This window comes from Myotis myotis, unplaced genomic scaffold, assembly GCF_014108235.1.
Source record: "Myotis myotis isolate mMyoMyo1 unplaced genomic scaffold, mMyoMyo1.p scaffold_m19_p_2, whole genome shotgun sequence".
Classification (NCBI taxonomy): domain Eukaryota; kingdom Metazoa; phylum Chordata; class Mammalia; order Chiroptera; family Vespertilionidae; genus Myotis; species Myotis myotis.
The window spans coordinates 70331030-70554756 of NW_023416324.1; the positions used below are offsets into that span (position 1 = coordinate 70331030).

General features: G+C 38.9%; 1 protein-coding gene and 1 pseudogene across 11 annotated transcripts; both read right to left on the reverse strand.

Annotated features, from left to right (window-relative positions):
- Positions 1-3152: 3152 nt before the first annotated feature.
- Positions 3153-194996, reverse strand: EVI5 (ecotropic viral integration site 5). 11 transcript variants are annotated; one of them, XM_036352439.1, is made up of 21 exons: positions 194614-194994; positions 165890-166119; positions 154378-154567; positions 153496-153720; positions 152645-152719; positions 145124-145249; positions 140726-140869; positions 139665-139754; positions 139466-139563; positions 129355-129415; positions 116768-116821; positions 114915-114947; positions 114199-114345; positions 89119-89253; positions 85994-86134; positions 83996-84154; positions 75003-75149; positions 69227-69322; positions 32730-32825; positions 9578-9680; positions 7129-7323 (listed from the first exon to the last, which is right to left on the reverse strand). In XM_036352439.1, the coding sequence occupies exons 2-21, from the start codon at positions 166036-166038 to the stop codon at positions 7274-7276; spliced, it is 2319 nt and encodes a 772-aa protein (XP_036208332.1). In that variant the 5' UTR covers positions 166039-166119; positions 194614-194994; the 3' UTR covers positions 7129-7273. The 11 variants fall into 11 exon arrangements, with proteins under 11 accessions (XP_036208328.1, XP_036208338.1, XP_036208330.1 ...); XM_036352443.1 differs by lacking the exon at positions 9578-9680 and adding an exon at positions 41328-41353 and having other exon boundaries at positions 7192-7323; positions 194614-194984; XM_036352444.1 differs by lacking the exon at positions 9578-9680 and adding an exon at positions 41328-41353 and having other exon boundaries at positions 7202-7318; positions 194614-194984.
- On the reverse strand, positions 29135-29240 carry LOC118678062 (annotated as a pseudogene).
- Positions 194997-223727: the final 28731 nt, after the last annotated feature.

The window sequence follows — 223727 nt, forward strand, 5'->3', positions numbered from 1 at the left end:
TTTCCTTCTATATATCTTTGTTTGGACATATTTCATTTATAAGCTGATGTTAAGTTTTTAACATGCCCTTTTTTAAAACTTTATTTATTTTGTTATTTTTTTAATCCTTGCCCGAGGATATTTTTCCATTGATTTTTAGAGAGAGTGGGAGAGGGACAGACAGAGAGAAATATGGATGTGAGAGAAACGCATCCCTTGGTTGCCTCCTGAATGAGCCCCGACCAAGGCCCGGGCCAGAGAGGAGCCTGCGACCTAGTATGTGCCCTTGACGAGAATTGAACCTGGGACCCTTTGGTCTACAGGCTGATGCTCTATCCACTGAGCCAAACTGGCTAGGGCAACATGCTTTTTTTTAAAAAAACAAAACAAAACATTTTAACCATTTTAAATTGTATAATTCAGTGGCATTAAATACATTGTGTTGTGCAACCATCATCACTATCCATTTCCAGAACTTTTTTTTATCATCCCAAACAGAAACTCTGGTCCATTAAACACTAACTTCCCTTTTCACCATATCCCTAACTCCCTGCTAACATCTACTATACTGTACTTTTATGAATTTGCTATTCTAGGTACTTCATATCAGTGAAATCATACTATGTGTCTGGCTTATTTCACTTAGCATGTTTTTAAGGTTCATCCATAATGTAGCATGTATCAAAATTTCTTTCCTTTTTGTAATTCAATAATATTCCATTATATGTACAGTGGGACAAAAGAAGGCTTACAGTTGTTTGTATGGAAAATAACACAATAATTAGTAAACAATAATACAAGAATAAACTGTGTTTCACATACAATTGTAAACCTCTTTTTGTCATACCCAGTACAGTGGGGCCTTGACTTACGAGTTTAATTCGTTCCGAGACCGAGCTCGTTAAGGAGCTCCTTAAGGAGCTTGTTAACTCAAATTACTCTATCAATTCAATGCAAAAAATCGGCCGACAGACAGCTGGTATCTCAAAAAACTCGTTAGTCGGGACACTCGTAAGTCAAGGCCCCACCGTATATACCACCTTTTATTTACCCATTCATCTATTGATCATTTGTTGTTTCCACCTGTTGGCTCTTGTACTGCTATTATGAACATTGGTGTACAAATACCTGTTTGAGTCCCTGCTTTCTTTTGAGTGCATATCCAGAAGTGGAATTGCTGGGTTATATGGCAATTCTGTTTTGAGGAACTGCCAAAACTTTTCCATAGTGGATGCACCGCTTTACATTCTCAGCAGCAATGTACAAGGTTCCAATGTTTCCTTGTCAACATGTTAATTTTTTGTTTGTTTTGAATAGCCATCCTAGTAAGTGTGAAGTAACACCTCATTGTGGTTCAGGTTTTAGTTTTTGCACTGACTCCAAATTTGTGAGCCATCTTTAATAGTATAGGTAGTTTTAGTTTTGGTCCTAGTGGCCCTTTGTTTTTTGACCCACTTCTATCTAAATTTATATCAGAGGTTCTCAACCAGAGGCAATTTTCATTCCTAGTCCCTCCCTACCAAGGACATGCAGCAATGACTGGAGGAAGACATTTGCAGTTGTCATACGCAAGGAGGGGATGCTACTGTCATTCAGTGTGTAGATGCCAAGGATGCTGCTGACCATCCTACAATGTACAGGACGGTCACTTGTAGTAATTTGGCCCCAATAGTGCCAAGGTGGAGAAACCCTGGACTATAACTATCTTGTCATATTTCATGTACCTTTATAAAGTACCTTAACTCCTTTGGGGAATAAGGCAGAATATATAGTATACTACGGCTTCTAAGTGATACTAACATTGTGATAAAAATGCAGAAGCCATAAATTTCTTATAATAGCATCTATATGTATATTCTAATTATAGATATTTGGATACATTTATTGAATTAGTTGCTAATCTATATAATAAAAGCCCAAGTGGCCATTACGGCAGAACGACCGATTGCTATGATCACACTGACCACCGGGGGCAGACGCTCAACGCAGGAGCTGCCCCCTGATGGTCAGTGCGCTCCCATAGGGGGAGCACTGCTCAGCCAGAAGTCAGGCTCACGGCTGGTGAGTGCAGCAACAGTGGCAGGAGCCTCTCCCACCTCTGCGGCAGCACTAAGGAGCAGCGAGCTGAGTGGTAAGGAGCGAGGGGTCCTGGACTGCGAGGGCGCAGGCCGGGCTGAGGGAACCCCCCTGCCCCCGCCACTCCAATGCATGAATTTTGTGCACTGAGCCTCTAGTTATTTTAACTAAAATACAATGAGATGAAACTATTGCCATTAATATTTTTTTAAAAATTAGTATGGCCCTAACCGGTTTGGCTCAGTGGATACACCATCGGCCTGCGGACTCAAGGGTCCCAGGTTCGATTCTGGCCAAGGGCATGTACCTTGGTTGCGGGCACATCCCCAGTAGGGCGTGTGCAGGAGGCAGCTGATCGATGTTTCTAACCCTCTATCCCTCTCCCTTCCTCTCTGTAAAAAAAATCAGTAAAATATATTTTTTAAAAAATTAGTATGTTCCTGAAGGAAAAAGCAAATCTAGATATCTGACCTTTGATTACATTGAAAAATATCACATACCAGCCTCTCTGTCTGGTACTAATCCAGCCGTGGGCAAACTACTGCCCGCGGGCCGGATCCAGCCCGTTTGAAATGAATAAAACTAAAAAAAAAAAGACCGTACCCTTTTATGTAATGATGTTTACTTTGAATTTATATTAGTTCACACAAACACTCCATCCATGCTTTTGTTCCGGCCCTCCGGTCCAGTTTAAGAACCCATTGTAGCCCTCGGGTCAAAAAGTTTGCCCACCCCTGTACTAATCACACACTGGGGACCAGGTGGATATGGTCCCTGTACCCATGGGGCACAAACCTCACTAATGAGTATCTGATGTTGGGCCAAGCAGTTTTCGTGTTTTGCATCTCATTGTTTTTTTTGGTTTTTTTTTTCAGAACTGCAATTTCTGTAATTTAAATCACATATTTCCATGTCTTTAAGTTAATTACCTGGAGATTTTTCATTTTCTTTCTGAGCTGCCTCATTACCTTGGTTATTCATGGTGTTTGATGGATTCCTCCTCGGACTAGACATCAATGTATGAGTGGTACTTCTCTATAGACTTTTTGTTTTGATGCATCTTCCCTTTTGAGTTGAATAGTTTAAGGAAACAAGAATTCGTATAAAATGAAAAACTTTAATTGTTTAAAGCAAAGGCACAAGTAAACATTTCAGGTTATCATACAATGTTACAGTAAGAAATTTCAATGGTAAAATAAAATACATTATAATTTTGCATATCTATAGTGTAATGTATTACTCTAGCTGATAGAGTCTAGCATAATGTATTATTCTGGTATCTCTTCTTTGGAGTGAAAAGGGGACAGGTAGATCAATGGATATGATATAAAAACTTAGATTATAAATAGCATACACTCCACTTTTAATTTCAGCAGAATGAATTAAAATTAATTAATTTTAAAATGTACTGTTTTGTTAATGATAGAGCAACAAGAACTTTCTTGCTAAAGCTCATTGTTTTAATAAAAGTAAATCATTGATTTCTGAAGTGTTAGCTGTCAACATCTGGTAGTATAATCACCAAGCTGGCCATAAAAGGGCTTTAACAAAATACAATTCATCTACTTTTCTTATTTAAATCTAAAAATTATAGTGCATTATGTAAAAGATAAAGGATGAGGAGCCAAATAATTTCTTATGTCATAAATAATATAATTTAAAAGGTCTACACCTTGTTTTCAATCAAAGGCACTATCTGGAGAGTAACAAGTTGCATCATGAGCCAAGAAAAAGTTGTTTTTTTCTTTCAAAATAGCCGGCCAGTTACTTGGGATTTGATGTCTCAATTTGTCATCAAGTGCCTGATATTTATCAATAAAAGGGTAGATGTGGTATAAAGTTACATCTTTGACTTCTTTTTCCAGGATGAAAAATTTACCACTAATTTTTAAAACAGTGGTTGAAGTATTTTCTTGACCTAAAGTTCTGTTTCATCACCTCAATGCAATTTCCACTATATTTAGGTCATTTGTAAGCCTCTACCCTTAGTTTTTCAACCCAGGGTGGCAATGACGCCAGGAAGGTGACTAGCCCAAGGGAGTAAGTGTGTGTTATTTTAATTTATTATGAGTTTTAAAAATTTATTTCATTCGCTCCCCCCCAGGCCCCAATATTCCTCAATTCTGTTTAACTGAGTAACATTTAAATGACAAAATAATTAAAATCTATCAAGAAAACACTGTCAATGTCCCAAAGTCTTAATTTGAATAAAATGGAATCAAATCAGAACACAGTATCCTATTGCATCTTAAAGGTCAGGAAGATTTTAAACTCTTCTAAGGAGTATTTGAATCAAAGATCTTGAATGAGAAGATTTTTCTTGTTTTTCACTGTCCAAATTACAAGAGTATCAATCAATTAAGGTTTACTTACCGTGATTCTTTTAATACCTAATTCCAAATCAGGAAAAGTACTTAAGAAATTCTCTAAGAATATCTTTCAAGGTTTAGAATTCAAACATGATTACAGAAAGATGTTCTTTCTTTTAAAGTCAGATGATAACATTGACTCAATGAGGCATACCTTAAAGGTCAATCACACACACTTTAAAGAGCAGTGCTGGGATTTTGGAATCCTTTCTTTCTCCATTTCCAAAGACATAGCTATCCTTCCAAATCTGTCTATGGTGTCACAGACTTCATGACATAAAATAGCTGGCACACGTTTCACTTTGAACAATTTTGAATACAGGATCCACCAGGAAATTTTAGGTTTCCAAACTATTAACTCAACAGCAAAAGCAAATGGTCTGATCCTCTATTAAGACAAATTGAAGAAGCAAGCAAACATTTTAGAGTATCTAAATCAAGGGTCAGCAAACTTTTCTCTAAAGAGCCAGACAGTAGATAGTTTAGGCTACTCAGCTTTGCCACTGTAACATAAAAGTAGCCATAGACAGGATATAATGCATAGCTATGGGTATCCAATAAAAACTTACTTATCAATATTGAAATCTGAATTTTATGATTTTCATGTAACAAAATATCCTTTTGATTTTTTTTTTCTTCAACTATTTTGAAAACGTAAAAAAGCTTTCTGCTTGAGGTCATGTAAAGACAGGGAGTTGGCTGGAATTGGCTCGTGGGTGCAGCTGCTGACCTCTGGTCTAGATCATTCAGATTTCTTGATGTGGGTGTCAAAGCAATCATGAGGCCATGAATCATCTCATTTCACTTGAACATCAACAGCCTCTAGGCTGACAGTAATGAACCCCAAAGCACCAGTCAGGCAATTTTAGTAGAGTAGTATCTATACTCAAAAGCTGTGAAGTGTGATTTAAACTTATTTAAAATCACACTAATTATCAGAAAAGCAGGGAATGGAGAAATTCATTAGCTGAACCTTTTCAAACACTTTGGCGTCAGAGAGATCTGCATTAAAATCTTGGTCTGCTACTCACCATGTGACCACAGGTAAGACATTTAAGCACCAGAATTTAGCCTGGTGCTACGGACACAGCAGGCATGTTCTCAATCTCATTTCTCAAGCCAATAGCTAACACAGGGCTTCCTGGAGAAGCCTAATCCACGGAGATGCATAACCTTAATTCCTGGTGTTAGACAGAAAACTAGTTTTGTCTCTTCTACTCCATTCTGTAATATGTATTTTTTTTCTGCGAGCAACATATTGTGCAAAATTGTATCTCTATACTAAATCCAACCTTCCCATCTTATCCTCCAAGGCTATTTTTTTCATAGGATGCTGATGAAAATGAGAGTAGGAAGCATCCAGTGAACATATTCTTGTCTTTCCATAGTGTAAGTGTAATTTGGGTGTTTCCTCCAATTTATTAATGATAGATACTCAGTTTCCTAGGAAAAAATAGTCTAGATGATAAAGGGAAGAATTGGTAGAAAATAATTTTTATGGCTTTATCTATAGATTAGTAATTAAAGAATCTGAAGATAATGATTTGTAGATATTATTGTTCGGTATCTTGGACTTCAGTCCATTGCTTAATTTATATTAAGTAGAATATTAGCACTAAGTAATGTGTGCTATAACTTCTTTAATCATGGACAATTAGTTTCATACATGTGAAGTTAAAAGGTCTTACCAATAGTGTTTTTGAGCAAGCATAAGTTATAAATCTGCTAGTGTTGAATGCTAAGCAAAGTACTAAAACTATTAAAATATTAGTGTTTGGTTTTATTTTCAATTTCCTTTTAACTTTGTATTTACAGAAGTCCTGTTAGAATGCTGAAGGCAGTCACTTTGCAACATGTACATTCTCCATATAAAATGATGTTCAATGTTGGGTGATGCAGATTTATAAATTATGTACAAAAAACAATATATTTGTAGTTAACTTACTGCACTGGATAATAAGCAATATATGGAAGTATCATATGATATGCACATAAAAACTAGAAATTCAAACGGAACTTAAAACTCTCAAGACAGTTAACCCTTAATTTGTATTTAAAACATTATATGGGAAAAAGACACTGTGTTTGGGAACTTTCAGTGGTCTACTAATAAAGCAGTAATTTCAATTGGGGGGAAAAATTCCCTCAAACACAAAGCATAAGATAAATCTGACGTGTGTCTTGGTCAAATGTTTGTAGACAGCTGCCCTGAAAACAAATTGATAAACATAAATATACAATTTGTTTACTAAGCATAAAATATTGCACAAGAGCAGTTTTGTCTGAAGAAAATTAAATTTTCCATAGTTCAGAACTTCAAAATGGTTTCCACATATAGATATAATTACATTTTCTACACAAAAAACATTAAGATTCAGTAATACTGCTAGAACCTTATTTTTCACATTAACCATAGTCGTCTACTTTATGGCAATGGTCAGTCAGTGGTGACGGTTTGGCAAAGATCAAAAGGCAGATAAGATTGAAAAATATATATATGTACATATGAAACAGATATGTCCCCAAAAACCCTTAATCATATAACTAATCCTTTAAAAAAATCCAGTCTAGTTCACAGTGATGGTCAGACAGTGGTTGAGTACGATTCTCTCTTTCTTGGGGGCTGTTCCTTTTGATCCACTTGATTGCCCTCTCTGGTCTCCATCACACTGTCTTCTGTTTCGCTTTCACTACCATCTGCCACAATGGGGTCTAAAGACATCGCGCCAGACTTTCTGTGCAAAGGAAAACCAATGCCACTCTCCCGCAAGGAATTCTCTATGAGATCTTCATCAGAGGAATGGGATGAGTCATCATCTCCTATTAAGTGGTTGACAATGTGGATTCCATCAAAAGGGGGTTGGCCCAAGAAGCCCCTCTGGCCTTTGAGGCATCTGAGCTGTCAAAACAAAATCCAAGTTAATACAGTCACCTGGGGGAAAATACATACACATCTCACCAAGAAAGCAAACATTTCATGTTTAAGGAAGATGAAACATTGATTTCCTCCTATTTATAGATAGAACAGTAACTACCAATTTTTGAGCAACTCCTGTGTGTTACGTAGTCGGCACATAATGTGTTATGTTAACTGAATAATTACAACAGTCATTATGGTAGATTTGATTACCCTCATTTCAGAGATTAGGAAACAGACTCAGGTAGAGCAAGTTGCTGAGGACACATAGCTAATAGTGAAGTTTAGAATCAGATTGAACTTTCATTTTACTAGAGGTAATACAATGAACCCCATGTACCCATCACCTAACACAATTAACACAACATCAATAATCTAATTACAGTATACCTCTCCAGTCCCTGGATTATTTTGAGGTAGAGCTTAGATATCCTATCAGTTCACCTTTAAATATTTCAGAAGATATGGACTTAAAGGCCATACTCCAAACTATCACACTGTCTTTTAAGAGCATGTCTCCTTAATTCAGTGAATCATGAAAATAATTTACAAATCATTAAAATTTGCTTTAATGTCCTGTTACAATATCCTAAGAACTACCACTCCACTATCACTCTGTTAGAGCAGGAATGCTTCCTCCCACTAAGTTACTTTCTTCTGTGGGGGGAATGCCAGTAGTGTGTAACGTTTTTGCTTTCTTTCCCCTCCTCCTTCCCGGGAGGAGAGACTTCCCTCACCATCAAGTAGGGGAGAGCAACTGCACGTTTTGCTCAGCTCCTTCTCTTTCCATCTTTGAGAACCAGGTGGTTTCTCTACTCCTGGAGTTTTATAGGGTGTGACCCTTAAGGAGGAAGGGTTGTGGAGATCAAATGCTACACTTTACTGGTGGGCAAGTCTGACTAATTCTAGAGTTCATATTGAAAAACCCACTGTCACAAATCTAAACCACATCCTCCAAACCCAGCTTTATCAGAATTTAAGGTTATTTCTTTTCATCATCTGTCAATCCTTTGCCTAAGTTCCTTCACATTCCCACCCACCTCCATGGATACTACTACTTGTACTACCATATAATTAAGACATTAGCCCTGTCCTCAAGAGTTTATGCTTTAAATGTAAAATTTAATTTTGATATTGTCATGTGTTAAAAAATGCAAAAACAACAATAAAGAAATAATTAACTACCAAAATCTGCTTTGATTATCAAGAATTTTGCTGAAATACACTGCATTCTCCTACCCTTATCATTACTGTCAATCTTCAATTTTGTTTCTCAGGGACAAATTCCTGGTCACTTACTATCTTTCAAATCTTGAGATAAAAGCAATGTGAAATACTCAGGAAATATTACATACACTTTCAAAACTAACGGTTCCGAGAGTACAGACATTACACGTAAGCTTTGCCATAACACCTCCCAGCTTTCCCTACAGACTTCCAGGAAGATGTGAGGAAGCCCAACGCCTCCCTGCTGGTACGGGACCACAGGACACAAAAGGCTGCTGGGACTTGGCACAGTGATGTCTGTGGCAAACTTTCACCCATAAAGAAATGCACGTGCCCTCGGCGGAGAGAACAAAATGATCGGGAGGTACATGTGACCAAAATAACACCTTTCTCCTTGCGGGTCAGGAGGGGTGCAGACTTGGAGCTGAAAGACAGCGAGCACCACAAAGCCTCCCCATGGCTGTGCTACCCACTGCATTACAACGGCCACATCCAGGTTCTGATGCAACATCCTATCACCGCATTGCAACACATGAGTTATGGCTCCAAGTGTTAAATTCAGTCAGTTAATCTCTTCCTTTCTCTCTTTTCCCCAGGCCCCTCTGAAGAGATAATATGGAACACGTGGTTCCTTCTTCCTGGCTGCTGCAGAGGAGGAGCACAGCAGGGGAACCACAACTTCCCAACTGTTTGGAAAGTTGTAGCTTTCTTCTGCTCTAGCAAAACTTACTACAGTTAAAACACTGCAGTACATCAGATGTTAATAAGCCGTTTCAAATGTTACATAAAACTAACTATATGTTGAGGGTCATTTCCTCAATGTCAAAGGAGATGCAATTAATGCTGCTTCTTTTTGAGAACTGCTAATATAAAATAGCAAAGGCATAGAGGAATTGTTTTGGTGGGCAAGAGAAAAGGTTAAGGGAAGAGACTATTTGGTAAAACTTAGTTATCCCCTGGGCCTAGGAGGAAAGTGGACACGGGCAAGGAATTACAGAGTACTACGTACCCAGATGTGACCTGGAAGGGCTCGACTCCAGGTGGGGATGTCCTCCGGGACCCCTCCTCCTGTGAACTGGGACTTGACTGGAAGAACACCAGCGCTGGGCCCTCTACAGTACAAAGTCTTGGTTGCTTAGCTCTCAGAGCTGCAATGCTTATCCTTATTACTATTCTTTTAGGAACTAATTATATTTAAACAATACAAAAAACAAGATATTTAATCTTCTCTGTCCAACCCAACCCCCCAAAACTTTCAGGAACATTATTGGTAACAAACTTAGATTAGCATATCTCTAAATATGGCCCACTGGCCATCTGCAGCAGGATAACAGAGGATGCCTATTAAACATGTAGAATCATTTCCCAGATCTAAGGAATGGAAACTCGAGAATGAAATCCCGGAGCCTACATTTTTAACAAGCATCTCAGGAGATTCTGATATCCTCAGTTTGAGAATCCTCTATTCCAACCAAATGGGGCCGAGTCACAGAGGACTTACCTGAAATGGAACTCTTAATTACTCAGGACAAAAATGCGGCTGAACTATGGACATCTCCTGTGTGTGTGTCTTTCAGCAGCATAACTAAGCTAGGCCACCTCCATCATCCAGAAAGCAGCAGTCAGTTTAAACATTTTTCCCTGAAACTTTCTCCTGGTAGGGTCCAGGAATGTGTATGTTCAACAAAACTGAACTGTTCTGCCCAGTCAGCATGGCTCAGGGATTGAGCGTCGACATACGAACCAGGAGGTCACAGTTCGATTCCTGGCCAGGGCACGTGCCCAGGTTGCAGGCTCTATTCCCAAAGGGGGGGGGGGGGGGAGGTGTGTGCGCAGGAGGCAGCCTATCAATAATTCTCTCTCATCATTGATGTTTCTATCTCTCTCTCCCTCTCCCTTCCTCTCTGAAATAAAAAAAAGAACAGGATACTCTAAAAAGAGATCTTAAAAACAAACAAATGAAAAGAGATCTTAGACATACATTTCTCTGTCATGAAAGACATGAGCTTTGAGACTGAAAAGGCCTGTGAAGTACCTGGGCACAAAGAAAAGAACAAAGCATCCAGCCCCAAACAAAAACATGTTTTATATAAAATATTAAGAATCAAAATGATATCAGACTTCTCAACTATAGAGCAGTGCCTTTAAAATTCTGAGAAAAAAAATTTCTAATCTACATGTAATTATCTTTAAAATTTTTAATGCTCACTCAAACTATCAATTAAGTATGAGGCTAAAATATGAGTTAAAAGCTGCAATGACTTAACCTCACCCCTCAAAGAATACCCTTTTCTGGGTGAATCACAAGAACCAAAAATCAAATAAAACTTTTTTACAGTTTATCTCCCATAAATCTTTTTTTTTTTTTTTTTCCCAGAAAGAGGGATTTGCTACATCAAATTGAAGTACATTAAAAGAAAGAAAAAGACATTTTTTTATCCAGGAAAAAGGAAGTCCAATACAAAAGTGAAGTCAAAAGAATCCCTATGATGCCGAAAAAGCTCCCAAGATGACAACTATGAAGGAGGCCTGGAGTCACCTTGTCCTCACTGAGGTCGCCTGGGGCAGTCAGAGAAAAGACTTCTTCAACAAGGAGAAATTAATAGTACAAATACTGTTTGAACAGAAGAGAAGAACACATAACAGGGGTTTTAATGGTACGAGAGGACAATTACACATAAGAAAACACACCCTAAGAAAAAAAATGAAAGAACTGACAATCATTTGAATAAAATTATCATGTAAAATAATCACATTAAGACATTGTTTCCATACAATTGAATGCTATTTGGCAATAAAAAGGAATAAAGTATGGATAGATGGATGAACCTCAAAAACATTAAGGTAAGTCAAAGAAGCCAGATACATAAGATGACATATTGCATGATCCCATTTATCTTTTATTATTATTTTTTGCGTGATTCCATTTATATGAAACGTCCAGCATAGGCAAGTCTATAGAGACACAAAGTAAATCAGTGGATGCCTAGGACTGGGGGAGAAGGGAGGAGAAAGGAAGTGACTGAAAATGGGTATGAGGTTTCTTTCTGGGGTGACAAGAAATATTCCAAAATTGTAAATTTTATCTCAATAAAACTAAAGTCAGAAAAACAAATTACCCCCTCCCCAAACCCACATTATTTTCCAAACGTTCCTCATAAGACCATCTTGGAAACCTGTAAAAATAAGACTTCCCAGGTATCTCGGTCTCCATTCCAGAGGAGAGGCCTGAGGAGTTGCATTATTAAGCATCTGTGTGCTTGTGGTTCCACTGTGAATTGATATAGACTTAAGGATGTAAATGTAAACTAATGATGTTGATCCTGAATACTAATATAACCAAAGTCATTATACAGAAATATTTCGTTTTATTGTGCTTTGCCTTACTCTACTGGCAAATATTGCATTTTTTACAAATCGAAGGTCTGTGGCAACTTCACATTGAGCAAGTCTATGGGCACCATTTTCCCAGCAGCATTTGCTCACTTTGTGTGTCTGCATCACATTTTGGTAATTCTCACAATACCTCAAACTTTTTCATTTTAGTCATGTGCTGCAACTATGTACTGCGTATAAAAGGTGGTCCCCATAAGATGGAGCTGAAAAATTCCTATCTCTAGTGATGTTGTAGTCATTGTAACACTGCAGTGCAATATAATATTTATGTTTGTGGTAATGCTGGTGTACAGTGTTTATAAAATTTACAGCAGTGTAATGTCCTAGCCCTTCACATCCACTCACCATTCACTCACTGACTCACCCAGAGCAACTTCCAGTCCAGCAAACTCCACTCATGGCAAGTGCCCTATACAGGGGTACCATTTTTTATCTTTTATACTGTATTTTACTATATTTTTTCTGTTTTAAGATATTTTTAGAAACATAAATGCTTACCTTGTGTTACAATTGCCTGCAGTGTGAAGCACAGTAACAGGCTGTACAGGTTTGTAGCCTGGGCGCAATAGGCCATATTATATAGCCTAGGAGTGCAGTAGGCTACACCAGCTAGGTCTGAGTAAGTGCACTCTGTGATGTTTGCACAATGACAAAAATGCCTAATGACACATTTCTCAGAAGGTATCTCCATTGCTAAGCAACACAGGACTGTATTATATGTTATGGTGATCTGTGATCAGTAATCTTTGATGTTACAATTGTAATTGTTTTGGGGAGCCATGAACCATGCCCACAATTCCACCAACTGGTCATGTCCACCAACTGGTCATGTCTTGCCCCCCCACCCCATCCCCTCATCTCTTTCCCTCTCCTCAGGCCTCCTTAATCCAAGAGACACAACAATAGTGAAATTAGGCAAATTAATAACCCTACAATGGCCTCTGAGTATTCAAGCAAAAGGATAGTTATATGGCTCTCTAACTGGAAAGCTAGAAATGCTTAAGCTTAGTGAAGAAGACATATTGAAAGCCAACACAGGCCATACAATTAGCAAAGTTGTGAATGCAAAGGAAAAGTTCTTGAAGGAAATTAAAAGTGCTACTCCAGTGAATACATGGATAAGAAAGTGAAACAGCTTTATTGTTGATATGGGGAAAGTTTTAGTGGTCTGGATTAAAGATCAAATCAGCCACAACATTCCCTTAAGTCAAAGCCTAATCCAGGGCAAAGCCTAACTCTCTTCAATTCTATGAAGGCTGAGAGAGGTGAGGAAGCTAGCAGAGGTTACTTCAGGAGGTTTAAGGAAAGAAGCCATCTCTATGACATAAAGTGCAAGGTGGACCTGCAAGTGCTGATGAAGAAGTTACAGCAAGTTATCCCGAAGATCTAGCTAAGATAATGAAGGTGGCTACACTAAACAACAGGTTTTCCACGTAGACAAAACAACCTTATATTGCTTTTTAAAAATATATTTTTACTGATTTAGAGAGAGGGGGAGAAAGAGAAATATTGATCTGAGAGCAAAACATTGATCGAAACCTGGGCATGTGCCCTGACTAGGAACCAAACTGCAACCTTTCAGTGCACAGGACAATTCCAAACCAACTGAGCCACACTGGCCAGGGCAAAACAGCCTTATATTATAAGATGATGCCATGTAGGAAGGATTTTTCATAACTAGAGAGTGTAGTCAATGTCTAGGTTCAAAACTCAAAGGACAGACTGACTCTCTTGTTAGGGGCTAATGCTGCTGGGAACTTCAAGTTGAAACCAATGCAAATTTACTATTCCAAAAGTTATACTAAATCTAATCTGCCAGAGAAAAATATCCCTTTCAAAATATTACTGCTCATTGACACTATACCTGGTCACCCAGGAGCTCTGATGGAGAGGTACGAGATTAATGTTTTCATGCCTGGTAACACAACATCCTTTCTGCAGCCCATGGATCAAAAAAGAATTTTGACTTTAAAATCTTATTACTAAAGAAAAACATTTCATAAGGCTATGGATGCCATAGATCAGATGTGGGGAACCTTTTTTCTGCCAGGGGCCATTTGGATATTTATAACATCATTCGTGGGCCACACAAAATTATCTACTTAAAAATTAGCCTGTTACATATGGTCAAACATTTAATTAACTCACCCCTAATGCCTTGACAGGGCCAGACCAAATGATTCCTCGGCCTTATACGGCCTTTGGGCCAGATATTCCCACCCTGCCATAGTGATTCCTTTCATGGATCTGGGCAAAGTAAGCTGAAACCTTCTGAAAAGAATTCACTCTTCTAGATGCCATTCATGACTCATGGGAAAAGGTCAAAATATCAATATTAACAGGAGTTTTTTAAGAAGTTGACTCTGAACCTCATGGATGACTTCGAGGAATTCAAGACTTCTGGGGAGGAAGTAAACGCAGATGTCATTGAAACAGCAAGAAAACTAGAATTAAAAGTAGAGCCTGAAGACGCGGCTGAACTGCTGCAATCTCATGGTAAGACTTCTACTGTGGGTATGCTATCAAACAAATGAGGAGTTGCTTAAGGATGAGCAAAGAAAGTGATTTCTTGAGCTGGAATCTACTAGGTGTACCAGTTAATGCAGATTTTGTAATCAAAGAAAACACCGTCATTTCAAGAGAAACATCAAAAGTGCTTTATTAAAAGTAATGTCCACTGATAGCTACACATTTCCCCATCTTTCAGGTAATTTGTGGATACCGTCCCAATAGAACTTTTCTTGTTTTGAGGCAAATCATTCAGAAACCCAATTTTTCACTTCTTCATACGTTTTGAAGTGCTGCTCAGAAAGTGTGTGTGTCGTTGATCAGAACAAGTGGGAAGATCTGAAGGAGCAAGGTCTGGTGAATACAGCGGGTGGGTTAATACTTCCCAGGCAAGATCTCTTAACGTGCCTTTAACTGGTTTTGAAGTGTGTGATGGTGCGTTATCATGAAGCAAAATTACTTTGCCGTGTCTTCTGGCCCATTCTGATCGTTTTACGATCAAAGCGTGGTTCAAATTGATTATTTGTTGTTGGTAGCGATCAGTATTAACGGTTTCACCTGGTTTTAGAAGCTCATAATACACCACACCTTCCTGATCTCACCAAATGCAGAGCATTGTCTTCTTTCCGAAGCGATCTGGCCTTGCAGTCGATGTTGATGGTTGACCTGGATCAACCCATGATTTTGTGCGTTTGGGATTCTCAAAATAAATCCACTTTTCATTGCCAGTCACAATTCGATGCAAAAAAAGACTTTATTTCATGCTGTTGAAGCAACATTTTACTGATGACTTTTCGGTTTTCCATTTGTCTTTCATTCAGTTGATGTGGCACCCATTTCCTTCCTTTAAAATCTTTCCCATTGCTGGTAAACGATCGGAAACTGTTTACTGAGCAATGTTTACTCTTTCTGCAAGTTGTTTTGAGTTTGACACGCATCTTCATCCAATAATGCTTGTAATTGTTGGTCTTCAAACTTTTTCAGTTGACCTGGACGTTCTTTGTCTTTCACATTGAAATCATCACTTTTAAAGCATTTAAACCAGCGTTCACAAGTATCTTGAGATGGAGCATGTTCACCATAAGCTTCCTGAAGTATACGATAACTTTCAACAGCACTTTTCTTCAAAATAAAGTAATGAATTAAAACTTCCCGCAAATGTTCTTTTTTGGGGGGCACAAAATTCAACATTTTTAAGCGTAAAAATATCTATGATGTTAACACCTTCAGCAAATTTGACATATGAAGTTTTGAAGCTTGCTGTCAATACAACAAAATAGCATACATATCAAATCGCATATATATCACATATATGTAACTCCATCCAGTGGAAAAAATCCGCATTTTTAACTGGTACACCTAGTACTCCTCAACATGCTGTGGAGATTATTGAAATGACAACAAAGGATTTTTTTTCCTTCAAAGATTTTATTTATTTACTAGGAGCCTGGTGCATGTGCACAGATGGGATCCCACTGGCCTGCCCCAATTGGAGTGGCCAGAGGGAGGGGCTGTGGGCAGTTGGCTGGCCAGCTCCGCCCCCTGGTTGAACTCCCAGTTGAACTCCAGGTTGAGGGGACAATTTGCATATTAGCTTTTATTACATAGGACTTGTTTGGGGTTTTTTTAGAGAGAGAGTGGAAGGGATGGGGAGAGAGAAACATCTGTTTGAGAGGAAACCATCAATTGGCTGCCTCCTGCACACCCACTACCAGGGATCAGGGATCGAGCCCAAAACCTGGGCATGTTTATGGCCTGATCAGGAATTGAGCCAACAATCTTTCAGTGCACATGATGATGCCCAACCAACTGAGCCATACCAGCCAGGGTGACAACAAAGGATTTAGAATATTACATAAACTTAGTTGATAAAGCAGTGGCAGGGTTTGAAAGGATTGACTCCAATTCTGAAAGAAGTTCTACTGTGGGTATGCTATCAAACTGCATCTCATGCTGAATCAATTGATGTGGCAAATTCCATTGTCTCATTTTAAGAAATTGGGTGGGTTGCCACAGCCACCCCAACCTCCAGCAGCCCCACCCTGATCAATCAGCAGCCACTGCTCCACATGGCTCCACAGCCCAGTAGCGGCTGCCTCCACACTTCCATCTGATACTGTATACATTCTTGTGTGATAACATGAACTGGATTTTACAAAATGTTGTCTTAGAACTAATTCTTTTAACTATTATATTGAACTGCATGCTATTGCTATTTTTGTAAGTAAAAGTCAAATATCAGCAATTTCACTTGATTTAATTAACCTAATATTAAATTATATTTTTATTATAAGTATTCATGCAAACTCCCTCAAAAATCTGTGGGAAATAAGGCAGGGTATAAATCTAAAAACAAACACTTCCCACCATGCATACAGAGTTTCTTAGTTTCAGTTATTTGTTTAGTTGTATTCTGAGAATAAGGCCATCAATAAAACCTCTAAATTGTGCTACAAAATGTACTTGTAGCTTGATCATTTTCATAATAAAGTAGTTACACTCATCTGAAAAAACCACCCCAAATAATCCAATAACATAAAAACAAAAGAATTAATACCGCTTCCTTTACTTTTAAAAGCATTTTTGTTTTCTAGTATTATTTCAATATTAATTTAAAATATTAGCATCTTAATAAAACTTTTAATAATTTTATAACATTTTAAATAAATCAATAGCCATAAATAATTTCATAAATACTTTCTCGTCTTTATTGAAATGCATATATATGAGTGTATTACTTATAAATTTTTCCCAAATTATATGATTTAACACTAGAATCCAATATTTAAAATGAGCACTACCTGGAAAAATATTGCTGTACATTTATCCTACCTCTTCTGTTAGCCCCTGCTGGTGGGGATTGTTCCTTAATCATTTTTATATCCCAGAACTTAGCATTCTGACTTGACAAGTGTTGGAACATAAGAAATGTTGATGAACTACACTGAAAACATGGCAGGATTTTTTTTTTTAAAGCCCTCAGGTACTGATTATTCATCCCATCCCCTTAAATGCTGAATGAAAATATTAATAAGTAGACAGATAGGAATACTAATATATATACAAGATCCAAATAATGCACTATTTCTTACCTGATGTGGACTGCTTCATCATGTTATGCATTAAGAAACAGAGTAAAAATAGTAAAAAAACGTAGAATTTACTTAAATAATACTGAAGACATTCTGACATATTCACTACACCTTAAAAAGTTAACAAAATCATAACCTCTCACTATCAACAAAGAGATGAGACTTCAGGATTTCTCTTTTTGTATTAAACAATGCTGACCTAAGAAAACATTTAGCAATTGCAAAAGGAAAGCGATAAGCTAAGATATTATATAACTTTAAAGAATAAAGCACAAAATGCAGTATAGTTAATAAGAAAACAGGAAACTGTTATGTTCATAGTCTGATGAACGTAGGTTTTGACAGGAAGCAGCAGTTCCTAACTGCATGATAGTAAAAATTCAAACACAAAAGAAAGCATTAAAAACTATTACAGTTATTTCACAGAAATATTATAATTAAAATTTTAAAGCAGAGAACCTGCAGGAATGAATATTCCCAAAGGACTTCATAATCAGTAAGGGTATGTAAGTATTTAAATTTTTTTCGTTAGTTTACTTCATTAACTAAACTAAACCACTAAAGGTTAAGACAGAATTTTCTTTTGTAAAACAGAAAAGTATCATAGTTTTGGAGATTTATAGGCTTTAAATATAACTTCTTAATAAATAATAGAAAAATTAGTGCTAAGAAAATTGGTCACTGGAGCTAGTGTCCATGTGGACAGAGGACAGATGTTCTCTATGTGTTCGCTTTCTGTCATCACATTACAGAATACTGGTAACTGGAAAAAGTTAGGGTTGATTTTTACAGTTGATTTTATAAAGAGACACAGGTTATTCTTCCTCAATTTTAACATATTGGGGTAACATATTTAGTAATAAACCCTTAGATATTATGATAAGTGAAATAAGTAAGTCAGAGAAAGATAAATATCATATGATTTCACTAGTATGTGGAATCTAAAGAACAATATAAAAGAACAAACAAAACAGAAACAAACATAAATACAGAGAACAGACTGATTGTTGCCAGAAGGGAGGTGGGCTGGGGGACAGGGTGAAAAAGGTGAAGGGATTGATAAGTACAGATTGGTAGTTACAAAATAGTCAGGGGGATGTCAATTACAGAAGAGGAAATATAGTCAATAACATTGTAATACCTATGTATGGTGCCAGGTGGGTACTAGAAATATCAGGGAACACTTTGCTAAGTATATGATTGTCTAACCACTATGCTGTACACTTGAAACTAATACAAAATAAAATTGAATGTAAACTGTAATTGAAAAAGAAAAACATTTTAAACCCTAGATTAACACGATGCTTTACAGTTAAAAGTACTTCCAGGCATATTATTTCAAGTCAACATTTTCCCCCCTGTATGTGATTGGAGGTTGAATGGTGCAACTACCACTTTCTCAGATTCAAAAAAATATGAAGGAGTGCACTGAGTATTTTGAAAGACTATGAATCCACAACAAAGTGGAAAAAAATCATCCACACACCAAAAAAAACCCCTAACCAAATGAACTTTGATCACTACTAGACAGGGTTGAACCACTGAAGTGAGTCATGTGATACCACCAAGTGAAGTGCAAAACAGTTGCAGTAAGTTTCCAAGACTGAGTCATATCAGATTATAACGCTTTTGGGTTATATAATCAATCTTTAAAACACAGAGTTATACAGCTTTTAAAGCTAAATGTAATTTTTCTAGAAGAGATGTACAATGTATAAAATTTTAAATAACTCAACATTATACTTCACATAGGAAGATGGCCATAAAATCCAATAACCCCAAAGATTTGTGTTTCTAAGTTCTAGAGGCTTTCATTTCCCCCTTGAGAGTTTAATCAGTAATTTTGTTGAATTCTTTATAGAATGGTTTTCTCGGTTTTCTAATTTTAAAATAAATGTAAATGGGAAATAATATGCTACATTTATTCTCAATTTTCAGCTTCTTTAAAAATGGAATTATACAGATGACAAAGATTACAACTAGCAATAAGCACACAAACCCAAAGATTTCCAGTGAATCAGAACAGGAAACCAATAAAAGTGATCAATCGGAGGTCATGACTTTTTGATCATAGCATTACATAGACAAGAGTCAAAATTCAGACCTACAGTACTTAAAAGATTATTTAAATATTCAATAATTTTATTAAAATAATATAAAATAGACAATGCTGAAAATGTTTCTAGCTTTAAGCTAAATAAAACATTTTTAAAAACCAGGTAAAAACCTTAAACATTTTTTAAAAGAATAGATTCTATGTTGAATGTATAAAATGCAATAGTTAAGACATTTTTAGAAGCAAAGAAAACATGTACGCATATTAATAAGTGAAAAAGGCGGAAAGGAAAGTTTGAAATTGAAGGAAGTTATACTATGCATTTGCCACTACAGAAGGAGAGAGGGGGAAGAAACAAAAGTCATTTACAAAGAACTCTTCATCTTTTTTTAGTGCACACTTAGATTTACCCAGTATACTGGGTCAAACAAAACGAAACTGCCATTGTCCTCTTCCTGGCAGCTGACATATCTTGATAAAATTGAAACCATTAACATTATTTAGACGGTAGTCTAATGTCAATGGTTGATGAGGTTAGGAATATATGAGGTTCTATGTAAATCTATGACCAATTACAGGAAATAAATCACTTCACACTTGTTTCACTCTGAACTTTTAAAACTACATCAAAGTACCACGTACATTTCATTTGATTTAACCTTTAGCTGAACACTGAAAAAATTCAAACCTTTAGCAAAACATCCTCACGAAGTGGGCTTTCTTGTTGTTTTGTTGGTGGTTTCTTTCGCTGTGCAAAAGCTTTTTATTTTGATGTAGACCCATTTGTTTATTTTGCCAATTTTATCTCCGATAAGGGTTTAATCTCCAAAATTTACAGGGAACTCATACAACTTAACAAAAGGAAGATAAACAATCCAATCAAAAAATGGGCAAAGGATCTAAATAGACACTTTCCGAAAGAGGATATTCAGAAAGCCAAGAGACATATGAAAACATGCTCAAAGTCACTTATCATCCAAGAGATACAAATCAAAACAACAATGAGGTACCATCTCACACCTATCAGAATGGCTATCATCAACAAATCGACAAACGACAAGTGTTGGTGAGGAGGTGGAGAAAAAGGAACCCTCGTGCACTGCTGGTGGGAATGCAGACTGGTGCAGCCACTGTGGAAAACAGTAATGGTGTTTCCTCAAAAAATTAAAAATGGAACTTCCATTTGACCCAGTAATCCCACTTCCAGGAATATATCCCAAGAAAACAGAAATACCAATCAGGTGTTTGGATATATGCATCCCTATGTTCATAGCAGCACAATTTACAATAGCTAAGATTTGGAAACAGCCTAAGTGCCCATCAGCAGATGAGTGGATTAAAAAACTGTGGTACACCTACACAATGGAATACTACACTGCTGTAAAAAAGAAGGAATTCTTACCATTTGCAACAGCATGGATGGAAATGGAGAGCATTATGCTAAGCGAAATAAGCCAGTCAGAGAAAGATAAATATCACATGATCTCACTCATTTGTGGAATATAAGGAACAACATAAACTGAGGAACCAAAATAGAACCAGAGTCATACTAGTAGAAGCATCGAACAGACTGTCTAACCTATGAAGGAAAGCAGGGGGTGAGGGGGTAAGAGGTCAACCAAAGGACTTGTATACATGCATATGAGCAAAACCAATGTACACAGATGGGGGCTGGGGGGGGGGGCGGGTGGAGGGTAAAAGCATGTGCTGGGGGGTGGGGGTGGCCGGGGAGAGGTCAATGGGGGAAAAAGGAGATTTATGTAATATTTTAAACAATAAAGAATTTAAATTTTTTTAAAAAAACAAACACATCCTCATGAAAAGGAAATACTTCTTTTTTTGAAATCTGAAATTATTTAAAAGGAATTATTCCTCTCTAAAGCTAAATCATAGGTTTTATCAGTCCAGCCAATCACTTAACCAAATTTTGAATCATGTACCAGATAAAGAACTTGAATTTAAAATATACAAAGAGCTCTTACAACCTAATTTAAAAGAAATATCTCAATATGACATGGACAAAGGATTTGAATAAATATTTCCCTAAAATATAAATGGCCAATAAGCATATGAAAAGATGACCAATATCATTAGCTATCAGAATAAAAATCAGAACCTAGATGAGGTGACATTCACACTTACTAGAATGGCTATAATACTAATAAAAAAGAGAGAAACTTAAAACCACAATCACACCTGCCATGAATAAATCAACAAACAAGTGCTGGTGAGGATATAGAGAAACGGAACCCTAGTATGCTGCTGGCGAGTGCAGCCATTATGGAAAACAGTATGGAGTTTCTTCAAAAAATTAGATATGGAACTGCTGTTTAACCCAGTGATCCCACTTCTAGTAATATAGCCTAAGAAACCTGAAACACAATCAGAAAGAATATATGCACCCCTATATTCATAGTAGCATAATTTATAATAGCTAAGATCTGGAAATAGCCCAAGTGCCCATCAGTAGATGAGTGGATAAAAAAGCTGTGGTACATTTACACAATGGAATACTATGCAGCAGTAAAAAAGAAGGATCTCTTACTCTTTGGGACAGCATGGAGGGACCTGGAGAGTATCATGCTAAGCGAAATAAGCCAGTCTGAGAAAGATCACATGATCTCACTCAGGTGTGGAATCTAAAGAACAAAATAAACTGATGAGCAAAATAGGTCCACAGGCATAGAAGCATGGAACAGACTGATGGATCTCAGAGTGAAGGGGGAAGAGGGAGCAAGAAGAGATTAACCAAAGAATATACATGCATATATGCATAACCCATGGACACAGTCAATAGTGTGATGAAGGCCTGGGGTGTGGTGGAAACTGGGTGGAGAGGCACAATGGGGGGAAATGGGTGACCTCTGTAATCCTCTCAACAATAAAGATTTTTTAAAAATATATTTATTGATTTCGAGAGGAAGAGACAGAAACATCAATGATGAGAGAGAATCATTGATCGGCTGCCTCCTGCACATTCCCTACTGGGGATGGAGCCCGTAAGGTGGGCATGTGCCCTTGACCAGAATTGAACCCGGGATCCTTCAGTCTGCAGGCCGACACTATCCACTGAGCCAAAACAGCGAGGGTGACAATGAAGATGTTTTTAAAAGATACTGGCAAAGATATAGAGAAATTGGAACCTTCATATAGAGCTGGTAGGAAGGTAAAATGATACAGCTGCTTGAGAAAAGAACTGGCAGTTCCTCAAATGGTTAAACACAGATTTACCATATGACCCAACAATTCCACTAAAAATATATTCAAGACAAATGAAAACGTTTTACAAAGAAACCTGTACACAAATGCTCACAGCAGCATTATTCATAATAGCCAAAAAGTGGAAAAAACTCAAAAGTTCATCAACTGAGGCATGGATAAATAAAATGTCGTATATCCCTATGAAGGATTATTATTAGGCAATAAAAAGGAATGAATTACTGATACATGCTATAACATGAATGAACTTTGAAAACATTATGCTAAGTAAAAGAAACCAATCATAGATGAAGACATAGCGTATAATTATATTTAAGTAAAATGTCCAAAACAGGGACATTTCTAGAGATAGAAAGTAGATTATTGGTTGCCTAGGGCTAGTGAAGGGGCCTAGGGGGGGAATGAGGAGTGAATACTAATGGAAGTAGGATTAATTTTTAGAGTGATAAAAATGTGAATATAGTAAAAACCACTGAATTTTACACTTTGAATAGGGGAACTGTATTGTATGTGAATTATATGTCAATAAAGATATGTGTGCGGGTATGTGTATATATAGTTATTTTGTGGCTATGTTTCCAGTGGAGATACTGCCAGATTGAAAAGAAATAATTTTCTATTTAAGAAATGTATAAGATTTGATTGAATTTAAACAATTTACAAACAATGTTAATTTTCAACATCCAGTTTTTTCTTCAGCAGAAAAAGAAATGGTGGCTACTGTCTACAGCTTCATTTTAAACAGGCAGAAAATATTTGTAATAAAAGTTTTAATTTTTAGATTGAAGTATTAAGTATAAGAAGATGAATGTATTTGTAGTATTCACTTTTTTCAAAAACTAAAACTAACTCCTGATGAAAAAATAATTTAAAAAATACATATACTCCTATATAAACTACACAAGTGTCACATGTTGTTACTGAACACAAAATAAGCTCTCAGCCAGACAAGGTCAGTATCCCTCTCTTCCTCCTTCTGAGTGCTCACAGGCTGCTGATGTAAGATTGGGCACTTGCAAACAACATGACCTAATGAATGCTATCTTATCATATCACAGGTTCCTCAAACTGACCACAACAACTTAAATCAGACAGGCAGCAAAGGAGCACTAAGTCTCTGACACATATTATTGACATGACATTTCAGCTGTCCAGCTTGTGGGGAGTAAAAATCTGATTATCTCACGTCCAACTGCATCTGTGAGATATGGTCCATGAAAAGCACAGGACTTGCTGCACTGAAGACTTCCAACAACAATGTAAACGTTTTAGTATTTATAAATCTGAGAGAGCTAGTTTGTTCATCTTTTATCAAATCTCCTTAATTGACAGTAAATTTGTGGAACAAATTTTCAAATGTTCCTAGTTTGAACAAAATGTTACTGTTCCTTTTTAACAAACTAGCATTTAAAAATGAAATTACTTGATGCAAAAAAATAAGGTTTTTCAAATGATTGACTATATTTCAAAATCCTGGCATAGTTGAAGAAATTGGACTCATATTGAAAAATATATAGCACTAAAAAACAGTGTTAACTATTGGGTAGCTTGGTAAATAACAGCAAAAGAATATCTAAATTAGACTGAAAGGATTCAAACAGGCTCTGAGATGCATAATTTAGATCCAGGCTTTGAAAGGAATATAATTCAAAATATAATCAAGGAAGATTGATTTAATGAATTTGCTCTTGTGTAAGAAAGCTTTACCCTCAGCCATCAGATCAATCTCTACAAATGCTCTTTTCACACTAAAAACAAACTAACCAGGGAAAGTCTCCTTTTTGCTTTCAGAGATGACCCTCTCTACTGATTTCCCACCTACTTTTTATAGCTGCTCCCCCTCAGTCTCCTTTGTGAGCATTTAATCTGCCTCCAAACCTTTGCATATGATGGCGTCTCTCCAAAGACCCTTCTGCTCTCCTCTCCCTGGCCATCTTCTCCTTCAATGCACACCACGAGACTTTTGAAATGCTTCTAGGCCATGGTGCCATGTGATTCTACCAACAGCGCTGCCCACATTGCTCTCACTAACAGTCCGAATTCCTTAACAACTGGGTACTAATTTTATACATCTAGGACAGGACCGGGATGGATGTATAACTTTCGGAATGCAGAAACTAAGGCCTGAAGATGCCTGGGAGCTAAGAGATGTTCAAATGTTCATGGACTTCATGAATATATGAAGGAAACTGGCATCCCAAGGTCACAGGTAATCAGTGGCAGAACTAGGCCTAGAATCCAGGTCTCCTGACTCTAAGCTGCACTGTTATAAAGATGATAGTGTCTTGACCACTTGTAGTAATAAGATGGAGAACAGACACAACATCCAGAAACAAAACTAAACTGATTAAAACACACACACACACACACACACACACACACACAAGCAACAAATGAAAATCCAGAACAGCTATTAAGAACCTGATAAGTTTACATGAATATCTATCCCTCCCCTTTTCCATTCTATGGATGTGTTTAAAAGTTCATACTGGCATGATAATGAAAGGAGAAAGTTAAGAATTAGATGCAGAGGAAGGGTAATCAACTTTTGAATAAATAAGTTTTAAATATGAATATTCAAGTCTTGAAACTTGAGTACATAAGTTTACTGGATTTTAAAATTGTAGCTTATTTTGGTTGCCCATATCAGGTTGAATGAGATCTTCAAGCAAATCCTATTAGTAAGATCTAAGAGTATGCTATTAGATGGTCTAGTCACGGGAATGCTAAAAAACAAAACAAAAACTTTTCCACCCTTACTGAATTAAATCTGCTTAAGAACTATAATTATAAAACCATAAAAATTGTTGCTATAGGCTTTATAGTTAGTTCCATTTCCCTTTCAAATGCTTATCATCATCTGCATTTATTTCTCATAATCCAAGTGGTATTTGACATCCAGTTCCCCTTGAAGTAGTTTCTTATGACTATTGTTTCGAATCTACTTGTCACAGAGTAATTGTTGGGACCATTTATTAAGCAATTTATAGACCAGTACTAATAAGCAATGTTTCACTACCATACTATTGAATATTTAGCTATACTCATTTGATACAAAATACTATTAAAAATTTGCCACCTAGTGCCAGAAAACACAGAGATGTCCAGAGACTAATGAAGGTATAGAAAAAAAGATACTGGTGGTAGCTTGAAAGAGTTTCCACTGGTCAAATTCAGGACAATCTGAACACCAAGAGAACAGAATGAATCAGAATTCACATTACTGAGGACTTTTGAAAGACACCATCTTTGCCATCAAGGAATTCACAGTTTAGATTGTTCCTAAGCATCAAGGAGAGTACAAGAACCATTGATTAAAATTAATGAAATTAAGTGTTATGTTATCTCCCATTTTTGAAATACTAAGTGCTATCAGTACCAACTATATAGTATTTGTCAAATTAACTTTACACTTTTCCCCATTAGACTGTAAGTTCCTTGACAGTAAGTCTAGGAAGTACATTGTACTTTCAATAGTGTCTGGCACAACATCAGAAAAAAATCCCATCTGACACAGCTTAATATCCAAGTCTGACTTTACAATTCCAATTGGCTCTGTTCCTTGGCCAGTGTGATATTATCTCCTAAGGATATTTATTCAGCCCTCTAATTCTATTTTTATTCTTTCTTTATTGATATGTACCCTCATTCCCCCCCACCCCCCTACCCCCCCACCCCCGCTCATGCCCTCACCCTCCTGGTGTCTGTGTCCATTGGTTATGCTTATATGTATGCATACAAATCCTTTGGTTGATCTCTTCAGCCCTTTAATTCTGAGGACCATATCCAAATCCCTTATTTCATATTGATTCTGCATTCTCTAAGTTGGCAGCTCACCCAGACTTTATCCTAGAAATCCCTTAGCAAACCTTCTTGAAGCATATACTACCTTAGTCAATATTTCAAAAAGGCTTCTTTCCTTGGTATCTTATCTTTACTAGGTTCTAATTCCTTTCCCCACTTTGTTCTTTATTTTTAATTTTTCTTTTTTTTTTATTATTTCACCTTACTCTCTCCTATATTTTGTATCATTTTTTCATGATTCAACTCCAGTTCCTTAATTAAATCTCCATCATTAGAAACACATATTTTCATTAAGAAATTAAAAAATCTTTTTTACCTATATCAGAACTAGGATACATAGATGCATATAATTGGGTAGAACACCCTCTTTTTATGAATATGACATAAAACTAGAAAGTGGTCTAAAAATCTTAAATAAAAGTAATGTATTTTATGTGAGATTATTATAGGTTTTCTCTGAATGTGATATGTTTTATATTCTTTTGAAGGTGAAGAATGAATGAAAATATATACAGCTATGGAGATTTAAAAACTTAATCTAGAAACAATTGCTAGAAGTTTGTCCACCAGTTAAAGAACAAACTCTTGAAACAGAATGTATTGAATGGTTGAGCTAATTTATGCCATTTGTAAGCTTGTATTTTTAAAATAACAGGTATATATGAAAGATACAAATTATGAACAACAAATATGCATCTATCAACAAGTGAATCTAAGAATCAAGTGAATAAATAATCTGATGAACAGAATGAACTGGTGATTATAACAGAATCAGGGACATAGAAAGGGAATGGACTGACTATTCCTGGGGGGGGAAAGGGGTGTGGGAGATTCGGGAAGAGACTGGACAAAAATCGTGCACCTATGGATGAGGACAGTGGGTGGGGAGTGAGGGCGGAGGGTGGGGCGGGAACTGGGAGGAGGGGAGTTATGGGGGGAAAAAAAAGAGGAACAAATGTAATAATCTGAACAATAAAGATTTAATTTAAAAAAAAATAATAATAAAATAAAATAATTAAAAAAAATAAAATAACAGGTATATATGAAATTAGGTTGACTATTTTTTTACCTGAGGATATATTTTATTGATTTAGACAGCGAAAGGGGGAGGGGTTGAAGGAGGGGAAGAGAAGGGTAGGGGGAGCGGGGGAGGGGGATGGGGTGGGGATAGGAGTGGAAGAGATCAGTTGTCTCCTGCACCCTCCCTAATCAGGGATCAAACCCAGAACTTTTTGGTGTATTGGACGACACTCCAAACCAACTGAGCCACTGGTCAGGGCTGGGTTGACTATTTTTGTCTGTTTTTTTGTTTCTGGAAATGTTTAATTTGGCTAAAAAATCTCAGTTGCCTCTATTTTCAGAAAATCATTTAATATCTAAAAGCTAAGATTTTAGTAGCAGCCACTGAAAACTGAAGCAGAATTTGAGGGAACAAGTCAGACCAGTCCCCATCCTCAGATGGAAAAGAAGTCCAGAACCTGCTGCTGAAAGAAAAGTAAAGAATCCTAAGTGAGAGCAGATTTCCAGTTACTAAACATTGGTTTCTCATCTGACAGAAGTAATTAATTTTAATTCAATTAAACACTTATATCTGCCACTAAATCTGCCATATGAAGTAAGCAGATTGGCAGGATGGTTGAAGGGAGGTGGGATATAGATCAGAAGCCAGAATGCCTGGGCAATAGTTCTGTCTCTGCCACTAACTAGCTGCGTAATTCTGGGTAAGTCCCTTAACTTTTGGGCCATCAGTTTCCTCATTTATCAAGTGAAAAACTAGATAAACTTTAAGAACATGTCTAGCTTAAAAATATATGATGAATCTGAAATATCAGCTTTAAGTCTTTTACATAGTGATATTATTCCAGACAAAATATTGTACATTGTACAATAATTATCTTGACTTCAAATAAAATAACTTCTTATCCAACATAAAATGGAACATACAAGAGAAAGAGAAGTAATAACACTCATTTAAATACGTTATTAAAAATGAACTTTATATCCATAAATGGAGGTTACAAAATTGAAAAACAGTGCTAAACATTTAATCCAAAGGCCTTAAAGCAATTTTTGTAGTTGTACAAATAACACCTCTCATTATCTACATGGAACCTTTTTGGGCAGCAAAGAAAAAACATTTTGCTTGTACTGAGGCCTGTGTGAGCTTCTGCATGGCACTTTACATTTCTCTAACTAGAGAAAGAATAAATGTAAGGGGATAATTTCTTTAATTAAGAACCTGCCACACAGAAAAACTGAGCATTTTTTACTGTACAAACATACATGAAAACTTATAACTCCATATATTGAAAATTTTCTCAAATAATTCTAAAACTAAAATTCAATGATCAGCAGGCATCAGTACAATTAGAAGACATTTTACAAATATTTTTAAATTTTTATTTATTGATTTTGTTGCTTTTAGAGAGAGGTAGGGAGAGAGGGAAAGAGAGAAACATCGATTTATTGTTCCACTTATTTTTTTTTTCTTCTATGTAGGAGAAATATACTACTACTCAACCTCTACTGTAAGGTTGGCAGCCCTGAGAACTCCTTTTATGTAGCATGTTATGGAGGTATTCCACTTATTTATGCATTCATTTTTTAAATAAAGTACAAGACATATCCATTAACAGATCCAAATTTATCTTTTAATAATAAGAAGCTAAAAGTAGGCAAATTTAATTTTGATATTTAATAATTTTATCTCACTTAACTTAGTAAAACTCTAAACTTTTGAGTTACCAAACTATTTTTGGAAACTATGTTTAACTATATATATATATATATATATATATATATATATATATACACACACACACACACACACACACACACACATACATACATATATATATCCTCCCCCCACACACATACACACACAAACACACATATATTATATACATATAATATAAAGTTAAATAAATTTAATAAAGTTTATAATATACAGTTAATAAATTTAAAAGACATGTCTATTCAAACCAAACTTAAACTAGCTTTAATATTAAATATTTTTCTAGATTACATTATCTTAAAAATAAAGGGTTTTTTATTATTGCTTAATTTATTTATTTTTAAATATATTTTATTGATTTTTTAGAGAGAGAGAGAGAGAGAGAGAGAGAGAGAGAGATTGAAACATCAATGTGAGAGAGACGAATCGATTGGTTGCCTCCTGCACTCGCCCCCAGACTAGGGCCGAGGGTCAAACCTGGAATGCAGACTGGTGCAGCCACTGTGGAGAATAGTATGGAGCTACCTCAGAAGACTAAAAATGGAACTCCCATTTGACCCAGTGATCCCACTACTAGGAATATATCCCAAGAAACCAGAAACGCCAATCAGAAAGGATATATGCACCCCTATGTTCATAGCAGCACAATTCACCATAGCTAAGATTTGGAAACAGCCTAAGTGCCCATCAGCAGATGAGTGGATTAGAAAACTGTGGTACATATACACAATGGAATACTACGCTGCGGTAAAAAAAAAAAAAAGGGAACTCTTGCCTTTTGCAACAGTATGGATGGAACTGGAGAGCATTATGCTAAGTGAAATAAGCCAGTCAGACAAAGATAAATACCACATGATCTCACTCATTTGTGGATTATAGAGAACAACATAGACTGATGAAAAGGGACAGACCCAAAGACTGAGAGACAGCGATCAGGCTATCAATCCCCAGAAGGAAAGTAGGGGAGGGCGGGGGTAAGGGGAAGAGATCAACCAAAGGACTTGTATACATGTATATAAGCCAAACCAATGGACATGGACAACAGGGGGATGGGAGCATGAGTGTGTGTGTGGGGGGGAGGTTGGGGGTTAATGGGGGGGATGAGGACACATTTGTAATACCTTAACTAATAATAATAATAAAAAAAATTAAATTAAAAAACAAAAACAAAAACAAAAAAAAGAAATAGGAAGGTGTGATCATTAGTAATTTATGCTAACCTTTAACACTGGAATACTAATGGGGCAGATGGGCTACCAAAGTGACTGTATATGAAAAACAAAATTTGACAAAATGTGAATATTAATATTCTTGCTAATTCTTATAAATCCTTCTGTTTTGACTAATGTTAGTTTTTAAAATATAATTTTATTGTAAAATAAATATTTTTTAAAAAATTGTAAAAAAAAACACACACACAAAAAACCTGGAACTGATTTACGTGCCCTTGAGCGGAATCAAACCCAGGGCCCTTCTGTCCTAGGGCCGACGTTCTATCCAACCAGCTAGGGCAGTGACATTAATTCTTAATTGAATCTGGACTCCTCTAAACTCCCAACCTCTGTATTTTGAGCTCACCCTCCCTCCAAGCTCCTGTGGCCCCCAGCTTTACTATACTCACTCTCTTCTCTACCATGTTTTCTGACTGGGGCCTGTTTAAACTCAGGCCTTTGGCCTACTCTGAATCCCATAATTAACATCTCATCATAAACTGTTTTAGCTTTAATTTGCACAATCTAGCTTTTTTTTTTTTTAACAGTAGAAAATTATACTGTTGATTAGTTTTCTTTGCAAGCTTGTATAAAATAAAAGACTGCTTTCACAGGGCACACATGAAAAACCAATGGTAAAGCTAAACCTCCTCTAAACTATTTTCTACCGGTCCTGACGAGGAGAATATCATTATTTTTAGTCAAGGTACATGACAGGAAAATTTAATATTTGCAGATTGATTTTTAGGATAGTCTTAGAAATAAAGTCAATCCACATACAATTTTCTTAATTCAGCAACATGAAAACTTCCTTATCACTAGAAGTCAAAATTATAAATAGGAGAGTGCTTTACTTTAATTATTAATTTCCTTGAGAAAACCTTTTGAACACAAGGAATAATGCTTGGGTTTTCAAAAGAATAAGGATTTCTAGACCATGCTTATTTGTAACTTGTTTTTTCATACTAGGTTAGTGGATCAGAAGTGATCATAAAAAATGTACACAAAAAGGAAAAATAATGCAGAATCCTAAACACCTCATATGTTATCATGGCTGAAAATCAAGAGTCACAGGAATGATGCCCAAAATTTTAGGACAAATTAAACCACATCTAAGATTAAAAATTTTTGTTAATGTTTTGTTTCTTCATTCAGAATGTACTTAGATTGACTACCTCCAGGAGGTATTACTCAAAACACTCAGACTTTAACTGAAGAGTGTAACACCAGGAAAGAGTAATGTCCAAACTTTTTCCTTTGAGGTTTAAATTAACTTACTGAGTGTTTTTTTCCCCCCTTAATGAAGAGGCTTATGTTACCCATTACATTTCTCATCACTGTGAATAAACATTATTGTACAAATAATTCAAGACTGGATGAGAAACATGCTTTTCCATTAATGTCTTAAAGATATTTATCATTAGAAAAATAGAGGACAAGGAAATTGACCTAGAGCCACAGTAACAGAAAGTATTCCTCTATCAAAACACATTAGTTTAAATAATTTAAATTACTTAATACACTAGGCAAAATTATCTGAATTTCATGAGTTGAATCTCACAGATTCAAGGTAGTGCCAGTTTAAAAGTATTCAGCTACTAAGAAATCTGTTAACTGAAATTAGGCAAGTATCCTTTTTTGCAATCTCAGTAATACCATCATGCAGGGAAAAAGTAGAGAAGAGTAAAATGACTTCCCTCTATCTACAACGGTAAATACCACAAATCAATTGGTATATATAAAAATTTTTAGTTTAATTGCCGTCACTTTGACACTTGAGACAAACTATCAAGGGTTTTTAGATCACAATAAAAAATAAAATATTTTTCATGCAAATATTGACTATTTTAGAGCATCATTAAATAGGTTTAAGAAAAATAAATCTTCAATATTGGAACAGAAAAAAATCTTGTTAAAAGAAGACAATCTTCTAAAATATAATTATAATCAAGAATTTACAAAAAAAAAAGGAGACACATGTAATACTCTTTGTAATACTTTAAGCAATAAAACAAAATTAAAAAAAAGAATTTACAGAAAACACTTCTCATGAAAGAGTCAGTCATAACCAGTAATAAAGTGTTGTTACAATACAGAGGAAGGAAGAAAGAAATATGTGAAGATCAAAATTTATCACTTACCTCATGATTCAGCTCTGCTATCTGATCTTTCAGTTCCCTAATATACTGGTTAGAATCAGACTTGTTAAGCTGTCCCTGAAGCTTTCCTTCTTCTTTCTGTTTTGTGAAAACATCAAAGGAAAAACAAAGGAATTTTCACAGCATGTACTCAAATACTTGAAAATATAGGACAGCATAACGGCATACACTTTTAAGTGGCTAAATTCTAAACAAATCTGTTCTCAAACTATCTATGAAAAACAATTCATAGTATACTTTACTGAGTATTTCCAAATAATGCTTAATGGAACTGTTTACAATAAATACAATTTACAAAATGTACCTTTGAGAGACTCTTACAAATCAATAGTTAATTGGGTCTAGTAGTGAAAAAAATTATCCTAGAATTTCAAAGCCATTTATCTAGTTATTTTGAGTGCTAATGATTTTCTCCCTATTAAGAGATTCAGTGCTTAGCTGAGAAGAGAGTGAGCCTCCTACAGCTACACTGGGAATCTGCTTTTGCTTGGGCAGCAGAGAAGGGGATGAAAAAAAGGTTCTTCAAACCACTCTTAAAAGGGGAAGACAGCTCTCACTCTCTTCTATTCAATTAGCTCAGGAATGTGTGCTGGGAGTCCTAGAAATCGCTGCTATAGCCCCTCCCCTTATTGCTCTTTGTTCTTTTTTGTCAACCTGCATTAAAAACCTTTTATTGGATATGGCCTGCTGAAGCAGTTTGATTTAGCTAATATTTGTATAGCTGTAAAACACAACTAAAGTTGCTATAGGCTCTAAAACTTTTCTTATATATTTAAACACATGAATATCACATATAAATCACCTAAGCACAGATCTAATTTAACAATTACTATATCCCAAATACTTATGCTAGGCTTCTTATATATATATGAAAGATGCCTATGAATTTTAGCCATAAGCCTTAAAGAAAACACACACATATTTTGAAACTTTAGTTAAAGTATTAGTTTGTCGGCCAGAGAAGGGTAGAACCAACAGAAGAGCTAAGAAATCAAGCAGATTGGTTCCTAATTAAATTATTTCAGAAGCCTTTCCTACCTGATTTTTCTTTTCTTTTTAAAAAGATTTTTATTGATTTTCAGAGAGAGAGGGAGAGGGGAAGAGAGAGAAAACATGGATCAGCACAACCTCTACCAGGGATTCAGCCCGCTACCAGGCATACGCCCTGACCAGGAATGAAACCGGCAACCTTTCGGTGCATGGGAGGATGCCCACCCAATTGAGCCATACTAGCCTGGGCAACCTGTTTTTTCATTTAATGAACCAATAAAGTCCCTTTATTATTTGAACCAGTATGTGTATGGGTTTCTATCACCTGCAACCATAATAGCTAAAATATCTTGAGGACTTATCAGACCTTCTCCATTGAGTTTCCCCAAAGGAATTAAGCCCTAACTCCTAAAAGCATCCTTGTATGTAGTGATTTAACTCACCTCCCAAATTCAGTCTGTTTCATGATTATCTTATCCTAACATTTTCCTTAGCTATAGACTTACTCCACCTTAGTCCTGTGAACCCCAAAGTGGGAAAGGATGATGTCAAGTAAAAGGGCATAGATAGTGAGTGAGTGAAGTGAGAAGAATGTAGAAAAGAGAAAAATAACATATGGAGGGAAACTATTCAGTGATGTAAAATTTAAAAAAAAACACATTATTTTTATAAAATGTTTTTTCCAAGTATTATATGTAGCATGAGAAATGGCAGTAGCAACTGAGTAAGTAGATACACTTCCAAAGGCGACTAATTTGGTGAGAATTACTCACTTAGATATATATGTTCAGCTATACTTTTTGATGATTTTTAACTTTAGAATCACATCATATTAATTCCCTTGAAATGACTGATTAAATAGAAATGTAACCCACTTCTAGAAAGAAATCCTTCAGGACGAAATGGAAAGGCTAGCTATTTGTGGTTTGGGGTCAGACTTGGAGAAAGGTACCTTTAAATCTGGTCCTCAATGAAGGCAAAGTTCTTGAGGATTTTGGACATCCCATAGCAGTAATATAATGTGGGATACAATAGAAATTTCAGGGCAAATAAAATGACAAAGCCCAAGGTAAGCTCTAACGTTGTAAGAAAAAAGTTCAAGAATACAGAAATACTTCAAGTTTAAAGGATGAAAAATGACCAGTAACAATAATTAATACCAATTCTTTCCTGCAAAAAAAAAAAGTTTGTTAAGATAGAAACCATTAAATTTGTTTTTACAGAAAGTGATCAAGTGATGCCAAAGAGCTGTTTCCTCCAAAGGTAGTCTTAGTAGGGTTTAGCTAAACTTTTTTATATAGCACCTCGATTTCTTTGGAGGAAAGGCAGTATTTAATAAAAAATGAGGCAGTTAAGAAATTTTACAATAAAAATGGGAGTGTTTTTAACTTAAAGACTCCTGAAAGATACTTGTGGAAATCAAAGAAGTTCTCTTAGATTTTATGACTAAAAAAAACCCAGATGGTCCTTGAATTTTCATTAATTGAAGGAAAAAGGAAGAATTTCAAAAGAGAAAAACTTTATATGTTTAACTCCTATTGTATATAATTGTTCTTTTTAGATTTAAATATAACTTTATAAAGCTTAATATTGGGTTTCTTCAGTAAAACTTTTTTTTAATCTTTATTGTTCAGATTATTATAGATGTTCCTTTTTTCCCCCCATGGCTCCCCTCCACCCAGTTCCCATCTCACCCCATGCCTTGGCCCCCCCACTGTCCTCGTCCATAAGTGTAAACTTTGTCCAATCTCTTCCCACACCCTCCACAACCCCTTCCCCCCAAGAATTGTCAGTCCACTCAATTTCCATGCCCCTGATTGTTACATTCACCAGTTTATTCTGTTCATCAGATTTTTTATTCATTTGATTTTTAGATTCACTTGTTGATAGATATGTATTTGTTGTCACTTTGTTGTTCATAATTTTTTATCTTTATCTTTTTCTTCTTCCTCTTCTTAAAGAATATCCTTCATGCCCTAACTGGTTTGGCTCAGTGGATAGAGCGTTGGCCTGCGGACTGAAGGGTCCCAGGTTCGATTCCGGTCAGGGGCATATACCTTGGTTGCGGGCACATCCCCAGCGGGGGAGTGTGCAGGAGGCACCTGATCGATGTTTCTCTCTCATCGATGTTTCTCTCTATCCCTCTCCCTTCCTCTCTGTAAAAAATCAATAATAAAATATATTTTAAAAAAACATTAAAAAAAAAGAATACCCTTCCGCATTTCATATAATACTGGTTTGGTGGTGATGAATTCCTTTAGCTTTTTCTTGTCTGTGAAGCTCTATCTGACCTTCAATTCTAAATGATAGCTTCGCCGGGTAATCTTGATTGTAGGTTCTTGCTATTCATCACTGAATATTTCTTGCCACTCCCTTCTGGCCTGCATAGTTTCTGTTGAGAAATCAGCTGACAGTTGTATGGGTACTCCCTTGTAGGTAACTGACTGACTTTCTCTTGCTGTTTTTAATATTCTCTCTTTGTCTTTTTCCCTTGGCATTTTGTGTCTTGGTGTGGTCCTCTTTGGATTCCCTCTTGTTTGGGGTTTACTGTCCTTCCTGGGCTTGTAAGTCTATTTCTTTCACCAGGTAGGGCAAGTTTTCTGTCATTATTGCTTCAAATAGGTTTTCAATATCTTGCTCTCTTATTCTGCCATCCCCATAATTCGGATGTTGGTACGCTTGAAGTTGTCCCAGGGGGTCCTTACACTATCTTCATATTTTTGGATTCTTTTTCTTTTTGCTTCTCCAGTTGGGTGTTTTCTGCTTCCTCGTATTTTAAATCTTTGACTTGATTCTTGGGATCCTCTAGTCTGCTGTTGGAACTCTGTATAATATTCTTTATTTCAGTCAGTGTATGCTTAATTTCTCACTGGTCCTTATCCATTTTTTTTTTTTTTTTTTTTTTTTGCATTCTCACTAAGATCCTTGAAGGTCTCACTAAGTTCCTCGGAGGTTTCTAGAAGATTCTTGAGTAACCTTATAACTGTGGCTTTGAACTCTACATCCTGTAATTTGCTTTCTTCCATTCCTTTCATTTGTGACACATTTCTTTGTCTCCGCATTTTGGCTGCTTCCCTGTGTTTGTTTCTATGTATTGGGTAGCTGCTAAGTCTTCCTGAGTAGATAGAGTGGCCTTGTGTGGTAGGTGTCCTATAGAGCCCAATGGCTCAGCCTCCCCAGTCACCTGAGGTGGACACTCTTGGTGCATCCCTTTGTGGGCTGTGTGCACAGTCTTGTTGTAGTTGAGCCTTGGTTGCTGTTGGTATCACTGGGAGTAATTGACCTCCGGCCCAATTAGCTGTGAGGACCAGCTATGTCTACAATGGAAGAACTCCTGTGCTGGAAACACCCTTATGGGGCAGGACTTGCTTCAGTGGGGCTTTGATGCTCACTGAGTCTGCCCTTGAGTGTGTCGCTTATGGATGTGAAGAGTTGTAATCCAGTATGGTCTCACACTGAACACTGGGTACACTGGTTCTTGGATCTCCAAGGAGGTGCAAAGTCAGCCACAGCCTAGGGCTGCCTAGCAGGAGCTACAGAGAGATCTGCAGATTCCTCCTCTCTGTATCGGGTTTGGAAGTGCCCAGAGGCCCAGCTGTGTAGCAAGGCAGGCTGCTGACTGTTTAACAGGTTTTAGGCTGAGAAAGGACCTGCCATTCATATGCAAAAGCTGCTGCGCACAGCTTGGGTGGGTTGTAAACTGGGTGGGGTAGGGTCTCAGGGAATCACCAGGGCGGAGCAAACAGCAATGGCTGCCAATCATCCCTGCACCAGAGAGGTCCCTGTGTCCCAGTGTCCCCAAGCAGGAACAATGATTGCTGCAAGCACCTCTGAAAGAAGCCGCCCTTGTGTTCCTGTCCCGATGCCAGATAGTACAGTTTCTCCCGTATGTGTCTGGGTCTCCCAGAGTCTCGCCCAGAATTGGAGTTCAGAGCAAGCTGGAGCTTGTATCTCCCTCCCAATTAAAAAAGCAGCACACCCGGGTGCCAGAACTTTCTGCGCCTCTGCACCTCCTATCAGTCTCGATGCGCTTTCTTCACCTCTCTAGTTGTGGAACTTCCACTCAGCCAGCTTTCCCGTGGTTCTGGATGATAGTTGTTCTGCCTTTTAGTTGTAATTTTGATGTGGTTGTGAGAAGCAGCAAGTACAGGCGTTTACCTATGCCACCATCTTGGTTCTCCTTCAGCAAAACTTTTACAGACAACAAGTCAGACTATGATGTCCATTAAACCAGTTTCTCTGGACACATACACACACACACACACCCCACAAACAACAATTTGTAAGGCACACTACTAAACTGAGGAAAGAGGAAGGGTGACCCGAGGACAAGACAATCACCATCCCAGCACACTTGTCACATATCAGCAGCACATGTGTGACAGACACACGAGTTAGAAAGCTCTGCATGGGATATTCTGATTCGACAGTCTGCTTAAAGGAAATATAGCTGCTACTTAGAAAACAGAAGTGAAAAGTGAGAGATATTTTAAATGCTATTTAATAAATTAAAATGTATAAATAACCTTTTATCTATAAGTCTGGGATTTTTGTGTTCTATAAATGGGCTCTCTTTTAAATATATTAATTCAAAGTCATTTAAGAATCCTCTTTAAATGTAAAAACTGAATAGCTATATATTTACAATACCCTCCCAAAATCTAAGTAAATATTATATTTTAAGAAGGGGTATCAATTTAATTTCACTTGTGAGACAGTTCATTCAATAACCTAATATTTAAGATTTTTGCAAGTATTTTTAAGCTTTCTATTTTCAAGCAATGTCCACATGGTTCTTTCTGATAAGCAGGTGGGAAAATGTCAACTACGCTAATAAATTTACCAGGAACCTACATTTTCTTGAGTTTTTTTGTCTAGCTGATAACAACAATAGATTGCCGGTTAACCAGTTTCCTAAGCAAAACTAATTAGGTAAGTAATAAACTTAAAGAGCTCAAACACATCAACAATTTTGGTATTCTGTAATTTCACTGAACAGACTTTAAATATATAACCTTTTGGCACACAATAAAAGAAACTTTATATTAAGAGGGCATAAAGTAACATTTGAAAAAGGTTTAAATGTACATTTCACTCTTGGAACTATCTTTGAATATTTTAGCAATTACCAACATAATATCTATGATAATCTAATTCATATTGAGGCCTTAAACCATAGAACTTTGTACATACGCCTCTTATTAATTAAAAGGTCATCCATAATTCTAGTTAGTAATATGCATGTTTAAGTGACTAAGGGTAAAGTATAACAAGTTTACTCTGAAATGCATCCAAAAATAAAGTAGCTAGAATGGTGGATAGGTGAGTTTCTGATAAAGAATAGATAAAATATATCAAAATATTAATTTCAGAATGGAGGCGGGTGAGTTTATGGTGTTCATAGTCCAATTCTTTCAACTTCTGTACGTTTGAAAATTTTCATTTAAGATACTGGGAGGAAGAAGCCATCAATAAAAAAATAATTAATTGTCTCTCCCTACTGCCTGCTAAAGAGTGAGCCCTTGGTCCACACTGTACCTCATTTATATATGGAAAAAGATACTTATCTCCCAAAGGTTAGTGACTCTTCATTTAAAATTTACCTTTTGCTCTAGGAATAGATACTACTTTCTTCACATTTACTGGAAATTTAAGAAACTAAAAAGCAGTATGATTAAATCACATAAATTAGTATCTTATTAAAACAGAACATAATTTTAGAGAGATCTGAGTTATAATTTCATCTCCAGAATATTTTGTAGTAGATTTTGTGGTTGTTTCCTCAAGATTCCTTATCTCTCCGTCATTATGTAATGGTATTAAGATTAGAATCATCCCCATCCTTAACCCCATTTGTAACCTGATTAATAGGGTTTAAAACAAGCAGGGTAATCACACCTATGTTGGACAGGGGTTGAATCAGGGACTGTACAAATAGTGTGGTTTTCAAAATCTTTTGCAGGAAATTTTGGGGCACAGTTTCTTATTCTGGACACTATGATATGTGGGTACTTGTTGGCCATTTTAACACAATAAGGAAAAAAAAACCCTGAGGAGAAAAATGACAAGGGCAGAGTCATGAGAATCATGCTGCAACAAGTTGGAGCCCACATCAAACTTCCTGAAGCACATCCTACTTTTGAACTTTTTAGGTTCATGAGCCAATAAATCCCTTTTATTATTAATAGCCACAAATAAATTCAGAATTGGGTTTTCTGCTAACTGCAAAAAAACTTAATAGTTTAAAATAAAATATGGCTAAGTAAATGAATACAAAAATATAAATAATATAATCTAAAAGACCTAAGGCAGTAGTTCCCATGGTTGACTATGAAGAAAAATTACTTTGGGAGTTTTGTAAACATACAGATTAAAAGAACCCATGCTGCCGAAACCGGTTTGGCTCAGTGGATAGAGTGTCGGCCTGCGGACTGAAAGGTCCCAGGTTCGATTCCGGTCAAGGGCATGTACCTGGGTTGAGGGCACATCCCCAGTAGGAGATGTGCAGGAGACAGCTGATCGATGTTTCTCTCTCATCGATGTTTCTAACTCTCTATCTCTCTCCCTTCCTCTCTGTAAAAACTCAATAAAATACATATAAAAAAATTAAAAAAAAAAAAGAACCCATGCTGACCTGAATCCTAAATATCTGGGATTGGGGCTTGAAATCAGTACACTTTGAAAGCCACACTATAGTGGTGATTATGATGTAGCCAGTGTGTAGACCTAAACTTGAAATGTCCTGTTTTGAAGCACCTTTGAAAATTAATTATCAACTATGTTTTTTAACACAAACTCAAAATTCTATTTAAGTGCCAATTATAAATTACTTTTAATCCTATTTCCTAAGGATCTCAAACATTTTATGACTTTACACTTGTTATAAAAATTACTTAGTATAATTTTTCATATAAAAAAGAGAAATATTTCTTTCAACTACCACCACAATGGTAAATGTGGTAAATGACCAAGACTCATAACCTTATTTACAAATAGTCTCTACATTTCCAGAAAGAATAATTCAAAAACAAAAATAGAGGAAAACTGTCAAGGGTTCTTAAATTAATTTCTTTTCAATTCTGCTATCAGTTTCACTTCATATTATATCTATGCTACTTTCAGCTGGTCAGTTCCCTGTCTATAGAGGTTGGTTCAATTTTGAACTCAAATCCCTTTCTTGGTTAACCTACCTCTCAAACAGAAATATTATTTTAAAATCTAGTAATATATGATGAGGAACTAAATAAAATGGTTAGGATCTGAGAAAATTCCACACATATGACCCCTATTACTGAAAACTAAGATAACGGTTCTAAAGAATGAAGAGAAACCAAATATTTGGAGACCAGCAAAATGATTCTATAAAAACTTAAGAACATCAATTTCTATGAGGAGATATGGCAATAAATAAGGGGAATTTGAAGTCCAATTCCCTAAACTTTTTATTAGGTAACAGGTGGGTATAATAAAAAAGCCATGTTCTTTAATATAACACATAAATGTGTGGAGAGGAATGTTTTACTCAGAGTAGTGGTTCCAGTGTTCCACCACCTCCACTGTGCAGCAATGACTTTAGGCATATACACTCACCTGCTTTTCCCCTGCAACCAAGGGAGCTGTAATCAGAAAAAGGATGAGGTAGAAATGGAATGAGCCCAGGATGTGCCACATATTGTTACAGTTGATTAAAAAATCAACAAATACTGTAGTCAGCAGGAAAAAAATGACTAGGTATTTGTGCAGTGTGTAAACAATCACAGTAGAAAAGTGGACATTTTATTCAGAGATCTCTTCAACTACATCTCCTGTACTCCAACACGTGCTTAAAAAGTTGAATAATTACATGTGGTGGTTCCTCAAACTAGAAGATGGAAGAAAAAATGTGCAACGTTTTCTCAATACCTCTAAGCAGCATGTTTTTACATGATATATTGCACCAAAACTGAGATGAATACGTTGTTAAATTGCTTTAAACAACTGTTTGGGAGGAAAGTGGGGTTTAGTAATGTATGCTCTTAAAAAATATTGTGGAGTGGAGAGAAGAAGAGGCAGGGGCCAGGTTTGTTTAAACCCACAAATTTAGTCAGCTCATTTTAAAAGAGATATTGTAATAGGAATGCCTAGAGATCGATTCTTGTTTATTTGTTTCTTTATCTACGTTTTTAATGTTGGCAATAACTTATCCTATCTTGCCACAGGAAGGACACTTCCTTACACAGGAAGACAGCAGATTTTAAAAGCCATTGTTACAAGCCATTGGTTTTTTAATACTCTCTACTACCAGATAATTTGCTTAGAAGTTTTTGGGTTTTTAAGATAATTTAAACAGTTAGTAACTGATTAAGGTAATTTAAACAGTTAATATTGTATATTATTTACATCTTACAAATTTTTTCTCTAGCCTTTTCGCTTTCAAATTTTTCAAATTCACAGATCTAATAGTGTAACAATACCTATATGCCCTCCAACTATATTCACCAGTTACTATTTTGCCACATTTGTCTTCATTTTTTCCATCTGTGTATATCTTCTGAACCACTTGAATGTAAACTGCAGATAAGACATGCCACTACTATATGTTTCAGTATGTATCTCCTAAGAATAAGGAAATGTTTTCCATAACCAAATGCCATTATAACACCTAAATTAATACTAATTCCATGGTATATTCATTGAACATGTAGTTCCTATTCAAATTTCCCTAAAAGTGTGCAAAATGTTTATTACTGTCCAGAATAGAACCAAGGTTCACAGTTACATTTGGTTATTGTATCTCTTTAGCCTCTTTTAACCTATAATAGTCCCTCTGCCTTTTTTAATGATATTGTTAATATTTTTAAAGAGTCCACGTCTAAAAATTGTGTATTATACACGTTAAAATAGAAATTTTTACCATTCCAACAAAACTCCAAGTAAAACACTGTTTTTATTCCCTTTTTCAAACCAAGTAGGCAGTGAGGTAAAACGAATATAATATATATTTAATGGGTGGTTGGATCAAGGGAGTAAGTGTAGACCAAGACATTTTTGCCTTTTATTAAGAGACTACCCTATAGGTTTAACTGTGAGGTTCAAAGAACTCTCTCCATGTTTGACATCACTTTAAAATAAACCTGTCATTGGTCTCTTCACAAAAGTATTCTAAAAAGTAGGTGGATGACTTTAAATTCCGGGAAAAGTATAGGGTTAGTCACAAAGAAATCACTAAGAGAGGACTTAAAAAAGAAAGCATCAACTCTGGCCAGTTTTTCCCAGTGGTTAGAGCCCGCGGACAGAAGGGTCTCGGGTTCAATTCCCAATCCAATCAAGACACATACCTGGGAGAAACCAAGATGGCGGCATAGGTTAACGCCGGAGATTGCTGCCTTGAACAACCACTTCAAAAAACAACTAAAAGATGGAACAGACACCATCCAGAACCACAGGAAGGCTGGCGGAGTGGAAATTCTACAACTAGGAGGAAAGAGAATATCATACCTAGACTCAGAGGAGGCGCAGTGCTGAAGTGAAATACTAAGGTGCGGAGTGCACATGGAGCGGGCTGGCAGCGGAGGGCGCGGTTGTTGTTTTCAATCGGGAGGGAGTTTCAGACTATGAGCTCCAGATCCGGGGCGAGTCTCTAGGGACCCAGACTCAAACGGGAGAAGCGGGACTGCCTGGCTTCGGTCGGAACTTGAAGGCAGCTTTCTCTCCGAGGTTTGCAGCGGTTGCTGGGACTCTGTGAGGCAGAGCCCCTAGGGACGGAACTGAGAGCAGCCATAACTGCTTGCTCCGCCCAAGCCCTGTGCAGAGCCATTTGCCGGATAGCCTCAGGCAAACGCTAGATTAGCACCACCCTAGAGATCCAGCACAGAAGCTCTCCCACTGCAGACACAGCGGACTCTCATAGCCAGTTAGCCTGGAGGTCAAATCAACCCTGGTATTGCCGACAACAATCAAGGCTTAACTACAACAAGACTGCGCACAAAGACCACTAGGGGGTGCACCAAGCAAAGATAAAAAAATGCAGAGACAAAGAAACAGGACGCAAATGTGAGAAATGGAAGATATAGAGCTCAAAACCACACTTTTAAGGTCTCTCAAGAACTGTCTAGAAGCCGCCGATAAATGTAGTGAGATCCTCAAGAAATCTAATGAGACCCTCGATGTTGTGATAAAGAACCAACTAGAAATTAAGCATACACTGACTGAAATAAAGAATATTATACAGACACCCAACAGCAGACCAGAGGAGCGCAAGAATCAAGTCAAAGATTCGAAATGCGAAGAAGCAAAAAACACCCAACTGGAAAAGCAAAATGAAAAAAGAATCCGAAGATAGTGTAAGGAGCCTCTGGGACAGCTTCAAACGTACCAACATCAGAATTATAGGGGTGCCAGAAGATGAGAGAGAGCAAGATATTGAAAACCTATTTGAAGAAATAATGACAGAAAACTTCCCCTACCTGGTGAAAGAAATAGACTTACAAGTCCAGGAAGCACAGAGAACCCCAAACAAAAGGAATCCAAAGAGGACCACACCAAGACACATCATAATTAAAATGCCAAGAGCAAAAGACAAAGAGAGAATCTTAAAAGCAGCAAGAGAAAGAAACTCAGTTACCTACAAGGGAGTACCCATACGACTGTCAGCTGATTTCTCAACAGAAACTTTGCAGGCCAGAAGGGAATGGCAAGAAATATTCAAAGTGATGAATACCAAGAACCTACAACCAAGATTACTTTATCCAGCAAAGCTATCATTCAGAATTGAAGGTCAGATAAAGAGCTTCACAGATAAGGAAAAGCTAAAGGAGTTCATCACCACCAAACCAGGATTATATGAAATGCTGAAAGGTATCCTTTAAGAAGAGGAAGAAGAAGAAAAAGGTAAAGATACAAATTATGAACAACAAACATGCATCTATCAACAAGTGAATCTAAGAATCAAGTGAATAAATAATCTGGTAATCATAATAGAATCAGGGACATAGAAAGGGAATGGACTGACTATTCTTGGAGGGGAAAGGGGTGTGGGAGATGCGGGAAGAGACTGGACAAAAATCGTGCACTTATGGATGAGGACAGTGGGTGGGGAGTGAGGGCGGAGGGTGGGGCGGGAACTGGGAGGAGGGGAGTTATGGGGGGAAAAAAGAGGAACAAATGTAATAATCTGAACAATAAAGATTTAATTAAAAAAAAACACACATACCTGGATTGCAGGTTCAATCCCCGGCCTGGCCCCGGTCTAGATGCATGCAGGAGGCAACCAATCAATGTGTCTCTCGCTCACCCCCTCCCTCCCTTCCACGCTCTAAAAATTAATGTAAGAAAAGTTTCCTCAGGTGAGGATTTAAAAAAAAAAGCATCAAATAGCCACTCATTAAGGTTCATCTTGCTCACTGACACAGTGCTCACAGGTAGAGAACTCTATAGCTAAAGAAAATGTGATTCATCTTCTGGGTAGTGTAAATGTCATATTTTATTATCTTCATATTCCATGTCATGGGGGTTATCATCTCAGTGAAAGATTCATCTCCATTTCTGTTTCTTGGCTCTGTTTTTTGTTTTTTACTCTACCAACTAAGCTATCAAAGGGTGCACTGTTTGTTTTTTGTTGTGTGTGTGTGTGTTTTTGACACCACAAAGTTAAAATCCAAATATGTGCTTTTGTGTCATGTAAAGCAGCTTTGCCTCACTTTCCCCTATGAGGAAAGGATAGAGGGCGAGATAGCCCGTTTACTAATGATAAACACCGTCACGCTATGCTGAGTTAGGACCTGACAGGACCTCTGGGGAGTGCTGCCTTGGGATACCAACACTTTTGAAGGATTAGTTCCAAAAAGCCTTTCTAGGTAAACATTTCATCTTCTTGTCATTTTACTGCCCATCGCTGTTATTTCCCTAGATCCTCTCCTCCCAGCTCGATGATTATTGTGGTCTAGAGACCAGCTGTTCCCAGACTCTGGATTCTATTACCAATTGCTTCCCTCTTGGTTGATAAAGAATAATCCTCTTTTGGGGGATGGCCCCTTCATCTGTGCACTGTCCTCAGAGATGGCTTGACCTAAGCTTCGATGGACTAGAGGATGAAGCAGATTCAGGGGCTGGCTAACTTACCAAGGACCACATGGCCAGCTAGGAAAAAGCCAGGTGCAGAAGTCAGCTTTCACTCCTAGTCCCACGTTTGTGAGACAAATCACAGCAGGGTATGTGCTGGAATTGTTTTCCTAAAAATGGTGTTGCTTATTTTATGTTCTTCATGTATCTTTTCTATTCAAATTAATTATTATTCACTACCCATCTTTTCAAATAACATACACATTTCTTAGTTCTTTATTTTGACTTGTTTTAAGGTGAACTTCCAGTAGTTTTTAAAGAAAGGATCATGAGCCTTGGCTGGTCTGGCTCAAAGGCTGGAGCATTAGCCCGCACACTGAAGGGTTACAGGTTCAATTCCCCATCAAGGGACAGTACCTGGGTTGCAGGTTAGACTCCTGGCCCTGGTTGAGGCATGTGCGAGAGGCAACCGATCCATGTGTCTCCCTCACATGGATGTTTCTCTCTCTCCCTCCTTCCTACTCTCTCTAAAAAAGCAATGAAAAATATATACTTGGGTGAGGATTAACAACAACAATAACAAAAGATCACACCCAGCCGGTGTTGCTCAGTGATTGAGCATAGAGCTATGAATCAGGAGGTTAGAGTTTGATTCCCAGTCAGGGCACATGCCCAGGTTGCAGGCTTGATCCCTGGTGCAGGAGGCAACTGATCAATGATTCTCTCTCATCATTAATGTTTCTATCTCTCCCTTCCTCTCTGAAATAAATAAAAATATATATATTTAAAAATCATGAGAACAGTATCTCAGCAGTCTTTTCAAAATGGAAAATGCCAACCTATTTCTTATTTATTTATTTATTTATTTTTAAATCCTCACCTGAGGATATACTTTCCATTGATTTTTTTAGAGAGAGTGAGGGGAGGGAAGGGGAGAGAGAGAGAGAGTGAAAGAGCGAGAGAGAGAGAGAGAGAGAGAGACATTGATGTGAGACACAACATCTGGTTGCTTCCTGCAAATGCCCAACTGGGGCCAGGGATCCAGCCCACAACCAAGGTATGTGCCCTTGGCTGGGAATTGAACCCGAGACCCTGTTCCAAGGGCCGGCACTCTAACCATTGTGTCAAACCGGCCAGGCTGCCAACTTGTTTCTTCAACATATTTAAATAACTTCTTGTTTGACTATAGTTGTTTGGGACACCCAAGGTCAGATTTCTGTAGACTAGCCCTAAAAGAACTTTCTGTGGTAATGGAAATGTTCTCCATCTGCACTGTCTCATATGGTAGTTAACAGCTACCACATAACATGAGTCTACTGAGCTACTGTAACTGAGGAACTGATTTAAATTTTATTTAATTTAAATCAGCTAACAGCGGTTCTCAACCTGTGGGTCGCGACCCCTCTGGCGGTAGAACGACCCTTTCACAGGGGTTGCCTAAGACCATCCTGCATATCAGATATTTACATTAAGATTCATAACAGTAGCAACATTACAGTTATGAAATAGCAACGAGAATAATTTTATGGTTGGGTCACACATGAGGAACTGTATTTAAAGGGCCAGAAGGTTGAGACCCACTGAGCTAGAGGCTACTGTATTGCAGAGTGCAGCATAGCCATTGCTTCATTGGTCTCTGGACTGAATATGCTATGAGAAACCTGGAGGACAAGTCTTTATCTTGCCATAAAAACTTTGTAGGTAATTTGCTCTGAGAATTTACGGAGCATTCTGTATCAAATTCCTAGAACACAGGGTGGGTGTTCTTTTAATTTAATATTTGAATCTTCCTTAATTGCAGGTACCTTTCTTTTGTTGATTTTAAAAAAATTATTTTTAGAGAGAGATGAAGGGAGAGGGAGAGAGAAACATCAATCAATTGCCTCCTGCATGCATCTCAACTGGGGATCAAATCCGCAACCTGGGCATGTTCCCTGAATGGGAATGGAACCAGCAATCTTTCAGGGCACAGGATGGCGAGCCACATTGGCCAAGGCTCCTTTTGTTTATATTTTTGAATACTTTCTTTCCATTTGTTGTGGGATACCAATTTTCTTTAGTGTAAAACAATCTGTCTGTCATCTGTACCTATTAGCTAACACTTGTTTTACATTCTTAATCTCTGTAGTCAGTTATCCCAAGTTTTTTTTCCATGCCTTCAATCCACTTTTTAGCATTTTCTATTGAATAGACTAGTCTTTTGTGGTTTCAGCAATAATGCACTAGACTTCAATTTGTTTCCTTAGTGGTATAATCTTTTCTCTTACCTCATTACATTTTTTATCATCTTATCTTTTAATATCTTAATTTTACTGAATTTATGTTTAGTTGTTTAATAGGGTGAAACAATTAATTCCTCTCATCCCTGAATTACCTTTCTTTTTGTTTGGGATCTCTTTGAGTGGTATTTCTTTCTTTCTCTGTTCTAATACTATAGACCTAGTTGTTGTACCATTTCTTCTCATCATGCTCATGGCTAGGTGACTGTCCAAGTATTTCAAATGCTTTAACAAATGGGTTATTTATTAACGCTCTTTCCACCATATTTTAAATCTATTTTCTTTGCCCTCCAAGCTCAAGTTTGTTCACACTTTTCTACAACCCGAGGGATAGCACATGGAAAGGGAGAAGCTGGCTGAACAAGGGCTCCACATGTTCTCCTGTGATTTTGTTAAATATCTTGTATAACCTAATTGGAAGGGGGATACGTCAAAACCTTGGTTTTAGAATTCAGATGATTTCCCAAATTCACTGTGCTGTCCCAGGGCCTTCACTTTAGTTAAAATTTCTTATCTCTCACTGGATTGTTCCTTCCAGAAGTTTTTACAACCCTCTGTCAGGAAATTACATTCTCGTTTTCCTTCTTTACACATTTGGGATATACAGAAATCCTTGGGGGATTGTGCTGACTCAACTATACCGTTTGGTGAGTGGAAAGGAGAGGAGAGACAGTCGAGGTTAGAAGCCAAGCCCTGGTAGGTCTCTCTGCTACAGAATGGCCTATTTCTTTCCTTAACTGTCAATGAAAAAGTTTATTGCATTAGGTTGTGCTTTTTTTTCCCCTCTCAGGCTTCTTTTAGTGGGAAAGTATTTGCCTTAAGAAAAAATTACAACTATTTTTTACTATTTTGTTAGATGGCTGGGATAGAAAATTCTGGGATCAGTTTCAATCTATCTCTGGGGCTGCATTTGTTTAAATAAATGAATCTTTACATACATATAAAGTACTTAGAATCTGCTGCTCTATGACACAGAATATCAGACTCTCTTATACATGACTGTTTTTTGCCCCTTAAGTTTAATTCAGCAATTATTTTTTTTGAGCACCTGTTATATGCCATGGCACAAGGTATCATATAGCAGTAAATAAGAAAAACAAGGTTCTGATGTATTATGTGGTTATGAGTTAATTTTTAAAATAAACATAATTTCAGGCACTGATAAGAGATATATTAACATAAAAAACATGATGATGAAATAGAGTAACAGTGTGAGGGGACTGCTTTACAAGGGTGGTCACAGATTATTTCTATGTTGGTGACTTTTAAATTGAGATATAAATGATGAGAAAGAACTGGTATTGGGAAGATCAGCAAGAATAGAATTCCAAATGTAAGAGCAAGAACAAAAGCCTCAATGTAGGAACGAATGATATTTGTTCAAGAAACAAAAAGACAGTTGGTGTTGCTAAAGCATAACGTAAAGGGGTGTGCTGTTTATGATGCAGAGAAGTAGGCAGGAGCCAGACTGCTTAGGGACTCTAAGGACAGAGGAGTGTGGCACTTTTGCTAGGTTGACCAAGTTTTCTTTGTTGCTATTTTCTATAATTATCTGGAACTCCTACTTCTTATTTCCATTCTAGCAATATTTACTTTAAAAATTATTCAAATGTATGTACATTAAAAAAAGTACAATGGTAATCATGTAAATTCATAAAGTATAGAAAATACATTCCTGCCCTGGCTGGGAAGCTAAGTTGGTTGGAGCATCGTCCCACACACAAAAAGGCTGCGGGTTAGATCCCCAGTTGGGGCAGGGGCATGTATGGGAGGCAACCGATCACTTTCTCTCTCACATCATGTTTCTCTCTTGCTCTATTAAACAAACAAACAACAAAAATCATATTCTTGGATGAAGATTTTTTAAAAAAAGTAATCTCCTGATCCTTTTGCACAAAGCCCTTTCCCACCAAACACTCTTGCCAAAGAGAATACTGTAAATAGTTTGATAGGTATCACAGATGACATTCCAATGTATTCTAATACTTACATATATGCATACACATGTATGTCTATACACATAATATATACAAACACTTTTTAAACAGACACAAAGGGAATTATGACATATATCCTGTTTATCATTTGTTTTTCTTACTTAATATGTCTTACAGATCGTTCTTCATTTTTTCTTAAAGATACAGACTATTCCAAGTATGGATTAACTATGGTTTAAGCATGCTCCTATTGATGAGTAGTTGCCAATATTTTTAAATAATAAAAGCAATATGGGATGTATGATTTATCTTAAGTATATAAAAAACAAAATAAATCTAAAATAGAAGGGAGAAGATAATAAAAACAAGAACAAGAATAAAACAGAAAAAAATGGTGGCTTGTTGTTTAAATTAGCGATTGTTAAATAGTATTGTACTGCCCAGTAGTAGTAGAAGTATTGGCTACAGGAAGTACCACTGCTTTCTTTCTTGAATGCTCTATAGATGTCTAACATATCACCCAATTCTCAACTGAAACTTATAACTAGTTAATAAATTTTTAAGTTAAGTTTAGAATAGGAAATCAGTACTTAATATACCTTGACATTTTAAGCCTGACAACTTAAAACTTAAGACACAGTTTACAAATAGACATCACACCCTTAAAGGAAATAACAGAAACAATTAGTAATCTCTCTATGCTCTCTTCATAGAGATTTCAAAATAAATCTAAGGTTATACATAGGATGTGGGTTTTTCACTGGGAGTAGTATTACAGAAGGTTTGTGGTATTAGAAGGGTCATGACACAATGCAGGTTGCTTAGTCTCAAATGCAAGCATAAAGCTTACATTTAAAAAATATTTTAAATTATACTCAGAGATGAAAAAAATCTAACAAAGAGATTATGCTACATGAAGATATATCCAATCTCTCTCTCTCTGTAAAAGTTAAACTATTTTAGAGACCATAAAAAGGCAATATCTTGACTGTTTTAAAGGTTAAATAATACTTGTTTTCAAGGCTACATTATGAAACTATTTTCAACGGTCACAGAAGCAACCATATTAACTTGCAGCAGGGGCCCAATTTCTAAATCCCAATTTGATATTTTCAATTAATTTATCAAAGCAAATGTATTAAGAAAATAATAACTGCATATGAAATTATTATAGAAAAAAATTCCATTATTTGAGTAAATTTGTGACAAGTGATAAGTAATCACCGTGATTAATCAATATAACCTTACTGAAACATCAATAGCAACCTCTAAGCTTTTAAGTTATTACTGATTTGTACTTTGCCCTAAGCAAATTAATCAGAATAGTAAATGTGGTAAATGTTAGCCTCTCTGTGACTTCAAGGTGACTCATTCGAAACATCTAAAAACAAATCATACTCATATCATGTACTATCGGTAAGTTTCTAAAACAGTTTCCTGTAATTTAAAGTCATGGCCAACAGATATATGAAAAGATGCTCAACTTCACTAATTATCAGGAAAATGCAAATAAAAACTAGAATGAGATACCACCTCCCACCTGTTAGAATGGCTATTATCAATAAGACAAATATAGATAAATAAAACAAGTGTTGGAGAGTTTGTGGAGAAAAAGGAACCCTTGTTCACCTCTGGTGGAAATGTAAAATTGGCACAACCACTATGGAAAGCAGTATGGAGGTAGCTAAAAAAAATTAAGAACAGAGCTACCATATGACCCAGCAATTCCTCTTCTATCTACTGGAAAATTTTGAAAATATTTACTCACATATGCACCTCTATGCAGTATTATTCACAGGTTGCCAAGACAGAAAAAACCAAAGTGTTCTTTGATAGATGACTGGATAAAAAGATGTGGTACATATATACAACTAGAGGCCCGGTGCACGAAATTTGTGCATGGGTAGGGTCCCTAGGCCTGGCTGGCGATCAGGGCCGATTGGGGCCTTCTGGCTGCTGGCTGGAGCCTTCCTTCTGGCTGCCGGCCAGGGCCTCCCTTCCCTGGCTGCTGGCTGCAGCCTTCCTTTGTTCCACGCCGCCCCCTGGTGGCCAGCTCATGTCATAGCGAGCGATCGAACTCCTGGTCTCCTGGTCGAACTCTCGAGGGGACAGTTTGCACATTATGCTTTTATATATATAGATGGAATACTACTCAGTCAAAAGAAAAGATTAAATACTACCATTTGTGACAACATAGGATGGACCTTGAGGATATCATGCTAAGCAAAATAAGTCAGTCAGAAAAAGCTAAGAACTATATGATTTCACTCATATGTGGGATATAAAACTGAAATTCATAGACACAGACAATAGTATGCTAGTACTAGAAGGAAGGAGAGTGGGAAGTAGTAAAGGGTAAAGGGGCCATGTATATGGGTGGTGGGTACACAATCTAATATACAGATGATGAATCATGGAAATGCACACTTGAAGCCTATATAATCTTATCAATCAATGTCACCCCAATAAATTTAATAAAAATAAATAATTGATTAATAAATCTAAATATTTATGTAGTCCTAATAAAAACCTTAGCAAGCAAGAAAAAAAATTTCATGGACAAAAAAGTTTGTTCATTTTAGTAACTAGAAAAAAATAAAAGTATATACTACATATAAATATTTTTAAGAAAATAGGTAAGTTGAAAAAAATAATAAATCAAAAATTTTCCTCAGTGCTAAGACACACACATACACACACACATACACACACACAGAGTTTTAAAGTGATGTTGCTTGTAAGACCAGCTAAATGCACACATGAAAGATCAGCATTTGTACAAGGTCCAAAAAGCTAGAAAATATTTCTTATAAATTATAGTTTAATTGGAAACGAATCACTTTTGTGACTAATATTTAAAATTCTATGTAATTCTAGGGGTTCCCCAAAACCATGGAATTACATAAACTATTTTTATAGTACTTTAAAAGAAAAAAACAGTTTTAGACTTATAGAAATACCGAGAAGACAGAATTCCTATTTACCCCCTGCACTATTTCCCCGATTATTAACATCTTCTATTAACAAAGTATGGTCAATTTGTTACCATTAAGGAATCAATATTGATAGTTTTACTAACTGAAGCTCATGTTATTCAGTTTTCCTTATTGTCTGTGTGTTTGCTCATTTTTTAAATTTAATGTCCTTCTGTTCTAAGATTCTATGCAGGACTCCACATTACATTTAGTTGTCATGTCTCTTAGGTTGCTCTTGGCTGTGACAGATTCTCAGACTGTCTGTTTTTGATCATCTGGAGAGTTTTGAGGAGTACAGGTCATGCATTCTGTAGGATGCCCCACTATCAAAATTTGTCTGATATATTTCTCATGGTAAGACTGGGATTTGGGGTTACTGGAAGACTAGAGAGACAAAGTGGCATTATTATCACGGGTACATACTTACAATGTGATTCAAAACTGTTAATGTTGACCATAATCGTCTAAGTCAGCAGTTCTCAACCTGTGGGTAGCGACCCCTTTGGGGGTCGAACGACCCTTTCACAGGGGTCGCCTAAGACCATTGGAAAACACCTATATAATTACATATTGTTTTTGTGATTAATCACTATGCTTTAATTATGTTCAATTTGTAACAATGAACATACATCCTACATATCAGATATTTACATTACGATTCATAACAGTAGTAAAATTACAGTTATAAAGTAGCAACGAAAATAATTTTATGGTTGGGGGTCACCACAACATGAGGAACTGTATTAAAGGGTCGCGGCATTAGGAAGGTTGAGAACCACTGGTCTAAGTAAAGGAGTGTTTGTTAGGTTTCACCACTGTAAAGTTATATATTACTAGAGGCCCAGTACACGGATTCATGCACCGGTAGGGTCCCCCGGCCTGGCCTCACCCTCTTGCAATCCAGGACCCCTCGGGGGATGTCAGACTAGTGGTTTTGGCCCCATCCCTGCAGACCAGGCCAAGGGACCCCACCGGTGCATGAATCCATGTACAAGGCCTCTAGTATGCATATAAGATCTTTGGTTAATCTCTTCCTGCCCTCTCCACTCCCCCCTTCCCTCTGAGATTCATCAGTCTGTTCCATGTTTCCATGCCTGTGCATTGAGCGTCTGCTCCCTGGTGGTCAGTGTGCATCATAGCTACCAGTCGACCGGTCACTTAGGCTTTTATATAGAGAGATTTTTTCCCTGCCCTTTCCATACTGTAGCCTTTGTAGGAAAGTCACTGTGCATAGCCCACACTTAAGGAGTAGGGATTTCTGACTCTTCTCCTTGAGGGCAGAGCATATGGAACTCTTCTGCACAGAGATTTATCTCTTCTCCTCCATTTATTATGTTAGTCAATCATTATTTATATCAGCATGGATTCATAGATATTTATTTTATACTTTGAGTTACAATCCACTACTACTTTATATATTTCTTAAAGTACTCTTTTATTGATTTTTTAGAGAGAGGTAGTGAGTAGGGAGAGAGATAGAAATCCTGAGAGAGAAACATCAATCAGTTGTCTCCTGCACACCCGCTAATAGGGATCAAACCAAAACCCAAGCATGTGCCCTGACCAGGAATCAACCCAGCTACCTCTTGGTGCATGGGTTGATGCTTAACCAGTGAACCACACTGGCCAGGCATCTACTATTACTTTAAATACTCTTCCACCTTTGACGACCTGGAGCTCCTGCAGTTGGATCCTCTTTGTCCCTTTAACATACATCTATTAATGTAGAGTTTTGTTTTGTTTTTGAGCATTCCTTTACTTTCCGGCATTATAAGATGCTCCAGGCTCATCTTGTATATTTCCTGTCTCAGTCCTGGAATCAGCTATTTCTCTGAGAAGCCTTGATTTCTTTTATTGGAAATGGTATAGAAAACAAGATCTGTGTGCTAGGTGTTCATAAACTAATTTTTAATAACACCAAGACAATCACTGATATTATGATACTTAAGAGTCTAACCTACCTTTACTAATTCTTCAGATGCTACTATGAATTGGTTTTGGGTATCTGAATGATATCTTTCATTTACAGATACAGCAATACCTTAAAAACCTCTAGATACTTAATCCCTTTATACTTAACTGCATACTAAAGTTGGATACCAAGAATAATCTCTGAGCACATTAGTAAAAAAAGTTTTAACTAAGTTTTATAATACCTAATGACTAGGTAACAAGCTAAGTAAAATATTCTATATACCTTACTTTCTTTGTTGAGAATTCGTGTTAAGACTAGATAATGTTACAGAATAGATATTTTTCTAATTTAAAAATGATTAAAATTTTGAGAAAACTATTAAAAAATGAAAAGTATTTTAATAATCAAGTAAGTTGCTCAAAACAGAAAGCACTGCTTCAAGGGGGAAAAAAATCTTGCCCAAAAAAGTTTGTTAGCCAAATTGGCATATTAAACTACCACCTGTCGTGAAACTAACAAACAGCTCAGGAAGTTGGAAAGCATGAATTGATCACAAAGTTTCCTGAAAAAACTCCATCACTTAGTAATGTCATGGTAATGTAATTAAAATATATACTATTTTAAAGTTCAATAGTGAAGATTTTATCATTTCCTCTCCAATTCTGTCATAACTGCATACTGATCTGGGCACACTGATTTAAACCTAATTATGTCAGAACAGAATTTTGAGTGGGTGTTTTTAAGCCAAGAGTGGTTAGGGTATTGCCCATCTGAGGCATCCTAAGAGGTTATCTGCTGGGCAAACTAACCAAAGTGGGTAAATGTAACTAGGTACCAGGAAAAGAACAAAAAGTTGGATTTGAGTAGAACTAAACTGTTTTAAACGAAAACCTTTCCATTACTTATAACAAAGCAGAATTAATTTCAAAGATGTGCTTAGCCCACAGAAGCTTTTTTTTTTTAATTTTTTTTAAACATTTTATTTTTTTAAATATATTTTATTGATTTTTTTACAGAGAGGAAGGTAGAGAGATAGAGAGTTAGAAACATCGATGAGAGAGAAACATTGATCAGCTGCCTCCTGCACATCTCCCACTGGGGATGTGCCCGCAACCCAGGTACATGCCCTTGACCGGAATCGAACCTGGGACCTTTCAGTCCGCAGGCCGACGCTCTATCCACTGAGCCAAACCGGTTTCGGCCCACAGAAGCTTTTAATATGGTCATGACAAATTATTATATTTATCTTTATAATAACCAAAACATAAACTCAATTACAGGTTAAATATCAGAAGGCTTGGGTTCGATTCCCATCTATTTTCTTCAATTAACTGAGCAAAATTAACTTTTCTGTGTTTTGTTCCACCATCTGGAAAGTGGAGAGTTCTATTGAATATTGTTTTCTGAATCAATTCAATCTTTTTAATAGGTTAAGTGTCATCTGACTGATCACTCATAGCTTAAAATCCTCCAATGACTTTCCATCTTACTCAGAAAAAGGCCTAAATTCTTGAGCCCTACATAATCTGCCCTATTTACCTCTCAGACATCCTCTACTTCTCCTCTAACTCCACCCAGGGACTCTACTCAGACAAACTCTTTGGCCTTAGACTCTTTGCCTTTACTATTCCCTCCCTTATTGGGGATTTCTTCCCCCAAATCTGCATGACTTATCTGCTTCAAATCTTTGTCTATATCAGGTTCTAATGAGCCCTTGCTGAAATTTAAAATAGCAATAGTACCCTACCATCAACAGCTCAACCCTCTCCCTTTCATACATTTTTTTTCTCTATTGCATTCATCATCTTCTAAATTACATACTACATATGGTTCATTTATTTTGTTCATCTGACTTTTCCCTCTACCATAAGCTTGATGAGAACAGGGATTTTGTGTTTTGTTCACTAATTCTTCTAAAGTGTTTAGAATATAGACAGGCACATAGTAGACACTCCACAAATATTTGTTGATTTGAAACCGATACTTCATTTACATTCATAATTTAATCTTCACATCTGTGCTTTTAAATGAGAATGATTAAAAAAATATGAGGTGGCCTGGCTGTTGTGACTCAGTGGTTGAGCACTGGCCCCATGCACCAGAAGGTCACTGGTTCGATTCCCAATCAGAGCACATGCCCAGGTTGCAGGCTCGATCCCTGGATGATGATTCTCTCTCATTGATGTTTCTATCTCCCTCTCCCTCTTTCTTCTCTCTCTCGAATCAATAAAAATATATTTTAAAAAATAGTATGAGAGGTATAAGAGAGGTCTATAACAGTGTTAGAGGAGCAGAGACAACAAAATTGGCTGAATTGGCATCATCAGGGAAGACACATCACAGCAGGTCACCTTTCCGAAGTAAAAAGGAGAAGAAAAACAAAGAGTGAATCAGATGACAGACTGGAAGGATTCTTAACTAATTTACTGTGCCTCAAGTACAGGCATATGCTGAGAAAAGTAAAAAATGAGGCATGAATCAGAGCAGAAAGGGTCTTGTGAGGAGAGCCAGAATTTGAACTTTGTTGTGAAAGCCATGAGAAGCTACTAAAAGATTTTAAATGATGCACAGTGAACTGGTAGGAACTATATTATAAGCAAAGTTATAGGAGGCACTTGATCTGCTATTAAGAAAATTCATAAAACTACCATGACAGTACTTTTAATATTAAAGAAAAACATTTCATTTTAATCCCAGAAAGAATTTAAGTTACAGAGTAGGTTCTCATAAAAGCAACAAAACCTCATTTTAAAATCATCTCTATGTCTCAGTTTCCTTAACTATAAAATGGAGACAATAACAATACCTATTTTGTCAAATGGTTGTTTTTTGTTGGCTTTTTTTTTTTACTCCTCACCCGAGTATATTTTTTCCATTGATTTCTAAAGAAAGAGAGGGAGGGAGAGAACAGGGGAGAGAGAGAAAAAAACATTGACATGAGAGAGACACATTGATTGCCTGCATGTGCATGTGCCCATACCGGGGCCGGGGAACCTGCAACCGAGGTAGGTGCCCTTGACCAGGTCAAACCTGTGACTCTTTGGTCCATGGGCCGGTGCTCTAACCATTGAACAGCTAGCCAGGGCCACATGGTTGTTGTGAAGACTAAATAAGAGAATATATACTTAAGTGACTAATACTGCCAGGGTTGGGGTACTTTTTGTCTACCAAGGGCCATTTGGATATATATATAACATTATTGCAGGCCATACAAAATTATCAACTTAAAAATTAGCCCACTTTCTTTGGTCAAATGTTTAATTAACTCAGCCCTAATGCTTTCTTTCGCAGGGACAGACCAGATGAATTCCAGGGTCTTATACAACCTGTGGGCTGGATGTTCTCCAAAAGCAATCAATGCTGCTATTACTACTTTTATAATTAGTATCCTGGAAGAATTAAAGTTACAAGTAATAAAGTCTATGCTCCCCAAAATGAAAAATACATAATAAAGGGTAAATTAAATAATAGGGCTTACAGTGGACAGTAATAAGCTCACTGAAGTATACATTTTAGGAAAACCCAAAAAGTCAAAGCAATTCTTAATTTGAAGCTATACACAATTCTTGCAAAGGGATAAATTCATTACCTGCGGTGGATAAAGACTATCTTAAAGAAAACTCAAATACTTTCTGCACTTTCCAGTTTGGTTGTAATTTTTGGAATCCCCTACAAAGCTGAATGTGCTTTTTTTTAATATTAGGTACTTTCTGAGCTGTTTTTCTGGAGACTAGTTAGGGAAGAAAGGACACTGTACACATGCTTTCTCATTTAATCCCAACAACTCTAAGGCAGGTAACTTTAGGATCCTCAGTTTTGAATGAATAAATAAAAAATAAGTTAACTTGTCAAAGAGATCTACACTAATAAGAGAAAAATGGTAATTGGCGTATGGCGCTACCCTTTTCATTGGCTAATCTGGGCTATATGCAAATTAACTGCCAACTAAGATGGCGGCTAATTTGCATATGTAGGCACAATGCAGGGAGGCGAAAGGGAAAGCAGGAAGAAGCCCTGCCACTGACAGTGATCGGAAACCCAGGGGGGAGCTAAGAGCTGGGGGGCAGGGCAAAGGCGGCCCTGGGGCCACCTTTGACCTGCCCCCCAGCCATGATCTGAGAATCAGGGGCCTTTGCCGCCCTGGCCAGTGATAGCAGGAAGTAGGGGAGGAGCCAGCGATGGGAGCTGGGCACGGTGGAAGCTGGCAGTCCCGGGAGCTAGGGGTCCCTTGCCTGGGCCTAAAGCGGAGCCCACAATCGCAGGGCCGCTGCAGCTGCGGGTCCCCGCTGCCCGGGCCGGATGCCTAGGCCAGAGGAGTTAGGCCTGGGCAGGGGCGGAGCCTGCAACCGCGGGGAGCTGGGGGTCCCCTGCCCAGGCCTGACACCTCTGCCGGAGGCCTCAGGCCTGGTCAAGGGGCCGATCCGGTGATTGGTGATCGGAGGGTGATGAGGGTCAACTCCTCTGGCCAAGGCATCAGGCCTGGGTGGGGGGCGGAGCCGGGGATTGGGGGGATATGATGGTCCCCTTGCCCAGGCCTGAAGCCTGGGTCAGAGGCGTCAGGCTTGGGCGGGGAGTGGAGCAAGCAAACAGAGGGAGATGGGGGTCCCTGCCCAGGCATGATTCCTGGGCCAGAGGCCTCAGGCCTGGGCGGGGGTCAGAGCCAGTGATCGGGGGGAGATGGGGATCCCCTGTCCAAGCCTGACACCTCTGGCGGAGGCGTCAGGCCTGGGCAAGGGGCAGAGCCAGCAATAGGAGGGGTCTGGGGGTCCCCTGCCCAGGCCTGACGCCTGGGCCAGAGGCATCAGGCCTGGGCTGGGGGCAGAACCAGTGATGGGGGGAAATGAGGGTCCCCTGCCCAGGCCTGACACCTCTGTCAGAGGCGTCAGGCCTGGGCAAGGGGCCGATCCTGCGATTGGAGGGTGATGGGGGTCAACGCCTGAGGGCTCCCAGTATGTGAGAGGGGGCAGGCTGGGCTGAGGGACACTCCCCACCCCCCCCCCCACACACACACACCCAGTGCACGAATTTCATGCACCGGGCCCCTAGTAGTTAATAAGAGGATTGACTTCAAAATCTATACTGTTAACCAATACAAAATCTCTAGGAATTTTAATAAGACAAAAAGTTGTGACCACAGAGTCATTTAGAATTCTAAAATCCTCTTGTTCTTAGTGATAATTAAGTTTCGTGAAGTTTTTTATTCCGATCAGGGTATGTGATAATTATCTCTGCAGAAGAAATTCCATTAGCCTGAGGCATTCAGCCAGCAAGTTATCTTGTAAAGCACATGTGCAGAGAGCAAGAAAAAAATAAATTTCTCCTTTAAAGATAGTTGCCATTATCTTACGTATAATTAAAGCCATTAACACCAACAATAAATATACCTGAATTTTCAGAGATTTAAATTCTATCCGATGACATTTCAAAGAAGGGCCCAGGCTCAGTAATTTCTTCTGTATAATAATAAATGCATTTAGGCCGAGTCTGAATTAATTTAATCCTTCCTAACAAGTAGTGACCTATTGATAAAAGGATGTATACCAATTGATACGTGTGTGAATATAGGATAACCTCTGAATTTTAAACATTTGAATACTCAAATTATATATATTAAAAATCACTTATTGTAGAAACAACAGCAGGTGAGTAAATTATTGTATTCATTTAATTTCTTCAAATACAAATATGTGAGTGATGGCTATGTAATAGGCATTCTAAACCAAGTACAGAGAAATACAGAAATTGAATAAGACAGGTAAAAATTCCTTGCTCATGGAGCTTCCATCTTGGTGGAGAATGTGCATAAAAACAAAAATGTATCATTTATGGCAAAAGATTGTCCTGAAGAAATATAAAGCAGCATAAGAATATAGTGATCAGGACAGGAATATTATTTTACATAGAAATTTGGCCAAAGGAGCTTTTTTTAAGAAAATAATGGAGACCTAAATGAAGGAGAGGATTATGCAGTATTTAAAATTCCGAATTGTAACTCTGAATTGTCACAAAATATTGAAATGATATACACTGTAACCTTACTTTTCAACCCAAATAAGTACTATAGAATGGTGACTAAAATCCATCGATAAGTGCCATTCATGTTGAGAAGGAAGAAACCTAGGTGATAACTTTACAAACAGTTCTAGGGAAATGCCAAAATTTTAAAGCCGCTACACTTAGAAAAGGTTAAATTCATTGTGAAACCCTAATATAAAATACCTCCTCAAAAGAGGGGTGAGGGGAGAATTATGGGAGAGGATATTAAGTATATATTACAGATGTAGTTATCTCAGAACAATCACATGCGGGAGATTATGAACTTTAAATCATAAAAGTGTCAAGTTGACTAAAGAATCTTTTAAAATAAATTTAATAAACTTCAGCCTCATAAGTATATCTACTATATAATTCTAGTATTTATAAAAATAAGTATTTATCTAATGTATTTTCTCACCTAAATATGACATTTATAAAAGTACAATTTTCATAACTACATTAAAAAGCAGTCTTTGATTATACTAAATAACAGCTTATATAATAATGTAACTTACTAGGTGAAGAGTTTGAAACATTTTATTCATGAGAGTAACAGTAATTGAAAGAGCTGGTCTGAAGAGATTTGAAGTATAAAAATGTTTGACTAAGTGGAGTTCTCCCCCTAGTGGAACTTGAAAGTGATCTAAGATATTTCCTTGACGAAGAATAACCTAAAATGTATTATTCTTGGAACTGAAGGAGTTTCAGGTTTTAACAAAAGCTCTCTTTGTGGTCCTAATCTGCATGTAGTAAGTAAATAAATGAGTAGAAGTTGAATCATTAAGATGTTTACTGAAAACACATTTACTAAATGTATTAATAGCAAGCTAACCAAGAAAAATTCAGTAAGGAAAAGCACCTCAAAAGACTAGGGGGCACAGAAAAACACAGCAACTTAGGAAGACATAGCAATGTGTAGAATGGTACCTAATTCTGAAGGAATGTGAAATTTTGAAAAGAGAGTATATGTGTGTAGGGTGTGGGGAGGAAGAATGGAGAGGTAATGGTGAGAGATGAAGCTAGAAATGCAGGTTGGTTAATAATGAAAAGATAAGCATTTTATGCTGAAGAGCTTTGATATGATTTGGTAGGTAAAAGGCAGCCAATAGAAGTTTTTATGTTTTAGAAAGATAACTGGTAGTTTTGTGGAAGAGCTGAGGGTGGAGAAAAGGAAACTGGACAGGAAATTACTAGTCAGTTGTGAGGTGCAGATGAATTAAGGGAATGGCAGAGGATATAGAAAGGCTAAGTAAGATTTTTAAATGTTCCTGAAATCATTAAAATTACCTTTGATTTAATTTTACATTTACTCAGGTCTTTTCTCTTTTGAAGGAACTGAAGAGTTGGGCAAGACACTTTAATCTGTATGAATTATTAAGAATTTTTTGAAGCCTTGGTTGGGTGGCTCAGATGGTTGGAACATCATCCTGTACACCAAAGGTTGTGGGTTCCATTTCTGGTCAGGGCACATACCTAGGTTGTGGGTTTGATCCCCAGTTGGTATGCATATGAGAGACAACTAATCAATGTTTTTCTCACATTGACGTTTCCCTCTCTCCCTCTCCCCCTCTCTCTCTCTCATCAATAAACATATCCTTGGGTGAGATTTTTTTTTAAGTCGTGTGTCCTTCCCTATGAGCAATAGGAGGGCTCTGAATTCTCTTAAAATAATTTCTTTGAAAGCAAATCTACTAGAGTAGGTGAGGGGGTAAAGTGTTGATAGAAATGTCAACTAGCACAAGCACTTGGTAAAATAATTGGGTATTATCAGGTAAAGTTGAAAATTTGCACACTCTATATAACAGCCCTGGTATATATGGTAGAGGATAAGAAAAGCATAAGTGAAATTCCTATTAGGTTGAATAATCCTATAAAATAAAAGGCTAATATGCAAATTGCCCCCTTGACTAGGAGTTCAACCAGGAGTTTGACCAGGGGGCAGGCCCGGCTGACCAACTGCCCATGGCCCCTGCCCCAACCGGTCCCGTCCCTGATCGGCACCCCCACCCTGATCGGGGGCGGTGCTAGCCGGTAAACCTCCCTCGTCCCCTCCCCCAGGCCTGCCTGGCCCAATTGGCCCCAATCCGGGCAGGCTGGCTAGACCCCACCTGTGCACGAATTCGTGCACTGGGCCTCTAGTTCAATAATATATAATCCCACTGATCAAGCCTAGAGGAAAAAAAGAAAACAATTTTAGTTGGAAATAGGGACACATTTGATTTTAAACATGGTGAATTTGAAGTGTCTACAATTTCCAGGTGGAGCTGTTCATTATCAATGAAAACTATTAGTCTACAGCCTGGCTGGTGTGACTCAGTGGTTGAGCATCCACCCATTAACCAGGAGGTCACGGTTCAATTCCTGGTCAGGGCAGCTGATCAATGATTCTCTCTCATCATTGATGTTTCTCTTTCTCTCTCCCCTCCCCTATCTTCCTCTCCTCTCCTCTCCTCTCCCTAAAAACATACTAAAAAACAACAACAACAGCAACAATGACTACTGGTCTATTCATTAAAAGACACAATAAATTTAAAAACAATAACAACAAAAGACAAGTCACAGAGAGCAAAAATTTGTAAAATATAACCTCAATAAAGAAAACTACAAATTCATGAGAAAAAGACAACCCAATAGAAAAATATACACAAAAGACTAACAGGTACTTGACAAAAGAGGAAATCCAAATGGCCAAAATCGTTAGTACCAGGTCAATGGAAACTAAAAACATGATGAAATATCACTGCATACCCACCCAACTGGCAGAAATCGAAGCATCTGACACTACCAAGTGTTGGGGGAAGATGTGGAACAACAAGAACTTTCGTATGATTCTGTTGGGAGTTTAATCTGGTGCATTTTAAGAAAATAAAGTTGAATATTTGCATGCCCTCTGACCAGCCATTCTGCACCTTGGTATAAATGCTAGAGGAACTCGTGTACAGGTGGTTAGTATAGTGCACAAGATTGCTCATAATCACAGCACTGTTCAGAATAGTGCCAATCTGGAAAGTCCTAAATGACCACTAATATTAGAATGGACAAATACACTGTGATATATTCATAAAGTGGAATATGTATAATAAAAATGATGACTCATACTGTTGAACAAGGAAAGTAGAAATAAAAATGAAAATATTTAATATGACTATACAAAATTCAGAAACAGGGTAAACTAAACTGTGTGGATCAGAGATGCATACAAAGAGACACAACTATAAGGAGTTTTATGGTAATCACCATAACTTTTAGTATTACCATAAAATTCATGATAAGGGAGCAGGGTGTGATTGTGTAGACTATGGAGTATAGGCAATATTTTCTATAGTGGTCATATGGATAACATTTTTATATATATATACTAGAGGCCCAGTGTATGAATTCGTGCACCAGTGGGGTCCCTCGGCCTGGTCTGCGGGATCCGGCTGAAACCAGCTCTCAAACATCCCCTGAGGGGTCCTGGATTGCGAGAGGGTGCAGGTCAGACCGAGGGACCCCACCGGTGCGCGATCAGGGCCAGGGAGGAATGTGGGAGGTTGGCCAGCTGCTGGGGAGAGAGTGTGGGAGGGCTCAAGGGCGTGTCTGGCCTGTCTCGATCAGTCCTGATCAGCCAGACCCCAGTAGCAAGCTAACCTACCGGTCAGAGCGTCTGCCCCCTGGTGATCAGTGCACATCATAGCGACTGGTTGACCGGCCGACTGTCTGCCCCCTGGTGGTAAGTGCATGTCATAGCGAGCGGTTGAGCGGTCTTAGCATATCATTAGCAAATTACGCTTTGATTGGTTGAACGGCCAACCGGACGACTGGACACTTAGCATATTAGGTGTTTATTATATCTACTAGTAGCCCAGTGCACAAAAATTTGTGCACTCGGGGGTGAGGGTGAGGGGTGGGGCCAGACCCCTCAGCCCGACCTGCACCCTCTGTCATCTTCCAGGACCCCGGCCACTCCTGGCCTAGGCACAGCCCTTCAGGCTTGGGGCGGCCTGGCTCCCAAGGCCCCATTTTATTAAGAGAACAAAGTCGGCGTTAGTTACAGCCCTCACCGAACCCAATACACTGCATCTGTGCATACAACTGCCTCGTACATGTGCCTGCTTTGCCCTACTGAATTACTAACATCTTGAGGACATAGCTCTGTCTTATCCTGCTTCAACTTCAGTGCCTGGCCTGGTGCCAGGGACTGGAGAGGGTTTGCTGAGTGAGTGAATAATGAGTGAGTGAATGAGTGAATGAATGAGCAAGTAAGTGAATGAGCAAGCATCTACCTGTCGGGATAGTTCGTACTCTGCTCTGTGCTGCCTGACACAAACCCCGGGAAGTTCCTGCTCTGCTCTCAGTGGCCCCACTCCCCTCTCCTGGCTGCATAGTTCGTACTCCGCTCTGTGCTGCCTGACGCAAACCCCGGGCAGTTCCCGCCCTGCTCCAAGCGGCCCCACTCCCCTCTCCCAGCTGCATAGTTTGTGCAGGGCAAAGGCAGCCCCGGGTGTGCACGTTGGCAGATCTGTGCATCAGCACCTGCCAGCCTCGGATCCCCGCGGGAGGGCCGTTTGTGGGCGTGGCCGGTGGCGGATCCATGCATGAGCACCCGCCAGCCTTGGATCCTCGCAGGAGGGCCGTTTGTGGGCGTGGCTGGTGGCGGATCGGTGTGGTCCCGCCCGCCAGCCCTGGGTCGGGTCCCATACGGGCCGCCTGCCACCTGGGTCACAGAGAGCAGGCCCGGATGGCAGCGGGGCAGGCAGGATGGTGCTGTCCCGCCCTGCCTGCAGTATGCAAATTAGCCACCATCTTGGTTGGCGGTTAACGGCCATCTTGGTTGGCAGTTAATTTGCATATCGTCCTGATTAGCCAATGGGAAGTGTATCGGAGGTACGGTTAATTACCCTATTTGTCTTTTATTAGATAGGATATAGATATAAAAGAGTAATATGCAAATCAACCGAACGGCGGAACGACCAGAACGACTGCTCGACCAGTTACTATGAGGTGAACTGACCACCTCTCGGTCCCTCCCCCCGGCCAGCAGGCTGCAATTGCCAGATGGCAAATGGGGAACCAGAGGATGCGAGTGACACCAGGCCAAGGCCCCTGCCCTGCTGGTCACCCCACACACAGAGGACGACACGTGATGGGAGTGGGACTGGTGAGCAGGCAGGAATGGCCAACCTCTTGGTCCCTCCCCCTGGTTGGCAGGCTCCAATTGCCCAACGGCAAACGGGGAACTGGGGGTGGGTGGCAGTGGGTGGCGGGGCCGGCTGCCAGCAGCCAGGGAAGATGGTCCTGATCGCAGGCCAGGCCTAGCAACCGTACCTGCACATGAATTGCATGCACCGGGCCTCTAGTAGGATTATAATTTTGCTTTATGAACTCTGTATTATTGTGCTAGTAATTCTTAAAAGGTTTAACAATTATTGGTCAAAAGTAATCACAACACGTTTTGATTTATATAAGTTTATAAAAAGGTATCCTTTATGTTCTGTTGATAATATCCCTCATAAAGTAGTACATGCTAGGCATGGACATATATTAGGAATCACTTGTAAAGACTGCTCCTGAAGCCATCTAGGTGAGACTTTTCATTTGAATACAGTTTTTAAAACACCCAAAACTCGGATTTGGGGAAGAATACAAAGATTCAGAACTGATAGAGAAGACTGAAAACAACAGTTTAGAAAGAAAGAAGAAAGAAGAAAGTCAAAAGTGAGTGTTGTTAGGAAAGCCAAGGGAGGAGACAATGAAAAGAGGATGAGAGGTCAACAATGACAAATGAGATATGTTCAAGCAAGACAAATACTGAAAAAATACCAATGAATTTGGCAATCAGGATTCCAGTGATCACTTAATCAAGTGCCATTTGATGCTAACATACTGCTATTGATAGTAAAAATTTCATACATTTTCGTTTATATTTTTCAAAAATGAAATGTTATATTTCATCTTAAATAAAACATGCATTATGCCAAGTTCTTCATTTTAATAAGTACTTCAGAATCAATAAAAAGAGTGATTTAAATCTTGCTATTTTGTGACTGATATATAAATTTTTTTATAATTTTCTTGATGTTAGAAAAGTACGTATTAAACTAGAATTGCATATGACAGCAATGTAAATAGCTGATTATAAATATATTATGTATGCCTTAAGTTTTTCTGAATATGTGCTACTTTATGGGTAATATTATCAATAGGACATAAAAGATACCTTTTAATAAACTTATACAAATCATAATGTGCTGTGATTACTTTTGACCCAGATCAAAAGATGAGATTATAATATGTAAGTCTTAGAACACATCAATTGGTTGCATCCTACATGCCTCGATCAGGGCCTGGGACAGGGAGGAGCCTGCAACCAAGGTACATGCTCTTGACTGGAATTGAACTTGTGACCCTTTGGCCTGCAGGCTGATGCTCTATCCACTGAGCCAAACTGGCTAGGGCAGAAATTAACTGAATTTTAATTGTAATTTGAGGACAAAATTATTTTTCAGGTGGGAAGAAAATTCTAGATTTGCAGATAAAACTATTTATAGCCTGGAACAGACCAAAATAAAATGCTGTGAGAGAAATAAGATTTTAAATATAATACTTTGCCCATAATGGAAATGTACGTATTACCTTATTCTATATATTCTATATAATAAAAGCATAATATGCAAATCGACTGAACGGTAGAACAACTGGTCGCTATAACATGCACTGACCACCAGGGGGCAGATGCTCAATTCAGGAGCCTCTCCCACCTCTGCTGAAGGCGGGCAGTAAGGAGCAAGGGGTCTCAGACTGCAAGAGCCCTGGACTGTGTGAGGGTGCAGGCTGGGCTGAGGGGACCCCTACCCCCCCCAGTGCATGAATCTTGTGCACTGAGCCTCAAGTCCTATATAATAAAAGGCTAATATGCAAATCGTCCCCTCCACTGGGAGTTCAACCGGGAGTTCAACCAGGGGGTGGGGCCAGCCCACCAACTGCCTGCGACCCTTCCCCCACGGCTGGCTCCACCTGCAGTCCCTCCCCTCAGCCGGCCTGGCCTGATCTGCCCCAATCAGGGTGGGCTAGCCAGACCCCACCCGTGCACGAATTCGTGCACCGGGCCTCTAGTACTGTATAAGAAGTAACAAAACAGTTATTTTTAAAGCTTTGAATTTTCTTTTGAAAACAGCTTTGACAATATAGAAATGTGATCATTATCATTCAAAAATGGACTTGGAGCACAGGCAACAAAAAAATCCCCATAAGTTAGACTTCAAAAAAAACCCCAAAACTTTTGTACATAAAGGGAAATAAGAGTGAAAAGGCAACCTATGAAATGGGAGAAAATGTTGTAAACCACATATCTGATAAGGGATTGACACTATAAGGAACTTCTAAAACACAAGAATAACCTCATTAAAAGATGGGCAAAGACTTGAATAGACACTTCTCTAAAGAAGATACACAGAAGACAAATAAGCACATGAAAGATGCTCAATATTAATAATCATTAAGGAAATGCGAACTAAAACCACAGTGAGATACCAGGCACACTCATTAGGATGGCTGGTATTGAAAAAAGAAAACAAAATTAATACATGTTGGTGAGGATGTGACGAAATCGAGACCTTTGTCCTTATGCATTGCTGGTGGGAATGTAAAATGCTGTAGCTGCTGTGAAAAATAGTATAACAATTTCTCAAAAATTAAACACAGAATTGCCACAGGATCCAGCAATTCCACTTATGGGTGGAATTGAAAGCAAGGACTCTAACAGATATTTGTACACCATGTTCGTAGCAGTATTATTCATAACAGCCAAAATGTGGAAGCAACTCAAGTATTCATCAATGGATAAATAAAATGTGGTACACACATAGAATGGAATATTATTCAGCCTTAAAAATGAAATTCTGACACATGCCACAACATGGATGAACCTTAACAGCATTATGCTAAGTGCAATAAGCCAGTCACAAAAAGAAACACTGCATGACTATACTTATATGAGGGACCTAAAATAGTCAAATTCAGAGACAGAAAGTAGAATGTGTGATTTCCAAGGGTTGGGGAAAGAGGAGAACAGAGAGTTATTTAATAGGTATAGAGTTTCAGGTTTGCAAGATGAAGAGTTCTGGAGATTAGATGCACAATTATGTGAATGTACTTAATGTCATGGAACTATACACTTACAACAATAAAAAGAATGGACTTGGAAATGAGTAAGTGTTAAAAACAGAATCACAGTCATTTTCAGGATGAAGATATAATTGTTTAGGCACAGAGGGAGAGGAAACGATTGCATTATTTGTATGTGTATTTTATTATGTCCATATGGTACCTGGATTTCAAGCTCAGCGATGTGCTGCTGCAGTTCAGCCACAGCAGCTATGCTATCTGCTTCCCGCAGTCTCACGGCCATCACTTCTTCCTTGTTCTAGGGTGGCAAACAAAACAAGCCAATAATAAACCATACAATTAACCAAACTAAAGATAAATTAATACAGAAACAGAAACACTGTAACCTATCTTAAAATTCAGAAAATAACAAATAAGCCCATCAAATAAGAAAAAGCCATTATCTCCTAAACTTGGTATGAAATGAATATACAGGATAGCACCCCATCTTTAAATATTAAGAAATATCATTCATATAAATTAATATTGCTCAAAATATTTAAATTAATGTAACTTAATTAAATTTTTTAAAATTACTAGTAACTAAAGTTAAGTTTTTTATAAAAGAACAATTATTGAGAACTTTGAAACCCTTAACCAGGACAACAGAATAACAAAGATATGAATACTAACAATGTTAGTAGATAATACTTTAAAAATCATATTCTTTCTGAAGAATAAATGTTAATAAATATTTACATCGTATTACAGATAATAATAAAAATTAGACTGTAACATAATTCTGCATAATATTTACCCCACCACCTCAAAATGTCACAAAGAAAAAACTCTAAAACCATATTCTACAATATCCGTGCTGTCACAGATTAGAGGAAACTGAGACATGCTAGGAAAATCTGAATAAAATCTGTAGTTTAGGACTAACATTGTATGAACATTCACTTCTTAGTATCAATAAAGGTACCATGGTTATGTAAGATGTTAACATCAGGACAAGCTGATGAAAGGGTCTATGGAAATTCTCTGCACTATCTTTGCCACTTTTCTTTAAACATAAAATTATTTTAAAATCCAGAGTAAAAAAATCTCAGCCAGTGTGCTCAGTGATTGAGCACTGACCCATGAACTAGAAGGTCACAGTTCAATTCCAGGTCAGAGCACAAGTCCGGATTTTGGGTGTGATCCCCAGGAGGCAACCAATCAATGATTCTCTCTTATGTTGTTTCAATATCTCTCTCTCTCTCTCTCTCTCTCTCTCTCTCTCTCTCTCTCTCTCTCTCTCGTCAATAAACCCTTTTTTTTTTTAAAAAAAGAATCTTTTCAAAAAGTAAAAAAATCTGAAGCAAATACAGTAAAACAGAAAAAATATCATATATTGCTTTCCTACTTAAAATGTTTCACTAGCCTCCCACAGAGCAAAACCCAAATTTGTTGCCATGAGTATAAAAATTTACATATAAGAAGTAGGGTCACAGCCTATCTCCCTGGCTTCATCTCATTAAGCTTTTCATTATGTACAAGACTCAGCAACCAAGTTCTTTCCTGCTTTTGAACTCTGTGACCATGCAGGGTTCTTGTGCTGGCTCTTCACAAGACTAATTCTTTGCTACTCTTTAGGTCCCACCTCTCATACCACCTTCTAGCACCGCCTCTTAATTCCCACTTCCTCTTACCTCCCAGTCCACAGTATATCATTGGTAATGATCTTATCAATTTTTACTTATTATCTCACTAAACATTATGTCCACCTTCTTCACTACTGTATCCTCAGTGCCTATAAGAGTAACTGACAGGAATGGCTATCATCAACAAATCAACAAACAAGTGTTGGAGAGGATGTGGAGAAAAAGGAACCCTTCTGCACTGCTGGTGGGAATGCAGACTGGTGCAGCCACTGTGGAGAACAGTATGGAGCTACCTCAAAAAACTAAAAATGGAACTCCCATTTGACCCAGTGATCCCACTACTAGGACTATATCCCAAGAAACCAGAAACGCCAATCAGAAAGGATATATGCACCCCTATGTTCATAGCAGCACAATTCACCATAGCTAAGATTTGGAAACAGCCTAAGTGCCCATCAGCAGATGAGCGGATTAGAAAACTGTGGTACATCTACACAATGGAATACTATGCTGCAGTAAAAAAAAAAAAAAAAAAAGGAACTCCTGCCTTTTGCCAACAGCGTGGATGGAAATGGAGAGCATTATGCTAAGTGAAATAAGCCAGTCAGACAAAGATAAATACCACATGATCTCACTCATTTGTGGATTATAGAGAACAACATAGACTGATGAAAAGGGACAGACCCAAAGACTGAGAAACAGCGATCAGGCTATCAATCCCCAGAAGGAAAGTAGGGGAGGGCGGGGGTAAGGGGAAGAGATCAACCGAAGGACTTGTATACATGTATATAAGCCAAACCAATGGACATGGACAACAAGGGGATGGGATCGTGAGTATGCGGGGGGGGGGGGGGGGGGAGGTTGGGGGGTTAATGGGGGGGATGAGGACACTTTTGTAATACCTTAACTAATAATAATAATAAAAAAACAACAACAACAAAACCTAAAAAAAAAAAAAAAAGAGTAACTGACAGCCCTAGCCAGTTTGGCTCAGTGGATAGAGCGTCAGCCTGCGGCCTCAAGGGTCCCAGGTTCCATTTCGGTCGAGGGCACCAAAAACAAAAAGAAAAAGAAGAAAAAAAAAAAAAGAGTAACTGACAGAAGACAGCCAAATATTTGACTTTATTCTCAAATACATAAGTAGATGCCATCATTCTTTGAAGTCTCATAATCTTGCCTCCGCCCAAACCGATTTGAGAATCACTGTCCTAGAATATGTAAATTACATCTATTTAAAACGAAAATATTTGCCTAGACACTTTGTAAGTAACATGACAAAGAAACAGGTACCATAATGCCCTTCTGTCAATGTAAAAAACGGTACAACATTCAGGAGGGTAATTTAACAAAATCTATGAAAAGAACCAATGTATTTACCCATTCACCAAACAATAACATTTACAGGAATTTATCCTACAAGAATGTGTAGATACATTTCTATACATCTGAAATTATGTATTTTACAAGGTTATTCATTATACTCCGTTTATAGTAGTAAAACACTGGGAACAACCCATCTGCCCATCAATAATGAGAAGACACTTCAAGAACTGATATTTAAAACTTTAGCTCTAACTGGTTTGGCTCAGTGGATAGAGCATCGGCCTGCGGACTGAAGGGTCCCAGGTTCGATTCCGGTCAAGGGCATGTACCTTGGTTGCGGGCACATCCCCAGTAGGGAGTGTGCAGGAGGCAGCCGATCGATGTTTCTCTCTCATTGATGTTTCTAACTCTCTATCCCTCTCCCTTCCTCTCTGTAAAAAATCAATAAAATATATTAAAAAAAAAAAAAAAACTTTAGAAAACATATGGCCAAAAAAAAAAAAAAAAAAAAAGCAAAAGCAGAATATACAGTATGCTAACTTTCATGTAAAAGAGTGAGGACAAGAAAAAGTATGAACATTTACTTCACAATATTTGCCTAAAAGAAACTCTAAAAGGACTTATGAAAAAATAAAAGCATAACCTGGGGGTAAAAAATGAAAGAGGTATGTGGTAGGGTCAGGAAGAGAATGAGATAGAAGGGGTGTTATAATATTAGTATTATAATCATAGTAAAAATACCGTGACTGACTTTCCTCACTTAACATTATTTATTACACAATTTTATAAGTTTGTATATAAATTAATATGTTTTCTCAATATATGTAGAACTAGAGAACCTAATATCTTCCTATAATCTTCAAATTTTAATTTATGTAGAAAATCCCACAATCCCATTACTGAAATCTTAGGATCCAGGTGTGCTATGAAATTTCAGATATTTTAGATTTTACAAAAGTAATATGATATATCCAGTAGGAGCTGAGGGGGCATCCATAATGAAACAGTATACTCAATGCTCAACACAATGAGGCAGTGAAGTATAAATACCCACACCAACTTGGATAAATAAAAATGATAAATGGCCATATTTCAATTCAAATCAGGTTTTGCTTCCAAATGAATTTGTGTAAAATTTATGAAAAAAACCTTTGGGTTTTATAGTGTTTGGGATTTTCATATTGGGAATCATAGACTTGTACTATGATCTTAAAGTGGGAACATTCAAATTCAGTTACAGAGGGAAAATAACATTAATATTAAAATAGCATCCTGACATTTTAAATAAATAAAAAATTAAATGAACTTTATTATTGTTTATCAACAAATAATAAGCTATAATCATATTAAACTAAATGAAAATTAATCAGATTTATATAATTGAAGGACAGGCTTCCTTGAAAGATAGGTTTGTTCCTGAATTGTTCCAACATAACAAGGTAAAATACACTTAATCAGAATGTACTAGGTGCTAGAGAGACAAATAACACACTAGTCATTCTTGAAATAGGCAAAAGGCATTATAAAAGATTAAATAAATCATTATACAGCTTAAATGCAGGGGAAATATCAGAGTCAGCATCTGTAACATACTTCACAGAGGTATTAATGAACATTAAAAATTTTTTAAATCTCAAAAGAGTTCTTAAATTCTCTAAAATTCCAAATCTGAACCTATTGCTTAAATTCAAAGAAAATTATTTTCATCAGCAAATTCCCCAAATATTTATTTCCAAAGAACACTTTACTTTGATTAAAAGGTGGGAAAGCATTTGAGGAGAAATATTAAATGCAATAATAGTGTTATCAACACGTTTTAATAAAAACTTATAGCAATAATGAAAAACATTACATTTAGTTCTTTAATAAAAATGAGTCAGCAGACAATATAGCATAATAAAAACTCAGTAAAATATTAGTATAACAAATCAAGTTGATATAAACTCATCCCACATCATTTTATTTCTAAACTAGTCTAGTCATATACTTCAAGAGGGACTCCTCTTAAATTAGTACAAATTTCAGTACTGCCTACAGATTTCTGTCAGTGTAAATTGTAACAGCCATGCATATTAATTAGGATGTAATTTCATCTCTGGATTTCAGTGACACTGATAAACCACTCAAGCTTCACTCTTGGTTTTTAATGACACCAGAACAAGTTGATGGAATTACAGCTTTATATGTGCCATTGAAAGTCTTATTTCTTATCATAGAATAATAGGACTGGAATCTTTAAAGGGCATCATTCCTACTATCTCACCATGGAAAGATGGATATCTAGTTTATTTTTTAAATCCCATAACTTGTCCTCACCAATCCATTCTAATGCTCAGACCACAGCATCTCTTTAGTTATTTCACATACACACACACACACACACACACCCTCTCCTCCCACCCCACTTCCCATCTCCTCTCTCTTTCACCACTGCTACACTATAAACTTATTTCAGGAAAAAACATACTTGCATTCTAATGCTTTTACATGCTTTATGAATTCAAACACTTCACACAAAAATAGAAAAACTTATTAAAGTAGTAATGAGAAATGGACACAGTTTTCCCAATCCAATGGCACACACCCATTTTTTTTGCTCTCTACTCTATCCAGAAAACATGTGAATATATTCACTGCCCACTAATAAGGTACCTATCAAAGCAGAGCTGCCCTAACCTCTCTAAATTACCTATCTTCTTGGTTGAGACCTTAAAAGCTTTGGTTTTAAAGGGCTATTGGTCAAAAGAAATGTTGCAGACAGATACCAGTTTTAACCCCTTGGTTAACTTAATTTCATGCACTGGCACTTAACCAAGTGGTCGAAAACAAGGTTTCCTACCTGAAATCTACCTCAGAGCAAGATGCCCTACCCTGGTCTGAAAGCAACCACCAAACCAAGTTCAGAAAAACTGGAACATTACACTAATTTTATGGCTTTATTTGGTTTAAAGATGATGTAATCAATAATGAGATAAAACAAAACAGGAATTTTTATATTGACAAAAACAACTAGCTACTTGATATGTTTACCTTGCATTCAATCTCTGCTTGTTTGCGTTTTGCTTCACTTAATTGAGTAAGCAGTTCTTTGTTCTGCGCAGAAAGATACTGCACCTTCTCCTGTAGACTGATCACCTCTTGTTCTGCTCTTCGAAGATGGTTACTGTTGATCTGGTTCTAATAAGAAAAAAATACAAATACTCAGATTATACATATAAAAGGCCTGAAAAAACTCATAAATTTCTACCTACCCATTTCATGCTTATACATTATAAAAAATGTTGGTATATTACTTATAGGTAGATTTTATTCAACAAATACTTAAAAACTAAAAAAAGTGAAAGATTTATAAAACTGCTTTAAAATCAAATTAATGAATTCATAAGGTCCATAATTAGAAACTCTCATTATAGCTCAATTTACCATCTATACTAATAAAAGGGTAATATGCTAATTAAACCAGACATCTTCCGGACATCCTTCTGAACAAAGCCGCAGTGGTGGGGCAATCAGGCCAGCAGAGGAGAGCAGTTAGGGGCAATCAGGCCAACAGGGGAGAGCAGTTAGAGGTGATTAGGCAGGCAGGAAGAGTGGTTAAGGGTGACCAGGCAGGCAGGCAGGTGAGCAATTAGAAGCCAGCAGTCCCGGATTGCGAGAGGGATGTCCTGGATTGGAGAGGGTGCAGGCCGGGCTGAGGGAACCCCCTCTTGCATGAATTTAGTTCACTGGGCCTCTAGTTATATAATAAATACCTATAAACTACAAGGATGGTCACATAGAACTTGAAGGTATTAATTTCTGAAATAGGCAATGTGGTACAAAGTGGGTAGATAAAGGATGAGGATGAATTTAGCTCTTCTTTCCAATTATCAAAATAAAGCACAGACCAATTGAAGGTGCCATCACCATTTACTGGATGTAAACCTGTTGTCAAAAATGTTCCATGTGCATGTCTACATTCTTCCAATACACAGAACAGTCTACTTTCATGGAGCATGGACTGATTTTGAATTCTGGCTTACTATTTGGTGATTAAGCTAACTAGTTAATATTTCCGAGTCTCAATTTTCTTACTTGAAAATGTATATAAAAATACTACTATCCTGGCCTCTGTGGCTTAGTTGGTTGGAGCATCATCCCATACACCGAGAGGTCGCAGGTTAGATTCCCAGTCAGGGCAGATACCTAGGTTGTGGGTTTAATCCCTAGTTGGGCACATTGAGGTAGCAACAGATTGATGTATGTTTCTCTCTCACATCGATATTTTCCTGTCTCTCTTTTTCTCTCTCTTTCTATCCCTTCCTCTCTCTAAAATTAATTTAAAAAATACTACCTATTTCTCATTTGGTTTTCTTCAGAATTAACTGAGATAATACATGTAACTAGCTTAATATATAGTAAGAACTCAATAAACACTAGCTGCTTCATGTTTTATAATTATAGGACATGCTAAAAAAACCCCACAGAACTTGAATCAACTGACTTGAGATAATTTTTCCATTCAGGCTTAACCCAGCCTGAATTTTCTCAACCTCAAATTATTCTATCAGGGGCCTGAAAGCAACAATAGGAATTTTCATAACCAAAGACAAGTAAAACCTGGCTCCTCGTTTAACAGTTCTTCAGCCTTGGTCAAGTTATCTAATCCCATCAAATTTCAGTACACTGGTATAAGCACAGATATTCCCACTTGCCTTTCAAGGCTGTGTTGTAAGAATTATATGAGAAAAGTTTATGAAAGGAGTCTCACACAATGCCTGAAATTTAACAGATACTTAATAAATGCTCAATTGTTCCTATCATATCTATTCTGAAACCAACCCTGCCTCTAGTTTTAATTAAAAATCTGGATTATCTAATAGATTTAAGATCCAACATTTCTTACCACTTCTGGATTTCTTCATCTTCATTTTTACTTATCTTTCTGACTCACAGAAGAAATGCCTCCTTTCTAAGTAATGCCTCTATATTACTCTCTTCCTTTTCATTTTCAACGAATACTGTCTGTCTACAAAATTGTAGTAAACTCTTGGTATTGTATTCAAAATGTTCCACCACCCCTTTCTACTGCCTTGCCTTCTACCATTTAAACAAATAACTACACTTCAGAGGAACATACCTTTAAGATAAGCTGTAAAGAATTCCCACAGATAAAACTCCTCCTGCACCCTGATTACAATTCCATGACCCAGAATGACAAAACACATTCAAAACCCAAAAATTGGCTATGAATGAGAAACAGTAAATAAAAAAATAGCAAGAAGATATTTTTAAGAACCCTATATAACAAATCACAGGGACTTTATATAAGATAATTTATGTTAAAAAAAAAGATAATTTATGTTCAAAATTATTAGACATAAAAAAGGAAGCAAAAGCAAAGCACAAGTTACTGTCAAGAAAATTTGACAAATTTTAAAAAATAACCAAGTGCAATTTCTAAAAATAATATAGCCACTGATATTAAAAATCCAATTAAAGGTTAGATTAAATACACTGAAGAAACAATTAGTGTCTCAGAAATCAGACATAGAAAAGGGAATAAGAAAGTACAAAAAAACCAAAACTGCCTAATAGAGGTTGCAGGATAAAATAAAATAAAATAAAATGAAATAAAATAAAAATGGAGGTGAGAGATGATGGTTTAAGACAGCAATTTTCAACCTTTTTTGTTTCCCGGCACACCAGAAAGATATTATATTTTTGCCAATCTTACAAAAAAATGGATATAATTTTTATTCATTCATATAGGATGGCTTCTATTGTGTTGGCTGTTGTCATTTTTTTTTTTTATTTCACAACCTAAGGCAGGTTGGGGAACATCTGGCCCATGGGTCATATAAGGCCAGCAAAATCCTTTGGTCTGGCCCTGCCAAGTCATTAGGGGTGAGTTAATTAAATGTTTGACCAAATATAGCAGGCTGATTTTTTTAAAATATGTTTTATTGTTAATAGTATTACAGATATTTCCCATTTAGCAGGCTAATTTTTAAGCTGATAATTTTGTATGGCCTGCAAATGATGTTATAAATATCCAAATGGCTGTTGGCAGAAAAAAGGTTCCCTATCCCTGATCTAAGGGAAAAGAGGTCAGTGCCCCTGACTAAATGGTCAGGTATTGCATGTTTTAAAAATTCTTGCAGCACACCGGCTGAAAATTGCTGATCTAAGAGGTGATAATAGTTGAGAATTTTTTACAACTGAAAGAAAAAAAAAGAAAATATATATAAATCCACATGAAGTTCAGGAAACACAACTAGTCCCAAACAGGACAAATAAAATCCTTACTAAGACAGAATGTAGCAAAGCTTAGAATGCTAAAGAAAAGAAGAGGCAAACGAAGGTAAAATCTGAGTCTGTGAAGGGGGAAAGTGAAATATCTGGCAGACATATATATCAACAGGAAAAATATGTAGTGCTTAAAAAAATAAATTTCATCCTCCAATTCTACACTCAGCTAAACTTTTAAACAAGAGTGAGAGAAAGCATATTTATTTTCAGAAAGTACGAGTATAAATATATGATTGAACTGGAAAGAAACTTAAATAAAAGAATAGAGAGCAAAAAATTGGTAAAATAGGTAAACAAATTCAAACGAGCACAGACTCCATAAAACAACAATAATGCCTAGTAATTTGGATGTATAAAAAAGATATACAATAACAGTAAAATGTAAGATCTGAAGATGGAAGAAGAGCACATGAAGTTCGTCTAAGGCCCTTACTACAGTTTGGAAGGAAGACAGAGATAATTATTAACTTTAGTCTTTGTTTAGTCAAATAAGCATTTTCAATATTTTTCAAGTAATATACACTAATAGAAGAGAAATTATGAAAGTCACACTAGAAGAGAGAAAGAAAAATGAAAGTAAGCCAATAAAAAGCAATAAAGGAGGAAAAAGCAGAGAAAAGGAAGACATAAAAATTACAAAGTAATTGCAAATATATCATAATAAAGACTTCTGAATTCTGTCAGGAATCTAGAGAGTCAGAAAGTGCATTGTGCTCACCCTTTCAATTAAAAAAAGAAAAAATGCCAGTCAAACTCTACATTCATGACTTTTGTTGAACCCATAGAAGTGAGGTCAGAGGGCAACCAACTAGCCCCAAATCTAAGGAGAGACAAGGGCAGAAGCAGTTGGAAACTATTAAGCATATTTCAACTAGAATAAGTATCAGATTGGTGGAGGCCAAGTGTGGAACCCAAGGGCACAGCAAAGTTCACAAATCTCTTCATGGGCCCCAACAGGTATATACAAAAAATATTGATGAGAACCTTGAAAAAGAGAGGTCAACCGTACCGGCCTGAGGGAGGGGAATAGTGGCCAATACGGGAGGGGCAGTAACTCTTGAATGCCTCCTTTAAGGAATAAAAGGTTTAATTTGCTTGGAATACTAATCTCCTTGGGGCACTAGGGAAATTTTTGTATCTGAGGAAGGGGCAGGACTATATATGGGCTAGGACTATAGTTGCGGGTTGGACAGGAGTACTAAGAAGGCCAAATACCCCAGGTCCAGGGACAGTGCAGCCTAAGGCTGAGACTTTATCAGAACAATAGGACAGAGGTATTTTCTACCAGCCAACTTCCTGTAACAGGTAACTGGAATACTGCTAGAGAGTGACCCTCTCTGAGGTGCTATGCAAAGGGAAGGCCTAGAGACATTGAGAAAATGCTTGGCAAACCAGCCCCCAATCTAAAAATAAGATATTGTTAGAGGAATTTGAAGTCTGTGGTGTAATGAAGGTTAACCACAGAAACAAACCTCAAACCCAGCCCAACTCCTAACTATATTAACTCAAATCCCCCACATTAAAGTCCCAGAAGGAAAGGTGTGCGCATAACCAGGCACAAAAACTATTTACCTTACTTAGTCTACTGTCCTACACAAGGTATCCAATTTTCAACACAGAAAATTACAAAGCTTAGGAAAAGGTAAGAAAAACAAAACATTACCAAGAGACAAAGTAATCAACAGAACCAGCTTCTTATATGACACAGATTTTAAAATTATCGACAGGGTATTTAAAATAAGTGTGATTAATGTGCTAAATGCTCTAAGGCATCAGTTCTCAACCTGTGGGCTGCGACCCCTTTGGCGATTGAACGACCCTTTCACAGGGGTCGCCTAAGACCATCCTGCATATCAGATATTTACATTACGATTCATAACAGTAGCAACATTACAGTTATGAAGTAGCAACGAAAGTAATTTTAGGGTTGGGTCACAACATGAGGAACTGTATTTAAAGGACCAGAAGGTTGAGAACCACTGCTCTAAGGGAAAGGTGAAAAACATGTAAGATCAGATAGGTAATATCAGAATAATGGAGAGAAAAAGAAGAGAGCATCCAAGAGTTGCTGGTTATCAATCTAACACGTGTGTAACTGAAATACCAAGAGAAGACAGTGTGAAACAGAAGAATATTTGGAGAAATAATGACCCAGAATTTTCCAAATTTTATGGTACACATACATCCACAGGTCCAAGAAACTCAGAGAAAAAGTAAAGAAAAAACCACTCAACTCATATTTCCCAAAAGAGACTGTCAAATTTCATTGAAATTTGAAAATTTCAAGTTTATCACTTAAAGTTGTTCAGAGCATTTTTTTAAAAAGTATTTTCACTGAATCTATGCCAGGTAGGGCAAAGGTATGTTTACGGTTGTGAGTATGCAAAACACAGAGTTTATTCTTACTGTACATTATTATTTACAAGTTTTTTTCCATACAAATTTGTAAACCTACTTTTGCCCCACCCTGTATTTACCAGGCATGTTCCTTTTTTATTCTTAATAGTGTTTATTTGTGTCTTCTTTATTTTCTTGAAGTCTTGCAGAAGTTTGCTTTATCTTACTAAACCAGATTCAAGAAGACACAGAAAGCCTGAGATCGGTAACCCTTCAACAACTAGGATCAATAGTTTCTATACTCACAAAATAAGACTGTTTAAAGATAGAAATTCCAGCAAATATTAAAATAATGAGTAACTCCAATCTTATATAAAATTTCTGAGAACAGAAAAAGATAAAATACAACCCAACTCATTCACCTTGGGGCAAAAATCAGGAAAGAGTCTCCCCAAAAAGGAAAATCTAACTTAGGTACAACAAAACCTAAAGTATGAAAAACCTGAATCCAGCAACGGTCATGTGTTGTATATGTCTCTGTGTAAACGTCCTGTCACAACCTTGTTTGCCTTTTAGCACTTTAAGAATAGTTTCTCAGTGTAACTGGTTTGCTTTACAATCCTATATATTTTATTTTATGCATTAAAAAGCATTATTTTGAGAAGGAGTCATGGGTTTCAGACTGAAAAGGGGGTTCATGGAACAGAAAAATAATAAAACCCCCTGATAAAAGAAGCTCTTCGAGATACACACAAGGAAACATGTGCAGAGATGTTCAGAGAAGCACTATTTACAATAGCAAAATGGGTACAAAGAGTGTGTGGTTCAATAACTAAGGTATGCACACTAGGTGGACTTTTCTAAAAGTCATTAGGAACGAAGGAACTGGAGCTATATGTATCATCAAGGACACATGTCTTAACCTGGATGCTGGGTACATAGGTGTTTGATGTAAAACTCTTTGAATGATTAATATAGCATTACTATTAAACCACCATTTTTATTTTTCACATTTTGCAATGGGAAAACTTCATGGATCATCTCTAGTTCAACACCGGCACTTAGGAACCATTTCTCTTCTAGCAAAATTCATCCAAAATCACACTTATTAGTCAGGTACAATTCAAAATACAAAATCCTTAGGGAACCTTCCCCCAAACCACCTAGTTGGAACTAATTTTCCCCTCCATTCTCCATAGCAATTTCCAACTCTCTAATTACCACATTTCTGATTATATATTTTTCCAGTTATATTAAGACTAGAGGCCCGGTGCACAAAATTCATGCACAGGGGAGGGGGGGAGGTCAGTCCTTCAGCCCAGCCTACACCCTCTCGCAATCCAGGACCCCTCAGGGGATGTCCCACAGGGATCGGGCCTAAACCGGCAGACAGACATCCCTCTCGCAATCCGGGACCACTGGCTCCTAACCACTCATCTGCCTGATCACCCCTAACCACTCTGCCTATCTGCCTGATCACCCCTAACCACTCTGCCTGCCTGCCTGATGCCCCTAACTGCTTGCCTGCCTGCCGGATCGTCCCTAACTGCTCACTTGCCTGCCCAATTGCCTCTAACTGCTCACCTACCTGCCTGATCGCCCCTAACTGCCTCTGCCTTGGCCCCCGCACCCAGGACCCAGGCATCCGTCCTCCACCAGCCTCAGGCACTCAGGACCCAGGCTTCCCTCTTTCTGGCAGGCCGCAGGCACCAGGGACCTGGGCTGGCTTTGCCCGGGCCAGCCACAGGCACCCGGCCGGCTCTGCCCGGGCCAGCCGCAGCGCAGGCACCTGGTACCCCAGGCGACCTCTCCCGGGCCCCGGCTTTGTCCAGAAAGATGTCGGAATGACGTCTGGAATGACGTCCGGTCTATCCGGTCTAATTAGTATATTGCCCTTTTATTAGTATAGATATAACTGACATATAGCACTGTAAACATCAGTGATGGTGAACCTTTTGAGCTCGGCGTGTCAGCATTTTGAAAAACCCTAACTTAACTCTGGTGCAGTGTCACATATAGAAATTTTTTAATATTTGCAACCATAGTAAAACAAAGACTTATATTTTTGATATTTATTTTATATATTTAAATGCCATTTAACAAAGAAAAATCAACCAAAAAAATGAGTTCACGTGTCACCTCTGACACGCGTGTCATAGGTTCGCCATCACTGGTATAAATCTAAAGTGTACAGCATAATGACCTGACTTAAATATATTATGAAGTGATTACCACAATACTTGATTAACGTCTATCATCTCAGAAAATAAATTATATTAAATATAGTTTGTAAATGCCTGATTCCTCAAGTATAAGTTCTTGGAAAGTTGGACAGTACTTTATTATCACAAGTTCTCGAAACCACATTTGTTGAATTTGACTCATTCACTTATACCCACTCTGAAATAAATCCTGAACATGGCTTAAAAGCTGTGTTTGCATCTTTAATATCTATACTGAGATAACATTTGATTATAAAAACTAGATTTCTACTTTTCTTCTTACTATTATTTTTAACTACTACAATGAAAAATACAAGAAAATAACTCTGAACAATGTAAAACAAAATATATTTATTTATTTTAAAGGATTTACATATTCATGTTATGGAATGACTGTTTTTTGCACATAAGTTCATAGACTGATACATGAGTTAACTATGCCCCCTACTGACTGAATAAGTATTTTGAAAACAAAATTAACATTACAAAGAATAGAGAACATGGCCCACACAAATGCATCCCATAAAAACTATATGTACCTTTATAATACAAATGGATGTCATAAAAAGGACCTTTCAGATCTTAAATATATTTAAGATAGAGTTTATTAGAGAAAGGGGGATTTGAGAAGAAAGAAGTATAATTTTGAACTGACTCCTTCAGAATCACATTACACAACTTTAGGAATCATTTTTCACATTATATTTTATACCAGTGGTTCTCAACTAGGGAATTTTGCCAAGGACATTTGCAATGTGTAGAGATATTTTTGGTCATTACTGGGGAGGGGCTACTGACATCTAGTGGGTAGAGGCCACTAAACATCCAAAAATGCACAAGCCAGTCCCCACAATAAAGACTTCACCTTGTCCAAAATGCTAATAGTGTTGAGACTGAAAAATCTGCTCTACATGAACATTCCCTCTCAAGTTGTGTAACAAGCTAACAAAGTCAAATGGAGCATTAAGACTTGCTTAAACTTTGTTGAATGGCTCAAAGACGTCTCTGATATCAAAAACCATAATTTTAGCCCTTTTTATTTGGGCTACAAAATTGTAGTCTACATAGTGTCACATGTCCACCTTTTAGCTCTTTCTAGGGATGATTCAATCTGTGCATAAATTTTTGATCTGCTAATGATATTTTTTAAAGATATTGGGCTTTCCATCTTACCTGTGTTTCCATTTCCATCATCCTTTGTTTTATTTCTCTTATTTCTGCCTGTGTTTCTGCTTCTCTAAGTCGAATGGTCATCAATTCATCTTGTAACTCATTCACAGTATTTTTCTTAGGTGGGTCTTTCCATCTCCCAGTAGTACGAGCTAAGTGGCGCTAAAACACAAAAAATCATATTGCAACAAATATTTCCAGTATCAAAATAAGAGCTAACTTTACTGAACAATTATTTTAGATCCAGTAGTATGTTAAGCACTTTACACACAGTATTTTATTTAATCCCCAGAAACATCTAAAAAGTTAGGCACTATTATCTTTATTATACAGGTATGAAAAAAATGCAAATTGTGATTAAACAACTTCAGAAAGGTCACACTGTAGATCTCACTGGCAGTAAGTAGAAGATTTGGGATAACTCAGATAGAGTTCAATTTTTTAATACTGTGAATTAATTATTATAAACAATACAATTTTTACCCTAATTTTTAATGAGATTTTTCACATTATTTTTAATGAAATCCCAAGAAAAGGAAAAAGTGGGGCTATTCATGAATTAAGGAAGCAATATTAGCAGTTAAGAGCAGTGTTCTAAAAATACCTGTGGCAAAGGTACAGATTATTTATTTTTAATTTCCAGTTTATTGCTGTTTGATACTTGACCAAAAAAGCTATGACAATGTCATGGATTAATTTCAGTCTTTTCTAGATGCATCACTTACCCCAATTTCAAACCAAGATCACTATTCTGAAATGCTGTGTAGTTTCTGTTTTCTTCCCGCTCTCCCTTTCTTCTAGCACCTGTATTTGTGTTCGTTGTCAACAGTTTCCCTCATATGTGAATACATTTGTTGGCACTAGCTAAATCTCTGATCTATTTTGTGAGATACCAATTTTCAAAATAAGTTACAGCCCTGACTGGCATCGATCAGTAGTTAAAGTGTTGGCCTGTGCACCGAAGGGCTGCAGATTCAATTCCTGGTCAAGGGCACGTACCTGGGTTGCAGGTTCAATCCCAGGTCCCTATTGGAGTGCATGCAGGAAGCAACCAAGCAACCAACTGATGTGTCTCTCTCACATTGATGTTTCTCTCTCTCTGTCTCCCCCAGACCCTCGGGTGAGGGTTAAAAAACTAAAAAGTTATGCCCTAACCGGTTTGGCTCAGCAGATAGAGCGTCGCCCTGCAGACTCAAGGGTCCCAGGTTCGATTCCGATCAGGGGCATGTACCTTGGTTACGGGCACATCGCCAGTAGGGGGCGTGCAAGAGGCAGCTGAATGATGTGTCTCTCTCATCGATGTTTCTAACTCTATCCCTCTCCCCTCCCCTCTGTAAAAAATCAATAAAATATATTTTTAAAAAATAAATAAATAAATAAAAAGTTACAAATTTATATTGGTGTCAGCCTTCTACTATCTCATACTGAAAAATGGATTTAATATCAACAGAAGAAATATGTACTATATAAAGGATTATTTCTTTATAGGTTTTTATTTTTATTTTTTTAAAATATATTTTATTGATTTTTTACAGAGAGGAAGGGAGAGAGATAGAGAGTTAGAAACATCGATGGGAGAGAAACATCGATCAGCCGCCTCCTGCACATCCTCTACTGGGGATGTGCCCGCAACCCAGGTACATGCCCTTGACCGGAATCGAACCTGGGACCTTTCAGTCCGCAGGCCGATGCTCTATCCACTGAGCCAAACCGGTTTCGGCTCTTTATAGGTTTTTAGAAAAAATTATAAAAATTACAATGATATGACAGCAAAACTATGATGATCTCCATTTTATCTTCTTTAATTTTAAGAGTTAAAAAGGGAGAAACAGTTAAAGGTACTTGCAACTTATAAATTCTCTCAGTTGTGTACATTATACAGGGTCTTTCATGCTTTAAAGTCATATCCCAGTGTTGGTCATCAACTACTTCAAACTCATACAAATTGAATATTCAGGTTTTACCCTCTTTTTAGAAAGCACACAAAACATATTGATATACCTGCCAGTGTTCCTCTAAATCTCTGACTTGTTGTCTAAGTTCTTTCAAACCCATAATAGCTTCTGCTTCTCTCAGTTTCACAGCAATGAGTTCTTCCTGAAGCCTTGCAATGTTATTCTCATCAGGAAAGGAGTTGTTTCTCTAAAGCAAGAAAAAATTTAACTTAGGATTTTTAAATGTAAAGAATAAAATAAAATAAATAAAGCATATAAAAGCTATTTTGTACCATATATAATTATACTTAATTTTATTAAGATGCTAGAGGCCCGGTGCATGAAATTCATGCACTCAGGGGTGGGGGTGGGGGGAGAGGTCCCTCAGCCCGGCCTGTGCCCTCTCACCTTCCGGGAGCCCTTGGGGGATGTCTAACTGCTGCAGAGGTGAGAGAGGCTCCTGCCACCACCACTGCACTCGCCAGCCATGAGCCCAGCTCAGGGCTTATGGCTCAGTGGCGCTCCCCCTGTGGGAACGCACTGACCACCAGGAGGCAGCTCCTGCATTGAGCGTCTGCCCCCTGGTGGTCAGTGAATGTCATACCGACTGGTCGTTCCACCGTTCAGTCAATTTGCATATTAGCCTTTTATTATAAAGGATAATTCATAAACCACAAAACTTACCCTTTTTAATATAGACTAGTCCAGGGGTGGGCAAACTTTTTAACTCAAGGGCCACAATGGGTTCTTAAACTGGACCGGAGGGCCGGAACAAAAGCATGGATGGAGTGTTTGTGTGAACTAATATAAATTCAAAGTAAACATCATTACATAAAAGGGTACGGTCTTTTTTTTTTTTTTTTTTTAGTTTTATTCATTTCAAACGGATCGGATCCGGCCCGCGGGCCGTAGTTTGCCCACGGCTGGACTAGTAAGTGGTTCTTAAGAGATTCACAGGGCTGTATAACCAACATCTTGATCTAATTTCAAAACATTTTAATTACTCCCAAAAGAAACCCTATACCCATTACCAATCACTCCACATTTCCCCTCCCCCCAGCCCTTGGCAGCCCTTATTCCTTCAGTGTCTATGGATTTGCTTATTTAGGACATTTTCCTATAAATGAAATCATACAATAGGTGGCTTTTATAATTAGTTTCTTTCATTTGTCATTTTTTAAGATTCATTCCTTTTCCTTTTGCCAAATAACATTCCTTTCATTATATGGATATACCATATTTTATTTATACATTCATCAGTTGACAGAAATCTGTGTTGCTTCCACTTTTTGGCCAGTATGTACAAGGCTGCTATGACTGTGTAAAAGTTTTGGTGTGGACCTGTTTTTAATTCTCTTGAGTATATATCAAAGAGCAGAACTGCTGAATCAAATGGCAATTCCACATTTAATTTTTAAGAAACTGTTAAATCTTTTCCAAAGCAGCTGCACTATTTTACATTCCCACAGGAATGTGTAACGCTAACTACTTAATTCTGAGAACACAGAAAGTCTAACTCTACTTTGTTTAATAATACTAATCAGTGTTACAAACCAACAGAATTAAAAATGCTTTCCAGCATGGCAATAAATTTACTCACCTGTGGTTAGGACTCCAAATGAAGCATAACATCATTTACATTTTAAAGATTCATGGAAAAGAATAGACTAAAATCTGTTTTGTTGTATTTTCTCAGCATGTCATTTTGGAGAGGAGTATAAAATCTCTGTGAGTTAGTCACTATTTATGTCAATAGTTACAAAATTAATACTACTATTAGGTTAGGCGACTGTTAGATTACTCTCCTACCATACTGAAAGACCCACCTTAAGAAATAGGGTAGCCCTGACTGGTTTGGCTCAGTGGATAGAGTGTCGGCCTGCGGACTGAAAGGTCCCAGGTTTGATTCCGGTCAAGGGCATGTACCTTGGTTGCAGGCACATCCCCAGTGGGAGGTGTGCAGGAGGCAGCTGATCGATGTTTCTCTCTCATCAATGTTTCTAACTCTCTCTCTCTCTCTCCCTTCCTCTCTGTAAAATATCAATAAAATATATTTTAAAAAAAAAGATATAGGGTAGCCCTGAATTAAAATGCTCTGGGAGGTGACCATGAGATCCTAAATGAGATGCCCAGTAAAAGCTCCATAGGTAAACTGAGGTACTAATGAGACTAACTTGAATCTATGAAATTTTCTATCTCTGAATAAATAAAGTGGTTCTTGACAACTACACATTTTTATGATGAACTTTAAATATTTTCTCTATGAAAAACCAAAAATTCACTGCATATACATAAAAAGAGAGCCTTGCATAAAGAAATTAACCAGAGGAAGCACAAAACCTTCCAATTTCCTTTCTATCCTATGCCATGAATACCAACAAAGCTCCTTAAGAAATCCATTTTCAAAATGGACTCAAGGACATTTCTTACTACCAAAAATTCAAAACAGAGAGGCCCAGTTTCTTATCTACATCATGGAGCCCATAAAACTCCCAAGTTAGAAACCAAATATTCTGTTAGGCATTTTCACAGTCTTATTGGCCTTTTTCTCAATAAATAGAATAAATTTTCCCCAAAAAATGTAAAATAGCAAGCAGATTTCTAGCAAAATTATTCCACTACTGACTGTAGTTATTTCCTGCTCTATTTCATTAAATTATTTCCTGCTCTATTTCCACTATTTGCCTAAACCTTCAACTTCTTTAATGACTTTGAAAAGATATAAGTTAGCTTCCGTAGCATACCTCAAGCTAAGATCTTCCTGAGGTGGCTTACTATACCTTGGAAAATTGCGACAGTTATACTCAGATGAAATTCTCCCTGAAATGTTTATGTATTAGTCATATCCAATCTCTTGCAGAAGAAGATATTACAATATTTGAGAACAGTTAATTTCTATCCCCTAAGTTTCTCTTCTCCAACACTTAAATATTATTCATATCAAAATTATCCTGTTTTCCTGTAAAAGGACTCTAATCTCTACTTTTACCCTTAAATATGGGGCTTTGAGTAGTATGGCAACAACAAAGACTAACTGGGAATCTTACATTTTTCCTTTCATCTCTCAGTATCTAATATGTAAGGTTTCTAATGTGTAAAATCACCAAATCCAACTGAACTGCTCAGTAAGTACTTAAATATCTACCACATGTCCCTTTAATTTTGGAGTAACAGCATTTATGTTGGTCTCACCTTCTCCATATCCAGGACTTTATCCTGCATCTCCTTTAGCGCACACTGAGCCTCGGCTTCCCTCAGACGGGCCTGAACCAATTCCTTCTCTAGCTGTAGCACAAAATCTTCACTGTAGCTGGAACTGCATTTATGCTACAAATTACAGACATATACTGAAATTTTATGAAGCATAAACGTACGTATAATAGAAATAAATGCAATGGCACAGTACAGTTATTAAGGGCAATCAAACATAAAAGTTCCATCTACCCAATATTTTTAGCATATCTCCTCCAAATAACTTTTCAATGAATAAAAAAGATAATCACATGATTGGGTGTTGGTAACCAGTTATTACACTCAATAAATCCAATTTATAGAAAATGTCTCTTTATCTTTCTATCTATCCAGATACTAAGAGTTTGTCCTGATTCTATAGACCTGCACTGTACAATAGTGTAACCATTTGCCGCCTGTGGCTCCTGAGCATTGAATGTGGCTCGGCCAAGTTGAGAAAGGCTGTAAGTGGAAAATACAAACTGGATTTTGAAAATATGAAATACAAAAGGTAAAATATCTCATTAATAACTTTTATATTGATTACCTGTTCAAATAATATTTTGAATATACTGAGTTAAACAAAAATATTCACTTTTCTGTAATTATTAATTACTACTTTTAATGTGGCATTTTAAATGCCTATGTGGCTCATTATATTGCTATTGGACAGTACTGTTATGGACTACACATAAGTACAAATTTACTGAAAATTCTATTTTAATTTAACAGAAATAAAAACAAGGGAGCCACAATAATGTGAACCATCCTAAATCCCAGCAAAACAAAAATGTATTTTCTTTTAGAAATGTAGATCTCTTTTTAAAAATATGCATAAAAATTAGTGTTGGAAGCAGAGAAAAATGCAGATGCTGCATGAACAAATTAACCATAGAAGCATGAAACCTTTCCATTTCCTCTCCTATGCTATAATGTGAATAGCAATGCAGCCACTTAAAAAAAATCTCCTTTTACTAGTAAACCAGTTTCTACAAAAAAGTTGTTCTAAAAAAAGCAAAAATATGTCAATTCACCACTCTAAAAGACTTCCTAAAATAAAGTATCACTTTACATTTAACTAATGTAGTAAAGAAAAAGTGACAACTCAAAATTTCAAAATAGAGTCATAGAGAACAATCTCCTACTGCACTAGCATGAAAATGGCTCTTTTATTCTTCAGAATATTAGGAACAAAACAAATGCCAGACTAAAACTCTATTTAAAAAAAACTATTAAGTGCCTAATTAAAACATATGGTACTCCCTTACCCCAGTTACCCAAACAGATGATATCATTTTTTAAAATGTGAACAGTACACTTATTAAGCAAATTAGGACTTTTTAATTCAATACATTACACATTATTTCTCCTAGTAATTTTCTGATACAATTAAAACATTTCATTACAAGAAATACATCTGCAACAAGTATATCACTTTAGCAAATACTTACCTTACCAAATGGGAGAAAGGCACTCTTTTGGAATGACCAAACTACAGGTGTCATCATTTTTGTTTAATAAGATCATAGTTATTTTATGAATAATACCAGGATTTTTTGCCCTTAATCTAAAGCCCTAGAAACTGCAGTTCAGGTTTGTTTGCCAAGACTATTTTAGGAAACCCCCAGGAATACATCAAATCCAAATGACCCATATGAGAATGGACTCACTGACCTAGTATAAACCAAAGGATCCAACCAAGCACAAAAAAATGTTACTAAGATTGGGAGAAATTTTTTTCAATAAAATTTACAAAACTTCTAATTGTTCTCTTGTTCAAGTGGTAAATTTTAAATTCCACAGTTTATGTTATTTCTCCTTTCATACTTCCTACTTGTTCCTCAACCCACTGCAAACTAGCCTTAGTTCTTGATAAAACTGCTCTAATTATGAACAATAGCAATACTCAGTAAAAACATAAAACCTCAACGAAAGCCCTTTTCTTCAGCTCTTATCTTCACCAGGCAACTGATTAATCTTAAATACAACTTTTTCCTGCCTTAGATTTTGGGATATTTCTCTTCCCTGGTTCTCCTGCCTATCTTCTCTATCTCCTCTACCAATTCTACTTTAGATAGGTATCCATGAGTTTCAATATTGTGTTTTCTCTCAATCTTTCCTTTAATTTTCTTATTTTGTAAATCCATCCTATGTGATTTCTTCCATTGTCCATATAGTAGTCTGCATGTATAGGCAGTATCAGATATTGTCTTTATATAGTCTACTTAGAAGATGGATGATATCACCAAGGAAGCACCTATTAAAATAGCAAAATGGGGAAGGAAGAGGGAAAGAGGACAAGAAGAGGAAGAGAGGACAAACAATGTTGGAATTCAAAGGAAGGAAGGAAGAAAGGAAGGGAGGGAGGGAGGGAGGGAGGGAGGGAGGGAGGGAGGGAGGGAGGGAAGGGAGGGAGAAGGGATCTTAAGTCCATATTTCCAGCCCACATCTTTTTATTAAGCTAGATCCATATTCATCATAATTTCCTACTGGTCTTCTAAATCTGGTTGATCTCATATTCACCTCACATTCAACATGTCAAAACTCAATGCCCCATCTTTCCCTCCTAATGTATTACTATTTTGCTAAAAATCCTACCATCTAACATATGACTAAGTCAAAACTTCCCCTGTTATATTCCCCTTATAATCATAGAACCTGAGTAATTTTTCTTCCAGATATCTCTTGAATTTGTCTGTTCCTCTCCACCTTTACTGTCTTTGTTTTTATTCATGCCTTCATCTCTTTCTTTGGACTATTGCAATAGTCCTACATATATCCCTGTTTAGTGGGTATCATTATTTTATGTTATGTTTCACACTAAATTGAAATGAATAGAAGGCATTTTTACAATTCTTCCACCTGAACCCTACTGTTTTGAGCTGGAGGAAATTTTGATTCCACATTTATTAATACAAATGTGTTACTGAAAATTATACAAACATTGAAATACCTTTAAAATGTATTCAGGATGAATCTAACTCCACTAAGCCACTTTCACCCTGGCCAATTATATTCATACACACTTTTGTTGAGCAAGAAGTATTTACATTTTAAAATCAATTGGATAGGATGATCCATTCTGTGGATAACAGTCAGCTTCCTTCCTAACAACTCCCGTTATTGTCCCCAAACAAGCTTATGAACAAAGTGGCCATGGTGACAGGAATGGAGGTTATGCATGGGCTCAACAACATGGATTTCCACTCACTGAGGCTATGACCACTGCAGAGTGTCCAATCTGCCAGGAGCAGAGACCAACACCAAATCCCTGATATGGCACTGATTAGTCAGGTACCTGGTGGCAGGCTGATTACACTAGACCATTTCCAACATGGAAGGGGCAACATTTTATTCTTACTGGACTAGACACCCACTCAGGATATGGGTGTGCGTTCCCTGCATGCAATGCTTTTGTCAAATTAGCATCAATGGACTTAAAGAATGCCTTATCCACCAGCATTGCTTCTGAACACAGAACTCACTTCACAGCAAAAGAAGTGCAACGATGGGCTCAAGTTCACAGAATTTATTAGTCTTACCATGTTCCTTAATATCCTGAAGAAAATGACTAGACAGAACAGTGGAATGGCTTTTCTGAAGACTTAGTTACAGCTAGATGGCAATACCTTGCAGGACTGGAGCAAGGTTCTCCAGAAGTATGAACATGCTTTGAATCAGTGTCCAATATATGGGTTTTTTTCCATAATAAGGATTCACAGATACAGGAATCAAGAGGTAGAAATAGGAATGATACCGCCCTAGCTAGTTTGGCTCAATGGATAGAGCGTCGGCCTGCAGACTGAAGGGTCCCAGGTTCGATTCCGGTCAAGGGCACATGCCTGGGTTGCGGGTTCAATCCCCAGTGGGGGTGTGCAGGAGGCAGCTGATCAATGATTCTCTCTCATCATTGATGTTTCTATCTCTCTCCCTCTCCCTTCCTCTCTAAAAATCAATAAAATATATTTTTTTAAAAAAGAAATAGGAATGATACCACTCACTATTACCCCTAGTGACTCACCAGCAAAATATCTTCTTTGAGACTACTCTGCTGATCTTCAGACCTTAGTTCCAGAGGGAGGAATGCTTTCACCAAGAGCCACAATAATAATTTCACTAAACTGGAAGTAGACTCACCTGGCCACTTTGAGATCCTTATGCCTCTGAATCAATAGGCAAAGAAGGGAGTTAAGGTGCTGGCTGGGTGACTGATACTGACTACCAAGAAGAAACTGGACTACTAGTCCACAATGGAGATTAGGAAGAGTATGCCTGGAATACAGGAAATCCTACAGCGTCTTTTGGTATTATCGTACCCCATGATTAAGGCCAATGAAAAATGACAACAACCCAATCTAGGAAGGAGTACTGAAGGCCCAGAACCTTCAGAAATGAAGGTTTGGGTCACCCCACTAGGTAAAGAACCATGACCAGCTAAGGTACTTGTTGAAAGAACCATGGCCAGCTAAGGTACTTCTCCCTCGGTCAGGGAAAACCTAGAGTGGGTAGTGGAAGAAGGTAGTCAGTCATAAATACTAACTACCACCACATGACCTGTTACAGAATTGAGGATGGTAATTGTCATAAGTAGTTCCTTTTTTAGAACTTTATTGTTGAGAGTATTACAGATGTTCCCTCCCCGCTCCCCGTACCCCCCTCATCCGGTTCTGACCCTGGCCTAGGCCTTTGACACCCTATTGTCTATGTCCATGCATATATGTATATGAGTAGTTCCTTTTAATTTTGCTATGAATATGTTTGTGCGTCTATCTATCCACCTCTCTACCTATCTTCTTTCCTCTTATTCCCTTATCCTATCTAATAAAAGAGAAACATGGTAATTGGCGTACAACCGCTACCCTTCCCATTGGCTAATCAGCGAGATATGCAAATTAACTGCCAGCCAAGATGGCAGCTGGCAGCCAGGCAGCTTGAAACTAACATGAGGCTTGCTTGCTTCAGTGACGGAGGACTCCAACGTTCCCCGCCTGCCTTGCCAGCCTCTGAGCCTGTATTTTTAAACATTGTAACAAATATAGACGCTAAACAAAACCCCAGAAACCAGCTTTCAGCTGGCTGGGATCTCAGAGCTGGAGTTGATACAGAGTTTCGATTATAGAACCTAAACAAACCAGATACCTGCTTTCAGGAGCGGAGGCCTAAGAGCTGGAGCCTCAGAGCTAAAGCTGGCCCAGAATAAAAAAAAAAAAAAAAGAAAAAAGGCAGTTGGGAGCTTCAGTCCCAGCCTGAAAACAGCCCTCAGCCCCTCACCCAGACTGGCCAGGCACCCCAGTGCGGACCCCCACCCTGAAGGGTGTGTGACCAGCTGCAAACAGCCATCATCCCCTCATCCAGGCTGGCCAGGCACCCCAGTGGGGACCCCCACCCTGATCCAGGACACCCTTCAGGGCAAACCAACCAGCCCCCACCCATGCACCAGGCCTCTTTTCTATATAGTAAAAGGGTAATATGCCTCCCAGCACTGGGATCAGCGGAGCTGAGAGGCCTCCCGGCACCGGGATCAGTGTGACAGGGGGCAGCGCCCAAACCCCCTGATCGCCCTGCGGCTCTGTGTGTGACAGGGGGCGGGGCCACAACCTCCCTATCGGCCCTGCTCTGTTCATGACAGGGGAAAGCGCCCCAACCCCCTGATCGGCCCTGCTCTGTGCCTAATAGGGGGGAGCTCCCCAACCCCCTGATCACCCTGCGGCTCTGTGTGTGACAGGGTGCGGCGACCCAACCCCCTCACCCCACGGGCCCTGCTCTGTGTGTGACAGGGAAGAGCCATAACCTCCCCATCAGCCTTGCCCTGAGTGTGAGAGTGGCGGTACCCCAACCCCCTGATCGGCCTTGCTCTGAGGGTGATAGAGGGCGGCACCCCAACCCGCCCCCCCACGGGCCCTGCTCTGTGTGTGATGAGGTAGAGCCATAACCTCCCCATCGGCCCTGCCCTGAGTGTGACAGTGGCAACGCCCCGACCCCCTGATCGGCCCTGCTCTGTGGGTGATAGAGGGCGGCGCCCCAACCCCCTGATCCGCCCTGCTCTGTGTGTGACAGGGGGCGGTGCGCCAACTCCCCTATCGGCCCTACTCTGTGAGTGACGGGGGAGCTCCTCAACCCCCTGATCGACCCTGCTCTGTGCATGACAGGGGGGAGCTCCCCAACCCCCTGATTGGCCCTGCTCTGTGTGTGACAGGGGGTGGCACCACAACCTCCCCATCGACCCTGCCTTGAGTGTGACAGGGGGCGGTGCCCCAACCCCCCAATCGGCCCTACCCTGAGCGTGACTGAGGGTGGCATCGCAACCTCCCAATCCGCACTGCTCTGTGCATGACAGGGGGCGGCGCCCCAACTCCCCAATCGGCCCTGCTCTGAACCCCACCAGGGGCTGCACCTAGGGATTGGGCCTGCCCTCTGCCACCCAGGAGCAGGCCTAAGCTAGCAGGGCATTATCTCCCGAGGGGTCCCAGACTGCGAGAGGGCACAGGCCAGGCTGAGGGGCCCCCCCTCCCCCCCGAGTGAACAAATTTTTGTGCACCGGGCCTCTAGTCCTATATAATAGAGAAACATGCAAATTAACCATCCCTCCGCTACACTCAAGCCACGCCCACAAGCCAATGAGGAGTATGCAAATTAACCTGACAAAGATGGCGGGTAATTTGCATACACAGAGCACAGTGGGAGAGCCAGCAGCTTGAGGGGACGTGGCTCCCTGGGTTGCTCCCTCGGTCGCAGCCTTGGGGGGACGTGGCTCCCTCGGTCGGGGAAAACCTAGAGCGGGGGGAACATCAGAAATGCTGGGAATCGTAGTTCTGATGGCAGCGCCAGGACCGGAAGCCCAGAGCGCAGGGAGCAACAGGAATGCTGGAAATCGTAGTTCTCCTAGACACTAGATCAAAGTGAGCCTGGAGCAAGTTACTGTTGCAGTTGGGGATGGAGGGAAAGCAAAGGTGAGAGACATAAGTAAAATCAGAGTATCTAGGAAAAATTAAAGATATCCTAAAACTTCCAGGAAATCTCCACCAACAGAGCAAAGAAAAAAAAATGCCTCTATTATTCTGTGAGCAACAAACCAAACTGGTTGGGGGTCTCAGACAATTCGCTCATATGATTGCAAAGACAGACAGAAACTCCCGGATTGGAGAGGGCTCCCCTGAGGGCTCCCAGATTGGAGAGGGTGGCAGGTCGGGCTAAGGAACCACCCCCTCCACCCCCACCCCCACCCCCACCCCCATGCACAAATCTTCATGCACCAGGCCCCTTGTTTAATATAAGAAGCATTAACTTTATATGACAGTACTATATAAGTACTGTTAATTTTACATCATAGTATTTAAGTTACAGGATATCAAGAAAACATCACTCAAGGACTTTACCTGGAGAAGGCGTTAGTGCATTTTTGGTTGTGTGTAGGATAACTGCATCATGTTAGGCAGAATTATGACCTTTTATTATGACCTTATGTGGAGATTAAGTATGGTTTATGGAGATGCACATGGGTATCAAGTTGATAAGGGCTGGACTTGTGATGTTTATTTTATGTCAAATTGACTAGGCCATGGGGTGCTCAGATTAAACATTACTTCTGGGTGTTGCTGGGAGCCAGTCCATGCTTGCTGTTTCAAGGGACCTGGCATATATGGCATACTGTTCTTAATATGTTTGCTCACCTTCTTGGCACTGTGTTTTAACCAAGGTCTCCTCTCTGAGAAAGGTTGTTTCCCCAGGTAGGGATTTTCCCCTGAAGTTAGGGAGGGAATAAAACCTCTTAACTAGTGCCAGGTGGGTAATTAATCACTTTAACTACGAACAATCATGCTTAAGCTACATAATCTTTACTCCCTGGAATGGAGATAAGAAACGCCCTAACCTTTGTAATAGAGATTGGTAGGATTGAATCAACTGGTATAAATACAGATGTAGTAAGACAGCAAGAGACAGAACTTAGAATACGGAACCAGGAGAGACGGAACCTAGGCACAGAACCTACACAGAACGTTCTCTAGAGACAGAAGAACTTCACTGGAGAGAACATGGCAAAAGTTCCTGGACAGAAACTGGCCTCAGAACCTAGAGACAGAACCTAGCGAGAGAACATGGCAAAAGATCCTGGACTGAACCTGACTACAGAAATTGGCAAGAGAACCTGACTAGAACCTGGTGACTGAACCTGGCTGGAGAACCTGGACAGAACCTGGCTGGAGAACCTAGCAAGAGAACATGGACACAGACCCTGGCAGGAGATCCTAAGCAGAACTTCGCTGGAGATCCAGACCAGAACTTGGCTGGAGATCCTGGCTAGAGATCCTGGCTAGGCTGCTGATCAACTGAACACTGTCTCCGTGTTCTTCCTTCTTTGCCGACTCCATCCACACCTTTGGGGACCCCTGGACCTGCTGGGGTTGGACCCCGGCATATGGCGCCCGAACAGGGACCCCTAGGTAAGCGCCCTGCACTCGGGACGGATAGGACTCCACCGTAGGAAGAGGGTGGATAGTCTTCGCCGACTCCGTCCACACCTTTGGGAACCCCTGGAACAGGATTCCCTTAGGTAAGCCCCCCCATTGAGAACCCCCACACTCGGGACGGATAGGACTCCACCAGGGTACTGCAGACCCCCCTATAGAGGATAAGTAGGGTAAGAAGGTGGATAGTACAGAACTTAGATTGAGATGTGCCATACTGAGTCCAAAGAAAGGAGACTCTGTATTGATCCTTAGATTGAGAAGATGTGCCATACTGATTCCAAAGAAAGAAGACTCTGTATTGATCCTTAGATTAAGAAGATGTGCCATACTGAGTCTAAAGAAATAAGACTCTGTATTGATCTTTTAACACATATGCTTGCTAGCAGAGGAATTAAGGTTACTCCCAGTCAGACAGAACGTTTTATACAAGAAGTATGTCCATGCTTTTCTGAGGAAGGAAAGGTAAATGTAAAGGCATGGGAGGAGGTAGGCCCAAGGAGCCTTATCCTTAACCCCACTGCAGCCTTTCCACCCCGGGAAAGTGCAGGATTGGCAAGCTCTCCCTGGGGTGATAGATCAGGACTCAGGTAATAGCGGAAAGCGTCAATCCTACTCTTAAAATGGATACAAGAGAGCATTTGGGGTTTTTTCTTTTTAATGCCTGCTTTTAAAAAATAAAAAAGGGGGAATTTGCCGGGAGCCGGTCCATGCTTGCTGTTTCAAGGGACCTGGAACATATGGCATACTGTTCTTAATATGTTTGCTCACCTTCTTGGCACTATGTGTTTTAACCAAGGTCTCCTCTCTGAGAAAGGTTGTTTCCCCAGGTAGGGATTTTCCCCTGAAGTTAGGGAGGGAATAAAACTTCTTAACTAAGTGCCAGGCGGGTAATTAATCACTTTAACTACGAACAATCGTGCTTAAGCTACATAATCTTTACTCCCTGGAATGAAGATAAGAAACGCCCTAACCTTTGTAATAGAGATTGATAGGATTGAATCAACTGGTATAAATACAGATGCAACAAGACAGCAAGAGACAGAACTTAGAATACAGAACTTAGAACACAGAACGGAGAGACGGAACCTAGGCACAGAACCTACACAGAACATTCCCTAGAGACAGAAGAACTTCGCTGGAGAGAACATGGCAAAAGATCCTGGACAGAAACTGGCCTCAGAACCTAGAGACAGAACCTAGCGAGAGAACATGGCAAAAGATCCTGGACTGAACCTGACTACAGAAATTGGCAAGAGAACCTGACTAGAACTTGGTGACTGAACCTGGCTGGAGAACCTAGCGAGGGAACATGGCCACAGAACCTGGCTGGAGAACCTGGACAGAACCTGGCTGGAGAACCTAGCGAGGGAACATGGACACAGAACCTGGCTGGAGATCCTAAGCAGAACTTCGCTGGAGATCCAGACCAGAACTTGGCTGGAGATCCTGGTTTGAGATCCTGGCTAGGCTGCTGATCAACTGAACGCCGTCTCCGTGTCCTTCCTTCTTCGCCGACTCCGTCCACACCTTTGGGGACCCCTGGACCTGCTGGGGTTGGACCCCGGCACATGGCAAAAGATCCTGGACTGAACCTGACTACAGAAATTGACAAAAGAACCTGACTAGAACCTGGCTGAACCTGGCTGGAGAACCTGGACAGAACCTGGCTGGAGAACCTAGCAAGACAACATGGACACAGAACTTGGCTGGAGATCCTTGCTGGAGATCCTGGCTAGGCTGCTGATGAACTGAATACTGTCTCCATGTCATTCCTTCTTTGCCGACTCCGTCTACACCTTTGGGGACCCCTGGACCTGCTGGGGCTGGACCCCGGCAGGGTGTGTCTATGAGGGTGTTTCCACATGACTTAGTAGACTGCCATCCTCAGTGTGAGTAAGCATCATCCAATCTGTTGATGGCTAAATAAAACAAAATGAGGAGAAAGGTAAAATTCATTTCCTGACCTAGCTGGTTTTGCTCAGTGGGTAGAGCATTGACCCATGAACTAAAGGGTCCCATGGTTAATTCTGCTCAAGGGCACATACCTCATTTGTAGGCTCGATCCCTGGCCCCAGTCGGGGTGTGGGTGGGAGACAACCAATAGATGTGTCTCTCTCACATTGATGTTTCTTTCTCTTTCTTTCTCTCTCTCCCTCCCTCCTTTCCTCCCTCCCTCCCTCCCTCCCACTCTCTCTAAAAAATTTATGGGAAAATATCCTTGAGAAAGCATGGACAAAAAAATAAAAAATAAAATAAAAATAGCATTCCTCTTTTTAAAAAATCCATTTCCTTTCTGCCTGCTTGAGCTGGTTCATTGGGTTCCTCCTGATCTTGGACTGGAATTCTGGGATTTATACCACTGGCTTCACTAGCTCTCAGGCCTCTGGTCTTAAACAGGAATTATACCATTGGCTTTTTCCTAGGTCTCTGGATTTCAGATAGCGGATTGTGTGACTTCTCATACTTCATAATGGCATGAGCCAATTCCTCACAATAAATCTGTGTGTGTGTGTGTGTGTGTGTGTGTGTGTGTGTGTGTGTGTGATTGGTTCTGTTTCTCTGGTGAACAGACTAATAATACAAGGTAAATTTTATAAATAAGATTACATTTATTGATTAGGGGTTTTATTGTTGTTTGTTTTTGGTCCATTTAAAATTTAACCCATTGGAGCGTATGCAATTGAATTCTCTTTTTTGGTCATTATTTTCTACCATTTTAAATTTTCCCTGTTGAAACTTTTGCAGATCTAAGTTTTGTCAGGAAAGTGATACTTGTGATACTTCTATCAATGTTAGTCTACTAAAAATTTTACCTTATCAGTTTTAACTCTTTGTAAGTTTTGGTGTGTTTTTGTTACTAGCAGTCTATGCCATTGGCCAAGCAATCTGGTAGAATCATAATAAATGAATAATGTTAATACTAATCCTAATAATAGCTACCACTGATTGAGCACTCACTACGTACGAGGCATTATTCTAAAGTACAACCCACATAAGTCTCAACAACCCTCTTATACACAGGACAAACTGTAGCACAAAGAAGTAAAGTAACTTGTCCAGGGACACACAACCAGTGAGTGGCAGGATTGGCATCAAAGTGGCCATGTTAAAATACGCTGCTGTGGACTGTAAAATACCTGTTTGTTTTTCCCACAAGAGAAAAAAAGTACTATTTATAAAACAGGGTTTAAAGTTTATAATGATGATGATGATAGGAGCTAGTATCTAGTGAGTACTTATTATGTGCCACACAAACGCTAAGCGCTTTATATTCTCATTTAACCTTCACCTCCTCTTTTTTTTTAAATTTATAATTTATTAAAGCATAGTTGATAGATAATATTGTATTAGTTTCAAGTGTACCACACAGTGATTTGACATTTATAAATCTTACAATGTGATCACCACAGTAAGGCTAGTAACCATTCAAAATTATCGCAACATTACTATTTCTCCTATGCTATCATCTCTATGACTTTACTAATAAGGTAACTAACAAGACTCAGCAAGGTTAAACAGCAATCAACAATTCTGTTAAACCTATGTTCTTAGCCTTTAGACGATATAAAAATTGAAATAATACAGGGTGGGGCAAAAGTATGTTTACAGTTCTGAGTACATGATACAGTTTATTCTTGTATAATTATTTATTACTAGAGGCCTGTTGCACGAAAAGATTCGTGCAATAGGCCTTCCCTTCCCCTGGCTGCCGGCACCGGTTTTCCTCTGGCACCCGGGACCCAGGCCTTCGCTCCGGCCGGAGCCGCCTTCAAGCCTTCTCTGCTCCGGCTAGAGCCGCCTTCAGTCTTCGCTCCCCCACTTCGTACCTACGTATGCAAATTAACCGCCAACAAAGATGGCGGTTAATTTGCATATCTCACTGATTAGCCAATGGGAGGCGTAGCAAAGGTACAGTCAATTACCATGTTTGTCTATTATTAGATAGGATTGTATTATTTGCCATATGAAAAACTGTAAACCTACTTTTGCCCAACCCTATTTTAAAGAGCTTGATATATTGTTTTTATATGTACTGTTCTAAGAATTAATGCTATAATATTTAAAAACTGAGCATCTACAAAAATTTAAACAGCTCACGTAATGCTCTTGTAATAAGAAATTCTTAGATTATATTTCATATTCAAATTAGTAACCTGGACAAATAAGCAATTTGTTTTACCAAATGACAGCTACCACATTATGATGGCTGAAGGGGTACTTATTTAAAATATATAAATAGCTCTCTCGGCCACTGGAGCTTACCGTTGCATCGGTGAGTGTGGCAGGGGAGCCAAACCTAGGTTTGAAATGAATGACCCTTTGCTTTTGCATCGGACTCGCTGGCTCCCTGTGGGTTCTTGGGAATCATGAAATCTGGGCACAACATTTGGGGGCTCGTCCGGGATTCCCAAGACCATCGAGGGACCCCCGATCCGAAGAGTCTGACTGACCGCGGGGTTTTGATTTGCTCTTCCCTTGTTTATTGTGAGAATGAGGAAATCGTATTTTCTGTCAGAGAACAGTTTAGACCGCCACAATGTTGAGCTGCCTGACTTGGCAGCTGCCATGTTGGCCGCATGGCATGCCGTGCCCCTGGGGGCCGCCATCTTGGAACAGCAGGGCCCTCCCTCTGACTTAGTCAATCACAAAAGGAATGTCTGCTCACTGAGGCAGGATGGGATTTCAGGGGTGGAGTTTTAAGGCAGAGTTTTACTAAGGAAATGCAGATGGGGCAGAACGTGTGCCTGCCTCCCAGATTTATTTAATACTAAATTAGCAATCACGGTCTTAATATAATTTTAGTGGTATGATAGACCAATGTTTTGAGCAGTTGGCTTTATAAGGGCCGACAATAGAGCTTGTATTTCTTAAAGGGCTTGTAGATAGAGAATTGAAAAGCTTTTACAAATTCATAAATGCATCCAGGATTTCTGTGCACATGTAAAGGAAAAGGCCAGTTTAAAAACGAGTGCGCATAGTTTTGAGCTGAACTTGACCTTTTGCTGTGTACAGAATAAAAACCCGAGACTGTTTTGGCCTTAATAGTTATGGGTTTGCTTCTTGAATTCCCCAGCAGGAAAATTGTGACCATTTTGAAATTTAGCAGCTATGCCAGGATAGCAGTAATCCAATTTCTAAAGTAAAGTACAATTATTTCAGGTAGAAACTGTGGTTTAAAAGTTCTAGCTACCTGGAAAGCATGGCCTTGGTATGATAGGAGGAAAAAGAAATATTAAATGAATGGTAAACCAGTGAACTGGGACTTGTCACTGATGGTGGATTGTGAAAAGGGCTGGACGTGGCCTAACTTCTCCTTCCTTGGTACCCCTGAAACGTCTGAGGGTACTTCTGGCCTTGGTTTTCCAATGTGTTAAATCTGTCGATTTTGTTGTTTCGCCGAAATCCTCTTGAAGGACATTGAATGGTTCTTTCCTTCCTCTTTAACTTTTGGGGGATTGTGTGAATGGATTACTGATGTAGATTATCAAGAATCTCTAAGGTACTTGTCCTGTATCTGGAGGAATGGCTTCTAGATGGTATTCACCATCTCTGGGACTTCCGGAGGGAAGTCAAAGCTTGGACTGGCTAAGGGTTCGGATCTGGCCTATCTTTTAAAAAGGTAGAAAAGAAGCATTCCTAGGCAGTTTTCTACTGCCTCTGTTCAGGGACTTGTTCTGTATCTCGACACAACTGAAACTGATTTGTTGGTATTTTGTGGTATAAATGTGGCATGCACCTCGAAGTTCTTAATGGGGAATGTATCTAGTTACTGTGTCTATTTAGTCTTGATTTCCTTGTTCAATATGAGTACCGTTTCTATCTGGATGAGACATAGGTCAAAAGTCCTGTCCTGGGATGTGGGAAAGGGAGGCCTCCACATCTGTTCCTGTCTGCTCACTGAAAGGGTGTAAGTTGGATGTTTATTTGATGTTTGTATGTCTACTTGGGTATAATTATTTGTTCATGTAAGTGTGGAAGTCTGTGGGAAAAAAAAGGCACACGCTTGCCCCAAGAGCGCTTGCTCTCTGTCAGAGGTGGAATCTGCCCGCCTAACTAGTAAACATCTCTGTCTGTTTATTTGCTGGGAACTTTGATTTGCTATGTGATATTCGGTGCTGGGTTGGGATTTTGGAATTCTGGGGTAGATTTAAAAAGTATTTGTGGCTTTTCTAGTCTGATTGGGACATTTAAGGGTGGGGCTCACAGTTCCTCAGGGCAGAGATTTCATGGGACCTTCCCCCTGCCTGTGCTGAATTAAATAATACAGGCCAGTGTCATTTGGCTTGCTGGTTAAAGGAAGACAATGGGCCTTAGAATCTGTAAAGGTGAGCGGGAATGAAGCTGGTCAAATGTACTGAAAGGGTTTGGTACCTGTTGCTGCTGTAACTGATAAACAGGGTTACCTAGAAGCCATCAGGACTTTGAAGTTCTCCAAGAGAGGAGGAATCTGTCTGACTCGGAGACTGGCGAGGACTGGGTGGCTTTTCTTTAACAATCTCTTTCCTTGAGAGGGCTCCAGAGGGCGCACGAGGACATTTGGCCGCGCCTCCGCGCCATCTATGAGACCAGCCCAACCCCAACTCCTCATCAGCACAGACCAGGAGATTGGGTCTACGTCAGAAGGCACCGCCGGGAGACCCTAGGGCCACGTTGGAAGGGTCCCTACATTGTGGTGCTGACGACCCCCACCGCTCTCAAGGTAGACGGCCTCGGGACCTGGGTCCATCCGGAAAGACTTCATCACCAAATGGAGCATCGATCGAGATCAACGCAACCCGCTCAAGCTCAAGCTACGGCGTGCTCGACCTGCCTGATGCCGGTAACATGACTCGCGATCACTCCTGTCACCAGGAGCCCCCACAATATTGTGTAATACATTTAGATAATGCCGGCATCTTCATGGACATGGCTCCAAAGAGACAAGGACAATTTATAGGATCACATGTTTGGTAGCAGAAGATTTGGCTGCCTAAAGCGGCCATGATGCCAATATTATGTTTCATTGTATTGATATGTTATATTAACCTTTGATTCTTTTGCAGGTTTGAATGTATGTTGGCTGTCCTGGAAGAGAGCTGTGTGGGGTGACCCCCAAAAGTAAAGGGTGCCTAGCTGCCAAGAGGGCAGGGGCCCAACTGGGCAGGGAAGGGTGCCCATCAGGTTTTGGTCTCTTTTGAGAGACAGCTAACACTTGGCAGCCTGTAATACTGTCTTGCAGGCCTGAGTCACCATGCCATGTCAGGGGTAGTAAAGCTGGAAAAAGCCTGTTTAGAATAGAAGGTCTGAGGCATGGTTATGCATAGAAAGAAGGTTTTATGCCAACAGTTACTGTTTTGTTTTAAATCCATGAAAAGGAATTAGCAAGGAAAGTCAGAAAATCTTAGAGTAGATCAGTATGTTTTTCTCCTTATGTAATTCCTCCGAAATCTGGCAATGCTAAATAAGTACGTTTCTTTGCATAGATTCAGAAAGACTGGTTCCTAATAGTGGTTTTATTAACGGAAAACTTTGACTGGAGTATCATGTTTCGAAGAGCCCTATCTGAGCTCTAAAGACTTGAAGCCAGTAAAAATGCCACGAAGAAAGCCTGGTATCCTGCTTGGGAGCCCTGAAGATGGCTGGCGCTGGAGCGTCAGGCTGATGCCCTACCATCACTGGCGGTTGGTAAGAGTAGAAGGGGAGCAGTAAAGATGCCTCTGCATCCCTGCAGAACCCCACACACTCTGGGCCGCAACAAGTAGGAGGGCTACTGAGATGGGCCTTAAAGCCTGGAGCGTGGGCTCAGGTGGAGTTGCTACAGGTGAGGGATTCACCTAACTCAGCAGATACTGCAGGCAGGCTTGATGGCAGCTGGATGGCTTGGCTTCCTGGCCCTACGGGGCACATTAAGATTCAACCATGAAATTCCAGCAAAGGTAGTCAGTTACCATTCTTGTTGTGTGTATGCAAACATCAGGACAGTAGATAAATTAATCTTGATTTGGCTTTTTGATAGCCATGGAGGAATTTTAAGAAGAAAAATCCTGTTTCAATAGAAGTTGTTAAATCTAAAATGGTTTCTTTCCCTTCCACCGGGCCATTTGTTAAGCTTATAGGGATAGTTCAGTTGATAGTTCTGTGTGCCCAGTATGGGCCTCTAGCAATGGTGGAATAGAAATGCAGTCCATCTCATGATTGAGCCGGAAGTTCCAAGACAAGGGGGGAATGAAAGGGCGAGGAGTACGCCCTCCACCTTGCCCCAGGGTAAGGGCTATGCCCTTCATCTTAACTTGGCCATGTGCTCAGCAAGCTTCTTCCCGGAAGATAGTCAAGGGAAGTGCACGCCATCACTATGACCACATCCTGTGTACTCACGCCTGGCCAATCAGCAGGGCCCACAGTCCTTTCTCCTCCCCTTACCCCAAACCCCTATAAAACCTCTCTCCATACAGAGTTCTCTCTCTCTCGGCCACTGGAGCTTACCGTTGCATCTGTGAGTGTGGCAGGGGAGCCAAACCTAGGTTTGAAATGAATGACTCTTTGCTTTTGCATCGGACTCGCTGGCTCCCTGTGGGTTCTTGGGAATCATGAAATTTGGGCACAACACAGGCAGAGAAGGGCTGCACACAGCAATGACTGGGCCGATGGTCAGGGCGAACCTCGATGATCATCATTTTAGTGAAAGACTGTATGAGCTCCTTCTAGTTATTTGTTAGTTCCATCATTTTTGTTTAAAAAGAGACAACATTAGCCCCAATCCAAGCCAAAGCCCATAGAATTTATTCTCTCCAAAGCCAAAGAAAAATCTTGTGGGACCTGGATAGTCAAGGCCAATGGAATCACAAAGGCCTTGTTATCAATACACCAGAAAGGCCAAAGGCCGCTCTGGGCATGTGCCTAAACGGGATGTCCAAGGACTCTGAGCCTGGGAATCCTAACCAGGCCAAGATCCCATGAGCGGGTGCAAGGACACAGGGTAGACTTTGCCCTTCAGTAGCCAATATGATTGATGTAACTATTGGCGTGAAGCCTTCTTTGTCTAAATGGTGTAAAAGTAGGTGACTGACCAGCTGGCTGGCGGGAGGAGGCTGGAGTGGGTGAAGAAGCCTGCTGGAGAGAGCAGCTGGGCAGGAGAGAGAGGAGACGCTGCTGAGCGGAGAGCTCAGGTACCGCTGTGATGTGAGGCGGTGAGTCCAGGGGGCAGCGTGCGGCTGCTCAGAGAACAGCTGTGGGTACAGAGACGGATGCTGTCTGATGGGAAAGATGCATATTCACCAGCCGGTGTCCGGCTGCCTGCCTGTGTGGACTTTGCTGTGAGGACTGTCTTGTCTGATGGCTGTGTGGCCACTGGCTTCAGCAATAAAGACTCATCCTTATACACCCAAAAAAAAAAAAAAAAATAAAATAAAATAAAATAAAATATATAAATAATGCCCTGACTGGTTTGCCTCAGTGGATAGAGCACCAGCCTGCGGACTGAAAGGTCCCAGGTTCAATTCCGGTCAAGGGCATGTACCTTGGTTGCGGGCACATCCCCAGTAGGAGTTGTGCAGAAGGCAGCTGATCGATGTTTCTCTCTCACTGATGTTTCTAACTCTCTATCCCTGTCCCTTCCTCTCTGTAAAAAATCAATAAAATATATTAAAAAATAAAAAATAAAAGTATATAAATAATGACTTCCCTATATTTACATCAAGTTCACTTTTGTCGATGAATCTCTTAATGTTCCTGTGATACCAGCAATCTCATGTTAATGATATTGACAGAAAAAAATGTTTAATAAGTAGAATCTCTGCTTTTCAATCTCACATGCTTTTCTGGTGTTGCAAAAATCACAAGGAAAAAGATAAGCTAGAAAGCCCTTATTACTCTTTCTTGCTTGTATCCTGAGTAAAAAAAAGAATGAATCCTCACATTCAATGTTAGAAGGACATATGAGTGATATAGTGAGTACAAAAATATTTCCCAACAGATTACTTAATAGTTGCAAAGAAGAAACCATACCTTCACAAGAGCAAGAGTCTACAGTAACCAAACTTAGGATGGTAATCAAACTCAGCATCACTAAATAGTAAGAACAACTTATATGTTTTCTGATTTAAATCAAAATAAAGTTCACAACATTATCGATCATCCAAATGTTAAACATGTTTAACTGAATCTAGTTTATAGGAAATATGATACCACAAGGAAGGAATCAGACTCATTCAGAATATCAGACAATAAAACTTGGCTACATTTTCAAAAAGTCAATGTCATCCATAATACTGGTTATTTCTTCTCTTTTTAGTCAGTCTAGACAGAGGTTTATCAACTTTATTAATCATTTCAAAGAACCAGTTTTTCAGGGATTTTCTCTATTTTTGTTTTGTGCTATTTTAATTTCATTGATTTCTACTTTTTATTATTTCTTTCTTCTATTTCCTTTATGTTAAATTTACTCTTATATGTCTAGATTTTTAAGGTAGAAGTTTAGATTATTGGTTTGAAACTTACTTCCTAATATAAGCATTCAATACTATAAATTTTCTACTAAGTACTGGTTTAGGTGGATCCCATAAATTTTAATGTTTTTTATTGATTTCAGAGAGAAGAAGGGAGAGGGAGAGGAAGAGACAGAAACATCAATGACGAGAGAGAATCCTCAATCGGCTGCCTCCTGCACACTCCCTACTGGGGATCAAGGCCAAAACCCAGGCATGTACCCTGACCCAGAATAGAACCGTGACCTCCTGGCTCATGAGTTGATGCTCAACCACTAACCCACACTGACTGGGCAGATCCCACAAATTTTGATAAAGTATGCTTCATTTTCATTTAATTCAAAATACATTCTAACTTTCTTTGAAATTTTCTCTTTCACAATAGGTAAAAATATGTGGTTTAATTTCCAAATATATGGGGATTTTCCAAATATATATTATTAGTTTCTAACTGAATGCTGTTAGAGTCAAAGAAGATACTCTGTGTCTCCTTCAATTACTTTAAAATTTTTTAAAGTTTATTTTATGGCCCAGAATATCTTCTAGCTGTGTAAATGTTCCATGTGACTTAAAAAGAATATGTATTGTGCTAAATATGTATTCTGGTAAAGTGTTCCATAAATACCAATCAGCTCAAGTTGGCTGACAATGTTGTCTAGGTCTTCTATATCCATACTGATTTTCTACCTAGTTGTTTCATCAATTACTGAGAAAGGGGTATTGAAGACTCCAACTGTAACTGTGGATATGTTCACTTTACCTTTCAGTTCTATCAGTTCAGCTTCATGCTCTCTATTAGGAGCAGACATATGTTTGGAGACATATTCCTGAACACATACAATCTATATATATAAAAGCCTAAGTGACCAAATGACCGGTCGACCAGTCACTGTGACACGCACTGACCACCAGGGGGCAGATGCTCAATGCAGGAGCTGCCCCCGGAGGTCAGTGCACTCCCACAGCGTGAGTGCCACTCAGCTGACCAACCCATCCCAGTGGCCAACCAGCCCGGCGGCAGCCACTCACTCCCTCAATAGTCCTGAAGGTCTAATCTCTGGAGAGCGGGCCAGGCACCAAGGGACCAGTGCTGCTGGCAGGATCCCAACAGCACCGCCAGCCTCCTGGAGGTCGTCTTTGGGCACTGTGGCCACTTCCCCTCCCTAGATGCTCTGCAAGGAAGAAACAATATAAAAGCAGCCACCAGGTGGCTCCCAACAACTGGCGCAAACTCAGCAGGACCAATCCAGATCCCGGGCCAGCAAGGGCGTCCCACCACCTGCCAAGAGGGCCAATCACATCCCACCCTCCCCACCCCTCTCAGAATGGGCACCAGACGCAGGGCTCATGGCTGGCGAGTGCTGCTGTGGTGGTGAGAGCCTCTCCCAATCAGGACTGACTGAGCGCGAGCACCCAACAGGCCCAGTGGGTCAGGATAAGCAAAAGTGGCAGGAGGCCTTGGACTGGCGGTTTCGGTCCAATCCCCACAGGCCACGCAGAGGGACCCCACCCATGCACAAATTTGTGCACTGGGTTGTATTTAAGATTGTTATGCCTTGTTGGTGAACTGGCCCTATTACTATCACAAAATGTCCCTCTTTATTCCTGGGACTATCCCTTGTTTTGAAGTCTACTTTGTCTGACATTAATACAGAAACTCCAGCTTTCTTTATTTTAGTGTTTTCATGGTATATATTTTTCATCTTTTTACAATTTCCCTCCTAGTGCAATTAATACTTTGTGTCTGACAGTTACAGGTAGACCACCTTCATCTTTCACTCCTGGAAATATTTGGGGATTTTCCAGATATATATTATTAATTTTTAATTGAATGCCTTTAAGAGTCAAAGAAGATATTTTGTGTCTCCTTCAATTACTAGGGGATGGAGGACCATCCTCATTAGTTATTATGCTATTTACATTTCTTTTTTATATGTTTTAATTAATTAATTAAAATTGTTTTTTATAAAGAGAGGAAGGGAGAGATACAGAGATAGAAACATCGATCTGCTGCCTCCTGCACACCCCACACTGGGGATCAAGCCTGCAACCCAGGAATCGAACCTTGACCTCCTGGTTCATGGGTCGATGCTCAACCACTGAGCCATGCAGGCGGGCTCTGACATTGACAGAGGTTCATCCATATTATAGCATGTATCAGTTTTAATTCCTTTTTATGGCTGAATGGTATTTCATTGTATGGTATATATCACAATTTTTTAATCCATTCTTCCATTAATGGTCTTTTGATCTGTGACCACTCTTTTGTGAATAATGTTGCCACAAACGTGTTGCTACATACTTGTGTGGATACCAATTTTCTATTCTTTGAGGTATATATCTAGTAGATGAATTATGGGTAATTCTATGTCATAAGATAACTCTATGTCATATGGTAACTCTATGTTTAACTTTTTGAAGAACCACAAAACTGTTATCCACAGCAGCTGACCTTTTTATATTTCCACTAACATTGTACAAGGTTTCCAATTTCTCCATCAACTTGCCAACACTTATTTTCAGTTTAGCTTTTTTTATTAGAGCCATCTTAGTGAATGTGAATTGGCACCTTGTGTGGTTTTTATATGCATTTCCCTAAAGACTAAACATGTTGAGTGCCTTCATATGTTCTTGTCCACTTGTAAATCTTCTTTGGCATTAGGTCTATTCAAGTTCTTTGCTCATTTTAAAATTGGGTTGCTTGTCTTTCTGTTGAGTTTTAAAAGTTCTTTATATATTCTGCATGCTTAATCCGCATCAAATACATGATCTGAAAATATTTTCTACCATTCTGTAGCCTGCTTTTTTATTTTCTGGATAATGTCCTTAACATCACCTAAAACTTTATTTATTTAATATATTTCTCCTCAACTAGAATGTACACTTCATGTAATACCAGACTTTTTTTCTTGTTTACTATTACACTCTCAGGAATAGTAAATTTGTACATTATTTTTCCAGTGAATAACTGAATACATGACTCTATTATCAAATTGTCACATCAGAGTCATATAGAATTGAGCAAAATACAAAGTGTTTACACAAACTAAACCTGATACCTTGACAATAAGTACAGAATAGTCAGACTGTTTTCTTTCTCATGACCATGTATTTTGGCTGCTACTTATATTTGTAGAAAAGGGGAAAGAGAAGCATTATATAAGGATCTGGGTCAAAAAAGTAACACTTTAGTATCCATTTGCTATGGTCTTGGCATGGAAAGAATTTTAACTAAAAAAAAAAAAAAAAAAAAAAATTTGGGAACCACAGCTTCCAGTCAGGCACGTGATCACGACAGTAAACAACTAATTTGGATACTGTGTTCTGAGCACATTTAAGGTAGGCTAGGCTAAGCTATGATGCTCGTTAGGTTAGGTGTATTAAATGCATTTTTGACTTAACAATATTTTCAACTTATGATGGCTTTATGGGACATAATTACATTATAAGTAGAAGAGCATCTGTATTGCCAGTAGAAGGTGGTGGTAGTGATTATATTGGTAATTCAATACTTACTGCTGGAATACAGATTTAAATCCTTATTCTGAGAGTTCTGAAGAATTCATAAAGTTATACTGGAAGGTCAAAAACCTTTAGCAATAGATGTTCACTACGTATTAGTATTATGCTATTTGCAAAGCAACTACTCTATTTGTCAAAATTCAAATGAATAAGATTTTGTGTCCTTGGATCTTAAGTACATTCTGCTCTTTGGAGCAGTATCAAACAAAGGCTAAATAATCCTATATAATAAAGAGCTAATATGCTAATTAGACCAAACAGCCAAACGACAGTCTGGACAACATTCCGGACAACCGTCCAGATAATCTTTGGATGAAGCCAGGGCTGCGAGGGCCGGCCAAGGTGGCGAGGGGCTGCGAGGGCCGAGCCCCTTGCACAAATTTCGTGCATTGGGCCTCTAGTCCTATATAATAAAAGCCTAATATGCTAAGTGTCCAGTCATCCAGTTGGCTGTTCAGCCAATCAAATAATAATATGCTAAGGAATGCTACGGCTGCTCAATTGCTCGCTATGATGTGACTGACCACCAGGGGCCAGAGAGTCAACTGGTTGACCAGTCGCTATGACATGCACTGACCACCAAAGGGCAGACGCTCCAACCGGTAAGTTAGCTTGCTGCTGAGGTCCGGCCGATCAGGACTGAGCGAGATGGACCGGACATGCCCTGCAACCCTCCTGTGGCCCCTCCCAGGCTGGCCAACCTCTCACATCTCTCCCCAGCCCCAACTGTGCACTGGTGGGGTCCCTCAGCCTAGCTTGTGCACTCTTGCAATCTGGGACCCCTCAGGAGATGTTGAAGAGCCAGTTTCAGCACAACGGCAGACCGACCGGTCGCTATGATGTGCACTGACCAACAGGGGGCAAACGCTCAACGCAGGAGCTGACATCTGGTGGTCAGTGTGCTCCCACAGGGGGAGCACTGTTCACCCAAAAGCTGGGCTCACAGCTGGCAAGTACAGCGGCAGTGGCAGAAGCCTCTCCTGCCTCCACAGCAGTGCTAAGGATGTCCGACCAATGGGTTAGGCCCACTCCACTTTGGGAGCGGGCCTAAGCCATCGGTCGGACATTCCTGAGGGCTCCCGGACTGCGAGAGGGTGTAGACCAGGCTGAGAGACCTGTCCACCCCCCAAGTGCACGGATTTCGTGCACCGGGCCTCTAGTTTTACATAAGATTACCTTGAAAATGACTTGTAAATATATACTCATCTGTCCTTATAACAAAATCACATTGCACTGATAACTCAGTTCAGCTTAATTCCTAACATTACCCTCAATTCTGCTTTTTCTATTTTTATGCTTTTATATTGACATTTCATTCAAAGACAGATCAAAATATTTTAGTTCTATCTTTTGAGTATTCTTTACTACTCTCATTTTTTAACCATCTTTAGTAATATTAATAGAAGATAATTAATTGATGTTGGGTTTTTTCAATTGTCAACTTTTTTATTTTTTTTAGTTTTCTGATTTTTATACCCAGATGATGTTGTTTCTTCATTTTACTGAATGAAAGTAATGTCCACTTTGAAGTAACTGTGTTTTTTGCTTCCCAATCCGTAAAAAGTTCCAGGTTTACATAACCTTCTTCTGCCTACCCGAGCCGTGGGCAAACTATGGCCCGCGGGCCGGATCCGGCCGGTTTGAAATGAATAAAACTATTGAAAAAAAAGACCGTACCCTTTTATGTAATGATGTTTACTTTGAATTTATATTAGTTCACACAAACACTCCATCCATGCTTTTGTTCCGGCCCTCTGGTCCAGTTTAAGAACCCATTGTGGCCCTCGAGTCAATAAGTTTGCCCACCCCTGGTACCCTGTTACTATCTAACTCATACTTAAAAACAGAAAACTGAAACAAGAAATATCTTTTCAAAGGTTAACAGCTGACTTTTCTTTTAAGCTCTCATATTACTGATTAAGATCACTCTGAATTTGCCAATGGAAAACGATGTCTAAGTGGCAAAAGACACCTGAGGATAGCTGTACAATCAGTGGCTGTTCAGTACTCTAAATAAGTTAACATTATTTTTATAAGTTCTTTCTTTTTAGTTTTGACAACTTCTCTACTTTTGAAAAAAATGTAAGCATATACTTTAACCCATAACTTAATGTTTTGGTATAAGAAGGTAAGACTATGGTATTTCATAAGACATAAATCACCACATTATCAAAGCTTTAAATGAGATAATTACATGTATTCTACATTGGATAATATTTCATCTGCACTTTTAACAAAGACTAGCTGAAGTTATGATTTTAAAATTAACCATGGCAAAATACCTATTATGAAACAGATTTATAAAACTTGAAAAAAAGGTCTGACATACATCACTTATTTTCTATGACTGAAAACATAAAGAAAATAGTACCTATTATAAACAAAACTGTGTAGACAGAAAAAAATGTTAGAATGAGGAAACTTTAGGCCACAATAAGACACTATTACAGAACATAAAACTGACTCAGAATTTAACTGAAATAAAAAATAAAATTATTTATAACAAGAGCACAAAAGCTGTGCTTTTAAAAAGGATTTAAAGGAAAGGAAATGAGAATGGTGAGAAAAAGTACCACTGGACTCCTTACCCATTGCGGCTGGTGCTGGAGCTTCCTGATGGTATTCTCAGCCTGCTCCAGCTTAGCACTGGCCTCATCACTCTGCTGTTTGATGGTGGCCAGTTCCCGTTTTATGAGGTAGTTTTCCTCAGCCTCCTGGGCTCTTGTCACTTGTCCCTTAGGACATAATTTTTGTGTGTATAAAGCAATTTAGGATAGAGTCAAGAAAGACTGTCTTTGGGAGATTTAGTTATTTACTTTGACATAGTTTTTTTAAATCACCTCAGAGAACAGAACAGCCTAAGCAATTGTTAGCCAGCAGCTCATTATTGCTCCAGCAAATTTTGGGGAACTAAATGAAAAATTCATCTGACAATCTTAAGAACAATTCTTGTTTCAGTCAATAAAAATTCAATTCATGCATTATTATTGAATTGTACATGCAGGACTAAATGTCAATGAATAAGTAGTTAATTTCATAGAATCCACTGATTGCCATTTTGTAATACTTTAAAAGAAGGTTAGCTTTAAAACGTGCAAAAAGGTGCTTATTTTAATAAACCAAGATAACACCCTGTTATCAAGAATAAGCTTACACCCCTATGTACCACCTAAAATATTATTTTGGGTGGGAAATGCATGTAAAATTGCATGCATTAAAATACAAATTTCTATATTTAGGACTTTCCTTAGAAGTTAGAGAAAATGCTAAAAAAAAAAAAAAAAAAAGTAATAAGAAACTATACCTGTATCAATCTATCTGCCAAGGAAGCACTTTCCTACAAAAGGAAAAATTCAGATAGAAATGTAAGAGAAAGAAATAAAATAAAGGTGATAAAATTAGGAATAAGAAGAAACAAGCATACCCAAATTCCACCTACTTTTCATGAAATTAAAATAAACATGAAGATTTTAAAGCTATTTTTACTGAATGTGTTTTTATTCTTAAACCATATAAAAATATATTAAAGAATAGGCTGCAGAAAGTCATGTACTAGAAGAGACTAAACACAAATTCCAAGAGGTTTTTCATTATTTGGAACAAGCAAATATCTTCCCTTTAAAGCATACTTTTAAATCTTTATTTTTAGAGTTAGTCACATTGTCAAAACACTTATATGAAAAGGAGAAGGAATTTGAGTAAGCAATTCCACTTACAAAGTGTGACAGCAGTTTGTGCAAGCTCAACTTCCAAAGACGCAAAGCAAGAAAAATATCACAAGTGAAATTAATGAGCTCAAGGTAACACACCCTAGCAATAACTGATTAAACTTGTTGGTTGCAGAATTTGATACATACGTATTTATAGAATTCTAAGTGGACACACGTAGGCCATCTAAGTCAATAAAAAAGATACTTAGCTTTTAGAATCAAAATACAAGCTTAACACTTTCTAACAGCACCTTTATCATTGTGAAGGTTCAATAAAATAAAAATGCTTTCTCTGTGAAAATATCTCACTCCAAGGATAAAAGACCACTAAGATGATATATATATTTTACTATAAAACTGAGTATTTTTTGAAAAAAAAGGATGTAATTTAAACAAAAACAACCAAGCTCAATCTTTTTGCAGAATCACCAAAAAAGTAGAATTGTCATCAAAGCAACTCTAATAAGATGAAGAAAATACAGGAAAACTACTTTTGACTTAATATAGCGAACCTGCAATTATCACACACAAAAATAGGCATGTAGTTAGCATCCTGGTCCTTGTGCAGGTTTTGATATAAAACCATTAATACTTTCAAACAAAAGACAAAAATGCAAACTATCCATTTTTTTATTCATTGCTTTCTTGAATATTGATCCAAAGATTAGCAGGGAAGATTCAAAGATAATTGGCAATATCATAAAAAGTACTTTTAAACCTACTTTCTCTCACCTTTAGTCAAAAACAAACACAAAACCCCCAAAATATCAAAGACTTTGTAAATTCAGATGTTTTTCTTAAAATAAACCAAAACTCCTACACTATACTTTTAGTATTCAATACATTCTTATAGCATCAGAAACAAGACTACAAAAGATATTATATCAAAAGCATAATATAAAAAAGAATGCAATAAGTCCACATTTGCCCAGTTATTTTATATGAAACAAAGAGGAATAGGTAACAAAAATGGTATCAAAATAATTTTAAGAACCAAAAGTTTAAGCACAATTCCCCAGTGTTGAAAATCACGGTGAATTTTTAAATAAGAAATCAGTCAGTCATTTTGACTAAACTTACAGCAATCCTAGCTAGGCCTTACATGAGTCATTGCCACATTTAATATATGGCTAGAAAGTCAGGGCAATATTTGAAAATATTATACAGAGTAGATTCTAAATTAAGTTACCTCAAAAGAACATACATTTTAGAGATTATAGGTAAAGAAAACAAGTATTACTATATCTTACTTAAAACTTTAAAGTTTAAGAGCTAGTAGTGATCAATTTTTACTAATGACAAGTTAATTAATTAAGTAGTAAGCCAGGCAAGCTAAGCAGTCAATACCACAACTTTGGAGACATATAAACTAGATTTCTTTATATAAAATAGACAGGAAAAAAACTGTGTATTTAACAGAAGCTTACATAAGTAGTCATTTACTTACTTTTTCTAATGTTTCAATGCGTTGTTTTAAAAGCCTGTTTTCTGTGCGTAACCTCTGAAAAAAGAAAGAAAAATACAAACAAACAAACAAAAAAATGGTTTGGTTGCAAGCATTCCTGAGAGGGGAAAAAAATACCTAAATCATAGTCCTTAAAAATATATCACATTTTATAAATAAGAAAAGAATCTAAGGAATGGTTATATTATTATCTGTCAAATTCTTAAAGAATCAGAGTAAGAAATACATGGCAAAGAAAATGACCACCTTTATCATTTCAACTGTGGTTGAATTTTAAATATATTCTACAATACATACAGAAATAACCCCTTTGTTTTCTGTACCTGTCATAGTGACTCTTAATCAATGTGTATTTTCTTATGTCTTAACATATGCATTAGATAGAAATGATTCTAACTAATTTATCTCAGACAAAGCCTATCTACATGAACAATATTCAAATGTCTATCAAATTTTTAAAAAATAAGAAATCTGCAAAATGCATGCTCACAGGATAAGTATTAAACTGTTTGGAACTAGACAAGTCTCAAATTATAATGCATATATATGCCAAGTTGCAGAATTCCTTACATTTTGAAAAGATAAAGAATGACATGTTCTCCATCATGAGGTGTTTTAAATGTAAGAACACTAAAAGTTCGAATTATTAGCATCTTTCACATAGTTCAAAGAGTAAAACCAGATTTTTAAAAATCTTCACCTAATTGTTCAATGCCTGACTCCCCACCCTACCAAGTTATTACCATAAAGTATTAAATCTAAAATACTCTATGTTAAAAGAAATCTTTTTGCACATATCAACCAATATAATTTCATATTAATCCCCTATATAAATTATTCCTTCATTTTAGAATCCACTGTTATCCCTCCATTTTGTCATCACTCTACTCTCAAAACTCCTCTTACCTTTTTGTATCAATTTACTCCACAACTCAATCCAGCCATCTTCCAACCCTGCTCTTCCTCTAAATTCCTGCTAAAAAATGTCTTCCTCAGAAATTTCTTCTGTCAATTCAATCTAATATTTTGTCAGTAAATACAAAAATTTAACATTAAGTCTCAGATCAAAAAAATAAAAAAACTCTCTATGAATTACTGTATCATATAAAGTAAACTACAGATTAGAACAAATACATCTTAACCTAAAAAATATAATCTTCTAAAACTGAATAAGAATAATCAGAAAACCTAAATAGACCAATAACAATTGATGAAACTGTAGCAGTAATAAAATAAAATAAAATAAAATAAAATAAAATAAAATAAAATAAAATAAAATAAAATAAAATAAAATAAAATAAAATAAAAACTCAGAGCAAACAAAAGCCCTGGTCCAGAGAGCTTCACAGGGGAGTTTTACCAAACATTCAAAGAACTAACACCTATCGTCCTCAAACTATTCTAAAATATCCAAGAGGAAGGAACACTTCCAAGCTCTTTTTATGAGGCCAGCAATATCCTAATTCCAAAACCAAATAAAGACACTACAAAGAAAGAGAATTATAGGCCAATATCCCTGATGAACACAGATGCTAAAATCCTCAACAAAATATTAGCAAATCGGATCCTACAATATATTAAAAAGATCATACACCATGACCAACTGGGATTTATTCCAGGGATGCAAGCTGGTACAATATTTGCAAATCAATAAACGTGACACATCACATAAACAAACTGAAAGACAAAAATTACATTATCATATCAATTGACATAGAAAAAGCATTCAACAAAATCCAACATCCATTTTTTATAAAAACTCTCAGCAAAGTGGGAATAGAGGGAGCATACCTCAACATAATAAAGGTCATATATGACAAACCTACAGTCAACATAATACTCAATGGGCAAAAACTAAAACCATTTCCTCTAAAAATAGGAACAAGACAGGGATGTCCACTTTCACTACTCTTATTCAACAAAGTACTGGAAGTCCTAACCACAGCAATCAGACAAGAAGAAATAAAAAGCATGCAAATTGGAAAGGAGGAAGTAAAACTCATTCAGATATGACATGATACTGTACAAAGAAAATCCTAAAGACTCCACCAAAAAACTACTAAATTTAATAAAGGAATTTGGCAATGCAGCAGGATACAAATTAACACCCAGAAATCAATGATATTTTTATCTCTCTATATAAAAAGCCAGTGACCATAATGGCTATAACAACCGCAACGATTGGTAGCTATGATGCCCACTGTGGCCAGCGAACCACCCGATCAGGGGGTGGGGCCGGCCAGCCAACCTCTCGGCCCCTCCCCCCTGCTGGCCTGCCCCTGATGGGACTATCCCATCCTGATCAAGAGCTGGCTGGCTGGCCAAATTCTCCCTCCCTTCCCCCCAGACAGCCCCGCCCCTGATCAGCCTACCCCACCACAATTGGCTGGCAGCCGCTCCCCCCAGCTGGCCCACCGCGGATCACACTCCTCCACCCCAATAGGGGGTGGGGCTGGTCAGCCAACCTCCTGCAGCCCCTCCCCCCCACCCAGCTCCACCCCAGATCGCCCCCCCCCCCCGCACCCCAATCAGGGGCAGGGCCGGCCGGCCAACCACCCATGGCCCCTCCCCCAGGTCACTGGCCCCTGATCAGCACCTCCCACCCCATTTAGGGGTAGGGCAGGCCGGCCGACCGCTCACAGCCCCTCCCCATGGCCAGCTCCATCCCCAATCGGCACTCCAACCCCAATCGGGGGTGGGGTCCGCCAGCCAATCGCCTGCGGCACTGATTGGGGCTGGGCTAGCCAGACCCCACCCATGCACAAATTTGTGCACTGGGCCTCTAGTATACCAATCAAGAATTATCAGAAAGAGAAACTAAACAAACAATCCCATTTACCATAGCAACAAAAAAATTAAGACACCTAGGGATAAACTTAACTAAGGAGGCAAAAGACTTGTACTCAGAAAACTATATGACATTGAAAAAAGAGATAGAGGAAGATATAAACAAATGGAAGAATATACCCTGTTCATGGATTGGTAGACTTAACACCATTAAAATGTTCATACTACCCAAGGCAATCTATAGATTCAATGCAATCCCTATTAAATTACCAACAGCATTTCACAGATCTAGACCACATACTCCAAAAATTTATATGGAACCAAAAAAGACACAGCAATCTTGAAAAAGAACAAAGTTAGAGGGATCACAATACCAGATATCAGGTTATACTACAACGCCACTGCAATCAAAACAACCTGGTACCGGCACAATAACAGCATACAGAGCAATGGAACAGAGATGCCAGAAATCGATCTAAGCCATTATGCTCAATTAATATTTGACAAAGGAAGCAAAAACATAAAATGGAGTAAAGACAGCCTCTTCAATCAACGGTACAGGTACATTCCAAAAAATGAAACTAGACCACCAACTTATACCATACACAAGAATAAACTCAAAATGGATAAAAGACTTAAATGTAAGTCATGAAACCATAAAAATTCTAGAAGAAACTATAGGCAGCAAAATCTCAAGACATCTTTCGTAGCAACATGTTTTGGGTACATCTCCTAGGGCAAAGGAAACTTAGGAGAAAATAAACAAATGGGACTACATCAAATAAAAAACTTCTGCACAGCAAAAAAAACCACCAACAAAATAAAAAGGGAACCCACACCACTGTATGGGAGAACATATTTGGCAATGATTCATCTGTTAAGGGTTAATATACAAAATATATAAGGAACTCATACAACTTAACAAAGGAAGACAAACAATCCAATTTAAAAAATGGGCAAAGGACCTAAATAGACACTTCTCAGAAGAGGACATACAGATGGCCAAGAAATATATGAAAAAGTGCTCAAAATCACTGATCATCAGAGAGATGCAAATCAAAATGACAATAAGGTATCACCTCACACCTGTCAGAATGGCTATCATCAATAAATCAACAAATGACAAGTGCTGGAGAGGATATGGAGAAAAGGGAATGCTACTACACTGCTGGTGGAAATGCAGACTGATGCAGCCACTATGGAAAACAGAATGGAGTTTCCTCAAAAAATTAAATATGGAACTGCCATTCAACCCAGTGATCCCATTTCTAGGAACATATCCTAAGAAGTCCAAAACACCGATCAGAAAGAATGTATGCACCCCCATGTTCATAGCAACACAATTTATAATGCCTAAAATCAGGAAACAGCCCAAGTGCCCATTAGTAGATGAGTGGATGAAAAAGCTGTGGTTGGCTTGGTGGATAGAGCATCGGCCTGTGGAGTGAAGGGTACCAGGTTCGATTCTGGTCAAGGGCACATACCATGGTTGCAGGCTCCTACCCGCCCGGGTCCTAGTCAGGGTGAATGCAGAAGGCAACCAATCAATGTGTTTCTCTCACATCGATGTTTCTCTGTCTTTCCCTCTCTCTTCAACTCTCTAAAAATCAATGGAAAAATATCCTCAGGTGATGATTAAAAAAAAACAAAAAAGCTGTGGTACATTTACACCATGGATTACTATGTAGCAGTAAAAAAAATAAGGATCTCTTACCCTTTGAGACAGCATGGAGGAACCTGCAGAGTACTACGCTAAGCGAAATAAGCCAGTCAGAGAAAGGCAAGTATCACATCATCTTACTCATATGTGGAATCTAATGAACAAATTAAAGTGTTGGACAAATTAGATCCAGAGACACAGTAGCCTGGAACAGACTGTTGAATCTCAGAGGGAAGGTAGGGGGAGGTAGGGAGAAATCAACCAAAGAACTTGTATGGGATATGATATACATATCCCATGGACACAGACAGTAAGGTGGTGGAGGCCTGAGACAGGGGATGGGGTGGGCTATGAGGGGTCAATGGGAGAATAAAAGGGGACATGTGTAATACTTTCAACAATAAAGATTTTAAAAAATGAATCTTAAGAGTTATTACAAAGATACTATGCAAATTAAATTTTCTTCTATTTACTAAAACATATTTAGATGATTTGAAAAGTGTGATCTCAGACTACAAAATAGCATGGAGGGTCTACACAAATAAGCAATAATTAAATGCTGTTAAAGTCTGGGAAGCCAAAACAACAAATGTGATTCTCAAAATGTTCATCAATATAAAATTATAACATTTTGTTTATCCTAAAAGACTTAGAAAGTTAAGTTCAACCAGACAGTTGAGTAAATAAAGTTAACATTACAATAATGTTAAAAATAATAAAATTTTTAAAAACATTCACCTGGATTTCCTTTCCCATCCCCTTTAAATCTTCTGAAATTCTGCTATAAATAAAAATTTAAGATTTTCCACCAAAGATCTACCGAAATGTCTTAATACCACTTTTTAAGTAAATCACTAATTCCTCATTTGTGTTATATCCACTTCAACATGAACTGATAACTATAATAGACTTTATCAATTAGTAAAAACTACTTCAGGATTACCTATTAAATTTTGGAGTTTGTCTTTTTTTGGATTAGTTATCACAGTATTTTGGTCCCCCAAACCTCAACTATTAGTGTTCTAAGTTAGTACAGAGACTAGGTTTTGAAGTTAGGCAGAGTTAAATTCAAATTCTCAATCTACAATTAACACCTGTGCGTGTCATTTATTGTCTTAGACTCTCCATTTCCTCATCTAGAAAATTAGAGTAATAACCCCTACAATACTGGAAGAATTCAATAAGATAGCATAGTGCTTAACATATATATCAAACACTTGGTTAGTGATGAGCATTGCTCATATTTTTAAAGTTAGGCATGAATATTTTTTATTACTTTTGTCTTTTACAATTATTCTTTAGATTGTTTACTTCTCTGGAATACTACATGGAATTAAATTTGACTGGGTTTGTTACTGTGTATTTTGTGGGGAAATTAATGTGTTTATTCAGCTTGTAGTTATTTTTGTCTATCTTTTATTCATCTTTTTAAAACACCTGTATGCAAAGTTTTTCAGAGTTTATTTCTTAGGTTCTATCCTATTTTTCATTTAAGTTAGTCCTAGATATGCATTTATTTTTAGTTTACATGAAACTTCTTCACAGATATTTTTGAAATGTTTGTTGCTAATACATAGGAAAGTTAACGTCTAAAATGCCTGATTTCTCACAAATTTTTCAGCATCTTTCTTTTTAATCACATTTTCTGAAACTAATTAAGAGTGTTTTCTAACTTTTAAGTAAAAAACACAGAGAAATATCAATAGACATGTACACTTAAAAAAAATTTTTTAAAGGCTTTTGACCTACCAAATTAGAAAAAAAAATCAGACTTGAGAGTGAGAGCAAGAACGAAATATCTAATGTTCGCAACATATTAGTGAAATGGAAACTCACTGCCAAGGATATATCCTGGAAATATTTTTAAGGAAATTCAGGTAGTGCATATCAAACATCTTAAAAATATTAATACCCTATAATTCTACTTTTTACAACTGGCTATGGAAATTCAAGGTACCAAAACAACTTTATATGCAACATGCTAACTATAAGTATATATAAATAATGAAAAAAGTGAGAAACGTCCCAAAATAGGAAAATCTTGGATTCAAAGAACCCACTCTTGAATCATCTCTTCTTTCCAACATACTTATTTTATGACATAACCCAGTTCAACAATCCTCCTTCTCATAGGGAGAATCCTGTGATCCCATCAACTTTTCATCATTCCTCACTCACTGATGTCCTCTCTTCTCTCTTTCCAAAGTTTAATTTCCAATCACTGTAGACTTTCCCTTGCTTTTATCCTCCCTTCCCTATCTCTTTCTTAGTAGTTAGTATACTTGTCTGATGAAACCACTACTCTGGGTCAATATACTGACAACTTTGTGTCTGCATCTATGCTGGAAAATATGACCAAAGAGAAACATAAACATGTTGCTTATTTAAAATTAACAATCACTAAATTCATTTGGACTCTTAATGTATCCCAGCAATAAATATGTATTTACATGTTTATTTACATAAAAAACAGCAAATCTCTAACCCACTATCATTTAATAATCTTGCTTAGTATTTCACTGAAAACATTATAGCAGTCAGAAGAGAACTCACAAACTCCCACAACCACATCTTACATTTTACCTGTGTTTTTGTGCATACGTTTTCCTTTCTCTACTGTTATTGTGGATTAAGCATCCATGTTAATAGACCAAGTTAAGTCTCCTACCCATACTCTCCCAACACCAGCAATTATCTTGTTATTCATACATCAATTTTTCCTATTTATTACCATAATAATGTGCTTAATAAAAAATGTGTTTAATTCTACATTAAAAAAAGGAATACAAAAAAACCAACATAACTACCTTCTACTCTTTTCTTTTGGCTTCTAGGCACTCTGTCTCCCTGGAGTTCTGTTTTGCTGCTTTAGCCTCATCTTCCTAATTTTAAATGTTGGCTTACTCTAAGGCTCAATTCTTGAACTCTCTTCTCTATTTTATCTATTTAAGAATTTCTGGCCTTACCCAGGGTACAAATACAAATTTTTAAAAAGTACATTTTTTATTGATTTCAGAGAATAAGAGGGAGAGTTAGAAACATCAATGAGAGAGAATCATTGATTGGCTGCCTCCTGCACGCCCCCCACTGGAGATTGAGCCTGCAACCTGGGCATATGCCCTGACTAGGAATTAACCGTGACCCCTGGTTCATAGGGTGACGCTCACCACTGAACCATGTCAGCTGGGCAAAATACAAATTTTAAGGTATATATAGGAATGTATACACCCTTTAAATTGAAAATGTACCTGTTTCTCTGGAAAGTAGTTAAAAAGTATAACCTTTGCTTAGTGATAATGAGATTCCCAAGTAATCTCATTCACTCTCGTGGCATTATCATGTCAATAACTGCCCAATTTGTATTTATACTAGAGGCCCAGTGAATGAAATTCGTGCATGGGTGGGGTCCCTCTGCCTGGCCAGCAATAGGGGCCAATCAGGGCCATCTCGCCCAGTCCCAATAGGGACCAATCAGGGGAGGGGCTGTGGGAGGGCTCCAGGGCGTGTCTGGCCCCATCTCGCCCAGTCCCAATTGGCCAAACCCCAGCAGCAAGCTAGCCTACCAGTCAGAGCATCTGCCCCCTGGTGGTCAGTGCACATCATAGCGACCGGCCAGTTGACCACTCAGTTGGACACTTAGCATATTAGGCTTTTATATATATATAGATTGAGTTTGTCCTCTCAACTCTAATTCTGAATATTCAAGGGGCTACTCAAACATCTCCTGGGCATCTCATACTTTTAAAATATGCAAAATTAGCCCTAACCGGTTTGGCTCAGTGGATAGAGCATCAGCTTGCAGACTGGGTCCCAGGTTCGATTCCGGTCAAGGGCATGTACCTTGGTTGCGGGCACAACCCCAGTGGGGAGTGTGCAGGAGGTAGCTGATCGATGTATCTCTCTCATCGATGTTTCTAACTATCCCTCTCCCTTCCTCTCTGTAAAAAATCAGTAAAATATATTTTTAAAAAATATGCAAAATTAGGTTCCTGGTATTTCTTCCCAAACCAGATTCTCCTGCAGTCTTCACCATCTCAGGTAATGGGAACTCCATTTTTCTAATTGCTCAGGCCAAAATGCTTAATTCCTGTCCCTCTCATATCTCTACATTCAATCTGTCAGCTTTACCTTTAAATTTCTCCCAGTTTTCAATTTAAACACTACTATTTTGTTTTTCATACCTTAAGGTATTTTGTTCTCCTATTTAACACTTATCATTATCTAAAATACTATACATTTTACTTTTCTGTTTACTGTCTGATTTCTGTACTAAAATGTAAACTCCATGAGGGCAGGAATTGGTTTGTTTCATGAACACATCTCAAGTGCCTAGAACAGAGCTTGAACATGTAAGTTGGCACTATAAATATCTGTTGAATGAATGACATTAAATAAATTATGCTACTGCACCCCCACTATATATTATTCAGACATTAGTTTTTTAATAAAAAGTTCATAAAATGAGCATCCAAATCCTTCTTACATTACCTACACATTAAAGTCTCTCTTGGAAAGCATCACAGTGTATACACTGAAGAACCTATATGGGCCTTCAAAAACCAAATCAGCCGAAACCGGTTTGGTTCAGTGGATAGAGCGTCGGCCTGCGGACTGAGGGGTCCCGGGTTTGATTCCGGTCAAGGGCATGTACCTGGGTTGCGGGCACATCCCCAGTGGGAGATGTGCAGGAGGCAGCTGATCGATGTTTCTCGCTCATCGATGTTTCTAACTTTCTATCTCTCTCCCTTCCTCTCTGTAAAAAATCAATAAAATATATTTAAAAAAACAACAACAACAAAAAAATCAGAGTTCAAATTCTTGACTTTTACCATTTTCGAGCAATGTGGCCACTACCATATTATTTGAGCTCTCTGGTGCTTAGTTTCTTCATGAAAAGATGGGAATAAGAAACCTTTCAAAATACTATTCTAAGAATGAATGGAGATAATGCATGTAGATGACCTCTCATATATTAAATGTTGAATAAATGTAACTGTCAATACGAATACCTCACACTGCTGAAAATAATTACTGAATGACTTAGATATTTGTCATGACTTCTTTTTTATGTCAGGCAGTAGATGCACAAGTGTTTTTATATTATTCTCTGTTTTTCAACATATATGGACTATTTCTTAATTTTTGAAATTTAAAAAATGTTAATTTCTGATTAAAAATAAGTCAGGATTTCTAATACCTCCCATTTGCAAAGAACAAATTTAAATATAAGTACTAGAGTTCATATGTTTATCTTAAGTAGAAGACAAAGCTTTTTCTTTTTTTCTTTATTAATTTCAGAGAGAGGGAAGAGAGAGGGATAGAAACATCAATGATGAATCATTGATGGCTGCCTCCTGCATGCCCCCTACTGGGAATCAAGCCCACTACCTAGGCATGTGCCCTGACAGGGAGTCGATCCATGACCTCCTGGTTCATGGGTTAACACTCAACCACTGAGCCACAATGGCCAGGCAAGGTGTTTCTTTATAAAGATTTGTGGGTTACCCTAATATAAGCTATAATTTTAAATTTGTACCTCCTTCCTTTCAGGTGGAACATCAACAGATTAGAAAAAGATACTGATAAAGATGTTTCCATTAACAAAAATTTCACACAGTAAAATGTGAGATTCTCCATATGAAAGCATTATTATAAAAATCTTCCTAAATATATACATATATATCAAACACTTTCTCAGAGAAGGGGTAAAAATACTTAAAAATTACATCTTGACCAGGAAGGTGACCAACAGATATAATTATTAGAATAAAAGGTCACCAACCCAAAGGTCTTAGAATTTTAATTACAGTAAAGAGAATGGAAACCTTAAAAATACTGCATAATATCAAAGGCTATTTGTTTTTGCTTCCATATTAAAGCATCAAATAACTTGATGATCATACTATGTGCTTGTGTAGAGAACAGTATAAGACTATGTCCCTGAAGGCTTTTGAGGAGAACCAAGATAAGAAAGTACTAGTTTAACAGAACTCATTCCCTCGTAAAAGGAACCTCAAGGAGAAGGGAAGAGAGTAAGAAAGTGGCATATCTCATTTTACAGAAAGGCTCATATAATACATGGCTAATTAATTGTAAATAAGGTGATCATTTGATCATGACTGATCCAATAAACAAGGTAGTCATCTGATTATGACTGACATGAGTTGCCAGGTCCAAGTTAAAGCCAGACATACCAAATTTTAAGTGAAAAAAGTTCAGTCACACAAAAATTGTTTGGCTTTGCCGTTTGGTGGCGGGGTAGGGGAACATGAAGAGTGAAAAAAGAGATGGATATGGTGTAAGAGTAAGAAAGAACTCTGTGTAAACAAGATTTTATAAAAGGAACAGACTACCTTTGAGATCAGCATACTTTATTTACCTGATATGTCCCACTAATATTTTTAATTTTCTTTTTTTTTCCAGATTCTCTTCTAATAAATAACTTTATGCCATCTGTTTTTGCCTAAGACACATGGAGCTGGCAAGCAAAAGTATTTTGTGAGGTAACTGAACTATAACTTCCCCCAAAAAACAAAATTTGAAAAAAACTGCAAATATAGGCTAAAATCTGCAGTTACCTTTTTGAAAGGTCTTTTGTTATTTCTATATTCATGGGACTTAATTTTGGAAAAAACTTCAAGAGCAAGAATTGTTCATAGACCTGAGATTATTGTTTCCCACAATAACATAGCATGATGAAATGAACAGGATGGCTTCCCCATCCTCAGATTCTTGATTTGCAGTTCCGAATATTCCTGGTATGCGATAACCCATACTCTTTCCCCACTCATCAGGATGACGTACTTTTTACTTTCAGTAGGTTGAAGTAGAGGGTATAATTAATTTTACCCTTACTCATGGTACCTAAAAGAAAAGCAAATGGTAGAGTAGCAGTTGGATGATAGAATTTTAAAAAGGATGGAAAAAACATCCACAGGGATCTTTCTGTCTGTCTGTCTCTCTGTCTTAAACATGTAGAAGTATCTATTTCCAATTAATAAGAATAAGGGGCAAAATGGAAATAAACCATCTAGAGAAGGGAGTCAAAGTTGATGAGAGAGGTCACATAGAAAAATAGGGGAGATTGTCTCCCAGGAGGCTTTTTGAGGAGGATCATGGCAAGAAGAAATACTAAAAGAACCCATTCCCTTGCATAAAGGACGTGTAGGGTGTGAGTACTACAGTGGTACTGCCGAGGCTGAACTGATACATGGCTGATGAACTGTGAATAAGGAGGTCAGCTAATGCCCTGCCAGATCCAAATAAAAAAATCAGACAGACACACCCAAACCCAGAGGGTTTTTTTAAAAGTGGAATCACTCAAGAAATACTGTTTTATCTTGTTTCTTTGCAGGGTGGGCGGGGGGAGGATTGAGAGATAAGAAATTGGATCAGCCAGTCACTGAGTTCCTTCACTAACTCATCCTCCTACTAATCATCCCCATCCTAATGTATCAGCATAAAAGCCAATAAAACTTGCCTTAACTCCCAGCTCAAACAATGACAAAGATTCTCAACCTAAAAATGTCTGGCCTTACAGGGGGTACAAATAAGAATTTTAAGGTACATATAGAAATTTGTATGTTCTTTAAATTGAAAATCTACCTGTTTCTCTGGAGAGTAGTTCAAAAGTGTAACATTTCCTTACTGATGAAAAAATTGAATTAGCCAAAGCTTCCTGCATTTCTAAAGCAGCCATAATTAGTTCTAGTGCAATGATTTGTTCTATTTAGTCTACCTTAGGCTATAGTGCTGTTAGTGTCAGCATACTGTGGATTATCTTCTCTGCAACTTTAAAATATCCTTAAATGGAATAATTATCTTACCCATAGAAGTATTTTCTCCTGATGACCCACCAACATATCTAGTAAAAGGGAAGAGTTGCTCTCTTTTACACTAGAATGAAAACCACCCTGGTCACATTATTCTGCTTTTTGAAACATCTACTTTTAACTACAATTAGTGGGACAGAAAATAAATTTATCAATAAATAAATACAAACATCATTGCTAAATGTGCTATAAGTAATTAAAAATATATTAACATAACCTAACATCTCTTGCCAAATAACTGACTTCCATCAATGTATGTGCTGTACTTTTAAAAGTCCTGAGATGCTTACTTTAATTTCAACTTGCTCTTCCATTTCTTTAGTTTTTATTGTAGTGTATTCCTTTTCAAGCCTAAGAAGAAAGAAAAGGTGTATTTTCATTCAAAAGTAGTTATTAAATTATAAAGTTTAACACTATATATTAACACAAAATATAATTTCATTAGGTTCCCCCAACTTATATTATAAATTGAGATATTTAATGAGAAAAATCATTCAAATAGTTATATAAATTCTTACAAAATTACTTCAAAAATAAGAGAAATAAGAACCATACAAAAGTAAATTTTAGAACAGCAATTTTCAACCCTTTTCATCTCATGGTACACATAAACTACTAAAATTCTGCAACATACCAAAAAAACACATGTCTTGCTGATCTGACAAAAAAAAAAAATGTATAATTTTGACTTACAAAAAATAATAATAATTATCTACCCTTTTTCCTCCAAAGTAACTTTTTTAAAAATCAGGTGTCTATACTTGTATATAAGGATTTCTGGTACCAAGAATTAACCAATCAAACACAACCTTATTATGCAACATGACCAATAAAAGCAACTCTATTATATGACCTATATATTTATAGCTCAAGGTAGAGCATTCACACCAGATAGCTACTGTTGTGTTGACTGTTGCAATTTTTTTCATTTGACAATCTAAGGGAAAAGAGATCAGTACCCCCGACTAAACAGTCAGGTATTACATGTTTTAAAATTTTCTGTGACACACAGGTGGAAAATCGCTGCTTTAAAAAGTAAAATATATAAGGCACCAAACAGAGAACTAAGTGTACAGTTTCAATTCAGCACTGAACTTATACAAAAGAACTACCCATCCTCCCCCATCAAATTCAAATACATCTGTAGAGTTCAACCAAAGAGATCTTAACCAAAAAGAAAAACTTAATGACAGGGATACAATGCATTGTTACGCGAATTCATCTTTGCGCAAAAATATCAGGCCCTAGCCTATTTTGCTCAGTGATTGGCAATGGCCTGCAGACTGAAGGGTCCAGGTTCGATTCCAGCCAAGGGCACAAGCCCAGGTTGTGGTCTCGATCCCCAGTGTGGGGCATGCAGGAGGCAGCCGATCAATGATTCTCTCTCATCACTGATGCTTCTATCTCTCTCTCCCTCTCCCTTCCTCTCTGGAATCAATAAAAAAAATATATTCTTTTAAAAAGCTCAGAATGAGCAACATTAAACTGATGAACAAAAACATATCCAGAGACAGAGAAGCATCGATCAGACCATCAAACCTCAGAGGGAAGGTAGGGGATCAACCAAAGGACTTGTATGATTAAAAAAAAAAAAAAAAAAGCTCTGGAACCATGAAGAACAAAACAGCACACAATTAAATCAAGCACAAGAGAAAATGATACAATAAAGAGACGCAGTAAACAAAAGATGTATGAGGCTGTTGCACAGGTTTATGTATGAGGCATAACGTGGCATGTTTTCTTTTTTATAAATAGAAAGCATGCATTCTAAAATAATAGTAAAGCAAATATATAAACCAGTAACATAGTTGTTTACTATCATTATCAAGTACTATGCAATGTACATTATTGTATGTGCTATACTTTTATAAGACCTGCAGTACAGATTTGTTTACATCAGCATCAACACAAACACATGGGTGATGCACTGTACAATGATGTTACCATGGCTACAACATCACTAGATAGAAAATTTTCGGCCCCATTATAATCTTACTAGAAGCCCGTCGGGGTGTCCCTCAGCCCGGCCTGCACCCTCTCCAATCTGGGACTCCCTCTCACAATCCAGGACCACTGGCTCATAACCGCTCGCCTGCCTGCCTGCCTGATCACTCCCTAACCGCTCCCCTGCCGGCCTGATTGACACCTAACTGCTTCCCTGCCAGCCTGATCACCCCCAACTGTCCTCCCCCGCCAGCCCGATCACCCCCAACTGCCCTCCCCTGACGGCCTGATCACCCCCAACTGCCCTCCCCTGCTGCGACCCACCTCCTCCGCTGCCGCCGGCACCCGCCTCTTCTGCGCGAGGCGGCGGAGACGCAGAGACTGGCCTCCTCCGTGCCACGGGGAGCCGCGGGACCCCCAGGCCTCACCGTGCGACCCCCAGGCCTCACCGTGCAGAGTGGTCACTGGGCCCCACCTCCGCTTGTGGCAGCCATCTTGTAACGACATCACGCGCAAGGGCGCGAGGACCACCCAGGCTTTTATTAGTATAGATGGGATCACCTTCATAAATTTGGTCCGTTGGTGACCAAAAACATGGTTATCTGGCACATGACTGTATTAAAATTAACTAACATATTTATAATGGGGGAAAGGGGACAACTCTATCTAACAAAAGAATTCCAATTAATAAACATAGAAGGAATGAGGCAAATACAAACATCACCATTAGCACTCTACATCAGTAAGTGCCACAGGCAAAAAAAAATCAATGAATTCTAAAATTAGTGAATAAAACCTTAAGCTAGTTTCAAAGCAACTGTCCAAAAATATCTTATCTAATAATAGACAAACACGGTAATTAACCGCACCTCCGACACGCTTCCCATTGGCTAATCAGGGCGATATGCAAATTAACTGCCAACCAAGGTGGCGGCCGGCAGCCAGGCAGCTGAAGCGAGCAGGAGGCTTGCTTGCTCCAGTGATGGAGGAAGCCAACGTTCCCCGCCTGCTGCTGCCGGCCTCTGAGCTGCACTCTAAGAAACAATGTTGCAATTATAGAAGCTAAACAAACCCCAGAAACCTACTTTCAGCCAGCGGGCCTAAGAGCTGGAGCTGCAATAGTGTTTCAATTATAGAAGCCAAACAAACCCAGACACCTGCTTTCAGCAGCCAAGGTCCAGAGCTGGAGCCGAGCCTCAGAGCTAAAGCTGGCTCTCAGCTCCAGTGACAGCCATAGAAGGTAAATAAATCCCAGAATAAAAAAGAAAAAAAGGAGAGGTTGGGAGCTTCAGTCACCCGCCAGCCTGAAAACGGCCCTCAGCCCCTCACCCAGCCTGGCCAGGCACCCCAGTGGGGACCCCCACCCTGAAGGGGGTGTGACCAGCTGCAGACAGCCGTCAGCCCGTCATCCAGGTTGGCCAGGCACCCAAGCGGGACCCCCATCCTGATCCGGGACACCCTTCAGGGCAAACCAGCCGGCACCCACTCGTGCACCAGGTCTCTATCCTATATAGCAAAAGGGTAATATGCAAACTGACCCTAACAGCAGAAGGACTGGGAATGACTGGTCACTATGACACACACTGACCACCAGGGGGAAGATGCGCAATGCAGGAGCTGCCCTCTGGTGGTCAGTGAGCTCCCACCTGGAGGAGCTCTGCTCAGCCACAAGCCAGGCTGATGGCTGCCAGTACAGCGGTGGTGGTGGGAGCCTCTCCTGCCTTCTCAGCAGCGCTAAGGATGTCCGACTGCAGTTTAGGCCTGCTCCCCGCTGGCAAGTGGACATCCCCCGAGGGCTGCCGGACTGCCAGTGGGATGTCTGATTGCCATCTTAGGCCCAATCCCCCGGGGAGCGGGCCTAAGCCAGCAGGTGGTCATCCCCTGAGGGGTCCCAGACTGCGAGAGGGCACAGGCCGGGTTGAGGAACTCCCCCCCCCCCGCCCCCACCGAGTGCACAAATTTTTGTGCACCGGGCCTCTAGTTTAACAATATAAGAGGAAAATAGTAAATTTATAGTACAGAATCCTAGCGGGCAACATCAGAGCCAACTGATCAAGGTTAACATCACCAATAATCATTTGACATCAAGCACCCTTGTTAGGATATACTGAGGAGGGAACCTCGCTTCTGTGGTATCTTTTCCAGTAATCAAGATAAACCATCAAACAAACCCAAACTGAAGGACATTCTACAAAATAACTAATCAGCTCGCTTCAGAAATATCAAGGTCATAAAAGACAAGAAAAGACTAAGAAAATAAGAAATGACAAATGAGATATACTTCTTACAATTTTACTGTAAGTGTAAAATCATTTTTTAGAAACTTATAGAACATAAAAAATAGTCCCAACAAATTTTTATATATTTCTCTTGACCAAAAATGTTAATATCAAGTTTAATAACTCCAAATATTAATAAGATCAGGCCCTAAATAACCTATAGCTGCTTTAAAAAATTAAATTCTCCAGGGGGGTGAGGGCATGAGTGGGAGGGCAATGGGGGGATAAGGACACATATGTAATACCTTAATCAATAAAGAAATCAAATTCTCCCTCAAAAAATAAAAACCTATTATATATAAAATCTTAGAGTAATTTCTAATTTCTAATTGAGATAAAACATATAAACATGAAGTTTTTCATTTTAAGTATTTTTAAATGTACAGTTCAGTAGTATTATATATTCATAAAGTTATACAGCCATTATCACCAGCATGTCCATAGTACTTTTCATTTTATAAAACTGAAACTCTCCCCATAAACCAATAAAACCCCATTCTCCTTTGCTTAGACCCAACCATATTATATTGTGTTTATGATTATAACAACACTAAGTTTCTCATATAAGTGGAACCATACTGTGACTGGCTTATCACTTTTAGAAAAAGGTCCCCAACGTTCATTTTATACCTACGTCAGAATTTCCTTCCTTTTTAAGACTGTCTTGTATTTGTTGTAAATATAATGTATTTCATTGTGTTCATATACTACATTTTGCCTATTCATTTATCCATTAAAGGACACTTTAGCTGCTCCCAAGTTTGACCGAAAATGAATAATGCTGCTATGAATATGGGTATACAAATATCTTTTTGAATCTTTATTTCACTTTTTTAGGAGGATATACCCAGAAGTGGAATAGCGGGATAATATGGTAATTCTATTTTTAATTTTTTGAAGAACTGCCATATGCGTTCCCATAGCAGCCTTGCCATTTTTCATTCCCAGCAACAGTGCACGAGGGTTCCTATTTCTCCACATCATCAGCAACACCTTTTATTTTCTGTTTATGTTATAGAAGTCATCCCAATGGGTGTGGGGTGGTATCTCATTATAGTTTTTTTTTCTCACTATAGTTTTAATTTACATTTCCATAATGATCAAGGATGCTGAACATCTTTTTATTAAATGTGATTCATTTTTTTTCTTAATTTCCTTAAAACTTTTATATTGATCTTTAGAGAGAAAGGAAGGGAGAGGGAGAGAAAGAAACATCAATGTCAGATCAAAATATCAATTGGCTGCCTCCTGCATACCCCCTACCAAGGATCGAGCCAGCAACCTGAGTATGTGCCCTGACCAGGAATCAAACCAGCAACTTTTGGGTGCAATGGGTGATGCCCAACCAACTGAGCCACTCCAGCCAGGAAGAGCATCTTTTTATGCACTTATTTAATTGGCCATCCATATATCTACTTCGGAATAATGACTATTCAAGTCCTTTGCCCATCTTTTATTATTTTTTAAATTTTTTAAAATTGTATTGGGGTGACATTGGTTCACAAAACCTTACCAGTTTCAAGTGTACAACTCAATAAAACATCATCTGCACACTGCATCATGTGCCCATTGCCCAAAGCAAAGTCTCTATCCATCCCCAATTATCCCCACTTTGCCCACCTCACCCCCGTTTCCCTCTGGCTATCATCCCACTGTTGCCGGTGTCTATGTATTGTGTGTGTGTGTGTGTGTGTGTGTGTGTGTGTGTGTGTGTTGCTTATCCCTTCATCTCCTTTACCTTCTTTCATCCAGCCAGCCAAGCCCCCTCTCCTCTGACAGCTATCATTTTGTTCCTTGTATCCATGCCTCTGGGGGGGGGGGGGGTATTGCTGTTGTACGTCAGTTAATTTTGTTCATTAGATTCCACATATAAGATCATATGGTATTTATCTTTCTCTGACTGGCTCATTTCATTTAGCATAATAATCTTCAGGTCCATCTATGCTCTCCGCAAAAGGAAAGATTTCCTTCTTTTTTATGGCCAAGTAGTATTACATTGTGTAAATGTACCACAGCCTTTTTATCCACTCATCTACTAATGGCACTTGGGCTGCTTCCAGATCTTGGCTATTGTAAATAACACTGCAATAAATATAGGGAAGCATATGTTCTTTTGAATTAGTGTTTCCAGTTCCTTCAGATATATTCCAAGAAGTAAACACTCTGGGTCAAAAGGCAGATCCATTTTTAATTTTTGAGGCAATTCCATACTGTTTTCCACTATGGATACACCTGTCTGCATTCCCATCTACAGTGCACGAGGGTGCCCTTTTCTTCAAATCCTCACCAGCACTTGTTTGTTGATGATAGCCATTCTAGCATTTGTGAGGTGATATCTTACAGTGATTTTAATTTGCATTTCTCTGATGATTAGTGACATAGAGCATCTTTTCATATATCTATTGGCCATCTGTACATCCTCTTTGGAGAAGTGTTTATTCAAGCCCTTTGCCCATTTTTTAAATTGGATCGTTTGGGGTTTTTTGTTTTTTAATATATTTTTATTGATTTCAAAGAGGAAGGGAGAGGGAGAGATAGAAACATCAATAATGAGAATCATTGATTGGCTGCCTCCTGCATGCCCTACATTGGGGATTGACCCTGCAATCCTGGCATGTGCCCTGACCTGGAATCAAACCATGACCTCCTGGTTCATAAGTCAATACTCAACCACTGAGCAATGCCAGCCGGGCAAATCACTTGTTTTTTAAGTGTTGAGTTGTATACCAGGAAGTTCATTATATGTTTTGGAAATTAACCCCTTATCTGATGCATCATTGGCAAATACATTCTCCCATTCAGTGGGATGTCTTTTCATTTTGTTGATTTCTTTTGCTGCACAAAAGCTTTTCAGTTTGATGTAGTCCCATTTGTTTATTTTTGTTTCCCTTGCCTGAGGAGATATATCAGAAAAAATATTGCTACAAGAAATGTCTGAAATTTTACTGCCTATTTTTTCTTCTAGGATATTTATGGTTTCACAACTTTTTTTTTTTTACCCGTTATGAGTTTATTCTTGTGTATGCTGTAAGTTGGTGGCCTAGTTTCATATTTTTGCATGTTATCTGTCTAATTTTCCCATCATAATTTTTTGAAGAAACTGACTTTATCCCATTGAATGTTCTTGCATTCTTTGTCAAATATTAATTGATCATAAAGGTGTGGGTTTATTTCTATGCTCTCTATTCTGTTCCATTCATCTATATGTCTGCTCTTGTACCAATACTATGCTGTTTTGATTACTATGGCCTTGTAGTTCAGTTTGATATCAGGTAGTGTGATACCTCAAGATTGCTGAGGCTATTCAGAGTCTTTTGGGGTTCCATATAAATTTTTGGAATATTTATTCTAGACATTTGAGACATGCCATTGGTATTTTAAATAGGAAATGCACTGAATCTGTAGATTGCTTTGGGAAGTATGGGCATTTAATGATGTTAATTTTTCCTATCCATGAATACAGTATATGCTTCCATTTACTTATATCTTCCTCAATTTCTTTCTTTAGGGTCATATAATTTTCTGAGTTCAGGCATTTTACCTCCTGGGTTAAATTTATTCCCAGGTATCTTTTTTTGTTGTTGCAATAGTAAATGAGATTGTTGTTTTAATTTCGCTTCCTGGTAATTCATTAGCCTATATAGTAAAAGCCTAATATGCTAAGTGTCCGACCGTTTGACCAGTCACTATGACATGCACCGACCACCAGGGGGCAGATGCTCTGACCAGCAGGTTAGCTTGATGCTGGGGTTTGGCTGATCGGGCCTGGGCGAGATGGGCCGGATACACCCTGAAGCCCTCCCTCAGTCCCTCCCAGATCGGGGCCAATCGGGACTGGGCGAGACAGGCCAGACACACCCTGGAGCCCTCCCGCAGCCCCTCCCCAGCAAGCCAATCTGCCATGGTCCCTCCCCGGCCAGCCAGCCTCAATCAGCGCTGATCGGGACTGGGCGAGATAGGCCGGACACGCCCTGGAGCCCTCTCGCAGTCCCTCCCCAGCCCAGATCATGCGCCGGTGGGGTCCCTCGGCCTGGCCTGCACCCTCTCACAATCCAGGGCCCCCTCGGGGGATGTCGGAAAGCTGGTTTCTGCCCAATCCCTGCAGGCCAGGCCAAGGGATCCCACCAGTGCACAAATCCGTGCACCAGGCCTCTACTTGGTGTATAAAATGGTTCCAATTTCTGAATATTTTATATCCTGCTACTTTGTCAAATTCATTCATTAGATCTAGTAGTTTTTCTGGTGGAGTCTTTAGGGTTTTCTATATACAATATCACGTCATCTGTGAACAATGAGTGTTTTACTTCTTGCTTTCCAATTTGGATGCCTTATAATTCTTTTTCTTGTTTGTAGTGGCTAGGACTTCCAGTACTATGTTGAATAAGAATGGTGAAAGCAGACATCCCTGTCTTGTTCCTGATCTTAAGGGAAATGCTTATAGTTTTTGCCTACTGAGTATGATGTTAGCTGTGGGTTTGCCATATATAGCCTTTATTATGTTGAGGTATGATCCTTCTACTCCCACCTTGCTGAGAGTTTTTATCATAAATGGGTCCTGGATTTTTCAAATGCTTTTTCAGCATCTATTGATATGATCATGTGAATTTTATCCTTCAGTTTGTTTACATGGTGTATCACATTTATTGATTTGCAAATATTGTACCATACTTGCATCCCTGAAATAAATCTCACTTTTAATGTATTGCTGAATCCAGTTTGCTGATATTTTGTTGAGGATTTCAATATCTATGTTCATCAGGGATACTGGCCTACAATTTTCTTTCTTTGAAGTGTCTTTACCGGGTTTTGAAATTATTTTTTTTTTAATATATTTTTATTGATTTCAGAGGAAGTGTGAGGAAGAGAGAGAGAGAGAAACATTAATGATGAGAATTATTGATCAGCTGCCTCCTGCGTGTCCTCTGCTGGGGATCAAGCTCACAACCCAGGCACGTGCCCTGATCTGGAATGGAACAGTGAGCTCCTGGTTCACAGGTAGATGCTCAACCACTGAGTCACACCACCCAGGCCAAAATGCACCTTGTTAATCTGTATACCCTCTCCTTGCATGCTCTATCTAAGATATTATCCCATTGCTCTATGTCCTTCATCCTGCTTTGTTTTTCCTATATGGCACTTTCACTGATGGATATTATATATATACAGTGGAGCCTTGACTTACGAGTTTAATTCATTCTGAGACCGAGCTCGTTAAGGAGCTCGTTAACTCAAATTACTCTATCAACTCAATGCAAAAAATCGGCCGAGAGACAGCTGGTATCTCAAAATACTCGTTAGTCGGGACACTTGTAAGTCAAGGCCCCACTGTATATATATTTATTATGTCAGTTTTTTGCACTTCTGTAAGTTTCCCACAGGAGGGACTTCCTGTTGTAGTCATCATTTAAACCCCAGCAATTAGAAATATAAGTTCTTTAAAAATGACACTCAGGGGTCAACTGAGAGGAAAAGAAGGTCAGTGAAATGGACCACACCATAAAAGTGGTTTTAAAAATAATAGCACACTGCCCTAACCGGTTTGGCTCAGTGGATAGAGCGTCGGCCTGCAGACTGAAAGGTCCCAGGTTCGATTCCGGTCAAGGGCATGTACCTTGGTTGCGGGCACATCCCCAGTAGGAGGTGTGCAGGAGGCAGCTGATCAATATTTCTCTCTCATCGATTCTAACTCTCTATCCCTCTCCCTTCCTCTCTGTAAAAAATCAATAAAATATATTTTAAAAAAAATAATAGCACACTTACACATATACACTTACCAGGTTCCTAATTCTAATCCATATAAAATAGGAAAGGGGAGCTTTAAAGGTAATCCACATGGTCCCATGCACTGCTATTAAGAGCAGTATGAAATTCCAATATTAAATTTGTTACATTAAAACCATTTCCACCAGACAACAGTGTGATGATTTCATGGGGGGGAGGGAGGGTTGGGAAGGGTGAAGTGGAAGCAGGCATAGAGTGGACAAATGATGATAGAAAACATAAAATTAAATTAAAATAAATAAATAAATAAAACCATTACTACCAAATAAAGTACTATAGTTGTATAAACTGAGGAGGAAAACTGAACTTATTATTAGAATATTTTACCACTTTTATTTCATTTCCTATATGCTTCAACAAATCCCTATTACTAAAAAACGAAATATAAAATACCTACTTTTTCATTTTTTTTGAGTTATACTTGACTTGGTAAGCTGCCTGAATTAATTTGTCTGGACCTCCATCAAACTGATGTGGAATGACCTTCTGAAAGTGCTAAGAAACAATAAAAAAAACCATAAATACTTAGTGCTGTTTATTATTAACTAATTAATAGTAAAATCTAAAGGCATTCAAAAAATCATGAACTGACTTACTTGTAACATCCCTTCCATGTCGAGTTGCATCAGTTCTGTCTGATTCATTTGAAGAAGTGCTAATCCTACTCGAAACACTATCTCTAAACCCTGAGGAAACAAATTATATAAAGCCAAATTTGTCTTACTCTTCCATCAACAAAAACTAATCATTCAAAAGAATAATAAGGCAAACATTCAGGAATCTAAACTAGAGGTTGGCAAACATTTTCTGTAGAGTCAGATAGTAAATATTTTAGGTTTTGTAGGCAATACGGTCACTGTCACAAATATTCAACTCAGCCACTATAGCCCAAAGCAGACATATCAACAAATGGGCATGGCCGTGTTCCAAGAAAATTTTACTTCCAAAAACAAATGGAAGGACAGATTTGGCATGTAAACCAGTACACAAATCACAGTTTGCTGGCTCTAGACTAAACTAATTTAGCTAGGTAATACAAATTAATCTTCCCAAGATGTAATTAATAGCAATTAACATTGAGTTTGATTAAGAGGTAATTAAAATATTAATAATACCTATAAGAGTTATCTACCACTTTTCACCTATCCTACCTTCTTACCATATTCTCATCCAAAATACAGAAGACAAAGGATCACCTACCACATGTCAATGACAATTAAAGGGCTACTTGTAAGGTGTTCGTGGAAAAGAAGAAACTTAGATTAATTAGATTCATCACTTCTGGCTCTTTGGATAGCAGATGCATTGCAACATGTTAAGTGTGAGGCAAATTCTATCACTCACTAATTCTTACTAAATCAATCAGGAGGTCATACATAAGTTTAAGAGTGTAGGCTCCAGATTCTGATTGCCTAGATTTGAATCCTGGTTACTATGCCACTTATATGCTATGTGTCTATACACAAGCTAGCTACGTCTTGGTTCCCTCATCAATCATACGGGAAAATGAACAGTACCTGATAGGGGTGTTACAGGTTTAAATGAGATCATCCATGTAAGCAGTTTAGCATGGGACACCTGGCTCCTTTATTGTTCTCCTCACTGCCCTGCTCTAATTAACCCAATGATTCCTTGCTCAGAATGCCCATTAGCTTACCTCAGACATAAAGATATCAAATATCCTTGTTGCAATTGGTAGTGGAAAAGTCGTAAGAAAGATAGTCAGAAACCAGGATGATGCATACATTGAGGTATGAAAACTCTGAGACTGAAAATGTACAAAGAGCTCTGGAAGATGTTCCTAAAGAGAAGAAAATAATTAGTTAAAACACAGTAAGTAAAGTTGGTTATTTTAAACCAGATCATTGCATATACACTAGATTAGCCTATACCAGACACGAAGATCAGATACCATATGGAAAGTTTAAGATGTAGAAATTGATATGTTCAAGATAATAGTTACTACCTGGGAAGGGAAAAGAATGTGGAGTTAGAACTTTGGCTGTCTCTATGACATTTTATTAATAAAAAGAAAAATTAAAGCAAGTAAAATTTTTATATTTGTTTAACCTTGTTGGTGGGTAGATGGGTGTCTGGTATTTTCTATAAATTATAATATTTCAAAAAAAATTTTAAGGAAAGAAACGCTATTTTGAAATACTTTCAGGTACTGTCATTGTTCACCTTACCTACCTACCTTCTCACATAAAATACAGATGCTTCAGCAACTCTAATAATTCAAAACATAAATGACACATTAACTGAAAATAAACCAAAAGCTTTAAGGGTTAGTACAAAACAAGCTTACTATTTTAGAAAAAGAATTTAAGAATCATCTCAAGATCGACTTTGTCTTTAAAATGTAAAAACATTTTACATATCCCCTTCCTCTTACCATACATAGAAAAGATATAGAATTTAAAAATTCCGGTGGGTGCCCTGAGTGGTCTGGCTCAGTTGGTTGAGCATCCTCCCATGCACCAAGAGGTTACAGGATTCAATTCCCAGTCAGGGCACATGCCCAGTTGTGGACTTGTTTCCCAGTAAGGAATCAATAAAAATATATTTTTAAAAAATTCTTGTAATTAAGGCTGCCAGAGAAAAGGGGACTCATAAAAATGGCTCTCATGCCAGCTCAATCATTAACCTATATTCTTAAATTCTGCTTATTTAATTGACATTTAACTAAACGAGAATACTTATACCATTATTTTACAGGACAATATAGTAAACTTATTTTTATATATAAAATATAAAAACTGGCCCTGGCCAGGTGGCTCAGTTGAATAGAGCATCCTCCCATATACAAAAAGGCTGCAGGTTTAATTCCCAGACAGGGCACATACTTAGGTTGCAGGTTCAATGTCACAAATAGGAGGCAACTGAGCAGTATTTCTCTCTCATCAATGTTTCTCTCTCTCTCTCCCTTCCTCTTTTTCTAAAATCAATAAACATATCCTCAGGTAAGGATAAAATAAAATAAAAATTAAATCCAGAAAGATAAAATATTTCAAAGGTATTTTTCTTTAATTTTGATTCCTCTCCCCCCCACCCTCATTAAGTCACTAGACTCTGAATCTTAAACTAGCAACAGAAAAGGATGGGAACATTGTTTTTTAAGATTAAAAGCTAGCGGGAGAACCAAGATGGAGGCATAGGTAAATGCCTGTACTTGCTGCCTCCCACAACCACATCAAAACTACAACTAAAAGACAAAACGAGTATCATCCAGAACCATGGGAAGGCTGGCTGAGTGGAAGTTCGACAACTTAGAGAGGGAAAGAGAAAGGTGCATTGAACCCGGTAGGAGGTACAGAGGTGCGGAAGAGCGGAGGTTCAGAGGCAACTGGGTACACTGTGGTCTTTTTCAATCGGGAGGGAGATACAAACTCCCAACTACTCTGAACTCCAGTTCCGGGCGAGACTCTGGGGACCCAGACTCATACGGAGAGAAACTGGACTGTCTGGCATTGGGCCGGAACATGAGGGCGGCTTTCTCATAGAGGTGCTCGAAGCCTTCATTGTTCCTGCATGGGCTGCGGGACACAGAGACCCAGGGACCTATTGGGGCAGGGCTGACGGGCAAGCATTGCAGTTTGCACCGACCCATGATTCCCTGAGACCACGCCCCACCCAATTTACAACCCCACCCAAGCTGTGCACAGAGGCTTTTGCATATGAATGGCCTGGCCTTTTGCAACCTAACTGCCGGGGTCCTGCCCCAGCAGGTCCAGGGGTCCCCAAAGGTGTGGACGGAGTCGGCGAAGAAGGAATGACACAGAGACAGAGTTCAGTTGATCAGCAGCCTAGCCAGGATCTCTAGCCAGGATCTCCAGCCAAGTTCTGGTCTGGATCTCCAGAGAGGTTCTGCTGTTTATTGTCTTGTTACATCCGTATTTATACCAGTTTTTTTTAATCCTGTCAATTTCTATTGCAAAGGTTAGGGCGTTTCTTATCTCCATTCCAGGGAGTAAAGATTATGTAGCTTAAGCATGATTGTTTGTAGTTAAAGTGATTAACTACCGGCCTGGCACTTAGTTAAGGAGTTTCATCCCCTCCCTAACTTCAGGGAAAAATCCCTACCTGGGGAAACAAGCTTTCTCGGAGAGGTGACCTTGGTTAAAACACACAGCGCTAAGGGGAGCAAACATATTAAGAACAGTATGCTATATACGCCAGGTCCCTTGAAACATATGCTGTGCAGATGTTTCTTTCCTGCAGCGACTGTGTCAAGCAGCAAGGATGGACCGGCTTCCGGCACCTAACCTAACAAACTACAGCTGGGTCAAAGAACCTCAGAGCTTCCAAAAGAAGGCCTAAGGCTTGTCAGCTGCCTGCATTGCTTCACAGCTGCGCCTCATTTGCGCACCTCCAAACCCCAAAGAGGAGGAATCTGCAGATCTCTCCATAGCTCCTGCTGGGTAGCCTCAGGCAGTGGCTGACTTTGCACCTCCTTGGAGATCCAAAAGCCAGTGTACCCAGTGGTCAGAGTGTGACCATACCAGAGTGCAACTCTTCACATCCATAAAAGACATACTCAGGGGGCAGACTCAGTGAACACCAAAGCCCACTGAAGCAAGTCCTGCCCCAGAAGGGTGTCTCCAGCACAGCAGTTCTCCCACTGTAGACACAACTGGTTCTCACAGCCAATTGGTCTGGAGGTCAATTCCTCCCAGCGATACCAACAGCAATCAAGGCTTAACTACAACAGGACTGTGCACCCAGCCCACAAAGGGGTGCACCAAGAGTGTCCACCTCAGGTGACTGGGGTGGCTGAGCCACTGGGCACTATAGGACACCTGGCACACAAACCCACTAGGTGGAGGGGAGCTATGGGGAGAAAAAAGAGGAACAACTGTAATAATCTGAATAAAGACTTATTTAAATAAAATAAATAAAAAGATTAAAAGCTAGAAAAATGTGAGGTAAAAGGGAAAGGCATACCCTGACCAGTGTTTCTCAGTGGTTAGAGAGTTGGCACACCAAAGGGTCACCAATTCCCAGTCAGGGGCACACACCTGAGTTGCAGGTTCAATGCCCAGCCCCTTGTGGTTGGGATGAGAGCCAGAGGCAACCAATCGATGTGTCTCTTGAAAGGGCGAGGACTACGCCCTCCACCTTGCCCCAGGATAAGGGCTACGCCCTCCACCTTGCCCCAGGGTAAGGGCTATGCCCTCCATCTTAACTTGGCCATGTGCTCAGCAAGCTTCTTCCCGGAAGATAGTCAAGGGAAGTGCACGCCATCACTATGACCACATCCTGTGTAATGAGACACCGACTCGCGCCTGGCCAATCGGCAGGGCCCACAGTCTTTTCTCCTCCCTTTACCCCAATCCCCTATAAAAGCTCTCTCCACACAGAGTTTTCTCTCTCTCGGCCACTGGAGCTTACCGTTGCATCGGTGAGTGTGGCAGGGGAGCCAAACCTAGGTTTGAAATGAATGACTCTTTGCTTTTGCATCGGACTCGCTGGCTCCCTGTGGGTTCTTGGGAATCATGAAATCTGGGCACAACATCTCTCTCACATCGATGTTACTCTTTTTCTCTCCCCCCACTTCCACCCTCCCTCCCTTCCACTCTCTCTAAAAGTCAATGGAAAAAATATACTCAGGTGAGGATTAAGAAAAAAAAGGGCGGGGGGAAGGCAGGGGAGAGGGCTGAAAGAGACAGAAGAAGTAATCTCAAAGTAATCAGTGTCACGATGTCATAGGCTCATGCAAGAGAGCACAGTCTACACATAACAACAGGATATAATAGGTCACAAGGAAACGTATGCATTTCGGCGATGGGGTTATGATACATTTAGCACATATGCTTAAGGTTTGAATGTGAAAATTGCAGTCAAGTTCCAGACTGTGATAGTGCAGATATCTGCAGATAATGCCTAAATGAAAAGTAGGTCTAAATTGTATTAATCAACCAACAAATGATCATGTGATTAAAACACTAATTTTTTTCAATTGCTGTAATGCTTTGAACATTAAATATGCTCAGGTGTCACTCAAACCAAGATGACAAAATATAAAGGCAATATGCCTTTAACACTACACTTTTACCTGAATCATGCATTCAAACTGGTACATACAAAGGCCCAATTCTGCCATACTTGGTTTAAAAAGTTCACGAAGTCTATAATCTTGCATTAATTTAACAAATACACAGAAGGCTTCTTCTTCTGGCATCTACATTAGGAGAAAAAAGCAACATTAGGTTAATGTTCTGTGATACACAAGTAAGTTAAAGTCTGTTTAAACTAAGTACCCATCCAACTATAAACACTGTTTTGAGTGGCCATGTGATACAATGTCAAGATCAATACACTAAAAATCAGAAGGTTTAACCTCCCATGTATCACAGCGAATGAAAAGTTAGACAAATCTAACAACCTCTGAGACTAACAGTCTCACTTGCTAGATACCTCTCTCTATCTATCTATCTACCTATGCCAGTCAACAAAATAAACACAATTGCTATACTCAGCGACTTTGTACTTTCTAGTGGGGCAAGAGGACAATGTATGGAAGAAATCAATTAATATATGTCAGATGGCTATGAGTGCTATTAAAATAAAACAAAGTAGAGCCGAAACCGGTTTGGCTCAGTGGATAGAGCGTCGGCCTGCGGAATGAAAGGTCCCAGGTTCGATTCCGGTCAAGGGCATGTACCTGGGTTGCGGGCACATCCCCAGTAGGAGATGTGCAGGAGGCGGCTGATCAATGTTTCTCTCTCATCAATGTTTCTGACTCTCTATCTCTCTCCCTTCCTCTCTGTACAAAATCAATAAAATATATTTAAAAAAACAAAAAACAAAGTAGAGTAACAGGAAAAGCTGGGGAGATGCTATTTACTTTCCCTACCTAGGTCAGGGAAAGTGCCTTGATAACATTTGAGCAGAATTCTGAAGGGAACAACTGAGGAAAACAGTCCTAGGAGAATAATATAAAGGCCTTGAAATGGAACCAAGATTGGCATGCTCAAGGAACAGCAAACAGGGGACTAATAAAGTAGGAGTAATGTTACAGTGGTAGTTACGTTATGGAGGATAAGTAACAGGAAACCAAATTACACAGGCTTTGGAGGCTACTGTAAGGACTTGGACTTTTACCTTAAGTGAGATGGGAAGCCCTTTTAAACATTCTGAGCAGAAGTGATATGGTGTAATTACAAGAACTTGTAAAATACATTTTCAAAGAAACTGTAATTGGGGTTTAAAGATATCAACTTTATATGTACATATAAAGATATCAACTATATATATATATATATATATATATATATATATACACACACAATTTATATGTAACTCACTAGAAAATTATCCTATCTAATAAAGAGGGGATATGCAAATTGACCGTCATGCTGTAACAAGATGGCGACACCCACAGCGGGGGCGGGGCTGGCCGCTACGTGCACCTGCCACAGGAGTCCCCTCAGCCCTGCCGAGGGGGTGTTGGGGGGGTGAGGTGGGTGGGTCCCCCCTGCTGCTCTGCACAGCTTCCCCGGAGTTCCCTCAGCTGAGTGCACTGTGGGAGCGGCTCCACCAGGGGTCCCGCGGCTCCGTGAGGCTGGATGCTGCATCTGTCTGCATGGGTGCAGGCAGGTCTGAATTTCACAGGATTTTGAGGCACATGCAAGTGGGCAGGGACTTGACTCTGGGTCTCCTGGCGCAGGCGGACTTGACACCATGTCCCCGTGGGTGCCGGCCCAGACTCTGACAGCAGCGAGGAGAGAGTCCCATCCCCCACAGGATCAGCCATAATCAGCCCTTGGTCACCCAGCTCTCAGCGGCCTGACAGCCAGGACTCTCATTCACCTGCATCCCAGACCCTGACAGCAGGGAGGTGGTAATATGTCTAAAGAGCAACTACTAACACAACGTAGCTCTGCAGCCGAAAGAAGCCGGCATCATCGACAGACAATGTCTGAAGACCAACGTGCCTCTGAAGCTGAAAGAAGGCGACGTCAGCGACAGAGTGTATCTGAAGAGCAATTATTGGCACAACGTAGCTCTGAAGTTGAAAGAAGCTGGTGTCATTGACAGAAAGTGTCTAAAGACCAACATGACTCTGAAGTTGAAAGAAGGAGGCGGCGCTGACAGAATATGTCGAGAAAATAGTCATCAACAAGTACTACCAATACCGGTAGGAACTGCCTTCTCAGCAAAAATGGAGTACATAAGGATGCAATCCTTGAACATAGTTGTGGTGGAATGACTGTTGGATGTGAATTTTGCCTATCACTAAATTTCTCTGATGAAAAACCATCCGATGGGAAATTTACTCAATGTTGTAGCAAAGGTAAAGTTTGTCCCAATGATATACATTTTCCAGAATACCCAGTACATTTTAAAAGATTAATAACAAACGAAGATTCTGACAGTAAAAATTTCATGGAAAATATTCGATCCATAAATAGTTCTTTTGCTTTTGCTTCCAGGGGTGCAAATATTGCATCGCCATCAAGGTATGGACCATACTGTTTTAGAATACACGGACAAGTTTATCACCGTACTGGAACTTTACATCCTTCAGATGGTGTTTCTCAGAAGTTTGCTCAACTCTATATTTTAGATATGGCCAAAGCAACAAGTAAAAGATTAGCAATGCCAGGGCTAATTAGAAAACCAGGGCTGCTCAGAAAGACTCATGATCAACATCAACAACTTCATGCATGAAATAAATGAATTAACAAAATCGTACAAGATGCTACATGAGGTAGAAAAGGAAGCCCAATCTGAAGCAGCAGCAAAAGGTATTGCTCCCACGGAAGTAACAACGGAATCACTCCCATGGAAGCGATTAAATACGATCATATCAGTGATCTGGGTAGATATAATTCTCCTCGTGTAACTGAGGTTGCCGTCATATTCAGAAATGAAGATGGAGAACCTCCTTTTGAAAGAGACTTTCTCATTCATTGTAAACCAGATCCCAATAATCCGAATGCCACTAAAATGAAACAAATCAGTATCCTGTTTCCTATATTAGATGCAATGACATATCCTATTCTTTTTCCACATGGTGAAAAAGGCTGGGGAACAGATATTGCATTAAGACTCAGAGACAACAGTGTAATTGACAATGATACTAGACAAAATCTAAGGACACGAGTCACACAAATGTAGTATTATGGATTTCATCTCTCTGTGCAGGACATGTTCAATCTTATTTTAAATACAGGAACATTAACTCAACAGTTTATTGTGGATTCATATTAAAAATGGAGGCCAATCAGATACATTTCATCAAAGCACACCAATCTAAGTTGAGAGTTGAAAATATAGTGGTTTGATGGATTATCTCAAATCTAGGTCTGAAAATGACAATGTGCCAACTGGTAAAATGATAATATTTCCATCATCTTTTGAGGGTAGTCCCAGAAATATGTAACAGCGATATGAGGATGCTATGGCAATCGTAACGAAGTATGGCAAGCCCGATTTATTCATAACCATGACATTCAACCCCAAATGGGCAGATACATTTTACTCATTAACTTTCATCTCTGACACTTCTATTATAAAGAAAAGGCAAATAGCAATATTAAGATATTTCCTCTAATTAATTCCCTTTTACTGTGCACAAATTTGTGCACCAGGCCACTAGTATTAAATAAGATAATAAATGTAAAAGCTCTGTAAGAGCTACACAGATATTCATAATACTTAAGTAAATAACACTTATCTAAATTATTGTCATCTTTCTCAAAAAGATAAAATTTTCTAGTGCTCATTCACTCACATTATACCAGTGTGTTTCAAAAGAGGAAACCTCAAAGGATCTCTAGGCATTCTTCTCACTGAAGACTGCTTCCAGTAACAATACATTTTTCCTGGCCATGTTGACACAACCAAGACAGGAGCCAAGAGTTACTCTTGGCAAAACCTTCCTCCCTCTCTCTCTCCCTCCCTCCCTCCCCGCCTCCCTCCCTCCCTTCCTTCTTCCCTTCCTTCCATCCTCCCTTCCAACACACATAACCACAATTCTGCCTTGGAAACCATCCTCATTAATCCTCTTAAGCCCTACAACCCCACTGAAGAAAAAAAACAAAACCCAGAATTCTCATCCTATGTGATTCTACTGCTCCCCTAATTTAACCCCACTTACAACCTTCCCAAAACCTCTTCCACAGAACTTTCTAGAACTCATAATCTATCATCAACAAAATATCCTAACTAATCCTCAATCTCTTTATCAAATGTTCTTTCACCTTCTTTTCTAATTGAAATCTGGCTTTCCCTTAAGAACAGTTTGACACCAAAACCTGGCTCTCCCGAGGTGGCTGTTTTATCTCCCACAGCACTGAAAGAAGCCACGGGGTAGAGAGGTACATAGCCCTCCTTGAACCTCACTGCCACTTCCACAGCATTAACTCCCCATTCTCTTGAAACGCATACCAGTAGACATTACCCATGATTCCTCTTTTTTACAGCATCTACAAACCTGTGGGTCATCCCCTCAAACCACGCTCATTTTCATGTGGATTAAGGACACCTCTGGCCTAAGACACCTCTGGCTTCCTTTGCTCCAATGATCTTGGCAGGCAGTTACGAGCTCAGGCTCTATAGCCATACCACCTATGGTTCAACTCCCACTAACAGCTGTATGACCTTCAGCAGATTATTTAACTTCTCAGTTGCTCAGCTTTACTACCTACCAAATGGGTATAATAATAGTACTTCACAGGGATGCAGTGAAGATTAATGTACATAAAGTACTTACAATGATCTGACCTTGCAGTCCTCATTCATTTACACAGTACCTTAACTTTGTTCCCAACTCTCTCCTTTGCTCACTTTACTGTTATATTTATTCACACATTTAGATCCACAATTACTTTGTCTTTCTCTCTCAGTTATAATCCTAACTGCAAAACTCCACCTTTAGAAAAATCCAACTCTGTAACTACATTTAGGCAGCAGAAAGTGTCTGGTTGGGTAAAATAAAAACACTTAGCCCTGCTGGCTGGTCTCATTTTGAATTTAGGACCACTAATCTCAGTGGACCTTTAATGCTGTCTGGTATATTTTATTTCTCTAATTCAATCACTCATTCTTGACCATTTCAAACTTTCTTCTCTGTCCTCAAGCTTCCACTCGTCTCTAAGCTAATGACTTTGTTTGCTATTTCAGTATTTTTTTAATAGAAGCAATTAAAAGAAAACTGTCCCATTCTCATGCCACCACATCTACCATTCTACCTGCATCTGAACCCATTTTTATAGCCTTTAGTCTCTCTCTTCTATCTATCAGCCTGGACATTCCCCCAATGCCCTTCTCGTATTTCCACCTGCACATTTATATCCCCACTTGGATGTCCAACAGACAGCTTAAATCACACTCCTAATTTCCTGCTACTTCTTGTCCCATACTTCTGCTCAAAAACCTTATGAGTCATCATTCCTCCTTTCTCTTTTACTCCACATCCAATCTATCAGTAAATCCTGCTGGTTCTACATTCAAAATATCTTAAAAATCAACCACTTCTCATCATAACACCTAGTCCAAACCACCATCAAGAGAGCAGTAATCCATGGTCTGGACAACTGCAAGGGCTTCCTCACTGGCCACTCTGCTGCCTCCCTTGTGCTCCCTTCCCAACAACCTACTCTCCATACATCCTGGAGCTGCCAGAGTGATCCTTTCAATTCGTCATTTCAATCATTTCACTTCACTGCTCAAAACAAAAAGCTTCTCTAGTGGCTTTCCATATCCTCAATAAAAGCCACAATCCTTTTAGGTCCTATATGACATGACCCCTTACCACTTCTCCAACCCCATCTCCTGCCACTACCTTCCACTTCTCCTCCAGCCCCTCATGATAGTTACAGTACGAATAAATCAATTAATCTCCCCTTATTTGTCTTACAAGAATTTCTTCTCTTGTTAACATACCAAAAAAGTTACAACCCACCCAGGCGGCATGGCTCAGTGGTTGAGCATCAATCTATGAACCAGGAGGTCACGTTTGGAGCACATGCCTGAGTTGCAGGCTCGATCCCCTGTATGGGGCGTGCAGGAGGCAGCCGATCAATGATTCACTCTCATCATTGAAGTTTCCATTTCTCTCTCCCTCTCCCTTCCTCTAAGAAAAAAAAAAGAAAGTTTCATCCTGCCTAGCTGATTTGGCTCAGTGGATAGAGCATCGACCTAAATCCTATGGAGCTAGCTAGGTCAGCTGTTGGAAGACTGATTCATAGCTCAAGTAGAGATAACTGCTTTTTAGATCATCAATAGAAATGTTATTTCGGAACTAATATGAAAGTAAAAGAAACAGAATTGTGACAAAAATCACTTGTCTAATAACAGGGATTTTTGAGTCCAACAGTGAGAGGCCTACCAATACTAACCAATTACAAATTAGGAAAATCACAATGTTGTAAAACAGCTATACTTCCAACATTAACATTTCTAGTTTTTTTTTTCTTATTATTTATAACCTAATGTTAGAAATAGACAAATATTCTGCAATAACAACTTCTGGGTGCAGTTCTTCTATTATAAAGCAAAGTAAAAACCAGTCATTTTTACTATAAACCAGTGTCTCTACACCAAGTTTTTGAGACTCAGAAATGTGTACATCCCTAATACGTATAGAGCTTTAAAACTCAGGTAGAACTGTTAGCTAACTGAAGCAAAGTATTTTGGAAACACAGTTTTTGAATCTTATTCTGCTTTTATCTATCATGATATGTAATCTTAGGAAGTCATTTAACTTTTATTGCCTATCTACTATGTGCCAAACATCATGCTAGGGTTTTACATATATTATCTCATATAGCCCTCACAATGAACCTGAAAGTAGACAATATTGCCTAATTAAGACTCAGAGAGAGGTTAAATAATCTAGTCCAAATTCACAGAACTCAGTGCAGAATTAAGATGCAAAAACCAGCCTATGTAATTCAAATCAAATTATTTCCAAGGTTTCCTTTCAGACTATATTTTAATCTGAGACTAAATAAAGAGTATGATGGACTTTTTAATTTTTTTTAACAAGGCTGAAGAGATAACCACACTATGACATTTCCCTTCAAAGCTATGATTATCCTGTCCCTGACTTCTGAAAACATCCCACCCAATCCCACTCCAAAATAAGTCACTGTCAACAGAAATATATACCACATCGCTGGTGTGACTGAGTACCACACTTAGAGCCCATAACAAGTCCTCAAGAAGTCCTATATAATTTCCGAAAGATGTTGTATAACATAACATTGCATACCAACACTTGAATCATGTCCTCCTTGGTTGAAAAAAGATTACTCCTCCTTAAATACTGACATATTTAAAATATGTCAATATTTAAAAGTAGATACAGGCTTTAGTAAATACTGTGGTCCAAATGTAAATACCAAAGTGGTGAAATTTCATTTAGTGGAGGATATTATAGCATGTTATTTTCAACAATTTTAGTAATCTTTTAAAGTGCTACCTAAATGCTCCTAATTAAATTGTGCTTAGGAAAAAATGCCCAATAGCAACTTACACTTAATAAAAAACAAGGATACTTTTTAAATTCTTCACTGCAACTTTAATAAATAACTTAATTGGACATTTAACACTTGTACTAACTTACCTGCATAAGCAGCAGTCCAACTATAAAAGCACTTCCTTGACAGTAACCAACCTCACGATCGACTAAAGAATATGCCTAAAAAGCAAAAAATATTGTTCAAAATACTTTAATATACTTTCCTTCTCTAAAAACTTAAAAACAGTAAAACAAGTAAATTAAAGACTATTTTTAAGAAAAACTCTTAGTTGCTTGTTGTAAATGTTATACTATAAATATTTAATAAGCAAATGATTTATTACATCAATTTTTCTTTTTTGACAATTTCCCAATTAGAAACTAACAACTCCTAAGGACAAAAAAAGAAAGAAGTTTGTACTTGGGAAAGTAACAATACTTAAAAATAATTTAATATGTATATTAAATAAAAATAAGACCACAAGGTAAAGAAAGCTTTGGCAAAATATAAATGATTTAATAAGAAATCAGTATTTCACAGAGGTAGTTGGAAGGGAAAGATACTATGGAAGAGGAAAAGGCAATACTGAAGAAAAATTACAATGGCACAGACTTTCAATGGCTAAGAGCTCTTAACAACACTGACCACAGCAAGTAGAAAAATTTGAAACTCATAGAAGGTGAAGTATTCATTTTCCTAAGGATCTCTCAATGTATAGTGATTTCTAGGCTATTTGATTTTGGCCAACTAATACTGAGCAATGTAATGAATCTTCTAATAAGTTCTCTAAACTAAACTGTAATGTAGCATCAGTATTAAAGCAAAAGTTATGCTAAAGCCAAATTTATTGCCAAAGAACTGATTATTGGGGTGAGAGTTCATGCTTCATTGTGGCAAATGAATACTTTCAACCTTCTGAGAATTGACTTCATTTCGAAAAATAAATAGAACTTACCTTCATTACATTAAATAAAACCTCCTGTCCAAAGCTATCTTTTTCCTTAAAAAAATTGTGTTCGGGATAAGTTCTAGCAATGTCCCTTCGGATCAATTTTTCACAAGGTGAAGTCATTTTCAGGAGTTCTGCATATTGATCCTTGATTGGCATACTTTGTGCACTGCATAAAAGTTGCCAAACTATTGCTCTAAAATGGTGAGGTATCCCTTTACGAACAAGTTCCTAAAAATAAAAGTAAAATTTTAAAATGAATTGCTTAAGTCTCCTACCTTGAAAACCAAAGAAGACTTATTGGGGGTTGAAATAGAGTGGGAGACCTTTACCAAGTTTATAATTCACAAAGCTAGTTTTATAATAAGACTTGGGAACCTTTTAACCAATACTAAGATTTGGCCCTTGGGTGTATCCTGTTCTGGCTGGTGAAGGAAGGGCTATGTTATAAATTCTTATAATCTCACTCAAAGTATGATCTCTAAAGGTACTAAGGACTCAATAATCTGCAGAGCTGTGAATGGCAGTACAATAACCATCATCTTATAAAGGGCTGTTATCAGACCAAAAAAAAAAAAAAAAAAAAAAAGGTTACATACTGAAAATGCAAGGATGTCACAACTTCATTTCTGAATCTATAAAACGATAGAATTTTACCTCTAAAATAATTTTCACCTATATATTTCTACAATTAGGAGACTTCTATAACAACTGATATTTACAAATCAAAACTTCTATGGGGACAAATAAATGAAAACATATAAAGGACACTTCATTATTACAGTACTTGGAAAGTAGATGAATCTGAATTTTAATCCTCTATCAATCTATGCCTGATTCCCTTTGGGATAAGAGAAAGAACTTCAATGAAGAATATAAATACCTTACCTTAATGTGTTTTTCCTTCTTTTTGTGCACATCTTCCCATTCATTAACAAGTCTTCCCCAAAGTATCCAAGAATCTTCTTCAAGGTGGCTGAGGTTGCTAGAAGCTGATGAACTTGATACAAGGGAGGAGCCACTGTTTCTTCTTGACCCATTTACAGATTTCAAAGACTTACTATCCGTCTCTAACAATCTAAAACATAATTAAAAATTGCTCAAGATCTAATTTCACAGTAATACTAGATGAAGTAATGATGGTACTTTTAGAGTTTCACTACAGCAATTTAGTCATAGTTTTAAAATATGTATAATTTCAATAACATTTGGCTGCCATCTATAAAATTACTGCTGTATTTTTCATCTAAGCATAGTAATTTCAAATTTTGAAATAGTAAATTATGTTAAATATTTTAGTCCTATTAATCCCATCATAATGTCCCTTCATCTCCAATTCAAATTCAAATTTGGAGAAATTTAGTGAGAAAAATGGTTGAGAGGGCTTCAGGAAAAAAGAAACTATACCTGGAAAAGCTATAACAAATTCTATGGAAGAACTAATCCTATCATGTTTACAATATGTCTAGTACTAAAAAAAGTAAGGAAACATCACATAAATTAAACAAATCCCTTCTCTTTTTTCATTTTACTTCACCCATGTATAACTAATCAATAACTAAAAGTGTTTTGTTTGGATCATGCAGTTTGTTATAAAAAAAACTGAATAATAAAATTGGAAAGACTTCATTTAATTTTTATACACACATACATTTGTATTTATGTATAATTCTGGATTCTCTTGAAAAATAAGATGGAGCAAAATTAGGCCCATAATCCTGCACAGGAACAACAAGGTATAGTGAACAGGAGCTTTTATCCACTCAATCGCCCAAAAACTCAGGCCAACTAAAAGCTGTTATTTATCAGTGGGCTTGCACTGTTAAACTGAGACCTCTCCATTCAGAAAGTCCTGCTGGCCTTTGAGTTTAGAACCCTGTGTTTCTTCCTTATCTGTAGAAAGATGGGTTGAGATAAGTTTAGAGATCTATTCCAGGATTCATCACAACATCAAACCCATACTATCTCTTTCATATATATACCAACTATAAAGAAAGACTGGAAAATATGGCTCTATCATTATAAAGATGTAAATTGTATGTCATTCAAATAAGGTTCCTAAAACATCTATTTGTATACTGAACATGTCTACCACTCACTGCTTTCTGAAATGCTAACTTATGATATATTGAAAACTAATAAAGAAAAAAAAAATGATTCAAACACTATTTAGCAGATTACAGGAATACCTTTTGTGAGACAGATTTATATCTTACTCATCTTTAGATCCCTAAAAGCATTTAGCTCAGTGAAAGTACATAAAATACTGACTGAATTGAAATAAAATGAAAACCCTCATATTAGAAAACCTTCAAATTCGAGATGTCCTATTCAATAACAATAATATAAATTGAGCAACTACTATCCTTATTCATAGGTAGGATAACATAATACATTTTCATGACAAAAATAATTTAAATAAAATGTCCCAAATATTGCTAGAAATAGAAAAATGTACACAGCAGTCAAATTAAGGGTCAACTACTGCCATAAATATTCTTTATTAAAAAAACCATAATTAATGATGATATTTTGACTTTAAATACTTTTCCCCCATGGATCATATCTTATAGAAAAATTATTATACATATGTAATTTTATATATGATTATAAACCCTAAGAATACCAAATGAAATAGAGAAACAAACTTTACTAAAATAACCCTTAACTAAGTTCTTTGTTTCACTTAATTATTCATCGAATGCTTGTTATATGTCAAATAATTAACTGTATCACTACCATCAATAGAGACATTCAGTTAAAAAGAACATAATGATATTTCCTAAGCTATGAGATACAATGGAAGTATAAATGAAAAGGTACCTAAACAAAAGGCTTTTAGAGAGCCAGAAAGGTCTCACATTGCCAAATTGCAACTTTTGGTATAGACAGGAAATGCCAAGTGAAATTCATGGATAGGGTTAGAGAAAAGGGTTAAGCAGTTCACCTTCAGAAGAAACTGAAATAACATATACAAAATTGTGTGAAATATTTACAAATGAAATATTTCAAGTAAAGACATAACATTATTTAAAGATATCGTCCATGCCTTAACTCACACGACATACAAACATGACTTAAAAATGGACAATAGGGCTAAATATAAAAGCTAAACTATAAAAGTCCTTGAAGAAAACAGGAAAAAGTCTTCACAACCTTGGAGTGGCCAAAATTTGTTAATGGGACAAAAGGAAATACTAATCATAAGAGAAAAAAATGAATAAAAAATCCAAACTTAAAATGCTCAGTGCTTTAAAAGATACCAACTATATATATAAAAGCCTAAGCAACTGGCCAACCAGCTGACCAGCCAGCTGGTAGCTATGACACACACTGACCACCAGGGAGCAGACACTCAATGCAGGAGCAGAAACTACAGGCATGGAAACATGGAACAGATTGATGAATCTCAGAGGGAAGGGGGGATGAGGGAGAGATTAACCAAAGACCTTATATTCATACCAGAGGCCCAGTGCACGGATTCGTGCACCAGTGGGGTCCCTCGGCCTGGCCTGCAGGGATCGGGCCTAAACTGGCTCTCCAACATCCCACGGAGGGGTCCCGGATTATACCGGTCCTCTAGTTAGGAAAATAAAAATGTAAACCACAGACTGAAAAAATTTTTTTCAACATATATGTCTGACAAAAGATGGCATCCAGAATATATGCAGAACTCTTAAAATCAATAAGAAGGCAAACAACACATTTTTTAAATGAGTTAAAGACTTAAACTGACAATTTCCAAAACAAGATAATCAAGTGGCCAATAAGCAATTGAGTGCTCAACATCTTTAGTCATCAGGAAATGCAAGTTAAACCACACTATGGACACATTAGAATGACCACACCAAGTGTTGCCCAGGATGGGAGCTATTCTAACTCATAAACTTGATGTCAGAATTCAACCACTTTGGCAATTCTTTATAAACTTAAATACATTTTCATATGACCCAGCAAGAGAAATGAAAACAAATGTCCACAAAAAGACTTGCAGTTGAAAGTCCATATAAGTTTTATTCATAATAGCCAAAACTCAGAAACAACCTAAATATCCAGAAAATAAATGATGAAATTGTGACATTCATTCATTGAAATATTAAGCAATAAAAAGAAACAAACTGCTGATATATACATTAATATGGATGAATCTTATAATCATTAGGTTGAGTGAAAGACAGATGAAAGAGAGTACATACTATATGATTCTACTTATATGAAGTTCAAGAACAAGCATATTAAAGAAGAAAATATAGGAGTAAATCCTCATGATTTGGGGTTAGGTAAAGTCTTCTTAAATATGACACCAAAAATATTAGTGCGGGAGGCAACCAATTGATGTGTTTCTCTCACATTGATGTTTCTGTCTTTCCCTCTCTCTTCCACTCTCCTTAAAAAAAAAAAAAAAAAAAATGAAAAAATATCCTCAGGTGAGGATTAACAACAACAAAAAAAAGCTTACAGTCCTCTCCCATCAGAAACTGATGGAGTTTACCTGATATAGATACTAGAGGTCCGGTGTATGGATTCGAGCATTGGTGGGGTCCCTGTGGAGATCAGGCTGAAACCGGCTCTCCGACATCCCCCAAGGGGTCCCATATTGTGAGAGGGCGGTTCAAGTGATGCACCCAGAATCAGGGTCCCTCCTCTCTTCTCCCAATATTATGTCACTTTCTCTCTGTATCTGTCTCGCTTCTTTCATCTCACTTTACCCTAAGTTTGGTGGTAACTGAGGACTTGTGGGCATTTAGCTGCAAAATGCAATTTAGCAAACAGGATTTACTTAGCTTGGAATCTAATCAGCCTAGGGCAGGACCCTGCTCAATGTCAGCCTCCTGCCCAGCCCCTTCCACCCAGGCAGAGTCCTGTGGCGGTGGGAAAACTTCCTTCTTCCACCTGAGCTGCTCCTTCACCTCCTTCCCTCCCCAGAGGTTGCCCGCCGGCGCTACTGTCCACCAGGAAGGAGGGAAGCCGCAGCCAGTTTCCCAGCTGAGAGTAGTAGGGGTAAAATTCACTGCCTCCACTGGAAATGGATATTAAGCGGATGGGCTGGTGTGGGCGCCAGACGTCGGGGCTACAGCCAGTAGGTCCTGCACATCTCATCATTTAGCTAATCGAGTGAAAAAGTTTCTGTAAGGGCCAGACCCACAACCTCTGCAATGGGCTAGAGACCCGGTGGGGAGCCAGACCCGAAGTGGGGAGCCAATGGGCTAGAGATTTGTGCACCGGTGGAGTCCCTCAGCCTGGCCTGTGGGGACTGGGCCGAAACTGGCTCTCTGACATCCCCCAAGGGGTCCCAGATTACAAGAGGGCAGTTCTCGGGTGACGCACCCCAGAATCGGGCTCCCTCCTCTCTGGTTCCAGGTACATCACCCAAGAACTGAAGCTTGGCAGCTCCTGCGTTGAGCATCTGCCCCCTGGTGGTCAGTGTGCATTATAGCTACTGGTCAGACAGTCCAACGGTCATCTGGTCACTTAGGCTTTTATATGTATAGATTCCAAGCAGATTTAACTGCTGGACTTTTTAATTTAAAAAGAGATGATATGAAGCTAAGCTAGTTGCAACTTAAAGAATAGAACAATAAATTATTTTAATTAATTATATCATCATATGCCTCCAGAAATCTGACAACTAATAAAAAATGTTAAACAATCCTCAAAGAAAAGAAAAAGAACTAAGAGTTTGAGTGAAAATCTAAAGGCCTCTTCTATGATTAAAAATACATATATTTTTAACACAGAGACTTAAAAATACCTGTTTTTACTATCTTAATGTTCATGGCTATGTTACAGAGATATGCTCAGGAAAACTGAGGTAACAATGCTATAGTGGTAAATACAAAATTAAAGATGATCTAAGTCAGCATTTTCCAACAGAAATATAATGCGAGCGTTTTATATAATTTTAAATGTTCCAGTAGCTGCATTTAAAGTAAAATGAAACAGATTAAATTCATTTTAATATTTTATCAAGTACAGGCAAAATATTTTGACATGTAATGAAAATTTTTAATTATGAGATTTTTTTTAAATCAACTCTTCAAAACCTGGTGTATATTTTACTCAGAGCATATTGCAATTTAGATCAGTCAAATCTGAGGTGCTCATTTGTCACATATGGCCAGTGACTACCATAATGGATAGTATAAAGATATATAAAGTTTAAAACATTCCAGCTTAGCATATCAAAAATAAAAAGTACAAAGATATAAAGTTTCAAACATTCGTTTACATATTAAAAAATAAAATGCATTTACTTTAGTTTAAAACAACCCTTTCCATTTCCTCATCCTCCAATCTCAACCCCCAAAACCTGCTAAAAAGCAAAATCTGCATCAAATAATAGAATGTAAAAGGAAACAATTATGGTTACAAAGCCAAACTTTTAAACCATGCAGATAATGGCCCACTCAAAAATTAAATCAGCAACATTCATTTCCTTAATTACACTTGAACCATACCTCCTTAAATCCATCTCTACAAAGCCAAGAATACGAATTCTTTGTATTTTGAAAAAATAACTGTCCCATTTCAATTTTAAGGCTATAAATTATTAACCTTCATCAAACAGATCTTTGACATTGTATCGAACCATTTCTTCACATCTTTCTGGGACTGCCACAAGTACTTATTTTTCAAAAATGGTAACTGCAGTAAAATTATAGGAAGGAAAAAGTATAATTATATAATTTGGTATTTTCATGTTTCTCATTTTCATTTTCTAAAATACTACCATTTTTATACTTTCTGAATCAAAAAGAGTTAAGTAATATAACCAGAGATTCATCTACATTTGGAGAAGAGAAGGAAAAATACTAAAAGAAAGCATCTCCCCTGTTAAAATGTGGCGAGCCAGCATAGCCATGGCATACTCAGCCCCAGGGCACCTTATGTGCCGAGCCAGCTCAGCCTGGTTTCGTGACCCTGAGAGGGGGCGGTGAAGGATGGAGAAAAGACAGACAAGAGAAGAAAGCTGGGTCTGGGTGGGACGCTGCTCCCGGATGGAGAGACAGCGCCACAGACTACAAGCCATGTCTTTATTTTATAGACAGATTCCACGAGGCAAAGTAAGGGCGTGGTCAAGATGTTTACAAGGTTTCATGAGTTTCGATGCTACTCAATTACATGCACCTGAACTCTGTCAAACCCACATTACTCAGACACGTGGGGCCACGCGTTCGGACCATAGGTTCAAGCTTGCAACCATAGCTCTTGGCTATAATTGTGCTGGGAGGGCTCTGCCCTCCAAGCTGGGACTTGCACATGGCAATGAGAGGACTATGCCCTCTCATTAGTCCGAGGCTTGAACCTGTCCAAACACTGTAGCCGCTCGCCACATTAAAAGTAGTTGTGTCTCATAATATTTACATATATAACTTGCATATTTACACTACGAACCACAGAAGTGCTCAGAGAAAATTTAACTAATTATTCTTACAATTTTTCCTTGGACTTAATAGGTTACTGGGGTATTAGGGGAGAACAGGGAGTAGGAAAGCAAGATCTCAGTGTTCATCTTTTTTTTTTTTTTTTTGAGAATTCTTAAGAGTTTGAGTAAAACTGATGACATAAGCTGGGGAGCAAGACCTCAAATGCTCCCTGTCATTTTATTTTTTACTAGAGTCAGAGAGATGTGTTTTCCCACCAGGATTGTTCACGTAAGGCAAAAAAAAAGATGTCATTACATCCACCCATTCTCTACACAAAAATCCTTCTCATGGATTCTGGGTTCCAATAACTGAAGAGGGGGAAGGGAAGAGGGAGGGCAGAGGAATAAATGGTTGCAATGCAAACTCAAAATAAAGACTTAAATGTAAGACCTGAAACCATAAAACACCTAGGAGGAAAAACATACACAATAAACTCTTTGACATTGCTCTTAGCAATATCTTTTTAAAGCTGACTCCCCAAGCAATGGAAATAAAAGAAAAAATAAGCAAATGGGACAACATCAAACTAAAAACTTAAAAAAATAAAGACAACCTACTAAATGGGAGAAGATATTCACAAATGATATATCGGAAAGGTATAATATCCAAAATACATATGGAACTCAAACAAGTTAACACCAAAAAAGCAAACAATCTGATTAACAAATGAGCAGAAGATCTGAATAGACATTTCCCCAAAGAGAGCATACAATTGGCCAACTCACATATGAAAAGATGCTCATCACTAATCACCAGGGAAATGCAAATTAAAATCACAATGAGATAACATCTCACACCTCTCAGAATAGCTATCATCAATAAATCAATAAAATACAAGTATTGGTGAGGATGTGGAGAAAAGAAAACCCTTATGCACTGTTGGCGAGACTGTAAATTGGTATAGCTACTACAGAAAACAGAATGGAAGTTCCTCAAAAAATTAGAACTACTATATGACCCAGCAATTTCACTGGATATTTACCCAAAGAAATGCAAAACACTACTTCAAAAAGATATATGCACCCCTGTGTTAACTGCAGCTTATTTACAATAGCCAAGATACGGAAGTAACCTAAATGTCTATCAACAGACTTCTGGATAAGAAAGACTGGTAGCTGTATACTATAAAATATTACTCAGCCAAAAAAAAGAATGAAATCTTACCATTTGTGACAACATGGATAGGCTTTCAGGTATTATGCTAAGTAAAATAAGTCAGACAGAGAAAGACAAATACCAGTATGATTTTGTTTATATGGGAATCTTAAAAAAAAGGTAAAAAAACACTAATAAATACAGAGAACAAATTGATGGTTGCCAAATGGAAAGGGGGTTGGGGAAATGAGTGAAATCATGCAAGGGATTAGGTAGTACAAACTTCTACCAGTATAAAAAGTCATAGGGATATAAAGTACAGTATAGGGAACACAGTCAATAATATTGCAATAATAATGTGTGGTGTCAGATGGGTACCCCTTATTGGGGTGTACTTTGTGAGGTATATACATGTCTAATCACTGTGTTGTACACCTGAAACTAATATAATATTGTACGTCAATTGTAATTGAGAAATAAATTTTTTTTAAAAAACAAGATATCAATACCTACTAAAATGGCTAAAAGTAAAGACTCTCAGCACCAAGTGCTGGCAAGGATGTAGAGGAAATGTTTATAAGCTAATAGTGAGAACATGAAAAAGTATAGCCGTATGGAAAACAGACTGACAGTTAAATACACACCTACTACATGAACCAGTTATCCATCACTAGGTATGTGCCCAGTAGAAATGAAATTATACAACAATACAAATGTCTGTACTTTTTTTTTGAAAAATGTTTTAATTTTTATTGAATTTATTTATGTAACACTGGTTAATAAAATTATATAGGTTTCAGATATAACAATTCTATAATACAAAATCTATATATTGTTTTGCATGTTCACCACCCAAAATCAAGTCTCCTTTCAAAACCACTAATCTCCCCTTTATCCTATTCTACCTCTCCCAACCCCCCTTGACCTTTGGTACTCCCCATACAGTTGTTTGTGTCTCTGAGTTGTTGTTTTTTGTTTTGATTAATCCCTTCACCTTTTTCACCAAGTCCTCCAACTCCCCTCCCTTCTGACAGATGTCAATCTGTTCTCTCTATCTTTGAGTCTCTATTTTCCTTCTTTATTTTGTTCATTTGACTCTACATATAAATTTAATCATATGGTACTTGTCTTTCTCTATTCATATGGGTGAATCTCCAAATAATTATGCTGAGTGAAATAATCCATTTAAAAAGAGTACAGAGTGCCCTGGCTGGTGTAGTTCAGTTGGTTGGGTGTCATCCAGTGCACCAAGAGGTCGCTGGTTCAATTCCCATTGAGGGCACATGCCTGGTTGAGGGTCTGATCCCCAGTAGGGGGCGTACAGGAGGCAGCCAATGGTGTTTCCCTCTCACATTGTTTCTCTCTCTCTCCCCCCTTCTTGCTCTCTCTAAATATCAATAAAAATATTTTTTAAATAGAGTACATAGTGTATGATTCCATTTCTATAAAATTCTAGAAAATGCAAACTAAACTAGTTTGAAAGCATTATCAATGGCTTCCTGGAGATGGGAAGCTGGATAATGGATACATTCATTTTCTTGATTTTGGTGATAATTTTTTTTCTTTGGTGATAATTTTACAGTATATATATATATATATATATATATATATATATATATGTATATATATATATACATCAAACTGTGTACCTTATTAAGTATAATTTTTTATTATGTCAATTATATATCAAAAAAGCTGCTAGAAATTATCTCTGCTATTATGCTTAAAGTGAGTGGTAATATATATCTTGACTAAACACAAAAGGATGCTCTTCTAATAATTCCTTTTTGGCTGATGCCCTAAAGAGCTTTTGATAATCTATATATATAAAAGGCTAATATGCTAAGTGTTTCTCCGACTGTCCAACTGGTCGCTATGATGTGCACTGCCCACCAGGGGGAAGACACTCAATGCAGGAGCTGCTGTGATATGCACTGGCCATTTACAAAGAAATGGCACCGAGGACCTGGTGCCGACAAAGCAACACTCGGCTTCCCCCAAGTGGGACACAGGCCCCATCACCACCCTGGAGCGACACCCACCAAATCGCAGCCAACGCTGCCAAGACCCCATGGCACAAAATGTGGCCCACAGCCCAGCCAGCCTGGAAACAGTGGCTGTGGGCGCCAGGTAATAACATCACATAGCAACGCCCGCTTCCTCTCCCTAGCAACTAGCCTCCTTGGAGTTTCTTCAGCCTAGGAACATGACTTGCTTTATAGCCAGGTGCAAACATTGTACACTTTAACCAAATGTCTGTGAAGCGTTTTCCCATGCCTCATCTCATGTGATCTTCACAGAAGTCCTGGAGTAAGTACAGTGGGGCCTTGACTTACGAGTGTCCCAACTAACGAGTTTTTTGAGATACCAGCTGTCTCTCAGCTGATTTTTTGCATTGAGTTGATAGAGTAATTTCAGTTAACGAGCTCTTTAACAAGCTCGGTCTCAGAACGAATTAAACTCATAAGTCAAGGCCCCACTGTAGGTAGATAGGAGACTTGGTGGAATCTTATTTTCTTTTCACTAGCCAGAAAACAGATTTAGAAAGCTTAGAAACTTGACCTGACTGAAAAGAAGTAAGAAATGGTGGACTTTGAAAATGACATCAGGTTTTCTCACTGCACAGAATATAGTCAAACACTGCTGTAGTTAAATATTTCACCCTTTGTTTTCCCTGTGTGATCTACAATCATAATCTGCTTCATGTTGATATTTACTGCTGTGTTGCTGACAGTTACCTAAAAGAGAAGTTGGGGTGCTTCACTGGGCTGGAAAAAATTTAGCTAAATCAGAAAGCAGGTCTAATTAAGCAAGTTTATTCTATACATATAAAAGACTAAGGTGACCCACGCATGTGCAATACATATAAAGCTCTCACTGGCACCAATAGCATGCGTGTGTTTCGATTTGTCAGTATCAATTGTGAATTTGGTTGACACTTCTATTTATAGAGAAAGGGTGAATAGTGATATTAAAATATTTCTTCTAATTAATTTCCTTTCAATGTGCACGAATTCATGCACCGGGCCACTAGTAATAGAGTAAAATGACACACAGAGTCCAGAGCACACATTTCTAGCAGAGTAAACAACTATTTCATATTCATCAACAGAAAAGGATACTTTGCCTTCCATGAATAAACTTATGAAGAGATTTCCCACTCTAAAACGCATATCAGATATCCATCCTGATTAAATTATTTTATGACATAACCAGAGGGGACTATTTTGTTTAAAACAAAAATGGTAGTTTTGCCCTAACTGGTTTGGCTCAGTGGACAGAGTGTCGGTCTGTGGACTGAAGGGTCCCAATTTGATTCTGGTCAAGAGCATGTATGTACCTTGCTTACAGGTTCCATGACCTGCCCTGGTCGGGGTGCTTGCAGGAGGTAACCAATCAATGTTGTCTCTCTCACATCAATGTTTCTCTCTCTCTGTCTCTCCCTCTCCCTTCCACTCTCTCTAAAAATCAATGGAAAAATATTCTCAGGTGAGAATTAACAAAAAAATATTAAAAATTTTAAAAATGGTGGTTTTATTTGCCTTTAAATTTTTTTCTAATATTCAGGAAGAATTTAGGGAATATTCTATACTAAGAAAATAAATATATAGGGAGTGGGTAGGTAGAGGTGGAAGAGAGTATAGGGGGATAAATGGTGATATTTTTAAAAAAGAAGAAATATATAAAGCTATGTTAGCCAGAAGAAAATTTTAGTCCAACTTTGGTTTAAGATCAACTCTTCCAAAACAGACTTGAATACTTTTAAGTAATTTTGATAAACAATAAGCCAAAAAATAAAAAATAAACATTCTTAATATGAGTAAATGGTTGAGTTTGTATGAAAGTTGGAGAGAAAAAAGACAAACAACCTCACTCACCTATTTTGTTCCTCCAGTTTAGCCAGGAGTTCTAAGTCGTCTGGACTCAGCTGTGACGGGGAAGATGGTGAAAGGGCTGGCGTTGATAATGTGGTAGATGAGGATGTAGTGTGTAATGAAGTAGATGGGCTTGCCACCTGACTGGCCATCTGATTGACTGTGTATGATACTGTGTTCTTCACCCATGAGAGAGTAGAACTCAGCTTTTCCGCAACCTTGTCTGTCGCCACCTGAGGATAAAAATAAAAGTTACGTGTATTTTAGTTTTACAGTACTCATTACCAATAACTTGACAATCCTGTAAACTTTTTCTTAGTAATCACCATCAGGATATTCTCTTTGAGGTGATAAAGGTAAAATCTGTTTTAGCAATGATTATCCAGCTTTTGGAAACTGTTTTAATTCTGCAACATTAATAAACTAAAATAGTGTGTTCCAAACTACAGATTGGATAAAACAATGTAACGGATAACACTAGCATTTTTTAAATTAAGAGAAGAGAAGATATTAGTGTAAAGATATATTGTCTTATGAAATTTTTGTTCAAAAACTATGTACTTACATATTTCGATATGTATGTTTATATTCAGTTGAGATAGAAAATGTATTCTTTATTGGGGTTGTAGTAAAAAACATTTAAAGCCAAGAAAGTCAAACATGGCCAAACCGGTTTGGCTCAGTGGATAGAGCATCGGCCTGCGGACTGAAAGGTCCCAGGTTCGATTCCGGTCAAGGGCATGTACCTTGGTTGCAAGCACATCCCCAGTAGGAGGTGTGCAGGAGGCAGCTGGTCGATGTTTCTCTCTCATCGATGTTTCTAACTCTCTATCCCTCTCGTTCTTCTCTGTAAAAAATCAATAAAAAATATTAAAAAAAAAAAAAAGAATTTAAAAAAAAAGAAAGTCAAACATGTCCATTATGTGATGAGGACAGAGAAATCCTGTAACATGACTAATAATTAAAAAAACAAACTGTTTGCTTTACATAAATAAGATGTAATGAGACCCATGATGTCTGTCTTCAAACAACTGAAGAGTATTTTTACAGGATAAGGTCTAGTTCTAAAGGAACAAAATTATGATGAACAGTTGAGTTAACAGTGAGATAGATTCAAGGTACAATTTTCAATTGGATAGAACTATTTATAAATAGAATAGAATGCCTAAAGGAGTATATTCCCTACCAATGGCTATAATAAAAGCAATTATAAGATCCAAATGTCAAGAATTGGTTGAAGATGTGTTTCTGTTTTAAAAGTAGGCAATCAAGACTAGAAAAACCTTTAAGATCCCTCTTCTTTGTAGGGCTCAATGAATTATACATATGTTCAAATATTCTACATAATAAAACCCAATATGCAAATCGACCACGGCAGAACGACCAGCAGAACAACCAGTCACTATGACACGCACTGCTCCCCCCTACCACCCCGGGGAAGGGGGCGACCGGCAGGGGTGATCAGGGGGCAGGGCCGGCCAGCAGGTGGTGCCAGGTCACCAGCCAAGGCGGGTGCCAGCCATAAGCCCTGATTGCCCTGCCCGCCGGTCGCCCCACAGATGGCCCTGATTGCCAGCCAGGCCTAGGAACCCTACCCTGCATATTGGGAACAGTCTCTTAGATTTAAAAATTAAAACCTGGCAAGGCTACTCTAACACTGAGATGCAGCATGACAAAGCCAATTACTTAACTTCTCTCTGCTTCAGTTTTTCCACCCATAAGATGGGGAAAACGGTACTACTGCCTCAGAAGGATCATGTTATGTACGACTTTTTATAATCAGGGCAAAAAAATGCAGCTGCCCATACAACAGCAAGATGCCTTTCACCTGTATGAAAAGTATGGTCACTGGTGCAGACAACATCCTGGCTTGTGAGAGGGATGTCCGATTGCCGGTTTAGGCCTGACATCCCCCGAGGGGTCTTGGATTGCGAGAGGGCGCAGGCCGGGCTGAGGGACCCCTGCCCCATGCATGAATTTCATACACCAAGCCTCTAGTCCATCATAATTCATATCACCCTAAGCAGGTATATATACAATAAATCCAGCTGAAAGACATCCTATATAATAAAAGGCTAATATGCAAATCAACCAAATGGCAGAACCACCGGTCACTATGATGTGAACTGACCAACAGGGGGCAGGCACTCAATGCAAGAGCTGCCCCTTGGAAGTCAGTGTACTCACTCCCACAGGGGGAGTGCTGCTCAGCCAGAAGCCGGGCTCATGGCTGGCAAGTGCAGCGGCGGTGGCAGGAGCCTCTCCCGCCTCCACAGCAGTGCTAAGGATGTCCAACTGACCAACTTGGCCTGCTCCCGCGGGGCCAAAGCCATCAGTCGGACATCCCCCGAGGGCTCCCAGACTGTGAGAGGGCACAGGCCGGGCTAAGGGACCACCCCCCACAAGTGTACGAATTTCGTGCACTGGGCCTCTAGTCCTATCTAATAAAAGAAAACATGGTAATTAGCCGTATGTCCGCTACCCTTCCCATTGGCTAATCAGGGCGATATGCAAGTTAACTGACAGCCAAGATGGCGGCCAGCAGCCAGGCAGCTTGAAGCTAACATGAGGCTTGCTTGCTTCAGTGACGGAGGAAACCAACATTCCCCGCCTGCCTTGCCGGCCTCTGAGCTTGCAGTTTGAAACATTGATACAAATATAGAAGCTAAACAGAACCCCAGAAACCTGCTTTCAGCCCGCCGGGATCTCAGAGCTGGAGTTGATACAGTGTTTCGATTATAGAACCCAAACAAACCAGATACCTGCTTTCAGCAGCAGAGGCCTCAGAGCTGGAGCCAGAGCTAAAGGTGGCCCAGAATAAAAAAAAAGAAAAAGAAAAAAAGGAGCGGTTGGGAGCTTCAGTCACCCGCCAGCCTGAAAACAGCCCTCAGCCCCTCACCCAGACTGGCCAGGCACCCCAGTGGGGACCCCCACCCTGAACGGTGTGTGATCAGCTACAAACAGCCATCATCCCCTCACCCAGGCTGGCCAGGCACCCCAGTGGGGACCCCCACCCTGATCCAGGACACCCTTCAGGGCAAACCAGCCGGCACCCACCCATGCACCAGGCCTCTATCCTATATATGCCTCCCAGCAGTGGGATCAGCAGAGCCTAGAGGCCTCCTGGCACCGGATCAGTGTGACAGGGGGCAGCGCCCAAACCCCGATCGCCTTGTGGCTCTGTGTGTGACAGGGGGCGGGGCCACAACCTCCCTATCAGCCCTGCTCTGTTCGTGACAGGGGAAGGTGCCCCAACCCCCTGATCAGCCCTGCTCTGTGCCTGATAGGGGGGAGCTCCCCAACCCCCTGATCGGCCCTGCTCTGTGAATGATAGAGGGCGGCGCCCCAACCCCCCCCCCCCTCCACAGGTCCTGCTCTGTGTGTGATGGGGTAGAGCCATAACCTCCCCATCGGCCCTGCCCTTAGTGTGACAGTGGCGGCACCCCAACCCCCTGATCGACCCTGTTCTGTGGGTGATAGAGGGCGGCACCCCAACCCCTGATCGGCCCTGTTGTGTGTGTGACAGGGGGCAGTGCCCTAACTCCCCTATCGGCCCTACTCTGTGAGTGACAGGGGGGAGCTCCTCAATCCCCTGATCGACCCTGCTCTGTGCGTGACAGGGTACGGAGCCCCAACCCCCCTGATGGGCCCTGCTCTGTGAGTGACAGGGGGCAGCGCCCCAACCCCCTGATGGGCCCTGCTCTGTGCGTGACAGGGGGTGGCACCGCAACCTCCCCATCGACCCTGCCTTGAGTGTGACGGTAACGGTGCCCCAACCCCCCAATCGGCCCTACCCTGACCGTGACTGAGGGTGGCATTGCAACCTCCTGATCCGCCCTGCTCTGTGCATGACAGGGGGCGGCGCCCCAACTCCCCAATCAGCCCTGTTCTGAGCCCAACCAGGGGCTGCACCTAGGGATTGGGCCTGCCCTCTGCCACCCGGGAGCAGGCCTAAGCCAGGAGGTTGTTATCTCCCGAGGGGTCCCAGACTGCGAGAGGGCACAGGCCGGGCTGAGGGACTCCCCTTCCCCCCCGAGTGCACAAATTTTTGTGCACCGGGCCTCTAGTATATATATAAAAGCCTAAGCTACCGAATGACCAGTCAACTGGTCGTTATGACCTGCACTGACCACCAGGGGGAAGACACTCAATGTAGGTCAGGCACGAGCCTCTCCCAATTAGGACTGACTGGGTGCAAGCCCGCGGCAGGTGCAGCAGGGCCAGGATGAGCAGGAGCAGCAGGCAGGAGCGGCAGGCGGTGTTGGACTGCCAGTTTTGATCCAATCCCCACAGGCCATGCCAAGGGACTCCACGGTGCACAAATCCATGCACCGGGCCCCTAGTACATAAATAATATTCAAACAAGGCACTATCATTTCAGTAATGAAAAACAATGTGAACAATAACTACATTTGAATATTTATATAAAACTACGTATTCATAATATATGAATAAGCAAGGTATATATTTTTAAGGAATTATACTTTTATAAAAACTATCATAAAAAGAGCTTCTTGATTGTAAGTCCTTAGACAGATATAAAAGCTGAAAACCTCAAAGTGCTTTCGTGTGCTTTGAGAAGATCTTAAATTGTATACAATAGGTAAATTGCTAGCACACTATAAATTATTTTCTGAATCAGCGTATTTTCAGCCAATCTTGGTTATATAAATAAATTCATATACACACAAATCAAAACACCAACACATACACACAAATCAAAATCCTACCTAGACTATCTTGGCAGGTACTATTTTCCTCGTGGGTTGCCCAAAGCTTTCCTCCATACACACAGGACTCTCTCTTTCTATCCCTCTGCCCCCACTTCCACCAACTCAACCCAGCAGGATAATTCAATATGAGGAAAGGATAACATCGAAAAGAGATTTTAATGTCTTAGTTCAGCAACTCAACATAAAGCTGGAACTGCTAAGACAAAGATTTGATTACAAATGTTGAATAGGAGCACGAGTTTTATTAACCTAAGGATACCTCTTATTTTCTTTTCACTTTCATTAACTTTCCCCTTTTCTAACTTATTTCTCTTGAGAATGATATTACAGAATGAATCAGGAAGCTCTTACTATTGAGGGAGAACTCCCAAGAAAGACAAGCAGGATAAAGTACCGGACCCAAGGAAAAGATGCATGGAGCAGATCATTAGCCTTCCAGGTAAAAGAAATTCTCATCAATGCATACAGTCCATCAGCACAGTTCATCATGGCAAAAGACTAGACAGAAACGAAGGAATAATTTAGCCAGATCTACCTTTATGCCAGAAAATGGTAGGAGCCATGGTAAACAATAAGATAGCCTACTGTGGGAGAAACCAAGATGGCGGCATAGGTAAACACCGGAGTTTGCTGCCTCGAACAACCACTTCAAAAATGCAACTAAAAGACGGAACAGACATCATCCAGAACCACAGGAAGGCTGGCTGAGTGGAAATTCTACAACTAGAAGGAAAGAGAAAAGCATACCGAGACTCAGAGGAGGTGTGGTGTGGAAGTAAAATACTAAGGTGCGGAGGTGCATGCGGAGCGGGCTGGCAGCTGAGGGCACAGTTATCATTTTCAATCGGGAGGGAGTCTCCGGCTCTGAGCTCCAGTTCTGGGCGAGTCTCTAGGGACCCAGACTCATACGGGAGAAGCGGGACTGTCTGGCAGCAGTTGGAACTCGAGGGCAGCTTTCTCTCGGAGGGGCTTGCAGCGATTACCAGGACACTGAGAAGCAGAGCCTCTGAGGGCAAGACTGAGAGCAGCCATAACTGCTAGCCCCGCCCTATTTGATCCTGTGGGACCCACCCCGCCCAAGTACTGCAGGGAGGCTTTTGCTGGATAGCCTCAGGCAAAGGCTAGATTAGCACCTCCCTAGAGATCCAGGAGCCAGGAAACCCAGAGGTCAGAGTGGGACCATCCAGTTTGCAGCCTCGTGGAACCATAAAGGACACACTCAGGGGGAAGACTCAGTGAGCACCAAAGCCCCATTGAAGCAAGTCTAGCCCCAGAGGGGTGTCTCCAGCACAGAAGTTCTCCCACTGCAGACACAACTGATTCTCACAGCCAACTGGCCTGGAGGTCAATTCCTCCCAGTGATAACTACAACAATCAAGACTTAACTACAACAAGACTGTACACAAAGCCCACAAGGGGGTGCACCAAGAGTGCCCTCCTCAGGTAATTGGGGAGGCTGAACCACTGGGCCCTAGAGGACACTCAGCACAGAAAACCACTTTATCAACACAGGGAAGCATAAAAAATGCGGAGACAAAAAAAAAGGACACAAATGACAGAAATGAAGGAAAGCAAACTACTAGATATAGAGTTCAAAACCACACTTTTAAGGTTTTTCGAGAATTTTCTAGAAACTGCCGATAAACTTAATGAGATTTACAAGAAATCTAATGAGACCCTCGAGGTTGTGATAAAGGACCAACTAGAAATTAAGCATACACTGACTGAAATAAAGAATATTATACAGACTCCCAACAGCAGACTAAAGGATTGCAAGAATCAAGTCAACGATTTGAAATACGAAGAAGCAAAAAACACCCAACCAGAAAAGCAAAATGAAAAAGGAATCCAAAAATATGAAGATAGTATAAGGAGCCTCTGGGACAGCTTCAAGTGTACCAACATCAGAATTATAGGGGTGCCAGAAGGAGAGAGAGAGCAAGATATTGAAAACCTATTTGAAGAAATAATGACAGAAAACTTCCCCTACCTGGTGAAAGAAATAGACTTACAAGTCCAGGAAGCGCAGAGAACCCCAAACAAAAGGAACCCAAAGAGGACCACACCAAGACATATCATAATTAAAATGCCAAGAGCAAAAGACAAAGAGAGAATCTTAAAAGCAGCAAGAGAAAGAAAGTCACCTACCTACAAGGGAGTACCCATACGAATGTCAGCTGATTTCTCAACAGAAACTTTGCAGGCCAGAGGGAGTGGCAAGAAATATTCAAAGTGATGAATGCCAAGAACCTACAACGAAGATTACTTTATCCAGCAAAGCTATCATTCAGAATTGAAGGTCAGGTAAAGAGCTTCACAGACAAGAAAAAGCTAAAAGAGTTCATCACCACCAAACCAGTACTATATGAAATGCTGAAAGGTATCCTTTAAGAAGAGGAAGAAGAAGAAAAAGGTAAAGATACAAATTATGAACAACAAATACACATCTATCAACAAGAAAATCTAAAAATCAAGTGAATAATCTGATGAACAGAATGAACTGGTGATTATAATAGAATCAGGGGCATAGAAAGGGAGTGGACTGGCTATTCTTGGGGGGGAAAGGGGCGAGGGGGATGCGGGAAGAGACTGGACAAAAATCATGCACCTATGGATGAGGACAGTGGGTGGGGAGTGAGGGAGGAGGGTGGGGTGGGAACTGAGTGGAGGGGAGTTATGGGGGGAAAAAAGAGGAACAAATGTAATAATCTGAACAATAAAGATTTAATTAAAAAAAAAAAAGAAAGATAGCCTACTGTGATTTGTTATCCTATAACTTTTCTCTACATAGTTACAACTACAAATTCAATTGTGGAACTGGCACTAATTTGCATCTCAAAAATGCACTATATTTTAAAACAGAAAACCTTACTATGTAAAATTTATAGAAATGTTACTTTTTACTAATACCATTAATTTCAAATATACATACAACTTTCAAGAATTAGTGCTTTAAACGTTCATTATACAGGTATAAATGTCCTCTGCTCAAGATAATTGCAGCAAAGACAAAATTTTTATTATTAAAACAAATTTTTAGATTTGTTAATCATTACAACAAATAAATTTATCATACCCCTTCTGCATACTGTAGCAACAGGCTTCCATTTAAAGGGTTAGAATAACCAAGAGCACCACCCTGACATCCTTTCAACCTTGCTGGAGTAAGATTTAATCTGTAACTACTGAAGGCTCAACAACCCATCTTTAAATGTTAAATTCTTAAACATAACTGGAGTATTTAATTGCAGTTACACTTCAATAAAGCTTAATACTCATGGTCCCAGAAATCCCACAGGATTAAATTATTTTTTACATAAATCATCATTTCCCATTTTTCCTTTAACTTTGCTTTTCCAAATCTCCAGTCAACTGCCTCTAACCTCTTTCCTTCATCCTCTGGTAAACTAAGGTCATGAAGACATAATAAACCTGACTAGGCTATTACATCACAAAGTTCCTAGCAACCTCATAGAGGTGTTATTAATTTATTTTTAAACATTAACATACTTTGAAAAGGTTAAAACCTTTATTAAAAAGGCTTAGTAATCAGACACAAAAGGCCACATATTGTATAATTCCATTTATATAAAATGTCCAGAAGAGGCAAATCCAGAGAAAGAAATTAGATTAGTGGCTTTAAGGGACTTGGGGAAGAGGAACTGGGGAATGATTGCTAATGGGTATGGGTTTCTTTTTGGAATGATGAAAATGTTCTGGTATTGGATTGTGGTCATGGTTATACAATCTTGTGGATATACTAAATGCCACTGAACTGTAAAGAAGTGAATTTAATGGTATATGAATTCCAACTCAATTTTAAAAGGGCTTAGTCAATCTGAAAAAGCTACATAATGTATTATTCCAACTATAAGACATTTTGGAAAAGGCAAAACTATGGAGACAGCAAAAAGATCAGTGGTTGCCAAGGGATGGGGAGAGAGGAGGAACAAACAGAACACAGGATTTTTAGGGCAGCGAAAATACTCTGTATAATGCCATATGATGAATACATGTAATTATACATTTGCCCAAACCCATAGATCATACAACACCAAGAGTGAACTGTAATATAAACTATGGACTGTGGGTGATTATGATGGGTCAACGTAGGCTCATCGACTGTAACACGTGTACAATTGTGAAAGTGTATGTGTGGAGACAGGGAAATACGTACTTCTCACTCAACTTTGCTGTGAACATAAAACTTCTCAAAAAAAGTAAAATCTTAATAAAAAAATAAATAAAATATAAAGTTTAGCTTTAAATATTACTGCAATATTTGATGATCTCCCATGATAAATAATCATGGTTCCTTTATTACTTTGTATTTTATTAGAACTTACAAGGATGCTCTTAACTGCCAAAAGAACTGCTTTTAAAAATTTTAATTTTCAATCCTAACTCTAAAATACTCTAAAGCAGGTGTCACTATTTCCCCATTTCAAAAAAGAAGAAATGACACAGATAAGTTATACAACTTTATATAAGGTCAGAAAGCTAATAAAAGTCAAACATAAACAGTCTGGTTTGAGAGTGTTTTCCCTTAACTACTGTCAAGGGTGAGCAAGGCCAAACCCTGGCAATGGATATGGTCACTAATAACCTCAGTGAGTCCCCATGAAAAAAAGCATAAACCAGATTATAGTATAGGTGACTATGAAATTATGCTGAGCAACCTGACTGAACAGTTAACAGAACTGCTCAACCCACCACATGGGCTATTAGAGCTCAACAAAAATCTTTGCATTCCTTAGCACATGTACTTGATAATTGCATTGCTCTTGTCTATTTACCTGCAGCACAAGGTAATATCTGTGCTATAATCAAAACCTCCTGCTGTACCTGGATAAATACCTTTTCCCAGGTATAATTAGAAACAATCAAGCATCTTAAACTCACAAAGTCTGTTAAAGGGCACTTAAAAGTTATCACTGGCATTCCTAACTGGTGGAAAATTAAATTTCCAACATTTTTCAACTGGCTGTCAACTGGACTTTGGGCCATTTTAAGGTCTAGTTTACAAATTGTGATTTTTGCTTGTATAATCTCTGGCTTTCTTTGTCTTACCTTGAGCACATTTCATGTTTCCCTGAATCTGGATCTCGTGGATTCAAATCCTATAAGACCCCAAATTAAATTCTGTTTTACTTTTCAGCTTCAGTTCTTCAGTCCTTCAACACTATAAACTGTGTTTTTACTTTATGTCTTATTTTTTCTTAATAGTTGGATATGATGTACTAGGTAAATGGAAATGCTGTAAATAGGCCTTTAACAATGTGGTTTGAAGGTTTGGGGTAAGGGAAGCATTTTATAATCCTGCTAGAGGCCCGGTGCACAAAATTCATGCACAGGTAGGGTCCCTAGGCCTGGCTGCCGATCAGGGCCTTCCAGCTGCTGGCCAGGGCCTTCCTTCCCCAGCTGCCGGCCAAAGCCTTCCTTCGTTCTGCACCACCCGCTGGTGGTCAGCGCAGATCATAGCGAGTGACTGAACTCCTGGTCTCCTGGTTGAACTCAGGAGGGGCCAGCGTGCCTGCAGCCTGGCACCAGATCGGGTCCTGGGAGGCAGGCAGGCAGCTGATGGGGTCACCCACGGGGGCCTGGATGGTGGCTCGTGCTGGCGGCTCACGCTGTCCTGCCTTGCCTGCAGTATGCAAATTATCCGCCATCTTTGTTGGTGGTTAATTTGCATATCTTGCTGATTAGCCAATGGGAGGCATAGCGAAGGTACGGTCAATTACCATGTTTGTCTATTATTAGATAGGATAGAAGATAGATGAGTCTACCTTAGTCTTTTAGTAACTCTATACCTCTGGACCGTGGACGTCACATGTACTTCTCAGTCCTTCCCCTCCCCTGCCCCACCTTTCACCTCATTCCCTTCTGTGGGACAGGATGACAAGAGTGGGCTGGAACTGGTTATTTTCCTTCCCCCAGGTCAATTAGATTCTGCTAAAACCTCCTGCACGCCCCCTCCTATATCAATATAAATATAAAAATAGCATTAACTGCCCTAACTGGTTTAACTCAGTATAGAGCATCGGCCTGAGGACTGAAGGGTCCCAGGTTCGATTCCAGTCAAGGGCACGTACCTTGGTTGCAGGCACATCCCCAGTGGAAGGTGTGCAGGAGGCAGCTGATCGGTGTTTCTCTCTCATCGATGTTTCTACTCTATCTCTCTCCCTTCCTCTCTGTAAAAAGTCAATAAAACATATTTTTTAAAAAAAATAGCATTAACTTGTACCTGCACACACTATTACTTCTCTTCATTCTTCAAGATGTTGAAAATTCTGAGCCCATAAAAAAACTTAATATACAACTGAAAAACAATATATATATATTGTTTTGTTCTGGTAGGATTTAAGGTCGATACAAATGTAATATCTATCTTCAATCATTTAAGTAGGTTATAAAAAAGTATTGTTTCAACTCTGTAAACATGGGAATAAATGACACCCTATCTAATAAAAAAGTAATATGCAACTTGACCATCACTCCAACACACAAGATGGCCGCCCCCATGTGGTCAAAGAGGCCGGCAGGGGAGGGCAGTTGGGGTGACCAGGCAGGCAGGGGAGCAGTTAGGTGTCAATCAGGCTGGCAGGGGAATGGTAGGGGGTGATCAGGCTGGCAGGCAGAAGCAGTTAGGGGCAATCAGGCAGGCAGGAAGGCGAGTGGTTGGGAGCCAGCAGTCCTGGATTGTGAGAGGGATCCCAGATTGGAGAGGGTGCAGGCTGGGCTGAGGGACACACACACCCGCCCCCATGCACGAATTTCGTGCATGGGGCCTCTAGTTATATAAACAGCAATATCCTGCATGTTTTGAGTATTATCAATAAATACGGAGTGTAGATTTTAACACATAGCCTGTAAATATCAAAAAAAAGAATTACAAACTGTCTTTTACTGAAGTTAACAGCTGTCAGAGATGGCAGAAGGGAAGCTAAAGAGCACTGGCTTCAACAGAAATAAAAAAAATAGAACAGGAATTAAAGTGAAAGGGAAAAAAACAGGAAATAAGGGCAACACTGCTGACAAGTCTCCTTCCTCTAGATATCTATATGACAAATTTCTCTGAGTTAATTTATTTTCTGTAGGCATTCAGCATATTTCCCTATCTGAAGCTAAATTTCACACCTCTAAAGCTAAATTTTAAAAGAGCAAAACTTGTATACAATGATATACTATTGCTGATGCTACAGCTATTATCTACTGTATGCTTTACTATTCAGGTACATTCGTATCTTATTTAATCCTCACAATAACCCTGAGATTTTACAGAAGTTTATGGAGGTTAGACAGCTTGCCCAAGATCCATTAGCTAATAAATGATGTAGCCAGCATATTAAACATTCAGCCCTAAAACAGTAACATCCTAACAAATATAAATCACTGACAGGAAGAGGAGCTAAACCTAACTGTAGAACATAAAAGTAAAAACAGAGCAAGCACATCAGAATATGTCATGACCCTGAGGATTTTATTTGACAGCCCAACAGGGCCTGCCCAAAACCAATCTGATTACCTTTTTAAGAAATTCAATTAACTAAAATATTGAGATGGAAATTATATTTCAAAATAAAACTATCAACATATCACATAAAAATTCCTAACTCTTTTAAAAATAGCCTGTTATAGACTGTACTTAATCTTTTTGTTATTGTTGTTAATCCTCACCCAAGGATATTTTTCCATTGCTTTTTAGAGAAAATGGAAAAGAGAGGGAGAGGTAGAGAGAGAAACATCAATTGATTACCTCCCACATGCACCCCAAACAGGGTCAAAATCAAACCTGCAACCCAGGTATAAGCCCTTGACCAGAATCGAACCTGGACTCTTCAATCCACAGGCTGATGCTATATCCACTGAGCCAAACTGGCTAGGGCTGTACTTAAATCTTTTTTAAACCATTTATAATGCTAGTGTAAAAAAGAAGTCTCAAGAATACCAATCTTACAACTTTTTATATAAAACTAGAGGCCCTATGCACGAAATTCATGAATGGGTAGCATCCCTAGGCCTGGCCAGTGATCAGGGCCGATCAGGGCCTTCCAGCTGCCAGTCGAGGCCTCCCTTCCCTGGCTGCCGGCTGCCGGCCGGGGCCTTCCTTCATTCCACACTGCCCCCTTGGTGATCAGTGCATGTCACAGTGAGCAACTGAACTCCTGGTTCCCCTGTCAAACTCCCAAGGGGACACTTTGCATATTAGCCTTTTTTATATATAAGATGTAAACAGATCTGTATAACAGATCTAGAGAAACATTTCACATTTTTCCTGACTTTAACATCTTGCACAAAAAGAAACCTTCCCACTTTGCAAACTACAGTAATGGTTTCTTTTGAAAAAAGAGGGAAGAGAAAATAGAAAATGAACAGAGAAAAGCAACCAATGGCCACCACCTCACAATTACATGCCTATATTGGAAGTAAATGGAATTTTACCAAGGCTAACTCCATCTAATCTAACTTGTTTACAAGACTTAAGTTTTTTTTCCCATCTTCTAAATATAAAATATCAGTTTTGTTGCTAATTTTTATATTTAATGCTCCAATATTATGAGTTTATGGTATAACAGTTGTAAATCTGTATTTATATTCACTGTTAAAGAACTTTACTAACAAAGTACCACATGTATTGCTCTCGGCTAAATTCCCTTAATTCTACTGGACTGCCACAGCTCAGAAATACCTTAAGCAACTTACAAAATTCAGATACACACACACTTTTCCAACCCATTGAAAGCATATGGCCCTAACTGGTTTGGCTCAATGGATAGAGTGTCGGCCTGTGGACTCAAGGGTCCCGGGTTCGATTCCTTGGTTGCGGGCACATACCCATTAAGGGGTGTGCAGGAGGCAGCTGATCGATGTTTCTCTCTCATCGATGTTTCTAACTCTCTATCCCTCTCCCTTCCTCTCTGTAAAAAAACCAATAAAATTTATTTTTTTGAAAGCATATGGGTATTGCTGATATTTATGAGCTACCTGATTGAAACATTTCATGTAAATTAGGTACTAACCAGTTTTAGCATTTTAAATGTTTGAGATATCCAAAACTATACTAAATACAGTGTGCAGTTACCTTGAGGAATTGGCATTCATTTAGCCTTTGAACCTCTTTAAGAGTTATACAAGTTCAATTTTATTCAAAAATGTAATAAAATATTTTAACTGGCCATTTCATCTATTACCAGTATTGAAAGATTTTTCATATTAATACATTCAGTATACATTGCTAGATTACACTAAATCTTAAGAAAAAATAGTTACCCATTAAAACACCTTGATCAAATAACAAAAATTACCATGAGTTATGGATCTGAATTGTTTTGTTCATGCTAAAAAAAATGACACTTAATTTAATGCTATATACACTTCAGGAAACACAATCTATTTAAAAAATTATACAAATGTACAATCTCTCTTGCCAGTAGGCCAACCTAACCCATCCAAAAAATAAAATAACTATATTTTTTAGCACATACTGTGCATCAAACAACAACTTTATGAGGTATGAAGTAGACAATATAATCCCTAATATGAGAAAACTGTCTCATAGATAGTTTTGGTATTCCTTTTAGCCATTCTGGTCATTCAAAACAGAATAAAAAACTGAAACCAATACTGATATCAGATATCATTCCTTCTATATTATCTTCAATTCTGTTTGCATGTTTCTGCATTTTTTAGTCTTCCTTTATAATGTAGTCACAAAATCATAGCTGATATTTATATTGAGCACCAAAACTATGTTCCAGGCACTGTTTAGGTACTTTACAGTATTTCCATTCCCCGTGACCAACTTTGCACAGTAAATATGAAAATATACATCTATACTAATAAAAGGGTAATATGCTAATTAGACCGGACATCTTCCAGACGTCCTTCCAGACAAAGCCACCATGGCAGGGGCCGAGGCAGAGGCAGTTAGGGGCAATCTGGCTGGCAGGGGAGGGCAGTTAGGGACGATCAGGCCGGCAGGGGAGGGCAGTTAGGGGCAATCAGGCCGGCAGGGGAGGGCAGCTAGGGGCGATCAGGCCGGCAGGGGAGGGCAGCTAGGGGCGATAAGGTCGGCAGGGGAGGGCAGTTAGGGGCGATCAGGTCGGCAGGGAAGGGAAGTGAGGGGCGATCAGGCCGGCAGGCAGAGGTGGTTAGGGGCGTCAGGCAGGTAAGCAGGAGAGCGGTTAGGAGCCAGCGGTCCCAGATTGGGAGAGGGATCCCGGATTGGAGAGGGTGCAGACAGGGCTGAGGGACCTCCGCACCCATGCACGATTCTCGTGCACTGAGCCTCTAGTTTTCTGATAAAAGAACAGACCCAGAGAGGTTAAATAACAAAGCAAAATGCTTATTCTTTCTACTGCACCAGGCCATTTCTTTTTTTCCTGCCATCAATTATTACCATAATTTAATTATTTGCAATACAGAATTTCACTAGATTCTCAACACAAACTAAGACTGTTTTCCTTCAAAGAAGAGGTAATTATTATTGTGTGAAAATATTTTATTGTACTACCAAATTACTGATGTAATCTTCCCACAAATACTTTTGTATTTAACCTGGGAAGAGAGAATGTTATCTAAAATACAACGAATAAGAGCACTAGGTAACTAACATTTGATCATTTGAGCTGCACCTAAAATTGCTATAGCTAAAGTGTTCAAAGTTCATAAGTAAGGAGCCTGCTCCCTGACCTCAACCTTCCATTGTTACAAATACAAAATAGTTTTTAAAAAACAAAACAAAAAGCATATCCATACACGTAATTTTTTCCTGGCACAGCAAGAGTACTAAAATACCTGTTTCATTATGTCTCAATATAGTCTGAAAAAAGTACAAAATCAGAATGAGTAGCTCTGAAATGAAATCACATATTACATGAATCTGTTATTTAGTATACACACTGTATCAAGCACTATGTGAAGAAGTGTTAAGGACTTTCACTCAATACACAATGTGAAATAAAAATGAATTACAACTGTTTTGTAAAATCCTAAAATGGCAATAAGAATCTGCAACATAATTCTCCAAATGGGTACACTGTGTACAAATCATGGCAACGGCCTAAATATTCCATTTTAATGCTAGTCATTTTAATTACTTTAAGGTCACCAATACTGGTAAATGATGACATTATGAGGAGAAAAATATATGTTAATCAAAATGGGTAGAAGGAGACATATAAAAAAATCAGAAAATCCTGGCAAATACACTATCAATGAAATAATTTTTTGAAGGTTCCTCAGCATCTCAGCAAGGTAAAAGTACCTTATTCTATTAATAAGATCCATAGGGCCTTCACAAGTTATTTAAATTCTTTAAGCCTTGATTTTCTGTCAGAAACTTGAAAAAAGGCTGGAGTAAATGATATCATATATGCTTTCCTGTTATAACATTCTAGAGTCAAAAGAAAACTGATACAAGCTTATATAAGCAGATTTTTTAAATGAAGTTTCAATGATAACAAAAAAAATCTCCAAAATGTTGCAGTACAAAATTAAGGTCTTATGCCCTGAACCTCATATAGTAGCTACAGAAACAATCAGAAGTTTCTGGGACAAACCAACTCACTGAGAGTATATTAGCAAGACTAACTTTACACAATAACTTTAGACTTTCAGACAGTAACAAAGAAACATTTAGGATTGCAAGAGATTTTTTAATTTAATAACATTAAAGAAAACTTACGTGTTATAAACTTAACTACCCATGTGCATACATTTAGTTCTCACCTACCACAGGCACACAGGTCTTCTATCTAAAGTCAGAAGCTCCCAGGCCTCAAGCTCTTTGAATTACACCTGTAACTCAAAGGATCTCTCCCTTCTTCCCAGTTTCTGCTCTTGAGTCTTAAACATGCTGTTCTGCCCTATTTAAAAATCTCACTGGAGCCGTAACTGGTTTGGCTCAATGGATAGAGCGTCAGCCTGCAGACTGAGAGGTCCCAGGTTCGATTCTGGTCAAGGGCATGTACCTTGGTTGCAGGCACATCCCCAGTAGGGGGTGTGCAGGAGGCAGCTGATCGATGTTTCTAACTCTCTGTCCCTCTCCCTTCCTCTCTGTGGGAAATCAATAAAATATATTTTAAAAAATAAATAAATAAAAATCTCACTGGATCTTACATCCATCCCCTTAAGTCAGTGGTTCTCAACCTTGGCTGCACATTAGAATCACCTGGGAATCTTTAAAATCCTGATTTCTGGGCCTCAGCCTCCGGAAATTCTGTTTCTTTGTTATGGGGTGGGGCCACAACATTAGTAACAAAGAAACAGAATTTCCGGAGGATGAGGCCCAGAAATCAGGATTTTAAAGATTCCCAGGTGATTCTAATGTGCAGCCAAGGTTGAGAACCACTGCTCTAAGTACTCCTGGTCTCACAGCATCTGCCATCCCCTCAGCTAAGCACCTGGAAAGATGTTTAGCTTTCACTCTTCCTTTCCTCACCTCCCACTTTTTCACTGCAATCTAGCTTCTACCATATTTTACTGAAAACACACTTACCAAAGTTGCTCACCAAGACTCTTTTGCTGTTAAATCCAGTAAACACCATACAGTCTTTATCTTACTTGATCTCTCTGCAACATGTAACCCCCAGTACAATACTCTCCTTTAATTTTTTTTTATTTTTATGATTAGAAACTACGTTTTAATTAAGAATTGAAATATCCCACAGAAAACATGGAAAGGTTAAGTACTATGTAACCCCACTCTCAAGGACAGCCAGTGTTAACAGTGCAGAATATATTCATCAAGATTTCTTTTCTATACATATAACACATATATGTATTTTTAATTAAATAAAAATTAGATCATCTATACATACTTCTTAGGGAATTTTTTTACTTAATGTACCTTGTACTTGGGTCTTTTACGTATTAGTATTATGTGACAGCCTGATTAGCAGCCTCCTAAAAGAGCTCCTCATCATAACACCTGAACCTGTGAACGTTACCTTCAACGGCAAAAGGAATTTGGCAGGTGATCCTCATCATAAGGATCTTGTGATGAGGAGGTTATACTGAATTATCTGGGTTGGGTCCATCTGAAAATGCTATACAGTTGGCCTTGAAGATGGAGGAAGGGGCCAAGGAATGCAATGCAAGCAATACAAGGAATGCAACTCTAACAGCTGGAAAAGGCAAGGAAACAGATTCTCTCCTAGGAACTAGCCCTGCCAATATCTTGACGTTAGCCCAGTGAAAACACCTGTTTGAAGCCATTAAGTGTGTGATAATTTGTTACAGCTGCAACAGGAATACCGTACATGTATGTGTATAAGGTATTCCATTAGCTGCATAGCATTCTATCACATGAATGCATCATATTTCACTTAGACAACCCTTTACTGATGAATACATGGGTGCCATGAACACCTCTAAATACATCTTTCCACATCTTTGTGTTTTTCTAGAAGTTTTTTCATAAAGTACAACTATTGAGTCAAATAACATGTTTTTAATTTTAATAGATATTTTTAAGAATTAACCTCCAACAAGGCTGTAGGTATTTTTTAGTCACATTAACAACATTTAAGCCCCTCCCTCCTTCTTCAAAGTTCTATTCCTTCAGCTTCTATTAAATCACATTACTGGTTTTCCTCCTGTAGTGGCTACTACTTGTTCTGTTCCTTTGCAGACTACTCTTCATCAGCTCACTTCTTAAATTCAATGACCCCCAAAGTTCCAATTCCATCCGAGGCTCTCTCCTCACTACATATACTTACAGAGTTATCTCATCTACTTCCTTCCACCTCATTAGTATTTACAAACGAAACAGAATTATTCTCTCCTTTCCCTCTAATATCTACTTCTCCACTGCATTCCCTCTATTTAAATGATTGACACACCAATATCCAGCAGCCTATAGCAAATACATGGGGGTCAACTGACCCCTCCCTTACCCTCATCCCACATTCCATAGCTCTAGAATCCATAAGATTATCTCCCTCCCTATCAATTCCTTAGAACAGGAATACATCAATTTTCAACTGTATTACTCTATTGTGTGTTTTTCCCATTTCAAGTCTTGTATCCACTGTACCAGAATCATCTTTGTGAATTCAATTCTGATTTGCCATTCAAGTAGACCTATCATAGATTGCTGGTTGGAATGTAAAATGGCATAACTACTTGGGAAAACTTGTTTTGCAATGTCTTCTAAAGTTAAACATTCAACTGCCCTATGACCCAGTAATTCTGCCCCGAGTTATTTATCCAAGAGAAATGAAAATGTGTGTCTATAAAACGACTAGTAGCTAAGTGTTCATAATACCTTTATTCGTAATAGACAAATGGGAGAATGGATAAACAAATTGTGTTATAGTTATATAATGTATTGTCACACACCAATTTAAAAGAACTACTGATATGAGCAACAACATAAATTTCAAAAACATGTTTAACAAAAGAAGCCAAACAGAAAAGAATACAAACTATATTATCCTATTATTAATTCAAGAACAAGAAAAACTAATCTATGGTAAAAGATATCAGGATAATAGGGACTGACTAAAGGAATCATGAGTGAGAAAGAGATATTCACACATGCATGCAAATACATGCATCAAAATTCAATCAATTGTATATTTTAAGTTCTGTGCATTTTTCTATATGTCAATTTTACCTCAAAAAAGTTTTTAACTTAAAACTTTTATTTCACTCAGCATTTTTCCTTAGTAGTTAAAAAAAAAAGCCTCAAGTTTTAAGACAAATTAATCACTAAATTACTTTTTTAATTATCTAGCTCAGAAACAAGAATCTATCAGTTGTGTCTCCCCTGGTTTATAAATTTTGTGAGCAAGGATTTTGTCTATGTAGAATAGATCATTATCCTCCCAATACACATCATTATGTATGACATACAGAATATCCTAAATGTTCTTTGGTGGTTCTTAATGACTTATGGACAATGTTTATAACTTCATTACATTTCTAGATAATTTACTGACTCATTTTTCTGATCTTGTAAGTAAAATGTAAACGTACCATCATGCTTGACAACCTTTATAACCTTGCTCATCTGGCAGTAGAAAACAAGCTTCTCCACATTTTAAAAAAGGTAGCCAACTTGAGTCTTTAACTTTGGGCTCATCTCTTACATGTATTTCAAGTAAATATTCAAAGGCATTACATTTTTCATGGGTTTATTCCTTAAAATTCATTTTCAATTTATTTCACAGTCTATCTTTTCACCATCAAATTCTGGCTCAGTCCTCTAAACTATCCTGATTTCTGATATACCTCAAGACACTAAATTTTTCTTCTTTCTCTCATGTATCACATTAAAATATCATATAAGCCCCAGCTGGTTTGGTTCAGAGGAAAGAGCGTCAGTCTGTGGACCAAAAGGTCCCAGGTTTAATTTCGGTCAAGGCCATGTACCGTGATTACAAACTCCTCCTAAGCCCCGGCCCTGGTTAGGGCTCGTGCAGGAGGCAACCAATGTGTTTCTCTCACATTGATGTTTCTCTCTCTGTCTTTCCCTCTCTCTTCCATTCTCCCTAAAAATCAATGGGGAAATATGCTCAGGTGAGGATTAACAAAAAGAAATACATATATATATATCATATAATACACTTTTTCATTATATATTATACAATTGTTTATTAAAGCTACACTTTCAACGGTATCTGTTAACACTGCTTTAACAAACTTACTAACATAATTTATGAGAATTTTTGGCAGAGCAAAAGAGCCATACCAGGCCAAAAAAGACAGCACCTAATCATTTGAGCACCAACTCAAATGTAGGTCAAAATCCCCCTCTTCACTTCTATATCAGTGCTTACACTTTCCTATTTAAAAACAAAAACAAAAAAGGAGCAATGATCCTTTAAAAAAAGCCAGTTCTTTCCCTGTTGCTCATTGAGGTCCCTTCCTAGAACACAGGAGTTAGCAGTTTCTTATAGAGCGAGCCCTAAGGGGGGAGGGGGGAGGAGAGGGCAATGGGGGAGAGGAGGGGGATATATGTAATGCTTTCAACAATAAAGATTTATGAGAGAGAGAGAGAGAGAGAGAGAGAGAGAGAGCGAGCTCTAATTATGAACTCAAAACACACTGAATAGCAAAACCAACAATGAAGACTCAGATAATAGCCAGTTTAACCAGCTTTAGGAAACACTTTTCAACATACAACTGTGAGGGTTGGATCAGTACAAAGAACAATTAACAAGCACTAAATCCACATTGTCTTTGGCCACTTAAAGGATAAACTGCAGACAGCATAGGCAGGGAAAGTGCTTTTGAAGTAAATAAACAGCTGGAAATGGCAACAAATAAACACACCAGGCAACTTGCAATAATGAGAAATGGGATGACCCTTTCTGAACAAACACAAGGGGCTACAGTCAACTAACTGGTTCTATCCACAAAACACAAATTAATTAACCCACATTTCCAATGAGGAAGGACTATAATACCACCAAGATAAATAGTAATAACTGCCAATGTTATCTTTGATTGTTATCTTGAACTTTATATGCAAACATAAAAAAACAATTTGTAGAGGAGCAAAAAGGCTAGTGGGAATAGTGTGCAGTGATAAGTTTGTATTTTATAAAACTTGTCAAAAATTAATTTGAAAAGCAACACAGGGCTGACAGCTTTCTATTTTACCAAACAAGGACATTCCAGAAAACAAATATAAAAAAAGCCTACCTAATGCCTAGCATCACAAATTTCATATAAAAAGATATTTTAATACAGAAAAAGATGGACATAATTTAAAGGTAAATAAATTTTATAAAGTTAGCCTAAGAGAAAATAAATTATATTGATAATATTTTCATCATGAACTTTACGGTAAAAACTCTGTCTCAAAGAGTATTTGGAAACCTACTGCCTTAGTAAGTGTTTTAAACAAAGAGTAAAAAGAATAACAAAGCCATTAGAGGAGCTTACCAAAGAGGCTTTAATGGGTGGTTCTAATTAATTTACTTATGTTAACTATAAACTAAGATCTCTACAACTTTATCTTTAGCAATAGTTTTCCATTTTTGCTGGTGTAGAATCTTTTTTCAAAATAAAAATAAAAAATTCTGAGTATTACCTTCTCCTATGACTATAGTTGGATTTAAGTATTATTAACTGAAATGACAAAAATCACATGATTTTTTAAAAATAATTTTTACATGTTACAAATATGCAAGACTATGATTTATTCATTCAATACTAAATGTTTAATGCACCTATGGATTTTCAGACCCTGGCAGAGAGCCACAGCCCAATCAGTTTCTGTAGTTACTCATCTCTTTACCATGAGTTTCCCACTACAGAAAGTATCAAATAGCTCTTTGACATCTTTAAAAATCAATTCTAATCCTGAGATTTTAAGATTGTGGGACAAAGAGTACTTCTCAAAGGAGTTTTAGGACTTCTAGAGAAATGAGTTTGATCCAGTATTTTGGTGCTCTCCCTCCTGACACTCTATTTAGATAACAGTAAAGAAATGTAAACGCTATAACCCCTCAAGGAGGAGACAACAGCAGAGGATAAATGACAACACATTTTTGAATAATGGAAAGCAAGACGCTGGACTTCCAGGTTAAGACAGCAGATTGATACACACATCTAATTTTGCTACCTCCCCAAACTCTACTAAAACAAGGATAATGAAAAATTTTTCTTGCTCTTCTGTTCTATTTTTAGAACACAAACCATAAGGTCAGAGGGAATGGAAAAAGAGACCAGAGAACCACAATTTTGGAAGGTGGAAGGAAAACGGATGAGTGGTAACTGAGTAGTCAAAGACAGCCAAATGAGTCAGCAGCGCTAACAACTAAGAACAAACCCAGTCTACACAACAGAATCCTCAAAAGGCCCAGGAACTACCAGAACAAAGAGAGGGAGGGAAGACTAAAGTAAGAAAGGACCAGGTAAAGGCTTTTGAAACATTTTAGAAACCTATACCCCATCCTTTCTCCAAGTTGCTGCCTAGCCCACCCTCAATGAATCAGCTGATTGGAGATTTATTCTCTTAAGAAAGTAACCCGTCCTGACCGATTTGGCTCAGTGGATAGAGCGTCAGCCTGCGGACTGAAGGGACCTGGATTCGATTCTAGTCAAGGGCATGTACCTTGGTTGCAGGTACACCCCCAGTGGGAGGTGTGCAGGAGGCAGCTGATCAATGTTTCTCTCTTATCGATGTTTCTAACTCTCTATCCCTCTCCCTTCCTCTCTGTAAAAAATCAATAAAATATTTCTTTTTTTAAAAAAGGTAATCCATACATGGTGGAACACACATAGATATCCTAACAAGAAGGAACAAATTATGTGATCCTATACACTAAGTGCTCTATGACTCATTACCCAGCCCTCTCTTCGTGAGTTCCCAGATCACTGGGAACCAGAGCTCTGCCCTTCAAACAGAAAACTGGAAGAAATGCTCTGGGAAATCTGACCGAGAAAAAGGAAACACAGAGAGAGACACTGGAGGTAGCCTCAAAGAGTCCGCCCAACCAATGGTTTCAATCTTAGCCACATAATGGCAGCCTTAGAAAATATGGATGTTAATCTATGACTATGGCAACAGAAATCAGAAAACAGCAGTTGCCTCTGAGCAGGGAGGGGGGAATATAGAAGAAAGGAATATGAAGGAATTTTCTAGGGCAAGCATGTCAAACTTGTGGCCCACAACGAATACTCATTAACGATTACTCATTTATTTCAGCCCTTTGTATTCAGCATGTCTCTATCGAAAGAAACCTACATTTCTATAAAAATTAAAGCTTTTGTTTTTTTGCAGCCCATATAAACTTAAACTTTGTTTATTTGGCCCAAGTTAGCCTTTGAGTTTGACATGCTTGTTCTAGGGTTTTCACAATGCTTTTTATCATGAAACTATACACTTAATATCTGTTTATTTTATTGAATGCAATTTCACCTAATTTTTTAAAAATTACTGTTATCTGAGTCCAACCCCCCAGAGATTTTAAAGTATTTGGTCTAGCTGAAACCGGTTTGGCTCAGTGGACAGAGCGTCGGCCTGCGGACTGAAGGGTTCCGGGTTCGATTCCGGTCAAGGGCATGTACCTGGGTTGCAGGCACATCGCCAGTAGGAGATGTGCAGGAGGCGGCTGATCAATGTTTCTCTCTCATTGATGTTTCTAACTCTCTCTCTCTCCCTTCCTCTCTGTAAAAAATCAATAAAATATATTTTAAAAATAAAAAGAAATAAAGTATTTGGTCTAGCAGCAGCATGTGTATGTGTGTACATATGCATGTTTTAAAGCTCCCCATGTGATTCTAATGTGCAGCCAAAGTTCAGAACCACTTTTTAGAGTCTAGATGAGTGGTTCCCAACGTGGGGCACATGCCCCACAAGGGGGAAATTTGATTTTTAAGGGAGGCAATTTGAGAATGAGTTATTTTTTTTTTAATATATTTTATTGATTTTTTACAGAGAGGAAGGGAGAGGGATAGAGAGCTAGAAACATCGATGAGAGAGAAACATCGATTAGCTGCCTCCTGCACATCTCCTACTGGGGATGTGCCCGCAACCCAGGTACATGCCCTTGACCGGAATCGAACCCTGGACCTTTCAGTCCGCAGGCTGACGCTCTATCCACTGAGCCAAACCGGTTTTGGCGAGAATGAGTTATTAACAGTGAATTTTTTGCATTTGTTATGGTCCTAGGGGCCTCATATACAGTATATAAATATATAGTGACATATTTATGCATTTCAGTTCTCTATTATATGTTTTGAAACTTTATTTGCTATTTTTTCATATCACTTCATATTATTAATTTTTGTAACAATTTCTCATTGATTTCTTCCTCAGTAGTCCAACTCTCCTTTCATTATTTTATTTTTCTCTTTCATGGATGCCATGTTCTTTGGAAGCTTGTTTAGACCTAGTTATTGGCTTTTTAGGCTTCCTCCACATGAATAGGAGCTCACTTTTTTAAAAAATTATATGTCACAGGGGCAGGGGGAGCATCAGGATTTTAGAGATGCTTACGTTAGGACATGGCCAAAAAAAGGTTGGGAACCACTGGTCTAGATTATTAGAGTAAATCTCTAAATCAGTAAGCCCCACTTATAAGCTCAGAGTTTCCAAACAGCTTTTAGTCACCAATTATGAAGAAACAATAAAAAATTAATAGACCTCTGTGGAGGGCCTCTATTGCTGAAACTATATCAAATGGGGGGGGGGGGAGTAACTTGGGAGAAAAACTATGCAAGGCAAAGAAAGCTTAAACTACATTTAACATTATCAGGTAAGAGAAGACATGGGCATGACATCCATGAGACAAGAGAAGAGGAATATGTAACTAAGTAAACTGACTAACCTTACAGGTCTGCAAAAGGAAATATTGTCAGTGAGTGATTTGCCTCACTAACAGAAACGCAGTAAAGCTCAGCACTTGGAAGTCTCCAGTTATACAGTAGTCGGGGGGGGGGGGGTATGGAGCTGAAGAGCAGGTTAGTGATTTAAAGTTTGTACACAAAACCCTCCAGTTTCCCTACTCCACCATGCACGTCTTCTCATTACATTTAATTTCTGGAAACACAGAGACTCCAGACTCAAGAAGAGAAAAGTGAAGTGATACTCAAGGGTAAAAGCCAAGGGTTTAGCAGAAGCAGAGTATCCCCCTTTATCCACCTGCCACAATCTATCCTCCTACCTGCAATAAACCACAGTCTGAAAATATTAAATGGAAAATTCCAGCAACAAACAATTCGTAAGTTTTAAATTGCACGCCGTTCTGAATAGTGTGATGAAATCATGCACCATCCCACTCTGTCCACTCCATTTCTCCCAGGACATGAATCACCCCTTTGTCCAGTATATTCACTCTGTATACACAGCCAGACCATTAGTCACTTAGTATCCATCTCAGTTATCAGATTGACTGTGGAAGTATCACAGTGCTTGTGTTCAAGTAACCCTTATTTTATTTAATAATGACCCCAAAGTGCAAGAGTAGTGATGCTGGCAATTCAAATATAACAATGAAAAGCCGCAAAGTGCTTCCTTTAAGTGAAAAGGCATGTATGTGCAGGGAAAATATAGCATATAGTGTAAAGGATTCAGTACTATCCATGGTTTCAGGCACCCACTGGGAGGCCTTGGAAGGTATCCCCTGTGGATAAGAGGGACTGCTGTATGTATAGTGAATAGTAGCTCCCACCCACAGACCACTTCCTTTGCCTAGCTCTCAGAACACTAAAGGCCAGATATTTTACCTCCCCCCGCCCCGTTTGATTTAAATGCCCCCTTTGCATGCAGTCAAACCAATTTTTATCAAAGCGTTTTTCCTAGTGGAGGACAAAGGTCTTTCTCAAATATCTACAACTCCTCCAAGACCAGTGATGGCGGCGAACCTCTGACACGCGAACTCATTTTTTTGGTTGATTTTTCTTTGTTAAATGGCATTTAAATATATAAAATAAATATCAAAAATATAAGTCTTTGTTTTACTATGGTTGCAAATATCAAAAAATTTCTGTATGTGACACAGCACCAGAGTTAAGTTAGGGTTTTTCAAAATGCTGACACGCTGAGCTCAAAAGGTTCACCATCACTGTCCTAGACTCTAAGTTTCTTAAGGGGAGCAGCAGCGTTTTTTTAAAAATGTATATTTTATTGATTTCAGAGCGGAAGGGAGAGGAAGAGAGAAACATCAATGATGAAAGAGAATCACTGATCAGCTGCCTCCTGCATACCTACTACTGGGGATGGAGCTCGCAACCTCGGCATGTGCCCTGACTAGGAATCGAACTGTGATCTCCTGGTATGTAGTTCAACACTCAACCACTGAGCCACACCAGCCAGGCAGGAGCAGCATCTTAATCAGCATTGTATTCTCCACAGCTTAACACAGTGACTGTCAATATACTAAACACTATAAATCTTTAATTGGTCCCAAACACTGGAGATACAATAAATATATAAATAAAAATTATTTTTAAACCTTGGAAAACTAGAACATACAAGGTGTATTTAAAGATTAAAGACTGTTTTTCCAGAGATCCTCCCACCAAAAAAAAAAAATCTGTTTTTTTTCTATATACCAGCCACAAATGTTTTAAAATATGATTTATAATAACATCAAAAAATATCAAGTACCTAAGAATAATTATCAAAAGATGTGCAAGACTTTTCCTCTGTAATAAAACATTACTGAGGAAAAATTTAAAAGACCTAACCAAATGGAGGAATATACCATTTTCATAAATTGGAAAGGTCAATATTGTTAAGATGTCAATTCTTTCCAAATTGATATATAGATTCAATTCTGATTTCCAAAATTTGTAGAAATTAACAAGCAGATAACTAAAAAGTGCCACACATTGCAGAGGGGCAAGGGTGGTATAAATGGTGCTGGGTCAAATAGATACCCACAAAGTAAAAAGCGGACCTTAACCCCTTACAATCCAGCTGCAATTTACTGTAAATTGATCATACACTTTAAATATGAAAAGTAAAACAAAAGAAAACTCCTATAAGGTAACACAGGCAAGTATCTTCATATTCTTTGTCTAGGCATAGATTTCTTAAATAGGGTACAAAAAGTAGTAATCATAAAGGAAAAGATTACGTATATTTCATTAAAATTGAGAATTTCCATTCATCAAAAAAAGCCATTAAAAGTGAGGAGGCAAGACACAGAGTGGAAAAGATAATATATATATATATATATCCCAGAAAGGACTCATGGGAGATACACATGCACATACACACACACACACACACAAAACCACAATGATCCAGAAAATGCAAAATCAAACCACACTGGTATATCCCAGAAGAGCAAAAGTTTTTAAAAAGTGACAAGCATCAGGAAGGATGTGGGGTTAACTGGAATATTACTCCCTGCTAATTGGTGCAGCCACTTTGGGGCAATGTTCAACAGTGCCTAATATTAAAGTTTTATTATTCACATACCTCACAAACCAACAATCCCACCCCTGGATATGAACCCAACCAAGTAATGCTGTTTCCTGATCTGCAACGGTACCCTTAGGAAAAATTCTTTACCTGCAGTTAGGATTGTGCACTTTTCTCTGTACATCATACTTCGATGAGTTTTCTAAGATTTCTTGGGCACGAAGTTCCCAGACACCTAAGGCTAGTATTTTAGAACAGAAAAGGAGCTTCTTGTGAGCTGCAAAACTATAATAAAATTAAAAATAGCTATTAACCTATCAGCCCAGAACGAAGAGGTAAAACCTACCAACAGATAATTTTGCTTGATCTTCGTGAAGCACTGGATTTCTTCCTTTTCAGCAAAGAAAGGAGTTTATTATTCTACCCTGTATCCCAAAAGAAAAGCCATCTGTGCAAGACAATGCCGCTTTTCGAAATCACCTCTACCAGCAATGGGTGGGAGAAAAGCGAAGCAACCATTCCAAAAGTTTTGATTAACTCTTTGGTGAGAGGCTGTCAGCCGAGTTAGATCTAAGACAAGCGAAAGACACAAAGAAATCACAGCAACGCTAAGCGAACACCGACCCCACAATCCAACCTCCCGGAAATTCTGCGGTTACGCTGAGGCTTGCCCCGCTAGTCATCGGGTGATTCAGTGATGGCTGCAGCCGGAGGCTCCCCAAGGGCATCCTCGGGAGGCACCGGGCTGGCCCATCCCCTGCCTGGACCCTCGGCCGCGCGCAGAATCCCCGAGGCCACAAACAGACGCTGCCTTCGCTAGGGGCGCGGGCGGTCTCGCCCCGTCGGGTCACCCGGAGGGAAGGGACTTCTGCCCGGAGGACGGGCGTGCGGGGACAGGACCCCCCACGGGATGGTCGAGGGAGCGCCCCGAGGCTGCCCCATCATCCCTCCACCTCCCGCGGGCGCACTGCTTGCCCAGCTCCCCAGGGAGAAAGGTCCCGGGCCGCAGCGGCCACAGGGAACTTAGGCCCCGGCGGCGCCGGACGCGCCCGCCCCGCTCGCGCCGCAAGTTTGGTGACGGCCCCCACCGCGCGACTCGGCCCCGCCGGGCACCCCGCGCAACCCGGGCACGCGGCCCGCCCGGCTGGCGGGGCACCTCTCACCTTGGAAACGTTGGCTGGACTCCGCGGTAAACATTAACTTCCCATCCAGCCGGCAGCCGCGCCGCCGCGTCCCCGCGCCTCGGCCCCGCTCCCGGCTCTGCGGGCCGGCCGGCCGCCCGCCCTCTCCGGAGCGCCGCGCGCACGCTGGAGCTCAGGGGCGCCTCCGACCCTCCCGCACCCCTGGCGCCACCGCGGTCTCCACAACGCGACCCCGAGCCTGCGGGCGCGCGGGTTCCTCCGGGGTCCGGCCCGGCCGCGTCAGGAAAGCCCAGAGCGCAGGCGCGGCAGGGCCTTAAAGAGCCCCGGCCGCCTCCGCCGCATAAAGGGTTCGAGCAGGTTAGGGGCCGGGCTGGCCGAGAAAAGGAGAAGCCCGAGCGATTGGACCGTCGGGGACGGGGGCGGAGAAATCCCGCTCCCTCCTCCGCCTGTTTCAAAGCACCAGCCCCCGGTCCTACAAATTGCTGACTTCCTCCGTCTCTGAGAGCCACCCCTTTGCATGTGAGAGCTGCACCGGGCACACCCCTGCGGCGCCCGGAGCGACCCCGCGCTTGGGGCCGCGGGCCGCGCACCGCAGCACCGGCCGCCCAGGCCGCGGCACCGATGCAGATGCGCAGGTTCCCACAGACTGCCCGAGCTCCCCGAGAGGTGACCTAGTCTCTGTCAAAAACAATAATCAATTTGTAAATAGCACTTGTGGTTGCAGATACCGTCAGTCCACTCGACTCGCTGGGTTTCGGCAGTCCCGCAGGGGGGCAGAACCTGGGCACAAACATGTGAGCTCCAGCCGGGCAGCCGTCCAATATCAACCAAGAAATTCTTAGAAGGAAAGGACGTACTTAGTAGAAACAACCTACTAATTCCGGTCTAATCCCAGGAAAAACAAGCAAGAAAAACAATAAAGGCAATCTAAATTACTTTAATGATACGCTTATTTGTTTTTAATTTTAAAAAGTGTCCTGTAACAATAATTACACATTTAGAAGTGACAAAATGATAGTAATTATCAGCACACACAAAAACTTCAAAATTATTTTCTAACTTAAATTTATTATCTCCAGATGGGGTTCCACTGTAATAAATAAACATTTCAAAAAAAAAGAAAGAAAAACTCCGTATTTTTTTTAAACTCCATATTTTTAACAAATGAGTAAACACCAAAAAATAGGAAGTTCTACCCAGTTAAAAATTTAAAAGCTTGAAATTCTATGAGGCAAATTTTTACATAACTTTAAACTATGTCATTATTTGAAGTTAATTTCAATTAAAGATTTCATTGCAACTGAATCCATCTTATATAAGAAAGCTGAGACACATCTTGATAATCTACCTTTCCCTCCTATTTTTCGTCTATTGGCAAATCCTGTTGATTTTACCTCTCTGATTTTCCTTGAATTTGTTGTCTTCTATCTTTTCCATCACCGTCCTAATCTAAACTACCTTTGGGGGGAGAGAGAATACTAATCTAGTCATCTAACTGGTTTATTCACATGCTTCTTGCCCCTCTTTAATGTCTTCTTCACATAGGCTATGTAAGGCTACGTGACCCTGTCATTTCCCAGCAGAGACAACTTCAATAGCTTCCTCTCTGAGACAACACCCCTTAACTAACCAAGCCCTGCATAGTCAGGTGCCTTGCCCACCTCTCGACTTCTTCTCACTGCTCAGACCACATTCCATCCTGCTGTCCCTGTCCCAGCCACACTGGTCTCTTCCAATCCCTCAAAATTTCCTCTCTCCACAGAGCTTTTGCATGTGCTTTGTTTGCTCTGTGCCTGGGAAGCTCGTCAACCTTCATTCTTCTGATCTCAGCTCTAATATCTAACTCTGAGAAGCACCTTCAGCGTGCTTTGGTACCTTCCTAATACACTACACTGACACTAATTGTATGATTATTCTGGTGAATTTTTGTTTCCCCCGCTAGACTACTGCTTCCATAAAACCAGGAACTTGGTTTTCTTTGGTTCATGGTTGTATTTCCATAGTTGTTCAATACATATTTGTTTACTCAATGAATGAGACTAATAGACTGCTACAACTTGAACAAGATGTGACTTAAAGGTTAGGTATGTCATAGAAGGGCAAACTGTCACAATTTGACATTTGAAATCAGAGTCTAAAAAGAACTCCAGCTACTTTAAAACTGACTTTATATCTTGTTAGGTGGGTTGTCACAGGTCCTTTGGGTAACCTTCAAACCTGAGTTCTCAAAGCGCTTTGTATAAACCCCTGAATGTGCTATGGGATGGACTCACATGAAACTAATAACATTGTTGCTCCAACGGAGGAAGATTGGGTGACTAGGGGACAGCCTGGGAAGGAGACTTGACTGCCTGCCCTTTTGTACCTTTTCAATTTCAAACCATTGAATATATTACCTATTCAAAAGTAAATAAATCACGCAAAGAATGCACACTGTATGCTGCTACTTGTTTGAAATTCTAGAAAAGGCAAAACTAATATTTGTTGAAAAAAACCATAACTGGTTGCCTCTGGCCCAGAAGTGATGGGGAAGGAACACGAGGGAACTTTCTGGGTGATAAAAATGGTCTATATCTTGATAGGGTGTAAATTACACAGGTGTATTCACTCTGTCAAAAACGTACAGTTCACATTTAATGTAAATTTTACCTAAAATTTGTATAAAATAAATAACATCTATTATTTTTAAAATAAGCTAACACACAGTTGAGGACTCTGTGTATGAGTATTGGCTAAGGGCTGTACCTACATTATTTCTGTTGGTCTTCATACTGTCCTCATGAGGCAGTTATTATTATCCCCTTGCACATGAGAAAACTAAGACTTAACAAATACCAAGTAACTTGCCCCTGTTTTTACGAGTGGAAAATGGTGGGGCAGGGCTTTGAACCCAGTTCGTCTCATGCCAGAAGTGGTTTAGTATATTACTTACCCTCAAAAACTTTGCAATTATTGAAATCAGATTTTGTTTTAGGCTTCACAGTAGCCCCAGCACTTTGCATAGTACCTTTTCAGTATACACTGAATAGCCAGATTATTATGACCACCCCATCAGTACAATGAAGTGAATTAGTTATGCAAATAATAATAATGATAAAACCTTGGGAGTATTTGCTTAGGTAGTTTTCAATATTCCATATTTTTGGAAGTGTCAATGAAGTACTGATGGGATGGTCATAATAATCTGGCCACTCAGTGTATATTGAATAAATGATAAAGAACAAGCTTAGTGTTGATTTTATTGGTACAAATTATGTGTTTTTTAATTAATACTGTGTGTGTGTAGTCTAGTCTAAATAATCAGCACCGCTGTGCTAAGTTCCTGAGATGTATTATCTCAAATGAGGTCATTGGCCTGAGGAGACAAGCTTGTACCATTAGCTCTGAGCTTCCAGCACTACCCCTCATTTATTCCTTTCCTTCACTCACCCTGAGCTCAACAATTTATATGATGAAACAGCTTACACTTTGATTTTTCGCTGAAATAGCTAAATCTAACCAGAGAAGTAGCTCATTTTAACCTCTCACAAGCACTTGAGCACTTGCGTAAGTGAAATTCCATTGTGTGAATTCCACACCAACACCACCTCTGCCCCAGCTCTCTGCCAAGCTGCTCTTCACAGTCTGGAACTTCGAACTACAACAGAGGATAGAGGAAGCATGGGTGCAGTGAGCAGTGCCCCCTCAGAAGAGTTTCACTTAAGGTAAATTCAGTTGGCAATTCAAAGTTGTCTGTGTTCAAATGCTGCACACACTCAGCATTGATTTGTGTCACTGTCACAGAAAGGAAGGTCTGAGCTCTACCTCTAAATCCGGCAAGAACACCATGCTCTCAGCTGCCGAAGGTGTTTTATAAGTCAGCCTTGTGAACCTCACCGCTCAAGAAAGGAAAAGCAAGGGAGCCATTTCCCTGAGACGCAAAAACTGTCCAGGGTACAGAAGAGGAACTCACCGGTGGAGTCAAGCCACTGATGAATAACACCCCACCCTCACCCTGGGCAGCTGGCATTTGGGGCTTCCTTGGAGAACCAGGCCCTCTCAGTGACATTCTAGGATTGCTGTGTCCAAAACAGCATGTGACTGTTTACGTTTAAACTTCCATTAAAATTTTCAGTTTCTCTCACACATTTCAAATCAAGTGCTCGATAATAGCCACATGTGGCCACTAGCTGCTATCTTGCACAGTATCAGAAAGTTCCATCCATCACAAAGTTCTCTTGGCAGCACTATTCTAGAAAAAGGAAACAACACTCCTTTGAGACTCGCAGCTAATGTTCAAATATTTTTTTTTGCTTTGGAAAAATGAAGGCCAACAATAAAATAGCCAACAAAGCAATAGCACTTGGCTCATTGCTTTCCACAACACGATAGCAAAAGGCAATCAAGCCCCAAAGCTGTGGCCTCTCCATGTATTGAGAATCTCAGAATGGCTTCAGCCTCGCCAGTTTACCTCCATCACATCCCATTGTTTGTGAAGCTCATTATCTTAGGAAAGAAGACCATTCTGCTGACATCCCCTGGCATTGGTATACAGGGGAAACTAGACCTGCCACCGTTGTGGTGAGGAACAGGCGCTCTGGCTCTGGAGTTTGGACATGGTTTCTTTATGTGATATTAAGACATTCACACTATCAACCCAATACAGCTTTTGAAATTGCGCCACCAAAATGGGACATCAATAGATTGCCAGTTTCCACCCCACCCACCAAAAGGAGAAGTTCATTCTTTTCTTGACTTTCTAAAATATCTGTTTTAAAGCAAGGTGAAGTTTAGTGCAACTAGAGTAGTGATTCCACTTAAACTTTCCAATTATCTGGGAGTTAGTAGCCTCTCTCTATATTAATGCAAGTGACTAGATTATGACCTAAATTTCAAGTGTGCTTGCCAAAAGTGTGTTTAACCTCTTCAAGCTCCAAACTTCTCATCCATAAACTGGAGATAATAATAACAATATCTACTTAAGTACTAAAGTGACAGTCCAATAAAACCATATGTGCAAGGCACAAAGCATTCAACCAATGGCAGCTATTATAATTGCTATTATCCAAAATCACAAAGCACCAACGTGCAAAATGTAAAAGACAGATTTTAAAAAATGACTCTGAAGTACAAAAATCCTGACTTTACCACCTGCTAATTGCCTGGCCTTTATCCTCCATAAGCTTCAGTTTCTTAATCAGGCAACTAAGGATAAGAGTTGCTAACAACAGATGTGTTAGCAAAATGTGTTATTTTATGTGAAAATGGTTTAATAACAGTAAGTACAAATTTCTAGCCCAACTCCACAAAAACGAGAAGGAAACTATGTTAGGAAGGTGTTGCTTTACAGTAAAATTAATTTAGCTTTTATTATGGACTGTACTCCTTAACATGACTGGGAAGCAACCACTGCTGATGTTATCACTGAAAAGCCGCACTGCCGTCAACATTGCCATCAAGTAGAATTTGTGAGCTAATACTGTGGTAACCAGTCATCTTAGTCAGCTACTCTTTCTCCACATGAGAAATTTGAAGCCTGTACAGGCATGTCAGGTCTCCTCTGAGAATGTGCATTCAAAAAAGATAGCCAACAGGCACTTACAGCAAAGAGAGGGATACTATTGAATTACAAAAAGTCAGTTACTAATAGATCTTTCTTACAGGCGTGGAATTAAACCTAACACTTCATAAATTCTTGTTCATCATTCGAATGGCCACAATACAATGAGATAATATTCTTAAAATAAAACAGAAGAAATGTTAACAAGCTGTTCCTGTGTTTTGAAGATTAAGGGAAAAAAAAACCTAACTCAATAACAAAATATTTCCTGTTGCAGTAATAACATTTTTTATGTGTTAATATAAAATTAAGTGTTGTTTTAGACATTTACCTTTTCCCCCCTAGAGTTTCTAAAGGCAGCAGTCATTTTGGTGGTAACCATGATAAGCAGAGAAAACAGAGAGACCAGGGATTTGAATGGAATTTATAGCTGACTCATAGGGAGTGTTTACAACGACATTGCCACTGGGATCCACCCACTTTACACCCTTTCATTTCCACCCTACACATTTGTTAGGTGGAACCTTCAGGAGAAGCTGGGAATGTGGAGGACTAGGAAAGCAGTAACCAACGTTGTTCGGTCTTATGCGTGCTAATTGATGGTTTTTCTTCCTCCTTTCTCTCTCCCTCCCTCCTATTCTTCCTTTCTTTCTTTTTCATTCCTTCAGTGACCTGATTTGTCTCAAAATGACAACTCTATATTAATTGTTAATGTATTTAGGGTACTGACACTGAGACATTGGCTACAAGTTTCTATATATTAGGTAGTTTCAACTCTTAGAACTTGATGCTAGACAGAAATATTAATTAGGTAAAATTTATTTTTTGGTTATGTTTTTACTCTTTAGCTGAGGTTATAGAACACTGCAGGCTTTTGTGTTATAGAAATGGATGTTGCATTTGTGTTATTCAAGGCTTCTGTATAAAACGCAGAAGCAAGTGATATACCTTGTGAGGACATCAAAATAACACTATTCCATTCTCCATTATTTCATTCCCTTGAAAGAGATCTGACATAGTATATTAGTTTTAAAAGAAAGACTGTCTAATAATGATAGCTTTGAAAAAAATATTTCCCCTGTCTCTTTTTATTTTGGAAATTTTTTCTTGAATTTATTGGGGTGACATTGATTAATAAAATTATATAGGTTTCAAGGGTACAATTCTATAATATATCATCTGTATATTGTATTGTGTGTTCACCACCCAAAGTCAGGTCTCCTTCCATCACTATTTATCTCCTTTGTATACTCTCCTACCTGCCCTCAACCCCCCTTGACCCTCTGGTAATCACCATATTATTGTCTGTGTCTGTGAGTTGTTTTTTTGTTTGTTTAATCTTTTCACTGTTTTGATTACAACCCCCAAACCCATTCCCTCTGATAGCTGTCAGTCTGTTCTCTGTATCTATGAGTATCTTCCTATTTTGCTTCATTGTTTATTTTGTTCATTAGATTCCACATATAAGTGAACTCATATGGTTTTCATCTCTCTGACTGGCTAATTTTACTTAGCATAATATTCTCCAGATCCATCATGCTGTTGCAAAAGAAAGATTTCCTTCTTTTCTAGAGCTGAGTAGTATTCCATCCTGTAAATGTACCACAGCTTTCTTATCCACTCATCTACTGATGGGCACTTAGGCTGCTTCCAAATCTTGGCTATTATAAATAACGCTGCAGTGAACATAGGGGTGCATATATTCTTTCAAATTAGTGTTTTGGGTTTCTTAAGATACATTCCCAGATGTGGAATCACTGGGTCATAATTAATTTTAATTTTTTGAGGAAAGTCTATACTACTTTCCAAAGTGGCTGCACCAATCTGCATTCCCACCAGCAGTGAACTAGTGTTCCCTTTTCTCTACATCCTTGCCAGTACTTGTTGTTTGTTGATTTTTTTTTTTATGATAGCCACTCTGACAGGTGTGAGGTGATAGCTCATTGTGGTTTTAATTTGCATCTTTCTGATGATCAGTGACTTTGAGCATTTTTTCATATGCCTCTTGGCCATTTGTATGTCCCCTTTGGAGAAATGTCTATTCAGGTCTTCTGCCCACTTTTTAATTGGATTGTTTGTCTTTTTTTTGTTGAGTTGTATGAGTACTTTATATATTTTGAATATTAACCCCTTATCAGATGTATCATTGGCAAATATGTCCTCCCATACAGTGGGTTCCCTTTTCATTGTGATAGTGATTTCTTTTGCTGTGCAGAAGCTTTTTATTTTCATGTAGTCCCATTTGTTTATTTTCTCCTTAGTTTCCTTTTCCCTAGGAGATGTGTCCGTAAACATATTGCTATGGGAGATGTCTGAGATCTTACTGCCTATGTTCTCCTCTAAGATTCTTATGGTTTCATGCCCTAATTTAAGTATTTTATCCATCTTGAGTTTATTCTTGTGTATGGTGTAAGTTGGTGATCTAGTTTCATCTTTTTGCATGTGTCTGTCCAGTTTTCCCAACACGATTTGTTGAAGACTTATTCCATTGTATGCTCTTGTCTCTTTTGTTAAATATTAATTGCCCGTAATGGTGTGGGTCAATATCTGGGGTCTCTATTCTAATCCATTGGTCTATATGATTCTCTTGTGCCAGTACCAGGCTGTTTGGGTTATAATGGCTTTGAAGTATAGTTTGATATCCATCATTGTGCTCCCTCCTACTTCGTTCTTCTTTCTCAAGATTGCTGCAGCTATTTGGGGTCTTTTATGGTTCCATATAAATTTTTGGAGTATTTGTTCTAGCTCTGTGAAGTATGCCATTGGTATTTTAATAGGGGTTCCTTTGAATCTATAGATTGTTTTGGGTAGTATGGACATTTTAATGATGTTAATTCTTCCAATCCATGAACATGGTATATGTTTCCATGAGAAACATTTTTTAATATTATAAACATTAGATGCCTAGCTAAATATAGCCAATTAAATACACTCTTTTATCTCACTTAAATTTCTTGCACTATGGGTAACTTTCTAACCTATCATCAGCATTTTCTCCCTCCATCTATTTTCCATCTATTTACACTAAGCTTCACCTTCCTGAAATTCCAGTTTTATCAGATCATGATTAATAATAAGCTTCCTCTGATTTAAATTCAAGTACATAAACAGTAGTATCTATTTATATATTCCAATTAAAACTCAATGTAATCTTCTTCCCATATAAAAAGTGTTTCTAAAGATGAAGCAAGAAGATCATTGTGTCAGTGAACATTTATTAAAAATTATGTCATCCTCGCCGAAACCGGTTTGGCTCAGTGGATGGAGCGTCGGCCTGCGGACTGAAGGGTCCCGGGTTCGATTCCGGTCAAGGGCATGTACCTGAGTTGCGGGCACATCCCCGGTGGGAGATGTGCAGGAGGCAGCTGATCGATGTTTCTCTTTCATCGATGTTTCTGACTCTCTATCTCTCTCTCCCTTCCGCTCTGTAAAAAATCAATAAAATATATTAAAAAAAAAATTATGTCATCCTGTCAAACTACAGCGCTGGGAAGGGTTGGGGGGCGGGAAGGGGGGGTTAAGAGATCAACCAAAGGGCTTGTATGCATGCATATAAGCATAACCAATGGACATAAGACACTGGGGGGTAGGGGAGGCTGGGGGAATGTCAAGGGGGCAGGAAGAAGGAGACATATGTAATACTCTTTGTAATACTTCAAGCAATAAGACTAAATTTAAAAAATATTATGTCATCATTGGGACAAATTACCTCTGCAAGTTTAAGTAAGGAGCTAAATCAGTGTTTCTCAACTTTCTGGCCCTTTAAATACAGTTCCTCATGTTGTGACCCAACCATAAAGTTATTTTTGTTGCTACTTCATAACTGTAATGTTGCTACTGTTCATAATGTTACTAATGAATCATAATGTAAATATCTGATATGCAGGATGGTCTTAAGCGACCCCTGTGAAAGGATCGTTCAACCGCCAAAGGGGTGGTGACCCACAGGTTGAGAACCGCTGAGCTAAATACATCCTATCAGGGATTAATATGTTTCCCAGATCCTACTCAAGAGTAGAGGAAGCCGGAGCCGGTTTGGCTCAGTGGATGGAGCGTCGGCCTGCGGACTGGGGGGTCCCGGGTTCGATTTCGGTCAAGGGCATGTACCTGGGTTGCGGGCGCATCCCCAGTGGGAGATGTGCAGGAGGCAGCTCATCGATGTTTCTGACTCTCTGTCTCTCTCCCTTCCTCTCTGTAAAAAATCAATAGAATATGTTTACCAAAAAAAAAAAAAAAAAAGAGTAGAGGGAAAGGGGCCTGGCCAGTGTGGCTCAGTGGTTGAGAATCAACCTATGAACCAGGAAGTCACATGCCCGGGTTGCTGATTCCATTCTCACAGGAGGCCACCAATCAATGATTCTCTCTCATCATTCATGCTTCTCTCTCTCTCTCTCTCTCCCTCTCCCTTCTGAAATCAATACAAATATACATTTTTAAAAGAGAGTAGAGGGTAAAGGTGTAGACAAGATTAAGCAAAGAAACAGGGATCCTTAGGGTACCCAGTAATTTACCAATCCAAAGATGATGATAAGGAAGGAGGAATGCAGCAATGAATGAAAACTGTTGATAAAAGCTTGGAGGACTGACTCAGAAATCAAACTGAGGGGTCAGGATGAATTGGATATAATGTAAAACAGATGACCATGAAACTGAAAGACTAGAATGAGAAGGCAAATATTGAGCAGATATTGGTAAAATTTTGTATTGGTAGAGAGATGTTTCATCCTATTTTCCATGGGAGAAATAATGTGTGGAAGAACATGTAAAATCAGAGGTTCATTTGACCAAAATCTGAGTTTTATCTCATTTGTATCTCTGCCTACCCTGTGTCTATATTCAGGCGGCTCAATGTGTCTGGAGTGAAATGCACAGCCATGCTGAGTGCTCTCATTTTAAATTCGTGACCATGAATTCCAAATAGGTCATTGATGATGCTGGCGATTGCTCTATGATTTACTATATTTCTCTAGCGAATTTATTTTTTCGCTTTCCTAGACAACTATTTCATACCTTCTCTTATCTCTTTAAACTGCCAATATTTTCTCCACCCTCACTCTCAAGAGATGACATTTCTTCTTGTTTCACCAAGAAATTATAAGCACATTCTGAAAAGAATGTTCACAAATTCCCAGCATATCTACACAGCGACATGCTTTTGTGGACATATGCCCTGCCTTCTCTTTGGTAACAATAAGGAAGGATGCTAGTTTCCATGTGAAGCTAACTCTTCAGCTCAAGCACCAGGTCTCATCCAGCCGGCTCTGTGCTGTTGCTCTAGTAATTCTCCCCCTTCTCTATTGCACCTTTAATTTCCCCTGATAGATCTTTCCTGTCAGCATCCAAACATAATGTTATTTATATAATTTTAAAAACAAACAAAAAAAAACCACTTTCTTTAACTAGTCATCCATTATTCACCTTTCCTCTATAGCAAAATCCTTTCAAAGATTTGTCTGTTTCTCTGGTTCCATTTTCTTTCCTCTTATTTTTTCTTAGACCCACTCCCGTTAGGATTTAGCCTACACTGACTCATGGAAAGAACCCATGGTTACTAATGATTTTCATGTTGCCAAATCCAATGGTCATTTTTCGTGACCCATCAATAACAATTGACTCATGATGATTGAAATACTTTTTTTCTCTTGCTTTTCCAGACTCTACATGCTCCTGGTTTCCCTTCTACTTCATTGTCTGCTACTTCTCAGTCTCTTTTGTTAGTTATTCTCCCCAACCTGTAATTGTGCCCTAGCTAAGATTCAGTTTTTGAGCCTCTTCTTTTTTTCATTTATACTCACTCCCTTAATTCAATTTCATGGTTTTAAATGTATTAGAAGATCTGATCCCATTTTTATACATTTTAATTTTTTAGTTAATCCTCACTTAAGGATTTTTTTTTTCTCATTGATTTTTAGAGAGTGGAAGAGAGGAAGCAAGGGGGGAGAGAGAGAAGTAGAGAGAGAAAGAAAAAACATTGATAGGAGAGAGACACAGATTGGTTGCCTCCACAAGTGCCCCAATGGGGGCCGTGATTGAATCCACAACCCTTCAGTGTGTGGGCCAATGCTCTAACCACTGAGAAACACTGGCCAGGGCTCTGAGCCCATTTTTAGAAATAAATCAAATATAGGTATGTATTCATATACCCAGAAAGGAGACAGAAAGGAAATAGACCAAGAAATGAATGGTGGTTATCATTTGGTAATGAGATTACAATTGATTTTAATCTCTGTGCTTTTCTGTAATCACATTTTATACAATTAATGTGCAATGTTTCTGTAAGCAGATTAAAAAAAAGAAGAAGAACAATGCATGGCTGGAGGGATGCAGAGAGACTTATCCAATAAACTGTAAAAATTCTTTCCCTACCCTGAGTATCAGAACACTTTGGAATTAATGAGAGGCATGCAATTTGAAGCAATTCTTTAGGGGTGGGGGAGAAGAAGCCTTAGCTAACAAAACTAGGCCAACTTGTTTGCATTATCTAAGATAGGGCCTATTGATATTTCCCAGGCTCTGAATTGCTGAGACTCATGGATAGTCTTCTTGGGAAGTACAATGGGAAAGTCCGAAGACTCAAGGATCCCAATGCTTGAATTCTTGGCTCTTGGATTTTCTTTGAAGTAGAGTGAAAATTTACTGAATATTCTTTTCCTTAAAATTGGAATTTTAATAGTATTACAGAATTTTTCTTTTTAATTTTTTTACTAAGTAATATTTGCTTAAAAAAAGAATACTTATGTGTAATGAAACTCAATAATTAAAATAGAACTTTAAACCTAGGACTTTATCTGGTCTCTAAACATCACTACCAATATGTTTGTACGTACTTGAGCCACTCCTTTTCTATCCTATTCCCGTGCTTTTCTCCCCAAGGGAAAAAAACAACACACTAACCTAAATGTTGTTATCATTCTCATACCTATTTTAATAGTTTTGTTGGTGCATGCATTTTTTCTGTACAAAAAAACTAGTAGCAGCTTTATTTTTCTTTAATTTTAATTGAATTTATTGGGGAGACATTAGTTAATAAAATTATGTGTTTCAAGTATAGGATTCTATAAAGCATCATATGTATAGTGTATTGTGTATTCACCATCCAAAGTCAAAACTCTTCCCGTGACTATTTATCCCCCCTTTACCTTCTTCTACCTCCCCCACCCCCTCTCCCTCTTGTAATCACCATACTGGTGTCTATGTCTATGAGGTTTTATTGTGCTTATCCTTCACCTGATTCACCCAGCCCCCCAATCTCCCTCCCCTCTGACAGCTCTCAGTCTGTTTTCTGTAGCTGAGACTCTTTCTATTTTGTTTGTTTATTTTGTTTATTGTAATTCACACATATGTGAAACCATATGATAGTTGTCTTTCTATGACTGGCTAATTTCACTTAGCATAATACTCTCCAGATGCAAAGGTAAAATGTCCTTTTTTTTTTTAAAGCTGAGTAGTATTCCATTGTGTAAATGTACCACAGCTTTTTTTATCCACTCCTCTACTGATGGGCACATGAGGAGGCAGCCAAAAATGGGGAGATAAAGAAACCCCAAATGAAAGAACAGGAGAAATCTCCAGAAAAGGGGTTAAATGAAATGGAGGCAAACAATTTAACAGAAATAGAGTTCAAAGAATGGTTATAAGGATGCTCAAGGAACTTTTAGCAAGAACATCAAAAGTATGGAAAAGATCATAAAAATGGTAAAAAAGGGACCAGTCAGAAATGAAGAATATTTGAAAGGAAGAATACACTAAAATAAATAAAAAGTAGGTTAGATGAAGCAGAGGACTGAATCAGCAATTGGAAGACAAGATAGCAGAAAACATTCAATCAGAGCAGCAGCAAAAAATAGTAATAATAATAATTTTGTAAAATGAGAATAGTTTAAGAGACCTTTGGGACAACATGGAGCATAACATCTGCATCATAGGGGTGCCAGAAAAAGGAGAAAAAGAGCAAGGGATCAAGAACATATCTGAAGAAATAATGGCTGAAAACTTCCCTATCCTAATGAAAAAAAAGACACACAAGTCCAGGAAGTGCAGAGGATCCTAAACAAGATGGGCCCAAAGAGACCCACACCAAGGCACATCATAATTAAAATGGCAAAGGTTAAAAACAATGAGAGAATCTTAAAAGCATCAAGCAAAAGACAGTTACCTACAAAGGAGCTCCCATAAGACTGTTACTGATTTTTCATAGAAACATTTCAGGCAAGAAGGGATTGGCAGAAAATATTCAGAGTCATGAAGAGTAAGGACCTACAGCCAAGACTACTTTACTCAGCAAGGCTGTCGTTTACAATTGAAGGAGCAATAAAGAGCTTCCTAGATAAGAAAAAGTGAAAGGAGGTTTTTTTTTAACCACCAAACCAGTATTATATAAAATGTTCAAGGGTCTTCTTTAAGAAGAAGAAAACAAACAGAGGAACATAGTTATAAAGAATAAAAGAGCAATAAATATGTACCTATCAATAATCATTTTAAATGTAAATGGCTTAAATGCTCCAAGCAAAAGACAGAATAGCTGAATGAATAAGAAAATAAAACACATATATATACTACCTACAAGAGATCTACCTCAGAAAGAAAGATACACATAAGCTAATGGTAAAGGAATGGAAAAAGACTTATATCAGACAAAATAGACTTTAAAACAATGGATGTAATAAGAAACAAAGAAGGATACCACATAATGATAAAGGTAGCAATCCAACAAGAGGATATAACTATTGTAAACATTTATGCATCCAACATAGGAGTATCTAAACATATAAAGAAAATCTTGATGGACATAAAGGGAGAGATTGATAGTAACACAGACATAGTAACAAGGTAAAAGGACAATCCACTGAATGGGAGAACATATTTGCCAATGATACATCTCATTAGGGGTTAATATCCAAAATGTATAAAAAACTTATACAACTCAACATCCCCAAAACAAACAATCCAATTAAAAAATGGGCAAAGGACCTAAATAGACATTTCTCCAAAGACATACAGATGGCCAATAGACATTTGAAAAGATGCTCAACATCACTAATCATCAGAGAAATACACATTAAAACTACTGCAAGTTAACAGTATGGAGTTTCCTCAAAAAATTAAAAATGAAACTTCTGTTTGACTCAGCAATGCTACTTCTAGAAATATATCCTAAAAAAACCAAAACACCAATCAGAAAGAATATATGCACTTCTATGTTTATAGCAGAGTTATTTACAATAGCTAAGATTAGGAAACAGCCCAAGTACCCTTCAGTAGATGAATGGATAAAAAAAGTTGTGGGACATTTACACTATGAAATAATATGCAGCTGTAAAAAAGAGGATCTCTTACCCTTTGGGATGACATAAATGGACCTGGAAAATATTATGCTAAGAGAAATAAGCCAAACTGGGAAAGACAAATATCACATGATCTCACTTATTTGTGGAATCTAATGAACAAAATGAATTGACCAACAAAATAAGACCTGAAGCATGGAGGCATGGAACAGACTGACATACCTCAATGTGGGGTTGGGGGGACAAGAACAGATAAACCAAATAACTTATATACTTATATGCATAGCCCATGGACGTGGGCAATAGGGTAGTGAAGACCTGAGGGGGTGGGTAGGACTGGGAGGAGGGGGGTGAAGAGGGTAGGGAAATGGGAGATATCTGTAATACTACCAACAATAAAAAATATATTAAGAAATGTTTCTCACTGAGGCAATCCACATTGGTACTATGCGTGTCAGGCTTCCCTTTATTCGGAATGTCTTTAAAGCACAGTGATGCCTTGTTTTTCAGTACTTTTAAGCAGAGTGTAAAATGAGTGGGTTTTGAGTCATTAAGTTGAATTTTTAATTTCTGAATCATTAATATGAGCAATGTCTAAACAAATTCTGCTTAAGTAACTACTTCCTTGTCCAGATGCAGCAATTAGTTTATCTGAGTTTTAATTAACAGCTGGGTGCCTTGGGACTCTAAAACAGCAACTTCCAACTCTGATCCCAATCACTATGTTACATATACTTATCTCATTTTTTTATTATTATTAGTAGTAGTGGTGGTAGTAGTATTACTTTAATCCTCACCAGAAGGTATGTTTTTATTTATTTTAAAGAGATAGGAAGGGAGAGAGGGAGAGAGAGAGAAACATTGGTCAATTGTTTCCCATATTCACCCCAACCAGGGATCAAACCTGCAACCTGGGTATGTGCCCTGACTAGGAATCAAACCCACAATCCTTCAGTGCATGGGACAGCGCTCCAACCAACTGAGCCACACTGGCCAGGGCTATAGTAATTTCAAAAACACAGGCAGTACATGACATTAATCAGAAAAAAAAGTCCATCCTTAAAGTCCTTAGGGGTTGAGGGAGATTTTTGTTCTCATGCATTTTGTAGCCATTTACCTTGTGTCCAGAGCCACTAAGGAACAGGAGGTAGAGAGGGCCTGTCTTCCTGCAGTGATTCTGGTACCTCACCATTCAGTCTTCAGTCTAATTATAAAGTCCCTGAGCCATGGAAAGTGGCATCCCTGACTGCTCTTCTCAGTGAATCCCAGATGGTCACAGAGGAAGGGTGTGGTAGAGCAAACAATTCACAGTGGAAGAAGATCCTCAGCAACAGTGAAGTGAAACTTCTCTGGAGGGACCAGGCCCAGCTTTGTAGATACTTTGGGTTGCACATTAGTTGAGGGACCCCCACTTCCTGTGGAAATTCTAATTGGATCTAGCGAACTGTTCAGAGCATCTTAGTTTTCTTAGAATCTCTCTTGCCGTATCTTCTTCCTTTCATTCTCTCTATTGAATTTTCTAAAACTCTTACATTGATCTATGCCCAAAGTATACTCCATGCATCAGTCAGACTTCTGAGAAACAGAACCAATAGGGTACACACACACACACACACACACACACACACACACACACACACTCCTTTAGTTTACAGAATTGGCTAGTCTGAAATCTATAGGGGGGGGGGGGGGTTGGTAGGCTGGAAACTCAGCCAGGAGTTAATGTTGCAGTTTTAAGTTTGAAATGTGTAGGGCAGACTGGCAGACTGAAAACTCAAGCAGGATTTTATGCTGCATACTTGGCATAATTTCTTCTCTAGGAAGCTGTTTTTGTTCCTCAGGCCTTTAACTGATAAGAAAAGGCCTACTCACAGTATCAAGGGTAATCTCTTTTCCTTAAGGCCAACTGGTTGTACATGCTAGCTATATCTATGAAATACCTTCACAGCAGCACGTACATGAGTGTTTGATTGCATAATTGAATACCATCGCCTAGCCAAGTTGACACATAAGACAAACCATCATACTCCCACATGAAAATAATTACAAAAATAGTTATACTTTATTGGGCATTTATAATGTACAAATATAATGCTAGGTATTTCACATGAACTATATTATTTAATACCCACAACAACCCCATGAGATAAATATTATTAATCCTATTTTACAGATGAAGAAACAGGGTAAACAATTTCCTTAAATTCACACAATGAGTAAGACATTGAGTCAGGACTCAAACCTAAGCCTGTCTAACTCCTGACAAGTCCATGTTCTAGGAAATCCCTCTGGTGTCTGACAGATCTCCTACGCTTGCTTAGTCCCCAAGTGTCTAGTAACATGGAAACTACCTCAAAGCTTTGAGTCCTAGGTCTGAGAGTGGCCAGCACGTTCACTGCCATCCTCAGTGCTAGCTCTGTTTCTAAGACCACACGAATTTCCAAAGAATTCCAACAGTGTGGTTAAGCAAGTGTGGTTAAGAGTGAGAAGCAGGTAGACAAGCCCAACCACTCACTCTGGTTTTAGAAAACAACACTATCAACCCGGCCAGTGTTGCTCAGTGGTTGAGCACCGACCCATGAACCAGGAGGTCACAGTTCCATTCCTGGTTAGGGCATATTTCTAGGCTGCAGGCTGCATCCCCTGTAGTGTTTATGCAGGAGGCAGCTGATCAATGCTTCTCTCTCATCATTGATGTTTCTCTCTCTCCCTCCCTCTAAAATCAATAAAAGCATTTTTTTAAAAAGAAAGAAAACAACACCCTTCAGACTGAAGTTTACACTTCCCACATTAGAGAAACATCTAATATTGCCCAGATTCATAATCTGCTATGCTATCAGGATTTTGCATATGGACTCTCTTAACTACTAACATTTCAATCACTGAATCCTTCAAGTTTCTAATTATTTCTCTCTTTTCATGATTATCAGAAGTCCATTGCTCCTATATTTTCTCCTTCATAATCTCATTCAAAACCCCTCTTCTGAGGAAAAGAATATTTAAAATTATTCACTTCAAAAAAAATTATTCACTCCAGCATTTACATTTGAGTGAAACCTATAGATAAATGATTAGATTTCTAATCATGGAACATCACCTCACAGTTGAGGAGGCATTGAGTAGCTATGGAGCCTTCTAGTTCTGAACAATCCCTTGCCTGCTGTGTTAATGTCTAGACCTATTCAGGAGAAACTCCCTTTGTGCTCAGGTCTTAACACTTGACCTGCATCAATTTCAAGAGATAAACATGAAAACCAAGAAGATTATGAAACAGTGTAAGAACTGGGCTTATATGTATTTCCACCAATGCTGTTAAGAATGAACATTAAGTATTTCTTTAATCTTCACAGTAACTCTGGAAACTACCTCAGGTAGCTAATTATTGCCATTTTACAGATAAAGAATAGGGAAGTGGTGAGTGGCAGAGCCATATTGAAATCTAGAACATATTCACTATAAAACCCAAGACTTAACAAGAACAATTAAACATCCATCCCAGAGAAACAGGGTACAGAGAAATAATGTGTGAACACAACAAAATTAGCTCTGGGAGATTTATTAAAGTTGATTCTTGGGTACATAAAAATTCCAGTCTTAGGTTCTGATTCTAACAGTTAACTACTTTATTTTTTAATATATTTTTATTGATTTCAGAAAGAAAGGGAGAGGGAGAGGGAGAGAAACATCAATGATGAGAGAACCATTGACCAGCTACCTCCTGCATGCCCCACACTGGGGATCGAGCCTCCAATGTGACCAGGAATCGAACCAGTGACCTTCTGGTTCATAGGTCAATGCTCAACCACTGAGCCACACCGGCTGGGCTAACAGTTGCCTACTTTTAAAAATGAGATACTTTTCTGCAAAATTTGGGTTTGGGAGAGGGAGTTTTTTAAAACCCAACCAGTAGATTTTAAGGTAATACAAAAAAGTCAACTCATATGATATGGGTTTTAAATTTCCAAATTATAAGGTTAGGCAATAGTTACCTTCCTTTTAAGGCTTGAAGATTTGTGTTAGGCAGTGCTTTACTTTCCCAAAAGAATTCTCTCTCTGAGGATAACTTCAGATGTCAGCTGGGGAAGCTGCTTTCTCCACAGAGAACTCACTCCCCAGTTTCTGAGATTTGTAAAAGCCAATGTCCTGATCTGGATTTCTGTTCATATCCAGTGGCTTATAATATCATGATCATCTCTGTCTTTGACTTATATGTTTTGGGGCTCGCTGCTTTTGTTCCTCTTTCATTAATGCCTTCCCAGAACTCATGAGCTTTCATAAGAAATTCACTTCCCCAAACAGTTTGTGAATTTTAGTAGACTTCACAGAAGATAGGTGCGGTCATAAGAGGGCCATATCAATGTCACCTTCCTCTCTCTCTCCTGTCGCCTTTCTCTCATCCACCCTACTCCTTTTCAGAAGCAAGGCAAATTCTTCACCTGCTTTCTGCATAGCAACTTAGCACGCTTGGTGCTTGAACCCTTTACACCAGCACTTTATCCAAGTATTTCCTCTAGCAAATACTGTGCTCTCCCCGAGAATAAGTCTGGTAGGGAAAAAAATGTATCTACTCTATTGTTGAGAAAAGTCTCACTTGGTTCTGGGAAAAAGGAGTTATTGTATGATTTTTTAAAAATAAATGTGTCTGTCAAGTAATGGTCACAGCAAAATTTGAAGTCTCTTATCTAGAAAGTCATGTTAATTTTATACTTTTGGAGGATAAAAAATTACTCAGAGTGATTTTAAAACAAAGAGCCATTTTAGACGTTTTGTGGTGTGTGTTTTTTTGCCTGGACCTTCAACTGTGATTGGGATGACACCATGTTTAATGATTACTTAATGATAAAACAACCAAAGAAAGTACACACAGTGAACTAAAGGCAAACATTCCAGTTTAGTAGAGAAGTTAAAACTATAGCTACTTGTGCTCATACTAATGCTGATCAGAACCTGTTATTTTAATGTAAACATTCTAATTACACAAGTGAGACTTGCAGTAGGGCAAAGTTCAAAGGCTCTCAATTGCACCGACTCAGAAACTTAAGATAGGACTGTAGACATCAAACCAAACCAGGAAGCCAAATGTTGTGGGTCACTGCAGATAGCTAAGTGATGGCTTTAGGATTTCTCCATAGCAGAGACGTAGGGCAGCTTTTTGAGTGGGAAGGTAGGCCTTGAAGCTGCATTTACATAGCACTTTACACAAACTGAGTAAATACTAATTGTCTATAGCAATGACTGCAGTGCCAATGAGGACTGTCAGAATGCTAAAGCCCATTCTCTTTCTTTGATGCTACCCAGGCCCTGAGGCCTGAAATGATCAGGAGTCTTTCCAATTTGTTGGTTTCAAACTTGAAGCCAGATTGATCCATTCCCTTAAAGTCCTCAGAATATACAAATTACTACTACTGAGCCTCAGACAGCTTTGCAAAGGTGTCCCACCTGAACTGGTCCTTGCTTCAGCCAAAGACTGGCAGACGGTATTAATGGGTTAAACAGAGGGGCAAAAATTAGGAGACGGTGAGACTAGGAGATACAGTGCATTCCGTGCTGAAGAGAGTGTGTCCGTCTGTGTATTAGAGAAGATTGAAATACAAAGGACAATTGTGGCGCACTATAGGTTGTCCCAAACTCAGAAGTGTACATAAATGCACTTGTATAAGATCTGTGAAATCCTATGCTTACTTCCTGGTTTTAGGAGAACAACACTGAATTGTGAAGTCTCTTACTGACACCTACTGACTCTGCCATTAACCACCTTCTCTTCCTGAGGCATTTTCCCCATCCCCTGAAACACACGTGATCACACAGACACACTGTCAAACTGGCCTGCTCCTGCCCCTCCGCCATTAGAAATAAAGGACTCTTTACAAACTTCTCCCAGCCCTTCCCTTGTACCCTACTCCCCTGCTTCCCAATTTTTGGGACCGTAACCGGCAGCTTCACCCTCATCTGGATGGAGAGAAGCAGGTAATTTGCTTTTTTGCCTTACACCTCTTGATTACAGCATTGTCTTCCAGCAGTTTCCTGACCACGCTCCTCCTCCTGATGCACAGAGGTACTGCAACCAATACCAACTTACCTATAACCAGCCGTAAACTTACGTATGTAAAAAAATACTGCACATAAATTAAAAGATGAGCAATAACCCAGGGGAAGGAGTTAATGTTCTTACTACATGAAGCACACCTACAAGTCAATAGGGAAAGAGACTAACAAGTCAACAGAAAAATTGATAGATTACACACATGTAGTTCCCAAAGTTTGCTCAGGTGGTGTTAGCAAAGGCCAGGATTTTAAGCCATGTTTATCTAATGCCACAAAAGGAGGACTATTTGGAAAAGAAGTAGGTTATGAATCAGAACATTTTGGGTGTGTGGTCATAATACATTTATTGACTTTTTTTTATTGGTATTTTACAATTTAATTGTTTTTATAGTGGTGGAAAGAAAAGAGCAAGAATTCAGTCCTGGTTGAAATTCCTTTTGTGAAAAGTGGTTATACAAGCTGGAGAAGAGGTGCAGGAGACAGAACCAGAGGGAAAGTCCAGAGAGAAACTTAATTTTTTTTTTTCTGAGATCCTCTAAGCATACCTTTTTAACATGAGTCCAAGAAAAGTGGTTTATTATGTAGCACAGTTTCACACACACCAGTGTGTTTATTATTTTACAATTTCTCAAAGATTGGTCTAATTAGCATAGCAGATTGCTTTTAAAAGATGGCTACAACAATCTCTCCCATTCTACATGTGCTTTTAGAACCATGCCCCTCTCCCATTCAGAGGCAAAATCCACGTCTCCTCCCCTTGGGCGCACGCGCCTCTGTGATTGCCTTGACCAGCAGAGTTCCGTGGAAATCACCCTGTGCCATGAACTTCTACTTTGTCCTCTTGGCAGCACTCAGTCTTGAAACCTCGCCTCCATTCCGTGAATAAGCAGTGATGTCACCCAGCGGCCCACATGGAGAGGCACCGCGCTCCTAGGCAACGGCAAGCTCCAACTTACCAGCCACGTGAGTGAGCCATCTTCAATGTGGATCCTTCTGGCCCCAGTTCAGGGGCTTGAGCTGATGCCAAAGGCAGCAGAGATAAGTCATCCAGATTGAGCCCTACCCAAATTGCGGATTCATGAGCAAAACAAATGAGCGCTCTTATTTTAAGCCTCTATGTTTTGAGGCAGATCATACATCAACTGATAAATGTAACGATCAGAATAAAGCATCAGAGATTATAGTGTGCCTACCATAATATTACACTAATTTCATTCACTCATTAATTTATTTCGTACCTAGATCTTTGTGCAGGGGATTCAATAGTGATCGCAAGAAATAATGTTCCCTCCCTACCGTCATGGAGTGCTTTAAGCAGGGAGTGCCAACGGACTATGAACAAATTAACAAATAAGTTTATAATTGCTAGGTGGTAGTAAATGCTGTGGATAAAAAGCAGGCTATGGGGTGTTCCATTTTCCATGGAGTGGTTAGGAAAAGGCCTTTCTATAAAGAAGACAATTGAATAGAGACCCGAGGGAAGTAAGACAGCACATCAAACAACTGGGGCATGAGCGGTCAAGACAAAGGGAATAGTTAGTGCAAAGGCTCTGACAGGAGTGGCTTAGAGGCCAGTACTTTGAAGTAGAGCGAGGAAGGGATAGAATGAGAAGAGATAAAGTCAGAGAAACATGGGTGGAAAGTGGTCAGAGCATGTAGGGCTTCAGAGAATTCGGTGAGAACTTTGGCCGCTGGAAGGTTTTGAGGACAGAAGGACATGATTTTTAAAAGATCAGCCTTGTTGTATAGAGAATAGATTGTAGGCGTGCAAGGTTCAAAGCAGATAGACGTGTTCAGTGGTTAATGCAATGATCCAAGTAACAGATGATAGTAGCTTGGACCAGGACAGGAAAAATGGTCAGATATTTTATATCTGTGCATATTTAAAGTATAGCCACTAGGATATGGATGTGAAACTTGATTAAAAGAACTAAGGTTTTTTGTTTTATAGCAAGTACATTTAATGTATTTGTCCTGTTTCCTCCGTTGGAGATGTGGAGTCGCTGTGTGTATTCAAACACTCATATAATGTGTATGATGTCAGTACCAAGTGCCATTCAAGACACTATGCCTTTACGCATGGACTCTCCAAGACGCTGACCCCACACAGAAATGCAGGAATGATTCAGCATTGTGACCATCACTTTGAAGTTGTCTTTAACAGATATAATTACACATTTTTTTGTTTGCGATATTTTACTGAAGAGGTTGACCCAGGAGACAGGGAGAATCCAGACGTTGGCTTTACTGACATGTACTAAGGGGAGAATCAGCCACAACAATTTATGTTGTTTGTCCAAAAAAACTTGATGACTTTCATGTGTGTATCTTGGGTCCCCCTTATATGCCCAAAGTAACTGAAGAGGGAGACAAATATTATTAGTGTCATTTAAAAAGTGGAATCTCGAGAACCAAGATGGCGGCATAGGTTAACACCGGAGATTGCTGCCTTGAACAACCAAATCAAAACACACCTAAAAGACGGAACGGACATCATCCAGAACCACAGGAAGGCTGGCTGAGTGGAAATTCTACAACTAGGAGGAAAGAGAATATCATACCCAGACTCAGAGGAGGCGCAGTGCTGAAGTGAAATACTCAGGTATGGAGTGCGCACGGAGCGGGCTGGCGGCGGAGTCTCAGATTCTGAGCTCCAGATCCGGGTGAGTCTCTAGGGACCCAGACTCAAACGGGAGAAGCAGGACTGTCTGGCTTCAGTCGGAACTCGAAGGCAGCTTTCTCTCCGAGGTTTGCAGCGGTTGCTGGGACTCTGTGAGGCAGAGCCCCTAGGGACGGAACTGAGAGCCGCCATAACTGCTCTCTCTGGCCCACCCTGTTGATCCCGAGCCCGAGCGATCCATCCGCCCCGCCCAAGCCCTGCGCAGAGCCATTTGCCAGATAGTCTCAGGCAAAGGCTAGATTAGCACCTCCCTAGAGGACAGAAGTTTTCCCACTGCAGACACAGCTGATTCTCACAGCCAGCTGGCCTGGAGGTCAAATCCCCCTAGTATTAACTACAACAATCAAGGCTTAACTACAGGAGGACTGCGCACAAAGACCACTAGGGGGTGCACCAAGGAAGCATAACAAAATGCGGAGACAAAGAAACAGGACAAAACTGTCAATGGAGGATATTCAGTTCAGAACCACACTTTTAAGGTCTCTCAAGAACTGTCTAGAAGCTGCTGATAAACTTAATGAGATCCTCAACAAATCTAATGAGACCCTCGATGTTATGATAAAGAACCAACTAGAAATTAAACATACACAGACTGAAATAACGAATATTATACAGACTCCCAACAGCAGACCAGAGGACCGCAAGAATCAAGGCAAAGATTTGAAATGCGAAGAAGCTAAAAACACCCAACCGGAAAAGCAAAATGAAAAAAGAATCCGAAAATACGAAGATAGTGTAAGGAGCCTCTGGGACAGCTTCAAGCGTACCAACATCAGAATTATAGGGGTGCCAGAAGATGAGAGAGAGCAAGATATTGAAAACCTATTTGAAGAAATAATGACAGAAAACTTCCCCTACCTGGTGAAAGAAATAGACTTACAAGTCCAGGAAGCACAGAGAACCCCAAACAAAAGGAATCCAAAGAGGACCACACCAAGACACATCATAATTAAAATACCAAAAGCAAAAGACAAAGAGAGACTCTTAAGAGCAGCAACAGAAAGAAACTCAGTTACCTACAAGGGAGTACCCATACAACTGTCAGCTGATTTCTCAACAGAAACTTTGCAGGCCAGAGGGAGTGGCAAGAAATATTCAAAGTGATGAATACCAAGATCCTACAACCAAGATTACTTTATCCAGCAAAGCTATCATTCAGAACTGAAGGTCAGATAAAGAGCTTCACAGATAAGGAAAAGCTAAAGGAGTTCATCACCACCAAACCAGGATTATATGAAATGCTGAAAGGTATCCTTTAAGAAGAGGAAGAAGAAGAAAAAGGTAAAGATACAAATTACGAACAACAAACATGCATCTATCAACAAGTGAATCTAAGAATCAAGTGAATAAATAATCTGGTGATCATAATAGAATCAGGGACATAGAAAGGGAATGGACTGACTATTCTTGGGGGGGAAAGGGGTGTGGGAGATGCGGGAAGAGACTGGACAAAAATCGTGCACCTATGGATGAGGACAGTGGGTGGGGAGTGAGGGTGGATGGTGGGGCGGGAACTGGGAGGAGGGGAGTTATGGGGGGGGGGAGGAACAAATGTAATAATCTGAACAATAAAGATTTAATTAAGGGAAAAAAGTGGAATCTCAAAAGCATTTATGGAGTTTATATTTTAAGAAAACAAAAACAAAATAGGACTATGGTCACTTTTGATGATTTCAGGAAAGATATAGAAACATAATTTTAATTTCCAGGCAGGTTTCTTATCACCTAGTACACTCCTGGTCAGCTACTTCTTTTCCTTTATTTCAGAACCCCCTCAATGTTGTGGCAATAAGAGATTTTTAAGGCAAGCAGGATGGATGATGACTGCTTTTAAAGCAGTATTGACTTAAGAAGGTTAGTAAGCCCTAGACCAGTGATGGCAAACGTATGACACGCGTGTCAGAGGTGACATGCGAACTCATTTTTTTGGTTGATTTTTCTTTGTGAAATGGCATTTAAATATACAAAATAAATATCAAAAATATAAGTCTTTGTTTTACTGTGGTTGCAAATATCAAAAAATTTCTATATGTGACACGGCACCAGAGTTAAGTTAGGGTTTTCAAAATGCTGACACACCGAGCTCAAAAGGTTCGCCATCACTGGCCTAGACTTTTCTTTTCCTTAATGACTTCCTATAAAGCTAGTCTCCAGGAAACCATCTAACTATTGCTGAATCATTTAAATATTTCCACTTTCATATATTAACGAACCATCTGAGAAAGTAGAGCTGAACTTCCCAGATTTGTCCTGAGATTGCCTTCCTTAGGCTTCAAGGGCTTCCCTCCTATTTCCAATAATTTGGGCTTCAGCTGGCAAACAAGACGGTGCCCCTTAGTTCACACTGATCAGATTTCATAAATCTTCATTTTTTTGGAAGAGTGTAATGCTTCAGATTCAGCCCGATAACTTAGAAGATAATGAGTTTTCTAGCTGCAGTTTCACCTTTATTTTCAAAGTTAATGGTAGTCTAAGACAAAGAATATTTACATCTCAGTCCAACAAAAATACATAATGGAATATTCCAAAGTGAAATATGCACATGCATTGACGTTTTCAGAGTATGAGATCTCTCTTTTAGCACAATTTGAAGGCAGGCTCAGAACCAAAAGTCGCCCTGCTGATAGCCACCTGTGTTCCACTGTGACCGGCTGTGGCATCCATTTTCTTCATTTGTAAAACAGGGATAATAATATTATCTACTAGAGCAGTTTTGAGATGAAATAAGATAATGTAATAAATGCTTAACACAGACTCTGACACACAGTACCTTCTCAATAGATATTCGCTATTTCTAATATATAGAAATTTCCATTCACTGCCTCCCTGGTCAAGTTTGTGAGTTTAATGCAACAGAGCAGTCCAATGGGAAAGGGGCGCAAAGCCCGTGATCTTTAGTGGGCATGAAGTTTCCAGGAAGGACTTCCATTTGACCCAGGCAAGAGGGGTCCTTGGCCTGTCACTGCACTCTATTAATAAAACCCTGCACATCATAAGCACACTAAGAAGTAAAAGTACTAAAGAATGCACGGGGGTGGTTGCCTCTGTCACTAGGACTTGGCATTCAGCTCTGACCAGAAACCCTAAGCATCTGCCCTGGTAATCAACACCTTCCAGGCCCCAGAGAAATGCTACTCCACATTTCTTCTGCTGTGTCCTGGAAACAAAAGGCAATTGTGTCTAAATGTCATGAGGTTGTGGGTTTGTGCTGCTGGTGGTATTTGAAATGGACACTGTTTGGAGTGCCAGGAGGATTTCAGTAATGCGAATTTTTTAGATAAGACGGGAGAAAATGAATTGTCAAATCCTTTCTTTCTGAAAATATGAATGCAAAAGATGCTTGAGTAATGAAGTTTCATGGCTGAGAAGGGTCAAGCCTCCATTTTCTTATTTATCTTTATGTCCCAGTTCCTGGTTCCAGAGGTATTCATCGTGTTCAGACAGATTTGATGTAGAGAAGATATGAGATGCTGGAGAAGAGTAAAGTGAAACAGCAGAAGGTGCTCCACTAAAGAGCAAACCAGTCTTTGGCAGAAAAATGAACTATGAATTTGTGCTATCCAGTTATTTGATATGCAGTATTGCTTACTTTTAATAATGTTAGCACAAGTGTTCAAAACCCAAACAGATCTAAATTATTAAGGGATTGACATTTTAGACAAAAAATTTTTTTTCTAGCCCTAACAGGTTTGGCTCAGTGGATAGGGTGTCGGCCTACGGACTGAAGGGTCCCAGGTTCGATTCCGGTCAAGGGCATGTACCTTGGTTGTGGGCACATCCCCAGTAGGGGGTTTGCAGGAGGCAGCTGATCCTCATCGATGTTTCTAACTCTCTATCCCTCTCCCTTTCCCTCTGTAAAAAAATCAATAAAATACATTAAAAAATTTTTTTTCTAAATTGAATGAAACCATCTGAGAAATAGTCAACACATGTGACGTTTTAATTAAATATAAGAAAATTAGAACACGGAAACAAAGAAAGTTTGCATGACTGTGAGAAAGAAAATGAATGTACAAATAAACCTAACACTAGGACATCAGCATCACGGGTGGAGTAAGAAAACCTCTTAGTCTCTCCCCTTAAAGTTACAAGTTAAACAACTATAATTCAACAAAGAATCCCTACTCAGCAAACATGGCTAAGCGGTCAGTGCAGAGACATCTGAATGTGGATGTGTCAGAGCGAACAAGGGGCCAAGGCAGGAAGGGACGGAGATGGAGAGGCAGAGGCACTCCTGCGGCCCAAGCCACAGCCGTGGGGCATCAGGTTGCACCTGAAGGGGCCAAGGGGATTGAGGCAGCATCTCGGCCTGTGGCTGAGCCCAGTGACTGGCGGGCAGAGAAGCGGTGGGAAGGGTGGAGGCTGCAGTAGAGCAGCCGCCCTAACCAGGGGACAAAAGATAGGCTCAGATGTGCAGAGACTGCCTCTCCCCCTGCCCCCAGGCTCTTAGGGCCCACCCGGCTCCAGCTGATGCAATAGCAGCCCAGGTGTCAGATGACAGCCCTCGCTCCATAGCCTGCAGAAGACCCGAGGGGCAGAGTAACCTTCCAGCCTGAGTGGCTGGTACACGTGGCAATTAAACCCAGTGGAAAAAACAAAGCCACAAAGGCACGAAAGCGCTTGCCCCGCCCTTCCTTCCCCAACCTTTCCCAGCCAGAACCCATTAAAGGCAACTGGGACGACTCAGATAGCACCGTGCAGCTGGCAGCCTCTGGAGGAAGGGGGACTTACAGGCCCAGAGCCCCAACACTGGCCACATCCACCACAGGGGCGGTACCCTGAGGCCAGAAGACCTCGTCACATAGAGGGAATGCCCACGCCCTCGGGGGATATAGTAAGGGGCATTTTCAGCCAAGGCTACACTGCCCCACGGAGCCACTGAGATCCCGGAAGTCCCTTCAATGTAGGTAAGAGAAAACAAAAACTTGCGCTATGTCACCATCTACTGGAAATCTAAAGGAAGACTTCTACATATCAACCTGTTAAAAGCAGAGATTTCAATTTCTCAAATGCCCAGAGACATAGTCCATGAAGTACCATAAATACCACAGTAACAAGGCAGCTCAGAAAGAAAATGAAAAATATCCAGAAAATAAACTCAAGGACATGGAAGGCTGTGATTTAAGTGACAGAAAATTCAAGATTGCATTTCTGATTTTTTATCGAACTGCCTTTGAGGAAACTCAAAGACAGTTCAATGAGCTCAGGAATAAAATCAACAAAAGAGGTACTTTACAAAAGAGATTGGAGCCCTAACCCGTTTGGCTCAGTGGATAGAGTGTCGGCCTGTGGACTGAAAGGTCCCAGGTTTGATTCCGGTCAAGGGCATGTACCTTGGTTGCGGGCACATCCCTAGTAGGAGGTGTGCAGGAGGCAGCTGATCGATGTTTCTTTCTCATCGATGTTTCTAGCTCTCTATCCCTCTCCCTTCCTCTCTGTAAAAAAATCAATAAAGTATATTTTTTTAAAAAAGAGATTGGAACTATAAAAAAGATCCAAACAGAAGTTTTGGAGCAGAATCTCAATAAATGAGATGAAGAATGAATTAGAGAACTTAAAAAATAGAGCAGACCAGATGGAAGAAAGA

Excerpts from the sequence above, each read along its gene's own strand:
- EVI5 (XM_036352435.1), bottom strand. The coding sequence starts at position 166,038 with ATGGCCAGTCAGGTGGCAAGCCCATCTACTTCATTACACACTACATCC. Across the intron at positions 116,822-129,354 it reads AAGAGCAAGTTGAAATTAAA|AGGTTACGCACAGAAAACAG; the intron begins GTAAGCATCTCA and ends TTCTTTTTTCAG. Across the intron at positions 7,324-32,729 it reads TAGCAGAGCTGAATCATGAG|CTCAGATGCCTCAAAGGCCA; the intron begins GTAAGTGATAAA and ends TTGTTTTGACAG.